Source organism: Panthera pardus, unplaced genomic scaffold (genome assembly GCF_024362965.1).
Source record: "Panthera pardus isolate Hobbes unplaced genomic scaffold, ASM2436296v1 HiC_scaffold_17, whole genome shotgun sequence".
Lineage (NCBI taxonomy): Eukaryota > Metazoa > Chordata > Mammalia > Carnivora > Felidae > Panthera > Panthera pardus.
The window spans coordinates 8,399,173-8,687,530 of record NW_026526732.1 but is presented as its reverse complement, the minus strand read 5'-3'; the positions used below and the strand labels follow the sequence as shown (position 1 = coordinate 8,687,530).

The window sequence follows — 288,358 nt, the reverse complement described above, 5'->3', positions numbered from 1 at the left end:
TATTCTATTATCTTTTAAAACTATGCAAAATATTGTCAACAAAGAGAAATTAATCCTATTGCTCGAACTGGGATGCTTGATTTTTCCATAGTTACAGTATTTACCATGGAAATGGATGAACAGATAATCCTCGGGTCACCTGATGACACCAATACTGGCTTGGAGATGTTTCTGGCATGGGAAAGAATATTTGGCCAACAATGGTAAAAAATGAACTTCCACTCCTAGCTCAAACTTCCAACTAGATTTCTAACAACTTCCCCTCCGAACACATACACCCCTTAAGAGTTTTCTCTGCTTTGTCCCATTTATTTCTGCCACTTACTCTGTAGTTAAGTCCTTTAGATTCTGCAAGACACTGGAAATACACAGACTGACTGCATTTTTCTATTGGTTTCTTTTATTGCAATGTGGTACAGGAGTAAAATGCCCTGCAGTCTGCTGGGCCATAACGAGAACGGTCTTCCGCTACCAAGGCCTTGATCATGTGCTGGTGGATTTGGGGGGAATGAGATGTGTAAACAGCACGTCACTAACAGAGTAGTTTTGTAAGACTAAGACTGGATCTTATTGTAAAACCAGTTGAAGTGGGAGAGTTTGTGGATTCAATTCATAGTTCATTCAATAAATATGTCATGAAAGTTGATATTAGGCTTGATATTGCTCTGGCTGCTTGAGATTCAGCAATGAACGTAAGAAAGCCCACCCGTCAAGTAAATGATATTACGATATTTGTGGAGGAGGGGGGAATGGTAGACAGAGGATGAACAAATAAATAAATATGCAGGCTAGCAGGTGATACATTTATGAAGAGAACAAAACAAAATTGGGTCCAGGAGAGGAAGAGATGGCTGGCAGGGACAGGGGTTTGTTTTGTATGGGGGAGTCAGCGTAAGCCTCTGATAAGTGGTTATTTATGCTCTACCAACCCACCCCTCCCTGCCCCCACCGTAGGATTTCTTTACACAGCCCATTCCCTTCCAGTCCACAGCCCACACAGTTGGCTTATGACACTCTACCTACCCCTTTGGGGCCAGAAAACAAAAAATGAGCATCATTCACCATTAACTTCAAAAGCCACTGAGCCAGGCGTAAAACAGAAAGGATTTGAAAAGAGATGTGGTCTGGCATAATCGTTTCTGCCGCCTTCCCTCCTGGCATCCAGATTTGATAACATTCCTCGGGGCTGGGACGGGCATGGAGAGTTGAGTATGAAGCATAAACAGGGAATACATCTGATGGAGTTTCCCAGACATGACTAGACAAAAATCATGTCTGGATGTGTTTAGCTTTTAACTGAACGGGGCTCAGAACCAGAAATATACCTAATCGTTCTGCTTCTGAAAAATCAAGTTAAATTCTGCCCCCTCCAGCTCATGACGACGAGAACCAGTTCCTGCCCCACAAAACTAAACCGGTCAGTTGCGTGGGGATGTACAAGACTGCGTAAGAACAGCAAGGATGCCATCAGCCAGCCTGCAAAGCTCCCCTGAAGGTTTGTGTCATGCACAGAAGTGTGAGCGTTGAAGCAAGCCCCGAGCCTGGGTCAAATCCCAGATGCCCCACAACTGACCAACTGTCGCTTAGGCTGCTGCTTCCTCCTATTCAAAACTGCCATAGTGATATCTGGCTTTATGTTTTCTGTGAGAATTAAGGTATTTGAACATTTGTAAAGTGCTAGAGTTGAAACTGCCATTGGATGTTGGTGCCTGCCAGGCCACATATCCGCTCTAGGGAAAGCCTCTCCAGGCAGGGTTTTTTTTTTTTACTCTTGGTGGCCCTTGTCACACAGTGCCACGGGGGTCATACAGGTGCACAAGCTGAAGATAACGAGGATCCAAGCAGGACATGAGGTGCCTTTGGGTAAAACTGAGCGGTGACCTATTAACATTCCCTTCCTTGGTGTGGCTGGGGCAGATGCACACACGAGATGCTTGACCTGCTTCTCAATATGTCTGAGCCACCATCCGAACCCTCCCTGAAGCCTCCTCCTCCTATAATCCCCGTCTCAGGAGGCTCTGGGACTTGGAGTGACTTTATAGCTCAGAAGAAGCCGACAGCCCCATGTGGCTCTTGGTTCCCTTTGGGTTCTTGCCGTAAACCCTCATTTTATATAACCTCAAAGAGCACATGAATATCCGTTTGCATCAATAAATAAATACAGCGTATAAACAAACCCATAAAATACAAGTAAACTAACAAATAACATGCAAAGCTGTTCTTGGGCAAGTTGCCAACAAAGAAATAGGTCTTTTGGGATGGTGAAGGGGTGCTCTGCAGCTATGTGGGCTGTATCGTTTGTTAGACACTGTGTTTTATAACAGCAGGTGGAGATGAGCCCGTCGTCCGCCCCATGGACCCCTTCCCCTTCCTGGAAGTCCTCTCTCTTTAGAACCGGAAGTGGGTGCCTTGGCCAGGGAAGCATGGAGGGCCTAAGGGCTGATGGCAAGGTGGGGATCCCTCCTGTGTTCCGGACCTTTGACTTCCTCTCGTCGTGGTCACGGGGGTCCTGGCCTCCCTAGGGACTTCGGATTAAGTCACGGTGGCTGTCTCAGAGCGTGTGTCTGAGGACTGAAGGAGCTGCTTTCCTTCAGGGGGAAGGGATGGAAGGAGCAGGGGCCCCCTCAGCTGTCTTTCCTCCCAGAGCGGCCACCCCAGCGTGGGGTAGAGGTGCTGCTGCTCTCTGTGTGCCACATCCAGCTGCTGCAGAGAAATGGCAGTCCCCAACACACCCATAGCATTTGGAGTATGTTTAGTCACCTGCAGATAGTTACAAACTGGAGGGGTTGGTGCTAGATGTTTTGGGGACCACTCTTCGAGACAGGAGAGCACTCCAGGAGCTGCCTAGGAGGAGACAGTTTTGGAGGCACAGGGGGATGTGTTGGAGACGAAGCATGCGTTCTGACCAGAGAGGGACAGAGCCCCGCCAGTCACCACCCAGCGAGGGCGGCTCATTTAAGGGAGGTCAACGTCTTCCAGAAACGCTCCGCTCTTTTCCTGACCTAGAAGCACAGTTTTCTATTTATCTTTTGTAGACTGGTCTCATGAACAATTCACTTTTAATCAGAGCCAATCGTCTTATCAGTAAAGTAGTTGAAAAAGCTTCCCACGTGGAGGCAGACCAGACATTTGTGAAGAGCTGTGCCGGCTCATGTTGACAAAAAGCTTTAGAGACAAGATAAGATCTTTTTCAAGATGTCTTTCCTTTTCTAATGAGAAAATGTTTCTTGCAATCAATGCGATCATCGCTCAGTAATCCCACAAGCCTGGGGCTGAAATCAGTAGCTAGATTATTTTTTTGTTTTGTTTTTTTGGTCAGTCATATTCAAATTCTTTCAAGTTTGATGGAAGGAGTAAGAAGGGACGGTAAAGAGGGTACGACTTTTGTGGGTTTTTTCCCTCCTAAAAAAAGGGGGTAGTTACTGGAAAGAAGAGTTTGAAAAGATGTAACAGATTCAGGCGCTCAGTCACAGCTTGCTGATTTCCTCCTCCGTGCACCCGCTGAGTCAGGCCCTGGGAACAGAACGGGCCACGGAGTTACAGAGTAGCTTGGGAGATAGACGTTTTTCAAATACCACGGAAACAGATGTGTAATTATGAGTCGGGCTAACTGTCACAGTGTTCCGGAGCTGTGAGCATGTCAGGTGCAGATTGACCGATTCTGAGGGAGGGACTGGGGGTAAAGCTAGCATGAGAGGGGAGGCATGAGTAGCGCCGGGCCTAGGGAATGGCATGTGCAAACGTCCTGGGAGAGGATACAGCTCTGAGAATTCTTGGAGCAGAAAGAAGGCTGCAACATCTTGAGAGCAGGGAGCAGGCGACAGATGGGATGAAGGGAGAGTCTGGAATGACCCAGACCACATAAGGCATCAGTGGTTAAAGCCCTATAAAAGTGAATGGAGAGGTTGGGAGGGCAGTGAGAAGCAGGGTGTAATTAGATTTACATTAAGAAAAAAAAATTTTTAATGTTTATTTATTTATTTTGAGAGAGAGAGAGAGCGCGCGCATGCAGGGGCAGAAAGAGAGGGAGAGAGAATCCCAAGCATGCTCTGCGTGGTCAGCACAGAGCCCAAGGCAGGACTCAGACCCACAAACCATGAGATCACGACCTGAGCCAAAATCAAAAGTGGGGTGCTTAACCGACTGAGCCACCCAGGTGCCCTTTAATTGGATTTACATTTTCAGGACAACCTGGCTGCAGGAGGAAGGATTGGAGCCTGAGGAAACTCTGGGGCAGGAAGGCCTGGAGAGAGGCCATTGCAGTGGAGTTGGTCCTCGAGCCCCAGTCTGGAGAGGAGGTGACGGGGAGAAGGAGAAATGGAGCAGCCAACAGAGGTAGGGGTGAAATTGGGAAGACCCAGCCATAGACTGGATATGGGGGGTGGGGGGAGTGCCAGGGCGGCTTCCAGGTTTTTACTGCGCACAGAACAGGAAATACTGGTTTTTCCATTTTGTTTACATTTCTATCAGTTTCCTAGAGCTTCCATCACAAAATTCCCTCAAACTATTTGGCTTGAAGGGACAGAAATTTATTCTCTGATAGTTCTGGAGGCCAGAGGTGTGAAATAAAGGTGTCAGCAGGGCTGGGCTGCCTCTGAAGGCTCTAGGGGAGGATCCTTCCTTGCCTTTTCTTGCTACTGGCAATGCCAGTAGCCCTTGGCATTCTTTGGCCTACAGCTGCTTCACTCCAATCTCTGCATCTGTCTTCATGCGGCCTTCCTTCAATGTGTGTTCCGTCTCCATGTCTAAATCTCTGTCTCCTTTTCTTACTAGGACCCCAGTCATTGGATTTAGGATCCATCCTAATCCAGTATGACCTCATTTTAACTTGATTACATTTGCAGGTACTCTTTCCGAATAAGGTGACATTCACAGGTCCGAGGGATTAGGACTTCAGTGTATCTTTTGGGGGGACACAATTCAACCCACTACATCTTAGGATAATATTCTATTGTAGCTGTTGATATTGTGTACAGACATTAAATTTGCTGATATTTTCCCTGAATCTCTCAGTTGTCCTCAGTATTGTTTTCCAACTTGTAGATTTCATATAGCACGGTCAATTTCAACAGCCCTACAAAGGAGTTCAGATTGGTGGAGTCCCTATTATGAATTCATTTTATAGCTTACTAGTTTCTCTATAATTAAAGACCTTTCTCATTTTCCTAAAAGGCCTTTTGGGTGAAGATTTCTATGGTTAATTTTATTGATGACTTTTATTTTTTTCTACGGAAATATGGCAAAAGACTATCTCCAAAGATGATAACAGTAGAATTTTCTTAAGAATATCATGTGTGTGACGGTCTTATTACCCTGAAAGAGGGTTTCACTGGTCCGGGTCCCCAGCTTCTGGAAGAACTAACATACCTAAGCCATGCCAACTTTGTGGTGGCTCTTGTATTGAAGTATACATGCCTCCAAATGCATTTCTCTAAAGACCCGGTCCCATGGTAAATACGGTGCCCTCAAGGCAGAACCACTAGAAGTTTTCCAGAGTTAAAGTATTGTGGCAAATCTCAAATTGTTGCAAATGCTTGTATATTTATCCGTGTTCATGTATGTAACTTTCCCTAAAACAATAGTTTGAAAAACGGCCCAATATATTTTCCTAAGTCTTTAGGAAAAATGAATAAATTATTGTAATTTTCCAATCCTATAACTATGTATATTCTGTAAGTTTATATACCCAGAATATGATTTTCATCAGGCATAGAATTATTTACCTTTGTCACTTGGCTTATTCCATTTATTATAGTCTACACTGCTATCAGGGTTCTATCAATAGGCCTTCAATTTGGCCTCTACTAAGATGCATAGATTAGAGTTCAGCCTACCGAGAGACCTGTCCATGCTCCTGTTGGCTGTGATAAGTAAACCTCCCATGCCCCACTGCTAGCATTTGGGTTCCTTGACCTTCTAAACCTCTGGGTCCCTTTATACCTTTGGGTCCCATAAAGTCTCAGGATCTTGAATATTGCCACTTAGTTCAGCTATAGCCATGAGCTTCTTAACCCCAAATTAATAACTAAACCTGAAGGTGATCTCCGCACTATTCCTTTTTTTTTTTTTACAGCTTTATTGAGATATAATTGATACATAAAATTATATAAGTTGAACATGATTTGACATATGTATATATTAAAAAATGACTACCACAATAAGTTGAGTTAATAAGTCATCACTTCATATAATTAGCTTTTTTTTATTGAGATGGTGATGAGAACATTTGAGATTTACTCTCTTAGCAATTTGCAAGCATACAGTACAATATTGTTAACTTAATCACCATGATCCCCAGAACTTAATCATCTTATAACTGGAAGTTTGTATCCTTTGACCAACGTCTCTATTTTCCCAACTCACAGCACCTGGCAACCAGCATCCTACTGTTCCTATGAGTTTGACTCTTTAATATTCCACACGTGAGTGAGATCATGCAGTACTTTTCTTCCTCTGTCTGACTTACTTCACTTAGCACAATGCCTTCAAGTTCCATCTATGTTGCTGCTCATGGCTTAATAATACTCATTGTATTTATATTCTTGCATTACATTTATATTCCCATTTTTATTTAGTTGCTGTGAATATCCAATTTTCCTAACACCACTTATTTAAGAAACTACCCTTTCCCCATTGCATATGCTTGGCTTCCTTATCAAATATTAGTTGACCATATAGCACGGGTTTATTTCTGTTTTTTTTTTTTATTTTGTTCTATGGGTCTATGCATCTGTTTTATGCTAGTACCATTATATTTTGATTACTATACATTTGTAATCTAGTTTGCCATCAGGAAATGTAATGCCTCCAGGTTTGTTTTTTCTCAAGCCTGTTTTGGCTTTTCGGGGTCTTTTGTGGTTCTATATGAATTTTAGGACTTTTTTCATTTCTGTGACAATTTCCACTGGAATTTTAATAGGCATTGCATTGAATCTATAGATGGATTTTGGTACTGTGGGTATTTTAACATTACCTTTTCTGATCCATGATTGTGGGCTATCTTTCATTTATTTGTATCTTTTGGCATTTCTTTCATCAGTGTCTTATAATTTTCAGTATACAGATCTTTCACTTCATTGGTTAAATATATTCCTAAGGATTTTATTGTTTTTGATGCCATTGTAAATGTGATTGTTTTCTTTCTTTTTCAGAGAGCTCACTGTTACTGTGTAGGAGTGATCGCTTATGTTGATTTTGTATCCTGAAACTTTACTAAATTTATTTGTTTCAACAGGTTTTTAGTGGAATCGTTAAGATTTTCTCTACATAAAATCATATCATCTGTAAATAAAGACAATTTTACTTCCTCCTTTCCAATTTGGATGCCTTTTACCCCTTTCTATGTCTAATTGCTCTAGCTAAGATTTCCAGTCCTATGTTGAATAGAGATGATGGAAGTGGGCACCCTTGTGTTGCTCCTGATCTTAGAGGAAAAACTTCGTTTTCCACCATTGAGTGTGATATTAGCTGTGGACTTGTCATATACGTCCTTGATTATGGTGAGGTATATTCTTTCTATATCTACTTTGTTGAGGGTTTTTATCATGAAAAGATGTGGAATTATCCAACGCTTTTTCTGTATCTATTGGGATGATCATGTGATTTTTATCTTTCTTTCTATTAATGTGGTGTATCCCGTTTATTGATTTGCATATGCGAACCATTCTTGCTTCCCATGGATAAGTCCCACTTGATCACAGTATGCTCTTTTTTTGAAAATGTACTGTTGCATTCAGTTTGCTAGTATTTTGTTGAAGATTTTTGCATCTATCCATATTCATCAGGGATATTGGTCTGGAGTTTTCTTTTCTGGTAGTGTCCTTATCTGGGTAATGCTGGCTTTATAAAATGAGCTTGAAAGTGTTCCCTTATCTTCATTTTTTTGGAAAAGTTTGAGAAGGATTGGTATTAATTCTTCTTTAAATGTTTGGTAGAATTCCCCCATGAAGCCATCTGGTCCTGGAGCTGCTTTTGACTGGAAGTTTTTGATTACTAACTCAATCTCCTCTTTGTTATTGGTCTGTTCGGATTTTCTCATTTTTAATGATTCAGTCTTGGTAGGTTGTATGCTTCTACAAATTTATCCTTTTCTTTAGGCTTTTCCAACTTGTTGTTGTGTAATTGTTCAGAGCGGTCTCTTATGGTCCGCATTTCTGTGGTATCAGTGATAATGTCTCTCTCCTCTTTCCATTAATAATTTTATTTAATTGAGTCCTCTCTCTCTTTTCTTCTTGGCAAGTCTAGCTAAAAGTTGATTTTGTTTCTCTTTTCAAAAAACTAACTCTTAGTTTTATTGGTCTGCACCATTCTTGAAGACTGATTCTGGCCAAGGTAAAGAGTCAAAAGGAATAAAGCTTCAATTTAGTAGCGGCCTGGGACATTCATTGATTCAATTCACCACCATCTGCTGACCATTTATTATATGTCAAACGCCGTGCAGTAAACTGTGTACAGATGAAAGGGCAGGTATTTCCTTCAAAGAGCTCACAGTCCAGCAGGCAAGAAAGAACACAGAGTGGGCCATTTAGTAGAGTAGCAACTGCTTCATAGTGATAACTGGGAGAAAATGTACTGCTACCCTCAGATTCTGATCACTCAAACTGAGCTAGATTACCCTATTTCCCTGGTCCTCTGGCCGATGAACAGCCCTGTCCTGTTGGAATTGATGCCTATACTGGGCATTTTCCCTTTAACCCGCTGTGTCCATCTTGTTCTGTGCTGGGTTCTATAGGCAGCTGCAACATCATCCATTGCCCTAGGCTTACAGTGGCATTTACAAGCAACAACTCAGAAGACAGAAGGAGCTGAGTTGCAGAGAGAGTGTTGGTGGCTTCCCCAAAGAATGTAACTCCCTCCACATGGCCCCCTCTCTCTCAGGAATCCAGTAAGCATTTCTGGCCTTCCCCCATCAGGCCCAGGGGGCAAAAGGTCTCCTTGTTGAAATTGGCCCTATGGCGTTTCATCATTCCATGTTCATTTCTTTTAAGCTTATTCATGTTTTTGCAAATAATCATAGTATTAAAATTTCCTTAATTATCCCCATTTAATGTGCCATCTTTTCCTGATGAGATGCTTGTATCCTTGCTTTACCCTTGAACTGGTTGCTGAAGGTCATGGGTTGTGGGATCATTTCTAAGGAATGTGACAGGTTGATATTCGAGTATCAAAGTTTGCAAATTACCTACTTCTTTATGTAAGTTAGAACCGATTCAAATATATGCCTATGAAAGCATCACTCTCCCTGGAATTATTCCATCCTTTCTTGTGCAAGAGCGAAGGTGGAATTCAGCTGGGACTTTCTCCTAAGTGTGACACACATGGGAGGACCATCTTGTGTCCCCTCAAAGTTCTCCCCAGAATGGATTCCCCAGCCCTGTTCCTCTTTCTGGAGGATGTCCCGTGCACTTGTCCCTGGGTCAATGAGCTTCTTAGTACATTTCCTGGATGAAATCTGAATGTCTGAACACCTGTGTTGGGATATAGCCTCTGCCCCACCCAGAGCCCCCAAGCATACCTTCCCCACCGCACCTTTGTTACATTAGCATTGTTTCTTCACAGACACATCTGCCTTACTGTTTTGCCTTTTCAGAAGACAGTGAAGGATACCAAGAAACCTGACCGAAACTCTGTAACTGAACACACCCTGGGGAATTCTTTTGCAAATACTCCTGGGTTCGGGTGGGTTTCCATCACTGGCTTTGCCTGGACACATCAGATTCACCTTGAAGGAATTCAGTCAAAGAAACCACCTGCTGCTATGAAGTTGTGTCTGAAACCACCATGACTTGTTTCAGCTGATTGGCAGGTAAGGAATGATGAATTATGATCTCAAATAAAAAGAAAGCATGCGAGCAGAAGAGGAAGGAGAAAGAGAGCAAGCAGCTCAGCCATGCAGGCAGATAAACTGTCCCAAGAAGCCTGTCTGTGGCCGTCTGGGAGAATGTTCCTCTGCGAATTCCTCTCTCACCACAGATCACAATAAAGTCAGAGACGGTCACAGTCTGGAGGCGGAGACATTGTTCTTTATTCCATGTAAGTCATAAAAATGGAAAGCCTTTTTCTCTTTTGCTAAGAGATCAGCTTACCAAGCGGGTTTGGGGAAGGGAGTGGGTGAGTAAATGCGGTCAATTTGATTAGAAGGTCTAGGAGCCAATTCTTCCTTCACAGTCCATTTCCTTTTTGCGAGAAATCGGTTTCTACAAAAGAACACTGTCCTGATTGACTTAATAGAAAGTGGAGTTTTAAAAGTTTATAATGGCACAATCAGACCCATAATCGCTGATTAACATGAGATTTGTGAAGACACGTGGTAAGTAAACAACTCCTTTAAGTTTTTAAAGCATTACGTATGACTATATTTTTTAATGGCCCCTTTTAGCATGTGATGACCATACCTGGTCCCCAACTTATATTGGACCACCCAGGATAAAGGGACTTAAAGTGAATGATGGATCCATAAAAGACATACAGACAAAGGGAATAGGGATCACACCAAGTACTTAAACACCTAACACAGGAGAGACTATTTTATCCATTCTGGAAGACTATATCATAAAGGAGTATTCTTCAAACACCTAAAAAGACACAAAAACAGCAGTGCTGTTTCTGTAAATACAATCTTGCACAAGCTGCCACATGTCAGATTGATGAACCTCCTCCAGTTGATGCTGGCATGGGCCCCGGGTCTAGCGCTCCCACTCACCATTCCTCCGAGGCCCCTACTTGGAACCCTGGCACTCTAAAGGAAACAGTTTGGAAACCTCTGGAAGCATTGGCTCAGCTGTTCTCCATATACATTCAAGACAGTCCAAGAGTAAATGGATTTGAGATATGGGAGTAGGAATGTCGGATAAAATAACGGACTTTTAAAACATTGCACGGAAGCCCCCGAAAAGGATTCCGGTGGCTCCTAATTGTTGATAAAAGGAAATACAAAAGCACCTCCTTTAAGGCCACCCAGAACTGAGCATTCTGCCTAAGCCGGGAACCCTGAGGTCATGATCTAGCCTCAGTCTTTCTCTCCAACCCAACCTTCCACTGCTGGTCCGTCTCTCCCAGGTAGCACAACAGCGTCCTGCGCTATTGGGTTCCCACCCACCGGCCGCATCGGAAATGGAGCAAGCCTGAATTGAGATGTGCCAGAGAATAAAAGTGCATTTTGAAGATATAGGATGAATAAAGAATACAAATGTCTCATTAATCATTTTTATTGGGGCCCCCGGGTGCCTTAGTCAGTTAAGTGTCCGACTCCTGCTTTTGGCTCAGGTGATGATCTCACCGTTCATGAGTTGGAACCCTGCATCAGACTCTGTGCTAACAGCACGGGGCCTATTTGGGATTCTCTCTGTCTTCATCTCTCTCTGCGCCCCCCACCCGCCTCATACATGTGCACTCTTTCTCAAAATAAATAAACTTAAAAAAATAATTTTTATTTTAATTGCATCACATTTTTGACATGTTGGGTTAAACAAAACATATCATTAAAATTAATTTTACTTGTTCCTTTCTCCTTTTTAAAAAATGTGGCTGCTGGAAACAGTGCATTACCTATGTTGCTTGATTGCACCTTCGGCTGGCATTATACTTCCATTAGCACGGCTCTAGCTGTGGTCACCAAGTCGGATGACCACAGGGGCTGGCTGGTGACACGGGTGGTCCCCCTGGGACGTCCGCCGGCAGCGATGGGGACCGTGGAGTACGTGCCTACAGCCAGGCGCGAACAGGGCCTCAACTGTTCCTAGATCTCCCAAGTTTGTTTTTTTTTAAATTGAAGTATAGTTGAAACCTCACCTAAGTCTTTAAAGAAACATTGGCAATCAGGTTCTAAATGTGTGTGGGCAGTGAGTGAGCCTGAGCGCACATGAATTTTCCAAATTTTCAAAAGTTGGCAACTGTCTCATAATTTTAACAGCTAATGTAGCACAACACTGTTCAAGTTGAACGATACATGTCGGGAGGCCGACGTGACCCACAGCCGTCAGCGTGTGCGGCACGTTCACCCCCTCACCCTTCCCCCCTCCCCCACCTCAGCACCCCCGCCCACCTCCCCCCCACCCCCCCGCACTGCCTGCGGCTCTCCCTCCACCCCCAGCCCAAGGCCTCCCGGACCCAGACGGGCTGCATCCTAAGTACCTACCTTTTGGGCTCAAGTGCCCCACCTGAGGCACCTAAAGATACCGAATAGAAGGCTGTGCAATGACGCGATCAATAACGCTTCTGGAATCTTCTTGCTTTGGAAGGTCTTAAACGGGAACAAGTTCCTGCCTTTCGGGGTCTGGGCTGTGGTCCTGCCCTGAAGGGAGAATGAGGAACCAGCTACTTTACCTCGAAAGACCCCCTCCTTCAAACATTTCTGCAAAACGTAAAACGTTCGTTTTGTCCTGCCAGATGGAGCTGCTGTAGGTTTTCTTCTGTGCTGGGGCTGAAAGTTGAAGAAGGAGGAGGAGGGGGAGGTGAGCAGGAAGGGGGGGGAGAAGGAAGGGGAGGAGGGGGGAGAAGGAAGGAGAGGAGGGGAAGGAGATAAGGAGGAGGGGGAGGGGAGGAGATAAGGGGGAGGGGAGGAGATAAGGAGGAGGGGGGAGGGGAGGAGATAAGGAGGAGGGGGAGGGGAGGAGGAGGGGGGGAGGGGAGGAGGGGGGGGGAGAAGCTGAAACTGAAATTCTGGAATATAATTTTTAAATGAGGCCTGAATTCTAACCTGGAGCCACAGAGCCAGGAGGGGATTTGGATCTTTGGGGGGGGGACTAGAGGCCCGGTCTGTGAGTGGCCAGGCTGGGACCAGGTTGTTGCCGGGCGGCCCTGAGTCCAGGCCCCTCAGGGGACCATACGGAGCTGAGCGAGCTGCCCAACCCCGCGTCCTGAGTCATGAGATCAGGCGGGGTTATAAAACCACCCTTGCCCACACTCTGTTTTGTGGCATGTCCGATGTTTTAGAAATACCGGAGGTCTAAATTCTGTACGCAGTTTTTAAAAATCTGGTGATTTGAAATGTACTGACTTGCGTTTCAACCCTGGGAGTAAACGTCCTTTTCGGTGCCCTGCCGGACCTTCGCTTCACCAACTGTGCGGACTCGGCGAGAGGAGGACCTGGTCCGGAGACACAGGCACCCGCAGGGTGGCCTACAGGTCGGCCGCTGGCCCCCTGCGCTTCTGTCCTGCCCCAACCTCAACAATTATGACGTTTGAAAATTTTCCGCTTTTCAAATAATAATAAGCATTCGTGAAAAACCCGAAGTACTTTATGTCACCACCCGGAAGCCAGCTAAAGTGCCCACTGCGAAAACAAGGAAGAAAATAAGAAAATATGCCCCAAAGAGAAAGAATTAAAAATCGACTCTTCTCTGGGAGAACATGAAATCGAGAAGCTCAAGACCAGGACCTCTGATAAATGAGTATATTTGGGAAAAGGTTTGATTTTCCAGCCACTGGTGCCTCAGCTTCGGGCTTTGCATTTGCTGGGCTTCTCCTAACACCTCTGGCACCCAGCAGCGTGTTCACGGGGTCACCTGCTTCCCGTAAACTGCGCACATGGGATATTTTGGCTGCTGCGTTCAAGACATTACCTCTCTGCACTTGAACTTCCCTTTCGTCACACTTCCCTGAGGTCAAGTAGCACTGGCGAGTCCAGGGGAGTTTTGGAGATCTGTCTTCTTATAAGAGAAGCTGAGTTGGAGATCTGTGTATATATTTAATCTCACAGTGTCTCCCATGTATATAGTTAAGTCTTGGCCATCGGTCCTGATCCAGGAAGGGCTTCCAGGAATTCTCCTGCCACGCACCTGCTGACTTACCCAGCGCAGACAGAGGTCCAGGGATACGGGATATCACCATGTGAACGGGTCCTCCAGCACCAGACCTCGGACGCAGGCGGGCAACGGAGGAGAAACCCAGTTTGACATGAGGAGTCACCCCGTGGGAAGCTTTCTAGCATCAGGCATGGAAATTGTAAGCTAAGGACTTAAGTTCTCACCAATGCTTATTCAAAATTAAAGTTTTCCCCTACAGAGAATATACTCCCTAATGCAGTGTATGGTATTATAAATGTGAAGTGCAGCTTTGTCTTGTTTTTGCTTTGTTTTGTTTGGGAACCCTGCAGAATAGCATTTATCAGAACTCCTGCGTCTGAAGTCCATCCCTTCCAGTCCTGGCCCTGTTGGTAACATACCTGATCTTCCCATGAATCAGGCATCGGTTGATTTATTAACGCGAGCGGAAACTAAAACCTGTTTCGTGGACCAGCCCATCTCAGCCGCTATTGGTCCTTACTTGAACTCGTCTGTTTTGCTAACACTAGACTGTGACTCTGACACCAGCTTCTGGCCTCCCTTCCGTCTCGTCAACTCTCTAAATTCCATTCCTGGCTTGGGAACCCTGGTTGTGCTGTGCTGAGTTTGTCCTCGTGTTCCCTCTCCACCCAGAGACAAGGGGCCCTGTCCCTCTCAGAATCTCCTGGGGCTCTGGCTTCTCTTCTCTGTGTGCCTTTGTCTTCGCTCATGCCGAAGTCCTGGCTTACGGTGTCATTGCTGCAACCTCTCTGCTCAGTCCCCTCCTATTTTTCCAAGTCTGCCTGCTTGACCCTGAATGTTGATTTTTGGCTCCAGATGGGTAGCCGCACCCCTCCTCCAGGCTAGGCCAGTTCCCGGAGCCCAGGCCAAGGCCAGATCCCTGGACGCCCACTGCCAAGGAAAGAAATTCGGACACACGCAGTTCAGTTTTGCTTTTTCCCTTGGTCTGAGCTTTCCTGTTGCCCCAGATGAGCACCCCCGCCCTCTGCAGAATATCCCTGGCTCGCTCCAACGGTGGTAGGAAGATAGGGTTTGGTGACTAAGTTTATCAGGATAGAAGAGTTGCGAGTTACCCGGCCCAACAGTCAGGCTGAGGCTAAGGCATCATCAGCATCCTGCAGAACTCAGCATTGTTAACCCCTGGGTCCACCCAGCCAACCTCCCTTTGATCTAGAAACGAATCAGCTTTCCAGGACCAGGAATGCCATATGGATAAACTTGGAAGGGATTATTTACTCCGCAGGCGTCACTGTCTGATTTCGTCTTTGTTTTGGAACATCCGCGGGAAGGTCAGGCACGAGAAAGTGATCACACTCGTGGATCCTTTTGTCTTTCTTTCTAGGTGGTGCTGTGTTTTTTGTTTTTGTTTTTGTTTTTTTGTCATCCAGAATGAAGAGGTACAAATGGCTAGTGTATTCAAGAAAACCTTCCTAACAGTTTATGGTTACAGTGAACATAATCCAGACACTTTGATATAAGACAAGTCATACAGGAAAAATATTTTTGACCACAAAGTGATGGTAATCTCTGAGACACAGCATTTTGTTCATTGCAGGAACTGTTCTCCAGTGTTTCACTGACCCTTAAAGGTATGTCAGCAGAGCTGGTAACATCGCAAAGGCAACTTGAAAGAGAGCGCCTGTCAGGCACCCTATCTCAGAAATTCAAAAGCCGATGAGGAATTAATGATACTATAATTCCAAATTTAAGTGGTGATACATCCCAATTCTCTACTTCTGTTTGATTCCAGCCAAGTAAAAACAAATTGAGAAAGTAGCCTTTGGTCTGAATCGGACCGAAGAAACCTAAGAAGTATGGCGAACTAGGAGGTAGCAGCTTCATGGATGGCAGAGCTCCCCTAGGCTTCCTCCAGACCCTTGTGGTGGTGAGCCCTGGCTGAAACTGCCACCATTCGTGGATGGACACCAAGGATCCCATCTGGTAAAAGGACCACAGGCCAGAGGGACATGGCCAGCATGGGTTGGCCTATAGTCTATCCCAGGAATTCAGGGTTCTTTCCTGAATTCCTTTTGAAACAGTGATCCCAACAAACAGACCGTGTGGAGCATGTTTGTCGTCCAAAGACTTCAAAGTTAAAAGTTGTATGATGTTGATCACGATATGTAGTGATTTAAATACTGAGCTTTGCTCCTGTTACTAACTCATTTTAGATCGATTATACCTCAGCTGCACTAAGTCTTTCTTGAGCAGGTGCAAACTACGTCTGATGCCCATCCCAGACACGTGCAGGCTCTGAGGTCCTGGTGCTATCTGGGATGTGATGTCCCCAAACCCAGACCTGAGCACAGGGTGGCTGCGGGGGGGTGGGAAGCAGGACTCCATCACTAGGGGCAGTGAGAGAAGCCAATGGGAGTCGACTCTTTTTGGATGAACTAAAGTCAAAGGCAGGCACCTGGTTCGACTGAGTCACTGATTCAACAAGGAAGGCAGGAAATCCACTTCCAGGTGGGAGGCAATGGGAAAACAAGTGAGGAAGAGAGAAGGGGATCCAAGCAAGGTGTAGGAAACATAGTTTTGGGAAATAAATAATTCACAAGTACTTCTCAAATAACCAGTCTTTTCTAGCCTCATTAATCTGTGACTACAAAGTAAATTGCATTTCCTTCTAATATCATAATTTTATAGTAAAAGTTCCCTAGTGCCTGATTGGCCCTCATAACATGCCTGATTATGTCACCCCAGTTAGTGTGTTTTTCAGTACTGCTTCTATTGGTCATCCGCTGTCATTGGCTCCTCTCACTGCCCCCAGTGATGGAGTACCGCTTCCCAATCAGCAAAATTAATGGCTAAAATTAACAACTCAGGCAACGACAGATGTCGGTGAAGATACGAAGAAAGAGGAACCCTTTTGCACTGCCGGTGGGAATTTATCCAAAGGATACAGATATGCTGATTTGAAGGGGCACATGCACCCCAATGTTTATAACAGTGCTATCAACAATAGCCAAAGTATGGAAAGAGCCCAAATGCCCATCGATGGATGAATGGATAAAGAAGATGCGGTATATATATACAATGGAGTATTACTCAGCAATCAAAAAGAATGAAAGCTTGCCATTTGGAACAAAGTGGATGGAGCTACAGTGTATTATGCTAAGTGAAATTAGTCAGAGAAAGACAAATATCATATAAGTTCACTCATATGTGGACTTTAAGATACAAAACATAAGGGAAGGGAAGCATAAATAATATAAAATCAGGGAGGGGGACAAAACATAAGAGAGTCTTAAATACAGAGAACAAACTGAGGGTCGCTGGAGAAGTTGTGGGTCGGGGGATGGGATAATAGGCAACAGGCAAGTGTTTGGTGAGCACCAGGTGTTATATGTAGGGGCTGAATCACTGAATTCTACTCCTGAAATTATTATTGCACTATATGCTATAGTACCCTCCTTAATGCCTGTCACCCATTTAGCCCATCTCCCCACCCAACACCCTTCCATCAACCCTCGGTTGGTTCTCTGTATTTAAGAGTCTCTTATGGTTTGCCTTCCTCTCTGTTTTTATTTTTTTCCTTCCCTTCTCTGATGTGCATCTGTTTTGTTTCTTAAAATCCACATATGAGTGAAATCATATATTTATCTTTCTCTGACTTATTTCGCTTAGCATAATACACTCTAGTTCCATCCACTTTGTTGCAAATGGCAAGATTTCATTCTTTGTGATCGCGGTGTAATATTCCATTGTGAATATATACCACCTCTTTTTTTTCAACATTTATTCATTTTTGAAAGATAGAGACAGAGCGTGAGCAGGGAAAGGGCAGAGAGGGAGGGAGACACAGAATCTGAAGCAGGCTCCAGGTTCTGAGCTGTCAGCTCAAAACCACAAACTGTGAGAGCATGACCTGGACTGAAGTCTGGCGCTTAAACAAATGAGCCATCCAGGCGCCCCGATACCACATCTTCTTTATCCATTCATCAGTTGATGGACACTTGGGCCCTTTCCATAATTTGGCTATTGTTAATATCACTGCTATAAACATTGGGGTACATGTGCCCCTTCAAATAAGCATTTCTGTATCCTTTGGATAAACTCCCAGTACTGCAATTGCTGAGTCACAGGATAGTTCTATTTTTAATTTTTTGAGGAACCTCCATCCTGTTTTCCAGAGTGGCTGCACCAGTTTGTGTTCCCACCAGCAGTGCAAAAGTGCTCCCTTTTCTCTGCATCCTCACCAACATCTGTTGTTTCCTATTTGTTCATTTCCATTCAGACAGGTATGAGTTGGTATATCAGTGTGGTTTTGATTTGTATATGCCTGATGATGAGTAATGTTGAGCATCATTTCATGTGTCTGTTAGTCATCTAGCTGTCTTCTTTGGAAAAGTGTCTGTTCATGTCTTTTGCCCATTTCTTCACTGTACTATTTGTTTGTTGGCTGTTGAGTTTGATTAGTTCTTTATAGATTTTGGATATTAACTCGGGGGCCATTTTAGAAGCTGCCCTCTATACCACACTGCTAGATAAGTTGCTAAAATCCCCTGGCTTATTGCCTGGCTCCCACTGCTGTTATGACTGCTGCTTTGGTTGTCAGTGGCCCTAGGAGATCACCACACAGATGCTCACAGTTCCCCATAGCATGAGTGAAATGGGGCTCTGCCCCAAATGACACTTCATCAAGAGCCCCTGGGATTAGGAAATCACAACTCACAGAGTAAAACGCAGCTGTTTCTGAAGGGTCTGTTCTTAGGGGTCATACACAGGCCCCCGACTGACCCCACAGGTCCCCTCCCAGGGAGCTCCTTACCTGAACCCAGGCCAACCACATGGCAGGGCCTGGGTCACATCTCCATGAGAACTGCAACAACTCTTCAATTTTCACAGTCTTCCTTTTCTAGATATCTCACCTCAGGATTAGTGTTTCCCCCAATGACTGAGGTTGAAAACATCCATTGTTTTTCAGTGAAAAGCCCCCTGCCACCCAGAGCGTGTGGTCTGACTCCTTGAGCTAAACAGGACAAACACAACCCATCAAACACTCCAAAGTCCAAAATCACCCATTGTCCATTCTCTCAGTCCTAGTTATTCAGTAAAATGCCATGCAGGGGACCTCAGTGTCCAGCCCAGTGTGTGTGCCATGATTTTCCATTCCTCCTCCTATCATTCCCTCCAGGGTCAGGGGAAGAGAAAATCAGCTAGGTGTCCCTGCTGCCCTTGTCTTTACCTCCCAAACTCCTAGAAACAGTTCTTAGGTATGATCACACTCTAAGAACAATAATGTTCAAGCACGAGGCAGCCTAGCTCCAAGGGGGAACATGCTAGTAAAATGCCCAATTGACATTACTAGCTGCAACATTCAGCCTGGAGCATTTTTATTTGGGTTACTTTATTGCCTTCAGGGTTTCATCAGGACACTGCCTAAGCAGTTCTTCTAGAAGAGGAATTAGAAGATATTCTAATCTCCACCTCAAAAGATAGAAAACCGGGGTACCTGGGTGGCTCAGTCGGTTGAGCATCCGCTTCAGCTCAGGTCATGATCTCACGGTTCATGGGTTTGAGCCCCACATCGGGCTCTGTGCTGACAGCTTGGAGCCTGGATCCTGCTTTGGATTCTATGTCTCTCTCTCTCTCTCTCTCTCTCTGCGCCCCCCCCACCCCCAACTTGTGCTCACGAGTTCTCTCTTTCTCTCTCTCTCTTGCAAAAATAAACCTTAAAAAAAAAAAAAAAGATAGAAAAGCTTTTTGGCTCCCCAAACCTCATTTTCCCAGCTTCAAAATAATGCAAACTCCAGTCCCCATCAGGCACTCTCACACAGTCTCCAGAGTGTTGGGCAGGGGTCACAGGGGGGCGGGGGAGGTGGTGTTCAAAAGTCTGGGGGATATTCTGTGGGCTAAAGCACCCTTCAACATGATCAATGGGCCCTTCACTCTTTCAGGCTTCAAGTGGTACTGTCTTCTACTGTTCCAGAACATAATGAAGGAATCTAGTGGTCGCTGTGCACGCAATTCCATGGAGAGTCTACATGGCAACTGGTCATCATTATCATTATCACGACATGAAGCCAGAATCCATGGAAGGAGCAAGCCACACAAGTCTCCTGTGGGCTGCAGCTGACCTCTCCCCTTGAAATATCCGACACCCCCCAACACTGTGCTTGAGCCACCCGGGAGAGAGAAAGGATACTTCCGTGACTGGTTACATAGGTGGCGGCCACCTAACCAAGCTTTCTCCCATTTTCTGTCACCTGATACTTCAGAGGGCGCTTAACATATTGCCTGGTTTTGGGTGTTGGGTTCTGTGGTGTATGTCACTGTAGGTGGGGACAGGATGGTTAGGACAGTGAAGAAGAGGCACTTGGAGGGATTCATCATTGTGGTCAGACGTGATCGAAGGGGGTTTATACCCCTTTTCAGGAGGACTCCTGTCCTGGTGTGTGAAGGTTTACAGGGCAGAGAATCTTGGTGCGGAAGGGTTGAGGAATAGTGTTCCCTGCTCTGGGTTGGTCTGTGAAAAATGAAACAGCGCCAGAGGCAAGCACTGCCAAGCACAAATTTATACACTTCAAAGAATTTTTACTTTTTCAATCAGAAAAAGACATGAGATTCCAGACTCTAGACTCTCTATTTCAGTCCCAAATTGCCAAATTGCTGATGTTGCAGTCTTTCTTAGAATTTGTTTGGAGAAAGCAGCAAAGGGACGAAAAGGAAAAACTGTGTTTTACCCAAATGAGCTCCCTGAATTTGTAGAGTGTGTTATTAAGCAAAGCTGTGTTGGGGCAAGAATCATTTTACATTCCTAAAGGGTGACGCTCTGAGGCTCTTCAGCCTCGGGGCTGGTAAAACTCTGGAGAGAGGACAGAGGAGGAGAATTCAAAAATAACGGAGAATCTGGAGCTCAATGTGGGAAGGAGGAAAGGCAAGCACTTTTTAAACGCTCGCCTAGCCTTCTTAGCCCACATGACACTGGCTGAGTCCCAAGCACCTGGCTGGCTGCAGAAGGGCAGCCCCTCACGGGGGCGGAGCTTGTGGCGCTGAGGCCCCTCCCACCAGTCAGGTGCCCCAGTGCCTGCAGAAAACAAGGCCAGAAAGTCTCCCTGGGGCTCCCCCTGCGTGCCTTGTTTAATGCCCTGATTCATATGGACTGAACCCTTCCTGACACACGGGCTACCTAAATATGAAATTCCTTCCTTCCACGAGCACTGAATGAACACCTACAGTATACCAGTCAGAGGGTCCCCACGGCCAACGCACTACGCATTACGTCATCGTAAGTCAGCCAGACGCTGCCTGGGCTGCAGCCCGCAGAGGGCACGGCAGGGTTCCAGGTGGAACAGTGGGCAGATAGAGGGGGGAACCTTGCTGCAGGTAATGTCCATCCCCGGTATGTCATCTGTGTTTAGTTTGGTCCTTTGCACGTAACACTCTTCATGGTTTTATTCCTAAGTGGCCTTTATTGGGGGAGCAAAGAGAAACAACCTCTAGTGATTTATAACTGCTGCGTAGACCTCCTGAAACCCAAGCAAACATCCTGTGGATAAGTTCATGGGTCAAGTTGCCGGGTGTCTGACATTGCTGGACACCGAGAAGTCCAAAAAGACAAAAAAGACAAAAGAAAAAAACTAGAGAAAGGAAGCCGCCGAGTCTGGCGTCAGGGCATTTCTCGGCCAGTGAAGAAACAGCCCTGGAACGCGCCGTACAATGCGGTTTGGGGTTTCTTCCAGAAGAGCCTGGGTGCGGGAAGGTGCAGGGAGGGCCTCCTGAAGAGGTTGTGGCGCGTGCTGCACACTGCACTCGGCCAGAGGGAGGCGGAGGTGGGGTCCGAGGGTGGAGGCCCCTGGCGGCTGGACCGCGGCAGGTCCAGAAGCAGAGGCCGGGTTCCTGTGGGTGCAGGGAGTGGGTGCGAGCCCCGGGTGGCCTGGGGAAGTGAGGGTAGGAGGACAGGGGGCCAGAAGGTAAAGTCGGTAGGGTCCCCGGTCCTGGAGGCCGAGGGGCCAGCCCAGCTCTCTGGATTCTATGCACTTGGCAAGGCCAGCCGATGAAGGGCCGGTGACAGATTTTAAGCTGGGGGTTAATAATATATACTTTTTAAAAAATCCTGTGTATTGGGGTTCATTTCCCAAGTCCAAAGGAATGCGTGCTCTTTGAAGAAAAGTCGGAGAGTCCAGAAACACTAAGAGAAAAGTTAAAGGAAATAAAATTTATGAAAAATGAGAAATCACAATCCAATCACCTAGAAAGAATTGTAAGCATATTAAATCATGAGCGTTGAGCGTCTCCTTGCTGTATTTTATAGATACTGGGGTTGGTTTCTGGTCAGGGGGTGAAGAGGAGAGAGTCCCCAGAGAGGTCACATCATCCCCCAAGGGGAAAGGAAAGGAAACCGCGGCTCCGAGCCCACGCACAGGGTTTCTGTCCACGCAGAGCAGCAGTAGTGGTCACCATTTGGCGGAAGATCTGTGTACCTTCTTCCAGATGAAGAGAAGGAAATGTATACGCTGTGTTGTCTGAGAAATTCAAGGACATTGTGAAAATATCTTCAGTAGCTGTTGAAGCTGTTACTCAGAAGCTGTTACTCATCTTTTCATCGGTTTCCTTTACAGAACATCTAAGATGTTAGCCTGGGGAGGTGGGGAGACAAATGGAAGGTGAAGAGCCACGTATGATCTGGACATCCTGAAAGGCCTTGAGGCATGAGGTGGGTCCTCGTCCAAGGAGCTGGAAATTCATCTCTGTCTTCCCTGTCGTCTGTCCTAAGTGGTCTTGGTATTTTCAGTCCCGTCATGCCTTGACCCCCAGAATTCTCTTTCCGATGTTGGGAGGAAGGATCCTTGAAGTGATCCAGAGCAAACACTTCCTTTACTTGAGAAAACCAAGGACCGGAGATGTGAGGAGACCTGCCTGGAGCCACAGACCTGCCGTGGGAGAGATGGGACCAGACCCCGTTCCCAGAACATCCAGGTTCACCTTGCCTCTCCTGAGTGACCGCTGCGACCACACTGTCTCCTTCTGATACTTCATAATATATTCCCAGTAGGTAGAAACACACCTATTCATGTTAACTATCACTGAACGTAAAGGTAGAGCTAATACTACAAATTATTTTGATACACTATTGCTTGGCTTTAGAAAAAAGCATATGTTTGGAGAGTTATACATTTTTTTTTTTTTGCAAAATTTCCTTTTTCAAAAAAAGATTCCTTGAACTAGTTGTTCTTATTTTAAGAGAGGTAGAGAGAAAGAGAGATCCACTGCTAATATTTTTGTATTTACTTACTCTTCATCTGAGAAACTTTCAAGCACGCACCAAAGTAGAACAATATGGTGAGCCCCCATGGATCATGTGCTCAACTTCAAGGATTATCAGCATTTTGCCAATCCTGATGTCAGAGAGCTCTTAAAATACAGTTTAATCCACAAAGATTGTATTTCCATCTAGCTTTTCATGGCCAAGCCTACTATGTAAAGAAAGACAATTTTTTTACATGTTTATTTGTTTTTGAGAGAAGGAGAGAGCTCGTGGAGGAGGGGGAGAGAGAGAGGGAACAGAGAAAATCCCAATCAGGCTGTAAGCTGTCAGCACGGAGCCCACTGCAGGGCTCAAAACCACAAACCATGAGATCATGACCTGAACTGAAACCAAGAGTGGACTTAACTGACTGAGCCACCCAGGCGCCCCAAGAAAGACAATTTTAACTCATTTCCTGATCTAAACAGATAGGGAAGATCACGTTCTTCTGCTGGCTACTCACTGATTTCTCCATTCTCAAAGGGTTCCTGGCACACCTTCCAGGCCCCACGTGGAGACAGCACCCACACCAGGCTACGTACCCTTACTGAATGACCAGGCCCCGCTCCGCCACCATTGCCTGGAGCCGTGCAGCCTGCGGGGAACAAGGGACTACAGCCAACAATCTGGAGTTCTCACCTTGGCCTTGCTGCTAAACCAACCCAAGCCACAGGATGTCCCCAGTGACTTGAATTCCTCCATCCATAGACTGAAGCTGTGTCTGACCTATATCCCCAGAGTCTGGGAGAGGCTATCATTGACCACTTAAAATGCACTGCTGTGCTAGGTGTGGCACTGGGTACGTCTCTACCACGTGCTGCGCTGGCTTTACTACAGTGCCCATCACTAGCTGTCACTTTCCTGTTCATTTGTCACTTGGCTTATTCTGCTTTGTCTATTGCCCATCTCCTACTAAAGTGCAGATTCCTTGGACACAGAAGAAGCGTCTCCCCTGTTTGCTGTTGAATCCCTGTGAAAGACTGTCCACCCTTCAGTGAGCTAGCTGTCTGCTGAATCAGATGGGATAGTGCATATAAAAACATCGCGTGCAGTAACACGTAGGGTGTTGTTTTTATGGTGTTGCTTTAGCTGGTTCTTGACCTGCTGAGCCCTGTGCTCTCCAGACGTTTATCCAAAAGCATAGCTGAGAGAAGAACCTAGCAATCCTCTCTCCTCCCTTTCCAGTTGGCAAGTTCTTCTAGAGTTTCCACTGAATTGTTGGGCTTTCTGACCGCTGTTCATCCCACAGGAGATCTGGAGTCTCTGTACATCTCACAAGGCTGCATTAGTATTTATTCAGGTGGTGCCTTTACTAACGTTGATAAAAAATCCACCTCTTTGGCCGAAGAGAGAGCCACTGTACATGGAGGCGGTACCTCTGGTAGATTGTATTTTCCAAAAGTGGCTGAAGCAATATAGTTTCCATCCCACATACTCTCACAGTCCTACTTGACATTTCTGCAATAAGAGGTGGGCTCCATGAACCAGAGCAGGCCTTTGTGACTGCCTTGGCCAACAGAACACAGTAGAAGTGATTCTGCATGCCTGCCAAGGCTAGGTCATAAAAGGCACACAGCTCTGCCTGGATCTTTCTTTGTCTCACGATGGTCACACTGAGAAGCCAGCCACCACGTTGTGAGGAAGCCCAGGTCACGTGGGGAGGTCTTCATTACTGGGGAGAAATAACGAAAGATGATTGTCTTTTAAGCCATGAAGTTTTGGGGTCATTTGTTATGCGGCAACCGATAACCGTTGCACAGACTTTTGGAGATCACTCTGGTTTCACTGCCAGCATATATGAATCTCTATAGAAAAAATAATGGGCCTGGGGGTTGGCTGTCTGGTTAGAAGAAGGGTCTAGAGGATTCGTAATGAAGCTATGCTTGCATACCAAGCCACTATTTTCACTCAGGGCAGCTGGAGGTAGCACAATGGAGATGGCCGCTTCTGAACATCACTGTGGCTGGGCAAGTATCTTTGCAGTTGACGAATCTTATAAGTGTGTTTAGTAGCCCTTCCATAACTTTGTAAGGCAATCCAAAGCCCTTCTGAAATACCCATAAAAATAGTTAAACAATCGTTTCACAATAGTTAAACCTTGAGAACTGGACATATTCTTGGGTCTGTAATGTTACTGGGATCTCCGATGAAGTGGACCCACTCCATCCCCACTCCTACCCTACACACACAAGACCTCCGGTGGTGTAAAATGCTAGAAGGGATGCCAGCTCCTTCTTTAGCAAGTCATTTTGGGGACCGGCGCTGAAAAGACAAGCAGTAATGTTTTTGGAGTCCAACACTATCATGACCTCCAACATTTCATGTTAATGTTATACATCTGGAATAAAACCAGAGGAACATGCATGACATAATAACAGTCAAGAATCCTAGAGAACAAATGGCTTCAAAACAGCATGTACCCTAGACGCCCGCAAGTCTCAACACTAGTTGTTGAGTGGCCGTGGGGGTATAGGGCCTGGTGGGGAGCAATCTGTGCGTTTACCCCATTTTTGTAAACAAACGGCCTTCCACATGTTAGCCTGGCACATATTTAGCAGCGGGCTTTGAAAGCTTGCTCCCCTGGAGACTTTTCCTAGGAAAGTAGCAAGACTTTTCCAAAAGAGTCAAAAATTATAAGAAAATGGCTGGAAACAAAACAGCTTTGCAGAAGGGATAGAAATCATACAGCAGGGACTTATCAAACTTTCTTCCTTGAGGGCATTTGCTTGTTCTTTGATTCTTATGGCCTTCCCGCCATAGCCCAGAGGGCCTGTCATCTCTGGTTCACCCTTGAATGAACTGCAGTAAAAAAACTGCCTGGGGTTGCAAACATCACTGATGGCTGATGTAAGGAGAGCAGATAAATGAGAAATGCAGGGCTACACCCTTTCTAGGGAATGTTTGAAAATTTGCCATTGTTCCTGAAAATCTGCGAACTGCTTTCAAAGTCTGAGAATACAGTGGGAAAGTTTCGGGCTCAAAAAACAGGGAAAGGGGTTACGTTTAGGGCTGGGGGAGCCTTGGCCTTTGTAAATTACAACGACTGTCCCGATCAGGCACACTGGACTTCTTTCTCTATGAGAAAGTTGTGGGGTTTGTATTAAAAAAAAAAAAAGAAAAAGAAAAAAAAGGAAGATCACTCCATCTCTATTTTTGTTAGGGGAATAGCCTTCGTTGCAAGAATCTTTTGTGATTTACCTAAAATGGATATCGTGGACCGCAAAGCAGAAAATAGATCGTTACGATGCACTGGTGTTACATGTCACCCAAGTTTAATCTGACCACTGACTTCAGATGTGAAAGACTCTCTCTGCTCCGAATTGCACACAACCATTGCTGAGGGAGGAGGAGGATACCTCCTCAGTGGGGCCTCAGGAAAAAAGTCACATTGGAAAATCAGGCGACGGATGGCCAAGTCCTTCTCTAAACTTTTCAGACAATGTTGAAGTAGATATGTATTTCAGATTGATCAAAATATAGATTTGAATCCAGCAAACAATTTTTGCGACTTCTTCTGTGTCAGAACCATGTATATATATGACTTATATATATATAGTTTGCATAAATATGATATATATATATATATATATATACACACAATGTGTGTATATATGTATATATCAGATACACCCACACAGAGATGCAACACAAACAGACAAGAAAACATGATTGAGGTCATGGATTCTTGATAACAAGATAGGAGGGATTCAGTCCCACAGAAAAGGAAAATCCTCTTTCTCCCGTTCACCTCCAGAGATCTGATAATTACGTTAGAGGTAGAAGATCACTATGTCTTGAAAAGCACCAGACCCTGCTACGGATTTAACCTGATCCTTGCAAAGTAGAGCTGTGATATGTTTTACTCCACAATAGTCATGTGTTCAGAACACAAATTTGCAATAAGTGCAAGATACAGGAGCTTCTGAAAACAAAAGAATAACTAGAGGTGGCCAGAACAGACTATTCATGGCCTCCTGGATCAGTAACCTCTGGACCACTGCAAGTCTGCAGTGACAGGACCGCCTCGGCCCCCTGCACCAGGGCTTGCCTCGTCAGCAGCTCCTGACCTCTCTGGGGCTGGTCCAGCCTGCTGGACCCGAGGCCAGAGTTAAGAAAACGTGATTCCTCCCGCCCGCTTCATCCCTAACCTGTGCTTCCTGTTCTCTACCAACTAGAGAAAAGAGGTCGAAATCTACCCACGATCAGCCAAACCACAATGAAATTTGATGGTTGGAAAGTTAATGGCTGTGAAGTGCTGAGTCCCACAGGTTATAAAAATTGGGTTTAATGCACAGAAGAGTGGCAAAGACAGAGCGCAGAGTCCTCGTCTTTAGTGAAGTCCTCGGCGGCAATGAGGAGAAGAAAGACCCAGCTCTTGGAAGCACAAAGGTGGAGTGATCAAATCTGACATTATCCCTTGGGGCCTCACTGTCCCCGTTTAAAAAAAAAAAAAAAGTTATGACTTCCTAGGGATTTAGAGGTTACAAATATGAAGAGATTGAAATAATTTAGGAGACGTGTTCTAAATTCTCTATGGAAATATAATTATTAACTTGATCTTTTTTTTATTATTATTATAATGTACAAATGTGGGACAGGCTACGTAATTTGCAAGAGCCAGTGCAAAGTGAACACGAGAGGCCCTTGGACAAAACTTAGTATGTATTTCAGGCTGGGGACAGCAGAGCATTAATCCAAGCACGGGGCCCTTCCAAGCAGGGGCTGTGTGATTGCATGGGCCCCATGCCCGGGAAGCCAGGCCTGCACAGACCAAAGCTGAAAAGGGAAGGAATGATCTGTGACACTTGTAGGGCAATGTTCCTGTTTGCCTCGGGGCACAGGGGTGTGGGGAGAGCGTGCACAAGCCCCACGGGGGCAGGAATACTTGTCTGGTTCACCATTCTTCCAGCGCCGTAACTGTGCTGGGGAACAAGGGGAAAAAACAAACAGAAAACAAAACACTGCTTCAGGATACGTTATTATTTCCACAATCATCTTTAAAAATGCACAAATATATATGACAGGGGCGCCTGGGTGGCTTGGTCGGTTAAGCGTCCGACGTCGGCTCAGGTCATGATCTCGCCGTCCGTGATTTCAAGCCCCGCGTCGGGTTTGTGCTGACAGCTCAGAGCCTGGAGCCTGTTTCAGATTCTGTGTCTCCCTCTCTCTGCCCCTCCCCTGTTCATGCTCTGTCTCTCTCTGTCTCAAAAATAAATAAACGTTAAACAAAAAAAATTTTTTTAATATATATATATGACAAAAAAATATACTATCCTTAAGCCCTTCGGGGGACAAAAACTAATTCATTATATTTAGTTACAGATAAATGTATTTACTTAGATATACTTACATATGGACCCTATACCAACTATATGGAGAGGATCACCGTCTCAAAACACTCTGGATCTGCCATTTGGGTTCCACGGTGCTTTCCCTTGTGTTCCCAAAAAGTGATTCTTGGATTAAGTTGATTTGATTTTTTCAAAGATTTTTCTAAGCTCAGGCTCACAAGACTAGAAGCTTGATTGTTAAACGTTCATGCAACCTAAGGAGAAATTAACTACTGGGCATCTTTTTCTTCTCTTTGTTTCTGTCTCGGATCTCCTTTTTCTTCTGTCTTCCCTTCTTCCCTCCTCCTCCTGTTTCCCATATAGGTGTCTTTCACCATCTGTGTAATATACATAAACTTTGAATTCTAACTACAGCCATCATGGGACATCTGAAGATGACATCTTTTATGATCAAGCTCGATTGTTCAGGACGCTGTTCCCATTTCTCCAGAGACATCTCAGAATCTGGTACTGAGGTTACTTGTGTCACAGACACGAGCCTCAGCTACAGTAAGCATAAAAGATAATATATAAAAGCATATGCGTGAATACGTAAGTGTGCTTTTATGCTTGTCACTTTGTCTTAGCTCAATGCTGGTGATTAGAGTCCAAGAAATCCCATTTCCCGTGGTGAGTACGCATGCTATATTTCCAGAGTGGCTAGCGTGTGGCCAGTGTGGAGGATTCGTGATGAATTATGGACCTTGGAAATATGAGACGGTTCTCTGGGAGAGGTAAGTAAATAAATGCAGGTACTAAACTCTGTCACGTACAGGGATTTGGGTCCGACTCGAGGTTTCCCAGGACACACTGTCTTGCATTAGTAGCCCTGTGTAGCTTCCCTCCTGTTGCTTCTGTGCTGCTGAGTCCACAACCCTACCCCTGGTCCCTTTTGTCTGTGGGAGGCAGAACATGGTCCCCTTGATTAAAAAAAAAAAAAAAAAAATCATTTCTAGAGAGAGGTAGTCCCCCACGAAATACTAACTAGCCTTGTAGGGCTCTTTCTGAATATCTTCCTTTCTGGGGCATGTACGGTTGCCAGGTAAAATAAAGGATGTCCCGTTAAATAGGAATTTTGGATAAACAACAGACAATTTTTTAGTATAAGTATCTCCCAAATATTGCATGGGATATACTTATACTAAAAAAAATTACTAACTGTTTATCTGAAATTCAAATTCAACTGGGTATCCTTTTTGGGTTTTGCTTGTTGGTTTGTTTTTGCTAAGTCTGGCATCCTACGGAGCATGTCATTTAGCAGAACACATTTTGGGCATTATTGAGGTTTTACTACTCTCCTATTTGCGTTTCTATAGCAAACTTACCCAGAGCATGAAGGGTATGAGAGGTTGATTGCGTCCCACCAGGGTAACTGACGCAGTAACACTGAATGGAAGAAATGAAAATGGTGCAGCACTTAGGAGGTTGTGGGTCTGGAGGCCCCAGGCAGACGAGTCCTGGAGTGTGCAGACACTATAGGAAGCTCCAAGGAAGCAGTGACCACACCGGGGAGAGGAATCGAGCAAGACCCCATGTTTCCTGTTTGGCGTCTCTCCTCCTCTTAGAAGGGGCAACAGGATATTGGCAGAAGTATCTGTGTTGTCTGTTTCGTTGGGATGTTTCTGCTTTAGCAAAAATACTCGAGTATCTGAGTCGGCAAAAAGGATGCATCACTCCTGGGAAAAGGTAGTTTCGGGGGGATACCCTCAAGCTGGTGTTGGGGAGGGAATAAATCCTAGGTGAGGATAAATACAGTCTTCAGCAGAAGGCTGTGGCCCGAGTCTGAAATGGGGATATCAGAAGTCTATTTTCCTTTTCCCTCTGGCAGAACCACATGGTTATTGGCAGAAAAGGCTGTAAAGTTTGGAGCAAATTGATTTTTTTTTCATACAAGAGAAGGAAGAATTAACTCGCTGACGAGTTCTATTTATTTAAGAAACACATAGTTACTGTTTGCCAGGCATTACTCTAAGTGCTTTGGAAGTTTCAACTCATTAAATTTTTAAATAAACCTAGAGGGCAGATGTTACCATTCACCCCATTTTACAGGAGGAGAACCTGAGGCACAGAGAGGTTAAGTTCCTTGCCCGAGGCCACACAGCTAGGAGGTGGCTGAGTCAGCAATCATTCCATACAGTCTTTTAATATCAAAGAGGGCATGTGCCAGGGTTATATCAGGCAGCCAACCTTTGGTGTGATGATGATGTTTAAGAAGATGAAGAAAATGAAGACGCACTCACCAGGCACAAAGCTAGCTCAGAAAAGAGACACATGACAGGTAGCTAGCTGGCACATCATAAGCACCCAAAAAATCGTGGTTATTGTTCTTGCGCCAACAAACCTTAATTGTGCGTGCCAGGCCCAGTACAAGCTTCTGGGGACACATACAAGAAGCAGGCTGATCTCTGCCACAGAAGGTGACAGCTACAAATGACGCCTTCCGCCCACATGGGACAAGAAGGTAAGAGTGATCTCATTAGCTAGGGCAAGCAACTTGCTTAATAGTCCTTGAAAAGTTCAGAGAAGACCAGACCACCAAGGATCAAGCTTACCAGCCAGTCTCCTCTCCACACTGCTCACTTGGCTGTTTATCTGTATTTCCTGAAGATGTGCCTGTTGACTGCACTGTATACCCAAATATTCATGTATGGCATCTGTCCAGCCATGTTGGCCAAATTAACTGAATAAATCACAGCATTGTGTATCCCTGGAATTTTTTTTTTTAAAGTATTATTGCTAAATGGTGGTGTATTTCCCAACATCTTGATAGGAGAGATTTATGGGACCAGATATACTAGTATTTGGGGTATGCAAATTTGGACATTTTACTGAAATTTATAAAGTCAGGGAATCTCGGGGTTGGCCAGTACCTTCAAGTTGTTCTGGTTCAACAGTCGCCCAGGGGTCTGGATGTTCCCTACCTTGTTCCCGCTAAGTTCTATAGAGCCTTGCTCTTAGTAAAGCTACACGTACTGTTTTCCGTATCAGCCACTTATTACTGCCGCTGTGAACTTCAGCTGTACATCCTGTGCTCTATCTTATCTAGAAAACTGGGAAGCTGCAGGAGATGACTCCAGGCTAAAAAGTGAACATTGATCACATTTTCTTAAGATATGTATACTTTTCTAGCTAAAGTTTGTCAGTTTCGTTAATCTTTTCAAAGAACCACTTTGGTTTTATTGATTTTCTTCATTGTTTTTCTGTTCTCCATTTTATGTATTTCCACTCTAACCTTTATTATTTCCTTCTTTCTGCCTGCTTTAGGTTTAGATTGCTGTTCTTTTTTCGGTGCCTCAAGCTGGGGGGTTAGGCTGTTTATTTGAGATCTTTCTTCTTATATTATGTTTGGCATTTACGGCTATGCATTTATCCCTAAGCACGGCTTTAGCTTCATTCCATACATTTTGGTATGTTATGTGATTTCCTCATGATTCATTGCTTATTAAGGAATATGTTGTTTGATTTCCACATAGTTTTTAATTTCCCAAATTTCTTTGTGTTATTGATTCCTAATTGTATTCCACTGTGGTCAGAAAGCAAACATTGTATTACTTCAATCATTTTAACTGAACGAAGGTTGTTTTGTGATCTAGTATATGGTTAATATTTGAGAAGGTCTTTTCTATATTCTGAAAAAAAATGCATATTCTTCTCTTGTTGGGTGGAACGTTCTACAGATGTCTATTAATTCTGGCAGTTTTTACTTCATGTGTTTTGGGGCTCTGTTTGCTCAGTGCTTATATTTATAATTGTTGTATCCTCCAGATGGACTGATCCTTTTATTGTTATAAAATGTTCCTCTTTATCTTTAATAACGTGTTTTTTTCAATTTATTTATTTTGAGAGCAAAAGAAAGAGAGAGAGAGAGCTCTGCATGTACAGGGGAAGGGCAGAGAGAGGGGGGTGGCGGAGAGAGAATCCCAAGCAGGCTCCGTGCTCAGCACAGAGCCTGATGTGGGGCTTGATCCCACCCAACGTGAGATCACGACCTAAGCCAAAATCCTAAGTGGGACACTTAACTGACTGAGCCACCCAGGTGCCCCTGGTTTTTGTTTTAAAGTATTTTTTGTCCGACAGGAGCAACGCTTCTGCGTTCTCTCTTACGGTTACTGTTTGCATGACACATCTCCCCCCATCCTTCTACTTACAGCCTATTTGTATCTTTGAATCTATGGTTTTTCTCCTAGAGACAAATGTACTTGGAGCTTGTATTTTCATCCAGCACAGTGATGTGTCTCTTGAGTGAATTGTTGTCCAATGAAGATCCACTTGCATTTAATGTTATCATAGAGATAATTGTATTCATATGTGACAATTTGCTTTTGTCTATATGCCTCATGTGCTTTTTGGTCCCCTGTTCCTCCTTCCTGCTTTCCTTTTGCAGTAAGTGAATATCAACTAGTATAACATTTGCACTCCTTCAATGATTTTTCACTATATTTTTTGAGTTGGTTTCTTAGTGGTTACTTTATTATTTTTTTGAATGTATGAAAACAAGTTTACTTATGACTATAGGTGGAAATTCTAGCAATATCCAGAAAATTGACCGTGAAGTGGGACAGAAATACACCATGCCTTTCTGACTTCAGAGCCCATAATGCCTTCACCCCATTGGTTATGCAGAAATGGGTAGGAAGAGTATCACACACGCAGACACACACACACACACACACACACACACACACACACACACACTTTGCCTTAGACCCATCCTGTTGTGACACTGATTAACATAGATCCATAAATACATTTCTCTAGTGCAAATGACATGAACGTGCAGGGAAAAAAACAAGACTCTTAACACATTATCTCCAGCAAGTTCCCTAAGAAATTATTTAGATGGCACATATCCACATTGAACTACATAGGACTTGATCTCCATTCAGCTCCTTTTCAATCCTTGTGATATTATCAGAGCAAAAGCCAGTTTAGTGCTATGAGTCTTTAACACCCTCTAACACTTGTTATAATCTCCCTTTAACAAAGACATAAGCTTGGAGCTTTGAAAGACATCTACCCGGACTTTTAAGCATTGTTTTGTTTTCCTTTCAATTATTTTGACAGTTACCTTGTATTTGTGATCAACAACACTGGTCTTAGTGGTTACTTTAGAGTTTAGGTGCCTTATCAGTATCTTCTTCAGATTTATACCAACTTACTTCCAGTGAGATATAGACGCATGACTCCTGAATAGTTTTATTACTTTCCCTCCTTTTTTGATCTACAGTTATCACACATACTACATATAGACATAGGTTAAAAATTCAATATTACAGGTGCACCTGGGTGGCTCAGTTTGTTAAGCATCAGACTTCAGCTCAGCTCATGATCTCGCAGTTCATGAGCTGGAGACCCACATCAAGCTCTGTGCTAACAGCTCAGAGCCTAGAGCCTGCTTCAGATTCTGTGTCTCCCTCTCTCTCTTCCCCTTCTCCCCTCACACTGTCTCTCTCTCTCTCTCTCTATTAAAAATAAATTAACATTAAAAAAATTTTTTAAAGGAATTCAATATTACATGGCAAAATTACTGCTTTTTAGGTTTTTTGAAGGAGCTGAGAGAAGTTGTGGTTCAAATGCCACAAACACTCACTGTTCTTACAGATTTTTTTAATTAAAGCTTATTTATTTGAGAGAGAGAGAGAGCATGAGTGGGGGAGGGACAGAGAGAGAGAGGGAGAGACAGAGAGTAGCCCAGGCAGGTTCCACGCTGTCAGCACAGATCCTGACGCCAGACTCCATCCCACCAACTGTGAGATCATGACCTGAGCCGAAATCAAAAGTCAGATGTTTAACCGACTGAGCCACCCAGGCGCCCCGGTTCTTACAGATTTTTGATGGATTTTCTTGATTAAATTTTCTTCATTTGCTGCATGCCCTTGGAAATATTTCAGAGATTTTAAATGGCCTGTGTTGTTCTTTATCCTTTTTTCCAGGGGTCCTTGTTCTGCAGAGGAACGAGCCCATGCAGCTCCTCTGTGGCAGGCCTTGACGTGGAATGCTGAACTCTATATGCTTTAATTTTTCATTTCTTTTTAAGGTATGCTTTCTATACACAAAGGACATCTTTCACGAGTGTTTCAATGGCCTGTGGCAGGGGAGAAAGACTTTTCTTTATATTCACGGTGTCGCTGAACACGTGTGGAATGTGCATTTTGAGTTTGTTTGGTTGGTTAAGTGCTTGTATACAGCCTCCCCCTACATCAGGCAGGATCGGAGAGGATTCAACTGCTGCTTACGCTATGGCAAGAAAAGTACAAATTAACCAAGGGGAGCAAGGCAAAGGGAAAGTAAGAACTGCTCAGAGGTACTTCCAATAATGGGATGAATTTTGTTAAGTGTTTCTACTTTCTTGACCGCTCTCCAGCGTAACGAGAAGCAGATACAAGTTTTTGAAGTGCCTGGTATCCATATGGGGACAAAACCTTATCCCCATGCCTGAGACTCACAACCTGAGGAGCACTTGGGTTCTCTGGGCTGTATTTCCCTGCAGCACTTAACCTATGCGATGAGCCATTCATTAGAGCAGTTTTTCAAGCCCTTTGTTTCTACGCAAATGTTCCTCCTGTCTTGTGCCAATATGTAGAAGTCTCCGCACTTACAAATTCATGACCTATCTTGTTCTCAGAAATGTGGCACTAAAATTTATCATTGCATTATCCTGTGAGGATAATAACCAAAGTTGAAAATGTATGAGTAATTCATTTGGATTAATTTGGAAGAGCTTGTTCATGGCTGTGAACATATAGAAATATTTGATAGACCACTGAATCGCCTTCAGTTTAAATATTGTTGGTCTATAACACCAATCCTATGTCTTTTACTCTTGTTTTAAATTCTGCTGGGGCGCCTGGGTGGCTCCGTCGGTTAAGCATCCAGCTTCGGCTCAGGTCATGATCTTACGGTCCGTAGGTTCGAGCACCGGATCGGGCTCTGTGCTGACAGCTCAGAGCCTGGAGCCTGCTTCAGATTCTGTGTCTCCCTCTCACTCTGCCCCTCCCCTGTTCATGCTCTGTCTCTCAAAGATAAATAAACATTAAAAATTTTTTTTAAATAAATAAGTAAATAAATTCTGTTAAGAAAAAAATATTAAATTCCCTCGCAAGGATCAGCTCTTTGGGAGAGAGTTTACTTGTAGCCAAGTAAAGGTGATTACATCTCCAATGGAATTAAAAACCTTAAAGCTGCATTGTTCAGGTGTGGTAAAAGCTTCTGTCTACCCATATTTATTTCCAGCCCTCCCCCTTGCTAACAAAACTATGATTTTATTCAGGGTGGCAATTTGACCAGCTCTAGACAATGATTCATGATTGGTTTAGGCCAATTATGACAATCATTCATCTCTCCCACATACCCTTCTTCCCAGACTCTTTTGCAACTATTTGACCCAGGTCTGGCCATGAGATGGTGAAGGGGAGGTACGGGAGGGCCCTTTAGGAAAGATTTTCCTCTGCTGTAAATGGAAATCCCTTTTTTCCTCAGGCTTCTCTTTCTTCCTATATCAAATGAAACTTTGACAGTTATTTCGCAACACTGAGGTATAAGCCTAAGGACAAAAAGCTGGCACCACGAGGATTGGAAAGACAAGAGTCTGCATCCTTGATGACATTTTTTGAGCTTCTGTGCTAAACCTGGACCTTTATCTTTGCACTTATTATGTGGGCTGATTAAACCATTTTAGGGTTTAAGCCCCTTTTAGTCAGGTATTCTGTTGCTTGGAGCTTATAGCATTCCGAAGTAATACAGTGGTCCTACCAAGTGGTTACTAAAGTTTCGTGGTATACAGACAATTTTGCAAAGAAGTCAGAAGAATTAGAACCTAACCCCAATGTAGAATAGAATTAAAAGAAAATGCTTGAGTGATTTAATCAGATAGCTGTGTCACTAGTACTTTTCAGGATACAAGAACTGCATCGATGGTTCATTGAAACTCCAAATGCAGCTGCGCCATTGGGTTCCCCCCGCCCCCCGTTTGCATCTAAATAGATGTGGCTGGGGCTCTGCAGGAGACCCCTGTCAGATTTGCTAGACACCTGCAAGAACCCCCATCCTGAGTGGATGTCACCAAATATTGATTGCTTTTAGAATTTGTAGCCCGCAATCCCTACTTAAAGCTCATCAGGAAGCATTTTCAGGCTCTTTCCTATCTCATTTTAGGAAGCAGTGGTCTACCTTGTACCCCACTAAAACCCTTCACCCTGCATTTCCAGCCTTTCCTGTGCTCTGGGCTAGTCCACACCAAAGTAGTAAGAACCTGTGTGTGGACTTTGTGCCACCATGGTTGTGTTGGTACACGCTTCACTTCTGTTTCTACCATAACAACCCATTGGGGAGGCTAACCGAACGTATCTTTGTTACTATTTATAAACTAGTGGGTCTGTTCTCCATTTCCTTTTCCTAAATTCATCCGCTCATTCTTCTGCTCTTATTTAAATATAAGAGCAGAGCCCTCCAGAAGTTATTGGGCTCCTGTCTCCTATCAGGCTGACACCAAACCCTTATTAAGTAAGACACGTGGTTGTCTATTTTTATCCTATATGGTAACTGTGTTTAATTAGCATAGCACGTATTATATTGGTATATGACTTAGAGTTTACCAGATGCTTTTATAATAAACTTTTTGTCATTTAGTGTCCTCGCAACTTTATGTGCTGGGTATTTTATTTTATTCCTCTGTTTAAAAACAGGGAAGTTGAGATCACGAGAGATTAAGTGACTTGGGTCACATGGTGATTCATAAAGAGACGTTCTCCAGGGAGGCTGAGTGGGAGAAGGGAGGGAGCTATTCTGAAGACCAGAAGCAAATAGCAGCCAAGAAAGAACGGTATCGAATCCTGAGTTTCCACAGCCAGCGCACGATGGCAAAGGGGCAGGGCAAGAGGCTGAGTGCCAAGGGGAGCAGGACAAGGCTGGGAAGCAAGATAACAGGGGGTAAAATAACATGATCTAGCTCTTGATGTGAGTAACTACAGAAAAGCATCTTGAGTGGTTCTGCATTCATCTATCTTGGGTTTTCAGTTCTGGAAGACAGGACCTTTGGGGTTTTTGATGCAAAAAGTTTCCAGAGATGAATATCACGTCTCACGTGGATTTTAGTCCCTTGGGTAGATTGCAAAAGCAAAGGAAATCAAAGATGATTCTAAATAAACCCTGGAACTATAGTCATTCTTTTGGCAGTGTTGATACAGATGTAGTACAGGAAAACTATTTTGACCCCCACGTTTCAGACTAAGAAATCTAGACTCAGTTGACTAAGATTTTGCCTAAGCTCGTATGCCTTCTAATAGATACCTGGGTCAAATCCCAGACCTATGCTTTCCTATTGTTCCATATGGAAGTGTATCTCAGGGATGGGGAATTTCTAGTGGCTTCCTTCCCTGCCCTACGCTGTACTTGGTACACGGATGGTTTGGTAGATGCAAATATGTGTAAACCCTAATCCCACCATTTATCAGCTGCCTGACTTGAGCCAATTATTTAACCACTCCGAGTCACAATTGGCCATTTAAAAAATGAGCACGTGAATCCTTGTCTTGCAAGGCTGTTGTGAGATTTCATAAGACAATATGCAAAAAGAGCCTTGGGTAGTCTTTGGCGCATGGGAATTGCTCAATAAATGCAACTTTAAGGTAGTGAACCCACATAAGATAACACTCTAAGGGTAAACTTCTTTTCTGTAAAAACTGTCATTGTCATATATCGAATTAACGTGTGCTAGGTAGTGAAGCAATTTGAGCCATCAACCCCGCTCATAAGTGTTCGTTAAATCTCTGCTCTGTCTGGGGCTGTGTGTGTGTGTGTGTGCACATGCCTGGGTGGGTGTGGATGTGTGTGTACATGAGGGGATTGCAATATACAGCAGGTTTTAGGTAAATGATAACCATTCAAGGAGTTTCCAGCCTTGCTGAAGAGATAAAATTTGGACCTAAAAATTAGCAACAACAGGATCAGATGTTTTTTAAATGAAAGAAAGAATGAGAGTTGCAGGGGTGGGGGTGGGGGGTCAGCCCCAACTAGAGTGGTCCAGAAAAGCTTAACTGAAGATGTGGATTTGCACTCACCCTGGAAAGGAGGAAATTCAATAGGCAGAGAAGGGACAGAGAGTTACAATCATACCCTTTCAAAAAAGAGAAAAGGAATCCTAGATATCATTTTTCCTGCTGACTTTGGCAATGACTAATCCAGAAGCCAGGAAGTAAGGAGTGCCCCTGTCAGAGAGCTCGGGGGCCTGTGTCAGCTCCACACTCTGCTGGCGGCTCTGTCCCCCCAGGCAAGAAAAGGATAGAGTCACAAGCAGCGGGGACCAGGGTGGAGGTTCTGCTGCCAGAGGCACCAGGTTGGCTGTGGCTCTGGGGCCAGTGACCCCATCAGTTGATGGCTGGCAGGCACCTTTCATAACATGGACACCCAGGAAGCCTTAAAGGGCCTCCCTTCCGCAAACAGAGAGCTGCGCCTCAGTGGGTGCCCTGGCCTCAATGCAGAAAGAGTTTCTAGCAGAAAGAGGGCTTGCCACTGCCTCTCTGTCAGAGCTCCTCTTGCCCCACAGTGTGAATGGCACATGTGAGGGAGCAAACAAGAGGCAGATTTTCACACTCCCACCCACAGTCTGGCTTCACAGTGATAACCCGTTGATGAAATTATCCTTCTAGCCCTCAATCATCCTTATTGTATACTTTCAGTGCTCTAGAATTTGAAAATTTTACTAAAATTTCAACACAGGAAAATGACATTTATTCCAACTTTGAGAAACGGTATTAATAACGTTACCCCACACACGCATCTCTTTCCATGGGCTCCCGCGGGCTCTCGGCAGAGCTCAGCCAAGCATGGCTGTGGGGACCTGATTCCCTGGGGAATTCAAGAGTTCTGGAATGCTTTTGAGACACATACAAGGTGTGAGGGGCGCCTGGGTGGCTCAGTCGGCTGAGCGTCCGACTTCGGCTCAGGTCATGATCTCACGGTTCATGGGTTCAAGCCCCGCGTCGGGCTCCAGAGCCCGGAGCCTGGAGCCTGCTTCGGATTCTGTGTCTCCCTCTCTGTCTCCCTCTCCCCTGCTTGTGCTCTCTCTCTCTCTCTCAAAAATAAGTAAACATTTAAAAAAATAAAAAAAAAAAAAGAAACAGATACAAGGTGTGATGGTTAATTTTATGGGTCAACTTGGCTAGTCGACGGTGCCCAGTTGTTTGATCAAACACTAGTCTAGATGTCGCCACGAAGGTATTTTGTAGATGTGGTCTAGATCTATAATCGGTTGAGTTTAAGTAAAGATGACCCTCAATGGTGTGGATGGGGCTCATCCAATCAGTTAAAGGCCTTAAGAGCAAAAACGGACATTTTCCTAAAATGAAGGAATTCTGCCTCAAGGTTGCAAACCAAAAACTCTGCTTGCATTTCCAGTCTGCTGCTCTACTCTACAGATTTTGGACTTGCTGGTCCCATAATCACCATTACCTAAAATATCATATATATGTATATGTGTATGTAGGTTCTGTTTCTCCAGAGTACCCTGACTCGTGACCTCGTAAATAATCTCCTGGGACCCAGGGAAAGGATAACCAGGAAAGTTGAAAGGAGTCTGTGAGGAGGGGTGGCTGAGTCAGGTAGGAGAACTTCTGTTCTGCTCAGAGCACCTGAGCCTGGTGGTCCCTGAGCGCCCACAGCAAGAGAGGCTGAGACACGTCTACAAACGTTACACATTTGTGATCTTTTTACAAAAGATCGTTGATTTCTCATTTAATTGAGTTTTCCACTTTACGATATGGCCGCCATGTCTATTTATTGTAACGAGTAGTAGGTAATGAAAAGTTTCTTAGTTTCCATACTACTCAACTGGATACTCAAAGCCATCATGGAAGTAGGTCCCTTCCCAAATTCTTACAGCTGATTCTTCCACTTTGACAGGAACCGAGCTGCTAATCTGTCCCATGGGTTTCAGGCTGCCTCTCAATTTGAATATAATCTCGATCTAACTCAGGACCAACTCTTTCTTCTCCTTCCTCCAACCTGCTGCGTGATTGATGAAAGGTCTTTATCTTTCTAATTCCAACTAATGGCTCACTGCTCATTTCTGTAGCGTTAGCCAAAAAAACTACTGGTTGTGAAGGCTGCTCTGATATGCATCATCAGCCATTTCTCTTACATTTGAAATGTCTTCATTCCTGTAATAGTTTTGTGGCTGTAGCAGCTGTTGGACATTTTCTAGTTTTTGCAGAGCTTTGCAGCTGTGGAAAAATCTCCACTGAAGGTTCTACAGTTTAGTTTAATGCAGATGTCTGGACCTGGTGTGGTTGGTATAAAAATTCAATAGCAGGAGTAATTATTTTTTATTATTGCAATATACGGGAAGAAGATCCTGGCTTCCAAATTGGAAAGTCCCACAGTGAACCAACAAAGTTTCTACCTCTGACCTCCTCAAAGGCTGGGACAGGAAGGCTTGTGGTTTGGGGCCCAGGTCTGGGGGACTCAGAGTGCATGGGCTTGTCAAGGTAAAGGCCCTGAAACCCCATGACCTGGGCTGGGAGAGGGAAGGGGAGCAGAGCTGAGGTCACCGTTGGCCTCCTCGTTCATGACTCCTGCGTGTCATCTGGGGCTGGCAACGGAGCCTCACACACAGCCCCGGCAGAGATGGTCATGCTTTTTCCTTTGTTTTTCCAGCCCCAACAAAAACATCTTCTGATCGAGACACTTGAGAGAGGTCCTTCACTTAGGAAATTTGTGACATCACACAAAGATTCATGTCTTGACCTCTTAAAAGGAATTAAAAATGTCCCAGGGTATTTTCACTAAATTGGCCTGGTTCAGGGACTTCCCATGCATCGGCCATTGGGGTGAACGGTGAGGGATGCCAAAGTCAGTGCTGTCTTTCCTCCGGCCTCTCAGAGTTTTTCCGCAACAAATGGATAGGCTCTCACTGCCGTGACTGGATTGCTCCGTGACCTTTCAGTCCCTGAGTGATGCAATCATGTGAAATGAGTTTTGACAGACAAGGTGTTGTCTCTGCCCCCAAGCTCACCTTGCACCAGGTCTCCAGGTCAATAAGAGGTTGCCTTGAAATTTTCTTTCTTCTACTTTCTAAAATACTCTATGAAAAGCACAATTTTGTGTATATGACACCACGTGATAGTTAAAAATTTTCTCGTCTTGCAACCACGACTCAGGGTGTGAAAAGGCGATGGACTGTGGAACATGGTGGACACTCAATGGGTCCCAGTAAATACTTGGTGACTGAAGGGTGGTTTTAGATATAAAGTCAAGGGCATCATGACATCATATCATAGCAAGATGTGTCCTCACACCCAGGGGAAGAATGGGGTAGGGTCAAGGGAACCTGTGACCTGATGATCTGAGGACCCAACCTGAGGGAGTAACCAGACACTTAAGAGATGACTGAGAGGGGCGCCTGGGTGGCGCAGTCGGTTAAGCGTCCGACTTCAGCCAGGTCACGATCTCGCGGTCCGTGAGTTCGAGCCCCGCGTCGGGCTCTGGGCTGATGGCTCAGAGCCTGGAGCCTGTTTCCGATTCTGTGTCTCCCTCTCTCTCTGCCCCTCCCCCGTTCATGCTCTGTCTCTCTCTGTCCCAAAAATAAATAAAAAACGTTGAAAAAAAAATTAAAAAAAAAAAAAAAAGAGATGACTGAGAGCATTTAGACCTTATACAACTTTCATGACAATTCCTCCAAGGAGCGACCACAGTGTTGCTTTTTCATAGAAACACCAAATTTGGAAAACAAACAAACGCAAAACCCTGCTGGGTTTTATGTGGTATCTCAGTATTCTCCTCTCTTGTTTTTCTGTGAGACCAGTGAGAAGGAGGGACCTGGATTCTCCAGGCCTGAACAGCCAGTGTGTGGCCACACTCAGCCTCTCCCACCATTCCTCCCCGCTTAAAGGGTCCCCTGGGTGCTTGGGACTAGAGACCACACGGCACACCCTTTGAGAAGCATGACACTGTATTCACACACCCACTAAGATTGGGTGGGCAGCACTTGTCCTCCCCCTCGGGTTCCTGGTGAACGGCAGCTCCCTTACCCAGAGGAGTCCAGGCAGCTGCAGGGGACTGTTCAGTGTCTCCCTGTTCCCCACCAGTCCCGTGGTGATATCACACTGAGGGACATCAGTGTGGCTGGGAGTCGTGGCCAGTGTGGGGTTGAGAAGCAGGGGGAGACGGGAGAGGAAACGGCATCTTTCTGCTGGACTTTTCCTCTTCGCCTCTCTATGTCTCCTGGACCCTGAATGGCCTCTTCCTGGCTCAGGCCCTCAGCCCATGGATGCAGTCCCCACAGAGGTCACCCATGCTGAAGCCCACAGTGCAGAGGGCCAGTTATAGATTCTAGGGCCTAGAATTCTTCTTCAAAGCTTGTGCTTCCCCATCATCCCCTGTTAGGCTGAATATGGGGTGCAATTTGAGGGACCCCAAAAAGTTACCACCACCACCCAAGCTCCCTCTATAAATCACTGTACCTGTCTGAGGAAAGATAGTCATTACTTTGGAATAAGGCTTCTCTGTGGGTCCTCCCCCTTAAAATAGGAATACATTTTGTGAGGCAGGGCAGATAATTCATTGAACTACTTATACTTCATTTACCACAGATGAGCTGCTTAGAAACCTCGCAAAATGCCGAGAGGGGGCCTAAGGACAACAAAATTTTGGAAAGGGGAGTAAAGAGGAATAGTTCACAATATGGAGGATGGGTGCAGGGAAATGCCAAAACCAGAGTGATCCCAGGGAAGTGAGATTATTGGTTGCCTTGAAGGAGGGAGAATGAAGTAGGAGCAAGGATGTCTTTCAAGAAGGAGGGAACATAGAAGAAGCCAAAACAAACACCCCATCACACTTGTCCAGCACAGACCCCTAGGGAAAACTGACAACGGATAAAAACAATTCTGACCAGTCTACTTTCTTTGAATCACTGTTAATGGCCTTCGAGTCAACCCCCCTGAGGCCAACCCTTTCCCTTTCTTCACTGCCCTGAAAAGTCAGCCAGCAGATAGAGTTACTTTTGTTTATATGAACAAAATAATCAGTTAAACAGACAGTTGATAAATGACTAATAAAAGTCATTGTCCCTGGATTTTATGTTTATTCATGCAAATTCCAATCATTAAAACCAGCCTTTCCAACATCCCACTTTCCAGAAAGCATCCTTTGCGCTAGTAGACCACTAAAACAATTGACCAGGGTGGTCCCTTCTCCAGCCTAACAAAGCTTTGCCCACCCAATACAATTCCAGGATGAATCAACTGTGCTTTGCCCTTATCCTAGAGAGTGTGTGCAAATATCTGGTTAATGTCACGACATAAGCATTTTGAAATAGCATTGACAGACCCTAGCTAGTTACTGGATGAATGTGAGGTTCCCCAGTTACTGCGGAGAACAAAGATCTTCTGAAGGCACAGGGGTGGGGGAGAAACGGAGAAAGAGAGAGAGAATCCTTGTTCATATCTAGCATGTCAACACAATGCAGAAACCACAGCACTTGGCTTTGTCTTGTTAGTAATGTGAAGACTTACAGAGAAACCATGGGACACACGTGTTCATAATGACCTCTACCATCTACTGAGCATTGTTATCTTCAAGATCTATGCTCAGGAGCTTACAAACACAGTCTCGTTGAAGCATTGCTTGGATCCTGAACAGCCAATGCAATTATGACCAACGTTCTACAGATGAGGAAACTCCTTTCAGAGAGGCCAAGTTAATTTGCCCAAAGTCAGAGTCAGGATTGTAATTTGGGTGGGTCTGATTCCAAAACCTCAGCCTCCACCACCACCTCACACAACCGTTAACAATCTCTGTCAGTCACACATTCTCCCACATCCACCCTTGCCTTAGGGTTGCCCTAATAAGTCTCCAGCCCAAGTTAGGGTCTGCCTTTCCTAGTCACTAAGTAGCCCTCAGGGTTCGTTGCTTTAACACATCCTGTCCAGGCCAAAAGTCTTAGGTGATTTAATAATAATTTAAATTAGACACTGAAAATTTACCTGCAATTGAATTAAACATAGAGAGCTGACATTTCTTTTCATTTATGTCAAGGATCAGACTTTCTTAAGTGTACTTGGCGACATAAGCACATCTTTTTTATTAGTCCTTTAAATCTGAACGCATTTAAAGTTTTAAAGTTTCATTGCATTTATTAGGTTTTAGCTTGAAATGTTGCTGGCCCATGAAGCTGTCCCTAGAGTCCAGGTTTGACCACTGAAGCAAAAAGAACATTTAATAAAGAGCTTCCTGGAGGGCTTATGTGTGACTCACAGTGCTTGGATGATGGTTGTATAGTATTCTGGGATGTCAGTCACACTTTTGCCCCCATACCGTTTGAGCTGCTAAATAAATGTCTCCTCTTTGAATCACACTTCATTTAGTATCTAAAGTGTAACAGCAGCTTCATCTTATGTCTGTACCTTAAACTCTCATTCTATTTAAGTAATATCTCTTCAAATCATTATTAATTTTATGGTAGTCCAGCTTCTCGGGTCTGGCCAACCTATGATCTAGTGTTAGGACTCAAGGAAACATTCACCTCATCCTTGGAAACTCTATCAATGGGAAAATGAGGTTCTTCAGCTCATGCTAAAATCTCCACGGGAGCTGTTAGCAACACAAGGACTTTCTTGCCTGCCACACCCAAGTACAAAAACCCTGATAGATATATTTTATATCTATATCATGTTTAAAATCAACATTTACATATCATCTGTACATACTTGCAGAGTGTTTTCGACTCAGATTGGCTTTAAACTAATAGAGTTGCTTTAAAAGGACTACTTCTTGATTTTTTTTTTTTATTACATGCATTTCAAACATACACATAGAGGAACTTCTGTTTCTGGTCACACGGGAGTAAATGGTGCCAGACTTATCCTTTCACCATAAACAGTCATAATGCTGGACCAATATATGAGGACATTGATTTTAGGCACTGGACAGCCCGTACTGCAGAACTGGGATCCCTGAGAGAAGGAAAATACATGAGGTGAGCCCTACATTCATCACAGCTCTTTGACTGGGGACAATTTCTTGACTTAAGTATCAGAAGGTAGAACTCAAACAGAGTAGGGCAGTCCTGCTGAGCTGAGAAAGCATAGTTTTGAGTGCAGGGCTCAGGATATCAAAGAGTAGGGGATTGCACTGAAGGAGGGGACAGATAGAAGCAGCAAGGGACAGAAGACTTGTGATGCTTCTCTGTGGGTCCTTAGTCAAAGGCTCACTGCACTTTTCTTCAAAGGGCCTAGTAGAGAGATCTGCTACAGGTTTGAGAAAGGAACAGAGATACTAAAGATGTGCAGTTCTGGAAGACGGTGAAATTCTAGCCCAGGCAGTATAGACAATCCTCACTGATATCCCAGGTATTCAGTCGAGGCACCAGAGAGCTCATTCCTTAGGTGTAAGTACAACTCCAGTAATTAAAGGCCCCCTGTGCTGTATCACCCAAAATGTCCAGCATAGTAACAAAAATTTTAAATACGTGAGAAGCAGAAAACTTTGACCCATAATCAAGAACAAAAATAGTAAACAGAAACAGACCCTGAAAAGACCCAGATGTTAGAATTAGTATAGAAGAACTTTACAACAGGCATTATAAATATGTTCAAAGTCTTCAAGGAAAATACAGTCTTAATGAGAAAGCAAATAGGGATTCTCAGCAGAGAAATTAAAGCTGTAAGAAAAACACAAATGTAAATCCCAGAAATAAAAAGCACAAAATCTAAAGTGAAAAAATTAATTCGATGATCAGATTAGATATGGCAGGAGAAATGGTGAGTGAACTCAAAAAGAGATCTGTATAAATGATCCAATCTGAAAAACAGAGAAATGAGATCTAACCAAAACAAATGTTTTGGGACATTTGTCCCATCAAATGTGGGACATTGAGTAACAGTTCCTTGTTATGTGTTACTTGTATGTAGTCAAGTCTCAGAAGAAGAGAAGAATGAAAATGGGAGCAGGAAAAGCATATTTGAAGAAAGTGTGATCAAAATTTCCCCAGATTTGGCAAAAATACACCAACCTATGGAACTACCAAGTCCCAAAAACCAAACCATGGCAGATCATAGTCAAAATTCTGAAAATCAGGAGCTCCTAGGTGGCTCAGTTGGTTAAGCGTCCGACTTCAGCTCAGGTCATGATCTCACAGCTCATTAGTTACATCCCTGCATCCAGTTCTCTGCTCTCAGCATACAGCCCACTTTGAATCCTCTGTCTCCCTTCTCTCTGCCCCTCCCCACTATCTCTCAAAAATAAAGAAACATTTTTTTTAATTCTGAAAATCAAAGATAAAGAGAAAAATTTTAAATGGAGGGAAAAATAAAAGTGGAGCAAGAAAAAATGATCTATTGCATTCAGAGGAACAATAATTCAAATGATGGCTGCCTCATCATCAGAAATAATGAAGGCCAGAAGACAATGTGATCAAATCTTTAAATTTCTGCAACTTAGAAGAAGGAGGAGGAGGAGGGAGAGGAGAAGGAGGGGGAGGGGAAGAGGAAGGAGGAGGAGGAAGCATTTTCAAGTAATCGAAAGCTGAGAAAATGTATTACCAGCAGACCTTCGTTACAATAAATAGCAAAAGGAGTTATTTAGTATGATGGGAATAATACCATATGGCAACTCAGATCTACAAAAAATGGCTGAAGAACACAAGAAAGTTAAATACATGGATGAATACAAAAGATGGTTTTCTTTTCTTAAGTTTTGTAACAGATAAATAACTGTTAAAGTACTAGCATTGTAGGATGGGATTTATAACATATGTAAAGTAAAATATATGACTTAAACCCAATCGTATCAACAATTACATCGAGTAAAAAGGACTAGACACTCCAATTAAAAGGCAGAAACTATAAAGTGAAACCCAACTATCTTCTATTTGTAAGAGACACATTTTATTTATTTTTTACATTTATTTATTTATTTTGAGAGAGACAGAGAGAGTGCGAGCAGGGGAGGGGCAGAAAAAGAGGAACAATCTCTGTGCTGACAGCGCAGGGCCATGTAGGACCTCAAATTCATGAAACCGTAAGATCATGACCTGAGCCAAAATCAAGAGTTGGATGTTTGACTGAACAACCCAGGTGCCCCAAGACACATTTTTAATATAAAGGCACAAAAGATGGAAAGGTAGACCAAGCAAATGGTAAGCACACAAAAAATTAGTATGGCTGTATTAATATTAGACAAAACGGACCTTAAGACAAGGAATATTACCAAAAATAAAGAGCGACATTTCATGAAAATAAGAGTCTATTCAAAAGGAAGACACGCAAATACACACGTAAGCTATCTGTGCGTATATATGCATGTTTTTCCCTTTTCACTCCTAATTCCGTCTCCGTTCCACCCTGCTTCAGAACCCTCATCTGCACTCCAGAGTGTGGAGATCTACAGTCTACATTTCTCAGATGCTCTTGCATCCAGGGTCCTCGCGGTGACCAAGGATTAGGACAATCTGATGTTCCTGAGTGACATTTGGAAGGCAGAAGTGAGGCTGAAGCTGTACATCAGTTGATACTGATAGTGAACTGTTAGTCAAAGAGGCACTTGGGTTTTTTAACACCCAAGTCACTAGACGTCGTAGTGTCTAGTGATTATCTTGAGTGTCCCCTGAAAGGGAATGAGACATCCCCTTTGCTACCGTGGATCCTAACAAGTACCGGAGGCAGTATACACATCACGTTTTCTGATTACGGTGGCCTCCTCCTCACGGTGGCTCTTTATTGTGGAGCCCGTGGCTTCCTAATCATTGAAAAGTCGGTGCTGCGTTATGCCTTTGGGACACATGCCTAAAAACTGAACATAAAATCTGTTTCTTCGGCACTCCCAGTGATTCTCTAAGCCAACTGCAGACCAGTAATAAGTTCGGTCCCATGTAAACCAACTAGCGAGGGTTCTATGTTCAGCAACCCAACCCTGACAGATACAGGTATGACCTTCTGGCCATGGTTATTGTGTTCATTCACTAAAATATTAGGGTTTGTTTGCTGCCACAGCATGCCCTATCTTTCTTATCCTGATAAATGCAGTGACTAAGCTGGCCTTGTAACCCATATCTGTCTAACGCTAAAGGTCTGCTCTTAACTACCCTCTAATGGTTACAGTTCTCTTGGAAGGACAGGATGCATATATAGTCATGAGAGATCAGGTCACCATGCAAGATGGGAAGGAAGGGCTCAGATGGATGGTATGGACAGGGAGGCTATAGAAACACACACAAGCCACTCACAAGGAGTGGGGATGGTGAGGAGGGGCAAAGCACAGGACTGGGACTTCACACATCACGCAGAGAGGAGAGAAGCTAGAGCTCTGTGGTTCTGATGGAGTCCGATTTCCTGATCCGCCCCCGCCATCTCCCTGTGCGACAGTGACAAAGGGCAAGCTGCATTCTACCAGAGCCACCATTTGCAGCAGAAATCCAGGGACTGCTTGGCTCCTGCAGACCAATAAGTGGGTTATTGAGGGAAGATTGGGTGGGTGATCTCTGTGCACACCCACAGATGTGGTATATGGTTGCTGGAGCAGTTTTGTCTGGGGTCTCTTCTGGCAAATGAGTGTTAGCACATGTTACTCGCCTGTGCCTTTCTGTTCCTTGAAGCTGCTTAGTCAGACCCATTAATGTAATAAATGATGGAGCTTCTGAGAAGAAATTACTTGGAAATACCAGTGTTTAGAAGGAAGGAGAATATTCGTTCAAAAGTATGCCTCTAGCGTTTTGTAGAATTGCTGCTCTCGTGAATTTCACTGTCATTAATTACTATCACCGGTGTGTTTCAGATGCTTGGAATAGAATCATCTTTTATTTTTAAAAACTCACGATAGGGGTGCCTGGGTGGCTCAGCCGGTTAAGCCTCTGACTTCAGTTCAGGTCATGATCTCGCGGTCCATGAGTTCGAGCCCCACGTCAGGCTCTGTGCTGACAGCTCAGAGCCTGGAGCCCGCTTCGGATTCTGTGTCTCCCTCTCTGCCCCACCTCTGCTCGTGCTGTCTCTCTGTCTCTCAAAAATAAATAAATGTTAAAAAAAAAATTTTTTTTAATCACAGTATATCATTGTTTGAAGTAAATTATCAGTTTTCTGGTTCCTAGCTACTTATATTGAACAGTCATATAACCTATAAAAGATCCTGTTTCCTCAACGAGGGCATGGGAACAATATCTGATGATCGAGCCTGTTTATTTCTTCTATCTACATTCATTGAGGATCTACTCAATATTGTGAGACCCAGGAAATGTAAACACTGGTCCAAAGCAAATATTTGGCATTTTGCTTAGTGATCATAAACACCTGCTCTAACCCAAGGTAACCGTATCTATGATGGCCATTCCCAGTGGTGAGAAGGGTGAAGCCCATCCCTGGGCTGTTCCATGAACCAGGAGCCCAGGGGGCAGAAATAACTTCTCAGGAGCTCATCCCTTTCAGGGGAGAGAGGGATTCAGATCCTCAGAGGGGATAAATCCTCTGTCTTTCAAGCTCTGTGCCTTACTCTTGCTCCATTTCAAAGGTTCGAATGGAAATCATGGGTAGTTTCAAGCAACTGGGCTTTAAGTCCTGCCAAAGACAAAGCATATTTACCCAGGAGAGGAAATAGGGGAGGAGTACAAGGAGCCAGCAAAATCAAATAAATCCCTCCTCTGCCCCTCATTTGTTTTGTGATCTTAAACAATCTCACTCAGCCTCAGCTTGCCCACCCATCAATTGAGCCTGATAAGAATTCTCGCCTCTGGGGAGTTTTTATGAGGCTTTGTGATAAAACTTGTCGAAGTGCTTAGGGAGTTGCTAGTATGCAGCAAGTGCTCAATAAATCATTATTATCTTCGTCATAAACTTTCATATAATTACCCACATTTCACGGGTCCCTCCCATCTCGGCAAATTGCTATATTTCTGTGCATGCTTCCTCATGCATACGCTGTTTCACTTTCCTTTAACCCCATAGATGGATTGTTCTCTGATGGGTCATGTGCTGTGGAGGACCCTGACATGGGCTTTCCGGAAGCGGTGCTGATTGCTCCTACCCCCCCTCACCCAGAGGCTTCTCCAGGGATCCCATAGCTACACACCAGCCCTCCTCTTGTGACTTGCTGTCCCCGGCATCTCCAGCAACCTCCCACTGGCAATTTCAACACCAAGGGGTCCAGGACCACCTGGGCATCTCCACAGGCTTCCCAGAGAGCCAGGGCTCCAGAAATGGAAGCTGCTCCTGGATGGCCATGGATGTTGCCAGAAGTTCAGGTGACTTACAGAGAGGCTACATCCCTCAGCCTGCTTGCCCTGCAAGAATGATCATGATGAGTAAAAATGGGAGTGTAGGAGTCAGAGGACTGAGGCCACAGACACACCGTGCACGGATAGGCAAGGGTTTGCCTTGGTTGAGCATCACACCTGTACAGTGAAGGGCTGAACTTTTTGACTTGTAACTCATGGCCTAAAGTCAGCAACTTAGCCTCTGTCTGTCTATCTCTGTCTCTCCATGTTGCTCTGTCTCTCTCTTTTTCCCTCTCTCTGTTCTTTTTCCCATCTCTCTCTATCTCTCTCTCTCTCTGCCTCCACCTCCCTCTTTGTTTCTGTATCAAAGTTCCTATAATTGTCAGGCCGTCGGGTGAAGCCTGACGTGGAGGCCTTGTCTACTTCTCAGGGTTAATATGGAGTATTCCAGGCTCAGGGCAGTGGAGACAGAACAACTACTCAAGTATTTTGGCCTCTTGTCATTGAACCTCCAGACAAGCATTTTGAAACCGCTCTGACCCATCCGATCTTACTGCCATTCTGCCTACTTGAATGTGTTCATCTCCAGGGAACTGAGTTACAGAGTGGGGACTGTGACCGGGGAAATCTCTTTGCTGCCAATGGAGAGGCTTCTGTTTGGAAAATCTTACTTATTCAACAGGAGATCTAGTTCAAAGTCAAGGGTATGAGAAAACACTCTGCAGGCAGGAGCGACTTCCTGGGAAGTCATAGGCTTTCAACCCTCCTCCTCCAGGTATCCAAGGCTAAGTGAGGGTTGGGGGGATAGCTAGGGGATTACACTTGGCCCATACCTGGCCCCTGTCACATACACTCCCTATGTTGCTTCTCTCCAGGAAAAGAGGGCACAAGGCACCCCAAGGTAGCTTTGAGAGAAAGAAAGGTAACACCATTGGTGGGGCCGCATGGGGGGGACACGTGCACAGAGTGAAGATGGTCATGTGACTTGGGCTATTTCAGAGTCACACAGAACCACCAACCCCACGTACTCCAGGCGTCTCCAACATCAGAGCTCAGAGCCAGCTGCAGAATGCACCCGTGAAATGTGGAGTGGCCCCCTTCACGGCCTCCCAGGACTAGACGATGGGCAGGATGACCCGTGGCCCTGCCGCAGGAACCTGCACAGCCTCGGGGAGATGTGTATTTCCTCCTTTATGCAGTTGGCTGAGCACACGGAGAGGCTAGGATGCAGGATGGGGTGCCACTCACCACCCCAAGGTGCACCCATGCCAATGCGTTCCTGGGGTTGTGCTTTTCCTGGTTGAAGAATTCTTTCCCCTGGATCAGTGCTCAAAGAAGATGCTCACGGCTTACAACAAAGGACAGTTCCTCTATAACTTCTGCACCGATCAAGAGAAACTTAGAAAAAAGAATACGGTTCTGAACTAACTGGACTGAGACATCGCCAAGACAGAGAATGAATGCTGACCAGCCCAGGCCCAACTGAAAAACAACCTTGAGTCCTGCCTGTCTGCCCTCGTGCTGTATGTGAGATTCGAATGGAAATTATTGAGAATCTATGCAATCAATTGATCCTTGAATTTCTGATTAAGACAAAACTGATAAAGGGGCTCCTGGGTGGCTCAGTTGGTTAAGCATCCGACTTTGGCTCAGGTCATGATCTCACAGTTCGTGAGTTCCAGCCCCATGTCAGGCTCTGCACTACAGCTCGGAGCCTGGAGCCTATTTTGGCTTCTGTGTCTCCCTCTCTCTCTGCCCCTCCCCTGCTCATGCTCTGCCTCAAAAATAAATATTAAAAAAAAAAAAACATTAAAAAAAATTTTTTAAAAAGACAAAATTGATCGATATCAAAGAGAAGAAATACAGGGAAGTTCAAGAGCTCAGAATTTGGAGGCAGTAAGGTACACGGGGACCTGTCCTCCTGCCCCCGGCCGCTGGGCTGGGGAGTGCAGCCTGGGGTAGGATTCTGCTCTGCATCTTTGTTGTGTGGATGTAAGAACATTACCTAACCTCACAGAGGCTGTGCATGGGACACAGCTCTCTAAAAATGTGCCAAGTCACAGTGAAAGCATTTGTAAAAACTGATACTTCACCAGATAATGTGGGGATAGTTTTGTCTTTATAACCACTAATTCCTTGAAGATACATTTTTATAAGTTTTATGGATGAACTTAAGCAATGTTTATAAGTTATAGCAACAAACTTCCAAGGCAACCATGGTAAAATAAAATAATCCCATAAACTGCTATTTGCCATCATCTATCAGCTAAAATAATGGAATTTACAGCTGTCCTGAGTCTAACTACAGACTTTCCGGGCCCCCTTGCCTTTGTGAGAGAAAACACGGAAGTGGCCAGGACAGAACCCGAGCTGGGTCTCAGCAGCACTGGGTAGGGTGGCCAACGGGCATCTGCATGGAGGTGTTCCACGGCCCAACGACTGCAAGTATCCGCTGGCCAGGATGAAGAACCCAACGTGTGCCAGGCCCTGTACCGACTCTTTTGTCCTGAATTCTTACACTCTCCTTAGAAGCCAACACTATTATTATGTTCATTTTACAGAGGAGAACACTGAAGCCCAGAAAGAATACGGGCCTTTCCCAAAGTCAGAGAACCCAGAGAACCCAGAGAAATGTGCCTGGCTGACCGCAGCCCGTGTTCCCAACCACGTCCTCCGATACTCACAGGCCATGAGTGGAACTGAGATACACCCAGACATTAGCATGAGAAACCGAGAGACGAGATGAAGACTCAGCCCATGGCTAGATCGCCTACTCCCCTGTCTCTGACCCAGACTTGACCATGGCCCCTTGTCTGCCCCCTTGCTCCATCTGTATCATTGACCCCAAACCATCTTCTTTTTTTTTTATTTAATTTTTTTAATGTTTTATTTACTTTTGAGACACAGAGAGACAGAGCATGAACGGGGGAGGGGCAGAGAGAGAGGGAGACACAGAATCAGAAGCAGGCTCCAGGCTCTGAGCCATCAGCCCAGAGCCCGACGTGGGGCTCAAATCCACGGACCGCGAGATCGCGACCTGAGCTGAAGTCAGATGCTTAACCTACTGAGCCACCCAGGCGCCCCCCCCAAACCATCTTCTTAGTGCATTGAACTCAATGCTCCCCATTCGAGTTGTCTCCATGGACAGAGAGGGTTCATTTAATTAAGTCATGTTCTTGATTAGTTGGTCTCAGAACCCAGTCATGAACTTCAGCATTCACCAGTTGCTGAGTTATTCAGTTGGAGGTTGGAAGTTGCCCACACCTTCACCAGCAGCCTTTGAAGGAGCACTGAGTCCCACCTGCTTTGTTTGAAAAGCACTCACACAGTATTAACTTCTGCCCGAACTAGCAGCTGGGAAAGATCCTGATGCTAATTTTGCCAGTGACTGTGATGGATGGTGGCCTCAGCTCTCTCGATGGCAGGTGTCAAAATGACCCAATCCCGGCATGGCGGTGGGGTCGCTGGCCATGAAATCTTTCTGCTGTCCATCCCTATGTTCTTCTGTATATATTTCTGACTTACATTTCCAGTGGGTTTCATTAAGTAGGTATCTCAGTGGCCTCGCGGAGTCTGCTAATATGATCACAGAAGTCATGTAAGGAAAGAAAAATGGAAGCAGAGAGAGAAAGCGAGTCCACAAAGCTGATGAGGGGCAGAGGCGAGAGGGCACACACCACCAGCCCGGCCAGGGCTTTTGGTTCAGATGAGCCCCGTGAAGCCCACCCACACTCCTACAAAAGGGTGTGGAGATCACTGCAACCATGGAGCATTGTGACAGTCATCCTTCCGAGAAGGAAGGATAATGCCATGGGAGTGACAGGAGAGTCTCTTAAGGAGACATCTGCTCATACAATGTTTCTCCCAACAGTCAGCAGGGCCTTGGATTTGGGGGAGGCTGGGCAGAGAGAAGGGGCGTTGAATGGAGGGAATGGTGGATACTTTCCAACCAAAAAAGTTCACAGAGTCACAATGGCCTGGCGCATGATCTGCCTGGTGACCGTCCAGATGCTGAGAAGTCCCACAGGAAATAAGAATGGAAACATGAAGATAAATGCAAGCAGAAAATGAGGTCTAAAACTTGGAATATGACCAACAAGTGACTGGATGATTTGGGACTGTGTCCTAAATTCAGTGGGTTTTCTGGGAAGTGGATTAAGCAAAGGTGTGGAGATGCGGGCCGGCTCCAAGATGGCCCGGTGATCCCCGCCCCCCCCCCCACCTCCCATGATATTCACACCCTGGTTCAATCCCCTCCCTTTGAGTGTGGGCTGGATTTAGTGAGTTCCTTCTAATGAATAGACTACAGCAAAAGTAATAGGAGGTCATTTCTGAGGTTAGGGTATAAAACGACTGTGGTTTCCATGTCAGTTTCTCTGTCTCTCTTCTCTCCCTCCCTGAGAGAAGAGAAATAAGTTGCCATGCTGTAAACTGCCCTACGGAGGGACCCACATGGTAAGGACTGATGTGTTCCGCCTCGGATGACTGTGGCCTCAGGAGAGACCCAGAGCCAGAACCACCTAGCTAAGCCGCTTCAGGATTTCTGACCCTCAGAAGCTATGAAATAATACACGTTTATTGTTTTCAACTGCTAGATTTGGGGGTCATTTGTTATGCGTCAGTAGAAAATACATGTCTATTACTTGTATGTTAAAAAAATGGCCCCGGCACGCTGTAACGAATGGAAACTGCTGAGATGGTCACCTGGATGTAGCACGTGATGGTTAGCCTAGTAAGAAGGAGGGGCGCCTGGGTGGCTCAGTCGGTTAAGCATCAGACTCTTACCTTCAGCTCAGGTCATGATCTCATGGTTGTGGGATAGAGCCCTGCTGTCCACGCAGAGCCTACCTGAGATTCTTTCCCCACCCTCCCATCGCTCTCTGCCCCTCCCCTGTTCTCTTTCTTTTTCAAAACAAATAATTAAAAACTTTCTTTTTTTAATTTTTTTTAAAGTTTATTTTTGAGAGAGAGAGACACACACACAGAGCGGGAGCAGGGGAGGGGCAGAGAGACGGGGGGGGGGGGGGGTGGGATGGGGAGACACAGAATCCGAAGCAGGCTCCAGGCTCTGAGCTGTCAGCACAGAACCCCATGAGGGGCTCAAACCCATGAACCGTGAGACCATGACCTGAGCGGAAGTCGGACGCCCAACCAAGTCACTCAGGTGCCCCTTTTGTTTTGTTTTTAATTTTTTTTAATGTTTAATAAATAAAAACTTTAAAAAAAATTAATGCTTGAAAAAAAGCATAGCAAGAAGGAGGCATTCTAGAATAGTCAGGAGGAAGGGCAAAGCAAGCAGTGAGTTGCTTGCATGTGAGGAGTGAGGTAGGGAGAGGAGGCAGAGGTGGTGCCCTGGTTTCTGGCTTGAGCACCCCCCGTGGGCAGAGAGACCACTCACTGAGGCAGGGGCCCCGGCCAACCAGCAGGAGTGGGGCCGGGGGGCAGATGATGCACTCTGGCTGGGAAAGGTGGATTTGAAGATGCCTTAGGACATCCAGGTGGAGACACCGCAGAGGCAGCTGGAGATGGAAGCCAGTTATTCCAAAGGGATAACGGATACCTGGAGCGGTGGCCTTTGCCGTCGATGGCGTTTCGGCAGGAAGGGGGAGAGGGCCAGAGTACGGGCTCCGCGAAAGTTACAGACCGATCCCCAGTCTGAAAACAACAAATTTGTTGAGCGTGTAAGTTGGCTACCCTGTAAGGCACCTAGAACAGCACCAGGCATGTCATAAATATTCAAGAATGGCTATTGTCAACAGACATCCTTGGAGAAGAGCGAATGGCAGGATGGCCCAGGAACTGAACATAAGTCAGTTTCAGGCACATTCATTTTGTATTCGGTTTTCTCTCCTACAACATAGCTGTCCAGCTGTCAAGAGAAATCTGTGTCAGAAAACCTCAGATCTGTCTATGAAAGGACAATGTGAATGAACGATGCTAGAGCTTAGGCTTCAGGATCTAAGATGAATTCAATTCATTAGGAAAAAAAAATCTCATCATGCTTTCCCTTCCGGAATGAAAAGTGCATTTTTTAAGGAGCTGTGAGTGAAGACAGGGGGGTGGGGAGAGTTAACTGCCCTTGAGGCTTTCAGAGCAGCGTGCGTTCGGGAACCTGAGATAAGACATTTTGACACAGTCAGGTTGAGACCAGGAAATTGCCTCACACACACCAAGTCCCAGAATGGAGCCTGCCTTCCTTCTTTTCTTCCTAATTAAGATGTGTCCAACGAGAGGCGGAGGGGCACGAATCCTGTCTCCAGCCATTCATGAATAGTACAAGCTGACACCAAACAAAATCTCAGTTGTGTTACCCAATTGTAATATCCTTTCTGCTTGCCTGTTGATCAGATCACTATCCCCGTAAGGGGCTCTTGGCCAAGCTGATGGATAACACAACAGCTTAATTACTCAACGTGGGGTTCCTTCAGAAACGTCTGCTTTGGGGCGCCTGGGTGGCTTAGTCGGTTAAGCATCGGACTACAACGCAGGTCATGATCTCACGGTTCAGGAGTTCAAGCCCCGCGTCTGACTCTGCACTGACAGCTCAGAGCCTGGAGCCTGCTTCCGATTCTGTTTCTCCCCCTCTCTTTGCCCCTCCCATGCTCATGCTCTGTCTCTCTCTGTCTCTCAATAATAAACGTTACAAAAAATTTTTTAAAAAAAGAAGGAAAAAAGAACCGTGTGCTCTGCTAAGCAGTAATGATGTCTTCAGGCTGGGAGTGGCACGAGTGAATGAACAAAGGAATAAAAGAGGTACTGTTGACCTTGAAGGACGAAGCTGCCACAAGCCATCAGGACCATCCCCAAGGATCCCAAAGCGGACACACGGCGGCAGCCACTTTGAGATCATGCTGCTCGCTTGTCAGGATTCTTCTTTCGCATTCAGCAGATAACGCCCCAGCCCATCTGTCCGTGGGGGCACACATAGTGCCTCCTTCGGGTTGGGTCCTGCGTTAGGGCCACAGAGACAAAGCAGAGCGTGACCGCCTCTACCCTCACGGAGCTCGGCTCCCACTTGCCGGTGGATTATTCAAATAACAGAGAAGAGGGAAACTGAGATGAAATATTATCGTAAGGTAAAAGGAGCACATTAAGTTAAGCAGAAGTGGACGTGAGTGAGTGTTGTGGCCACACGGAGAAAGTTCTCCATTTGGAAGAGTGTGGGTTCTCCAGAAACAAAGCCAAGAGGATGTATATACACATACTACAGATTCATTTTATTTATTTATTTTTACATTTTTGAAATACTCATTTCTTTTTGAGGGCGAGGGGTGGGGCAGAGAGAGAGGGAGACACAGAATCCAAAGCAGGCTCCAGGCTCCGAGCTGTCGGCACAGAGCCTGACGTGGGGCTCGAACCCGCAAACCATGAGATCCTGACCTGAGCCGAAATCGGCTGCTTAACCCACTGAGCCACCCAGGTGCCCAGTACAGATTCATTTTAAGGAACTGGCCAACATACTCATGGGGCAGGTGGCAAGTCTGAAGTCAGCAGAATGGGCTGGCGGGCTGTAAACTCAGGCAAGGTTTCTGTGCTCCAGTCTTGAGACAGAATTGCTTCTTCTGGGCCCTCAGTCTTCACTCTTAAGGCCTTCAACTTGTTGGACAAGGCCCACCACATTAGGAAGGGTAATTGGCTTACTAGAAGTCTGTTGATTACAAAATTTTAATCGCATCTAAGAAATAAATACCTTTGCGGCAATAGCAAAGATGTTTGACCAACGTCTGGGCCCTGTGGCCCGGCCACATACTATTCGACCTCCACAGTCGGGGAAGGCTTCCCAGAGAAGGCGCTTCTTCATCTTTGTGTGGGTGGCTTTGAGAGGGGACCCCAGGAAACACAGAGGAGGGAGGGAGAAGGCTCTTGAGGAAAGGGACAAGAGGCAATCAGGTGTGGTTGGTGAGCAGGCTGTCGCTGTGGGCAACTGGCTTGCAGTCCTGCTCGGGACCTTCCGTGGCTTCGGCCCCTGGAATTACAGCAAACTGGCAAGAGAGCTTGCGCAGCAAGACTCGGGCCTCATCCTAAGCCTGAGCTCTGAGACAGGACTCCCAGGTATCCACTGGAAAGACATGTGGGGATGACGTTCCTGCCTAAGCATGTAAGTCCAACCTGGTGACATCCCCAGACCGCAGCTCCATAACTGTCCCGATCTGCCTGGCCTGCCCCGTGTGTGGGCAGAGCAAGGCCCCAGCGGGACTGGAGGAAGGGCCGGGCAGGGAGGCGGGAAGAGCCCGCATTCACGGGGGGGGGGGGGGGGGGGGGGGGCCAGCAGCCCCCACAAGTGGGCCAAGGAGGTGGGCAAAGCTCTGGCATCACCGGCCAGCCACGCCCAGCTCTGCCATTGTGACCTTGGCAAACTAACCAACCTCTCTGAGCCTTGCTTTCTTTGTTCGTACATGGGTGGATTTGAAAAATGAAGGAGCTCGTGCATTTCAAGGGCTCAGAACACGGCTGAACTTCCAGCTGACCTTTGCCCTCCCACCGGCCCCGGCCACGCTGAGCAGTCTGGATTTGCTCCGTTTCCAAGGCAGCGACGCTCTGCTTTCTTTTCGCAGGCTGTTAAGTGTTCCAGCAGAGGAAGGAGGTCTGCACCGAGGGGTCTCGGCGACACAGCTGTGGGTCGCCAGAGCTGCCTCCCGCTCATGACTCACTTTCTCAAAAAAGACACACTGGGGTTGCCGACACTAAGGGGGAGGGTTTCTTCAATTCTCTAGAGTCAAGTGTTCTTGATGTAAATGTCTCCTAGCCCATTTCCCACATGATCAACCCACACAGTCTTATCTTCGAATGACTCAGGCCGTGGGTCCAGGAGCTGGCAGGCGTTTTTACGGTAACCTTCTCATGACCTCCGTGTCCACTCTGTTGTCCGGGGACCGTACAGCTGCGTCTGGGCACAGGAGGCGCCTCCGTCCGTCCACAGCGACCACTGAGTCCTGCGCTCCTTCCCCACCCCCCCTCGGCCACGGCTTGCGCACCGATCGTGCCCATCACAGGGCTCACACCGTCCCCAGGTTTGGCCTCTGCAGGGGATGCCCTGGCCAGCTGCCCCGCTCTGGAGCCATTAGCACACTTTTCTAGGAACTGCCCTCCTTCCTCGGTCTAGGCGGTGGCAGGGGTCTCCTACGAGTTGTAGTAATAATTTTAGCTAATATTTACTGAGAACTTACTCTGTGCCAGGCACAGCATATTCAGTAGCCCATCTAATCCCAGAAACTCTATGGGGTAGGTGCTATTCTTGGCCCCACCCGGCAGATGAGGAAACTGAGGCAGGATGGGTTTCGTAACGTGGTAATGTATCATCAGGACGTGTTGGGTTCAGGGTCAGAGCCCGGGAAGTCTCTCGTATCTGCCTCGCTATCTTTCCTCCTCTGTGTCTGCACATCCTGAACTCTCTCCAGCTGAAGTTCATTAAAGGTCAGTGGTGGGTCTGACCCAGCAGGGAAGGACGCCTCTGTCTGCATATTTAGAATTAAAACAAAGTGTGGGGTGGGGGGCAGAGACACCACCTGGCAGAATCGTGCTGTGCAGACAGGGACACGCATCTTCTCTCACTGCCCCCTGAGTAGCTGAGGAAGCCCGCCTACCGGACAGTCGTGCAGACATGCGACCCCCACGGGGAAGAGCCCACATGGAAGGCCAGTGGTGCTGGCTGCCGCCCTCCCTGGCCCAGCTGCACTGCCAGTCTCAGTCCCACGGGAGCCCCAGGATCGGGGCCACGCGAACACCTTGACGGGCCCGAACCGGAGAAGACTGAGTACTCCCTGACTCTGCACTTAAGACACGAATAGTGCTCAAGTACTGGGGCGCCTGGGTGGTTCAGTCATTTAAGGGTCCAACTCTTGGTTTTGGCTCAGGCCATGATCTCACGGTTCATGAGTTCAAGCCCCACTTCGGGCTTTGTGCTGATGGTGTTGAGCCTGCTTGGGATTCTCACTCTCTCCCTCTCTCTCTCTCTCTGCCCCTCCCCTGCTCTCCTTCTCTCAAAATAAATAAATAAACTTAAAACGGAAAAAAAAAAGAATACTCCTCAACTATAAACCAAGCACAAAGAAGTCCTGCAAAGTCATTATCCCACTAACTACTCTACCTTTTTTTTTTTAATGTTTTCTTCTATTTATTTTGAGAGAGGGCGTGAGTGGGAGACGGGCGGAGAGAGGAGAGAGAGAATCCCAAGCAGGCTCCGTGCTATCAGCGTGGAGCCTGACGTGGGGTTCCGTCTCAGGAACCCTGAGATCATGACCTGGGCCGAAATCAAGAGTCAGACGCCTAAGGGACTGAGCCACCCGGGCGCCCCACTACTTTACTTCTAAAAAATTGCATATTAGATTTTTTTTTTTTTAATTCTGTCTCTGCTTTGTTCATGCTGTAAGCACCTTCTTGCCCTTGGGCAGTTTTGCTCTGCTTGTATATTTTATAACAAATTCCGCTGCTTCTCTTAACGCAGCCCTTACTGCTTTCTGCCTCTTGTCTGAGCTTCACAGGAGCCGCTCAGCTACCGCGGAAGGAGCGGACAGGCTGCTGTGTAGGCCCCCGTGCCGAGCTGGCTGTTATGCCCAGAATTCGTGATCCCCAAAGACCACCAGGGAGCCGAGTCCGATGCAAAAGCAAAGAGCCTTTATTCAAGCTAGCTCAAGCTCAATCCCCTATCTGCACCGACGCAGCGGTGAGATGCCGGGGAGAGAGAGCGAGTTTCAAAAGCACAAAGGTCGTTCTTTTCAGATGAACGTAGATCTTTTAAAAATGTGTTTTCCTTGGGACGCCTGGGTGGCTCAGTCGGTTGACTGTCAGACTTCCTGCTTGGGTCATGATCTCGTGGTTCATGAGTTCAAGCCCAGCATCAGGCTCGGTGCTGACAGCTCAGAGCCTGGAGCCTGCTCTGGATTCTCTCTCTCTCTCTCTCTCTCTCTCTCTCTCAAAAATAAATAAACATTAAAAAAAAGTTTCAAAAATGTGTTTTCCTTAAGACCTATTCAATGGGAGTTTTTCATTATATTCGCATAGAAACTGGGAAAGAGAATGTAAACAGGAAGACATTGTAAAGCAGAAACACCGTCTATGCACGTGTATGCGATTTCTCACAGATACTCTGAGGAAAGAGCAGGAAATGTCATGGCCGTCCTTGCCTCCCGAGCAAATTTGCTGGTGCTACCGAAGGTACCAGTGAGGATTTTCCGCGGGGGCGGGACGGTGTGCCCATGTCACTTGACATGCACAGAGCATGGGGCTAGCCCTGTTTCAAAGGGATGAACTCAACCAGCATCTCTGCATTCCTCTCCTGGGACCACCGTAACAAAGTGCCACAGCCTGGCTGGCAGACACAGCAGAAAGGTGTTCTCTCACCGGCCTAGAGGCCACAAGTGTGGAATCAAGGTGAGCTCAGGGCCATGCTCTCTTGAAATCTCCAGGGGAGAATCTGTCCCGTGCCTCTCTCTTGGCTTCTAGTGTTACCAGCAATCCTTGGTGGCCTTGGCTTGTAGACACATCGCTGCAACCAGTCATCATATCGTATTCACCCCTGTGTGTCCTCACGGTCTTCCTTCTGTGCGTGTCTGTCTCTGTGTCTCTTCTCTTCTTATAAGGACATCAGTCACGTTGGATGAGAGCCCTTGCTAATGATCTCGTCTTAACGTAATCGCTTCTGCAAATCAGGTCACTTCACACGTACAGGGGATTAGGACCTCAGTGTATCTCTTGGGGGGACAAAATTTAATTCATAGTAGTGTCCAAACAGCCTTCACCTTGCCCCCCAACTCCTACTGGAGCCCCAAGCCCCTCCTGTCCTGTTCCTGCATGGCTGTTCCCGCTGCCCCCACTCACCCGGCTGAACCAGTTAATGCCCAGGTTCTGTGGTCCCAGGCTCTGTCCTTTGAGCTTCTACCCATCCCAGACTCCACCCCCTAGCCTTCAAGATGCTAGAAGGGATTCTGGAAATCTCTTAAGGCTCAGTCTCACCGCTGAGTCATGCACTACCACTTTCCATACTTAATTTTTGTTGGTAAAGGTGGTCGGTGAGGGAGCCCCCACAGCCTTTTTTGTTGGTAAAGGTGGTCGGTGAGCGAGCCCCCACAGCCTGTGCGAGGCGGACCTCTTTGTTGGGGAGCAGCGTTCTTTCGTCCTGCACGGGTGTGCGCGCCAGCGGCCCCAGGCACACCCCGGTTTTCTGTATTTCAGACAGACCCACAGGGGAGGTGTTGGGTCCTCAGCACGAGCAGGTGTGCACAGACCAGGGCCCCACGTCGGCTGAGGTTGGGTCTGCAGTGTCTCTTCCATGTGTGTAAAGCATCGTCCATCCAGGTCCTGTGTGAGCTGTGCCTTTCTCAGCCACCCCGAACCACGAGGGGGTTGACATCTGTGACCTCTGCTCCTGGCAGAGTAGACGCCTCCCCTGGAGGTGCCAGTGGCTGTCACTCGCTTGACAATGTTCTTGTCTGGCCTCTGAACCTTGAAGCGCATCAAAGGTACGGGATCTTTAACGGGACCTCGCAAAAGGTGCACAAGGACATATGTAGGTCCTGAAGTGTTTACTGGATCAATGAACAAGTGAATTGTTTCTCTGGGTGACATATCAAACAATTTGACTTAATGCTCTCACTCAATGAACTATTTGGGCATCTTAGAGCCCATGGGTCTAGACTTCATTTTGCAAAAGGATTCCCTCAGGATTCATTGAACTTCAGATTTCCGGGTCTCAGTTCGGAGATTCTGGAGAAGCAGGGAGGGGGAGCCCGGGAAATGCCTTTAACAAGCTTCTGCACCTCCCCCCCCAACCCCCTCCCCCCTCTCAGGCAACAGTGACAGACACGGGCTCCACCTAACACTCTGAGAGGCAGCCGTGCCAGCACAGCCTGGGAAAGGTGAGCACATTCTGAACGTGTGACTTTACACACACACGCACACACACCACATTACACACACTTATATACATATATACACATACCACACACATGCACACACACAACGCTCATACATATACACATACACACACAACACACACACACACACACACCTCCTCTGTCAGTTTTGACAAAGTTGATTGACCCCTTCTTCTTTGAACATGTTCTGGCGTGTGTTACAATAATGGTTACTCTGTCCAAGTGTCCCAACGTGTCGGGGTGCTCGCAGTATTGAGACGTGCACATCATCATCAGTTCTGGAAGCTTGGCCTTAAGACCCACGGGGAGCTCAGCTGCTTGGCTTTGGAGCAAGAAGAGAAAGCCAGGACGCCAAGGAAATGGCGCAGGGAAGATGAGCCTTGAAGATCTGCCCTGGAGGGGGCATCCAGCCTCCCACACGGTGTCCACAGGCAGGTGGTGGTGCCAGCCTGGCCTCCACAGGTGGATGGTGACCGAGGAAAGGACAGCCACACGCCTTAGCATGAGTCACAGCACTGCGGCCACCAGGCCCAGAATTGCACAAGTCAAGATAGCACCACAGTCCATTTGAACGGCCCCCGAGGCCAGACAGTTGCTGGCCACACACACCTGCTTGTTCCTCTTCCCCTCACACTGACCAGGCCCTGAGACTTGCTCTGCTCACTGAGTTCTTCTTGGTGGGTGTCACTTTGGGGTAAAAATATATCCAGGAGCCCCCTGCAGTCTTCCCTGCAGTGAGTCCTGAAGACGACTGATTCCCTGGGCACTGGGCGGGGGCCAGGCCACGGCGAAAGGAGCCACGCCTGCGTGGATATGGTTCATCCACACACACGTACACATATCCAGATAGCACAGCTGTGAGATTAAATTTTCACGAGGGGAGCAGTTAGGAAGGAAAAATATCCCATGGTGAAAATAAGGTTGGAAATACTCTATTAATTCAGTTGATTCTCACAGCACCTCTATAAAGAGGGTACCGTTTGAACCTTCATCTGATAAATAAGAAAGCATCAGCACAGAGGAGTTAAGAACCTCACCGAGAGCCCAGCGAAACATCCCAGATGCAGCCTGTGGGCCCCTGTGCATCTCACCATGCTGGTGAGCGGTGGAGGGAACAGCAGGGACACTGGAAGGCCCCCTGTGCTGCTCCAGCATCCGGGGGCCTAGTGTGCCTCTTTCTGATTTTATTCTTCCTTCTGACGACAGATGCTGGGGCGTTTGGGGGGCTCAGTCCGTTAAGCGTCCGACTCTTGATTTCAGCTCAGGTGATGATCTCACGGTTCGTGGGTTTGAGCCCCACACGGGGCTCTGTGCTAACAGTTTGGAGCCTGCTTGGGATTCTCTCTGCCTCCCTCCCTCTCTTCCCTTACCCCGCTCGCACTCCCTGTCTCTCAAAATAAATACATACACATTTTGAAAAAAAGCCCACATCACTTAGCATGAAGCTTTCTGCTCAGCACACCATTGCCTCCTTCCGAGCTGCAGTGAACTTTTCCATTTTTGAACTACTGTCTCCAGTTTTGTCCCTGGTATGGGGAGCGAGGGTATTATAATTGGAATTGCTACCAAACTCTGTTTCTTTTTTTCCCTTCTGGGAAGGTTTCCTGCATAAATGATGTCTCAGAAAGTTCGTTTCCAGGGGCTTGTTTTCTTTAAAAAAAAAAAAAAAAAAAAAAAAAGCCTAGAGATTTTTCTGTGCAGACTTAACGTCTGAAACACACCCAGTCCCCTCTACCGAATAGTTTCCTCTGTACGTTTCTCCATGTGGGTTTTATTTCCAGTGGAGCCAGTGTTGCCACAGGCCAGACGGGGCCCCTTCTGAGCCCATCCTAGAGGCCAGCGGTGTTTCTACAGGTTACAGACACAGAGAGAAAGCACGTTCCCCACCCCAACCCTCGCTAGAGCTTTCTCCTTTCTCAGACAAATGAGGTTTTTACAGGTTCCCCCTCTTGCAAAAGACTTCTTGGATTCTCTGCTGCACACATGGAAGCTTCTGCACACAGCACGCATTTGCATCAGATCAAGCCCTGGGTCCCATGGAGCATAGCCACTGCATGCCCACTGCTCTCCACTGACCTCCCTTCCCTGGGCTTCTTACCCGGCAGAAGACACAGGTATGCTGTGTCAGCAAGAAAATGAACCTGGAATACGGGATGTAGAAAGCTTAATACGGGAGGCTGGAAGGAACAAGCACTTTATTTGCTTAAGGCAGCTTAGTTGCACCTGATATTAATAAATGAAATCAGGGCTGAACAGTATTTAAAACAACCATACAAATTGGAACATGTTCATCTAGTCAACAGAACATGAAGAAAATCCAGAAGTCGGCCGTAAATACACTGAGTAAACTCGGGCGGTTATTTCAATTCTCTTTTTGTAAGATATTCATGAAAATCAGATTTTTGGAGCATCTCCATGAGGTTTTACTTCTCGCATAGAACTTGTATTCCTTCTTCTGCGTCGTATCAGAAAATGACAGAAGGGCTGACATCTCAAACAGAATTGGGTCTAAATTTTGCTTCCTGCTAAAAATTCTCGAGACTCCCAAAATGTACGTAAAGACCTCATTTACTAAAATAACAATAACTAACATTGTTTGAGTACGGGCCAGGCACTGGGCTAAGTGTTTAACGTAAATTATCTCATCTAACCCTCACTTTATATTCTATCATCATATGTTATGATTTCCATTTTATGTGTGGGAAAACTGCAACCTGGAGAGGCCCCAGAACTTGCCAGGGTCACTCACGTAGTAGCTGGTGACACAGTTCAACCTCAGCCTGGCAGTTGACTCCACAGCCTGTGATCCTATTTGCTAAGATAATCGGGTAACCCTCAGTTATCCAGGGGCTGATCATCTGGTGTCATCTTTTCTTTTTGTTCCAGATTTATTGATATGTAATTGACACACAACAGTGTCAGTTCAAGGCATACAACATGTTGGTTGATACACTTACATGTTGTAAAATGATTCCCACTATAATATTAGCCCCATGGACATCACTTTACATAATCACCATTTCTTTTGTATATTGAGAACACTGAAGACAACTTTCAGCTGTTATTAACTGTATTATTAACAGTATTATTAACTATAATTACCGTGGTGTACGTTAGAGACCCAGAACTTATTCCTCTTACAAATGGAACTTTGTACTCTTTGACCAACATCTCATTTCCCCACCTCCCAGCTCCTGGAAACTACTGCTCTCCTCTCTCTGTTTCTATGAATTCAGCTTGTTCAGATTCCACGTAAAAATGATGTCATACAGGGGCCCCTGGGTGGCTTAGTCGGTTAAGTGTCTGACTTAGGCTCAGGTCATGATCTCGCGGTCTGTGAGGTCAAGCCCCACGTTGGGCGCTGTGCTGACAGCTCAGAGCCTGAAGCCTGCTTCGGGTTCTCTGTCTCCCTCTTTCTCTGCCCCTCCCCTCCTCACACGCTGTGTCTACTCTCAATAATAAATAAACATTAAAACAAAAGTGATGTCATACAGCATGACATCCATGTTGTCACACGTGGCATGATTTTCTTCTTTTTGGTGGCTTAATACTATTCCATTGTCTATATTTATATCTATATCCATATCGATATCTGTACACACACACAGTATACTTCTTCATTCACTCATCTGTCGACAGACACTTAGGTCATTTCCAAGTCTTATTGTGAATAATGTTCCACTGAACATGATGGTACAACTATTTCTTTGCGCCCCTGGTCTCATTTCCTTTGCATCTGTGCCTGGTATTATCACTTATTATATGAGAAGCGCATGCCAACAGTTTACACAAAGCGGAGACCGTAAAATCAGCTGTGTTACAATTTCCTGGGAAAGGCACAGAAGTCATGTAGCATGAGGTCTTGGCCTCTCAGAAATCTTTAATCAGTTTGTATACGGTCAAGGCAGACAATTAATTAGACTGAGTTACAATTCAAGGTAGTGGATAATCTTCGTTGAAATCATGGCGTATTTTATCAAAGCTCAGAATCTTATCATAAAAGGACCAACATGAGTAATCACCATCTCAACACCCCCAAATCTCTTGTGTGATGAAGTCATGCGGCTATTGCACGGAAGCTTCTATTTGAGCGTCTCGGGATCTTTGGAATTCTAGAGGAAAGGTGGGGACTAGCGGAGGGCAGAGGGCAGGTGGGCAGGGGCAGGAGGGGTCCAAGGTCAGGGAAGAAACATAAAGAGCCCCTGGCTGGTCCCAGCTTCCTCTGATCATGCCCCTCATCCATGAACACCTTTACCACCCTTATTTATTTATTTATTTATTTATTTATTTTTTGCTTATTGAGGAAGGAGAGGTGGGAGAGGAGAAACTAGAAGGAAGTGAAAAAAGTATTAAGGAATAGATGAAGGGGAATTGACGGGAAGAGAAAAAGATTTAAATGGTCTTTGGCTCTCTGAAGGTGAGAAAGTGAAATAAAAACCACCGAAGAAGCCCCCTTCACTCTTAGCAATTTCAGGCAATGGCTTTATGACATTTGCTTCTGTGGAACGGAGAAAACAGGCAGAAGGAAATGAATAGATATTCCAAGGAATGCGATACGATGACCTCATATAATGAGGGCTGTGTGCTTTCCGACAATATGACACGTGCAAGATTAATCCATTTGGCCTCCCATTATTCCCATCAGGGATTCTCAGCACGGGATGTGCAGAACTCAGATGGATCCAGAAACCTGAAAATTTTGCAAATTATTAAGTTGCTGTGATTTTTCTGGGGAATGGTTCTGGCTTTTCCTTCAGCAGCTCAAGAGATTTCCCAACCCTGCCGATGAAGGCAGATTAAGAACTACAGATTCCAGCAGATCCATTTTAAAAGCTTGAGCTTTAAAGTTCTCACTTGGCAGGCGATTGTGATTCTGTCCTCAGGGTGCTTTGTCTATTAGAATAAAATGGTGACTTTATCCAACTTTCCAGAAGCCCCGATAAGGTATAGAGTCTTTTCCAGGCAAACATCCACACTCTTTAACGATCTCTCTTACGATAAGGTTTCAAGCTTTGTCACCATTCCCCGCTTGCTTCTGTATAGGCACTGGTCTGTCATACATATGGCGCCCACAAAGCGAGCATTGTATTCTAGGACAAGTCTGACAAGCATAGGAAAGAGGATTACCAGCCTGATTTTGGAAGCTGTGCTTCTGCTGATGCAACCTAAGATCACACAAACTTTTTCCATAGGTATACAACCCTTTGTCTTGCATCAAGTCTCTTTCACAAGTAAAACTTCTCGCTCTTTCCACGTGGAACCTCCGGACTCAATCACTTTCATGTCTCTTGGATTCACACAGCTGATTTTGAGAAGACTAAAGGGCAGGATGTTGTGTTTATCTATTTTAAAGTGTATCTTCTTGGATTCAGTGATTGTTTAGAATATCAATGTACTTTAGGATAATGATTTCTCATCCAGGGTATGGAGCTGTCCCTCCCAGCTTCATGCCCCTTGTGGGCTTGTTTGTCACAATCTCAGTGGCCTGTCCATCCAAGTTCCTGGTTTCACATAAACCCAGAGAAGGAGACCAGGGACTAGCAGCAACTCCTATCCGATGCTGATTTAGTTTGATCAGTGAATCAGGGCTCTTTAGGTAGGGCATGTTCAACCAGTCGGCAATCCAGCTGACCGTTAAAACATCCTTCCTGCCCACATCTCTTCATCCTGGCAATTGGAATATCATAAAATCCTTTCCTAAGGATGTTGCTGGGTGCAGGGAGGGGGAATGGAGAAAGATGGTCAAAAGATACAAAGCACCAGTTGTAATACAAATAAGCACTAGGGATGTCAATTACAACAAGATGACCACAGCTAATAGTGTTGTGTGATGATGTATGGAAGTTTTGAGAGAGTGACTCCCAAGAGTTCTCATCACAAGGAAAAACTTTTTTTTTTTGCTTTTTCTTCTTATGTGAGATGATGAATGTTCACTAAGCTCATTGTGATCATCATTTCACAATATGTGTAAGTCCAACCATTATGCTGCACACTGGAAGCTTATACAGTGATGTATGTTGATTATATCTCAATAAAACTAGAAAAATAAAAATTGAAAAAGGAACTTACTGAGCCTTGCTTACTCTTCTAATGTAACAGCATTCTTAGATGTTCTGGTTTGCCTCGTGAAAACTGTTACACGAGACAGACTCGGCTCAACAGGTAAAGCTGCTTGCTGGTGGAAGGGAGGCTCCAGGGGTGGGGATATCTCTGCCATTGGAGGGTTTTTAATGTCTGACTGGTCATGGATCAGGAATAAAACAGGAAAGTTTCAAGTATCACACAGGGATCTAATTCTGTAATCTGAGTTTTTTTAAGTCTATTTATTTATTTTGAGAAAGAGTGGGGGAGAGGCAGAGAGAGAGGGAAAGAGAGAGAATCTCAAGTGGGCTCTGTGCTGACAGTGTGGGGCTCTATCCCGTGATCCATGAGATCGTGACCTGAGCTGAAATCAAGAGTCAGATGCTTAACTGACTGAGCCACCCAGGCGCCCCTAATTCTGTAAGCTGTATAGTAACTTGCAATTCTGAAATTTTTTACTGCAGACGATTTCTAGGGACGATTTCTAGCTTCAGGTATAGCTCGCTTCAGGGCCCAGTGATGTCATTATGAGCTGTCTGCTTGTTTTGTGTGTTGGTCTCATGCTCAGCCCATCTCTCCTTGCTATCATCAGAGGGCTATACCATCTGACCGAGCCTGTGTGCTCATATCCGCCAGCCCAGAGGAGAAGAGAACGTCTGTGTTCCATCATTGCTAGCAAACAGCTTAGCGCTTACACTGATTACACTGGACTGGGTCACATGTCCATCCCACAACATTCACTATGACCAAAGAGATGAGATATACTGTTCTGGTTATCTATTGTTATAGAACAAATCACTCCAAGCTTTGGGAACTAAAACAATTATCTCATTATTCTCATGATTTCAGTGGGTTAGGAATTTGGGTAAGCACAGCTGGGTGACTCTGGCTTGGGGCCCCTGGTGGACTTGTAGTTGGATGTGCTAGAAGCTAGAACAGTGAGAGGAGGGGGAAGGGGTTCTGGGAGCTAGCTGGGCATGCGTCTCTCTTCACGTGGTCTTGGAGCCTCTCTCCTGGGCCAGTTGGGCTTCCCCACATCATGGAGGTCTCAGGACTGTCTGACTGCTTACGCATCAATGTCCCAGGAAAATAAGATGTATTTTCCCTTTTTATGGCCCAGCCTCAGAAATCACATAGTGTCACTTCACCCTCCACTGGATGAAACACAAAAACCCTCCCAGGTTTAAGAGAAGGGTACATAGACTCAACCTCTTGATGGAAGGATGGCAAGGTTCCAGAACATCTAGAAGAACAGCCATCTCTGGAAAATAAAATTTGCCACATATACGGACAAGCCTAATCCAATCAAAACCCAGTCTTGAGCCAAGAACCCCATGGGTTTTGTTTTTGTTTTTGTTTTGAGTGGCTACAAAGACTTTATCAGACTATTTAAAATGTTGATATTTACACATCGCATGTATAGATAAAATCGTTACATGGAATCCTCAGGTCATGGGGTGCTAACAAGGTCCACACATAAGCCTGGCAGGGCAACAAACGAGACCAGGCTTGGAGCGCTGGCGCTTTAAGGAACTGGATGTCCTCCTAAGGGCCTGAGAGGAGGAGTAGGGCAAAGAGGAAAGGGTCACCTCAGGGGGTTGGTTTAACCCCACCCTCACAGATCTCTAACTGAATCTCCTTTCCCACTCTCAGGGGAAACAGACCCATTTCCAGACCATATCCCTACTACATAATAGGCCCCCTCCCTAAAATCAATGTGGCAAACATACCCAATAATCTGCTGGAATCAATCCTTATAAATATATTCATATCAGAGAAAACAAGGCACTCTGAGGGCATTGTAGCCCACTCTCCCACATGGACATCGTTCTAGACAGAAAGTAAAAATTGGCTAATTTCTCAAGTGAGTTAACTGAGCCACGTTAATGACATGGTCAGCAGTCGCCAAAGTAAACCTGGGTGTTATTGATAGAAAAGAGGGACATGGACAGTGGCGAGGGACAGAAGAATCCCTCCCTTCTCAGTGACTGGGTGCTAAACAAAGGACAGGTAAGGAAGGGAGGAGGTCACCGTTGTCTGCCTCCTTAATGTTCTCATGTATATATTTCTATAATTACTTTCTCATATGACTTAAATTTTGCAGAAAACATATTTTTAGCCAAAACTAAACACAAAAAGCTTACTTGTAAAAGGAAGACCTACACGTAATTAACTACAGCACTCATTTAGCAGCAGTCCAACACATTAGGCTGAATTTCCTTTGTGCTGATTATAAAACAGATCAACAGTGGGGTGCCTGGGTGGCTCAGTCAGTTAAGCATCCGACTTCAGCTCAGGTCATGATCTCCCAGTTCGGTCCGTGAGTTCGAGCCCCGCATTGGACTCTGTGCTGACAGCTCAGAGCCTGGAGCCTGCTTCAGATTCTGTGTCTCCTTCTCTCTCTGCGCCTCCTCAGCTCATCCTCTGTCTCTCTCCCAAAAATAAATACACATTAAAAAAAATAAAAATAAATAAAAAATAAATAAAACAGATCAACAGTGTTAACAGAGGTGAAAGCCAATTATCTATTTTTAGGGACATACACAAACAGTTTTAATGTTGTTGAGGGGCGAGGTGCTAATTACGAATATCTCTGAGAATCTGTTCAGTTGGCACTTTTGAGATTATAAAAGTTCTTTCCTCATCTTGTTGTAATATTATTAAATTCAAGTAAGGATTTAGTACATACATGAAAAATGTGTAGAAAATAAAGCCTTATTTCTCTTAAAATAGTCAATAACTCAGTATTTTTATGCTTTTGCCAAAGAGACATTTACCCTCTCCTATTAGAGCCAGGTTTTATATTGGTTCTAGTTGGGGAAACGTCTACCAAAACAATATGAAATTTATTACTATAAATTCACAACGGAAAGGTAAAAAAAAAAAAAAAACTACTGTGTGTATATACAATTGTTGGTTTAAAGATTTCCTTTCATCCCACCCAGATTGGCGGAGGCCTTAATTAGAGAATTTCTGCTGTGAACCTCTCTTCTCTTTCTGAATAAATGCATTGAAAGCTTATTAAAATGAATTTCTCCCACCCTCTGACTCTGAGGGATGGCCAACTTCAGATAATCACCTGTTGATGGCTACAGAATGTACAAGTCGGTGTTTCTCCCCTACATCTGCAGCCTGCCAGGACCAGCGATGGGGCTGAGCCCCTAAAAGGGGAGGATGCTCCTGCCCCTCCCCCTACCCCCGTCTGCACTCCCTACACCCACCCCTCGCTTTCAAAGGCACCGTGCTCAGCTATCTGAAGGATCTGCCCCACGGTTCTGCTGTTGACGGCTCTGTGAGATTTCTGAGCAGCTCTCCTCACTCAGGCCCACGCCAAGCCAACAACCCAACAAAGGAACAAGTTAAAAAGTTCAGTGTTCAGACAGTGATCCATTGTTTGGTCTGTTTGAATTCAAACAGCAGGCTTGCCTAATTCCTTTTTTTTTTTTTTTTTTCCTAACTCATTGACCAAATTGGTCTATTATTTTAACATTGGATAGAATTTTTTGAGTCACCAAAACCTACTCCCGTTCTTTTTACTAGATACACTCATTCTTTGCCTATGAGCAGTATTTTACCAGCTTTCGATAACACGGCTTGTGCCCGGTTACCTGCAAAGGACGAGGGGAATATAGGAGCCTTGAGGACTGGCCCTGGCTCTCCTGCTCCCTCCCTTCTCCAACATCATGAGAGGGGCCACCTTTGCCCGTTGCACCTCCCCCCACTCCCCGTGCTCCATTGACCCGGGGAAACCTCACCCTGGCAAGCTTCCCTTCTCTCTCACCTTTTCTGACCTCTCCAGCTACCTGGGGGTTCCCAGTCCCTCCGCTTCCCCCAAGTAATACACATACACATACATCCGGGTGACCGCCCGACACAACTATCACCTGCGCACCAGAGAGCTTTTCGAGGCAGCTGGGGGCAGCTCAGTCCTGGGCTCCCCTCCCTGTACCTGGCCACTCTAACCCTTCGTTGCAGACCAGGCGCGGCTGCTTACAAAAGACTGTCATATTTATGGCCGTGCTTGGACTTCACGGCGACCTTGTGAGATTGGCACGGTCAGAACCACTCTTCCATTTTACAGGACCAAAAATTGAGCCTCGTCAAGATTAAGTGATTTGCCCCAAGGCGACCTACTGGGAAACGGCACAGGCCAGCCTCCAACCCAGGTCTTTCCATTAGGGCAAAGCTGTTCTGAAGGTGTGAGTAGCTCATGGCGTTTCACAAACCCGACCGTAAAGACCACCTCTGCTCCTCTGGTAGGAGATAGGGTCCCATAAACCTTAACCCCAGAGCAATTTCAAAGTTTAATCAAATGAAATATCACTGAGGCCATGTGCGTAAGGGATGGAACGTTGTGTCTGGAATGAACTGAGCTGCCCTCTGCTTTGAGCTCTGCCGCAGATTAGCTGTGTGAGCTTGGCCCATCATTCACTCATTCATTCAACGAACACTTTTTTAATACCTTCCATGTGCCAGGCACAGTGCCAGGCTCTGGGGAAACAGGCGTCACATGTGATCAGGTGGATCCCAGTCTAGCGCAAGGAACAGACGGATGCCATGCAACGGGGCAAGAGGATCCCTAAATCTTTTTCAAATGCAGGAGCTGGATTCGCTGGGCTCCAGGTATCTTTCTGCCCTCATCATTCTTCAGTTCTGTAGTCACCCAGCCCAGCAAAACTTTCACGATTCTGAGGGGGTGAACGACACAGAAGATCGAACTTCATAAATAGCCTAGATATTTCCCCTAAACCTCTCAGTTAAAATACCGCGATTGAGCAATTTACATTCCTTCTTTTATCTGCCCATTCAGTACTCTGGAGAAGGCTGATAAAGAACAGAAAAGTGGCTCAAAGTCAGGTGACAGAAAGGGAACTAGACACCATTTGGGGCCCAAGTGGCAAGCCGTAAGCATGGCCCTCGCGGCTTGGGAGGCTGTGACTTGATGGGAACCGCGCTTGGGCTCAGGGCCGCCTCCCAGCCACGCTCTCCCCTCGTGTTGTTGGCCACGTCGTCAGCTCTACTGTGTCTCCCTGGAAAGAAAAAGTCATAATTTCTGATTAGGCTCTAGATCCGCCCCCCCTCGTGCCCAAACATGCACACACACTAAGTTGAAAGGCATCACTGGCATGGGAACTGGCCCCATCTGTCCCTAAACCTTGACATTCAGTGGAGAGAGCAGGAAGGTGTCAGAAGCGAGGGATCAGCAGGTGGTTTGCTGCTGGGATGCAGGGCTGCGAGGCGGGGCCCTAACCCGGGGGACCACACGAGCTTCTCCCATCACACGGCACCCCTCCGCCGGAGCAGCAGTGAGTGGGGCAGAGGCTGGAGTAGCGGCCGGGGGCCGCTCTGTGGGGAATGCACGAGGGAGTTTCACAGTCTCACTTGGGTCCCATGAGGTTGGCGTTTGTTCAAGGCCTCCAAGTCTGGATTCCCCAAATAGCTGGGAATATGCCGATTGACAGTTCACACGGGACGCCCTGAGTCCCCTCGCGGGTGCCGAGGTTTACATCACTGGGATAAGACACTCATGTTCACCCGATAGGTGCCCCCCACCCCCACCCCCACTGTACCAACCCCCCAGTCTGCTCCTCCCAGCCTATTCCTAGAAATAGTCTATTCCTGCACCTAGCCTGTGAATGCACCTGTCATATGCAAACTAACCAGTCCAGAACCTACCCTCACCTCACGTCCTCTGGCAGGTCTCACCTCCAGGGCCACTGTACCCCTGTTCTAATCACCCCAGGGCCAGGTACCAGACAGCTAGGGAGACCTCTGACACTCCAGAGTCCACTGGAGTTATTTATTTTACTTTTCTTTTTATTAACTTTATTTTTTTTTTAATTCAAGCCAGTTAACATACCATGCAGTATTGGTTTCAGGAGTAGAACCCAGCGATTCATCACTTACATACAATACCCAGTGCTCAGCCCAACAAGTGCCCGCCTCAATGCCCATCACCCATTTAGCTCATCCCCCCACTCCCCACCCCCATCAACCCTCAGTTTGTTCTCTATATTTAAGAGTCTCTTATGGTTTGCCTCCCTCTCTGTTTTTTTTTTTCTTTCCCTTCAATTATGTTCATCTATTTACTTTCTTAAATTCCACATATGAGTGAAATCATATGATATTCGTCTTTCTCTGACTTATTTCACTTAGCATAATACAGTCTACTTCCATCCATGTTCTTGCAAATAGCAAGATTTCATTCTTTTTGATCACCAAGTTGTATCCCATTGTGTGTGTGTGTGTATATATATATGTGTGTGTGTGTGTGTGTGTGTGTGTGTGTGTGTGTGTATACACACACACACACACACACACACACACACACACATATATATATACCACATCTTCTTTATCCATTCATCAGTCGATGGACATCGGCTCTTTCCATAATTTGGCTATTGTTGATAGCACTGCTATAAACATTGGGGCGCATGTGCCCCTTTGAATCAGCATTTTTGTATCCTTTGGATAAATACCTAGTAGTGCAATTGCTGGGTCATAGGGTAGCTCTATTTTTAGTTTTTGGAGGAACCTCCATACCGTTTTCCAGAGTGGCTGTACCAGTTTGCATTCCCATCAGCAGTGCAAAAGTGTTCCCCTTTCTTTCCCACTGGAATTATTTATTTATTTATTTATTTATTTTTATTTTTTTTTAACGTTTATTTATTTTTGAGACAGAGAGAGACAGAGCATGAACAGGGGAGGGGCAGAGAGAGAGGGAGACACAGAATCGGAAGCAGGCTCCAGGCTCTGAGCCATCAGCCCAGAGCCCGACGCGGGGCTCGAACTCGCGGACCGCGAGATCGTGACCTGAGCTGAAGTCGGACGCTTAACCGACTGAGCCACCCAGGCGCCCCCCACTGGAATTATTTAAACTGGCCAATCCTAAGCCTGCTTGCCCTACCTCACCCATTCGTTCCCACAGAAACTGCAGTAAAGTCTCCTGTCTGTGATTCCTTCACCCACTCTGCCTCCCGGCTGCCCCCCGGTGTTTCCCTGTGTGGCCCTCAGTAGCACAGCAAGCCTCTTGGGGACTATGAGCATAATGAACTATCTTGTTGGTGACAATCGTCTCCTTATCCGTGGCCTGACCATTCCCGGATAACAATAAAACCTACACGTTAAAGTACTCTTTCTCATGGATAATCTCCGCCAGCAAAATCTTTCCTGATCTTTCCCCTAGCCAGCTTGTATGTATCTGTATCACAGCCGTTACGCTCACAGTCATCAACTCGCCCTGTCTGTGCAAAGGAGACGATAACAGAACGTGCTAGCACACGGTGGTGGTTACGCAGATACACGCTGCAGGCCCTGGGCCCAGGGTTTGGCACGTGGTGAGCGTTCAGCGCATCTTAGGTCTGGTTGTCATTGTGATGAATGCGGCTTCTGTCTAAGTGACAGGCCACTTCTTACTCCAACCCCCAGTAAATTTTCTGCCGCTGCTTTGAGCAATCCTCACTTCTGGGAATCCTCAGGCTTAAAGACAGGTGGGGAAGGAGCTGCCAGGGTCTAGTTTCCTGGGAGCTCAGGGAGCCTCAGGAGAAAGGACTCATCCTTCCTGGAGGAAGAGACAGAAGACAAGCCTGTCCAGTAGCCGTATCTTGGCTGCTGAAGAGAAAAGGTGATTCTTTCCCTTTGCTTTGTCTCTGGCCCAACGTCCCATGGACTTACACCTGAGTCCTGAGGAGAGAGGCTATGGTAAAACCAGAATGAGCTGCCTTCTCTTAAAACTCCATACAACATCAGCACCCAGGGCAGCGAGCCTGACAGCTCACAGACAGTCGTAAACAGACATTGAACTCCAGCTGACGGTGCGCAGAGGGAGAAAGGGCGCTGGTGTTTGCAGCTGACTTTGAACTCAAAGAGCCAGGTGGACTGAACAGGTAGATGGAAAGAGAGGGAGAAAATGGTGAGGCCGAGTGGCACTGGGTGGACGTGCTCCTGAACTCCCTGGAGACCTGCCCCCTGCCTCATTTGGGGGACTTGGCAGGTGCCCTGAATCTGCATTAAGAGAGCCACTGGGGGGTGCCTGGGGGGCTCAGTGGGTTAAGCGTCTGACTTCGACTGAGGTCCTGATCTCACGGTTCATGAGTTTGAGCCCCGCGTCAGGCTCTGTGCTGACAGCTCACAGCCTGGAGCCTGTTCTGGATTCTGTCTCCCTTTCTCTGTGCCCCTTCCCCGCTCACGCTCTATCTCTGTCTCTCTCAAAAATAAATAAATATTTTAAAAAATTTTTGTTTTTTAAAAGAGAGAGCCACTGGGGGGCGCCTGGGGGGCTCAGTCAGTTAAGCATCTGACTCATGACTTCAGCTCAGGTCATGATCTCATGGTTTGTGAGATCAAACCCCATGTCAGGCTACGTGCTTACACTGCAGAACCTGCTTGGGATTCTCTCTCTCTCTCTCTCTCTCTCTCTCTCTCTCTCTCCTTCTCTGCCCCTCCCCTGCTCATGCTCTCCTCTCAAAATAAATAATAATAATAAATAATAAACAAACAAACAACAAAAAAAGAGAGAGAGAACCAATGGAACACTAGGTACAGCTGGAGATGCATGTAATTTTTAAACTATTATACAGATTTGTTTTGATCAGGAAATTTCAGATCCTGAACTATAATTACACGTGCAATTTTTCAAGATTATTCTCCCTTTTGTAAACTATTGCTTCCTCTGAGATAGCAGGGCTCAATAGTCTTCCTTTTTTTTAAGTTTATTCATTTATTTTGAGAGAGAGAGTAGGGGAGGGGCAGAGACAAAGACAGAGAATCCCAAGCAGGCTCCACACTACCAGCACAGAGCCAAACGTGGGGCTTGAATTCATGAACCATGAGATCACGATTTGAGCCAAAACCAAGAGCGGAACCCTTAACTGACTGAGCCCCTCAGGTGTCGCAGGGCTCGTATTGTTTAACAAACATTTAGCAAAGGCAGAAAACACTGTAAATTAAATGTTATCAAAGTTCTCTCCCAAACCAATAGCTATAATATCCTCCTTCTTTTCAGTGATGAATGGGTTCCTACCCCAGGTAGCCCGACAATCTACGAAACTCCCCCAAACCAGGCCTTAGTCACTACACAACCGAGAAGCCACGTTATAAACATGAAAGTGAGAACGACAGGGTGTGTTTTGCCAAATTACTGCCACATAATCCCAGTTTTGCCTCCTAGTGGAAGCCAAGGAGTATGAAGTGGACCCCAAGAAGTCTGCTCACCCTACTCGCCATCCACGAGCAAAACCGCTCTGAAGGTTTATGGAACCATCAGAATGTTTTCCATATATTAAGTCTTCTTCTAACTTCTTTTTTCAAATCCAGGTGTGAAAGAGTCAGGAACATTAATGGAATCATTCCCACCCAGAACCATGCTTTAAATCGACATGAAAAAAATGTATGACTGGTCAACCTGTAAAGATTACCAGCAAAGACAGGGAACACTCATTTGCTTACCTCTGTCACAGACGGGATACTGACACCTTAATGATTCTGCTCATTTGCAATAAGTCTCCTCAACTTGCCAACAGCCAACCCTACATCACAAGTCCCGCTAGAGATCGGTGGGGCTGGGTGGCATTCACAGAGACACACAGGCCCTTCCCAGCCAGGCTCACGGGACCCGACAGGTACAGGTTCTGCCTCAGCCCCGCCCCTGACATAGCCCCCTGCAGAGGTTTCCGGCTCATAGTGGAGACAGACACGTGGGGGAGAGGAGATGAAAAGGAGAAGCAGGCACATGGGACAGCATCCTGTGCACCTGACAATGGAAAGCACCACATGGTAGGAACGGGGGCTCCCAGAGGTGGGAACATGGTTAAGGGAACACGGCAAGGTCACAGACTTCACCCCCCCCACCACCATATTTCAGCTCATTGAACACAGTGCAGGCTCTCAGTGTTTGCTGGTGAGTTTGGGAGCAGGCTTCCCCAGAAGGTAGAGCCAGTGGTCAGTGCGTGTGATAAGAGAAGAGGCTCTAGTGGTGAGACCTGTCACCCTCACCCCACCCCTTCTTGAGTCTAGCAACATCAATTTGCCACTGATGATCAACATTCTACACTTAGAGATTTATTCTTTTGACTTCAAGATGTATTCCCCTATTGTAATACCCATGATTGGAACATCAGTAATGATGGTTTATAGTTGAGTAGAAATGGATTCCCAAAAGCCTTTCTTGAGAACACCTTATGATACAGGGGGAAAAGTGAAGAGCATAAACACGTTCAGAACCTGGTGTGGAGCCAATAGGCAGATGTGCTACAGGGTCTGGGAAAGGGGTGAGGGCCTGGGAGATAGGATTGACCCAGCCTCGATGTCTCATCTAACGTCTTTACTGAAAATCTCACTTGAATTAAGGACAGAACTAATGAGCTCATGTTCATACAGAACATAAGAGTTCCTTTCCAGAGCATTCCCCCCTTTTTCCCCTTAACCCTGGCCAGAAACACATAAAAAGAAGATTTTGGCAAGAAATTAATGACTCTGCAAAGCTAATCTTCTCCCCCAGAGAGAAGTCAAAGGAAGGTGCCTGCTGAGGGGTGTCTGGGTCTCTACTTCAAAGCCAAGATGCACCAAATGTGAGGGGCTGTCCAAGTCCCCCCAGGGCAGGCAGCAGGGGAGAACAGTCTTCAGGGGCACTGCCTGGAAGGCAGGTCACTGAACCCAGTGGCCATGGATGAACATGAAAGCAGACTTGAATTTTGAAGGAGGGAAAAGATATACATGAATGTTGGGTCCAGAAAACGGAACAAGCAGTAGAAAAGAGGCCAGGCCACCCCAGTGCTCCCAAAAGAAATGGAAGCAGCCAGTGGTGAGACACCTGCCAAGTGCTTTAGGTGTGTCCTTGATCTTAATTCTCTAGCGACTCCGCGAGTCAGGGAAAACTGCCCCCTGATTTCACAGGTAAGAAGGCCGAGCGAGGCTCAGAGGTTCAGTGATTTGCCCGAGGCCACGCTGCTAAGGGTTTCACACAAATGAGGATGCACAATTTATTGCTCTTAGGAAAATATTATCCAAGGATTATGATTCCTTATTTTCCAGAGGTTGAGAATTCTTGCTCTGCAGCCAACCTATTAAGCATCTCATCTGAGCCTGCAAATCTGGAAAATCCTATTCTGGGTGATCTAGTCACAGGAAGCACCAGGAACCAGAGCTACTTACACATGGACCTCGCTCCCCCTTCCTCAGCGCGGAGCCCCGGGGGCCAGGGGATTTATTCCACAGCAGGGGCAGCCACAACACCCCTCCCGCCCCCCCCCCCCCACTCCCCTGGGCTGCAGCCTCAAGAGAGAAACCCCTCGTGCCTCCACGTGAAGTTTAGAAAGAGCTTACTGTCAGCCCTGGGACTCAGAGAACCGGGTTAATGTGGATCACACCTCATGAAAAGGCAGCATACGGGGCGCCTGGGCGGCTCAGTCGGTTAAGCGCCCTACTTCAGCTCAGGTCACAATCTCATGGTCAGTGAGTTCGAGCCCCACGTTGGGCTCTGTGCTGACAGCCAGAACCTGGAGGTTCAGATTCTGTGTCTCCCTCTCTCTTTCTGCCCCTCCTCCATTTGCACTCTGTCTCTCTCTCTCTCTTAAAAGTAAATAAACATTAAAAAAAAAAAAAAAAGGAAAAGAAAAGGCAGCACAGAGATTTTGATAGAAAAGCAGATGGATGTTCCCTCCGTCCAGGACTTAAAAAAAAGAGAACCGTGATTCTACCTTAAAGATTCGAACATTATTAATACATCATGACCATGTGCTGAACACCCTCTGTGTGTCTGGAGTTTATATACATTTACACACGTGGTCAGGGCTGGCTCGGTGGGAGGCAACAGACGCCCACGCAGCACGCAAGCCCGAGGATAGCGGTCACAGGGGACTCAGGGCTCTGAAGACAGGAGACTGAGCCCGCCGAGGGGAACGGGCGGGCCGGTTCTGCACACCTGCTCTGTGGCCGAGCCTCCGCTGCCTGCCAGGAGCTCAAACCCCTTCTTAGCTTCAGCTCAAACGTGACTGGCGCCTTGCACCTCTGACCCTGGCCTTGACCTTCTGTTAACTGCAAACTCCAGCTTCCGGGGTTTCTCGGTTCCTCATCTGCAGAGAGAAAAGGAACAGCCTCACTGGAGCCTGTGGGATGGAAGAGGATGGCAACAACACTTCGTGGTGCATTCGTGGCCACCCAGGACCAACCCTGTACCTGGCTTGTGGGCAAGTCCAGGTGAGGCAGTGTTGGTGGCAAGGTGCTCCAGAGCGCATGTGCTAGCTGTTTTACTGGGCAGGCATTATTATTTTCATTGTGTGTATGAGGGGAAGGGCTGGAAACTATATGCCCACAGTCACACAGTTAGAAAGTGCAGAACTGAAATTAGAATTTAGGTCAGTTTATATGTTATCTACTGTTGCATGACAACCTAGCCCCAAACTTCGTGGCTTAAAAAGAAACCGTTTTGTTTGCCCACAGTCCCTGGGCTAGACAGGCGGGGCTCGGCTGGAATGCTTGTCCCTATCCCCCAGGGCACTGCATGGCTTCTGCAGGTGGCTTCAGGTTTGTGATAAGTGAGATCCAAGATGGCCTCACTCATAGGTCTGCCCTCAGCCTGGCCCTCTCTGCTCGAGGACCTTCATTCTCAATGGTCTCTCTTCTCTCATGGACTCTCATTCTCATGGACCCTCATTCTCCAGGATCTCTCTGCCGCATGTGGTTTCTCCAACAGGATAGAGGGACTTTCTGTGGCACCTCAGGGCTCCAAGAGAGCAAAAATGGAAACCAAAGGTAGACTAAAGCCTCATGAGCTTTGAATGTGAAAACACATCGCTTCTTCAACTTCTGTTGGTCAGAGCAGAACGAGGGGCCATCCCAGACCCCAGGGGAGGGGCCTTGGACTCCACCTTTGGAGGAGAGGAGAGACAAAGTCACATGTCAACAAGGCCTAAGGACTGGCCAGGATTTTGATGGCCACCATGGAAACAACCTTCCACAGAACCCCAAGCCTGTGTACTTTGTACCATGCCAAGCACCCCAGGGTCTTTATGGCTGCCAATGCCCTCCTGATGTCATCCGAATCTCCTCCAGAGACAGCCTCTACCCGAGCCAGTGGCACAGGGCTGACGGTGGCACCTTGTTATTTAACAAGCTTGGTGTCCTCAGTGAGCCTGGTGCTCAGCTAGACGACAAGAAGGTACAAGCGAATCAGACCAGGCCCCTGCCTTTCCAGAATTGTTGTCTCCTGAGAGGAGAAGGCCTTGTCCTCTGAGGAACTGAGTAATGTCCTGTCCCCTCTGGAGAACAATGAGAATGTCTGAAAGCAGAAAGCTCATGGGCTGCCAATTAACCGAGGTCTATTAAGTACCTTATTTTTCTAGGCATTCTGTCAGACTGGGGTACTCAGAGGCCTTAGAAAATAAAATGTTAAACTGGGAAGTTATTAAATTCATATTTTTTTTAATGTGAAGTGATTTTAAAAAAAATCCCCTCCAGCTTTCAAGTTGGAAACATCCAGAAACAGAGACGAGCAGCCGCAGCAGGAGACCTTAGGGCGCTCCACGTTTGTCAACGGCAGACGCCAAAACCCAAACACAAAGAAACTCGGGAGGAATCCAGGCCGCCTTGGGAGCGGCAGGTGGTGGGAGCCTGTCCAGAGATTGCGAAGCTCCCCGGGGCCCTCACTCTGAGGAACCTAAATGTAGCCACTGAGGTGAGGACAGCGCCGAGATGGCCGTGGCTCACACCCTGGCAGGCGGGGCGCCTCCCCATCTTCCACCCCTAGTCTAAGACCATCAGAGCGTCTGGTCCCCCTGAAGCCCTCGGTCTCCAGGACAAACCATGTCCATGAAAACCCCGTGCTTTCCTCAGCCTTCCTGCTGCTTTACCAGGGCGAATCCTCCACCACCCCCAAGGTGGCTCTACTCACACCCCCAACCATTACTGAGTTCCTAACTTGTGCCATCCAGGTGTGGCATAGCTCAGGGCCGTCCCAGCAATGCAGAAATACAGAGGTGTTGCTCTTGGGGAACTCACAGCCCAGCTCAAGACAGAAATATCAATTTCTCTGCGGGCACTGAAAAGCATCTAGAAGTTCACCATTTAGTGAACCAGTAGCTTCTAGTTCCTTTTAACTTTTGGAACCTGCTGCTTTCTGGTGTGTGCATGAATGCACTGTGCTCTTGGGGTTTTTTTTGTAGGTGGTAAATCATACCCTGAGGGCCAGGCCTTCGTTGTCTGTGGCTTGTAAAGGTGCCTGCAGGGCTGTGTGCTGCAGCCAAAAATACAATCAATAAATAATTTGCACCTCCAGCTGTGTGGAAACCAGGCTTGAGGAGCAAAGATGGGGATCTCATCGACCCTGGGGTTTGAAGATCTTATCTGATGCTGATGGCCTTTCCCAGAAGATGCCTTCCCATCCGGGCGCCCTTCATCCCCAGGTCTCCTCCCAGCCCCTACTCCGCCTCCCCTTACCTCCCTTCGCCCCACTCACCTTCAAATTTTCATCACCCGCCCCTCTTTCAGCTTGGATCTCCCTGAAGATATAAATGAACTCTCTTTAGGATAACAGTGGAAGGCCTTTCTTCATGACACTTCAAGCCTCAAGCCCAGTGGGCCTGTTATTTAAAGCTCCAGAAGCTGATAAGGGCCTCCTGAGTCCTGAAAGCAGCTTGAGCACAGCCCAGAATCGTCTTCCTAGGATATTTTCCAGCCCCAAGTCAGATGCCTCTCCTGGGAGATTCGAGTTGCAAGGGTGAGTAATAAGCAAAGACTCCATCCTAAGTCATGCTGCTCTCATCGAGGACATTCCTGGACCCAACCTTCTAACAGTAAAATGCTTTTCCAATGGCAAACACCTCCGACCAGACAGCCAAACGAAGCTGGTAAATTTTAGGGAGCTAAAAAATTATTTGAGTCAAAAAACCCAAATCAAAGCAAACCAAAACAAAAGATGCTACCCAAAATAGCTTCAGTGTTTTCTTCTTTAGTTCTTTAGCAGCCCTGATCCCGCACAGATGATAAAATTCGTCTCTAATGCATGTGAAGTGGTGTTCACGGAGGTGAAGTCAGCCGGTGATGCACTCCACAGGCATGCAGAGTAGAAACTGCAAAGCTCCATGGTGCTTCAGATACAAGGTCAAACACACAAGCTTCCTCCAGGGCCATAGGTCAGGTGTGGGACTTTGAGCACAGATGCCCTTCTCCAGCCAAGTCCAGTCCTCAGGGACGAGGGAGGGGCATCGGAACTAAAGCCGGCTGACTGGGGTAGTGCATGGAGTCTGCTTTTCAACCCCGCCCCCGGGAGAGGCCCTAAGAGGATCGTGTCCCTGAATCGGAGTACTCTAGGGACCAGACTTCTGTAGGAAGTCTTGAATGAAAATGCTTACAGTTGTCAGGTTGATGTTCTTGGAGGTCTGAGCTTGTGCTCAGAGGTCAAGGTAAGCACCTGTACCCAGACCCCGGGGGAAGCCCCAGAGGTGGCTCTGTTGCCTGACTCACCTGGACCCCCTCACACACCCCCCCCCCCCCCGCTACTCTCCCCGGGAGTGGAAGAAACAGAGAAGCTCAGAACTCATGGTTGGTGCCCCGGAGGTTAATCTTTCTTTTTTTTTTTATCTCCAGGGGTGCCTGGGTGGCTCAGTCAGTTAAGCACCTGACTTCCACTCAGGTCATGATCTCGCAGTTTGTAGCTTGGGGCCCACGTCGGGCTCTGTGCTCACAGCTTAGAGCCTGGCACCTGCTTCGGATTCTGTGTCCCCCTCTCTCTCTGCCCCTCCCCTGCTTGCACTCTGTCTCTCTCTCTCTCTCTCTCTCAAAAATAAATAAACATTAAAAAAAATTTTTTTTAAAGTAAAAGAAAAATCTCCATTTGCCTTCTCTGGGCATGAAACTCTCATTTTTTCCCCACCTGTGCACCTGCCTTGTCTTCCATACTGAGGGAGATTCTCCATTTAGGTGGGACCTGCGGCCTCAAATGCTTTGATGTTCTTCCCCCAGAAGGTGAGGCCTCTCTTCCTGGGGCTTGTGGCAGCTCTGTGGCCACGCTGACTGATGGAAGGTGGTGGAAGGGGTGGAAGGGCCTCCAAGGCTGGGTGTAGAAGGTCTCATTTACCAGAACACACACTCTTTGAGCCCTGATTCTAAGTCACAGTTCTGGTCACCTGGAGCCACCGTGCTTGGAGAAGCTCTGGTGAGGACCCCACTAAGCCCAGTCTTCGTGGCACCCCAGCCCCAGCTCAGACTCCAGACGTGTGTGTGGAGAAGCCTCCAAATGACCCCCAGTGCGGTTACTTGGGTCCCCTCAGACATGCTGGTCTTCCCAGCTGAGGCTCAGACACTGTGGAGCAGAGACAAGTCTCCTTAATGTGCCACCTTTAAATCTCAGCCATAAAGAACCATAAGCATAATAAAATGCTTCTTGTTCTCTGGCACGAGGCCATGGGGCGCTTTGTTACGCAGAGCTAGATAACCGGAGCATGATCTAAGCTGCTTTTCTCACCCCAGCTCTCAGACTCATTAGGCTTCTATGGTTCAACCCACAGCATGCGTCTTTCACGTGCAGAGTGCTGTCCTGTGAGGGGTTGCTGGAAAGGGGGTTAAAGCCCCGGTCCTGGCACCCAAGGGACATCCAATGGGTTGGAGAGACACTCCTCCACTCTTCCTGCATGTAAACAAGTAGAGGCTAAGCGGAGAGAGGTCTCTCCCGCCTCTGATCACAGGACAGCAGGGGGCGCTAATCGCCCCATGTCCTGGGCAGGTGCACTACGAGGGGGCAAAACTCCCCCTGGGGTACAACGTGTGTCTCCTGACGTTTGAAAGCTCTGTCCCTGGCAAGTGCCACAGAGGGTCTGCGGTCTTCCGAAAGCCCTCAAGAAATAATCCTGACCGCTCAGTGGAAAGTACACAGCCCCTTCCCAGGTAGCAAAGACTGACTAATTGTGAGAAGAGGGGAAGATAGTGCTTGAAAGAGGCAGGAAAGAACACCATTGCGGGTGCCCCCTCGCAACACGTGAAACATACGAAGATCGTATTTATGAATCACGACACCACAGCAGAGAACTCTGCCAGTCCCTCCTCTGTCGTCTGGTCTACCCATGGTCCTGTCTCCCGGCACCTGCCTGCTTGGAGACGAGCCCTGGGGGCACCGAGGACACAAGGAATCCAGACAATCAGACACTCACGCAGGAGTTAAAGACCAAATTCCAGGGGCTGGAGTTCTCTGGCCAACAATGACTTCACATTCTTGGGAATAAACTATTGACCAGATGCATGAAGAGAAGATTCGTGTGCAAAAACAAGCACAGGCACAAAGCTAGGGTTCTGAACCAGAACGTCTTTCACAGACACGTCCACCCCGTGGGGCTAGGTTCCCAAGCCGGTTCCCCCAAAGCCCACTGAAGATCAGGACCACACCTGCCTAATGGCAGTCGGGGGAGCTTTGGATTCAGCCCAAAGACAGTGTCTCTTCAGCAGATAACTTCCAGGAAGATAATACCTTTGGGTTCCACTCATTTGGAAGTCCATCTCAAATATGATCACTGTCTGGAAAACTAGCTTTTCCCCCCCTGGCAAATGTCCTTTCTATCTGTTTTAAATTTAAAAGAAAGAAATGTCCTAGAATATTTAGAAAGTGTAACCACCTATTCCCTTCCATGGGAAACAAACCTGAAACATTTTGATTCTACATCTTGCATTGGTGGCTGTTGGCTACAGAAAAAGAAACCGAGGCAGCATTGAGGGGAGAAGCTGGATGAAAGCCAAGATGTTTACAGGTAAAGATTGGGGTTTCCAGCAGTGAGCTTCTTGGGGGCAGAAGTGTGTCCTTCCCCCTTGTATCAATAGCATCATGTCACCCAGCCCTGAGCAGGGATCCCAATAAGGACATGATGAGTGAATGAACTAATGAATGGATAGATAAAAAGCAAATGAATAGGGTGGCTCAGTTGGTTGAGCGTCCGACTTCGGCTCAGGTCATGATCTCACAGTTTGTGAGTTCGAGCCCCATGTCAGGCTCTGTGCTGACAGCTCAGAGCCTGGAGCCTGCTTTGGATTCTGTGTCTCCCTCTCTCTCTCTCTGCTCCTTCCCCATTCTCTCTCTCTCTCTCTCTCTCTCTCAAAAATAAACATTAAAAAAATAAAAATAATAATTATTATTATTACCCAGTGAAAAATCTTAGACTCCCCTCTGCCTCCTACTCCCACCGCAAACCTCCACATCTAGTCAGATACTCAGGTCTCTTGATTTTTTTTTTTTCCAAACCATCTCCTGTTCTGTCCCCTCCTTTCCACGCCTCTGTCACGATCCTGTCTCTGGCATTAACACCTCGCATGTGCGCCACTGCCCTACACAGAGCTCTGCAGCTGGGATCCCATCCCCAGTGGCTTCCACTCCTGTTCGTTACCCATTCAATGTTCTTCAAATTCCTGTGCTCACTTATCTTTCTGATCAGCCTGTTTGTCCTGACCCTGTCCTTGCAAATTTGCCCACTGCACCAACCCCCTGTAAGTGGCACGATTTCCCTCCCCTGTCTTTTGACGTGAAATCCACACTTCAACACTTAGCTCAGTCCCCGCCTCCCTTGTGGAGCCTTTTGACTAGTACTGTGGAAGGAGTCACTCCCCTAAGGAACCTGATCCCCGAATACCTTTCCTTCCAGGATGGGTATGGTGCTCCCCACTGGCGGTCTTACGCTTCACCTCTTCTTTGAGCTTTTGGCCCTTTGTGTTCACTGTGGTGTTGGTTAGTCAGTCCTAGCTCAGGTCTTCTCTCCCTCAGATGCTGGCACCAGCCATGGTCATTGGCATCTCCTCTTCAACTGGTTAATGTCTTATGACTCACATTCCTCAGGGGTGTGCCCTTTATTAGATTACGTACCACATTGCATTAAAATGATCTGTTTCTGTTCTCCAATTTGATTAGAAGCTTCTAGATTACAATGATTCTTATTCATCTTTTTAAAAATGTTTACTTCATCCGAAGTCGGATGTTTAACCGACTGAGCCACCCAGGTGCCCCTGTCTTATTCATCTTCTTATCACCAGAACCTAGCACGTGAGCCAATAATATTTGTGAATGAATAACCACAGTGATGATGACAGCTACCCTTTGTCATTTACCCATTATGTACCACACTCCAGGCAGACAAGGTGCCCACTAATCCTCACAACCCATTGACAATTAGGTGTCATTCTCTCCATGTTATAGATGAGAGACGCTGAGAGTTTAAATATGCGCCAAGTGCAGGTGGGGTTCCAATCCAGGCTGTTCAAGGTTACACCCATACTCTGTTTTCCTCCGCCCTACTTGTTCTTTCCATGCACAAAGCACCCCAGCGTATTGCGCTCAAGCAGAGGCACAGAGACCTGTAAGGGCAGATCACACCTGCCAACATACTTGATTTGCAGGACACGGGAAAGAAACGGATCGGTGCCACTGTCCTACAGACTTGTGCATTTGAAGTGACAACAGGTCTTACCATATGAAGGGTGATATTGTGGGTTAGCTAATACATAGGCAGGATATTTGATGTCTTTTACATTCATTGCCACCTGGTGATAAAAAACAAAAAACAAAAAACCACAATGATAGGAATAAATTTCACCTCCTTTAAAATCGACCCAAAGGTTAAACTTACACCCAGACAGCTGTATGTGTATATCAACTTCCTAATCCAGAGACATGTCCATTTTCAATTAGAATCTTAGCTTCTTTGTTGATACATGAATCTTTAGGGAAAATACTTAGCTGGCTCCAGTTATATCTGGTTTAGTTTCATGTTCCTATCATCGAAGAGTAGTAAGAAACAAAGTCAAGGCCAGAAAATACAGAGAAAAATTAATATAAAAATAAATGTGAAGAAAATCTTTAAACAGCCAGTTTTGATGTACATTTTCAGACAAACATATATTTCAAAACAGCTGAACGGTTTCTTAACCAATAGCATAAGAGAAAGAAAGAAAGAAAGAAAGAAAGAAAGAAAGAAAGAAAGAAAGAAGAAAGAGGTTATTGAATAATTTAGTATGTGTATACATTTTTGTCCTCTTCATATTCTAAAATACACTTAAGAAAGATGTGGTTTATTTTACTGGATTAACTTACCAGATAAGTGATTTAATAATGTTTATAAAACATATGCTTAAAGACCTGTCTGCTTCCATCAGCCTTTAAGCATACTGTAACCCTATTGCCAAGAATTACGTGTAAGTTTCTAATTGATTCAGCCAGAAGTGACAGAAGCCATTACTTGTTTTATATGCAAGGAATAGAACCTTAAAGGCTCTTGCCTATGTAGGGAAATAATGAAATAAACGTAGGGAAGAACGAATCATTCTGTACATATGGTGATAGATCACGAAAACATATTAGATGCACAAATCAGGGGCAAAATATTGAACGTTTCCCTTTATGCTGTGGTCTAGGCTAAATTCGGACAGCCTGGCCCCTACACCTGCCACCTGAATTGGGGTCAAGATCCACCTGCGCCCAGCATAGATACCTGCAGATAAGTACCACTTTTCAGCTCTAGAAGATGTTCAAATCACGACACTCTTCAAAACTTAATTACCTGATTCTATTTGATGCACGGAGAGATGTGAGCACTGGCTAAAGTACTCGAATAAATACTCCCTAAGGTTCCTCCTAACCTGGCAGTGCTATGATTTATGCAGCCGAAACTCCCAACCCGCAAACAAGAATAAACTATGCATTTATGCCTTTCCCATGAACGGGGGCTCTGTGGCAAGTGTTGATAGGAATACTGTATGCTTGTGTACACGCTCGCGTGTTTGTTTTTTTTTTTTTTTTTTTTAATTTTTTTTGCATTTATTTATTTTTGAGAGAGAGACAGAGACAGAGCGTGAACAAGGGAGGGGCAGAGAGAGAGGAAGACACAGAATCAGAAGCAGGCTCCAGGCTCCAAGCTGTCAGCAGAGAGCCCGATGCGGGGCTCGAACCCACAAACTGTGAGATCATGACCTGAGCTGAAGTCGGTAGCTCATCTGACTGAGCCACCCAGGCACCCCACGCTCGCGTGTTTTTGAGGGCCTCCCGGACACATCATTCCTAGAAACAAATGGCCGTGCGCTGAGATGGAGGTCACTTGTGTCCGTGTCAGCGGGGCCTGTCTGCTCTGGGCCCTGCAGCCAGAGATCCAGTAATTCGGGGAAAACTCTAGAGAGAACAAAAGGGACCCCGGGTTCCAAAGCAGGAAAGGAAAAAAGACAGAAGGGAGACTTTTCGGCAGCCTTACCTTAAAGAATAAATTCTAAGAGTCAGAAGAAAACCAGGGAGATTTTTCTCCTGGTTCAGAAGAGCGTGAAGGAAAGAAGCCCAGACCCAGAAGGCCTAAGAGAGCTTCCGCCTGAGTGGCGAGGGTGTCCCCACGGGAAAACTGCTTTCTGCTGGAACAGGGGTTCTCTTCCCACAGGCACAGGACCTGCCCTCTCTCTGCTCCCACTGAGCCAGCCCCTGACTCGCACAGATCTGACAAAGAGAGACCACCAGAGCTGAACATTTACGCGGCTTGTAAAACGTGGACCGCCAAAGCAACCTGAACCACGCGGTAATTTTTCAAATTATGTTAATTGCAAAAAAAAAAAAAAAAAAAGAGGAAACAGCTCTCTGGCACAGAGGAGAGGCCTCCCCCTTCCTGGGCTGCCTGCACAGACTTGGGCCCGTGGAACCTTCTCTCAGAACTGTAAAGTGCAGTCCTGTCTGCCGTCCCCCAGGTGCCCTGTTAGGTCAAGGCAGTGGGTCTCCTGTTTGTTGTTCCCAAGTGTGAGGCTCTGCCTGGAAGTTCTCGGAGTTGACGTGTCGATGCTATTGTGCAATCGAATCAATACAGACTTTTAGAGAGAAAAAATACAGTTTTAGGACGGAAAATTTTGAATGTAGACAAGAATAGAGACAATATGTTAGTGACGTCTCATTTATCCATGATCTGGTTTTAATAATTATCCCAGTTATTTTGCTGATCTTCCTTTGTTTTTCTTCACACCTCTCTGTGTCTCTGTCTCTGTCTCTGTCTCTCTCTCTCTCTCTCACACACACACACACACACCTTCTTCTGGACTATGTTAAATTGTGTCTCAGATATCATGTCATTTTGCTATAAATACTTGAGAAGGCATCTCTGATAACCTTGGTTTTCCACATGACCGTAAGACCTCTCAAAATTAACAAAGATGCCTTATAATCAGTTAGTGGCCACTCGATGTTCAAATTCCCTCAATTGTCCGACAAATGTCTTTTGACAGTCAGTATGTAGGAATGAGGATCCAAACCAGGCCCCGGGTTGCTATGGTTGCTAAGTCTCTTACAGAAACTTCTTCCAGTTGCTCTTTCCCTGCGAGTTCTCGAAGTCCCAGTGTTGAAACCAGGGGGCAAAGCAGCAGAGAGGGAGCTAAGGCTGCTGGTCAGCTGTGCCTGCCAAGGGCTGCTGCTCCCCGCTCCCCGAGAGAGCAATTTCTGTCCGCATTTCCTGTTGTCACCACTGACATCACAGAGATAGAGCTGAGGAAAGTTGCTTTCTCTGGAGCGCAGCATTTGTCCCCGGGCCCAGATGACCCTCTAGGCCTCTGAGCTATTTCTCCAAACAAGAAACAGAGGAAACCTCACCCTGACAAAGGCCAAGAACAGAGTTCTTTGTATGTGGGGACGTTCAAGGCATCTCTCCAGCTCCTTTAAAATTTTATTTTCCCTTCACATCCAGATCCAGCCCAGGAAATAATTTATTCTGAAGTTGTTTAAAAGTTTCCAATTAAAAAATCTTGGAAAGTAGCTGACCTATATTTACTGTAACCATATTTTCCAAATAAAATTCCAGACACATGCTCTGATAAGCATGTATGCACTTACCACACTATTTAAAAATAAAGGCCATTGCTTTTTTTTTCCTGCTTAAAAAAAAATAATCCATGTTAATTTTAGAGATGAAAGAAAGGTCAAAGAAGAAACCAAGTATCTGCAATCCTACCACCCAGAAATAACCACTATTAATCTTTTAATTCATTTTTCGCTTCAGTTTTTGTCAATAGCAGAAGATAATTTGTTACCAAGTTGAGTAATATACCGTATTATATATTATACATATATATGTGAAATTATATATATATTACACACATATAACTGTATGTACAATATATATACATATAGGTATGAATTTACCAATTAAAGCTATGTCACAAGGATTCTCTCACATCATTGAAGATTCTGTATAAATCTTATTTTTAATAGCTGGAGAAGAGTCTATCTTTGCAAATGCCATAATTATTTTTACGCACTACACATATCATTGTAAACTTAAATTGCCCCAAGTTCTTCGCTAATGTTAAATATTTTGTTAAAAAATACTGTGATACACAGTATGTGTATGTTTGTTCACACTTCTGAAAATTTCATAGCGTAGCCAAGAAGCAGAAATACTGCATAGTGGGATAAAAACTTAAAATCTCTCCATAAACACCATCAACTTTTTTAAAGGAAACATTGTATACCTAACACCTGTTTCTGAAGGTTTCTAAAGGAAAATGAGAAAATATTTTAAATTAGTACTGTTCCAGAAAATGTGGAAGATTTTAAAAATATATTCATCAAGCACTTGTGTTAGAAATGTTGTTCTAAGTGCTATGTATCTACTATCATTTACTCTTTACAAAACCGCCATGAGAAAGGACAAGACACTATTAGGATTCCCATTTTTCACACACAGAAAACTTAGGTGACCAGCCCAACTTACATAGACGATTCCTCATAAAGCTAAAAGTGCCTGGTAAGGGGCGCCTGGGTGGCTCAGCCGGTTTAAGTATCTGACTCTTGATTTCAGCTCAGGCCTTGATCTCAGGGTTCGTGGTATCGAGCCACAAGTCGGGCTCTGCACTGACAGCATGGAGCCTGCTTGGGATTCTCTCTCCCCATCTCTTTCTCTCTGCCCCTCCCCTACTCGCTCTGTCCCTCTTTCAAAATAAATAAATAGACATTTTAAAAAGTGCGTGGTAAGACAGAGTCAATGTAGCATGGTTTCTTTTTTATTCTAACCGTTATGCCACTCCAGAGGCTTCTACAAGCAAGGGTCCCAGCTGAGAGTTTGTAAGAGGAACACTAACCCACAGGAGAGGACCCATACCAACAAGTGCAGCCTTAGGACAGTCAGCTAATGCTGGCTCAGATCCCTGTGTGAGAGGCCAAGAACACTCCCCGGCCAATGCCATGCTCTACGCAATACTGGTAAGCTTGGGAATGACAAAGAGAAAGGACACTGTGGTGAGCCTGAAGGACGGACATCGTCATTCTTGAGTACATGTGAGACTCCAGGAGCCCCTCATGCAGAAGAATGGGATCTCGTGGAACGAGAGCAAAGTACTATGGTCTCAGAAGCTTTACTAGTGGGCTCTAAGGACATAGTAATCCTGTTGAACCAAACATCACAATGTAGAGAAAGATGATCCTCATCTTTTCTTCTCACATTAGTTGATGTAGGGCTCCTCGGCATATTTTGCTGGCTCTTCAATGCCAAGGGCATTGTTCACGGCCCAAGAGATACATGGGGCCAAAACCCAGTCTTAGCTCCACTAGCCAATGAGGGCATCTGTGAGCTGTATCTGCCTCCCATTGTGTTTGTGACCTCATATGCTACTCCTCCTCCCCACCTGCTTTCACAGCTCGGGCAACACTGCCCCCTCGCTGCCCCTCCAAGGACAGCACTCCAGCCTCAGGACTTTTGCTGTGGCTGCTCTCTCTGCTTGGAAAGCTTTGCCCCATCTCTCTCTTCACATCTTTCCCCAAATGTCATCTCCTCAATGACCACCCTGTGAACAATTACAATTCCCAATACTCCCCAACCCCTCACCCAATGCTCTCTAGGGGGACAGTGATTTTTGTTTGTTTTGTTTGCTGATCTCTTCCAAGTGCCTAGAACATTCCTGGCAAATAGCTCTCAATAAATATTTGTTGAATTGAATGAAATCACTAAATGGATGAACCGTGGAGATGACAGTCTTGCTTTGGATATTTTCACAGTGAGAACACTAAAAGCCTTAGAGGGAAAGTGACTTTATTCAAGCCACTGGTAGGGGTTCTTTCTCCAAAGTGCCCTCACTTCCATAACTGGCCCTGGAGTCATCCAACTCAGCTCAAATAAAACCCTCCTCCAATGAGGCCAATCCAGAGAGGCCCAGATCCAGTGAGAGCAATTGACAAAAGGTATGAATGATGACGAAGCATCACCCTTCCAGGGAGTAGGCTTCACATGAATCCCCAGTTGAGGGAAAACTTCTTTCTGGGCAGCAAGCAGACTACATACCTTCCCCTTTCCAGCCCTCTCAAGAGCAGCTGTCTAATAACAACAAAGCCACCAGGAAGCCAAGTCCCCAGAACGCACTTCATCTAATAGCTCAAGTCCATCCATGACCCATCCCTTCTTCTCTTTTCCAAGTAGCTGGACACTGCAAGAGATCATTCCCGGCAATGAGACAAAGTGAACTGCTCTAGGGGATATTCAAACTACAGCTCATTACAAATGCCCGGTATCATAAACACTTCTCTGAAATATCTCCCTCTTCCCTCGCAAGCATGTGCAGAGAGCAAACACAGACAATACATAATTTTGGAGCAGATTTATTTTTTCCATGATCTCTGCTCTCTTTTAACGAGCAATTTGTTGTATATGTTAGCTTGAAATAAAATAAAATAAAATCCTGGCGGTGATGATCAAAATCAAGAACCCCAAATGTAAAAGCTATCTCTTAATAAGTGTGTATTCTGGGATTTCAGATACAAGGTTCACAGGCCCTCAAAAGATCATTACATGAAATTCAGTGATCGTGAGCCTCTTAAGGTTATATATGCACTTTTGTGGATATATGAAGATACATGCATTTATTGGTGATCTCTCATAAGATTCTCAAAGGGATGTTCCCCCAAATTGCTGAGAACCATTGATTTTGACACAGTCAGAAGTGTTACCGCTCAAATGGGTGATGATCAAACTTAACTCCATGATGTGTGATGCAAAATTTGTGATTGCTAATTGTATTTGCAGCATTAATGCTTTTCTCTTTTGGGGTGAGTACCATTATCAACACACAATAACCTAGCTAAATAAACTCTTAGTTTGGAAACATAAACTGAGTGTAATAAATTAATTCCCTAAGTATTATTCCTTGCTGGTGAGAAGATTCTCACTCTGGTCTTTAACCACGTCTCCCTCTTTCTCTCTCACGTTTAACCTTGTACAAAACACATTTTGCAAAGTAACTATTTGGAGCCACATTTTTCAGAGAAAGACCCTGAGACTCAGAGAGGTAAGCAGCTTTAAGGCCTCTTGGCGGGGAAATAGAGGAACCAGGACCTTAGCACAGACCCACTGGATCCTGAAGCTTGTGGGTTTTCCAACAAGGCAAACCACCATCTTGAAATTTATATTTTGTTTCCTGACATCAGGATTTTCGGATCTAGCTTTTCCTTTAATGCTGGGTGGTTACACCAGAATATTTTATACCAGCAATTATACTCACCAACGGTATCCGTGAAAGATTTTTAAATATTGGTAGCTCTGACATGGTGAAAGTCATCAAAACGTGTTTTCTCTGATTTTGGCTCTGAGTACTGAGTCAGCAGCAGTCTAAAATGCTGCAGGGACTCAGTGCAGAACTTCCCAAGAACCCTCCCCTTGCAGCCAAATGAAGCACCTTAATGTACACACGAGAACTTCCCTGAGTCCCGAGCAGCAAACTCTGTGCTACTCACTGCTTTGCTGAGAGAACAAAGGGGTGACGATGTGTGGACACAAGGATTAGGGCCTCCCTCTCCTCCGTGGCAAATGGCATTTAAAGCAAATACACGAATATACACGTGTGTCACAATATGAAGGTGCCCTAGAAGAAAATTATTTGGGAAGGAAAGGAGACAGTATTTATAGCTTGAAAACAGAGAATGTTCAAAATGGGAAAATAAAGTACTTCTCTCATCACTACTGATGTGTTTTTTGGTGTCTGTCTTTAGCATACGTCTATGGGTCTTTGTGAGGCCCCATGGTAATCCCTCAATGATTCATGAACTACAAGTCCCCATCACAATTTCCAAGTCATTGGGAAGCATTTAATCCCCAGAAGTAGCGATTTTCTCATTTAGCAGGAGAGTGGAAGGAAGAGGGAAAGTTTGGCTGAGTGCAGAAGTCTAAGAATGCCCCAGCACACACAGGCTCCGGAGAAGGCTGCTTGATGGAGACATTGGAAAGCATGGCTGCTTCTCCCTCAGCCAATCAGTTTCCAACATAGCTTCCAAAAATCTATCTTGTGTGTTTTCTGGCAGCTCCACTTCTAAGTTATTGGATTCTAGCACAGTCAGGTCAAATATCAGCGTGTGTCCTTACAAATGAGTCACCACCTCACAGACTGCCAACATCTCGAGTCCCCTCTTACTGTGTCATTGTGTCCCCGCACACGTGCGAGTCCACACAAGGGCTGCCCTCCCTTAGCATGCCCACCCACCCCCATAGGGAACTTGCTTCTTCACACACATACAGGACTGTAGACATATGCTTGCCAATGACAGCTCTTAGCCATGTTGATTTACGCTGGAGAAGTGTCATCTCTAAGTCGTCATCAAGTCTAACCAATAGTTCTCGGTGGAGGGACACCACCCCCTAGGGAGCATTTTGGAAATCTGTGGGACCTTTGATAATTACGAATCTTGGGTGTCACTGCATTTAGTTGGTGGAGGCCAGGGAGGTATGAGCCAATTTTGTACCATTTTTCAATGTCCTACCAGTCAGTTTTATAGGTGAAACATTTGTTTATAGCTTTCTGAGCCTGGAACGCCAATTTCACTTCTACATATAGTAGAAAGTATGTTTGTAGTTTTAGCAGACACTGAATTTTCCAAGAATGCAACCGTTATATGATTCAAAGAGAAAATTGGACATTCTGTATTTGAAATTTTACCAAGGGTTGTTCATCATTTTTGAAAAATCACAGCTCATAGCATGGCTGTCACTGATTCAACATTCCTGCGTAAGTGTGATGGCTTTGGTATAAGCACTAGTAACTCCTTATGTGGGGTTGTGCCTGGTATTGTCCTACGAAGAGCAATGTCAATATGAGTTCCTGATATTGAACCATATTCAAGCAGTCAGCATAAGAATAATGTGGGAGTTTTTAAAAATTACCAATATCCGGGCCACTATATCTAACCAATGAAATCAAAATCCAAAAATTAGGGTGCCTGGGTGGCTCAGTCTGTTAAACATCTGACTCTTGATCTCATAATCTCATGGTTTGTGAGATCGAGCCCTGGGTCGGGCTCTGTGCTGACAGCACAGAGCCTGCTTGGGATTCTCTCTCTCTCCCTCTCTCTCTGCTCCTACCCCGCTTACGTGCACTTGGGCGCTCTCTCTCTCTCTCAAAATAAATAAACTTAAAAAATATTTAAAACTTCTACTTTCGTCAAGATGGCAAACTGTCACCATTCAAATTTCCACTTCTTTCACTAGCACTCTTGATCTAGTCCCAATCAGACTTCATTAAGTCAAGTCCTCTGTATCTCCTCTGCTCTAAATTGCTTGCCACATCTCAGTGCCCAGGTTAGAGGCTGGAGTCAACCCCCTAAACAGCCTGGAAGAAGAAAGTATCCTCAGTCCTTTTAGAGGAAGCATCGATATTCTCAAGCATATTTTTCAATTGTCAATATTGTTTGAGAGCATGTTCCAATGTAAAATGAAGTATAAGCAAAAAACCTTAAATCTTTAGTCCAACAGAGACATTAAAAAAGGGAAGGTACCACAGGGAGCTGAGGACTCAGGGACTCCGGATTGACTTTGAGAGGAGAGAGTTTCTGCAGAGCCCAGATGGCGGACAGCACGAAGGAAGTCCGCTCGTGCAGCTGTCCAGCTAGCTCGTGCGCGCACAGACACTGTGGTAGTATTTTCCTGGCACTCAGCAATTCATTCCCCAGATCTGAGAACATCATCTAAATCCTAATTGATGCTGTAGCTGCACTTAACCAGGAGACAAAGATGAGCCAAGGTCCCTGGCGCGCTTGAATCACATATCATAATTGGAACAATGATTTTCATTCTTTTCTTCACTTTTTCTGATTTATTTCCCAACAGTATGAGAGACAGAGACAGCAAGACGCAGAGAGACAGAGAGTATGATTTTTAGAGTCTGAGAGATCTGCACCTTCTAAGACCTGAGGAAGGACATACAGTCCGCTTTCGGCCTGGGGGGTAAGCAACACTCCTCACATAAAGAGGTGGCTTGCTACCCGGTCCCCCAGCACCTTCATCCGCTCTGGGGGTGACATAGCTGCTATCTTCTGCATGGTTCCCTTTCCTTATAGCATGCCAATTTCTTCTACGATAGGTGTTGGCAAACTTTTCCTATAAAGGTCAAGATCGTAAGTATTGTAGATTTGTGGGCTATCTCTTTCTTGTATTCTTTCTTTCATATATATATATATATATATATATATATATATATATATACACACACACACACACACACACACACACAACCTTTTAAAAATCTAAAACTCATTCCTAGCTCCAGAGATGCACAAAACAGACTGCAAGGGGAACTTGGCTGGGGACCGTAGTTGGCCCCAAGCTCTTGATAAATGGGCCTCAGGCAGGAGCTCACACTCCGTTAGTCTCAGGTCTATGTTCCCAGCTGAGGGGAATATGGAGGAGGGTAAGAAGAAGGCAGAGTAGGGAAGGGCAGCCAGCAGAGCAGGGACAATATCTGGGGCCTTAACCTGGGCGGAGGGGTGGGGGGGCACTTATGTCTCACTTTTACACTTGACAGCCGCTTTAGTTTTTATTTGGATTTCCAGAGGGCAAGAGAAAGGTGTGCTGGGGGAGAATCTCCATGCCTATCAGTCTTAGAGGCTGGGTAAGTTCTCCTATGAAAGAAGCAAGCAGGAAAAAGATTTAGGTTCTCTCCACACAGGAATCCTTTCCTGTAATGCAAGCCACCACATGCACAGGGGTCATCGGGCCCTCTTCACCTTGTCCTCCAGAAGTGGGGCTCAGCGCCAGTACCAAAAAATGCTGATTGTCTCACGGCACCTGCTATGAGTAATAAAGTCCTAGGTCTTGCACCTCTCTAGGACTGTGCCCTGAACAGACGAGCCTGCAGGAAAAGGTATCCGCTAAAGCATGCTGGGACATCTCGGGATAGTTTCACACCGATGAAAGCAATTTTATATATTTCTCAGACCGTCTTCTTGGAAAGATTTGGAAGACTGGGAGACACTGAAAAGCAGGGTCTATACTTGGCTCACCTTTGTGTCTGACGCAGAGTCTAGAACAACGGCTGGTACTTGATGGATATTTAGTAAATGTGGAGGGATGGAAGGAAGGAAGGAGGAAAGGAGAGCAGGAGGAATCGCCTTTTAAGAGGTTTCAGATTTTCTGCTTTTGATTTTCTGTGACTACTCAATGTTTCCAAAAACAGAGAGAAATCAGACATTTCTGTCACTTCAAAATAAAGGATGAACGGCTCCATGGTTCTCCTTACCCACAGCTTGAAGAGGAAATCCAGGACCGAACCAAAGCAATAAATAAAGACTGAAGGGGGTGAAGGATGGGGAAATATGTAGTATTTCAATATAGATTCCAAAAATGTGTACATGATTTGAGAAGAAATATCTAAGGAGCCAAACTGAACTGTTTAATGTGGGTTGTGTTATTAAAACGGCTGATAAAAGCTCTCTTTGTAGTCCCCCAAATGAGTTATTTTGAGTGAGTCGCCATGGTGGTAGGCTCTGTGTGCATGACTAACGATAGAAAAAAGTAAACGGGGCCCCAGATGAAGTGTCAGTTATGAGGATGCTAACAGTAAAAGCCTGCCCCAGAGCAATGACACGTGCTTTGAAAACACTCCGGGAGCAAAAGGCACGCTTAGGGAACACGGGCTCCAAAGGAAGACCATTGGTGTCAGTATCGTGGAGTTATTTTCCCAGCAATTTTCAACAATCTATCACAGCCTGGAGGAAGGTCTCCAGTGTCATTGCTCACACAGGTAAATTTGGTGAAAGGGGAAACAGGTGGACCTTGAACAGGCAAGTGTGGAGCATGGAGACTGAAACTTCATGGTAGTCACGGGACCAAATAAGATTGCAGCAGGCCACCGCCACCTTCTCCACTTCAAGGCACATAGAGCAGAAATGCAGCATGTGTGGCTCTCGACTTTCAGGACATGTGACCAGGCCGATGGCTATCTGTCTGGTCATGGCGGCTAAGCTTCCTCCTCTGCACCTTCCTCATCAGTAAGTGGGATGGGCATGATAGATAACCCAGCTGGTCAGATAGAGCTCCGTCCTTGATCTCAGAGAGGTGGTCTATTGTCCACAGTATTTTCCAAACACTAATTCACAGTTCAGTGCTGAGCAAACTCCGTGACAATGTCCTGGGGTGCTCTTACAATTGTAAAAGTTAAAAATCCAGGTTTCTGACTCAGGCATGGCATTCAGGGATAGGTTGTTGTTGGTTTTGTTTTGTTTTGTTTTTAATCTTCCTAGTGATTCGTAGATGATCAAGTTTAAAAATCACCCGTGTAAACTTTCCACTTTGGAATTTAATTGGATTATCTTGCTATTCTTTTATATTATTACTGAATCTACTGCTACGTTGGAGCTACTCATGTAAAACTTGAGGGCTGTATTCCCCCACCTGCCTCAAACACTGACCAAATGAGTGAATGAGGATACATCCAGACTCAGAGGATCAAGAGGAAGGATATTTTTAACATGGTCTCCATATTACTGGGAAAAGAAACCCGAATCCTCCTTTTGGGGAAAGGAGGGAGGGAGGGGGCAAGGGAGGAGAAAGAAGAAGGAAGAAAGGAGGTGGGGGAGGGAGAGGAAGGGAGGAAGGAAGGAAGAAATTACATAGACATTGACATAGAATGCCTTTGCTTCCGGGGAGCCATGTGATACATCTCTGACGAGCACCTCCTGGTCTAACAAAGGCCTGTGAGCTCTCGGCATGAGGTTTACTGTGTGGATCCTGCCTCCTCTTAAACACACTGAACCTTTGACCCTATTAGTCATCTTTCCCCCCCAAATTTCCCCATTTGCGGGTTCTGCCGCCACTTCTCTTGGCAAACACACCCAAGGGAGGGCAGGACATCCTGGGTCCAGCCTCGTGCCCTTCCCTCCTCAGGCCCTACCACGTTCACCCTCTCTACCCGCCACGTCCTCTCACTCTCCAGGAACCCACCGTCTCAGATCTCTCCTTGTCTCGACACAGATTCCAGCTTCTTCCTGGTTCTCTCTTTGTACTTTCCCATTTCCCTGCAAGTGTCAACAGGTGTCATGACAACTGGGACTGGGGGGAAGTTCTGGCCAAATAAGTGGCAAACGCCAGGGTAAGGAAAGTTAGACAAGTTTCTTTCCTTCAGGACTTCTCAGAGCTTTAAATTTGCTAGCGTGATGTGAATATTTCCTAAAGAGAAAAGCATTACTGGAGCTTGCCCCAAACACACTTGGCAATGACACCTATTATATGATGCATCTTCTTGGAGCACTCTTGTGCTTTTATCAACAAGTGTGTTTTGAGGACGTACTGTGTGTGCTCCGTGTACTCAGACATTGTAGTGAGCACTGAGCAAGACCCACATAATCTCTGCCCCATGGCACTTACTCACTGGGCACGTTTGGGGAGCACTCATCTGAAGGTCTTCCTCTTAGGTCTGCCTCCGGGTCCCTGTTCTTTTCCTCTTCTTACCTTCAGTTCTGCATCTGCTCTCAGCCTTTGAAGTCCTACGAGAAGCAGGGTCTTTTCCTGGCTGGGCTCCATTCTGTTCCCACACATTGAACTACTGGAAGAACCTTGGCCTCGGCCGCCATTCAACTTGCCACCTGAGGTAGCGTCACTTGGGCTCCACTGCGGGGTGTTTCCAACTAATCGTTTTTCTGGTCCTTCACCACTTTCTCAGCCTCTTTGAGACAAGCTTCCCTTTCCATCAGCATACTCTGCCTCCTCAATTACAGCTGTCTTCTTTTCTTTTTACATCCTCTTGAGTTTGTGTGGGAAATGCTTCTGGCGAGCTGGGTCCACAGCTCTTCTACTCGGTCCATGTATCAGCTCCACTGAGAAGCATTCCTAGCCTCCCATCCCTGGCCTGCCCCATCCCCAGCCCATCCAGCTCGGCCTGGAATCCCTCCCCTGGCAGAGTCACTATATTCCCTGTTCAAAAGTTATATTTAGCTCCATGGTGAAAGTACTATTTCTTGCTCAGGAATATCCCTCCTAGTCATCTATAAGAAAAGAAACAAAACTTAATGTTCATGCCCATCCACAGGCCATTTCCTTATATCCACCCTCTGCCTGAGTCACCCACCCACTGCAGGTGGAGTCCACATCCTTGCCAGGACGCAACCCTGCTCTGGGAGCATGACTCCAGCCCACCTTCTTCATCCAGAGCAGCTCTGCTCCCCAGTCACAGTACATTAGCCCAGGAGTTAGGACCTGAGCAGAAAGCAGTCACCTGGGCTGGACACATGGGCAGTGAAGCACCTTTGACGTACTTGTTTCCAGCTTTTTGCCTCAATTTTTGTTCTATACTGAGAGCAGCAAGATGAACTGAAAGAAGAGATAATCTATCAGTTTTGGTTGGTGGGGGGGATGAGAAATAGGAAAGTGTCGAGAGCATGTGAAAAGATGGTCAACATCGCTCATCATCAGGGAAATACAAACCCAAACCACAGTGAAACACTGCTTCACACCTGTCAGAATGGCTAACGTCAACAACACAAGAAACAAGTGTTGGTGAGGATGTGGAGAAAGGGGAAGCCTCTCGTACTGCTGGTGGAAATGCAAACTGGCACAGCCACTGTGGAAAACAGAATGGAGGTCCCTCAAAAATTAAAAATAGAACTACCATCTAATCCAGTAATTCCACCACTGGGTATTTACCCAGAGAAAACAAAAAACATGAACTCAAAAAGATACATTTACCCCTATGTGTTTTGCAGTGTTATTTACAGCAGCCAAGATACGGAAGCAGCCCAAGTGTCCATTGATAGATGAAAGGATAAGGAAGATGTGGTGTCTCTGTCTCTCTCTCTCTCTCTCTCTCTCTCACACACACACACACTCACACACACACACACACACACACACACACACACACACGCACAGGAATATTACACAGCCATAAAAAGGATGAAATCTTGCCATTTGCAACAACTGGGATGGAGCCGAACGGTCTCAAGCTAAGTGAAATAAGTCAGACAGAGAGAGACAAATGCCACATGATTTCACTCATACGTGGAATCTGAAAGACAAAACAAATGAATAAACAAACAAAAAACAGAATCAGACCTATAAATATAGAGAACAAACTGAGGGTTGCCAGAGAGGGGAAGGGGGGGAAGATGGGCAAAATGGGTGAAGGGGAGTGGGAGACCCAGGGTTGCAGTTATTGAATAAGTCATGGGAGAAAAGGCACAGCATGGGAAATACAGTCAATGATGTAATAGTAGCATATGGTGGCAGATGGTCGCTACAGTTGTCGTGAACACAGCATAACATATGGAGAAGTTGAATCACTGTGTTGTACACCTGAAACTAATATAACATTGTGTGTCAACTACACTCAAATAGAAAATCACTATAAAATAAAAAGAGAAAGAAAAGAAAAGTGTTAACAGGAGGAGGCAGGGCCTTGAAGGGCCAGGGTCAACGGCAGAGCAGCAGAAGTGGATCAAGAGTCAAGCTTTTTTTTTTTTTGGCTTTTGAATTATGTGTTTTGCTGAGAGGCAGCCCCTCCCCATTCAGTCTCCATAACGACAGCACTGGTAAAGTCTGCTGGGCCCACATATACTTTGTGCGAGTGGTTATGCATTGGTTTTGTTTGCCTTGCTTTGTCACAACACAAAGGTGGTAGGTTTTTTTAATTAATTAATTTATTTATTTATTTATATTGAGAAACAGAGAAAGAGAGAGAGGGAAAGGGGAAGAGAGAGGGAGAGAGAGAATCCCAAGCAAGCTCCACTCTGCCAGCATGGACACAGGGCTCAAACTCACAAACCTGTGAGGTCATGACCTGAGCCAAAACTAAGAGTTGAATGCTTAACCAGTAGAGCCCACCCAGGAGCCCCAAAGGCGTTAGTTTTTATGCCAGGATCAACTCTGTGTAGTGCAGAGATTTAGTGAGAGGCACCTGAACCCCCTCAGGGATTCATAACAAGCTTCAGAACCAGGAGAATTGGGGCTCCAGTCATTTGTTCCAAGATTTCCAGGAGGTGTGAGACCAGAGATGACATTTGTATTTGTGTACACTTATTAATTTACTCAACAAACTCTACAACAAGCAAAAGCTGGAAGGCTGTCTGGATATGGTAGGGTTACTTGAAAATATTTTTGCAGAAGGTGAGTTTTGTAGGAAAAAAGAAGTTAGGACTGCTTTCCAAAGATCAGGGATATTTCAAGATGGTGGACAAATGCTATCTATGAAATTTGGAGACAGAAACAAGCAGGCTGCATGAAGGCTGGTGACTTGTGTGGCAGGAATGGAAGCACTGAAGGAAGACTCTTCTCGCTGCTTTAGTAACAGGCACCTATTGTTTGTCAGACAAGTGCCTTCTTTCTTCTGGGAACTATTTCCCACCACCCCACTTTCATCCACATATTTCCATAGCAATAATGTTTTCCGTAACCCACCTCTCCCCTGGTGTTGCAGCTGTTAGATGTGGAGCTCGGTCACTGGATGACTGTGGTTCCTACCATGTGGGTGCCAGTGCTCTGGCTTGCTGAGCAGAGGAGAATGTTGCATGATGGACAGGAAGGAAAGAGAGAGATTCTTGGTGGTTTCTAAGTCTCTGGGTTCTAGTTAATCCTGAGACCAAGCCATTTCCCTGTCCTTTGGCTTTGGACATCTCATCTTCCTAATTTAGGTAGTCAACATTTTCAGTATTCTATCTAGAATAAAGAAGTTCTGTCTAGCACAATCCATAAGAGCCCCTAGAGAAAAAAGCAGAAGAGCCTAGTGACAGCAGGAAGGCTGGCTGAGCAGCTTGTACAAATACTCCAAACTTGATGAGACAGAGATCTAGTCCATGGCTGTCACAATGGGAATGAGCAGATGCAAATGGCATTCCAGGTGACTGAGCTGCAGGAAGTGATGACAGAATACAGAGCTTCCCAGCATTTGGAGTGCTTGTCATAGTAACATTTTCCTGTGACACCTTTGTTGGCTACCGTGCTTTTATGGCAATAATGGGTATAACAGCTTCAATACTAGCCCAGTTGCTCCTAGGACAGGACGCGACCACAAAACATGTCAGAAAGCCAAGGGCATTAATGGAGACTCAGGGGAGCTATAACTTAACCCAAAGAAGAGACTTGATCCAGCCTTTCCAGAAAGGAAATTAAGCACTTCAGCTACCAACTCACCAGCAAGTCCTACTCTCCCCCAAATTAAAGGGCAGCTGCAACTCTACAGGAAGCACCAGGATCTGTTCCCCGGAGGCCCTCAGCTGGAGCCGAAGCATCTGGTCTCCAGGGAAGGCTGAAACTGAGAGGAAAGTCCTGGAGGAGCGCCAGGACAACAGGAGCCAAAAATGTGTCCAAATCCAGAGAAGCACCACCACTCACTAGACTATAGCCTGTGTTTTCTAACCACCTATACAAATATTTGTGGATCCCTCCCCTATGATCTAGACTGATGATAAGCTTTGGGGGAAATTTATAAGTTGTGATCTCACAAACTTTCCTTGAACCTATGTTTCCTTTAACTAAGACCCCTGACATTCATGATTACAAATGTAAGAGGGAGTCTCTTGGAACGACGATTCCTTCTGGGTCTTTTTTTAGAATAAAGGAAAGTTTATACAGAATGCTATCATTCCATGGCATATAATCTCACTATCCATCAGTAGCTCCAGGACCTCCAGAGAAAATGTGAATGCCTGACAGAAAGAATTCAATCTTCAAGCAGAAGTAAGTTAGTTCTTTGACTTCCCAGCAATCAATTTCAAAGTATAGACATTTTAGTTCCTGCACTGTGAAGGATGGGGAGTAAACTGAGTCAGTCAGGATAGGCTAGATGTTATACTGCAGTGACAAAAGACACCAAAACCTTAAAAAACAGCTTAAACAAAGGTTCACTTCTTATTCGTGATCCGTGTCTAACACAGACCAGGGTGGGGATCCCTGTGCTGCACACAGCCACCATCTCCCCACTGCTGATGTAGAGCCAGAGACGTATGGAGACTATCTCAGAGTCTCTTCATGCTTCCGCCCAGAAGTACCCAGCTTCCTGTCAAGAGAGTTCAGCTCTGAATCCAGCTCTGCTGCTGATTTACTATCTGGTGTGACTATAAAGTAATTAGACAAAAAAAGAAACAGAGCGCAAACATTCAAAGGACTCAGAGTAGTCAATGTGGGAAACTTTATACCTCTGTGTACTTAGGGTAGCAAGTCTGGAATCATCCAAGAGCCCAACTGTGGCATTATTCCCAATACTGTGACACTGTCCCCACGACGTGGGCTGAAGGGAAACAGGGAGCTGAGGTCCCAGCTAATCCCCTCACCATGTATCCAGAGGGGAAGAGTGGAAAGGCAGCCACACTGTTGGGTCCCCAGACCCACATTGTTGGGTTACCATGGTGAACACAAGCTTGTTCTGCTCTTGTTCTGCTTTTGTTTTGTTCCTTTCATTGTCTCTTTAAAGAGTGGTACAAGTTCTGTTTTCTCCTAACTTTCAAAGTCAATTTCCCACTGAGTTTTCTCTCTCTCTCTCTCTAAAAGATTATCTGCTTTCCTGCAGTTCTGAGACTTAACAAAACTGTGTCTAGATGTGAGCCTTATTTCTTTCATTATGTTGGGCACTCATATACCTTTAATCTGGACAGTTGTGTTCTTCAGCTCTGGACATCTTTTCTTGATATTTTTTATTTATTTAATTTATTTCTTCCTTCCATTTAATCTGCTCACTCTTTCTGAAATGGCCATCATTTGGATCTTCTGACCCAATCCTCTATTTTTTTTCTCTTTTTCACTGCTCACTTTTCCTTTCCTTGTCTTTCTGTTTTATTTTTTGGATATTTGTCAGCTTTATCATCTGATTTTTTGTTTTATGCTACCATATGTTTAAGTGTCTAAATCCCTTTTCATATTGTGTCTGATTCTTTTCTATAGAATTTTATTCTTGCTCCATGTTCTGAAGTCATTTGTTACATTTGTTTTGTTTTGTTCAGTAGCACATCGTCTGTCCTTTACGTTTCAATCTGTGTTGCTCAGTTAAAGGTTTTATATAAATTCTTGGTTATTCTTCACTGTTTATAGTTACAGATGAGACTCTAAAAGACATTCATTATGGAAGATTGGCTGTTTCACTGGATCCCTAAATGCCAGTATTTAAAATACAGTTGACCCTTGAACAACATGGGGGTTATGGGCACTGACTCCTCACCCAGTCAGAAATCCACATATAAATTTGACTCCTCAAAACTGAACTAACAATCTACTGTTGAAGGGAAGCCTTACGAATAACATAAAGAGTCAGCTAATACAATATTGTATGTTAAATGTATTACATACTACATTCTTATAATAAGGTAAGCTGGAGAAAAGAAAACGTTATTTTAAAAATCATAAGGAAGAGAAAATATATTTACAGTACTCCACTATATTTTTTGAAAGCAAAAACAAAAACAAAACATGTAGCTCAAACCATGTTGTTCAAAGGTCAACTATATTTCATATTGGACCAGTGTCCTTACAGAGAGTCCTCAAAGCTACTGTGTAAGTGTGTAAGCCTGACTGTCAGTTCTGGGGACTGAAGGGGATTGGGAGTTCTATAAACTCAGTATGTTCATTTTTATTTCATCCTTTTTGAAAAAATATATAATTTCATACCCTCATCCCTCAGCTATCCTCAGTGTCCCCAAATCTAGAGGCTATCTAGCTCAATATCCCCATAAAGTAAACCTCCCACCTTTTCCTGGAATCATGGGCAAACCCATGATTGCCTTGTGATACGGGGTGAACGAAACCATCTGAAGCCCTAATTCTCCTTTAGCTTTCCATCACTACTCCTGTTTTCAGCCCCAACTGCATCCTGACCTAATGCTCTAATTCCTGGGTTTTTCCAGGATTCTGTGACAAGAGAAATCTTGCTTTTTTTCACTTTCCATCCAGAGACTTAAGTAGTAGCCATCTCTGGGATTCAAACCATTTATTTGTCTCCATTCTTCTTTCCAGTTTCCAAAGTGCTAACTTCTAGACACAATCTCCCCTCCTTTTCTTTCAATTCTTGTGTATTTACAACATGTTATTCTTTTACTACCATTTTGGTGGGATTTCAGAAGGCAGAAAAGATAAGCAAAATGTTCAAACTTCTTTGTTTAACTGGAAGTCTGTTACAATCTATTTTTAATGTTATATTACTGGATATTATGTAACTTAAATTATATCTGGGGGTGCCTGGGTGGCTGAATTGGTTGAGTGTCTGACTTTATCTCAGGTCATGATTTCACAGTTCATGAGTTCAAGCCCCTCATCAGGCCCTGTGCTGACAGCTTGGAGCCTGGAGCCTGCTTTGGATTCTTTGTCTCCCTCTCTCTCTCTCTCTGCCCCTTCCCTACTTGTGAGCTCTCTCTCTCTCTCCCTCCCTCTCTTTCTCTCTCAAAAATAAATAAATAAACATTTTTAAAAAACTATATCTGAAACAAAATGAGAGGGAGAAAGGGCAATAGAGAAACAAAGGAAGAGGGAAAATAGGAGAGAATGAGAGAAAGGAGGGGAAGAGGAAAAATAGAGACAGGAGTGGATACAGGTTTGATCCAGGCTGCATTCATGCACCTTGCAGAAAAAGATGCTCAGGGTGACTCATGTGCAAGGAGGCATCATGGACCTAAGAAGGGTATTTGGTCCAGAGTAGATGTTCAACTGGCACATAGTGATACAGGGATAAAAAGTGAAAAGAGCCAGCCCAGCATTAGGTGCCATGTTAGTCTAGGTTCTCTGAAAAGCATATACTAAGATGGGATTAAACTTGCAAAAATTTTACTAAGGGACTGTGTGAAAAGGAGCAAGAAAGGAGCAGGGAAGGCTGAGAGCCACCACACCACAGCTACACTTGACCCCAAGTGAAGGAGGGAAGCAAGGAAGTTTCAGTGCAGGTGTCCAAGGACACTTTGCAAAGTCATCAGGGAGTCTTTGAGTCAAGGGCAGGTGATAAAGGAGTCCACACCTCCCAGAAAAAAATCTGCCTTAGCATCCCTACTGCAGTCACTGGGACAACCTAAGAGAAATAAGGCCTTGGCATAACCACAGCATTGGAGCCCAAATGCAGTAGCGAGGCTCTCGACCCTGATGCTCTCTGTAGTAGTACGTCTGCCAGGAACATTCTCACGGCCACCACAGATGCCGGTAAGGAAGGCTGGAATGCAAGGGTCCAGCCAGGGAAGCCACATGACCATCGTCATAACAATGATGGCCACCATTGACTAGGCACTGCCTGGGTGCCTGCACTTGTGTTAGGCACATTCCATACATGAATAATGTCTGTTGCCAATGACCCCATCGCCTGCTAAGAAGGGCAGATCCCAGAAGGATCTTTTTACAGGCAGAGTGGTAGGTGCAAAGATTCAAGATCGAAGAAGTCAAGAAACCCGAGTTACTCTGAGTCATAAAAGGGAAAAATGTGGAGACAACAAGAGGAATCCAGGAGGTAGCAAAGGCCAAGCCCAGCAAGGTTGCACAGACAGGTGTGGACAGAACTGAGAGGAAGGTGAGGCCATGGGAAGCCAGAGAAAAGCTGGAGAAAGAGGTGGGAAGCAAATACCCAATTTGGAACTTTGGTGGCTTGGTGGCATTACACACACTAAAGCTCTCTTTGATCTTCTTAAAACATTTTCATAAAGGGGCACCTGGGTGGCTCAGTCGGTGAAGCGTCCGACTTTGGTTCGGGTCATGATCTCACCACTCGTGAGTTCAAGCCCCACATCAGACTCTGTGCTGACAGCTCAGAGTCTGGAGCCTGCTTCAGATCCTGTGTCTCCCTCTCTCTCTGTGCCTCCCCAACTCATGCTCTGTCTCTTTCTCTCAAAAATAAATACACGTTAAAATAAATAAATAAATAAATAAATAAATAAATAAATAAATAAAATATTTTCGTAAAATCTGCACACTTGGACTTCCAGTTTGGGCAATACTTTCAACATAACACCTGAAACTTTTTTGTGTGATAAAATAATTTACATCATTCACAAATGGTTTATGGAACGGAATCTGATTTGGGAGATATGACAAAATGCTGGGTCCTATAATTCTAAGGACTGAATAAGAAGTTGAAAAAGAAACCCAGTCTTACAGACTTGGGCAACATCATAGGCACTTGGGAAATGCTATGGTTGGGTGGGTAGATACACAGGTACGTGTAGCTCATGACAGCCACATCCGATACCAGAAAGATTAATTCTAAGGACCCTCTTTACCCTAACCCTCCCCTGCTTATAGGTCAGAACCTAATGATTTGGAGCTGACCTTTACCTCAAATGGCTCAAAAACTATGTAAAACTAATCTGCCAGTTCTCAACCATGAGAGGACATGGAGAAGGTGGGGCTGGTATTTCCCGTCCTACATGACAACAGAGACATTCTCACAGAAACAGTGTCCGCTAGGAGTAAGGAATCATTTTTTGTTTGTTTTTGATGGGCATGCAGGCCAGTCAGAAAAACACAAAAGTGCTTACACATTTTTTTTACAAAATGAACATATCTTGAGTGTAATTATAGATGTCTATAAATACATATCTACCCTTGTGATGTAGAAGACTTACTTTATTGTATAGAAATATATTTAAGGGCAAATATTCCTCAGTTATTAAAGCCTTAACATCTGAGGTATCTTTTAGAAGTAGTAATGAGACACAGCCCTTTCACTATTCACCCTGGAAACTCCATCAGAGGCCACAGCAGGAAGTTAGTGGACAGAACGAGACCGTGAGCTTTGGGAGTCACTTGTCACCAGACAGGATATTCATTTAACACTAATGGATAGCACACGGGAGCCTTCAATGGACATGAACGCACGGGCAGTGGCTGCTGAGCTCCACTTGGCTCTACCCTGGGGATCCAAGGAGGTTTAAGGATATAGGCTCCCTGGCCCCTCTGGGAGTGGGTCAGAGTGCCATGGAAGAGGGAGACAGCCAAGTGAGCATGTACCAGCACTGTGACGCATGACATACTAAAGAGCGAGTCCAATTTTTTTGTTGGATAAAACAGCAAAATAATTCTTATTTTGGAAGGCTAATGTACATCAGATAATTATGCAATGAGCATACTGAGACCATTATCTAATTATCCTTAGAGCCTCCCGATCTAAGGACGGGACTTCTAATACTTCTTGTTCCAGGCAAATGCTTGTGTAACTGAGACTTGTGTTTATTAAAGTTTCAAGCTGAGAACAATCATTGTGTAGAGGAACTTGGAAGACCCTTAACAACAACAACAACAAAAAATGCTATGGTTGTGCTAAAAATCACATCCCTTCCACATGTTACCTTGGCTTGGCTTGGCTTTTGCTTTTTCATTGGGTTTTATTAACACCAGGCATGGCAACTTAATAATCTGGTTTGCCTTCCTTGTTCTTAACACTTCAGAGAGGCAAACAAAAGGTTTAGAAAGAAATTAACTACTTTTCTTGCAATGTCTTAATAAGTAGACTGGTCACATCTCACTCACTGCTTTTATGCTTACATGGGACTTCTCTTGCTAGACTAGTGAGTTGGAAATCTAATTCTCAATGTTGACTTTCTATAATCAGTTCCAACACAAAATACTTTAGAGGTTAAAAAGAATATTGGCCTCCAGACAGTCTAAAAACTGCCCTAGAAGGAAGCAGGCACAGAATGAACCAGGCAATACATACTATTTCTGTGTTCAGCTGTTTGAAAACTCTTCAAGTCTTACTCTGTGACATTTACAGACAGTTTCAAGAATGCTTAATAAAATAGGCTTTGAAAGTGTCTTTTCTTAATCTACAGTATCCATTTGTGCATCATCAGTGTATAATTATAGAGCAGTGCTGATGCTAAAAATATAGCAAAGGAGGTAAACTCCCTCTGTGGGCTCAATCAAGCTGGGTTATCCAGGGAAACAGTCCTGGAGAGGTGGGGCTCTACCAACAGTGCTCAGACCCCTCCCTCTACAGAGCTGGATCCCAGATAAATGGGATTTATGCTTTTTTTTTTTTTTTTTTTTTTTTTTAATGGCTGGGCTCTGGAAAGCAAGGGAAATCTCCAAGGACAGATTTTTTTTCAGTCTTTGAGCTGAAAGCAGAGCAGAGAGCCATGAGCTTCAAACAAATATATTAGGAATGGTCGACATGAGAGCCAATGGTAACATAACTCTACACTAAAAACCTGAACGGTGCACCTGTTGCTTAGGGAAAAGATGAACTTGGGAATCCCTGCAAGTCTGAAAACCTGAAGACGCAACACTGCCCTGGATCCTGGAAGAAGCAAATGCAAGTCACTAGAGGAACATCCCCAATGTGGGCTCTCAGGAGTCTCCGACATGAAAATCAAACAAATCCAGGCTCATAACAAAAGATCAAATTCACAAAGGAAAAGTCCTCATGAATGTGAGTTAACAGAAACAAAACCAGCATATTCAGGCTCACACCCAAGGACTTTAGATACTAAAATCATCACACATAGATAAATTCCATATCAAGTGTCTGAAGGAATAAAATACAGAATCACAAAAATGAAAGAGCAGCAGCAGATGATTAATAATGACCAGACAGACGTTTTAGATATTTTAAAAATGAAAAATACGCTGTTGTAAAGAATAAATTGTGGTAGTCCTCACAAAGGTAACCACGAAAACCCGTTCAAACAAGCAAACGGGGTTCATGCCTATTCTTGCCAAGTAAGGGAGAGGGTGCTAAGAATAGGGTCTCAGCCATGTCTTGAGAAGTGAAGTCACAGAGGAATTTTATGGCACTGGCCTGTGTTAGGGTGAGAATGCAGCTGATTTGGGGTGAGCTTTCAAAAGCACCCAAGTAAGTAGTGAAATAGGCAAGGTTAGTCACTTTCGGTCAGTGGGGGGCACAGAGAAGGGTTTTCCCCAGGAGTTGTGTAGTGGGGCATGCTACAGTTGTAGCTTTCCAGAGCGGGTCGTGGCCACTCTGCGTGCCTTCTGCTAGGGAAGATTTTCAATCCTACATCCCTCCTCTATGTCCCTACAGTACTTTAAAAACAACTCTTTCACAGGATCTTTGACATTACCGTCAGGTTGCTCTATTTTTTGTACATGGCATGTAACTTTGAAGATCGTAAGGCTTCAAAACATGCTTACAACAGAAAGAAAAGAATAAGGGAGGGAGGCAAAGAGTGAATACTGCACATACCTTATTCGTTGGGCTATCAGACCCCCAGGTCTGGTCTTGCAAGTCTTAGAAAGACTTGCACGTTCCACGAACACAAGGACTAGTAGAAATTCCAGGAGCTTACTTACTGTTCCTCATATGTAGTCAACATTTCTTCTTCCTCTTTTTTTTTTTTAAATGTTTAATTTATTTTTGAGAGAGAGCACAAGCAGGGAAGGAGCAGAGAGAACAGTGAACAGAGGATCTGAGGCAGTCCCTGCCCTGACAGCAGTGAACTCAATGTGGGGCTCAAACCCACAAACCATGAGATCATGACCTGAGCCACCTAGGTGTCCCTGTAGTCAATAATTCTGACTACCCATCCATGAAACAAGAGTCTTGGGCACTATCAGATATTAGTTTCCCCAGTCTCCCTTCCTGGTCTCTCATCTGAAAAAAGGCCGCCTCTGAAAGATGGTCAGCTGGGTAGAAAGAGAAAAAGCAAATGGACTCAATTATCACTTTGCCGGCCATGTTTCTGTCACAGAGCCCTAAGGAATGATGGTGGATCTTCACATAGAAAGCCAGAAAGGACCACAGTGAACTTCTAAGAATAATGGCCATTGCTTCATGCCTGCCTTCCACATCTCATGCAAATCTCCTTTGGCCAAATCTAACCCAGGAAAGGAAATTCAAGGAACCGTAGCTCCCAGCTTGACCAAGTTGGCCTGGAACAATCTAGCACAGCCAGCAATGGAGAACAGTTCCTGAACGAAAAAGTCCCTGGCTTGAAGAAGACAGAGGAGAGGAAGCAGAGTTCATGGAAAGCTCATGGAGGAGGTGCAGTGTTCACTGAGGCTCAAAAGAAGAATATGATTTAGATATGGGGAAAAGAGAATGAGCAAATACTTCCTGTTTAAATACCTCCTTTATTCTGGTGTTGGCCCAGAGCATGTACCACTTTCATGGAACATGGACAAGGAACCACAGGACGCTGGAGGTAGGATGTGGCCTAGAAACAGACAGAGGAAGAGCCTCATCCTAGCCTTCACTCCGTCCTTGGGAAGGACTGGGCCAGGATCCTGCTGCCAAACCCATCAACTCACCCAAAGTGGTATAATAGGTCTACACAACAGCCTCAGCTTTGCATTCCACTGTTCCCATGTCTGCTCAAAGACCATTTGGCATGTCTCCTCCAGAACAGGAGCCTGCTTTGAAAAGAATGAATTCTGTCTGGTTGCTTTTTAAGGGCAAATTTTAAAGTCAAGACAGCTCTGAAAACAAGTAGAGTTTTGTTCTTCGCTGACCTCAATGAGATGCTTGTTGGCTCCAGTGCCCAGCAGCCTGGCTTAGAGTTCTGTTGAGCCAGTGGCAACTCGCATGGAGTGAGCACTGCAGGAAGGGGTGCAATGCTGGTGAGTTTCTGCTGCAGTAGAGGAAAGGGTGCCCCATTGGAAGTGTTCCACCAGGGTAATGGCTTTGGTGCTGGCCCAGGGACTTATGATGGGGGGGGGGGGGAGAAGGGGAGGGAACCTGTGGAAAACACTCACGGTGTTCAGAGGGGAAGCAGTTCAGAAAAGGAGGAGGTGGTAGCCAATGAAGAAATGGGCTCCCCAAGATGAGCTCCAATCCTCAACAAATAAAGTCACCCCTACTGCAATGGAGCTCAAATCTCAGGAGCCTGCAGGGTGGGAAGCTCTTTCAGATAGTTCTTTTGCTCCTGGCATCCTCTAAACCACATCTTCACTCACAGGAGGACTGAAAGGAAGGGTTTTTCCATGGGCTTGCACAAAAACAGGATAAGAATTCCTTTAAGCTGTTCTCAGTATTCAACGTTTCGATAACTTGCTTCAGCTCTGGGACACAAAACTGAAAGAAGACTCTTCACCTTGCTGATCCCACATGTACAATGACTGTGCACATGACAGAATATTCTAGCTATATTGCTACCTAGGGATTTTCATGTTGACGTGCTTTTTAAATGGTGCCAAAGAATATCTAGGTGTTTCCCGTCCTGTTAGACCAGTAAGATCTGATTCATTTCCACTTCACAAAGGTTCACTCTATCACAGGCTTGAGCAATCTATCTTTCCTCCCCACATCAAGGATATTGGATCAGCTTTTTCCTTCTCTTCTTTTGCTAAGGAAAATTGGGTTTTCATCAAATGGTTTTCCCATTTCTTTTTAAACAAGCAGGGTAAATGGACTCCCAGGTTGGCCAGTGCGTGGCCCTTCTGAGACACACATGATCCAGGGAAACCTGACCCCACAGCATTCCGCACCTTGCTATTGGAATGTTGAATGCTGTTGACAGGAAAGATACTCTTTCTTTCTACTCACCAAGAGGCTTTGATGTCCAAATCCCCATCACTCAGTCCTGGAGACTATCAGGCGTGTGTGAGAGCACCAGACACAAATCTCTGATGTCAGGGTCTTGTTTGCATTCAAGTACATGTGCCCCATGGTCCCTGATGACCAGCATGTCCCTCTCTGCATGTGGGACCATCCTTGGCCTACAGCCCCTGCTATGTTCCAGACTCACCTCACACGCAGCTGGAGCACAAATGAGGAAGTCAACGCAATTTGGTATTTGGAGGCATGAGAAGGCGCCAATTTACATTTTCTGTTTGCATTTGCTCAGTGCGTTCATTCCTTCACCCACCGTTGGAGTGAAGAAAAGCAATTCTTGGAGAAATCATTTGCCCAAAGTCTTCATTGTATTCCATGAGGTGCTCCCTCTTCTCAAGAGCAGAATGGCATTATGGAGGGAGGAATACAGTGGAGACAGGGAGCCAAGGCCCCTGTAGATGGTGGTCTTTAGTCCTCTGACGGGGCAGTTTCACCCTCCACCCTGCCCTGTTTCATGTTGTTTCCCACATCCCACTATGCTTAACAAGTCCTGGTCCTCTCTCCAAGCTGCCTGAATTATATTTTTTAAATACAAGTGGAATTATGTCACTCTCCTGCTTAAGACCACCCTCTAGATTCCACTGTCCTTGGTTTAAAGAAGAGCTTTTTCTTGGGCCCCAGCCACCACCACCAGCTGTCTCTTTCCCCAGCCTCCCTCCCTCACCTATCACATGAACTTTCTTTGGTTCTCACATCCCATCATGGCCTTTCTCCTCTCTCAGCCTCACATATGCTACCCTCCTGCTGGGCTGTTGTCCCTTCTTTCTCCTCTCGTCAAACTGACAAATGCATTTGTCTAGAGAGGCCTTCACTGACCTCTCACCCTTCTAACCTCTAATGGCCCCCGCCATTACCAATGGTCCCTTTGCTATTCTGTCCCATAGGATTTTATGCCTGTCCTTCATGGAATTTATGACAACATTCAATGACATAGCTCATCTGCCTACTCAACACCTCCCAATAGCATTGGAAGCTTTAAGCGGCTAGAGGTGGTATCTATATTGTCCACCATAGTCTACCTAGTGCCTAGTACAATGCCCACCACTTTGAAGGGACTCCATAATCATTTGCTGAGGGAATGAACACAGGCATGGACAAATAATGAAGTCTGGATTTCAATACCCTGCAGGTGCCCTCTGGGCACCACACCTGACCTTTCCTTCCCAGATTCACTCATGGTGTTTGTGGTTATGTGAGCCCTGTCCACTCAGTCAGAAAATCTGGCCCTATCTTCCACCAGCAGCAAAAAGTACAGGAAATCTCTGTATTTAGGAGCAAGGAACTCCAACTTCTCAACCAGACGCCTGAGTTACAGTTAATGTAACCAATGTTAACCCTAGAAGGCACCTTGACAGCCATCTCTCCATCTCTCCTGCCCTCATTTACTGATGAGCAGAAAAACCATGGCGATAACAAAGGACGTTATTGGATAACACTCTGGGGTCCAGACCCCAGGAAGTTTATACTGCAAATGAGCTGCTCAGTACCTCCCCCATGGCCAGTGCTGTCTCCTTCCCATCCTTTGAGTCAGTGTTCAGGACCCCCAGAGAAGGCTATTCTTATTTTCCAAGCCATTGTTCATGGTAAGCTCTGACCTTAGAATGACTTTGAGATATAGCAATTTAAGATGTAAAGCAATATTGATAGAGTCTAGTTAGACAGTGGTTTTTCTAACCCTCTTTGTCAAAACAATGTTTCCACTATTTCCATTCTAAATATTTCATTTTTGGAACATCGGTCCAACAAGAAAACACAAGGCTTGTTGTGTTAATAGGTGCGCCTGAACACACACTTGGGCAATCTGAGCATTTCTTGTGAGGAACTCCATGGGTCAGTGGGATATAATTTGGTTGAGGAAAAGAGAATCTCAGTGCCACAGCAAATGAATAAATAATTTGACGACCACAAAAGGAATGATTAGAATTTTCACCACAAGGCAAAAGAATTAATTGTTAAAATGTGCACAGGAAGGTGAGAGGATCCATTTTTAATAATAATGTTGTTCAAAAACAAATTTAATCTAACTACGCAACCTGAAATATTTTCATATGCAATAACAAAAATGAAGATTATTGGCTCCTCTTGGTCCTTAGGGATTATTTGTCTGTGAGCAGCATATGAAGAAAACTTTGGAACTGAATCCATATAACAGAAAACATCTGTTTGGGTATCTTTCAATTACAATATGTTACAGGGAGGAAATGGGATTGAGAAATACCAGTCTGACATGTAAACTGGCCATTTCTGACTTAAACATTTCATAGACTCCCTTGGCAGAAACACCTCTGGTGATCCTTTAAATTGATCTCTCTGCCTTTTGAAATTCTTAAAAGCGTTGGTCTCCCCATCTTCTTATGTGGTAAATAAAGTAACCAGACATACACACAAAGAATAATTGTGAGGGTAGGTTCAAAAACATTTCCCCATTAATATGTAAAAAGAGGGAGGAAATGGAAAGCCTGGATTGATAGCTGGAAAATCTTTGTCATAGAATGTGAGTCATTGATTTCAATGTTTCAGGTGGAGACTACACGGAGTGAAAGAAGGAAAGCTCACGTCTCCCATCTTTTAAAAACTCTGTGAGCTCACACTGCCTTCAGGCACTGTGCTCTCTCCTTGCCATCATGGCTCGACAAGCTCCCGGACACACTTCCCCTGCTCCAGGCATCGGGCTCCACTTACTCAGGATCCACAGAAACCAGACTCTTCTCTGAAGTCTCCTACCACTACCAGTGATGTCCTGATGGCCAGTAGGGTGCACACGATGTGCAATGCCCTTCTTTTTGGAAGTTGTTTCTCTTCCACTTCACCCCACTTGTAGATTCGTGATTAGCCCTTCACCCCTTAAATAGTGTTTCCTCTGTCCTCAGCTTGGAAGCTATTAACACAAGTCTCACCCCACCCCTTGCATCTGCCCCTCCCCCTCCTGCTCCATTGGTCCAGGCCTTCATCTTTTCTGCCTGGACTCCCCGCCCACCTTGCACTCCCACCCCCCCACACTCCACCCTATCTCCTGATCGTGCCCCAGGTTGCCGCCAACCATCACCCTACAGGGAAAATCTGTTGTGTCACTTCTCCCCTGCCTTAAAATCCTCCAGTGGCTCCCCATAGCTCCCAGTTTACCCTGCCCAGTCAAGACCCTCCTGGCCAGGCCTGCCCCTGATCCTGCCCTTCCGGAAGGCCACCCTCTCTCCCGGTGCTCCTCACCAAAAGCAGCGGTGGCCTCAGCTACTGCCATTGGTCCAGCCTCTCCTCACTGCCTGGCACACCCCTTCCCCTTCATCACTTCCCTCTTAGTCTTTAAACCTTGGCCTCCATGCCACCTTTCTCATCATCTCCAGTAGCGGCCCTTTGTGACTTCTTTCCATTTTGAATTGATCAGCCTTGCCCATGGTTTATCAATTTTACTCATCTTTTCAAAAAACACAATTTTGGTTTTGGCTCTTCTGCTTGGCTTTTATTTCAGCATTTTCTGCCCTTGTTTTTATTGTTTTCTTTCTTCTCCTCTCTTTGCATTTGTTTTGTTTTTCTCTTTCTAATTTCTGGAGACAAACACTTAGTTCCTGGAATGCTTTTCAGGCTGTATCTTTTCCTAGTACAACATTCTAAGGTGAACATTTCTCTTCAAGCATTGCTTTCACTACATCCCACATGTGTTTGAAAAATATGTTCTTTAAAAAACCTATTTTGGTTGGGGTTCTTTTTGACTTGTGGATTATTAGATATTTTTCTTAATTTTTAAACATATGGTGATCTTCTAGTGACCTTTTTGCTTTTGAACTGTGGTCACATTACACCCACTGTAATTCTCACCTTTTGAAGTTGTTGATTCTTGCTTTGTGGCCTCCTATGGGCTGAGTTTTTGTAATTCAATATATACTTGAAACTAGGTATATTCTCTCACCTCTCTTGGTGTGTCAGGTTTTTAACCATGTTTTTGAAATTTCTCCTAGACTTATAGATTTTTTGCCTGCTTGATCTATCAGTTCTGAGAGAGATCTGTTACAAAATTCCAGTATGACTGTGGATTTACCGAAACCTCCATCGAGTTCTTCTGGTCACTTTTTTTTCAAATATTTAAGGCCATATAATTAGATGCTTATAAATGCTAAGTTATTTTATATTCTTGATGGGCTGAATCCCTAATCAGTAAGAAGTAACTCTTAATCTCCAGTAATTCTTTTTCTTTCCTTTTTTTTCTTTTTTTTTTCTTTTTAACTTGCTTTAAGTTCAAGTTTGTCCGATATTAATACAGATTTACCAGCTTTCCTTTGGCCACTATTTACAGAGTTTAATGGGTTCCACTCTTTTATTTTCAAACTGTGTTTATTCTTATGCTTTAATTTGTGCCTTGAAAACAGAATATAATTTGACTTCAATTTGTAATCAAGCCAGAAAATCTTTGTCTTTTAACTGAAGTAATTAGTCTACCTTTATTGAATATAATTACAATATATTTGACTTTAAATCTACTATCTTACAATATGCTATTTGTCCCACTCACTCCATGCTCTTTTCCTCTCTTTTCTTGCCTTCTTTTGGATTGACTATTTTTTATCATTCCATTTTCTCAGTCTCTTTATTTATAAGCTTTATACTTTTTAGTATGCTTTTAATGGTTACCTTGGAAATGACAACATGAGTTTTGGACTTAACAAAGTGTTTTGATAATTGGTACTTTTACCTCCTCTAGGGTAGTATCAGGACCTTAGAACCCTTAGAATCTTTTTAATCCCTTCCAAACTTAAAGCTTTTCATATCCTACATAGAAATAGATGATAGATAGATAGATAGATAGATAGATAGATAGATGATAGATAGATAGATGATAGATGGATGATAGATGATAGATAGATAGATAGATAGATAGATAGATAGATGATAGATGGATGATAGATGATAGATAGACAGATGATAGATGGATGATAGAAAAATAGATGATAGATGGATGATAGATAGATAATAACAAACACACATATATATGGATCCCACAAATATTATTATTGTTTTATAAAATCCATGTCATTCGGATTTGCTCATATATTTATTTATTTATTTATTTATTCTCTTGCATCTCTAACCTTCCATCAAGGATTACTTTTTGCCTAATAAAGAACTCTCCTTAATGTTTCCTTCATTGACAATCTGTTGGTAACAACTCTTTCTGTTTTTGTCTGAGAATGTCTTAATTTCATCTTCATACTTGAAAGATATTTTTACTGACAGTCTATACTGGCAGTTTGATCTTTGTGTTTGGTTTTTCAGTATATTGAAGATATTCCACTATCTTTTTTTACTTCCATCGTTGCTCCTGATAACTCAATTATCAGTGTATTTACTGTACCTTTTAAAATAATCTTTTGGGGTCCCTGGGGGGCTCAGTCAGTTAAGCGTCCAACTCTTGATCTCAGCTCAGGTCTTGGTCTCAGGGTCATGAGTTCAAGCCCCACACTGGGCTCCTTATGAAGCCTACATTAAAAAAAAAAAAAGTAACATTTTTCTCTCTGGCAGTTTTAAGGATTTGTCTACAACAACACCATGATAGATCCTTTATATTTATCCTGACTAAGATTCCTTGGGATTTTTTACATATATATTAATGTCTCTTGGGAAAATTGTCAGCAATTATTTTCATCAATTATTATTGATAAATATTATAATTTTGAGCAGTTATTTTATTCTTGAGGCTCTTGCTGCTACTCCTTCCAAAATTCCAACTGGACATGTGTTGGACTGTCTAATTATACCCTCTCTTTGTATTGTGTCTTCTTATTACCTTCTGCCTTTGTGTGCTTCATTTTGCGTATTTTCCTCTAAACTTACAGTTTACTAATTTTCTCTTCAACTCTATCTAATATGTCATTAAATCTATATATTGAGTTTTAACTAAGTTACTGGATTTTTAAGTTCTAGAGTTTATTTTGTTTTCATTTAAATCTGCTTTGCACTTTTTGTGGGTTCCGATAATCTGCCAAATTTTTCAAACTTATCCTTTCTCTTCTTAAAAATAGTAAATACAGTTGCTATAAAGTCTCTCACTGATCACTCCCATATCTGATATTCTTACAGGGGTGCGTGTTATTTCTCGTTTTCACTGTTCTTTCACACGGTTCTTTCTCAGGTGACTGTGTACCTTCTGTGCCTAGTTTTTTGTTTTGTTGGTTTTTTTTACTATACGCTTGACGTTGTACTTTTTTAATTATTAGTAGAAATATTTTGGAGCCAGAATTGTTACTTTTTAGATTTAATTTTTATTTGCCTCTGCCATGGCTTGAGGTGCTATCATTTCCTTATCCTTTATTCCAATTTCAGGACCTAAGATTTCTTGGTCCCCCAGATGACCCCGAACTGGGCCATAGTGCATGAGAGGGCTGTTTTACTTCTGTTTGACCCTCATCTCTAGGATGAACAGTGCTGCTGAGACTGAGACCAAAGAATGGCAGTTTTTTTTCCTGTGGGCTCGGGGCTCCGAACTCATGCCCCATCATCTCACAGGACTGGAAATGTGCTGCTCACTCTCTTAACCATATTTCAGATTTTCATCTGTCCCTTGGTCAAAAGCAGTGGCAACATCACTTCTCGGATTTTCGTCTTCTCCTCAATCTTGACCCACTAACTCCTCATTATCTCATTCGCTCTTTAATGCTTTTGGGAAATGTTTTAAATGTCATTTAATTGTCTGGTGGTTATTTTCAGTGAGATGATTGGTAGGAATTACCCCACCCCTGTCACCAACAGAATCTCTTTTGCCGTTTCAAGCAATGTTATTCATCTTTCCACCCTTGCTATCTCGTTTTCACTGTTCTTTCACACGGTTCTTTCTCAGGTGACTGTGTACCTTCTGTGCCTAGTTTTTTGTTTTGTTGTTTACCCGATACTACAGTATCGGGTAAAAGTGCTGGTCTGGCATACAATGAGGGTGTGGCCCCTGGGGGTGAGAGGCAACTGTTGTCCAATATTGGATAAAAGTCTAGTGAAGAAGAAACTTGCAGCTTCTTCCACCCAACTTGTACTCCTTCCCTGGGCCCCACTCCTTCTCTGTGCCGCTTGTCCCTCAGCACTTGTCCTTGGCTCTCCCCTGCTCTCCCCTGCTCTCCCCTGCTCTCCCTTGTTCTTCCTGCCTCCTAAAACCAGTTCATCTACAAATGGCTCTTGAGCCCATTCTCATTGTTTCATAGTTTCCATCTGAAAAAAAATCAAAAGTGATTCTTTTCCTATATGGATTCAAATGACTCTTAATTTCTTTTTCTAGAAAAGAAAGGTCCAATTGCATTAAACCAAGAGAGACTCTGAGAAACAATGTTAAAGGAGTGATTCATCATGCTGACATTAACTGGGAGGATGTCCAAAGCACACAGAAGAGTAAATACACTTAGAAAGATGATTTTTCATGTTTAAAATCATAATAATCATGTTTCCCATGTCCTCTTTGTTGAGGCTTAAAGTGTCAGGCTAAAAGTAATTAAGCTTTACACTCAATACAAAAATGTATTCAGAAACTGTCATGTCTCAACTTTGTCTTTATTTTTATGTCTTTATAACCAGGACTGGCCTGTCATAAGACATGACGCTTCATTGCAAACATCTCCACTCCTCACCTCCTCACGTGCTCAGCAACCTTCTCAGTGGAGTAACTGTAAACTCCATTCTCATAAAAACCCCAAGGATGTAAACCCCACAGGATTGAGTTTATTAAAGTAAAACCCGAAACAAAATCCCTACATTCTTCTCTTTTAGATCTATTCAAAAGAACCGATAGCCTTCACTCCCACAAACTGCCACAGTATTTCCATTCCAATGAAAACAAACAAGCTTGAACTGAAAAACCTACAGTCCGTGGCAAACAACAAGTCAGGTAATTTCCTTCAATAGGGACACAGACTTGTAAATAAAGAGGCAAAGCAGTACATTTCGAGGGACATTCTTCCCTCCTGTAACTTCCATCAGCTTTTCCCTCCATGTCCACCGACCCACATCATATCACCTCCTCCAGTCAATAAACAACCTCAGTAAAATGAGCTGCTGGCCATGGGCTTGTGTGTGTGTATAGATAGAGGAGTAGAGAGAGACAGAGACAGAGAGATACAGAGATGAGATGGGGGAAGGGAAAGCAGTAAAGCACGTAAGGTGAAGTGTTAAGTCAGGGAATCTGGCTCATCGATGGAAGTTTTGTACTATTCTTGTGACTTCTCTATGCATCAGAAATCATTTCAAGAAAGAAAGCAAGAACAAAAGATTCTGAGGCTTTGCTTTCAATTTGTGAGCTGGACAAACCCAATCTCCGCTCTCTAGCTCCTTTTTAAGTAAGTCACCGCAAACAGCATCACGTCCTCAGGCAAGTTACAAAACAGTTGCCTGTGTCACAGGCTTCCTTTACTTCATCATCATCATTGTCCCTCCTGAAGTCTTCTCCTGGCCCTGTGATCAAACTTGGATGTTTTTCAAGTGTCTGTCAGTGGGAGGTGAACAAATCATCTTTCCAGGGAGGGAGCTTCTGTGCCTGCTCCAAATACAGAGCAAAAGAAGTTGAGAATTGACAGTGATCTTGTAAAAGAAAAACCAAATCTCCTGAGAGCTCACCAGAAGACAAGGCATGTATTAGCCTCGCACTAATGTTCGATGGATACATGTCAAGGGATGAAAAAAACATGAAATGTGCATATATGCCCAAAATGTCACAAAGCACACAGATGTGTCCACACTGTGGCTTGGATCCTGTCCCCTCTGGCCTGATCTTGCTCAAGGTTGAGATCTTCTACCAGCTTCACCTCCTGATTCTGTTCTGTCCCGAGGCCACATTCATGTCCATGCTGGTCTGCTCCCTTTAGACCATGGGAACTTCAGGCACCTATCCTAACTCCAGAGAGAGTTCGACTTCCTTCCTTGCAAATGCTCACATTTTAATCTTTAATGCACAAAAACCTCTTCGCCTCAACTACAGACACTTCATAAACTTATTTTTGCCCCAGTTCTTTCTACTGCACAAATTCATCAACTACAAGACTTAACTGAGGTGGAATTGTCTCCAAGTCAAACACACTCAACAAAGTGCAAGATGCTTGCTAAGCCCTCTCGAAGTGGGTGGAGGAGTTAAAGACCCTCCTGGGTTCAGAAAGGAAAAACCAGGGGCACCTGGATGGCTCAGTCGGTGAAGCTTCCGACTTTGGCTCAGGTCACGATCTCACGGTTCATGGGTTCGGGCCCCGCGTTGGGCTCTGTGCGGACAGCTCAGAGCCTGGAGCCTGCTTCAGATCTGTGTTTGCCTCTCTCTCTGCCCTTCCCCTATTCACTCTCTGTCTCTCAAAAATAAATACATAAATGTAAAAAAAAATTTTTTTTAAAGAAAGGAAAAACCATATCCTCCATGCTGAAGGCTCTTGGCAAGATTATTCCTTATTTTTCACATTTATTCTTTGCTTGCTTTCTGTCTTTCCTGTGGCTGTGGTTAAAACCCAACCACTCACTAAATAGTTACCTTATTGGACTTTTGAGATTTCATATTTTATTTACTTACATATGTGCGTTATAGTCATTCAACAAAATGTTTCAAATGTCTGCAATACGGCTGGCATGAGGGTTGAAAATACAGGGGGATCAACCCTTGACAAGATATAGTTCTGGCTGACCACAGCATGTCTGGTCTTGGAAGTCAGTGCTTCAGGGAGTATTTGGTGGCCTATCGTGCATTAGCATATGATAAGTATCAGCTCAAATAATGCTAATTAACCCTCTATGCCCACCGAACACAAGGTAGCTTTTTACATAATGAACAAAAAATGTAATGATCACCTACAAAGTGAAGGTCATTGTACCAACGACGCACAGGAGTAGGGGATTTCAAACCATCTTGGAGGAGATAAGACGTTAACGTGTGAAAAAGTAATGAACAATTTACGGACACCTATGATCTAGGAACATCCACTTCTTTGAGACGAGCAAGCTGTGAAGACAAGGCAGGTCTATGGGCAGAATTCCCGACACTGTCACCCCAACGTGGAAAAGGTTTCCAGCCAAATTTCCTCGTGTTCTTCAAATCACAGCACACAGGTTACTGCCTATAGCATGTTCTTCCCAAAGACACAGTGCACGGTGCTGGGCCCGCTCAAAATGGGCCGGACTCCTTTAGTAGGCCGGGAGGGATGTAGGAGCCCGTGCAGCGCGGCGAGGGGCGGGGGGCTCTGAACTCCTGGAACAGCCCAGGGAGGCCCCTCGCCGGTCCACCGCCATCCGTGTGCCATGCTTTCCGGCCGCTGGGTGGGGCAGTTGAAGGAAGGGTCACTCATGGCCTCTCAGAGAGGTAGAGTCTCCAGATAAGGTGCCACACGCACTGTTGGGTTTTCTTCGCCCTTGTCCCCACCGAAAGAAGCACCTGATGCCAGCCCGAGGCACTGCTTATTGCCACTAGTGTCCCCACGGTGCCATGTTACCCGGCTGCTGGCCCGATGGCCCTACCCAGGCTTCCGTGCCCACCATGGGCACATCCTCAGGCCTAGACCCCCGGCCGGACCACAGGGCACCGCGAGTAGCACGCCAGGCTGTGGCCGGTACAGTCCGTCCCTCTGGAGGAGCTCAAGAGACTCTGGAGGAGTCACCAAGTCACTCCCTCCTCTCTTAGGATGAGTCTCTGCTGAGGACTTTTCCTGGTCCCCCAGTAAGCTCGCCTTGCTGGGCTCCAGACCTATGCAAACATCGACTCCTGAGTGGAGACAGCTAAGGCTCCAAAGGGACCCCCTGCCTCACAGGCATTGGCAACGGCTCGGGACCCGGCCCCTGACCAGAAACCGCAGAGAGCCCAGCTGTGAGCATCAGGCACGCCAGCGCCGGGCACATGTCGGGGAGGGCTGGGCCAAAGACACGCCTCGAGGAGCTCAGGTCCCCGTTCCTGTTGAAGAACCTCCTAGCCCAGATGATTTCCTGGACAAAGGGGCTCCGGGCCAAAACTTGACAGCAAGCTGATGAAACTTCCCACCGTGTCGAGACCTGGGCATGAGCTCCCCGAACCACGAGCCAGGCCGGGACTCTGGGAAGGAGAGGATGGGGCAAGAAAACAAAGACTCGAGGGGCTTCCACCCTGTCGGGGAGGGCGCCCCCCGGGCCCTGCCACGGCCCAGGCGGGCAGGACATCGGAGCACGCGCAGGTGTAGAGGTCCGGATCTGCTGACCCAGGCTCAGGATCTGCCCCGGGAAGTGCCAGCGGGGCAGCTGCTGAGTGCGCCTTTATGAGGCTGCCTGCCCAGCCTCAGACCGTCTCTTTGGGGGCCTTCTTGGCCCCAGGCTGGAGCAGAAGGCAGGGAGCCAGTGCTCCCAGTCAGAGTAAGCCCGTTAAAGGCCTTCAGGAGGGCGCCAGACTCCTCTGCGTGGTTCTTTTTCCTTTAGGAAAGCAGACTCTCTTGGAATAACTGAGCCAACGTGAGCTCCTGCTCCACCCTCCCGAGTCTGGCCAGGCATCCCAAGCCCCATGCCCACAGCTCTCTCCTTGACCGTGACCTCATCCCCAAACACTGTGAGCCAGGCCTCCTGAGCAAGCGTGGCAGGATCGGAAAGGCAAGGCAAAGTTTCTGGAACGGGGAAAAGGCTTCACGTGACAAGGGCACTCTCCTCCCTCGCGGGCCCCTCCAGGACACCTTGCCCTGCAGCATGAGGACCCTCACACCCCTCCTCCCGGGCAACAGCACAGCTGTACTGAGACGCCACAACAGGGAGCCCCAGTCTGGGTGCACCACCGTGGCACAGGGGAGCATGTTCGTAACACAGATGCTCGAACATCCTACCCGCTGCCTGACCTACTTCATCGTAATCTCCCGCTGGGGGCTTGGGGCGGCGAAGAAGGCACACGCCGTTTTCAGAAGCCCCTCGAGTGACTTTTAGAAGCTCCCATATCGCCCCGGGGAAAGGCCTCTGCGCTGTGGCGTATAAAGTCTGCAGAATGTGAATAGACACACACACCTGCCCTCACGGAACTCTCGAGCCCTCCCCTGACTCCTGCCTGCACCACCTCACACAGAATGAGGCTTCTGAGAAGACGAGAAAGGTGGGGGGCGGGGGGGGCACGGGGCTTCACCCAGCTGCGGGCCCACGAATGGCACGGGACAGGCGTGGTCTGGAGGCGACGGCCAAGGAGGTAGAGCCACGGGGCCAGAGTTGCAGTGAGTGGCGAGGCTTCTTTCGGGTGGGAAGAGGGCCCCAGGAAGCTTCTGAGGTTGAGGACTCTCGCTGGGAGAAAGGCACCAGCCACACATGCTGCCCGGGGCCAGGCTGGGCCAGACTACGTCTTGAGTGACACACTCTCCCAGCCACACAGCACGGGGACCCTGGAGTCCCAAGATTCACCCGCTCAGCCCAGCCCAGACCCACCCCTCCCTGCTCACCCATCCCCACCCCACCCCCGCCGAGGCCGCCACCCCACCGCAGGCGGGTTGCCTTCCACGGTCGGCCGCACTCCATCTGAGTTGCTGAGCCTCGTGGGGTCCTGAGAGGAAACGAGGGACCGCCGGGGCCAGCCTGTCCTGAAGCCCTCTTTCTGCTCCATCTAGCCATTACTAACTAATCCTGAATCTTCTGCTTCTTCTGGGGCCATGACTGCTCCTCCCCTGCACTAAGGGGTAAAACCAATCATAGTCTGAAGGGGGACAGTCTTATTCTGGACACATAGACAAGTCTGATAATTCAGAGTCTGTGTCCGATCCCACAGAGACTCAAATCATGGCTTTTGCTTGCAGGCTTTTGCATGTACTAACCCCCTGAAGACTCACAGTGCTGCTTGCAGTGGACACAACCGTCACTCTATCCATAGAGAAGGAGACGAGGGCTCGAGACTCAGCTGTTACAGGGTCCATGAAATGCCACCTCATAATACTGTTTGGAAAGTAGACGAGATGGGGAGAGGGATGAACAGGTGCAGCACAGGGAATTTTAAGAGCAGAGAAACTAGGACACCTGGGCGTCTGGCTTTTGGTTTAAGCTCAGATCATGATCTCATAGTTCATGGGTTCGAGCCCCATGCTGGGCTCTGTACTGACAGCATGGAGCCTGCTTGGGATTCTCTCTCTCTCTCTCTCTCTCTCTCTCTCTCTCTCTCTCTCTCTCTCAATAAATTAAAAAATAATAATAACAGAGAAACTATTCTATAAGATACTGTGGTAGGGGCACCTGGGTGGCTCAGTTGGTTAAGTGTCCAACTTCAGCTCAGGTCATGATCTCACAGTTTGAGTTCGAGCCCCACATCAGTGCTGACAGCTCAGAGCCTGGAGCCTGCTTCGAATTCTGTGTCTTCCTTTCTCTCTCCTCCACTCATGCTCTGCCTCTCTCTCTCTCTCAAAAATAAATCAACATTAAAAAAAAAAATTTTTTAAGAAGAAAGAAAAAAGATACTGTGGTATATAGATTTGTCCAAACCCAAGGAACTTTAGGACATGGAGAGTGAACCCTAATGTAAACTCGGGACTTTAGTTGATAATAATGTATCAATATGGGCTCATCACTTGTAGCAGACTGACCACACACTAATGCAAGATGTTAATAATACAGGAAACTGTGGGGGGCGGGGTGACACATGGAGAACTCGTACTTCGTGCTCAGTCTTTCTATAAACTTAAAAATGCTCTAAAAAAAAAAAAAGCCTAGTTTTTTAAGTCAATATTATCTCAATGTTGAGATATCTCAATAAGAGATAACATGCATTTAAAGCACTTGCAAAGCAGCTGACATATTATCTGCTATAGTTATCACCATTTTCTGTCCTGGAACCCAAGCGGATCAGAAAAGCACCCTTCCCCCCAAAAATCTAAAAATTAAAATAAACAAATAAACAGCAACAGCAAAAACAGAAACAGACTCATAAACACAGAGGGCAAACTGGTGGTTGCCAGAGGGGAGGGGGCTGGGGGGCTGGGCAAAATAGGTAAAGAGGACTGAGGGGTACAAACTTCTGGTTATAAAGTAACAAGTCACGGGGATGAAAAGTTCAGCGTAGTATATAGTAACCGTATCGTAACAACTGCTGACAGGTGGTAGTTACACTTACTGTGGTGAGCAATGTGCAATGTATATAATCGTGGGATTGCCATGCCGTGCACCTGAGGCTATATAACATTATAGGCCAACCCTACTTCAATTAAAATAAAACATAAATAAAAAAACAGAATAAAAATAAATTACATATTTAATTTGAGAAAAAAAGAACAGTCCCACTCAGATTTTGTAGGCGATAAGAATATTTCCTTGGGTCTATCATCTTTGGGAGAAGCCCTCCCTTTAGATACCGCTGAAATGATGTGTCTGTGGCAGACAAATTTATAAAACTGCTAAGAATTCGCCAGACCCCCCCCACCCCATGCTTCTTGCCTACCAACCATGTTGCTTGGTGAGAATGGGACATCCGAGCCCCAGCCACGCAAAAGATTTGCTCAGATTCACTGTATCACTGTCCAAACTGAAATGCCCTCTCCTGACTTTATATCCTTGTGTTTTAAAATTTTTTTTTTTTTACATTTTGTTTATTTTTGATAGAGACAGAGCACAAGTGGGGGAGGGGCAGAGAGAGTTGGAGACACAGAATCCGAAGCAGGCTCCGGGCTCCGAGCTGTCAGCACAGAGCCTGACACGGGGCTCGAACGCACAAACCGCGAGATCATGACCTGAGCCGAAGTCGGACGCTTAACCGACTGAGCCACCCAGGTGCCCCAATATCCTCCTGTTTTTAAAGATAGCCCTAGTCAGGGTTCTCCGCAGGGTTCTCTTCCAGGCACCCCAATATCCTTGTGTTTTTAAAGATAGCCCTAGTCAGGGTTCTCCGCAGATACAGAACCAAGAGGATACGTATGTGAAGAGAGTTATTTTAAGGAATTGGCTCATCGATTGTGGGGGCTGATGAGCCTGAAATTTGTAGGGCAGACTGGTAGGCTGGAAACTCAGGCAGGGTTTCCATGTTACAGTCTTGAGGCAGAAATCCTCCCTCTTGCGGAAACCTTAGGTTTTGTTCTTGGGCTCATGAAGCCTTCAACTGATTGGTTGAGCCCACCCACATTATGGAGGGTAATTTTCTTTACTTAAAGTCAATTTACCCTAGATGTGAATCACATCTGCAAAATACCTGACAGCAACATCTAGGCTAACGTTTGGCACAACAACCAAGAATCGTAGTCTGGCTAACTTGACGTGAAATTTAACCACCACAGCTACTTTCCTAAACAAACAAGATGGAAATGGGTGTGTTTGGAAACTATTTCTATTTCAAATGCTCTTGAAGAAATGTACCTCAAGACGTTGTCATCTGACCTGCCAGGCTGGTCCGTGGACTCTTTTGTGCCCCTCTTGGCTACCTCTCGAGAAAAGGACTGTGTCCCTTACCGTGGCCTGCCACACCACACACGCATGGGGATCTGGAAGCAGGGGGCGCAGAGCCCAGTTTAAGAACCTGCTCGTGGCGCAGAAACGCTCGCCTGTGCGCATGATGTTGGGCAGTCCTTGCAGCCACCGGTCGGAGCTCTGTCCTGTTGTCACCAGGCAACTAACAGCAGACCCTGAGGAGATACGACGCTCTCACCTTAGGTGGGAGGAGAGATGAGGTCAATCCCAGCACCAGAGGGCGACTCGACACCAGCTGGGACATGTTACTCCTGACAAGCACTTGGCCCTGGAACTCTCAGCACTGGTCAAGCAGGACAGAGAACGTCATTCCCTCCCTGGGCCCCCTGTGAGCCTCTACCGAAGACCTGACAGGAAACCAAGCTAGAAGCGTGCAGAAATGAGCTCAGGTCGCTTTGTTCTAACGTTCTTTGCACTGTGCTCCTGAAGAATGTTGAGGAATATGCAGCTGCTGGAACATGGCCCCGGGGGTGGGTGGGATCTAGGAGGCCATGACTGTGCCAACATTTTGAGAACACTCAGCCAGGAAGAGCATCTCCACCAACAGGACCATCCGTAGGTGGGCAACCTAATGAGCAAAGACAACTCCAGAGACTGTTCCCAGGGGATCAAAACTGGTCAGGGGGTTCCAACACTAAGTGAAGCTGTCCTCTCCACCTCGGGCAGGCTAACATCCCCTCTCCCCAAGACAACAGGCTCCCTCCCAGAGGAAGGCTCTGCTTGGTGGCCCCCGGAGGACCCTCCACCAGAGTGGTGGCTCTTTGGACATGAACAGGTCTTGTTGGGTCAGACACCAGTTACTGCTCCTGTCCCCCTGAGGGGTGGGAACACCCCGCTGTGGACACTGAGCCTGCTCCGGGTGCAAATCCCACACCAACAGCCGCGGAACGCCAAACATGAGCATCCAACGAATCCGGTTGGAGCAAGAGCCCGTATTGTCCATCCTTCAAAGGGTGGAAAATGGGAGCTCTCGGGCCAGGTTAACCAGAGAGATGAACCTTTCTAAGCACATTTCCTCAGCTGCCTGCCTACTTCAGTGAGGCCCGAAAGGCCAGGCAAGCAGCGCACAGGAAGTGATTTGGGAAGATCACCGTGTATGGGACAGAACCTTGAAACTAATGCGGGCAATGCAGGCTATCAACACATTGTCATCTTAACTAGACAGGGTAGGTTTAGGGTAACTGGGTGAATTGTTCCCTGAAGAGAAAAATTCAATTGAGATTATCTTCTTAGAGCACAAAAGCTATCTGGGCTCACAGTTGGCACATTTTTCAGATATTCTCGGTGCCATAAATGAGGGCTCCGCCAAAGCTGATCCACTCCTCCCAGCTTGCTCTCTGTAAGCTGTTTTAACTTTTTTTTAATGTTTATTTATTTTTGAGGGAGAGACAGAGCACAAGCGGGGGAGGGGCAGAGAGAGAGGGAGACACAGAACCCGAAGCAGGCTCCAGGCTCTGAGCTGTCAGCACAGAGCCTGACGCGGGGATCGAACTCACAGACCGTGAGATCATGACCTGAGCCGAAGTCAGACGCTCAACCGACTGAGCCACCCAGGCGCTCCTAAGCTACATTATAAAGACCTCTTCTCTGCTAAACCAGCTACCTCTCTTCTTCAGCCACTTCTTCAGAAGTTTAAATCTCCTGCCGCTGTTTTCTCCTCTCTGACATCCTCCGTACCTAAAGATTTGCAGATTTTTCCTATCTTTTTACAAGGGCTTCATTGAAAAGAGGGGTACATTCCTGTAGCTCATCTGCCATAAAATATCACATCGATATGTTGTGCCTGTTTCTGATTCCGTGGTCTAGGTTTGGTCATTGCATGGACTTTCAGGGAATTTCTGCTGGTGGGAGTGAGAGTGATTGCGGGAAATACTGCATAACCGAGACAGGAACCATCCCATCCGCATTCTCTCAGCCCGGAGAAGATGTCTCCGGAAAATGCCAGTCTCTAATGACACAGTCAAGAGGGCCTTACCTCCGTAGCAAGAAGGCAGTGCTGCAGGAGTTAGAGCCCGCTGACCCTGCCACTCAGCAAAACACCTCTTCCACTCATTCCTGCCTGATGCCCTTAGTCCGCCATCACTGATGCAGACAAGCACTTTCCCCTGGAACCTCTTTTCCTCACTTCCTGTTGTTCCATTGACTCAGTTAATTTTTGCCAAGCACGTCCTACATGCTGCGAATCGTGCTATGGATTGTGGGTACAAAAATGAATAAGATAGGATATTTGCTACCGTAGAATAAACATCGTAGCTGGAAAGACAGACAAATCAGCGCATAATGTGGTCCTTGTGGGAGCACGGTGGTTGGAAAGTTCTACCTGGCGTGGCTGAGGAAGCCTTCAAAGAGAAATGTCCTTGAAGAATGAGTCAGACTGAACCAGGCAGGGAAAGCAAAGTAATAGTGAACAGAGACGGGGTTAGAAAAAGCCAAAGACCCTTGAGAGACGCTCATATCACTGTGGTGTGAATTACAGTGCATAGTTTAATAGGAAATCTCCAGTAAGCAACAGAGTGCTGGGGGCTTCAGAAGTAGAAAGTTACATATCAATAAACATGATGGGTAGAAACAGAAAACCACAGGGGCGCCTGGGTGGCGCAGTCGGTTAAGCGTCCGACTTCAGCCAGGTCACGATCTCGCGGTCCGTGAGTTCGAGCCCCGCGTCAGGCTCTGGGCTGATGGCTCGGAGCCTGGAGCCTGTTTCCGATTCTGTGTCTCCCTCTCTCTCTGCCCCTCCCCCGTTCATGCTCTGTCTCTCTCTGTCCCAAAAATAAATAAAAAACGTTGAAAAAAAAAATTAAAAAAAAAAAAAAAAAAAAAAAGAAACAGAAAACCATAAACTCCACATTCTCGCATTCAGCTTTGGTTATGAATATAGTCCAAAGCAAAAGCCACAAATTTCAACAGAACTTGAGAGAATGACAGAGCTGTTGTCACAGGTGTTTTGAAAATACGAAGCACTGAACTTGCCACCGCATCTTATGATAAAGTTACCCCAGAAGGTGAAGAACATATACAAGTCAAACACTTCAAAGACACTCCAGGAAATAAACGCTAACCAGTTGGACAATTTCTTATTCTGCAGAGTGTCAAGCTGAATCGAGGCTGATTTGTTTGCTGGAAATTCTCCCGTGACAATCCGTTTGTAAATTCTAAAAGCCTTATCATCATCTCTTCTGGAATGTAACCCTTAAGCTCTAGGCTATGCTTGCCTTGCATAGTTCTTATGGAGAGTTGCTTTTCCCTGCTATTTTATTTGTTTAGCAAATTGTATTCATTATAAGATATTTATTGTAGAGCATAAAATAATTTACTCATCTAAATTATAATGTACACATCAGTGCTGTGGTAATTAGATCACTCTCATGACCTCACTAATTTTATTCTGGAAAGCTCATCTGTATATAACTGGCTTGACATTACTTATGCATCAGAAATTATTAGGAATCTATGTTGGCTTTCATTCTACAGGCTTGTTTGAGAAATACACTGGGCTCTGATCAGGGTCATTCCTTTGAAAACAATGCAAAGTGAGTTTTGCACAACACAACTATGTAAAAAGTTAAGATAAGGAGGGTCAGGGGCTAATTTAGCAAGCAACTCTGAATTACATAGGCTTCTTCCTAGCTGACACCTTCTTCTTATACACTGTTTGGCTCTGTCCAACTCTCTTGACAGGTGCTTGCTCAGGACTTAGCTGCATGAGGATTAACCTTACTGTGGTAAGGGGGTTGTTTCTGAAGGTCTGTCCTTTGCCAACTCTGGCTGCTCAACCAGAGAAAAGAAGGTAGAAGTTCTTTGCATCACGAGGCAACACCCATCTTGTTACTGCTAGATTCCCAACATCGGTAGCAGTGGCTGGCACAACGGAAGGTGTGCAATAAATATTTATCGATTGAATAAACCTGAATGAATAAACTAATTCCAACCTTCATTTTTCCTGTGGCATGTATCAAACTGTAGAAAATGTCTTGATTTCTTTTTATTCCATGACACACACACCCCCAGCCTGCCATGTTGAAAGAGCATTGTATAATGGAATTACCATCTCATTGGAGGAAATGGAAACTTATAACTTACATAATCAAAAAATACCACCGTTATAACCAGTCATCTCCCTCATTTTAGTGATAATGATAAACAACCCCAGAGAGAAGACACGGTTGCCTATGGCTTTCTTTTTCTCCATTCATGAAACATTTGCTGTGAGCCAGACACTAGGTCAAGTGCCAGGCCTGTCACAGAGGACAGACAAAGCCCCACCCTCACAGAGCTCACTGTCCAGTAAGGACAGAGGTTTTCAAGCAGTGGTCCTCAAACCAGGCCAGGCCAAGCACACCAGGATCCCCTGGAAGCCTTATTAAAAGTAGAGAGTAGGGGTGCCTGGGAGGCTCAGTGGTTGAGGATCTGACTCTTGATTTCAGCTCAGGTTGTGATCCCAGGGCCGTGGGAGCTGAACATGGAGCCTACTTAAGATTCTCTCTTCCTCTCTCTCTCTCTCTCTCTCTCTCTCTCTCTCTTTCTCCCTCTCCCCTTCTCCTGGGCTTGTACTCACTCGCTGTCTCTAAAATAAAATTTTAAAAGAAAGTAGACAGTGCCCATCAATGAATGCCAAAGGCAGTGGGAGATGGTGGTCAAGATTACAGGAACTAATACTGTCTCAATCTCTCTCTCTCTCTCTCTCTCTCTCTCTCTCTCTCTCTCCAAGATACTTATTAATTACAAAGGGTTAAATCACTTTACAGTTGAGAAACCTGGCAGGGACCACCTTACCCAATAACCAATGTTGCCAATGCCAGGGATGGAGCTAATCAATTGCAGGGGCCTCTAGACTTGATGCATAGAGAAAGACACATCATCACTCCTGTGGTATGATGGATGCCCCAGAGAGCATAACCCAAATCCAGTCATGAGGAATCATCAGACACACCCAGACTGAGGGACATGTTGCAAAATCACTGACCTGTACTCTTTAAAAATACCAATATTGTGAAAACTAAACAAAGCCTCAGGAACTGTTCCAGGTTAAGAGAGGCTAACGTGATATGGCAATGGAATGCAGAACCTTGGATTTACTTTCTCTATAAAGAATATTGTTGGACCATTGGGAAAATCTGAATAAAGTTTTAAATTAAACAATAGTGTATTGATGTTAATTTTCTGGTTTTGATTATTATATTGTATATTTATGAGGTAAGTCTTAGATTTTAGGAAACGGATATTTAAGGGTAATGAGGCATCATGTCTCATGTCTGTAACTTTCTCTTAAATGGTTCAGAAAAGACTTAAACATGCCTAAGCATATATGTGTGCGTGCATGTGTGTGTGTGTGTGTGTGTGTGTGTGTGTGTGTGTGTGTGTGTGTGTTGAGAGAATGCAAACACTTAGGTCACCTAGGTGAGGTTATTCAGGAATTCTTCATATGATTCTTACATTTTTTCCATGACTTTAAATTATTGTCAATTTTTTAAATTTAAATAGAGATACTTGGGCTCTCCCCTAGGAAATTTTGATTCAGTAGACTTGGGATGAGTGTAGGTGTTTTTATTTTTAATAAGCACTCAGGTAATTCTGATGCAGCTTACCTTAAGAAAGCTTAGGGGAAACAGCATGCACTGAGAGTTGCCTAGAACCACATAGCTATTCAGGGACAAAGCCAAGACCAGACTATATCTTCCCTTCCCATCCAGGCTTCCTTCCACCATATTGTACTTCCTTAAATTAACACTAGGCACACATTTAAGATTATTTCAGCCAATAGGCATCAACAACACATTGCTCTCTCAAGGCTATCTCCTTGAAAATGGCTCCGGCTGTGGGAATGGTGGGCAGTGAGGACGCTCCAAAGGCAGAAGAGGAGGTGAGGAGCTTCTGACTGCCTGGGTCCAGCTCACAGGTCAACCAACAGTCATGTCCTCATAATGACCTTCTCCAACAGGAGGTCAGAGCTCATACCTGCAGACAGCTACTTATTCACTGCAGTAAAAAATAGACACCAAACCAGGGGCGTCCCTGAGGTCACACTAGCCTGAAACAGCAGTTATTTTCCCAGTGATCTGTGAGGTAAAGTCTGTCTGCGTGTGTGTGTGTGTGTGTGTGTGTGTGTGTACCAGAAATTCTTGAATTCAGAAACATCACTATGTACTAGGCCTGTACAAAGAAAAAGCAGCCTACCAAACACCTTGTCTTGGAACCCAAATTTTCAGGTTCACATTTCACTGAAAAAAAAAAAAAAGAAAAAGAAAAAGAAATGATTGGAGTCTCATCAACTCCAGGAGGACTCTGCCTCCATCTGTATAAAATATGATTCAAAGATCACTAGAATCTTCAATTCTTAGATTGGAAGGCTCTTTCTAAAAGAACCTGGTTCCAAATATCACCCATTTTTATAAACAGATAGAACTGTTCTGGGAATTGATTAACTTCTCAGTCTTGGGGTTGAGTAGAAGACAAGAGTTCTAACATCAACCCTGCCCAGTATGATCTCAAATGCGACTTCCTGGAAAGAAACATAAAGTAGCCATTGACAAACTAATAGGATATTTTCTTCATCCTAAAAAAACAAAAAAAAAAAAAAGAGTATGATTGTTTTTGAATCTGGATATCCTAACCAGTCCAGGGTGAGTGATTCAAATGCTGTGAAGTCTATTTATGGTCAGTGATGACAAGCGAAGAAGACAATGGTTATTTGAAGATGTAGAGATAAAAAACAAGTGATTTCCCTTGGGAGCAAGGGAACAGGATGACACGGTGGGGATTTGTTATTTCCCCCATGAGCAGCCACTTTCCTTTTAAAGACCAGAGAAGGGAGAAGAGCATCTTCCCATAGCCTCGTCCATAGGAATGGGAGGCACCTGCCATTGGTCTGGGAGGCCAAGAAATGGGTGCTTCTGGTGTAGGAGGGAGACAGTGCAGCCACCGGCATGCATCCCCTGCCTCATTCCACTCCTCCTCTGATCCAAATAACCTCCGACGCAGGGAAAGAGCAAAGGAACAGGCCCAGAAACTTGCTGAAGTGACTGAGTTATAACTTTAGTTGAGAAGAACCTCAGCTCATCATGCATGCATTACAGAAAGTACAGGAACTAAGGCCTTGGCAAGAGCCAATGCACAAGCACAGCAATGACCCCAGAACAACCGGGGGAAAGCACCCCAGTCTGGCGTGACCTCCCATTGCACCCAGTGAGGACTGGGGACCCTGCATGGACAGCTGACCTGACCTTCAGGATCTTGTAGACATTAGTGCAGAGATGGCCACTCTTAGACACACACCCTAAATCCCTGCATGAAATCATCACTCTTATTCTTGTTTTCAAAGGGAAAATTCCCTCTCTGAGTGGGAATCTTTGCCAAATTGCTTAGTTACCAAGTATGTGTTTGCAGTTGTATTTACAAACTAGGTCCTTCCCTTCCCTTCCCTGTTTTCATCACCAGAAACCCTATTGGTCTACTTCCCTGGGCCTGGCTTTGAGATCAGGCTGCCAGAGGCACTCCTAGGTAAGAGCTGCACCAGGAGAGCTTTTCTTCTCTCACAGGCCACTGTCTCGTTCGGCAGGAGAGTTAACTTCTCTCAAACTGGGCTCCATCTCACCAACAGACTCATATTGATCACCTACTATGTGTTGGATACTCTGCTATGCACTTAGGGGATACCTAGACAACATGCAGTGAGTCCTTGCTAAATGCGAGGCTCGGTTCCAGTGACTTGATGTATCTTCATTTATTCAATCCTCACAATTATCCTATGGAGGAAATATTAATGCTTCCATTTTACAGAAGAGCAAACAGAGGCACAGAGCACTTTAGTGACATGAGCAATGTCACACTGTACTAAGTATTGGAGGCAAGACTTGACCCTCAGAGCTCACACTCCCAACCACTGCGCTGTAATGAGACCTCACAGTCCAGTAGTGGAACATGCCTGTAGGTCACCAGTGCAGGGCAGCGTGCCAGGTGCCATCCTAGAGATGGACTCAGGGAACCATGAGCCACAGGGTCCAACTTTACCCGCAATCCTCTGCATTGAAGAAACCATGTTTCCAGTTTGTGTCACTGGCCCTGAAGCCCCAGAACCAACATGGCGGCATCCCAGATGTGCCCCAGGGCTCCAGACCAGCTTATGGAATAAAGCGGTGAGTGAGTGAGAAATGGCCTCCGCTCTGGATGCTGTGTGGACATCAGCATTCATCTGGCCACTGCTTGTGTGGGTTGCTGCAGCAGGGGCCACGCCATCTAGCAGAGATGCCTTGAAGGACACGGCCCCAGACACCCCATTGCCCCCGAGGAGATTTCTGGCTCCCTGTTAAGTGGCTCTGTGGGGTCCTGGGAGTCAGAGAGGGGAGCAGCAGGAGAGTCTGGTGGGGATACTCAGGGTGGCAGCCCTCCCCCCAGCCCCCACAAACAAACAAACAAACAAAAACAAAAGGTGGAGAACAGGGGCATCTATGTGGCTCCGTTGGTTAAGCATCTGACTTTGGCTCAGGTCATGATCTCACAGTTCATGAGTTTGGGCCCTGCGTTGGGCTCTGTGCTGACAGCAGGGAGCCTGGGGCCTGCTTCTGATTCTGGGTCTCCCTCTCTCTCTGCCCCTCCTCCTCTCACGTTCTGTCTGTCTCTCTCTCTTTCTCACAAAAATAAATAGACATTAAAAATTTTTTTAAAGGTGGAGAGCAAATCAAATTAAATTAAAATAAATTCTTAATTTAGCTAAAGGTCAACCACATCTGTAGTCATCTGAGACTCTTGTAATTTTGTTAGCTTGTCTTGTTTTAATCTCATTCATTTATTTTCAGACTGCCTTCTGGGGGCTGTGTAAATTCTATCTCCAGAGACAGAAATCACAGAATTTCCAAGTTAGAAGGGATATTTGAGCATTTGTTACAATTCTCCCATTTTACAGATGATGACACGAAGGCCCAGGGAGGTTTGGTGACAAATTCAAGGTCACTTCTATCAAAATAGGGGAGGAATTAAAATACCTCTGCTGTCTTGCAGTTTAAACAAACCTGTATTTCCCAAACACTCAGGAATCTAGTACCTAACGTCATGGTTATTTTTGTAGTAAACATAATATGCCCAGAGACAAATTTCTGAAAATTCTATACTCGGTTCAGTAGTTTTAATCAAAATGTCCCATTCTCTTCTGCCTTCGTAGTAATCGTTTCTTTATTTGCTTCTGTGACTCTTTCACACTCAGGTATTTTTTACTGCCTTTTATTATCATAAAAGAGTCCCATCCAATTCTAAATGCATCTACTGTCATTGTCAGGGTCTACTGCTAACCATCCTATGACTGGAACGTCTCACAGCGTCACCTCTGGACTGTAGCATGTGTATCAAGAGGGCATGAGGCACCAACTTGTTTTTTTATTTATTTTTTTAACTTGTTTTTTTTCTTCTTTTTTAATTTACATCCAAATTAGTTAGCGTATAGTGCAACAGTGATTTCAGGAGTAGATTCCTTAGTGCCCCTTACGCATTTAGCCCATCCCCCCTCTCACAACTCCTCCAGTAACCCTCAGTTTGTTCTCCATATTTATGAGTCTCTTCTGTTTTGTCCCCCTCCCTGTTTTTATATTATTTTTATTTCCCTTCCCTTATGTTCATCTTTTTGTCTCTTAAAGTCTTCATATGAGTGAATTCATATGATTTTTGTCTTTCTCTGACTAATTTTGCTTAGCATAATACCCTCCAGTTCCATCCATGTAGTTGCAAATGGCAAGATTCCATTCTTTTTGATTGCCAAGTAATACTCCATCGTATATGTATACCACATCTTCTTTATCAATTCATCCATCGATGGACATTTGGGCTCTTTCCATACTTTGGCTATTGTCAATACGGCTGCTATAAACATGGGAGTGCATGTGTCCCTTCAAAACAGCACACCTGTATCCCTTGGATAAATGTGTGGCACCAACTTTTATAGTGATTTGGATAAAAAGCTGAACTGGCAGAAGAGTAAATATGATTACACATTCTTCATTAGCCTTCCTTGTTCATTGCTAAGAATAATGTTGAAATAAAGTTGTTTAGGTTAGGAAGTTGTTTGTGAATGAATGCTCGGCATCTCTCTTTTGAAGTTTCCTCTCCCAGCATTCACAGATGGTGTGTGATCTTCCACCTTGCTGACTAATCATGAGTAATACAGTAAAGCAAGTGCCGTCCAACTAGAGAGACATCTGAGGACATGACGGTGTAAAGTCTCCCACTGCCAACAACTCCAAAGGAAGTTGTTTCCATCACTGTGGCTCTTCATTAAGAGGGACAGAAAGAACCTGTAGCCTGAGGTCCTGAAAGGGAGTTCCAGAAACCTTGTGATTGGCTGCAAATGTCTGTGTCTGTCTATTTTTTTCTTATTTATTTATTTATTTTTGAGAGAGAGATAGAGAAAGTGTGAGCAGGGTAGGGGCAGAGAAAGAGGGAGAGAGAGAATACCAAGCAGGCTCCATGATGTCAATGCAGAACCTGATGCGGGGCTTGAGCCCACAAACCATGAGATCATGCATGACCTGAGCTGAAATCAAGAGGTGGCCACTTAACCGACTGAGCTACCCAGGTGCCCCTGTGTCTATTTTTAATAAACTTTTCAAAGACATGTGACCCCAGAATATTTTTAACTCAACTGTGGGAGAAGATGAGAAACCATGGAAAGATTTTAAAGGACAAGTGCAGCCTGGTCATTTCTCAAATCTCTCCAGTGACAGGGTGGAGAACAGCCCCCAGGGGACTTTGGCTGAAGGCAGGAAACCCGTGACAAGGGTAATGAAGGGGTCCAGGCACTGGAGGGCAAGCACCCAGACTCACACAGCCTGTAGGGTGGAGAGCAGGGGCAGAACCATGAGGTTTGGGGAGCTACATAGAAGAGTTTAGAAACTGACTGGGTGTGGGGTGGGAGAGACAGACAAGAATCTGGCATGATCCCCTAGATTTCCAGCCTGGGCAAGGCACATGACAGTGTCACCAAATGAAGCAGGATTACAGCAGAAGGAGAAACCATTTTGAAGTAAAGATGATGAACTCAGCTTTAGACACTTTGCACGTCACTTTCTTGTGGGGAAAGGTGCTCTGAGATGGCTAAAAATGCATCCAAAGCTTGGGGTGGGGGGAAGATCAGGGACATAGCCAGAAAATGCCATTAACATTTATTTAGATACCAGTTAAAATGCAGCAGTAAGATCATCTAGGGAGGAAACATGGCAGGAGAATAGAGAGAGGTGGGAGACAAAAGCCTGTGACACACCAACATTTGAAGAGCAGAGAGAAGAGGGGACCATGGAGGAGATGTGGGAGGAAACAGCCCAGGAGCCTGAAGGAAGATCATCGGGGTACAAAAGAAGTCGGTCTTGTAAGACAAGGACTGGAAACTCTTCATTGGATTTTGCAGATGGAAAGTCACAGGTTAGCTCAGCTGGAATACTTCCACAGTCTTGATTCAGATGGAAGAAAAATGGCTCTGGCTTTTCAAATGTTTGAAAGGTAATGAAGAAGCAGTTAGTGTCTTGATTCCATGTGGGCAGCTGTAACCAAATACCACAGACACAAACAGAAATTTTCTTCTCAAGCTCTGGGGGGCTGGAAGCCCAAGATCAAGGCAAGGGCAGGTCTGGTGCCTGCAGAACCCACTTTGAGACTACAGATGGCCAACTTTTTGCAGCACATCCACAAAGTAGAAGCAGGAGGAGGCTGTGGGGATTCTTTTCTAAAGACACTAATTGTGTTCCTGAGACTCTGCCCTCACAACCTAAGCACCTCCCAAAGGCCATCCTCCTAATACCCTCACACTGGGGGTTAGGTTTCAACCCGTGAATGGGGGAGACACAAACATTCAGACCACAGAAGTGAGCACAAATTAGCAGGCAGAGACTGTGAGGTAAAAGGACAGAGGGAGAGTGGTAGCTACAGATCGTGCCACAGAGACATTTTGGGTCTGCGTTCCACACAGAGATGAGAGCGTGTTTGTACCTGAGGGGAGTGGTGAGCAGACAGGGATGTGCAAATGTGGGAAAGAGGGTGAAGCCTGAAGACAGGACTCTGAGGAGACAGTGACATTTGTAGCATAGGTCCATGTCCTTTTTCTTTGTTCTTTTATATGCATTTTAAGTATACAATTTGATTTGATTTATGTATACATTGTAATCAATCACTACAACCAAGCTAATTAACACATCCATCACCACACAGAGTTACCATGTGTGCACGTGTGTGTGTGTGTGTGTGTGTGTACAGTAAGAATACTTAGATCTACCCTCTAAGCAAATTTCAAGTGTCCAGGACACTACTATAACCTACTGTCACCATGCTGCACACTAGTCTCCAGAAGATAGTTGTGCTGTATAACTGAAACTTTGTGCCCCTTGGCCAACATCTCCCATTTCCCCCTCACACCAGTCCAGGTAACCTGAACATCTTCTTTATCCATCCGTCAGTGGGCATTTGGGGTGTTTCCATATCTTGGCTTTTGAGAAAACCACTGAAATGAACATGGGAGAGCAGGTATCTCTTTGAGATCCTGATCAATTCTTTTGGATAAAAACCCCAAAGTAGGATAATTTGACCAGATAGTAGTTATTTTTTTTTTTTTAGTTTTTTGAAGAACCTCCATATTGTTGCCATAATGGCTGTACCAACTTACATTCCCAACAACAGTGTGCACAGACCAATTTCCCCGATGAACATGGATGCAAAAATTCTCCACAAGTCAACCGGATCCAACAATACATTAAAAGAATTATCCACCATGATCAAGTGGGATTTTTACCTGGGATGCAGGGCTGGTTCAGTATCCACGAATCAATGTGATACATCACATTCGTAAAAAAAAAAAGAATACGAACCACATGATCCTCCCAATAGATGCAGAGAAAGCACTTGACAAAATACAGCATCCTTTCTTGATAAAAACCCTCAAGAAAGTAGAGATAGAAAGATCATACATCGGGGCGCCTGGGTGGCGCAGTCGGTTAAGCGTCCGACTTCAGCCAGGTCACGATCTCGCGGTCCGTGAGTTCGAGCCCCGCGTCAGGCTCTGGGCTGATGGCTCGGAGCCTGGAGCCTGTTTCCGATTCTGTGTCTCCCTCTCTCTCTGCCCCTCCCCCCTTCATGCTCTGTCTCTCTCTGTCCCAAAAATAAATAAAAAACGTTGAAAAAAAAAAATTAAAAAAAAAAAAAAAAAAAAGAAAGATCATACATCAAGATCATAAAAGCCATATATGAAAGACCCACTGCTAATATCAACAGGGAAAAAGTGAGAGCTTTCTCCCTACGGTCAGGAACGTGACAGAGATGTCCACTCTTGCCACAGTTTTTCAACATAGTTTTGGAAGTCTTAGCTTCAGCAATCAGAAAACACAAAGAAATAAAAGGCATCCAAATCAGCAAGGAGGAAGTCAAACATTCACTCTTCATAGATGACATGATAAAAGATATGGAAAACCCAAAGGTTCCACACAAAAAAATGTTAGAACCAATCCATGAATTCAGGAAAGTCACAGGATATAAAATCAATGTACAGAAATCTGTTGCATTTCTATACACCAATAATGAAGCAGCAGACAGAGAAATCAAGGAATCGATCCCATTTACAATTGCACCAAAAACCATAAAATACCTAACAATAAACCTAACCCAAGAGGTGAAAAATCTATACACTGAAAATAACAGAACACTTATGAAATAAATTGAAGAAGACATAAAAAAATGGAGGGGCGCCTGGGTGGCGCAGTAGGTTAAGCGTCCGACTTCAGCCAGGTCACGATCTCGCGGTCCGTGAGTTCGAGCCCCGCGTCAGGCTCTGGGCTGATGGCTCGGAGCCTGGAGCCTGTTTCCGATTCTGTGTCTCCCTCTCTCTCTGCCCCTCCCCCGTTCATGCTCTGTCTCTCTCTCTGTCCCAAAAATAAATAAAAAATGTTGAAAAAAAAAATTAAAAAAAAAAAAAAATAATAAATAAAAAAAAAAAAATGGAAAAAGATTCCATGCTCCTGGATAGGAAGAACAAATATTGCCAAAATGTCGATACTACCCAAAGCAATTTACATTTCCAATGCAATCCCTATCAAAATAACACCAGCATTCTTCACAGAGCTAGAACAAACAATCCAAAAATTTGTATGGAACCAGAAAAGACCCCAAATAGCCAAAGCAGTCCTGAAAAAGAAAACCAAACCTGGAGGAATCACAATTCTGGACTTCAAGATGTATTACAAAGTTGTAATCATCAAAACAGTGTGGTACTGGCACAAAAACAGACACATAGATCAATGGAACAGAATAGAGAACCCAGAAATGGACCCACACACAGATGGCCAACTAATCTTTGACAAAGCAGGAAAGAATATCCAATATATAAAGACAGTCTCCTCAGTAAATGGTGTTGGGAAAACTGTACAGCAACATGCAGAAGAATGAACCTGGACCACTTTCTTACACCGTACACAAAAATAAACCCAAAATGGATGAAAGACCTAAACATAAGACAGGAAACCATCAGAATCCTAGAGGAGAAAGCAGGCAAAAACCTCTTTGCCCTCTGCTGCAGCAACTTCTTACTCCAACATGCTCTCCAGAAACAAAAGCCAAAATGAACTATTGGGACCTCATCAAGATAAAAAGCTTTTGCATGGCTAGGGAAACAATCAGCAAAATTAAAAGGCAACCAATGTAATGGGAGAAGATTTTGCAAATTACATATCAGATAAAGGGATAGTATTCAAAATCTATAAAGAACTTATCAAACTCAACACCCAAAAAACAAATAATTCTGTGAAGAAATGGGCAAAAGACATGAATAGACACTTCCCCAAAGAAGACATATAGATGGCCAACAGACACATGAAAAGATGCTCAACATCACTCATCATCAGGGAAATACAAATCAAAACTACAATGAGATACCACCTCACACCTGTCAGAATAGCTAACATTAACAACTCAGGCAACAGCAGATGTTGGCGAGGATGCAGAGAAAGAGGATCTCTTTTGCACTGCTGGTGGGAATACAAACTGGTGCCCCCACTCTGGAAAACAGTATGGAGGTTCCTCCAAAAATTAAAAATAGAACTACCCTACAACCCAGCAATTGCACTACTAGGTATTTATCCAAGGGATACAGGTATGCTGTTTTGAAGGGACATGTGCACCCCAATGTTTATAGCAGTGCTATGGACAATAGCCAAAGTATGGAAAGAGCCCAAATGTCCATCAATAGGTGAATGGGTAAAGAAGATGTGGTACACACACACACACACACACACACACACACACACACACAATGGAGTATTACGAGGCAATCAAAAAGAATGAAATCTTGCCATTTGCAACAACGTGGATGGAACTACAGCGTATTATGCTAAGCAAAATTAGTCAGAGAAAAACAAGTACCATCTGACTTCCCCCATATGTGGAATTTAAGATACAAAACAGATGAACCTAAAGAAAGGGAAATAATATAAAAAGCAAAAATAATACAAAAACAGGGAGGAGGACGAAACATAACAGACTCTTAAATACAGAGAACAAACTGAGGGTTGCTGGAGGGGTTTGGGTGGTAGGATGGGCTAAATGGGCAAGGGACATTTTGGAGGGTACTTGTTGGGATGAGCACTGGGTGTTATATGTAGGGGATGAATCGCTGGATTCTACTCCTGAAATCATTATTGCACTATATGCTAACTAACTTGGATGTAAATTAAAATTAATTAATTAATTAAAACAGTGTGTGAGAGTTCTAATTTTTCCATGTCCCTGTCAACACTTAACATCTGTGCTTTTTTTTAAATAACAGCCATCCTAACAGAAGTCAGGTTGTTACTGAACCTATGTTCAGCTGCCCATCATTCAAAAGGTCGATACTCAAGGGATAAGTTTTTTTTTTTTCCTGGTAGAAAGTTTTATTTTTTTTATTTTTTATTTTTTTCAATATATGAAATTTATTGCCAAATTGGTTTCCATACAACACCCAGTGATCATCCCAAAAGGTGCCCTCCTCAATACCCATCACCCACCCTCTCCTCCCTCCCACCCCCCATCAACCCTCAGTTTGTTCTCAGTTTTTAAGAGTCTCTTATGCTTTGGCTCTCTCCTACTCTAACCTCTTTTTTTTTTCCTTCCCCTCCCCCATGGGTTTCTGTTAAGTTTCTCAGGATCCACATAAGAGTGAAAACATATGGTATCTGTCTTTCTCTGTATGGCTTATTTCACTTAGCATCACACTCTCCAGTTCCATCCACGTTGCTACAAAGGGCCATTTTTCATTCTTTCTCATTGCCACGTAGTACTCCATTGTGTATATAAACCACAATTTCTTTATCCATTCATCAGTTGATGGACATTTAGGCTCTTTCCATAATTTGGCTATTGTTGAGAGTGCTGCTATAAACATTGGGGTACAGGTGCCCCTATGCATCAGTACTCCTGTATCCCTTGGGTAAATTCCTAGCAGTGCTATTGCTGGGTCATAGGGTAGGTCTATTTTTAATTTTCTGAGGAACCTCCACACTGTTTTCCAGAGCGGCTGCACCAATTTGCATTCCCACCAACAGTGCAAGAGGGTTCCCGTTTCTCCACATTCAAGGGATACGTTTTGATTGGAAAGGAATATGAGCTTTATTCAGGAGGCCAGCCACCTGGGGAGAAAGCGGACTCTTGTCCAAAGGCCAGTTCCAAGTTTTCTGCCTGGCCCAGAGATTTTTAAAGGGGTTTAATCAGTTAAGGGAGTGCAATAGTTTGTGACATTTCTTGACCGCGTGCACAATCGATGGTGCCAGCTACAGAGTTATCTCAGTGCTTGGTTGTTGTGCAAGACGTTCTAGTTCCTTGGTGCTCGGGGGAGAGGGATGTTGTGCAAGGTCTGGTTCCTTGGTACCAGAGGTTGTGCAAGAGTACTCTGTTCTTTCTGCAAAGGAGGGCAAGGTCTACAGATGCACAAAGTGGGGTCAGTAAAGTCATTTGTTGTGACCCTAAAAAAGAAAAACATTATGCTAACAGATTGCTAGGTTACTCAGAAGCTGAGGTGACTTCAAATAGACCTGCTGGACTCTGTGGCCTGGGAATGTTCTGGTCCTCCATTCTCCAAGGCCTGGGGTCTGCAAATCTCAAAGAAAGTAAATGAGATCCAGGGCCTTGGATCAGCAAGCAAGGAGTGTGTTACCTGAAGCAAATTAACCCTTTAGACCAGCTGGTGTACTGTTAAAGGTGATATCTCACTGTGGTTTTGATCTGTGTCTCCTGATGATTGGTGATGCTGAGCACCTTTTCATGTGCCTGTTGGCCATTATATGTCTTCTTTGGCAAAATAGGTCAGTTTTCAATGGGAGCTGGGCAGTTCCAGAACCAAGTAGAGCTTTAGAGTAAAGCCTCCTAACCTCTTCGGTTGATGGACAGAGCTCAGGGACAGTAAGGATCTGGGTTACCCAAATGGACTAAGACACTCACTATTTCTTCAAGGAGAGCTCTTCTTCCTCCAGGAGAGAACTACTACTCCAACTCTGGTTCTCATACTCCTGGAAATAAGCATCTGATTTTGCTGGTGGTATGTTTCATGGGGCTGCAGTTGGCTAATAACCATATACCTCAGCATCCAAAGCTGAGTTATCCACACACTCCCCAGATCACTCCCCAGAGAACACGGTCAGCAGTGCCTGCCAGGGGCCAGCCCCACAATTAGCATTGTTTCATTTCTTTGTCATTGACCTGGAAGAAGGAGTGAAGGATCCACCCATCTAGCTTGGTGGATGTTGCCGTGTGACGCAGGGGAGCTAACATCTTGGAAGAGAGATGCAGAATTCAGTCACTTGGATGAGTTGGACAATGGTTCAAAGGGGGAAAAAAGATAAAGTTCACCAGGAATTATGTCAAAAAAAAAAATTAGCACCACATTTGCACAAAGGAAAAGGACTCAACAGGTATAGCTCTGCATCAAGAAATGCAACTATGAAGAAATTGGCTGCTTTCAAAAGCCAGAAAATTTTGTTTTCTATTGCCATCTGTTTTGATCTCATAATCACTACAGTATTAGATCTATCTTAGATCTTTGCATTTGTAAAAACTGAGCTAAAAAGCATCAGGAAGGAGGGAAAAAAATGAAAGGAGATGGAAACTATATCCTACCAAGAAAAGATAAAGAATAGAAGGGTAAAAAGAGTTGAGAAATATCGTGACCATCCCACAATTTTTTAAAGAAAAATCTATGATGTGAATATATAAATAAATGAACTTAATGCCTTAAAGTGCTCTTTTACAGTATTCAAAGAATAAGTATTAAGGATACCAACTTGTTCTTCACTTTCTAAAGAAATTGATGAAGCCAGCAGCGACATCTGGAGAGCAATCTGGTAATATGTTTCAAAAGGCTTAAAAATATTAATATTCTTGACCCCAAACTTCCATTTGTAGGATTTCATGAAAAACCTCATTTATAATTTCTATTCCTTTTATTTAATGGTTCTGTGACATTGGATATCCCTGAGCCTAATGGATCTTCCTGATCCATTAAATGGGCAAATAATACCAAATCACAAATTGTGTTCAGAAATAATCAAAGTAATATAGGTCCTTCGTTTAGCTAAAAAATAGTAAGCGTTAGCAAGTAGTAGTTGTTTGCAAGTTTATTCTGGTAGGTGTCCATTTCATTATGTAAATGGAGAAAATAGCATCCGGCAATTAGATAATAGGTCATTGGTTAAATACATCTATCGTATACATACCATAATAACTATTCAACTGCTAAAATAACATCATAAAAGATTTAAAAGGTGAAAAGTTCATGATATATTTGTTTGTGCTTTCTAGGACAATCCCAACATATCTTGAGATACGTAAATTTATAAATCGATCTGAAAGCAATACGACAAAATTTCCTCGTAGGGTGTTTATGAGTGGTACAGCAACAAGTGAACTTTTTTATCTTTATGTTTTTCTATATTTCCTCAATTATCTATGATGAACAAAACTACAAATGAAATATTCTATTTAAAATTTTGGTTTAGAGAATCAGCTGGCCTTCGTGGTATTATTAAACTAGCATAACTCTGTTTAAAAATTCCTTAAACAGTCTTCAAAATAATCTCTAGGAAGAGGCTCAAGTTACCTTCAGAAATAATTTCTGGAAGAGTGTGCAAGTTTATAAAGCTTGCAGATGAGCTCTGTTAGTTGCTAGAAACTGATGACAATGGTTTACACATGTGTGTCACCAGCTGCACTTCCCAGAAACTTAACCTTTGGAGGGGAAAGGAGGTTACAGACGCCTGTGAATTCCTCATGAAACCTCCAGACCGTCTTTCCAGGAAAATACACATTTCCTATATACACTTGAAATGTGGGGTTCTGCTTCAGAGGATACAAGGACTCCCTGCCATTCAGCCCACCAGTAACTATGAGGGAAATGCCAAGGTGAGATGCTCCCTTCAGTTTAAGAATAAAGTGGAAAACTACTTTCTTCCTGCTTGAGAGAATAACACAGGAACTTAGCATAAAGAAGTAGCTAATGACCAGCCGGCTCTTTTCATTTCCCAAAGAGAACAAAAGAGAGATGTAGAATGGGCTGGACCTTGCAGGTGACCTGTTAAAGATGCTGATTCAAATTAGTTTGACTAATCTAAGCATAGGGAGTAAACCTCCTATAATTGAGTTAGGGGACAGGAGTCACTGGTACTTGTAGCTCCCAGCAGATTGATAGACTATAAGTATAGATATAGTAAGATGAAATAGACTATAGAGCTATAGACCAAGATCAATTGAATTTTTGCTCTGAGACTGAGTGGTAGATCCGTTTTGGATTCGGTTGTTCTAGATATTTACTGTGTTTTAGTGAGAGCCGTACAGAAGCTGATAGAGTTAGGAGTTAATCTCTTCTACAAGCTTGCTCCATAAGATTATCTTCTCCACTCTTTAATGTTTGGGTTTTTTCAATAGAGTTTTCATTTTATAAGTGTGGTTTGGTAAATTCATGGGTACTTCTGCATCTCAGACTAGGTATGTACCTTGTAGCTCATACAAGGGCTCTGATGTATGCTCAGAAGGGGCTCTGATGGCCACTGTTCACGCCGTGGCAAAGTCCCAGCACTGTGGAGAGCGGGCACCTGCCGCAGGGACACAGGCGACGGACACAGGCGACAGACGCAGCTTCAAGTCTGAAAGACACAGATTCGGAGCTGAGTGACAGCCAATGTCCCACATTGATTTAGACGCTCGTCTTCATGAGGCTTCACCATGAAACTTGCATGTTTGTGACTATGTCGGTGTACCCTGTCTCTTTGCTCCGTGAGTGGTTAGCCGGGTACTATACTTGTGCTTAAAGCCTACAGGGAGGCTGGTGAACGGCCAAGTAGGGAGCTCTCTGAATATTTCTGTGAAAGAGACAGAGGAGCAGCACTTCTGGAAAAATTGCCACATACAGCTTAGTTGCCAAAGAAACAGTGCAACACAAGACAAAGACCAGGAGACAGAAAGGAAGAGAGTCGGTGACCTGCTGCGCCAGCTCTAAATCTTCCATCGTGAGCCACCTGCCTTGCTGGGATCGTGACCTGAGGTCATGGCCTCCCTGCATCCACGCGCACCCTCGTGAATGACCTCCCATGCGTCAAGGGAGTTGACTGAAGGTCACTGGCGGGCTGATTCTGAGCCTGACCCATAGAGTGGTGTGACTGGGGACACAGTCAGGACTATGACCCCAGGTGAACGAGAGGCTGCAGGGAAGTTCAGTGGGAGCACAGAGGCTAGAGGGGCAGGCGGGCGAATCCATGGAATTCAAGGAGTACAGCAGTGCTGCTCAGGATCAGAACTCATGTGGCGTCGGGCTGGTACACAGGCTGGTGAGGCCCATGCATCATCAGACAATAATTCTCTGGGGGCGCCTGGGTGGCTCAGTCAGTTAAGCGTCCTACTCTTAATTTCAGCTCAGGTCATGATCTCGTGGTTTGTGAGTTTGAGCCCCGCATCAGGCCCCGCGTTGACAGTGCAGAGACTGCTTGAGATTCTCTCTCCCTCCCTCTCTCTCAAAATAAATAAATAAACTTTAAAAAAGAAAAGGAAAGAATTCTCTTTATATGTTTAAAATACGGGCTATAACAGTAGCTGCAGCATATTACTTTCAGCACACTTGGCCCATTGCAAGGGTGCCTATAAATCAATGCAGGACTCAAGGTAAAAATGGCTGGGAAGACAGCCTCGTCTGCCAGACAAAGAGGAATAAATCATCAAATTTGGCCGGCCTGGAATTGGAATTAAATGTGCAAAGAGTCCCCAGGATTCCGATAGAAGTAGGACTCCTCGTGACAAAAGGCCGAGAGATGGGAAAGGAAGGCTTGAGGCTCTGGGAAGGCATTGCCCAACCCTGTCACAACACGAACACTAGTGCGTATTGAGCGCTTACTCCCTGACCCTGGCATTGATAACCTAACCCTCCCCACAATAAGCAAGGTCTGTTGGGATTCCCATTTTATAGATGAGGAAGCTGATCCTCAGGGAGTAGTCTGTGGTGACTTCCCTAGAAAGAAGTAAAATCGGGATCTGAATCCAAGTAACCTGACTCTAGAACTCGATGTTCTTATTTTTCCGCCCCGCTTTACTGAGAGATGATTGGCAAATATAGTTGTATATTTTCAAGGCGTACAACTTGATTTAACATGCACGTGCTTTGTGAAATGGTTACCACAATCAAGTTAACACACCTATCACCTCATATAGTTACCATTCTGTGTGTGCGAGGACACTTAAAATCTACCCTCTAAGCAACAACTTTCAAGGGCACAGTACAGTATTATCAACTGTGGTCACCGTGCTGTCTCTTGGAACCCAGAATTCGTTCATCTTATAACTGAAGTTTGATGTTTTTAATAACTCCACCCTATGTCCCCTTTCGAGAGTCCCCCGCATCACCTCCTCTCCATTTCAATCACTTCTGAAGTGAGCCCAGGGGCTGCTTGCCCTGGAGAAGCAATTTTTGGCGTAAATGGCAGCATCTGGTTTATGCCCCACCCTCTCCTCCCGCTCTCTCTGAACGCTGACTCTGGCTTCACCCGCCTCCAGGGAGCTGCTTCTGCCCTTGCTCAGAGGGTTGAGGAAAAGGTAAACCACAGGTTACGACAGGTATAAGAGAAGGGTAGCATTAGACTCAAGTCTATTTTTTGCTGTTAAAAAGAAGATCAAGGGCGCCAGGGTAGCTCAGTCAGCTGAGCAACCCACTTCGGTTCAGACCATGATCTCACGGTTCTTGGGTTCAAGCCCCGCATCAGGCTCACTGCTGTCAGCGGGGAGCTTGCTTCAGATCCTCTGTCCCCCTCTCTCTCCGCCCCTCTCCTGCTTGTGCTCCTTCTCGCAAAAATAAATAAACCTAGGGGTGCCTGGGTGGCTCAGTCAGCCAAGCATCCGACTTCAGCTCAGGTCACGATCCTGCGGTTTATGAGTTCGAGCCCCACATCAGGCTCTGTGCTTGGAGCCTGGAGCCTGCTTCTGATTCTGTGTCTCCCTGTCTCTCTGTTCCTCCCCTGTTCACTCTCTCCCTCTCTCTCTCAAAAATAAACGTTAAAAAAAAAAAGAATGAACGACCACAACCAAAATAACAAAACCCTCTCCTGATTCGCTCAAAAAGAAGGAAGTGAGGCAAAACCTCTCAGAGCAGATATAAAAAAATAAGGCTGCAGAAGAGGCAAAGAAATGGAAATTTGTGGTGGGCACTGATCTGCAGTAATGGGCCCGCACGTTTGTTATGGCAGGCGCAGGGAGATACAGAAAAGGAGGTTTGAAGAAAGGATCAGTGGCTTCTTTTTGTATAGTGTTTATTGCTGATCCAGCCAAGTATCAGGAGAGACAAAAATCCAAAATACTTTCCATGGCTGCAGTACCTACCCTGCCTTATCAGAAGCAGATGAGCTCCATCATTTCCAGAAAAAACACATCATCCTCAGCACCCACTCATGGACCAAACCACATCCAATTCAGTAAGAGTAACCTTACCCTGGGCTGTGCACGCTTGAATGCAGTTGGTGGTTACACAGCTCACTCCAGACAACTTCTGCTACATCAAACATTCATTTCTTGCAAAGCATTCACCCAAGTGCATTGTGTAGTCTTTTACAAGGACAATAATTGCCAGGCCCACCGTCTTCCAAACAAGTATGAGGCAGTTTAAAGAACTCTGTGCTGGGAACCATCAACTCTAATCTTATCATAGCCCCTGGACTTTCACTCATCACTTTGCTGACAAAGAGCCAAAGACCCAATTGGAAAGGTAGGTTTCCCAACCAATATATCTAAAATAGGACACTCTTCTCAAAAACAAAAAAAAAAACAAAAAAAAAAAAAAAACAGAACTTCCTATTTATCATGGAACTACTTTCATGTTTTAAATAGGTCCATATTACTTGGCAAGAACTAAGAATTTCGTGTTCCTCTAAAAATGGAACTTTCTAATAAATAAATAAATAAAAATGAAACTTTCCATGGTATATCCGCTACAGGGATAAATCTTCTCTACAGGCAAATTTAGCAATGAAATATGTAGAGGGCTGAACATCCAGATGTGCCAGGTCGTAATGCTTGTTGCACAAATAGCCCAGTGCCTCCATTTCTCTTTTCAGAAAATAAGGTTGTTACCACCTCACCAGCCTCATTGTTATCTCTAGTTTTAGACCAAAAAAATGCTAATGTTGCTTTGTAGAAAGTAAATTGTGATGAAAAAATCTCACCAATAAGTAGTAAAAAAGATATATTACCAAGACTCATGCAGCCATACCTAGTTTGTCTCACTCAACATCAGAATCATGGACACTATCAAGGAAAATGACAAAGCATGGTCCCTGAACATGTCTTTGGACTCCACTTCAGCCCCCATAAAAGGACATAGCCTACAGCTGCCACATCTTAAAAGTCATAATTTCACATATTGATTTGCTTGAGGAGATCCCATGGATGGGATGGGAGAGACTCAGCATCTTGCCATGTGATGATGGTAAACTCTGTGGGTACAGATACGGGACATTATGGCTGTCACATAATTCCTTCTCAGTGCCAGAAACTGGCTCCCTTTTTCTGCTTGTATTCCAATTATATCTCTTTCTTTGTTGGCCTTAAAGTACCTACCTACCCCATTTCCTTTGCAAATCTGTTCTACACTGCTTTTGATGTGCTCTCACCCTTTCGAGTGTGGAAACATGATCCTTCCGACTCCTTCATATGAACAAGAAGTCAGACCCTCTCCCCCACAGACTCCTCCCTCACTTTCCTCAGGGCCCTCTACATGTATGCCCTGTGCAAATGGATTGATTTCAGGAAGATGATCAGACTCACAACTGAAAACGCTGTCTCTGAAATGTATCATGAAAAGTAGTTGTTAGGTTTGATTCTGAATCAGCTTGTTATAGAAAATAGTGAGAGTTATTCTCTTCTTCTTTGAAAAAGTATGAACAATAACCAAACCCTAGTCAGGGCCTTGAGCACAGTCAGAGCTAAGAAATCTTTGTGTGCACAACATGTGCCAGTCAAAGGTCAGGCATAGGAGAACACCTCTGTCTAGCATTGTCAACTAGTAATTTGACCATTAGATTCTCACTCATGCTTCTATTGTGTGCTTTTCAAGTTTGCATGAAATAATCTTTATTGTTCTACTCTGCTGTAAACTCCTTCAAGGAAGTTTTCTATTCTCCACAGTACCTAGTACACATCTTCGCAGATAGTATAAAATGAGCAAATTTAATAAACATATTAATAATCAATGCAGATAGGAGATTCTTTGGGGAATAGTAATTTTGTAAAATTATATGTATAACAAAGGGACACGTTTCAACTTAAACCAAGTAAACCAACTTTGCCATGGAACTAAAACAGACCTCTGTTTTACCAATTTGCTAGTATTCGTGTCTTTGGGATATATGAGCCTCCAATCTCCAACCAGAAGATACTTATAACATTTCCAGAAAATTCTCCAATTAATTTTAAGACCTTGAGCTAATGTCAGCCCTAGCTGCATGATCATACACATACAACAGAGACTGAGAAGTGCCTTCCAGTAGCCATTAGCCTCTTCTTCCTGAGAAGAACCCCAAGTTTTCGTTGGGATCGTTGATTCTCTGGCTGCTCCAGCCGCTAGAGGTGGGCTTGCGACTAAGTTTTAGTCAATGAAATATGGGTAGAATATTGTGTGTGACTCCTGGAAAGTGTCATTAGTAGGAAGGGGCTAGCCTTTCTCTTTCCTCCTTCCCGCCATTTGGAAAAAAAGAGTTGGTGGCTGGAGCTGGTGATATCGGACCATGAAGTCACCTTGGATATGACAACCACGTATGGTAAAACAACAATACAGAAGGTGATAGATAGGATTGCTGACACCACAGGGCCACCAAACCAGCACAGGAGTGCCAACATCCAGACTTCATTTACATGAGATATAAAAACTTCTGCTTTATTTAAAGTTCTATGGTGGGGGGTGGGGGTGGGGGCGGTTCTCTGTTGATCCAAGACAAACCTAATCCAAACCAAACTCAACCTGACATAAGAAACCCTACAGCCTTGCATCGTGCTCTTTAAATTGGGGGAAATGTAGTGATACAGATTACTCTTAATGAGTCCACTTGGGGAGATGCCACCAATTCCAGCAGTTGAAGAGAATCCAAGGCCACAGAGTCTAGCCTCAGGTCGAAATAATTTCTAGCATGTTTTATGGCATATATTACAAACTGACTCAATTCAACCCTAAACTGACCCCCACATGGAAACTCCCTTCCTTTTACAAGAGGCCCACATCCTTCTGATGCTGGGTGAGATTGCTGCCCCCCCCCCCCCAACCGCCATTCATCCCTGCCCATTTTCCATGTGTGATGACGGGGGGGGGGGGGGGGGGGGGGGGGGTGGGGGTGGGGGGGGGGGTCATTGCAGACAACCTCTCTGATCCACAGTCCCAGGCACATTCAGGTCCTTTCCCTCATGCCTCTGCTGGGGACTTGTCCCCTGCCCATCTCAGCACCTGAAACATCATCTCCCATGAACAAAGCTGCCTGAAGGGGGAATAAATGAGTCAATATCTCATGACCAAACTCCCAAACAGTCACAGGCCAGACAGAAATCCTTGCTGAGATTAGCGAGAGGGAAAACTTGAAAATGAGTCTCCGGCCACGCTCAGACCCTCTCATCACATGGTACCTTCACAGGGTGTCAGGGCTCACGACCTTCAGAAAACACACTTGAACTGCCTGGAATCACTGGCCAACATTTTTGTCCAAAATAGTTTAGACCCGCGTATCAGCTGCAGCAAAGCTCCTTATGTCTTCTTCAAAAACAAAAAATAACAACAAAAACCTCCACGTTGCATGATTTTTCACATTTATCAAGCCCCTCAGGCACCAACCAACCAACTTTTGAGTTAACCTGGTGCCCTCCGGGCTACTAACACCACCAGTTGATTATTCACAAACAAAATCGTTTTAGAATACTGTGCAGCTGTTAGGACGCGTGAAAACACACCCTGACCTCCTCCCCCACACTCACAAATAAGAAAACTCTAACCAATTAGGCAAACTCTACTCTTAAACAGAGTGTCTGTCCCGAGTCCCAGCTTCCTTCTAAACCTCCTAAGCAGTGTCTGTCATCTCTCACCAAGAACAGGGCCCATCTAGGACTTACATGCTCTTCCCCCACCCTCCTGAAGTTCCCACTCAGGGCCAAGGTGTCCAAGGACAGGCCAGCTCAGGTGGGCCCGGTGGCTCTCATCCCCCTATTGCTGAAATGATACCCCCTTTCTAGTATGTCCCTCTGCCTTCCTCTCTTTGCCTGCCTGCCCCTTCTCAGAGAACTTCCCAGCCTTAATCTCCCCTCTGTGCATTTGGAACCTCTCCGTAAGAAGATGAGGTTGTGTGAGCTATACCAGGGCAAGAAAATGGGAAGATCTCACTTTCATCGACCATTGAGTATCTCCACATAGTACATTTTTTTGCCCATAGTACATTTTCTCATCTAATACAGCTAATCAGAGTGGTTTATATCAATATTCCCATTTGAGAAACCTGAGGCTCTGAGTGTCTAGGAAACTTTCCCAAGGTCATAACACAAGCTCACGTTGGCATTCAAATCCAAGCTTGTATGATCTCAAAGCCCATCTGGAATAGTACATCTCTAATACACACATTAGAAATAATTAATATTTAATAGCTTCCTAAAAATACAATTTCTTTTTCCCTGCATCCATGGATTTAAGGCAGTGAGAGAAGTCGTTTGGCTAAGCTGGAAAGGATGGAGAGTTGGTTTGGGGGAGGTATTTTTTTACCTGAATCTCCTTAAGAGAGAAGCATGTCAATTTTCAGGACTTAAGAAAGAAGCATTTAAACCCTAATATCATCTTGAAATAATTAAGCGTTTCATTAAGGTCCCACAGAGTCCAAAGTTTAGCTTTGGAACAACACAGCCAAAGAAGAAGTTAAGTAATAGTATGAATAATGTAAGGAAACATTTTGTAAGATGAATATATAAAATAAAGTTTGGCAATATAAAGTCTCCACTTAAGACTTATTGTGCCAGCACAGCCGTAGCGACATCTGCTTCAACGCATACTTCAGTTTCCAGAACTGCCAACTTTCTCTAATACCAGCACGTAAGGGAAAGGAAAGAAAACTTGCTTTCTCATATTGCTGTCTTTGTTTAAAGGAAATGAAAGGAGGGTTAACCTAGGTGAACATCTCGAAGATTCTTATTACATCTGTGGAAAAGGGAGCAGAATTGTCAAGAAATGGACTTATGTCAAGCTGGGAGGTCTGCAGGCAGTAGTGACTGTGGGTCTATTCTTAGCAGTTAAAGTCACTGCTTATCTTTTTTAGATATATTTGTCATCTTTGGCGTTCAGTACAGTTGCCAAGTTCCACGAGGATGCTCAAGCATCCAGTCCTGGGATGGATGGAAGCGAAGGGCCTCTCTGTTGTAGGAGAGTGATCTCCCAGCCCCGCCCCGTAACCCCCAAGGCCTTCAACAGACACCGAAAATACATAAATTCCATTTCCGTATGTGGCTTGGAATGCTCATTGTCATCACGCTATTGTGTCTGCCCTAAGTATTTGTGCTCTGGGAAAGGGATCACTTACAGCTCCTAAGGAGGCAAGGAGACCCCCAGACTTTTCTCTCTTCCCGTTTCTATTATCACCTCCGTTTCCCTCCCATCTGAGAAGCTTCAGGACCGCAGGAAGTCTGTAAGTGAGCCTGTCTCCAGTGAACCAGGGAGAATTCAGATGATCCCAACCCGAGGCACAGAGAGGGCATCCAGACAGGGCAGCACCCAGTGCTCACGCTTCCTCCTCACCATCTGGGGCTACGGTTCTCGCCGGTGTTGCCCAGGAGGAGAGAATGAAGGTGAGGGCAGCCTTCTTTTGAAGTGGCCAGGTGATGCTACCGTTAGTCCTGAGGTTCCAGAAACTCTTAACTCGGTTCAGCCCGCCCACCAGACTCCAAAACTGTCAGCTCCTGAACTGCGCCGGGCTGCTCGCTCCCCACGTTCTTCCTCAACAAGTAAATGAAGGTCAATTTCATCATTATTTCAAACACACAGAAAAGTACAAAGGATACTCGAACAAACACCCATGTGCCCATCACCCAGATTTTTTAAGTGTCGAGGACACAGAAATATCTGGGCTGGTGAGCATTCCAGAACAGCTTGGCAAGTCACCCCTGCCCCTGTTTTGCTTCCATGTCTGTGTTGTGACGTTCAGGGCTTGTGTCCCATGTGTCAGCTGAGACGTGTAAACAGCCCGTGTAATTCGTAGAGCCGATGAGCGGTGCTGTGTGACCACGGGCTGTTCTTCTTGAACAGGGCTCCTCCTCTTCACACCCAGAATATAGCTGGCGCATCAGGGGTTTCAGGTCCTGAAGAGGCGCCTCTCGTGCTGCACATGTATCATAAATGTTTCCTAGTCCAATGCTCACAATTATCCTCATTTAGAACCAGAAGAAATCCCAAGACCCATCCAATTCAACCCCTTTATTTCACAGATGGCAAAAATCAAGGCTCAAAGGGATTCAGTAGGGTGCACAGGTCACACAAACACTCGATAGAATCTGGGCTGGAACCCCGTTCTCTGTCAGATCCCTCAGCACAGCGGGTTTTCCATCAGCCTCCCAGAACCGCTTTCCTGAAAAATACAGCGCAATGCATGTGGCCTTGCTGGAGCCAGTGGCCAGGCAAACCCAGAGAGCAATGTCCCTGGTGGTCGATGTCCTGCCTCTCCTTACAGTGTTCATCTCCTTGTGTGCAGGTTCTGAGGACCCAAGCTCTCTTCTGGTGGCCCAGAACACCACCCTCTGTGACTTATCCCCTGGGCTTGTCCCATTTACCCCTTGAACCCCACACTAGGCCCCATTCCCACTACCCTTATCTGTTCCTGGCTAATCTAAGCAAGGAGCTCTCCCTAAGGATATTGCTCTATTTGGCCGGTGGCCCATTGTGGCCCTCAGATCCCACTGCATTAACACAACTCCTAGCACTTGATGCAAATCTCCTACCATCTTTGGACCAGGATTCATTGATTGGGCCTTCTCCATTCTCTTCCCTCCACTATCACATTGTAGAGACTAAGTTTAGGAATTCCCTGAGCTTGCACCAATGGGTTAACAAGGCAGGAAAGAACAGGAAGCCACAGGATGAAAGCATCCAAGATTAGGCAACCAGGATTAGATATTCAGAGTGGAAGCTCCCCAGTTTAGTACAATAGCAGAAAGCTGCTTTCACAGGAGAGAAGGGCCAAAATAGGTAAACAGGTAAACAGGACCAAAGACCACAGCAGGGCGAAGTTGCCTGCAGCAGAGGTAATTAGCAAAAGAAAGGTGCCTTGTTGACCCCTGAGGTAGCATTCTCTGTTTTACCCCCTAGGCAAGGCAAGATAGACAGGGCACCTCGTGCCTGCTGTAAGCAACCATCTGCTGGTGGAAGGATTTGTTTTGTATTGACTCAAACTTGTAACACCACATATTCTTGCAACCCCCTTTCCCTCACACACATGAGTTAATGTTCACAGTTTGATTGTCTCTTTGTGCACATCCATCAAGCCTGTAAGCCTTCTGATCCTAATGAAAACAGAGCAAGGATGCTTACTGGGGAGGGGGTGGGGGGGCTCTTGTCTCCTCTCGCACATTAGCCTTTCTACGACCGCCCTCTTGCTGGACAAAAGAGAACTCCAGACCCAGAGTCTACGACATCAAATAACATAAGGGCAATGGCCAAGCTGCTAAAACATAAAGGTAATATATGAGAATAGACAAGGAAAAGACCTGGGTCACCCACCAGCAGAATAATCTAACACTGAAAAATAAATGGGCTCTAAGTATCATTCTTCTCTTGAACAGATTTCCAAGTGACTTAATCTCCCAAACATTCAGTCAAGGCAGTGAAACGGAACCCTGAGATACCAAGAAGGCTTTCACGCCCACATTTTTATGTCAGGAGCAAAAAAAAGGCATCTGGACTTCTAGTTACCTGTGGTCTTAACGCTTGACATGAATCCAAAGTGCATTTCCCAGATGCCTCCCTGAGAGGCCCCAGTCCCCGCTTTCATGCATAATCCCTCCTCAGAATGGGTTCAGTGCCTGGTGTCTCCAGAGCCTAGAAGACGTGAAGGAGCCAGAGTCTTGGCCCAGAAAGCACTCAGAGCTTTCCCATCAGACTTCCCGGAGGAACTCCAAGAGACCTGAATCTCCTGCAGTCTCCGAATCTGGCTTTAGGCTACTGGTTTCAGATGGACTCTGTATTAAAGCAGCTGAATAAAAAATCTCCTTTACCTTTATAATGCTAAGACTCTGGGATTCCAAGGCCACTTTTCAGCAGAGCTGGGGTTTCCCTCAGTTGGGCCAATGGGCTCTAGAGAATTCCTCACTGACCCAAGGAAGCCCTCCCTGGTCCACCTCGCCTTAGTTCTTGAATCCTGGCAGTTGGGCATGAGAGAAGAAAACATCTTCAAGTTTCTCAGAAGACCCCACTGAAATTGACATCTCCCACCACTAGACTAGGACAGGTTTGGGACCAGGCTGGCCTCTACTCCTCTATGAATGCCACAGGGACAGAAGCACAGCTCCTGAATCATTCACTCAACCCTCCTCAGAGAAGCTGATTCAGAGTTAACACTGTCTCTGGAATTTTCTACGTCTTCACAGCCTACCAAGCTACTTCACCCCTTCAAGACATTGTTTCCACCTGTGAAATAGGAAAACAGACTTTCTTACCGCATGCGGATGCTTGCAAAGAGTACCTGAGAAAAATATATGTAATCTCCTAGCACTGTGCCTGGGACACTGTAAGCGAACAATACATGCTGTTATTCACCAGTGGGCCTCACAGAAGGAGTAGGACAAGGATAATATTGGGAACTGTATGGTCCAACACCCCATCTAACACAGGAGAAAACAGGGCCAGAAAGATCAATTATTCTCCCAGGCTCGTGCCACTGGTCAGCGCAGAACACAGATCAGAATCTGCATCCGTAGCCCACATCCCACTGGATGTTCTCACATACCCTTACAGCCAGCAGACAGTTTTCTTTCTTAGCTTGTCCCTTTTCTTGATGGCCACAAAGCCACCTTGAACGTTTACTTATGGTGTTTTTTTTCCTCATTAAATGAAAACCAGCACACTCCGGAGTGCCCATTCACTTTCCAGAGCAAGCCATCTGACTTGAGTTGCCTTTCACACAAGTATTTCCATAGACTTAGCATAAATCAGTCTTTCCTTCCCTTTCTTTCTTTTTCCAGCCCTTTGGATACCCAACAGAGTCTCATCTAAAACTTCCTTTGGAAATCCAAATGCTCAGAATGATTCATGTCAGAGAGTTTTCCGCTCACCTTCTCCTGAATCAGAGCCTCCCTGCTGACAACTCACGTGTCCATGAGAGGGAAGTGGTGTGGGCCTGGCCGCCAGAAGTCACCTCGGGTCCAGAAACTACTGCAGGGCCATGGCCTGTGGCTCCAGTTAAGGGGAAACAACTCACACAAAGAACATCTTACAGCTGAGCTGAAGAAATGTGGTTTCTGCTCTGGAAATGAATTTGATAAATGGGTTTTCTAAGATTCTCACCCAGCTACCCTAATGTTTCTTGCCATCAGACACGTTTTCAGTATCCCTTGATCCTGGGTGAGTTAAATTCAAGGATTCCCAAAATAAATTTGCCAAATTCTTGGGTGAAAAATGGACTTAGAGGTGGTGCCACAACTTATCAAATAGAAATTCTATTTTCAAAGTCATTTTAACGCAACATATATTTATGGAGTGCTTTCTGAGTACAGGGCGTGGGCCAGGCATTTTCATATACATATACCGCACAACCGCCAGTGAATAGATTTTGCTCTGTTTCAGTGATTATTTCAGGAAGACAAAAGTGAACAGTGGGGACAGCCCAGGGTGAGAGGCAAATATATATATATGTGTGTGTGTGTGTGTGTGTGTGTGTGTGTGTGTATTTGTCATTAATTCAGTAAAGAATTCATACCTTTCTCTACTTATATGATCTATAAAGAATAAATGTGCCATTAGTGGAACTAACAATCCATGTAGTTTTATGTAAGGTGGGTTGATTAAAGTGATTTTATTCTGAGAAGTTAAACTTATGATAAGCTTTTAGTTACTATTTTTTATTTACGTTATCCTTTAGGAAGCAAGGTGTGTGGTAGAGACTCAGAGGGGTTACCTGTGGTTCATTGAGATTTTCAGATTTTAGCAGTCTGTTCAGTGTTCAAGACACAGCAGGGTCCAGGAAGGGGTCTTCTTAGGGTGAATGTCAGACACGACTGAATGCAGAACACACACAAACGCCCCCACTCCCGCGGGGTGTCTCCATGGAGGGCTGATTACGTCTCTGGAGTGCTAGTCTCACATGGTGACACCAAATTGTGAAATCCCAGATGGATGAAGTGTGGGTCGACATCTGCTCTGTCAATTAAAAACAGCCCAAGAAAATTATCATTCTTCTTGCTGGGTAATTTATAGCACTCTCTCTGATCTTCTGCCCTGGGAACCATGTGCTCCAAGACATCTTCCATTGGGATGAAAACACTCGGCTGCAGTAAAGCCTTGTTTACATTACTGTTTATTGAGACGACTTGGGGCCTCCTGCTAGTCCAAGCTGGAGATTTCAGCAGGGTTTTATCAGTGCTGGGAAAGCTGGCTCTCTGGCCTTGCCATGGTAAATAAGGAGGCATCTCTGTATCATGAGGTCATGCGTTAGTCCTTTTGGTAATTTTCCTGCACACAGTTGAACTCTCTGGGGGGTTCAGTAGCCATGGCCGGCTTCTCCTTCCCTCCACCCCAACAACATGCTCATTTATTCAAGATAGTGTGTCTACCCCGCCGACACCCCGTTGCGTAGGCTAATTTTTGATACTAAGTTAAATAAAGCATAAAAAGAAAGCAAACGTCCTGGTACAGATGGACTGAAAGAGGGGAAATATTTGAAAGTCTTTTCAAGGGATTATTCCACTGCTTCCCACCAGTAGTGCTGTGGCGGAAGCTGCCTGTGAGTTAAGTATGCGTGTGTGAACTTAGCCTTGATGTTATTTCTGCCATGTGGGTGCAGCAAGCAGTGCACTTGCTTTGGAGGAATCTAGGACTGAATCCTCCTCAGCGGCTATGGTGAAGACAGAGGAAGGCACCCGGCACCTTCCTGCATACCATTGGTTTCTGCTGCATATTTTCCCACAGGAGAAAAATGGCAGCTCCGTTTCTCATTGTAGATTTTACCTACCTGGTTTCTAATGACTCTCGAGAGTGAAGTCATGGAGGAGAGTCAGCTGCCCTTCGGTGATCAGCTCTGGAATTGCGCTGAGACCCAGACCTCAGGCAGAAGATAACCCTTATCACCTGCCACGAAAGGATCTATCTGAGCCGTTGGCCAGTCTCTCTGTGTCTGGTGGCCTGGCATCAAGGTCTGAGACAGCTGGAGCAACCACACCATCTACCTTACAGGGCCAGGCCCATCCAGCAAACCAGATACAGCAGGGGGCCAACCAGCCCGCTCTGTCCCCACTCTGCCCCCCTAGTGGTGGAGAATCTCTCAACATTTCTTGCTCTACAGGCTTCCTTCTCATAGACTCTATTCAAATCGTCCTGTATATAAAATACAACACAATTGATGGGGCTCTTTATTAATCACAACTTAATGCTGCCATGTACCTGAGTCACCTTGATCAGACCGTGTGATCCCAAATCTCTTAGCCACGCATTTATAAATTGTTGGAAAGCCATTCTTAGAAAGCAATCTCACTTGCAGTTAAACATATTTCTGCTAATAAAGGGCAAGGGGAATTCAGGAATGCTAGATGTGGGGCGCAAGCTGGAGCTTTAAGTAGAAAGATCAGTGTAGACCCTATGAGAAAGTGACATTTAAGGAAAGACTATACTCCACCATAGTAAATATTGCAAGACACCAACATGAGTCAGACATAACATCTGAGCTTAAGAAGTTTGTCATCTAATGATGGAAAATGTTCAGGAAGAGACACAACAGACTGAAGTCATTAAAGACTGATGGGAAAATGTACATAAAGAACAATGAAAGAAAAAGCATGCTAATTCTAATGACATACATATACATAAATAGCGTTGGTGGGTCTCAGAATGAAGACAAAGGGGTGAGAAAGGGCAGTTATCTATACCAGAAGTTTGATGAGGAAGGAAGGAGAGCACTGAGCAGCCAGCATGACAGGGACTCTCTCAGAGAAGCAGGTGTCTAATGATGGGAAGAGCTGAGCGTGTGTGAAGGTTGGGGGAGGTGAGAAGTAGGCTCCATAAGGTCAGTGGAGAGAACCCACTGTCGAGGATATGACAGAGGAGTTCCTGAGGAAGTGAGGAAGGGCAGACCAAATGGAAATATTGTCCCTGGAGGTGAGGCAGAGTTTTGTCTCTGAGATGCATGGGAAGCACAACCGAAGTAAGGATCCAGAGAAAGGTTGTGATGGAGAGGAGGAAGGGGATTCAGATGCCCACATCAATTTCCTCTAAAAAGTGGGAAGTAAGGTCATTTGCCAAGAGTAAGTAGAGATGAAGGTTAAAGATTTGGCAGGCCAGAAGAGATTTAGAATAAACACACCGACAAAACATGCTTATGGGTCAGATAAAGATAAATAAAAAAGAACATGGAATATCAACCGTTGGAACCAAGAAATCCTAATGCAGGAGTTTCCTCAAGGTGTTTAGCTACCTGGGACACAGAAGATGTACCAAGGACAAGAGAACCAGGGGTGTGGACGTGAGAGAACAAAGAAGGTGGAGAGAGCTACTTCATAGCTCATGGGCCACACGGGGCATTCCATAGGACTGTTAGCAATCCTACAGTGTATCCATTAAAAATCAGTATGCCATCATGAACAAACAAATGAAATTATTGGGAAAATAGTTCAAATTTGGCTGTAATGCCAGAAAATTTGGCCTGGCCCACTTAATTTAATTTGGTCCTGGGGTTCCATGACAGTAAAATAAAATAGGAGAAATTCTCCCTATTTGCTATTCAAAGAACCTTTAAAGTAATTCATGTATCATTTTTCAGTCGTCCGATGACATTTACACCTCAACTTTTTAATTCATAGTCAGCTAAGCAGGAACGAGACCAAATTGCATGGTTCTGAAGAAAATAACATAAGCTTATAAACTGTGTCTCCATAAAGTACAGCGCTGGACAAATTCCTCCTAAATAATTCAGGCTATATGTTCCACCAATGCACACCTCCTATATAACCCAATACAAATACATACACCCAAGCTCTATGTTTTGAAAGCTCTATGTTTTGAAATATGTCAGTATTGACACGATATTGCCTGTTCATTTTAATGCTTTATCTTCCCGCAACTTTGTTTCTTACATAAGACATTTGGGGTTCCCCAAAATAATGCTATTAAAATGATTCACTTATGTACTCAAAATAAACTCTTCTCTGTACTTGGGCAAAGGGGACATGTTAGCCAATGTGTATTCGAATGACTACCAAAGAGTTCCGGGCTGTGCATGAACCAAGCGAGGTCAGACAGAGAATTGTGACCTGGAAGGCCTGGGATCCCCTGAGGGCCAGGGAGAGATGTGGGGATGGTGAGAATGAAGAGTCATTCTGTGGGGGTGAGGAAGGCCAGGGAGGACACCGGAAGTAAGAATCTCCAGGAAGGGAATCTCCAGGAAGGGAAGACCCAAGTTCACATGCAGTATAACTCCTAATAATAATGGGCTCCAAGTGTGAATGAGACAGCTGACCTGGACTGAAGTTCAAGGTCACTGGGAACCAGAAGGCTGAATTGCTGTGTGTCTAGATTTCTTTCTCCAATCGATCCTTCTTAAAATCACCAGGGTAATCTCCTCAACCGCAAAATCTGAACTCAACTGTTACATGTTTTGTAAATGCCATCCAGGCTACTTATTCCAACCCATAAATGCTTGCTCACTCTTCAAGCCTCTGCTCAAATGTTAACTTCTTTTGAGGAGCCTTACTGGGTAAAACCTGGCATTTGTTTCCCACGATCCCATACCACTGTGCACAAGTGTCAGTAACATTCATTGCTCTGCATCGCAAATTCCACATAATCCATTCTCTTCTAAAATACAAGATCTTTCTGGGGCGCCTGGGTGGCTCACTCGGTTAAGCGGCCGACTTCGGCTCAGGTCATGATCTCACGGTCCGTGAGTTCGAGCCCCGCGTCGGGCTCTGTGCTGACAGCTCAGAGCCTGGAGCCTGCTTTGGATTCTGTGTCTCCCTCTCTCTGACCCTCCCCTGTTCATGCTCTGTCTCTCCCTGTCTCAAAAATAAATAAAAATGTTAAAAAAAAAAAAAACTTAAAAAACAAATAAAAATAAATAAATAAAATAAAATACAAGATCTTTAAAGACAAAGAGTCAATTTATTCATGTCTATATCCCGGTGCCTAACACAGAGACTGACACATTGTTTGTGCTCAACTAATTAATATGTAAGAGTAGGAAGTTTTTAAACAGGGATAAACTGTTGAATCTTCTGGAGAGACTTTTCAAAATGCAGAATTGTTGGCCCTTCTCAAGACCTAATGCATCCAATCTCTAAGGCTACATTTGGGCATTGGATTCTGGAGAAGCTTCCTCAGATGAGTCAGAGGCTGCCCACGGCATAAAGCCTCTGCCCTGGAGATACTCCTTCATATTCTATGCACTCACGCTACTAACATCACTCACGGAATCTGGAGGCAGGAGGTCACTGTGAAAATCCCATGTTCCAGAGCCAGGTGAATCTGAATTCAATTCATAGCCTTAGTCTGTGAGTTTATTGACAACCAACCATGGGAACTTGGGCAAGTCCCTATACCTCCCTGATCCTCGACTCAGAGGGTGGTTGTAAAAATGAAATGAGACCATGCATAGTACATAGTAGATAGGCAAGCTGGTACTGATTATGTCTGGTAATGAATCAAAGCCTTGGGCATACTCTTTACATTCTACCCTGTCTATTATAATAATGATGATCTTTTGCATATTTGCAGAGCTAATTATTCTTCCCACCAAACTTTCTCATTGTCGATATCATGTAGACCTCTTAGTAACTCTAAAAGAGGGGCAGAGAATGTCTTGTTTGCTCACTTTATAGATGCAAGGCTTGCATTTCATGGCAGTCTAAAGATTAGCCATGAGCACATCTGAATGCCTAAGCTAGAACAAACACCTTCCTGTTCTTCTCACTTGACTACCACTGCCCTTCCCCAGGCAGTCACACAGGTGTGCAGTGAGCTGGTTAGAGGCCCCAAGTAAACAGCCGTTCATTTAGTCATAATCTTCTCAGGGTAAGAGGAAAGCACCCTGCCAGAAGTAAAAGCTCTACTAGAAAGGTGAAATTCCAGGCGAAGAGAATGCCACATGTTAAGATGCAGAGGCAGGAAAGAAACAGGTGTGTCTGAAGAACAAGCTCACGGTTGATTCTGATGAGTAAGAGAACATGCTGAAAGGGATATTCTGGCCAGATCATAAGGACCACGTCATAAGGGGCTCTGAATGACATTTACACTTTATTTGCTTGGTGATCCAGTTGCTGAAGATTGGTAGCAGGAAAACTGATAGCTTCAACACTCTAGCCCTGGCTTTCTGAATGGATTAAAATGGGGGTGATGATGATGATGATGATGATGATACTAAAAACAAAATACTCAGTAAGACACTTCCCCAAGTGCTTTATAAGAATTCATTAAAAAAAAAAAAAAAAAAAAGAAAGCTCAGAGATAGAGAAAACAGATTGGTGGCTGCCAGAGACAAAAGGTGGGGAGGTAGAAGGAATGGGTAAAGAGTATCAAAAGGTACATGCTTCCAGTTATAAAATAAATAAGTCATGAGGATGTAATGTACTGATGGTGACTATAGTTAAGAAGACTGTATTACATGTCAGGAAGTTGCTAAGAGAGAAGATCTTTAGACTTTTCATCACAAGAAAAAGTGCATAACTATGTGAGGGGACAGATGTTAACTGTGGTGGTCATCTCACAATGTACACAAATGTCAAATCATTATGTTGTACATCTGAAACTAATATGATGTTGTATGTCAATTACACCTCAATTAAAAAAAATAACTCATTCAATCCTCACACCCACTCTTAGGGCAGGTCCTATCATTTTCTTCATTTACGGGTAAGGGAACTAGGATGAAGAGATGATAACGAACATCCCACGACCACATAGCTGGTAAGTGGTGGAGCTGGATTTGCTGGAGGTCTGGCCTGATGCACGAAGCTCTGGATCATTTCACAAGTGGTTCCTCCCAAGACACGAGAAAGCAGGCAGAGCATTTGGGAGTTGGCACAGCGGGGATGAAAAGGAAGGGAAAGAAAGCCTGGCTGAGAGCAAATAAACGTGTAGCCACCGTGGGAACAGTATGGAGGGTCCTCAAAAGATTACAAATAGAACTACCCTGTGATCCAATAATTCCACTACCGCGTATTTACCCGAAGAAAACAAAAACACTAATTCGAAAAGATACACGCAACCCCATGGTTTTGGAGGCAGTTATTTACAATAGCTGAGATATGGAAGCAGCCCAAGTGTCCATCGACTGACGACTGGATAAAGAAGATGTGGTATGTGTACAATGGAATATTACTCAGCCATCAAAAAGAATGGGATCTGGCCATTTGTGATGACATGGATGGAGCTACAGAGGGTTATGCTAAGTGAAATAAGTCAGTCAGAGAAAGAAAAATACCATTGTATTTCACTCATGTGTGGAATTTAAGAAACAAAACAGATGAACAAAGGAAAAACAAGAGACAAATCAAGAAACACACTCTTAACTATAGAGAACAAACTGATGGTTACAAGAAGGGAGGCGGGTGGGTGGAACGAGTAAAGTAGGTTTATGAGTGCACATATCATGATGAGCACTGAGTAACATACAGTTATGTTGTATACCTGAAACTAATATAACACTGTATGTTAACTATACTGGATTTAAATTTTTTTAAAGAACAAATAAATGTGAGCTTTTAATATAATTTAGTATTTGTAGAAGTCTACCTGCCAGCTGGATCAAAGACATCTTTTATTGAACAACTTTATAAATAGAAGGATGGTTGGTAAGAATGACTCATTTTCATCTTCATGCATGTTTTGCAGGCAAGGAAATACTCACAGATGTTTTAAGAATTTCCTTCTATCTGTGGAGCCCATTATTTGGTCTTATGGGACCAATGCCTCACAGAAACCAAATAATTAATGGGTCAACCAAAGAGACCACAGGAAGGACAGGCACCCAGGTTGTGTTTACTGTGCACCTCCTTCATCTTCTGAGGCCATGCTTTCTAGAGGACACTTGGCAATAAAAGACAGAAGAATATAAAGATTGGAAGATTAAGGAGAGGGATCAAGAGGAAAAACAGAACCAAAACACTTGAGCTATCTTTGAAAATGACCAGAAATCTAAAAACATCAAACATTTTCAAACTTGCAACTGAAATGGAAAAAAGGATAGTGATAAATGAAAGCACACCCAAAGCATTGCCTAAGCTGTCCTGGGTGTCCTCCTGCAGAGTGCTAGGAGTCTCTGTGCCAAGAGAAAAGCCCCATCTGGATTCTTTGGAGACGTCCCTCACTGACCTCACACTCTTTCACTGAGCTCATCTTGGATGGCTCCATGGATAAGCAAATCACATTGGATGCCCTGATTTTCATATCTGCCCTTGCTTTCTGACTTCTCTTTGCATAATCTTCAGAGTAATTTCAGTTCCAAACTTTGCTGAAAGACTATTTCCTGGGCAGTCCGTTCTGATTGTTTATCTGTAGACTCTGCAGAAGTCACTCCTTCCAGGAGTTTTATACTCCTCATAGGTAGCTGTGAGGGAGACTGGCTGGTTGTTCTCCCAGATGTTTTCCTTTAACTCCGGGGCACCCAGCTACAACATTTCCCAGACTCCTTTGCTGTTGGGACACCCATGGGGCAGAGCTCTAGGCCAAGACCATGGGCAGAATGATGCTCACTATTTTCAGGCTGGTCCATAACACCCTCTATAACACAGCGAGTCTTCTGCTTCAGTCATGCTGAGTTTGAGGTGCCAGTGAGACATCAGACCTGTGGGTTTGAAGGTCATGAGAAAAGCCTGCAGAATCACTGACAGAGATACAATTACCCAGAGACTGGAGAATGAGAAACAACCAAGGGCAGATCCATAAAGACCAGTAGCACTTACCAAGTAAGACTATCCCAAGAAGCTGGAGATTCTTTCTAAGAAGGAAAGAGCAAAAGAAAAGCAGGATGAAATATTCATGAAAATTAAGGAGGGAAAGAGTTTCCAGGAGGCAGGAACCAATAGTGACCATTGCAAGTTCACTGCAAGTTCAATAAAATGAAGAAAAAGAATGTCATGTTTTCCAATGCCGAGGTCTTTATAGCATTTGCCAGCTTCTGGTGGGGGGTGGGAAGCGAGGCTTTGGGGCAGCATAGAACACAGTCTCCAAGCATTTGAGGACTGAATGAGAAAGCAGAAGTGTAGACAGGGAGTGTAGCCTCATGATGTTTATGAGGGAAAGGAAGACAGAAGAAGACAGCAAAAGACGGAAGAAACATAGCAATAGGAAGACAAAGTAATTTTGAAAATGGATCTTCGTTGCCTTTCTAATTTTGTATGTGGGCAGGGGAGTGGATAGATATAGAAAGAGTGAAAGAGAACACACATAGAAAGAAAATCCAAAAAAAACCACAATTATTTTCTAGTGGTAAGTTTATATGTGGGTTTTATTTTTCTTCACAATTTTGTTTATTTTCCAAATTCTCTACAGAGAATACTGCATTACATTTGTTACAGTAAGGGGATTTTGGTTTGGGATTTTTTTTAAGTTTATTTATTTATTTTGAGAGAGAGAGAGAGAGAGAGAGAGAGAGAGTGTGTGTGTGTGTGCAGGGGAGGGACAGAGAGAAAAGGAGAGAGAGAGAATCCCAAGTGGGGTCCACACTGTCAGCACAGAGCCCAACCCAGGGCTCCATCCCACAAACCATTAGATCATGACCTGAGTTGAAAACAAGAGTCGGCTGCTTAAATGACTGATGCACCCGGGTGCCCCAAGTTTGGTTTGGGTTTTTAATGCAAGAGACTTGAGCATGGTTATAAGCAAAAAGACCAAAGAGCAAGTGGGAAGGAGAAGGGGCAGTTTGTGAAGCAAAGCTCTGAGTTAGTGGGGAAAGTTCTCATCTGCTAGTTTATTTTCTCACAGCCACAGATGAGGAAGAAACAGGGAGGCAAGGGCTGAGGAGCTCAGAGCTAGAAGTGGAGGGAGCTGAACCGCATGGTCCTATCTCCCCTCACTATCACCACCACCACCAGAAACCCTTGTCAAGGCTGTCCTACCATTTCCTCCCAGGGCAGTGCCCTTGCTCAGAAGCTGTCCTTCTTCCTTCCTTCTGTCAAAAGTTAACATTCCTGTTTATCCCTATGTGACCCCACTCCAAGGTGACGTCATTACCTAGCCCTGCAGTGGAAAGCATTCCATGAATTAACTCACATATAAAGCTGACAGTGAACAATGGCTAATACTTGTCCTGCCTACTGATGAAAAGGACAAATCACCCAGGGCCATGAGAAGTTTCATTTTAATACAAGACTTTTAGAGCCACGTGTTTTAATCAATGGGTGGACATTTCCAACTCTGTGGCCCTTGGGCAAGAGAGTCTTCCCGCCCCACCCCCCTCCCGCACTGGAAGCAAAGGGTTGTTCCAATTTTCTTTAAACCCACCATCTAGAGGCACCTGGGTGGCTCAGTAAGTTACGTTAAGCTGCCAATTCTTGATTTCTGCTCAGGTCATGATCTAAAGATTCATGAGTTCGAGCCCCATGTCAGGCTCTGTGCTGACAGCGCAGAGCCTACTTGGGATTCTCTCTTTCCCTCTTTCTCTCTCTGCCTCTCTCTCTCTGTCTCTCTCTGTCTCTCTCTCTCACTCTCTAAAAATAAGTAAGTAAACTTTAATAAAATAAAATAAAATAAAATAAACTCACTATCTAGGTAAAGAGGCAGCTTGTCTCCATGGGGGGACAGCCACATTGACAGGGGTGTTCTAAATGCTCACCTGTTATAAATCACTTTAACTAACAGAACGATAAATAATGGCATAATAAAAAAAGGCTGTATCCATCAAATATGCCTTTCAAAGATCAGGCTAAAATAAAAAATTTTAAAAAAGGAGAGTTTGCTAGCAGCAGACCCTCACTAAAGGAAATCCTTAAGCATTTATTTCAGGAAAAAAGGATATTATCCCAGATGGAAAGAATGAGACACAGAAAGAAATTAAAAACAAAGAAAGGGGGAAATATGTGGGTAAGTCTAAGAAAACATTGATATATAAAATAAGGAGAATGAGATAATAATAATAATGTTCTTGGGGAACAATAGAAATATACAACAACAGCACCATGTTAGAAGCCATGATTGAAACGGAAGTGTTTTAAGGATTTCATGCTATTTGCAAAGAGAGTTTAAACCTATTAACTTTATAGTTTGATAAGCTATGCATGTTAAATTTCTGTAGTAGCTATGAAAAGAATAAAAATGAAATGCATGAAGTTTAAACTACTATAGAAATGACATGAGAAAAACTAACCCATCAATACAAATGAAGACAAGATAGGAAAAGGAATATGGAAATGGTAGAACAAGCAGAAATCACAAAACAATATAATAATATGGGAACTATAAACACAAACATTTCATTAATTACAATAAATGTAAGCAATAATTTCCCTAGTTAAAAGACAATAATTAAAGAGACATTTTTAAAGAAATACATTAAAAACATATGGATACAAGAAATCAACAATAAAAGAAAAGGATAAAAATATATATACAGGGAAATGCCAGTTTAAAAATAACTATTGCACTTGTAATGATTTTAGGAAAAACTGGATTTTAAAGCAAAAAAAGCATTGTAGAGATAGAGAGGGTCATTACATGATAAAAAAGTTTAATTTGATAGAAAGTTAAAATAATTCTAGACTATTATGTGTCTAATTACCAGGCCTCAAAATACATAAAGCAAAAATAGAACATGTAAATATACCATCATTGTAATAGTTTTTTTCATATAACACTCTCAGAAATTGTGAGCCCAAGGGTTCAAAAAATTAGCAAAGACATACAATATTTGAAAATAAAACAATTAAAAGTTTTACCTAATTGGCATAAAAAAAGACACATAGATTAATGGAATAGAACAAAAAACCCAGAAATAAACCCACAAGTATATGGTCAATTAATCTTTGATGAGGGAGGAATGAATATCCAATGAGAAAAAGACAGTCTCTTCAACAAATGGTATTGGGAAAACTGGACAGCTACATGCCAAAGAAGGAACCTGGACCATTTTCTTATACCATACATAAAAATAAACTCAAAAAGGATGAAAGATCTAACAGACAGGAAACCATCAAAATCCTTGAAGGAAACACAGGCAATAATCTCTCTGACATCAGCTGTAGCAACATTTTTCTAGATATGCCTCCTGAGGCAAGGGAAATAAAAGCAAAAACAAACTATTGGGACCTCATCAAAATAGAGAGCTTCTGCACAGTGAAGGAAACAATCAACGGAACTGCAAGACAACCTACTGAATGGGAGAAGATATTTGCAAATGATATATCTGATAAAGGGTGAGTCTCCAAAATATATAAAGAACTGATACAACCCAATACCCCAAAACAACCCAATTAAAAAATGGGCAGAAGACATTTCTCCAAAGAAAACATCCAGATGGCCAACAGACACATGAAAAGATGCTCAAAGTCACTCATCATCAGGGAAATGCAGATCAAAACTACAATGAAATATCAACTCACACCTGTCAGAATGGTTAAAATCAACAACACAAGAAACAGAAAGTATTGACAAGGTTGTGGGGGAAAACTTCTTGTACTGTCGGTGGGAATGTAAATTGGTATAGCCGCGATGGGAAACAATATGGAGCTTCCTCAAAAAGTTAAAAATAAAACACCCTATGATCCCATAATCACAATACTGGGTATTTACCAAAAAAAAACACAAAACCACTAATTCAGAGGGATATATGCACCCCAAAGTTTATAGCAGCATTTTTTATAATAGCCAAATCATGGAAACTGCCTAAGTGTCCACCAATAGATGAATGGATAATGAAGATATGGTATGTACACAATGGAATATTATTCATCCATAAAGAAGAATGCGATCTTGTCATTTGCGACAACATGGATGCAACTAGAGAGTATAATGCTGAGTGAAAAACAAGTCAGTCATAGAAAGATAAATACGATATGAGTTGACTCATAGGTGGAATTTAAGGGAAAAAAAAACAAATGATCAAAGGGAAAAAGAGAGAGAGAGACAAACCAAGAAACAGACTTTTAATTATGGAGAACAAACAGATGGTTACCAGTGGGGAGGTGGGGGGGGGGGGGATGGGGGAAATAGGGAGTGGGGATTATATAGTACATTTATCATAATGAAAAAAATCTAATAAAATGATTAAAAAAATTTTACCTAATGAAGAGATAGCTGAGAGTATTTATAAATACTGACATATACTATGCCATATAACAAGTTTCAACATATTTTAAAGGAATTGATATTATACAGAACATATTTTGTAACAATGCTCCGAGTAAAACTCAGTAACAAAAACATCACTGAAATTGCTGTGTATTTGAATTAAGAAACTCTTTTAAATAATTTATAGATCAAAAAATCAGGGGCATGTAGGTGGCTCAGTCGGTTAAGCATCTGACTTAGGCTCAGGTCATGCTCTCAGGTTCATGGGTTCGAGCCCCGCGTTGGGCTCTGTGCTGACAGCTCAGAGTCTGGAACCTGCTTCGGATTCTGTGTCTCCCTCTCTCTCTGCCCCTCCCCTCTGTGTACTCTGCCTCTCTCTCAAAAATAAATAAAACATTAAAATGTTTTTTAATCAAAATAAAAATTATTTCACTGAAAGGTAAATGAAATTACTATTAATGAAAATATACCAGTGTTTTCAGGATGCAGCTGAAGAAGAGGAGTTTAGATGGAAATTCATGGCCTTAAACATTTTGATTAATAAAAAAGAAAGGGCAAAAATTAAGGATGCACGCACATATCTCCAGAAGCAGGAAAAGAACAGCCAAAGAAACTCAAATTCAATAGAAAAGAGAAAACAACAAAAATAAGAAGAAAAAAATTATGAAACTACTGAGAAGAGCACGAGGGAGAGCAACAAAGTGCTTTGTAAACACTAATAAAATGACCGAATTTGAATAAGATTCATAAAGAAAAAAGACAGATCATACACACCATTAGGGCTTAGCTTCAAGCACTGCCAATATTGCTTGGCATGTAAGCACATAAGAGAATATTTGGAACAATTTTTAGGGACAAAATTGTACAAATAAAATTTGTGGCATAAATGAAATAGTCAAACTCCTAGAAAATTATTACTTACCAAAACCAAGTTTAAAAAAACAAAACAAAACAAAACCTAGAGGGGCACCTGGATGGCTCAGTCAGTTAAATGTCTGACTTCAGCTCAGGCCATGATCCTGTGGTCCATGAGTTCGAGCCCCACATCGGGCTTTGTGCTGACAGCTCAGAGCCTGGAGCCTGCTTCCGATTTTGTGTCTCCCTCTCTCTCTGGCCCTCCACAGCTCACGATCTGTCTCTCTTTCTATATCTCAAAATAAATAAACGTTTAAAAAAAACCAAACTAGAATAACTTGCTAGTCCAATAAGCATTAAAAAAATGGATTCAACAGTTCATTCAAAGAACAGATAATTACATCTTTGTACGAACTATTCTAGAATACAGAAAATAAGGGAATACCTCTCAACTCGTTGTGTGAAGTCATGCAACACGGGTAGGTGAAAGAGGCAGAAAGAGAGAGAAGTTAGGCAGTGCAGCTTGTGATTCATAAAGGGTCTGTCATAAATACAGAGAACAAACTGCTGGTGACACCGGGGAAGGGGGATGGGCAAAGTGGATGGAGGGGAGAGGGAGGAACAGGTTTCCAGTTACAGACTCAGGAAGTCCCGGGAATAAGACAGCATAGCAAATATAGTCAGTGGTATTATAAGGGCACAGATGGTGACAGAAGATAACTACACTTGTGGTGAGCACAGCATCAGGTACAGAGTTGTTGAATCACTATGTTGTACACCTGAAACCAGTATAACGTCATGTGCCAACTACACTCAAATAAAAAAAAAAATTTTTTTTTAAATAAACGGAAAAGAAGAAGATGAAGGGGCCTGGGGTTAAACCAACTGAGTTTGAATCCTAGCTCTGGTCACTTACAAGCTAATCTTATGTGTAAAATTAGTACTTGAGACCAACATACGTTGTAGATTTTTTTGTGAGTTATCGCAAGGGACTTAGAAAAAGAAGCATCTGGGGCGCCTGGGTGGCTCAGTCGGTGAAGTGTCCAAATCATGATTTCGGCTCAGGTCATGATCTCACAGTCCTCAAGTTCAAGTCCCACGTTGGGCTCTGTGCTGACAGTATGGAGCCTGCTTGGGACTCTCTTTCTCTTCTCTTTGCCCCCCCTGGCTTGTGCGTGCATGCACACACTCACTCTCTCTCTTTCTCTCTCTCTCAAAATAAATAAATTAATTGAAAAAAAGAAAAAGAAAAAGAAGCATCCAACAATATATTGCTGCTAATGTTGTTGTATGTATAAATAATATAATGATCTAACTAGCTTTGTTCTAGAAATCCATGGTTGACCTAACATTAGCACATCGATTAATGTAACTCACCACATTAACAGCTTAAAGGAGAAAATCATACATTAGTGTTAATAAATGTACAGAAACCTTCTGACAATAATCCACATTCTTTCCTGATTTAAAAATATCTCTTAGGGACCTTGGAACAGCGTATTTCCTCAGTCTGCCGAACAGTATCAGAAACAACAGAAGGCTCATTTTTAATGTCAAAACAGCAGAATTTCTCTCAAGATCAAAAATGAGATCCAAATCCCAGGTCCACTGGGAAAATAACACTTCTGGAAAATTGACCACTGCTTTGCCCCATGTCACCGTGGATTCTCAGAAATGGGCCCCGATTGCTGTCAGTTCCTTGCCCCTTCTGGGCAGACACACATGGAGCCAGGCTGGAGGGTAAACTCCCTGGTGTGAATGGAACCAGACCTTGTTTTAGGACCTGACAGTCAGGATTAGCTCCAGCTGGGGTCTTCTGGGGACACCGAGGCCTGCGAAGCTTGTGCCTTGCCATTTCCATCATGCCACGGTGAGCATTAGCTTCCATTTAAGGGAAATGAGAGAGCAAATCACCAGGACCTAAAAGCGCTTTGCTCACATGTCGGGATGTAAAATGACTTAGTTTTTGTTGAAAAGAAAATTGAATACTTACAAAGAACAAAGTAAGCAAAGCATCTTGGTGAGTTGACTCATCAGCTGGAGGCAGCTCCCAAGTAAGATAAAACTTGTCCACGTTCTGGTCTCCATCAAGTGCAAAGGTTTTTTGTTTCTCGTTTTTTTAACTTTTTCTATTGCATATTCCCCTTGTTCAATTGTTCTGTAAGATACAGTGTTCACCCACCGGAAATATAAACTACTTCTACTGGAATGGACATCCAAGCTGGATAGAGAAGCTTATTCTAAGTAATTACGTGGCAGTTGGAAATAGTGTAGGAAATAGGGATCATTTATAAACAGTGCTTACTGAATAATCAGATAGAGTAGCCACGTCTGTCGTCTCCCCCGAGCAGTGACTTCAGTGAGAGCACTTCCAGACAGTTGCAAATCCTAAAACTCAGTGCAAATCTATGCAATCCCAAGGGAAAGTGGAAAGTTGGAGGGGTCCTCTGTTCCGCACCATTTATCACCAAGACATCTGTATCCTCTCTCCCCAGGGCTACTCTGCTCTGGAGTGTCCCATTTGGGACATGGTCATTTTTAACAAGGCTCAGGATGCCTGTCCTGTTACACCCGAAGACCACGCCTTTCCGAGGTCCTGCTATCTTCCTAGGGCGCTGTCAGGAACTCCGAGATCTCCCCCTACTTTCATTCCAGGGCAACATCCACTTCTATTTCTCCAAAGTAAACTGCTTCTTTCCTCAATCCTGTTCTTCCCTCTTGTTCTTGCCCCAGTGGATATTAACAGCCTATTAAGCCCAGGTTCTTAACCATTACTACCTCCAAAACACAAGTTGCCATACCCTCAAGGAGAAAGAGAATTTAATTTTTAAAATCCCCTAGGAGGTAAAGAGAAATATTTATGTCCCATCCTTCTAGCACATCAAAGAATGAACAACAAAAACAAAAGAAAACAAAACAAAACTGTCTCAGCTCCTATTAAAACAGTCCACCCTTGGGGCGCCTGGGTGGCTCAGTCAGTTAAGCGGCTGACTTAGGCTCAGGCCATGCTCTCAGGTTCATGGGTTCGAGCCCCACGTCAGACTCTGTGCTGACAGCTCAGAGCCTGGAACCTGCTTCAGATTCTGTGTCTCCTTCCCTCTCTGCCCCTCCCCCACTCCCCCCCCCCCCTGCCGTCTCTCTCAAAAATAAATAAAATATGTAAAAAAAAAAAAGGAAAACCAGTCCACCCTTCCTTCACTATCACTCTATGGTCATGAATATTTACTGATATCAGTGGTACAGGAGCCACAGGCAATTGTACCTTCCTGATGGTGGAGTGACCACAGGCAGGGCGTGGTGATCAAGTGCTTGAGGCAGGGACAACTTCATGTCCTGTGGCTGTGTGCTAAGGAAGCCTGGAAAGGCAAGTGGGCAAGGGGTAGATTCTACAAAAATCATACTAAACAGAGTTTTGTAAACTTTCTTCCACTTGAAATACATTGCAGGCATTTTCCCATCATTAAATAATCTTTGACATTACTTTCAGTGGCCACTTAATAATCCACACACGTGCATAGCTTAATCTGTTACCAAACAAGGGCTTATTGTAAGATACTTTCATTGTTTCTTATTTTTGGCTATTATATGTAATGCTTCAGGGTTCATCCTTGTGAATAAACATCCTTGCACCCTTGATGTTTCATGTGGATGCATTCCTGGAAGTAAAATTGCCAGGCCAGAAGAGGTACCATTAAAAAAAATATATGTACCATTAAAAAAAGAAAATGGAGGGGCGCCTGGGTGGCTCAGTCGGTTAAGCGTCCGACTTCAGCTCGGGTCACGATCTCGCGGTCCGCGAGTTCGAGCCCCGCGTCGGGCTCTGGGCTGATGGCTCGGAGCCTGGAGCTGCTTCCGATTCTGTGCCTCCCTCTCTCTCTGCCCCTCCCCCGTTCATGCTCTGTCTCTCTCTGTCTCAAAAATAAACAAACGTTTAAAAAAAAATTAAAAAAAAAAAAAAGAAAATGGAGCAAAATTGACAAATGTTACCCCTCAAAGGCTTGTGCCAATTTCCAATTCTACTATCAAAAGAGGACATTAGGGGCTCCTGGGTGGCTCAGTCAGTTAAGCATCCAACTCTTGGTTTCAACTCAGGTCATGATCTCACAGTTTATGGGATCAAGCCCCACGTCAAGCTCAATGGCACAGGGAGCCTGCTTGGGATTCTCTGTCTCCCTCTCTCTCTGCCTCTCCCCTGCTCACTCATTTAAAAAAAAAAAAAAAAAAGGATGCTAGACTGCAGTCCTCAAAAGGCAATGTCTCTGTGCCCATGAACTCAGTCCTCAGTCTGGTGAGACTTTCCTTCAAAGATTATTGTACCACAGCCTTTCATGTTTTCAGAGGTCATTGGTTTCTTCGTTTCCAGATTGGAAGTACTCTGCTGAAACAATTTTGGAGTCTGCTAAATGCTGATGAACTGATATATACCACACACTTTCACTCAAATCGATAATGAAAGCTAGCCTGTATGTATCAGATACTTCACACCAGGTCTCATTCTAAGCACTACATATGTGTATACAGAAGTTTCACAACTCAGTCAAGCAGGTGCTGTTATTCTTTTACAGCTGAGGAATCTGAGACACAAAGAGGAAATAGCTGAGCTGACAATAAAACCCAGGCGTTCTGGCTCTAGAGTCCAGAGTCCAACCACTATATTATACTGCCTCTCTCAAAATTAGCTGTAAATTGGCCTCTTAGAAATAACACAAACAACCTTTTTGACTGATTATCTCCTAAATATCGAGGGTGCAAAGATTTATCCAAAGGAGAAGTATAATATGCTATCCAGACATCCCAGTCCAAAAGTTCTTCTTGCCAGTGTGCCCACTGGCTAGCCTCTGTCCAGATTTCAGGTTAGTGCTCTGAATTTTACGCTTTGATTTAAACACATACTCCATCCAGATAGCTTTTAACCTTAGGTAATCATAAGAGTCTTGCCCTTTCTCCAAATGCACTGGCAATGGTCTTCGACGTGGTTAGTGTATATCGGCCAAGCTAAGGAAGGTGAAGGTAACCCCAAGCTGTTCTAGGGCATAGTTGGCCTGGTTCCTTTTATATCTATGGAGGGCATTTCTCTGCATATCAAAGGCAAGACTATATCTGGAAGAGTCAGGGGTTCCTTGTCTATGGTATTGGTTCCAGAGAAAATATAATCACCATGAAATAAAGGCATATTGATCTAGACTCAGCAGGTTTGGAGGGTCTGGTAGGAACTGTTAGGCAGGATTTGTCCTGGGACAGCCCTTAAAACATCTGACTTGGAGGGGCGACTGGATGGCTCAGTCAGTTAAGCATCCAACTCCAGCTCAAGTCATGACCTCATGGTTCGTGGGTTCAAGCCCCACGTTGGGCTCTGTGCTGACAGTTCAGAGCCTGGAGCCTGCTTCAGATTCTGTGTCTCCCTCTTTCTCTGACCCTCCTCTGCTCACTTGCTTGCTCTCTCTCTCTCTCTCTCTCTCTCTCTCTCTCTCTTTCTCTTTCTCTCCCTCTCAAAAATAAACATTGAAAAACAATTTTTTTTTAAATCTGACTTGGATGTTACTCAAAGAAAGGAAACATTTCTGCAGTAAGCACCAAGTGACTTTAAGGGAAAGTTCTAAGCCCTGGAGAGACAAGAAACCTGTGGTCAAATGCATCATTTGCCTCTAAAAGTGAGCACCAGGGGCAAAGACTCTTGGAGGCATTGATGCACAAAATCCTAACAAGGAGGTCTTTGCCTTCACAGGAGGTCAACCAACTATCCCTCAAAAGTGAGGAAAGAAACTTAGGCTGAGGCAGATCAGTCTTCATTTCCAGTATTATCTTTCCTGGCCCTGCTCGGGTGTAATCACCAGATGGAAGAAGGGCAAGCACAGAGATTGCACAGTAGAGGCCAAGAGAAGAAACTGACACCTAACACCATCTGGTAGTGCTGAGCCCCTGGAATTTTGGGTCAGACTTGAGTAAAAATGACAAAGTGATTCCTTTTGAGATTAGCCAGCAGCCAGGACTACAGGCCATAGGTTCGTTTTGCATCAGTTGCTCAGACACCTGCCAGTCAGCACCCTCCTTCACTTGCAAGTGTCCCAGTTTGGCTGGCAAATTACACTATCAGACTTGAGATTCCAGTCAAGATGGAGTAGCCCTGTTCCTTGTTAATCTTCCCTCCTACAACTCAAAACCCCTGGATATAATGCAACAAACATAGAAGGACTGAATGGTAGAAAGAAGAAAGAAAGCTGGCTGGGGACCTCAGGACTTGAGGAACAGCAAAAAGGTCATTTCTCTGGGTTTCTTTTAGCCTCCTATATATCTTGGATGGATGCTAGAGGAGTCCTGAACTTCCATCAGCTACAAGGCAGGCTGAGGCAAGCTAAGGCAGGGCCCTCTAGCACTTTGCTGGGGTGATGTCAGTGAGTTCGGGGGGAGCAGAACACCCACTCCCTTCTGAATCTGTATACTATACTCCAAGAGGGTGGCTGACTGCAAAAAACAGAAGATTAAATGAGATCCAGAGTCTCACAACATATTACTCAAAGTGTCTAGGATACAATCGAAAATCACTTGCCATGGTCTGTGTGGAACTGGGGTACAGGTCACTCACTGCCCTTGATCTAAGACAGTTTTCAACATCTGTGTCACCTTGGCATTGGCACCCATTGATTTCCTTTTCTCGTTTAAGTGGAGATCTTCCAGTTTCCTGGTGTGATGATTTTCGTCTGTATCCTGGACACTTTGGGTACCGTGGTGCCAAGCGCGTGTGATCTCGGAAACCCCTGAAGATACTGTCAGTGCCCACACCACACTCCCCATGGAAGATCTGCCATCACTTCACCACAGCACTCACAAGGAAAGACCCATCAATCCTCTCCTGACATTTTCGAAGTGGGGAGATCGCATTGATTGGGATCGTCTGTTTTTCCCCCTCCAATGAGTGTCAAATGCCATAAAGAAAAACCTAAGAAAAAATAACTTTAAATTCCCCCAAGCTTCTCAAGTTTGAAACACACACTTCTTAAAGGAAAGCCTCCTGTTTTCTTGTTTCCATACCTCCAACCTATAAAGCAGGGAAAACACAGCCTCTGCCAGGCCTTCTGCTAAGAGCTATTTATTATGACAGAGCCAGTTGTCACTGTCCACATGAAGTCATCTGGGCCTGAGCATGTTAGGCGCCTGGCTTAGAAGGCCATGTCATTCCTTGAGCTATGGAATATTGTTTTGGCAAAAAACAGCTAGCTGTATGCTCTCACCCTTAGGAAACCATCCAATACCTCCCCTCATCCAGTTCATCAGAAGCACGCCATCTCTGAAACACGCTCCCCTAGCCCTGGATATTCTCTGCAGACACATTCTCCTTTTTCGGGGGGAGAGGGGTTGGCGCACCTCTCGAAGGAGCAGAGAGGTGTCATGGTGACTAGAGCCATGATGAAGAAACGTCCGTCTGTACAGCTATTTGCAGTAAAAGTCTAAGGCCCCAGCTGGCGTCCTTCAGAAGCCAATGGGGAGAGTGAACGTGAGGTGTTCTCGGGAGCCCGGGACTCTGAAACCTTTCCCAAGTAGAAAGGCCTGTGTGCATCCTGCCAGCTCGTACTTTTTCAGCTGATTCCACTTGAGAGCAAACTTTCCAGAGAAAATGGAAAAACACATCTTAGAGATAAATCAACATCAGTTCCAACTTTTTGTTTCAGTTGTTTTGCTTCATGCTCTGCCCTTGTTCATGATTGTGTTGCAACGGCCCTCCTGCCTGCTGCATGTTCTCTTAGGTCAAACGATGAGGTATGCCCCAGAGAGCTAACTTTTCACCTGGGTGGTCTGTTATAAAATAAGATTCCTGTGAGAGAATCCTAGGATTTTAGAGTGGAAAGAAGCTTAGTTATCAACTACTCCAACATGCTCCTCTTATTGATGATGAGGCCCAAAGAGGTTAAGTAACTTGTGCAAGCGTTCATAGCAATCCGACTGCAGAGTCAGAGAGGGTGCAGGGTCTCCAGAAGCTGCAGGACCCTTTCTGCCTCCACGTGGTAAACCCCTAGATTCTCCAGTTTGGGGTTGATCTTGATTTCAAAATGGATTGCAAATATTTTCACTGTAAATGGAGATACCTAAAAACAATTTAAACCTCTGGGTACTTTTCTAAAATTTTCTACTTCCTGGGATCAAATAATACACTATTTTCCAATTTAAGCCCTCAAAATTTAAAGAATGCCTAACCTAATCTTATTCAACTGAACCAAAGGATTGCAGACTTTGAGATGTTTAGAACAGTATTTCAAGTCAATTTCTGGTTTGAGTTTAGCATCGTAAGTAAACATGTCATGTTTGTCATCCCCTTTGATGTATCTGGAGCCTGGGATTTATAGTCATAAACTATTCACCCAGTACGTCATCCTCATAACAGGAATCAATCAAATCATCATGGTAAAGATGGGATTGGTATGTCGGATATACTGATGACATTCTAGGCCAATAACACAAAGCCAAGAAAGCAATTACTAGATAGGACATATGTTCAAACTAATGTAGAACATTCTCAAACAATACATAGGCAGCACTCGATTGTGTGTGTTTTCCATAAAGCAGTAATTGGTCAACACCTATACTAATAGCTTTCATATTTCTTAAAGAATATGTTCTTTAGATAAAGGCAAACTGCTCATTGAATAAAATCTTCCATTGAATCTATATTTTGGACACACTACATGTCTTAGACTTGCTTTCTGAGATGTTGGTATCTCTAGCTGGTTGAATGATGGCCCCCCAGAATCTGTATATGTGACCTTATTTGAAAAGAGAGTCTTTGCAGATGCGATTAAATTCAGGATCTCAGGATTATCTCTTCAACTTATCTCTTCAGATATCTCTTGATATCTGGATGGGTCCTAACTCCAATGATGTGCTCTTATGAGAAAAGAAGAAGACACATATGTGAGAGAGAAGACAGAAGAGAAGCTCATGAGAAGTCAGACGTGGAGACTGGAGTAATACTGCAGTAAATTAAGGAATGCTTGGAGCCACCAGGAGCTAAAAGATGCAAGGAAAAATTTCCCCCAGAGCTCAAAGGAAACATAGCCCTGTAGACATCTTGATTTTGGCCCAGTGACACTGCTTTCAGACTTCTGGCTCCCAGAACAGTGAGAAAATAAATTTCCTTGGCTTGTGACCACATCACTCCAATCTCTGCCCCCATGGTCACATCATCTTCTCCTCTGGGTGTATGTCTAAACCTCCTCTGCCCCTCACCAATAAGGACACTTATGATGGCATTTGGGACTCACCCAGATTACCCAGGATAATCTCTTTATATCAAGATTATTAATTTAATCATACCTACAAAGACCCTTTTTCCAGGTTCCAGAGATTAAAACTTACTCTCTTGCAGGAGGGCCATTAATCCACCTCCTACACCCACAAATCTCATTGGCTTAACACAACAAATACCAACATAAACAGGTGACCTTCTCCATCTTGTGGTATGCCATCCCGAACACATGACTGTGGAGGGCATAGCAGCAAGGGAAGAAGAGAGATGGGAAAGGATCCCAGGCTCTCATTTACCTTGGCCTGAAACCAGCTCACATCAGTTCTGCTTATAGTCCATTGGCCAGAGCTAGTCATATGGACCCAACCCAAATATAATGAAAGCTGGCATATGTAAGGGGGACAATGGATATTTGATGGGCACTAACTGTCTTTGCAACATGCTGAAAGAGGTCATAAAATTACAGGGGACCTGTACTATGGGAGACAGCTACTGCCTCTGTCACCCAACACTGTTCCCCACCTCATCCACTCTTCCATCCCCCTCCTTTGCAGAACCCTCCCCATGCCATGTGCCTCTAGTCTCAAAGGTGGCAGCATTACCCAATCTGTCCAATCAAAGTCTTAATGTGGGATTTTCCATTTCAATACTAAGAGGAAAATGTATCCCTTCCTTTGCCAAGGTGGTACAATGCAATTCTAACTACCCAGAGTTAGATCAAAGGCCATACATAAAGAGCACAATCCTCTAACAAATCACCCTCAGCTCAGATGCCAGCTACAAGTTGGGGGTCCCCAGGGAAGTCATACTTCTGACCCACTGCTATAAATTCAGGGATTCCCACTACCTCCTCAGGTTTGATAATTCACTAGAATGACTCTTAGAACTTGGGAAAACATGATACAGGTTTATTATAGTACAAAGATAACAGTTAGCACCAGACAAATAAGGAGACACACAGAATGATATCTGGGAGGGTTCCAAATGCAAAGCTCCCATGTCCTCAGGATGTGTCACTCTCTCAGCACACTGATATATGAATACCAGAGTTTTACTGGGGTTTCATTCTGTAGGTATGATTGATGGGGTCATTGGCCTTGTGATTGAACTGTCTCCACCCTCCTTCCTTCTGCAGGAAGTCGGGCTAATACCACCTGGCTCACAGCCCCAACCCTCTAACCGCACAGTCGACCTTTTTGGCATAGCTGGCACCCTCCAGAAACTGTCTAGGGGCTGACCATGAGTCACCTCACTAGTATAAACTCAGGTGTGGTCCAAGCAACCCACACCAATTACAAAGACATTCCTGACACTTGGGAAATTCCAAGAGGTTAGAGGCTTTCTTTCAGGAACCATGGACAAAGGCCAGCCAAATTCAGCATATAACAGCTGGGATGATAGCAGTCTGTAGCTGTGTGCTACCAGATCTCTGTCTCTATTCATTCCCGCTGTCCACCCCCATCACCTACCACATAGAGGAAAAGCCCTGTAATAAGAGAATAAAACCAACACAAAGAGAGAAGATGAGATGAGAGATGGAGAGTGAGAACAAGCCGTGACAGCATGGTTTGATTCCTTCAGTGCAGCCCTGTCCTTCCCAAGTACAGATGTCAGTAAACCCCAGCTCTTGTGTGAGCCACATGGACTTAAATTCCCATCAATTGGAACCCAAAGAAGCTAATACCTCTGCCCTCTAGGAGCACACTATTTGATCGAGGGGTGAGATATACAAATGAAAAATTAAATAACAATTGCCAGGCAATAATTTAAGAACAACCACACAACCATTTGAGTAAGTAGCAAACTCAGAAGACAGAACTATTCTTCCCAAGGAAGTTTCCACAGCTAGGACGCTCACTTGTACTCCTGTTCTCATTTATTCAGCAATGTGCCAGTGCTTGGGATGTCAGGACACAGTCACTATGAAGCATATCTAAGAGCTCAAGGAACACAAGGAAGACAGTTGAATCTTATTTTATACCTTAAAGTGTTTCCCATTATCTTCAAGGGAGGGGGAGTCCATTGGAAGAATAAACGGAGTCACAAAATTCTGAAAATACATATTGATTTTAAAACTGAAAACCGTGGGTACTTGGGTGGCTCAGCCAGTTAAGCATCGGACTTAGCGCAAGTCATGATCTCATGATTTTTTTATCTCGAGCCCTGCATCGGGCTCTCTGCTGTCAGTGCTGAGCCTGCTTCAGATCCTCTGTTACCATCTCTCTTGTTCCTCCCCTGCTATCTCTCTCTCTGCCCCCCCATGCTACTCGTGCTTTCTCTCTCTCTCTCTCTCTCAAAAATAAACATTTTAAAGACCTGAAAACCAGCATTAAATTTCAATCACTGTTTAAAAATATTAATTTCTATCCCCCCCCCCCCACCTAGACTAAAAGGTATATTTCAATGAAGGAAAGGTGGGGAATGATAATGGCGAATTACGCAAGTGACAACTTCCACTTCTGAAAAGGTTGGAAATCACTACTTTATACAAAATGTGTGTTTCTGAGAATCTCTGTGACCCTCCATGATTCCGGTCCTATTTTAGCATTGATTACGGGGACCACTTCAGAGCAACAGTTCACTCCATCTTACCTGGCAATCAGCTGCCTGTGATCTCCCCATCAGCCCCTGCTGGGCCAGTAAGTAAAGCAAAAGCAAGTACTGACTCGGCATTGCTTCTCCAAAAAGCATGTCTAGTGGCACCAGCTGAATCCTGTCTGTGGTGGGCATGACCCATGTAGACAGCCTAGCAGACCCCCATGTCGGTCCCATGTCACTCTTGTAGAGAAAACTTCCTTCCATGGAGGTAAATCATCAGCTTCAGTGGGAATTGGCAGGATTCAGAGGCAAGCTCTACCCCCTGCAACAGTTCACAGAGCCTTGACAAGGACCTTGGTCCTCAGGGTCCTTAAACCTGAGAAACTAGACAGGATCCAAAATCCCTGGAGGGCAGGAGGGAGTGGGGCTGATAGCTGACAGGCTCAGAGACAGCGTTTAGCATCTGGCAAAATTATCTGTTGAATGAACCCTCCTACTGCACACTGGGATGTCCTTTTGGAGTGCAAAGGATCCCTCATGCACCTGGGATTTGGTAAATTCTGAATGCTGGGAATAATATGCCTCACATCGACCCAGCTAATGTTTCAATAAGCCAGAAACTGGTTTCCAGGGTGATGATGTGCTTCCAACACTGCGGTTTAGAAAACTGGAACTCCAGAACATTACCAACAGCACCTGGGAGTGCCAGCCAATGACAGTCTGTCCAGGGGTGGGGCCAGCCAAGGCTTGAGAAGTGAGGATAGTAACTACCATTTATTTGTGCCTGTGATGTGCCAGGTCCTGTGTTAAGGATTGTATAAAGGTCATCTCTTTAATTCTCATGATGACCTTACATGCTAAATACTGTTATTCCCATTTTACTGATGAGAAACTGAGGCTGAGTGATGTCACCGAACTGATTAGTGGGACTAGAATACAAAAGCCTGTCTAGCTCCAAACCCCACATTCCAAATGCCTGCTTCTATGCAGCAAGCACTGCTGATTGTCTTCTAATTGTCGTTCCCCACCTCTTCATACAAACAAAATCTTATAAAATTGTACACATAAGGACAATAAAGAAAAGTAAGCAAAGCACATGGATGGAGACTGACAGATGAGGAGGGTGGTCAGCACACACTTTGAGCAGATGCAAGAGGGACATGAGGAGTGAGCCACATGAATGCCTGGGAGAAGCATCCAAAGCAAAGGGAAGAGTAAGTGCCAAGATTTAAAAGGGGCACCTGGGGAATCACAAGGAGGTGGATGCAGTCTGAAGGAGACAAATGAAGAGAAAGCAGTAAGGGCTGTGGTCAGAGGTGGGTGGGTGGGAATGAGGTAGGGCCTTGCAGTCTGCTATAAGGACTCTGGCTGTGGATCTGAGCGAGACCGAAGCCACTGGAGGGCTCTGAGAGGGAAAATGGCATGTGCTGTCACCACATTGTAACACCCCCACTGCTGAAGAGGAGGGAGAATAGAATCACAGAGACTAGCTGGGAGGCCACAGCCACATCCTGGTGAGAATTGGTAATGGCTTGAACTGGGCCAGTCAGAAGCTGTCAAGATCCGGATATAATTTGAAGATTTGCTGGTACTCGGGAAATGTTGGAGAAAGTGTTAAGAACCCCAGCATTTGGGAGTAGAAGAAATGAAAAAATGGACTTGCCATTTGCTGAGGTAGGACAGCTGGAGGAAGAGCAGGTTTGGGGCAGAGAAGAAGTTTAAGATGCCAATTAGACACTCCACTCAAGCAGGAATTGTGGATTTATGAGTCTAGAGTTTGGTGGAGAGTCCCAAGTTGGAGGTCTAAACCCAGGAGTCATTAGCACATAAGTGATATTTAAAGCCATGAGATAGGATGAGATCACCAAAAGAGAGGACATGGGTGGAAAAGAAAGTCTGAGGACTAACCCAACTTATGTCAACGTTTGAAGTCCAAGAAAGCAGAAGAACCCCAAAAAAGAGACTGAGAAGGAATATCAGTGCTATAGGAAGGGAACGAAATCCAAGTAAAAAGTGTTTCAAGGCAAAAATAGTGATCAGTTATGTCAAATGCTGCTGAGGAGTCAAGAAAGGAAAAATATCCACTGTAACTGTCAACACTTCTGGGACCTTGATGAGAGTAGATTCAGAGTACAGGGCATGAAACTCTGATTGTGCTCAACATCATTACTCACCAGGGAAATGCAGATCAGTGCCACAATGAGACATCACATCACATCTGTTAGAATGGATAGAATCAAAAAGACAAGAAATAAGTGTCAGGGAGGATGAAGAGAAGAGGGAACCCCTGGGCACTGTTGGTGGGAACATAACTGGTGCAGCCCTATGGAAAATAGTATGAAGGTTCCTCAAAAAATTAAAAATAGAACTACCATATGACCCACCAATTTTACTTCTGGGTATTGACTCAAAGAAAATGAAAACACTAACTCAAAAAGATCTATGTTTATCACGTTCATTGCGGCATTGTTTACAATAGCCAAGAGGTGGAAGTAACCCAACTGTCCATCATCAGATGAATGGATAAAGATAGTGTGGTATAGAGATATTCAATGGAATATTATCCCACCATAAAAAATGAAATCCTGTGGGAATGCAAGCTGGTGCAGCCACTCTGGAAAACAGTATGGAGGTTCCTCAAAAAAACTGAAAATAGAACTACCCTACGACCCAGCAACTGCACTACTAGGCATTTATCCAAGGGATACAGGTGTACTGTTTCGAAGGGACACATGCACTCCCATGATTATAGCAGCACTACCAACAACAGCCAAAGTATGGAAAGAGCCCAAACGTCCATCGATGGATGAATGGATAAAGAAGGTGTGGTATATCTATACAATGGAGTATATCAAAAAGAATGAAATCTTGCCATTTGCAACTACATGGATGGAACTGGAGGGTATTAGGCTAAGTGAAAGCAGTCAGTCAGAGAAAGACAAATAACATATGACTTCACTCATATGAGGACTTGAAGAGACAAAACAGATGAACATAAGGGAAGGGAAACAAAAATAACATAAAAACAGGGAGGGGAACAAAACATAAGAGACCCTTAAATATGGAGAACAAACAGAGGATTACTGGAGGGGCTGTGGGAGGGGGGATGGGCTAAATGGGTAAGGGGCATTAAGGAACCTGCTCCTGAAATCATTGTTGCACTATATGCTAATTAGGTTGTAAATTTAAAAAACAAAATTATAATTTAAAAAAAGGAAATCCTGTCAGTTTTGACAATATGGATGGACCTTGAGAGCATTACGCTAAATGAAGTAAGTCAGACACAGAAAGATAAGTACTGTGTCATCTCATTTACATGTAGAGTCTAAAAAAAAAAAAAACCAAATTCACAGCAAAGAGAACAGATTGGTGGTCGCCAGAAGCAGAGGGTATAGGGTGGGCAAAATGAGTGAAGGTAGTCAAAAGGTACAAACTTCCAATTATAAAATAAGTAAGTCATGGGGATGTAATGTACAACAGGGTGACCATAGGTAATACTGTATTGCCTATTTGAAAGTTGCCAAGAGAGTAATCTTAAAAGTTCTCATTAGAAAAAAAAAAAAAAGTTCTCATTAGAAGAAAAAAAATGTGTACATATGTGTGGTGCTGAATGTTAACTAGATTTATTGAGGTGATCATTTCCCAATATATACAAACATTGAATCACTGTGTTGTACACCTGAAACTAATATACTGTATGCTGACTGTAATTCACTTTTTTTGCATCAGGAATCTCTAAGAGTTTGAGGGGCTGTGATCCATAAACCATAGATGAAAACCAAATATATATGAGAAATGTATTTTGGTCATCTGAATGGCCAAATACATAAATTCATTATAAATCACAGTATCACAGAAATGAAAATCTACATATTAGCTTCAAGCCACATATTTCTCTCAGACTATCCTAAGCATCAAGTTAGAAGGCCATGGGATGGGATGCCTGGGTGGCTCAGTCGATTAAGCATCTGACTCTTGATTTTGGCTCAGGTTATGATCTCAGGATTGTGAGGTCGAGCCCCATGTTGGGCTCCACACTGGGCATGGAACTTACTTAAGATCCTCTCTCCGTCTGTCTCTGTGCCTTCCCTGCTTGTGTGCTCTCTCTCTCTCTCTCTCTCTCTCAAAAGAAGAAGAAGAAGGAGATGAAGGAGGAGGAGGAGGAAGAGAAGGAAGGAAGGAAGGAAGGAAGGAAGGAAGGAAGGAAGGAAGGAAGGAAGGAAGGAAGGGAGGGAGAGAGGGAGGGAGGGAGAGAGGGAAGGAAGGAGGGAGGAAGGGAAAGAAAAGAAAGAATGCCATGGTAAATTGTTTGACCTCGAGAACAAAAGGTTAGAGGGAGAGGAACTTCTTAAAGGACCAGCTTCAGCATGTACAGTCTCTCCACAGATTGAGCCCTTACCCCCATCTTATCAGGCAATGACGATTTATTAGACTCACCTCCTTGGCTGCAGTGTAGTGCCACTAATGATTGATTGAGGGAGTCAGTCAGTGCATGCCTATGTTGGGTGATGGGTTAGCTGGCTGTTAAAAGGACCTTCTTTGTAAAACAACACAAAAGAATGGTTTGAAAATGCCTACAGAAATTTGTACAGATAACAGAAAGTGATTCTGACACTTATGGTACCACACAGATGGCAGGTGGAGCCAGGCAAGTGGGGATCAGAATTTTCAGATAGAGCGTAGAATTGTCACTTATCTTCAAGTGGAAAAGAGAAAATTATCTGAAAAAGGTGAGATTCAGTTTGATCTTCATTTTGCCTTAATAATAAAGAGTAACTCTCAAAGTTGACTAGTGAGCAGACTTTATTTATATTCTGAAATGGTAATAGTACTCCAAATAATCCTCTGACTTAACAAGTACAAAGCAAACAGATTTGAAAAACCATCCAGAATAGATTACTGCTATGAAATATAAGTTTGAAAGTTAAATAGAAAGAGTTGATCTTCGAGGTGCCTGGGTGGCTCAGACACTTAAGCGTCTGACTCTTGGTTTCCACTCAGATCATGATCTTGCGTCCGTGGGTTCGAGCCCTGCGTCAGGCTCCGCACTGACAAAGGAGAACCTGCTTGGAACTCTCAATCTCTCTCTCTCTCTCTCTCTCTCTCTCTCTCTCTCTCTCTCTCTCCTCTCTCTCTCTCTCTCTCTCCCTTCCTCATGTGCTCGCTCTCTCCCTCTCTCTCAAAATAAATAAATAAACTTAAAAAAAAGAGTTGATCATGGAAATAGTACGTTTTTGGCTTTAAACGTTTTATGTGGCAAATTTCAAAAGTATAATAGTATATAGTTTCAACAGTATAGTTATAACAATATAATGAATCTTCCATGTCCCCATCACCCGGCTTCAACAATTGTCAGCACAAGCTAGTCTTGATCTACATGCCCATCCCAGACACCCCGTCAGTTCATCTACAAATCCTTCAGTGTGTATTTCACAAAGATCAGGAGTTGGGATTTTTTGGTTTATCATAACCACAATACTATCATCACACCTAAAAATCAACCATTCTTTAATACCACGGTTTCTGTCTGAATTGAGAATAAATATTTTGACGAGCTCTACATAAGTAATTTAAAACATTTTCTTGTAAAATATTTTTAAATTAGGGTGCCTGGATGGCCCAGTCATTTTTGCGTCCAACTCTTGATTTCAGCTCAGGTCATGATCCCATGGGTTCGTAGGATCAAGCCCCATATCAGGCTCTGTGTTGGGTGTGGAGCCTGCTTATGATTCTCTCTCCCTCTGCCCCTCTCCCCTGCTCACATACTCTCTCTCTCCAATAAAAATAAAATAAAATATTTTTAAATTAAAATGAATATAAAAATTATGTATAACTATAAATATACAATGAAGTAGAATGTAAAATTTACACAAACTTTTCTGGTTTGTTTTACTTTTAAAAATTTCTTTGGGGCACCTGGGTGGCTCAGTCGGTTAAGCGTCCGACTTCAGCTCAGGTCATGATCTTGCGGGTTGTGAGTTCGAGCCCCGTGCCGGGCTCTGTGTTGACAGCTCAGAGCCTGGAGCCTGCTTCGGATTCTGTGTCTCCTCCTCTCTCTGCCCCTCCCATTCTTATGCTCTGTCTCTCTCTGTCTCTTAATAATAAATAAACGTTAAAAAAATTTTTTTTTAATTTCTTCAAACATACATATGTAGAATTTTACATAAATATATAAATATGGTAATATATAAACTGTTCATTTTGTTTTCTTAGACCCCTTTTACACACAGAACCACACATACTGGCAATCTCTTGATCTAGTGTCTGCTTTCCTAATTTTTTTCTCTAAATTTATACTGGCCCCCTAAGCACTATAGATTATGCAGTAAACAATAAAGTCCCTGTGCTATTTGAGCTTACATTCTTGAGTTACATTTTACTTATACATAGAAAAATATACCATAGCCATAAACTGTGAATATATTATACAGTTTCCAGATTCCTGATTTTCTCACTCATCACTATCAAATCTACTGGTATAGGTCTCTTCATCCACTTTAATGCTTGCATAATACTTCAGTCTATCCCATAAACTGTTTGACTACTTCTCTGGTAGTATTTCCTTTGTTTACCTTTTTTTTTTTTTTTTTGCCACTATAGACATCCTTACACATATGTTATCATTCCCTGGTGCTTTTGTTTCTACAGATTCTATAGAAGTACGATTGTGGGGTCTGGATATGTGTGTTCATATCCAGAGTATATAAAGATCTGTTAGGGAGGGGGAAACCCATGATAAAGGAGGGATGCAAAGAGAGACAGAATTAGTCAGTCAGAGAAAGACAAAAATCATATGACTTCACTCATATGAGGACTTTAAGAGACAAAACAGATGAACATAAGGGAAGGAAAACAAAAATAATATAAAACCAGGGAGGGGGACAAAACAGAAGAGACTCAGAAATATGGAGAACAAACTGAGGGTTGCTGGAGGGGTTGTGGGAGGGGGGATGGGCTAAATGGGTAAGGGGCACTACGGAATCTACTCCTGAAATCATTGTTGCACTATATGCTAACTAATTTGGATGTAAATTTAAAAAAATAAAAAATAAAACAAGTTTAAAAAAAGAGAGAGACAGACAGACAGACATGCAGAACCCATGGGAAGAATGTCAAGGAGGCTAGATGATCAGCTGTGTGGAGTCCACAGCAGGGCCGACTCTTTCCTAATTCCTTTTGCCTAGAAACACTTAGAAAAATATTTTTCTCTCTATCCTTAGAGTTCTGCAGTATTCCTAGAAAACGCCTGGACACAGGCTTTTTCTTAACAAATCAGCCTCAAACCTGGTTAACTCTTTTAAAAAGGCAGACTTTTAAGAAAAAGAGAAGACGGGCCATAGACTGAGAGAAAACATTTGCAAAATACATATCTGATAAAAGACTGTTATCGAAAATATGCAAAGAACTTTGAAACTCACCACTACATATTTTAAAATGGGCTGAAGATCTGAACAGACACCTCACTAAAGAAGATATGCAAATGGCAGACAAGCATATGAAAAGATGCTCCACAAGATATGCCATCAGGGAGATGCAACTTAAAACAACGACGACATACACTACACACCTAGTAGAATCGCCAAAATCTGGAACAATAGCGACAACAAATGCTGGCAAGGATGTGGAGCAGCAGGAACTCTTGCTCACTGCTGGGGGGCACGCAACATGGTGCGGCCACGTTGGAAAACAATTGAGCAGTTTCTTACAAAACTAAGCATACTCTTGCCATACAATTCAGCAAGTACACTCCATATTTACCCAAGTGAATTAAAAAATTATCTCCACGTAAAAGCCTGCACTCAGATATCTATGGGAGTTCTTATTCACCACTGTCAGAACTTGGAAACAACTAAGATGTGTTTAGTAAGTGAATGGATACATAAACATGGTATGTCCAGGCAATGAAATATCACTCAGTGCTGAAAAGACATGAGACATCAAGCCAGAAAAAAATCATAGAAGAACTTTAAATGCATATTACTAAGTGAAAAAAAAAACAATCTGAAAAGGCTACATATGATATGATTCCAACTATAAGACAAAGGAAAAGGCAAAACTATGGAGACAATAAAAAGGTCAGTGGTTGCAAGAGATTGGTAGGGGATGAATAGGCAGAACACAGAGGGTTTGTAGGGCAGTGACTCTACTCCATATGATACTGTAAAGATGAATACAAGTCATTGTGCATTTTTCCAAACCCATGGAATGTACATCACCACAAGTGAAACCCAATGTGAACTATGGACTTTGGCTGGTAATGAGATTTCAGTGTAGATTCTGTGTAACCAATGAACATTCTGGTGGGGGATGTTGATAGTCAGGAGGCTCTGGAATTGGAGGGGAGTTGGTCTATGGGAACTCTGTGCTTTTTGCTCAACTTTGCTGTAAAACTAAAACTACTCTAAAAGATAAAATCTATTAAAATTTGAACAAAGAAACAGGCTTGGGTTTTCTTCAGTTCGGGGAAGTCTTCTGTTATCGTTAGTATAATAGTCACCCCTCCTCTGTGGCTTCTTTCCCTCTTTCTACCCCCACTAATCACAATCCAAGGTTTTAGGACCTTCCAAGTTTCTTATCCTTTGCCATTTGCTTTCTATCTCTTATCTTTGCTCTATGTCAAGATATTTCTTGTCTTTGATTTTCCTAGGATGCCAGTTCAGATCTCCATGATGATTTTCTCCTCCTTCCATTAATCTCTTGAATTGTATTTGGTTAGAAAATTATGATTTTTAGCCCCAGAAATTCTTTTCATGCCATATTTAAATTTCCTTCAATACTCTGATTTTTTTTTTATTTAAAATTGTTTTGCATCTCCTCCAACAGCTCTATTTTGTCGTGTCTTCCCCTCTCTAGAGCAAGGCTCTGAGAGGGGATATTGTTTTTCATTGTTGGCTCCTGGTTTCATGTACCTTGATATCAGGTGCACTCTCACCTGTGGGGTCCAGGTCACAAAAGCAGAGGTGGTCAGTCTCTGCTTAGGTGAAGTCCTCCACATCCAGGGTCAAAGGCAGGAAAGATCCACCCCACCCATTCAGTTGCCTCTTGGCCTCTTCAGGTCAAGGAGCTCAGGCACACGCACATAGAACTTATGTGAGCCTTACTCCTGGGGTTCCTCAGAGCCTGAAGTCCCTTGCACCCAACTCCCCACTAAGCCCACTAGTCATTTGCCTCAGAAGAAGGGCAAGGAGACTAGAGTGGGAGCAGAGGGTGAAGGAGCTATATTTATTGGGGGTCTTCCCAGAGTGCCAGAACGAACCCTCAGACAAACATGACTTCAAATGCAAGTCCAGGCAAGGCACAACATCAGGAAGCCCCCAAGCGTTCTGGTGGCACACATTGTTTCCTCTCTACTGTTGATGGTGTTTGACTGGAAGCAGTTGAGAATAATGGAGCCAGTGAACCCTGAAAGAAGAGGGAAGTGAGAATACTCAGATACACTGAAACAGATGCTTGAAAAACAAAGGTCTCTAAAAGGAATTCTCAGAATATGACTACCTGTGGCTCAACTTCCCTTAGCTAGTCACACAGATTGGTATATGTGTTAGCCTGCTTGGGCTGCTGTAACACAATAACAGCCTGGGCCGCTTAAAGAACAAACATTTATTTCTCACCATTCTCGAGTCTGAGAATTCCAAATCAAGGTACTAGCCACTTCAGTTCCTGTGAGAGCCCTCTTCCTGGCTTGCAGATGGCTGCCGTCTCACTGTGCACTCACATGGCAGACCGAGAAATCTTTCTCTCTTCCTCTTTGTATAAGCCACTAATGTCATCATGAGGGCCCCAATCTCATGACCTCACCTAATCCTAATTACTGCCAAAGGGCACCATCTCCAAATGCCATCCCACTGGGTATTAGGGCTATAATACATGAATGGGGGAGGCACAATTCAATGCCCAGCAATGTACTGCAGCTAACTGCTATATAACAAACTCTCAACTTTCAGTGGCTTAATGTGATAGAAACTTATCTTTCACTTATATAAAATCTAATTGAAAGTGAGGTGTGCTTCACATAGACATTTAGGGCCTGAGGCCAACAGAGTCTCTGCTGTCTTCAACAGGTGATCCCCAAGGTCATTTGAGGAGTCAGCATCAGTCAGCAGAAAGGAGGAAAGATCAGGTTCTTGAACGGGAGGTTTTTCTGGAACAGTCCTGGAAATGATTCACATTAATTCCACTCACATTCCATTGGCCAGAACTCAGTCATGTGGCCTTACCTTTGCAAAACAGACTGGGACCTATAGTCTGGCTGTACACCCAGGAAGAAATGCAGTCTAACTACACCTAGGTGCAAGTTTGGTGATACCTGGCACATTTTCCCAGAAAGCCCTATTCATGAAGGTATTGTACATGTAACCCACTAAGATTTGCTTTCCCAAACTGTATTTATTACCCAGACCTCCAAAATTAGCGTATGATTACTCAGATTTGGACTTGTAACAGAACATATATGTTTTGTAAGTTTCCTCATTGTAGTCAACTTCAAGGTAAGTCTTCAATTTACAAAAGGAATGCAATGAAAATCCTAAGTAATAAGTGTTTTCAACAAGTAGGGTATCACTTATGGGGCTTGTTATTAAAAATTTAATAATGTACAGTGGGCCTCTGGGTATATTGTATCACTATAAAAAGGAAGAAAATTAGATCTACCATAGCGGCACTTCAAGCAGCCAACTTTTCCAAGAAAGTGCAGCAGGACAATCCTCACCAGAGGAAGTAGACCAAAGGCATAGACTTATGTCAGATTCAGCAGGTCAGCAGCCTTGTTGTCTTTTGACCCCAGGCGCATGTGGACAGCATTTCAGGGGCCTTTTCCATCAGACAAGCTGGTATGCCAGGGAGTCACCCCTCAGATCATGCCTTTCAGTGGGGCCCAGTAGGGGATCTGGAACTCATCTCTAGATTTTATCCTCAGGATAGCCCTCAAACCCACCTCTTCTCCCCATCTCCACTCTGTCATCTTTGTTCCAGTCACCATCATCTCACCTCTCCCCTGGACCACACGCTGGCCTTCCAAATAGTCCCCTACATCCATTCTGCCTTCTTCTGATCCATTCCATGTCCCCCGATTAAAACACTGCCACTATTGCCCATTGCTCTTAGAAAGCAAAACTCCAAACATGGCCTACCAGCACCTGCATAGCTCCTTCCGGTGTGTAGCCCCATCTCCCTCCACAGCTCCATGGGCTCCAGCCACCCTGGCCCTCTCTGTCCTTTGTACACCCCACATGCTCTTCCCTTTACCTGGTACATTTCTCCCTCCATCTTGCCTCCTGGCCTCTGCTTGAACCTCATCTTCTGGTAGAACCTTCCTAACATCTTTGAGTAGGTGTAGGGGATCAGAATTTGCCACCCCTAAGTATGTCTCTTCGGCATAAGGATTATTTTAGGCTGATTATTTTTAAGAAACTGAAAACACAGAAGAAGCTCTGAAAAACAAGTCAAATAAGTCAAAATTACCCTTTCATAAGGGATATTTATGTGTGTAAGAGGAATCTCCCTGCTGTCCCTAAAACTCCTATCAGTGGAGAATATAACAACTTACATCTGCATAACAACCTCGCCCTTGTTTACTGTGCTTTCCCTGTTCATCTGGTCACTTCCCATTACCACTCTCAACCCCCAATCTTTTGTCTTCAGCTGAAGATAATATTTAAGGTGATGGCTTTGGCCATTTTGGAGAGTTTTTCTGTGTCTCTCCCTATGTATACGTAGGGAAAGAAAAATTCTTCTTCTGCCCTTCCAGGTCTTCCAACTGGACTAACAATTAAATTTACAAAAGATGTACTAACAGGAGAATAAAACATTTTATTGCATGCACACCAAGGCCCAATGAAATTGAGCCCTAAAGATATGACCAAAGCAGGCAGTTTTTATATATTTTAAACAAAGACACAATACATTTGCGAATAACTAACAGGATAAAGAAAAGAGGTATTTGGGAGCTTTAACTTGTGGGGAACTCTAAGCAGACTTAGACTGAGGTAGTCGATGAGAAAACAATAAGATCTGTTTCTATAGCTTTCTTGGTTTTAAGGTCCCCATCTCTGGTGGTAAGGGTGTCTTTTTACTTCTAAGTGCAGGGAGGTTATTTTTCACATGGGAGATTTGTTTCCTGCTTTCAGGGGGAGGAGGATCTGAGTATCCCTGCGTCGGGCTGTTTCTTAAGTAACTTTTATTTAAAATAATCAGTGAGGGGCGCCTGGGTGGCTCAGTCGGTTAAGCGTCCGACGTCGGCTCAGGTCATGATCTCGCGGTCCGTGAGTTTGAGCCCCGCGTTGGGCTCTGTGCTGACAGCTCAGAGCCTGGAGCCTGCTTCAGATTCTGTGTCTCCCTCTCTCTCTGACCCTCTCCCATTCATGCTCTGTCTCTCTCTGTCTCAAAAATAAATAAACATTAAAAAAAAATTTTTTTTTTAAATAAAAAAAAATAAAATAATCGGTGAGCCAAGGGGGACACCTTTTGGGGCAGCCTGCCCTTGGACCCCACGTATACATGTTACTATACGTGTTTTCTCCTGTAAATCTTGTATCAATTTAATTGTCAGACCAGCTAAAGAACCTGGAAGGAAGAAGGCAAAACTTCTTCCCCTACATGTAACTTACGGGCTCCCTCATAGGCTCTATTACATGGCGCATGACTCCTTTGGCACCCACATTGCTTTGGGTCATGTTGGGTAGACACTGGAATTTCCACTACCTCTATGGAGAGTAAGTTCCAAGTGGGAATTGGGCCACCACTGCCGGGCAAGTGGTCTGGCACAGAACAGGTAATTAGTAAATACGTCCTGAAAAACTGAAATAAAGACAGAAGTGCATATGAATAGTTCTCTGCCATTTACAAAGTGCTTTTGCATAAAGTATGTATGTCATGTGGCCCTCACAACTTTACTTTCAAGCTGATTTTAGCACTTCCTTTCCACGGATGAGAAAGCTTAGTTTTGTTTTACTTCCCTGTGGGTTTTTTAAATATTATATTATTGTTATTCCTGCTCTTACTGTTATTTTGTCTTTATCTCCTTTGGATTTGCTCTGTTGCTCTTTTCCTTACTTCTTAAGTTGAAACTCAGCTCACTGATTTATTAAACTTTTTTCTGTATACATTTAAAGCCAAAAGTTTCCCTATATACATAGTGTTTTGGCTACATCCCATAATTTTTGATAGTGGCTTTATTGTTATTCAGCTCAAAATATTTTTTTAAATTTTTTAATGTTTATTTACTTTTGAGAGAGACAGAGACAGAATCTGAGCTGGTAAGGGGCAGAGAGAGGGAGACACAGAATCCGAAGCAGGCTCCAGGCTCCAAGCTGTCAGCACAAAACCCAACATAGGGCTTGAACCCACGAACCGCGAGATCATGACTGATGAGGGAGTGTGGGGCAAGCTGAGGGCAAAATACAGACTGGCACCCCCCCTCCAGGGAGGAATATGTGTGCTATTTCTCGGACACTCCTGGCTACCCAAGAACAAAGGAAAGGGGTTTAAGTGCTTGCCATGGTAATATGGGAAACTAAAGCAAATGAAAAATTAAATTCCCTTACTGCCCACAGCCTACGGAAAAGTCCTTGAAACCGGCAGAGTGACCTCACTCTAGGAGCTCAGCTGCCTCAATGCTGACACTTCGCTACGGGCCAAAGAGAATCTTAGCTTAACATTATCCCAACCTTGAGGACCCTGTAAGTCACTTCCTTTACCTCAACTGTCCCAAAATATATGTTGGCAATCATACTCCAAGCTTATGGCCCCCTGATACACATCTAAAGGGTCTCATGACTGAGGTTTTATTAAATGGTAGTAAATGGAGTTTCCCTAGCAACAACTAACCCCTCAAGGTCCTGGAAACCTTGCTTCCAAAATACCTTAGAGACTTACTCTATCCCTGACCCCCTCCCAACCTGAGGGTATATAATGAGTTACCCGTCAGGACCCCAGTGCAGCTCTTTCTGCCCACGGGTCCTGTCCCCTTGCTTTAACAAAATCACTGTTTTACACCAAAGACACCTTCAAGAATTCTTTCTTGGCCACTGGCTCCAGACCACCCCACCATCACCCCAAAACTTCATCAATGACCTGAGCTGAAGTTGGACGCTTAATGGACTGAACTATCCAGGTGCCCCTCAGCTCAAAATATTTAAATTCTTCATTATGAGATTTTCTTTGACCTTTGAATCATTTTGAAGTATTTGTTTAATTTTTTACAATACTTATATAACACATTTTGGATATCTTTTTAGTTGTTTCTCTTAAATTTTGTTGTATTTTGGTCAGACTTTTTATCATTGATGACGCCAATTCTTTGCTTCTGTTGAGATTTCCTTTGTGGTCCAAGATGTGACTAGCTATTTTTAAATTCCCTTGAGTGTTTGAACCCTGAAAGTTACACCCGAGAAGACCCAGGTTGACAGGGACAACATGGGAGAAGGGTCCTCTGAGCCTCTCTCAGGAGGGACAGGGGCGGCAGTGAGACAGGGCTGAGGCAGTAGAGGATCTTCAGGGCATTCTAAAGTGTCTAGAGACAAAATTATACATCCCACTGTGTCATTTCTATTGTTTCTAATTAATTCCATGAATCTGGCAGGGTCTTTGAGGTTACTTTGAAAGGAAGCATTGGACAAGTGGGTGGTTTTCTCCTTTCATTGTTGGGTGACTAATGGAGCAATCTTGTTTTGCTTTCTGGCATGGGATTCTGTGAACATTTTAGGAAAGAATAGAGACCTTTTCATACAACCCCGAGCCTCTGTTTTTAAATTCCTCAGGAGCTCCCAGGAGGAAGGCACCGCGGCAGCTCTCCTCCACCCAAGCAAGAAAACAAGAACTCTGCGCGCTGGACACAAGCACCCCCGTGAAATGGAGATCTTAACCTTATTCGTGATTTTTAAAGCATGATCTCAAAAATCCTCAGAAAACAGAGCTAATGGACCATGTGGTTCACCTTCATCATTAGAAGAAATACCAAAAAGGAGCATCTTTTCACGAAAAACCCTTTGAGTTTTGGGGGCTTCACAGCACTGGTGTGGGGTGGGGGGCGCTTCTCTGGTGGATCCTGCTGTGGGACCGCGGAGCTTCCAGACACACATGATGACCTCATGGAAGATCCAGCCGAGAGGAAGTGGAAATACCACCCAAATACCCTGGCATCAGGCTGGGTAGACTTTCAAATGCCAAGCGATGATTGAGGCAGGATCACCAGAGTTCCCAGAACCTCACTCACCCTCATGATTGGGGGTGCAAAACAACCTGTGGGTCAGGAAGGACACATGTGCTCATATCACAGTAAGAATTATGTTTAATCATTCAGAGCTGTAATAACGTCATGATTACTAAAAGCAGGGTTCAAATCAAATGAACCCACTGCTGTACAAACCATATCTGCTGGCTGAAATACCCTTTTAAGTTATCAGTTTCTAATTTAGCATTACTTCTTCCCCAAATCACTCAAGTTGGAAGTTTGATTTTGGCTAATCAGTAACTTCCAAAGGAATTATGGGCATAATGCCCTTATTTTCCAAAAATGCCCTGACACACCCCACGTGTCATTCAATCAACAAACATTTTTGCACACATCCACCCTACCTAGGAGACTGAGCCAAGGACAGAGTGATGCAAACAAAATATAAACACATGAAAATTTCAGTAACAAAGCCAAACAATGAACACTGGAGGTGCAATAAGAAGTCTATGTTTTGGAAGGAAGGGAGGGAGGGCAGGAGGGAGGGAGGGAGGGAGGGAAGGAAGGAAGGAAGGAAGGAAGGAAGGAAGGAAGGAAGGAAGGGGAGAAAGAAAGAAGAAAGAAGAAAATAATCTGTGTTCAATTCGCGAATAGAGCTGGAAAAGATACAACCTTGAGTTCAGTGTGGGAAGTCAGCAATGTTGCCTGGAGTGGTCGAAAGTCTTTAGAGACAGGTGAGTCTTGATAGGAGTTGTAAAATAAAAACAAAAACAAAAACAAAAAAGAATTTGGAAAATCAGAAAGTCTAGTAAAAGACATTCCAGGACCAAAAAAAAAAAAAATGATGTGAATAAAGTCAAGAAATCTGAACAGTGCCGATTAAGTTTCTTAAAGGTAAGTTTCATCACCTGATACCAGAGCCAACCAGTGATGAAATTTATACGTACGAAGAGTTTATCTGCTGCCCTACCACCTGGCCTCTCTGTTTCGCTGCCCCAGCTTCCCAGCATGCAGAACCAGCTACGGAATTTGCGAAACCCAATATAACATGAAAATCAGAGCTCCAGTGGAGAGGGTAAGTAAGCCTCCCTTTCTTTACAACCCCAAGGGATTGCAACCTTTATGCAGAAATGTACTGGGTCCCTGGACCAAGCAGTGAGAGGCTCCACCCCAATTGGGTGTAGCAAGCCCAGGGAAGGACGGCCACTGCCTTGCCCAGTCTGAGGGACTGAAGATGTAAAGGGCAGCAGCAGAACAAGGGCTTCCCTATCCCATGCCCCAGGACACAGGAGGCTCCAGGAGGCAGGGTGCAGGCGACTGCAAAGGTGTCTTAGGGAGGCAGTGGGAGGCCTCTGCACGTGCTGCATCATCCCATGGGATTTCATTTTAATAACATAAACTCAAATAAAATGATTAAGAATGTCAAGATGGTGGGGCACCCGGGTGGCTCAGTCAGTTGAGCATCCGACTTCAGCTCAGGTCACGATCTCACAGTTTGTGAGTTCGAGCCCCGCGTCGGGCTCTGTGCTGACAGCTCAGATCCTGGAATCTGCTTCAGATTCTGTGTCTCCCTCTCTCTCTCTGCCCCTTCCCCACTCATGCTCTGTCTCTCTCTGTCTTAAAAATAAGTAAAACATTAAAGAAAAATTTTTTTTTAAAGAAAAGAATTTCAAGCTGGCAACCACAGAGCAAGGATCTCTGAGGGCCAGGCCCCATAGTCCCCATGTGACTGCACAGGTCTCCGGTCCACGAAGCCAGCCAATCTTGCACTTTCTTGAATTTTCTGTCCACTCCCCACCCAAAATTGTATTACAATCACATTCTAAACTAGTCTGAAAAGCGCCTGCTGATCTTTTATGAGCAGAGGTCCCCACCCGTGCTTACGCTACATTCACCATGGGAGTCAGACCTGCCCAAGGGTGTCTGCAAAACCAAAAGCAACTTTGCCCAGAGTCTTCCCCAGAGAGAATGAAGAACCGGCTAGAAAAGAACATTTCTTGGAGAGCTGGATGGTCCAGCAGCAACGCACCAATTTCTGGGAAGAGGGATCCCCACCATCAGTGCCAATGCGTTTGCCTGCAGCATCCACACTGACCAGGGAAGACTCAGACAATTATTCTTGCTCAAACTTAGGTCACCCTGAGAGTTCCAAGCAGCTGGGTGACACCTTGAAGGGAGCCGGAGTTCCCACAAGTTCACTGGTAGTGACCAGGGTCAGAGAAATAGAGTTGGTAGTGAAACAATGACCTTACTCTCACCCCTGGCTTGTGTGTCCGGGGGTTTCTGGAATTCTAGCTCACCCACATGCCACTTCACATTGGCTTTCTGGAGGCAAAAGTCTTCTAACATAGAGGGATGACCATTTATGGGACCTCAGGCATTATTGCAGTTTGGACAGGAGGATCATCTTTTTAAATAAACTTTTATACTCCATCATATTGTAGCAGAAGGAGGTTCCGGGGAGAGCAAGGTTGATGCTATATGACACAGAGATACATCATCACCCAGGTGCAATTCCTCTCGCAGTCACAGAAGAAGAAACTACAGGACAGTCAGGCAAAGATGGTGGGGGGTCAAACTGCCTTTTCTTTTTTTAAAAAAAAAATTTTTTTTAACATTTATTTATTTTTGAGACAGAGAGAGACAGAGCATGAACAGGGGAGGGGCAGAGAGAGAGGGACACACAGAATCGGAAGCAGGCTCCAGGCTCTGAGCCATCAGCCCAGAGCCCGACGTGGGGCTCGAACTCACAGACCATGAGATCGTGACCTGAGCTGAAGTCGGACGCTTAACCGACTGAGCCACCCAGGCACCCCTCAAACTGCCTTTTCAACACACGACACAGGTGGGTTCTGGTCATCCCCCTCTCCTCCAGACACGACCAGAACGGTGGCTCTCTCTGCCCGGCTGGCCACATCCTGTCGCTCTGTAAGAAATAAGCCTCTGTTTGATGATGACAGACAACATCAAATGCTTTTCATACATCATCAAGTGATTTAATGTGCAAAGGCTGTGCTGATAACATCAAACCTCAGCTCGATCTGTCACAGTTTAAGTAACTTTGAGAATTTTCCCATTTCTGTGCCTCTCCTTTTATGCCACCTGCCGGAACAAAAGGCCAACTATCATATTTGGAACAAAGCGTCCTTGAGAAAGGAGTATCAGTCTTTTTCAGCTACTTCTGTCACGTCATTCAGTTATTGGTGGATTGCTCAATTTTTAAGCAATATTTCATATCTCCCAAGATAAATGTTCATCACACCCGAGAGAGTTCTAGAATTCGACTGTGTGTTTCAGTCATCCAGACAGAAGAAGTGGAGGCCCAGGAGCTTCCTCAAAGGGGAACAGAGTCCTGATTCATGAGTCTGGGGTCACCTGACACAGTTCCAAGAGTACCTAGAAACATGTCTGAAGTTCCACAGAGGCCGGGTCCTCCCTGAGAGGCTCTGAGGGCTGAAGTCCCTTCAGAGACAACAAGTACCATTCACCCATGAGAACAATACCTCAAGTTTTCCACAGCAGGAATAAGACACAACCGCGACATGCAAATTGTGCTCTGGGTTGTTGCAAAGACCTCTGACTGACCTTGAAAATACACAAAATATACATAGGGGCCAAAGAATGCATCCTATTCCTGAATTAACCAAATAGTCTACAGTTGAGTCTCTCATACAAACCTGCCACTAGTCCTTTCATCTCACAACAGAAAGTTTTTCTGAAGGCAATTTGAAATCATACAGTATTTTTTGGCCAATTTTTTTTCTAACTTTTTATTTGAAAATGCTTATGCCTAGAGTAAGACGACAGAATTGATGCAGTGAACACCTTACACTTTCCACCTACAAGTACCGACTGTTAACACCTGGTCACTTTTGTTTGATCAAGCAGTATTTAACCAGGTAGTCACCCTTGGAAAGGGTGAAATGAGCCTCCCTTTCACCAAGACACTCTTGTTTCATCTGAGAGCAGATATTTGCCTCCATTAGGGGCAGTAAGATGTGGATGGGCCTCTCCCCAGTGGGGTTGCACTGCTCTTAACGAATTAAGAAGCAAGGGAGATTAGTTGAGGAAAAGCAGGAGTTGCACTTATGCTTGCATACTTAAGAAAAGGTAGGGGCGCCTGGGTGGCTTAGTCAGTTAAGCATCCGACTTGGGCTCAGGTCATGATCTTGTGATTTGTGGGTTCGAGCCCCGCGTCGGGCTCTGTGCTGGCAGCTCAGAGCCTGGAGCCTGCTTCAGATTCTGTGTCTCCCTCTCTCTTTGCCCTTCTTTCCCTGCTCATGCTCTTTCTCTTTCCCACAAAAATAAACGTTAAAAAAAAAAAAAGATTTTTTAAAAAAGAAAATGTCAATAAATTCAGCAAATATAAAGTTTCTTTTCATTTACTGGTGTCCATTATAAAAGCAAAACACTTCTTTAAGTATTTTCAAGGATCATACATTCATTCACCAAAAATATATGAAGCTCCCGCTCTGGGGGTGCCGGGCATTATTCTGGACACTGGGGACACAGCAGTGCACAGAGGAGGCTCAGATCTCACAAGCTCCCCCTAGAGGGGGCAAGGACAAACAACGAACTAGTACAGAAATATCCCATCAGGGATCACATTAAGTGTAAAGACTGCTTTGGGTAGTATAGACATTTTAACAATGTTTGTTCTTCCCATCCATGAACATGGAATGTTTTTCCATTTCTTTATGTCCTCTTCAATTTTTTTCAAAAGTGTTCTATAGTTTTCAGAGTACAGATCTTTTCCCTTTTCGTTAGGTTTATTTCTAGGTATCTTATTGTTTTGGGTGCGATTGCAAATGGGATCGATTTCTTGATTTTCTCTTTCTGCTGCTTCATTATTGGTGTATAGAAATGCAACAGATTTCTGTACGTTGACTTTATAGCCTGTGACTTTGCTGAATTCAAGTATTCTAGTTCTAGCAATTTTTGGTGGTGACTTTCAGATTTTCTACATACAGTATCATGTCGTCTGCAAATAGTGAAAGTTTGACTTCTTCCTTGCTGCTTTGGATGCTTTTTATTTTTCTTTTTTCTTCCTTTTTGTCTGATTTTGAGACTAAGACTTCCAGTACTATGTTGAATAGTAATGGTGAGAGTGGACATCCCTGTCTTGTTCCTGACCTTAGGGGGAAAGCTCTCAGTTTTTCCCCTTTGAAGATGTTACTAGCTATGGGTGTTTCATATATGGTTTTTATGACATTGAGGTATGTTCCCTTTAACCCTACTTTGTGAAGGGCTTTTATGAGGAATGGATGCTGTATGGGGAACCCAGGTGGCTCAGTCGGTTGAGTGACCGACTTTGGGTCAGGTCATGATTTCACAGTTTGTGAGTTCAAGCCTGGCATCAGACTCTATGCTGACAGCTCAGAGCCTGGAGCCTGCTTTGGATTCTGTGTCTCCCTCTCCTCTCCGTGCTCTGTCTCTGTCTCTCTGTCTCTCTCTCTCTCAAAAATAAATAAACATTAAAAAAAAAAAAAAAAGAATGGATGCCGTATTTTTTCAAATGCTTTTATGCATCTATTGAGAGGAACGTATGGTTCTTACACTTTCATTAATGTGGTGTATCATGTTGATTGATTTGCAGATATTGAACCACCCCCCATCCCAGGAATAAATCTCACTTGAAATACCACCAGCACTTTTCACAGAGCTAGATCAAACAATCCTAAAATTTGTGTGGAACCACAAAAGAGCACAAATAGCTAAAGTAATCCTGAAAAAAAAAAACAAAACTGGAAGCATCACAATCCCAGGCTTCAAGCTGTATTACAAAGCTGCAGTCATCAAGACAGTATGGCACTGGCACAAAAACAGACACATAGATCAATGGAACAGAATAGAAACCCCCAAAATGGACCCACAACCAAATGGTCAACCAATCTTCAACAAAGCAGAAAAGAATATCCAATGGAAAAAAGTCTCCTCAACAAATGGGTGTTGGGAAAACTTGTCAGCAACATGCAGAAGAATGAAATTGGACCACTTTCTTACACAATACACAAAAATAAATTCAAAATGGATGAAAGACCTAAATTTGAAATAGGAAATCATCAAAATCCTAGAGGAGAACACAGACAGTAACCTCTTTGACCTTGGCCAGAACAACTTCATACCAGACACATCACCAGAGGCAAGAGAAATAAAAGCAAAACTCAACAATTGGGACTTCGTCAAGATAAAAAGCTTCTGCACAGTGAAGGAAACAATCAACAAAACTAAAAGGCAGCCTATGGAATGGGAGAAAATATTTGTAAATGACATAGCTGATAAAAGGTTAGTGTACAAAATCTATAAATAACGTATCAAACTCAACACCCAAAAAAACAAATAATCCAGTGAAGGAATGGGCACAAGACATGAATAGATATTTTTCCAAAGAAGACATCCAGATAGCTAACAGACCCATGAAAAGATGCTCAACATCACTCAACATCAGGGAAATACAAATTAAAACCATGGTGAGATACCATCTCACACCCGTCAGAATGGCTAAAATTAAGAACTCAGACAACAGATGTTGGCAAAGATGCAGAGAAAGGGGAACCCTCTTGCACTGTTGGTGGGAACGCAAACTGGTGCAGCCACTCTGGAAAACAGTATGGAGTTTCCTCAAAAAGTTAAAAATAGAACTACCCTGTTACCCAGCAATTGCATTACGGGATCTACCCAAAGGATACAAAAATTCAGATTTGAAGGGGCACATGCACCCCAGGCTAAATAGTAGCATTATCAACAATAGCCAAACTATAGAAAGAATCCAAATGTCCATCAACTGATGAATGGATAAAGAAGATGTTTGGGGCACCTGGGTGGCTCAGTCGATTAAGCCTCCGACTTCAGCTCAGGTCGTGATCTCATGGTTTACAGGTTCAAGCCCCATGTTGGGCTCTGTGCTGACAGCTCGGAGCCTGGAGCCTGCTTCAGATTCTGTGTCTGCCTCTCACTCTGCCCCTCCCACCCCCTCCCATGCTCTGTCTCTCTCTCTCTTTCAAAAATAAATAAACATCAAAAAAAAATTTTTAAGAAATTAAAAAAAAAAAAGAAGATGTGGTATAGGGGTACCTGGGTGGCCCAGTGGGTTAAGCATCCGACTCTTGATTTCAGCTCAGGTCATGATCTCACAATTAGTGAGTTCAAGCCCCACAATGGGCTCAGGGCTGATGGTGCAGAGTCTGCTTAGGATCCTCTCTTTCCCTCTCTCTCAAAAATAAATAAACATTTTTGAAAAAAGGTAATTAAGGGGCGCTTGAGTGGCTCAGTCAGTCAAGCATCCAACTTCAGCCCAGGTCATGATCTCATGGTTCATGGGTTCAAGCCCCATGTTGGGCTCTGTGCTGACAGCTCAGAGCCTGGAGCCTGCTTTGGATTCTGTGTCTCCCTCTCTCTCTGCTTCTCCCCAACTTGTGCTCTGTCTTTCTCTCTCTGTCTCTCTCACCCTCTCAAAAATAAACATTAAAAAGTTAAAATGTAAATTTAAAAAAGGTGTGGTATATATATATGTGATGAAATACCACTCAGCCATCAAAAAGAATGAACTCTTGTCATTTGTGACGTCATTGATGGAGCTAGAGTGTATGATGCTTAGCGAAATAAGTCAGTCAGAGAAAGACAAATACCATATGACTTCACTCATATGTGGAATTTAAGAAACAAAACAGATGAACATATAAGAAGGTAGGGGGAAGAGAAGAGAGGGAAATGAACCACAAACGACTCTTAATGACAGAACAAACTAAGGGTTGGTGGAGGGAGGTGGGTAGGGGGATGGGCAGGATACATCATGGGGACTAAGGAGGGCACTTGGGATGAGCACTGGGTGTTGTATGTAAGCGATGAATCACCAAATTCCACTCCTGAAACCAATGTTGCGCTGTATGTTAACTAACTAGAATTTACATAAAAATTAAAAAGAAGAAATGTCACATCAGGGCAAGTGCTCTGGAGGGAATGAAACGGGGTAACATGCAGGGCGAGGTTAGTGACTGCAGCTGATTCCTTTGGGGCCACAGGAGCAGCAAGTGCAAGGATCCCATGTGAGCAGATCAGGTCACAGATGCAAAGAGGTTGCCTGTGCTGAAGAAAAGGAACAAAAGGGAAGGATAAGAGATGAGGTCAGAGTTCTTAGAGCCAGATATGTGAGGACGCCTTGACCCTGATGCAGAGTTTGGACTTTATACTAAGTTTAGGGGGAAGTCAGTAGAGGTTTTTATACAGAAGAAGGGCACAATCTGAATTAGGTTTCAAAAGGTGCCTGCGGCCACTGCATGGAAAGGTGATTACAGGGCTTGTATTCACGTCCTAAAGCCGCGGTAGCAAAGTTCCACAAAGTGGGGGGCTTCAAACAGCAGAAACTGATTGTCTCACGGTGCTGGAGACCGGAGGTCCCAAATCTAGGTGTTGACAGGGCCACACTCCCTCTGAAGGCTCTAGGGGATGATCTCTCTTTTTTTTCCAGTTGCATGGTCTCAATTTATCAGGTGTTTGTTCTTCTGCAGACCTCGACTAAAAGGTTGTGATTTTAACTTTGTTTATGGCACATTATCATTACTGGTCTGTGCAGTGTATCTAATTATTAACAACGTTTTACGTAGCACTTTACAGTGGAAGGATGCATCTACATCCATAAATTATGGCAAGATGGGATGTTCCCGTTGATGCTAATTACTAGGACAGAATTCCAGCCACACTGAATACAATATTGAAAGACTCAACTACATTTTCTTACTTTCTTTTTTTTATATACAAAATGTAGGTCTTTTTTAAAGTTTTTTGTTAATTCCAGTTGGTTAACAGTGTTATATTAGTTTCAGGTGTACTGATGTTATATGAGTTTCAGGTGTGCAATATACTGATTCAGCAATACCAGGGGAGGGTCTTCTTCAACTTCCACTCCTGGTGGGCCCGGTGTTCCTGAGTTTATGACAACATCACTCCAAGATCTGCCCCCGTCTTCACATGGTGTCTTCCGTGTGGGTGTGTGTGTGTGTGTGTGTGTGTGTGTGTGTGTGTGTGTGTGTCCTCTGATAAAGACACCAGAGGAGACCAGACTGGATTGGGGCCAGCCCTGAGGATGTCATCTTAACTTCATTGCACCTACAAAGACCCTATTTCTAAATAGGGCACATTCAAAATTCCCAGGGGTTAGGACTTCAACATATTTTGGGGCGGGGAGCACAGTTCTACCCACAGCAGGGGCACAGGAATAGAGGCAGGGGCTGTTTGGGGCACCTGCAGGGTGCAGGCAGCGGGGTTGGCTTGGGGAACGCAGAGCGGAAATGCGAGAATGCAGGTAAGATTTGGGTTATGGTTTGTAGCTCTACCCACGGACTTATGGGGATGAAGGTGAGCAAACATCAAGTGTGACTTCCAGAATTTTGGAGAGTCCAACTGGGAAGATGGGAAAGTTAAGAGAAAGATCAAGTCATGAGGGCAAATCAGTAGCTGTATTAAGAATGTGTTCCATCTGAGCTACTTCTCGAAGTGCACATAGAACTCTGCCAAGAAAGCACTCGGGTACAACCTGCTGCATATCAGGTGACAGATCAGAACCGGACATTTGAATTTGGAAATAAGCAGCATATGGATCCTCATTTGAAACTGAACTTCATCGCTAAGAAGGCCGTTGACATTGTGAATGAGGGAATAATTTTCAAATAAATGATAAAGACTATTTTAATCATCTCTTATGTTTCCAGAGAGTCACGACTTGAGGCTTCACGTTGCCGGAGCGCTTCTGGAGGTCATCTGCTGATGGCGGAGTTCACATGCAGAGTCTGAGGAAGTGAGGCGGGCTGTGTGCTGCTGGCTTTGATATCCACGGACTTCCAAACCCTTGAACTGGGTTATCAGTTAAGGATCGGTAATCTCTCAGGGCGCCTGGATGGTTTGGTCGGTGAAGCGTCCGACTTCAGCTCAGGTCATGATCTCACAACCCGTGGGTTTGAGCCCCGCGTGGGGCTCTGTGCTGAGGCTCAGAGCCTGTGCTCAGAGCCTGGAGCCTGTTTCAGATTCTGTGTCTCCCTCTCTCTGACCCTCCCCCGTTCATGCTCTGTCTCTGTCTCAAAAATAAATAAACGTTAAAAAAAAAAAAAAAGGATCGGTAATCTTGTCTGATGTGACAAAATGTTTCCGTATTTTGAACAACTGTTCTTAAATCCAAAATAAAGCTAAAATTAAAAGTATGGCTCCCTTTTTTGATGTTCCCTCACGGCTTTTAAGCCTCCCGCCTCCCCACTGTCCCCCACCTCCGCCCACACCTGAGGGAGCTGGCCTGCTTGGCCCTGGTGGGAGAGTCGAACCTTCACCCCAGCTGTCCCCTTAACTGTCATGAGCCCTAAGCCAGGCCCTCCCTCTTCTCTCCAGACATTTCAGGCCAGCAAGGGGAGACTGCCCGCTGTCCCCAGAAGCCTCCAGACGTGTGTGATCAACGTTTCATATACCCTCTTGGTGTCAGTGTGGCATCATCCGCCGTCTTGGCATCCAGATCAAATTTTGGGTAGGAGGCCGTCCCGCTTCTTCAAAGTGGCTGTAAACAAAACCCAGGACCCAGTCATAAAGTGCTGTTTAGGAAAGAAAAGAAAGGCTTAGCGCTGCAATCGAAAAGATGAAAAGCAGTTTGGAGGACTGATGAACAGGGACCCATAAAACAGCTGATCCCGGACAGAGGCACCCCTCAGCCCCCTTCCGGAAGGAGCAATGGGGTGCCGTCTCCCCCAGAGCCGCGCCAGCGAAGCAGAAGCATGACTTGAGGCCGGCTGGGGGCAATTCTCCCCCACCACCATTAGGATGCTAAACGGGAAAGAGAAATGTTAGTACATTACAGAAACTCGCCCCTGTGGGAGCCAGAGGCTGGGTCGGGGAGGACAGGAGACCAGGAGACGGAGGAAGGGCTGGGAAGCAGGGGCCAAGGTGGAAGGTAGGCAACAGCACCCTCCAACTTGCCGGAGAACGAGTGCAGCTGCGCTTTGAATAGCGGCTTCTCCAAACCACGCCCATTTTCAGGGTCAGCCCTCTTCGGTCCACAGTCCAGGTTGTCGGATTCTGCACCCTGCTTTGTCCTTGTCTGGAGGGGGCGCCGTGGCCTGGCCTGTGGGAAGGCCTGGTGCGCGAGTCTCTGCAGAGGAGGTGAGCAAGCGCGCCCTTGGTGCGGGGCGGGGGGGGGGGGGGGGGGGGGGCGGCGCGAGCTCTGGCTCTGGGTGACACCGCAGACATCAGTGGGGGAGGCACCGCACCCCCAACGCTGGTGGTGGAGACTCGTCTAACACCCCGCCTTCTCGGTTTCTCCTCCATGAAAATGAGGTTAGGTGGATGATTGCCGAGGTCTGAAATCACTACGGTTTTAATTCTGTCTCTAAGCCCAAGGCCGCAGGCTCCGCAATTAGAAAGGGAGCAGGGCAGGGTACCTGGGGGGCTCAGTTGGTTAAGCATCTGACTTCGGCTCAGGTCATGATCTCCTGGTTTGTGTGGGTTCCCAGGAGGGGCTCTGTGCTGACAGCTCAGAGCCCGGAGCCTGCTTCAGATTCTGTGTCTCCCTCTCTGCCCCTTCCCCACTCTCATTCTCTCTTTCTCTCTCTCTCTCTCAAAAATAAACATTTAAAAAAGAATTTTTTTTTTTTTTTTTTTTTTAAGAAAGAAAGGGAGCAGGGGGCAGGGAGGGCACGTGGCCAAAATCAATTCTTCTCCAGCGCGGACTTTTTTTTTTTTTTTTTTTTTTTGAGAGAGAGAGAGAGAGAGCAAGCGAGCATGCTGGGGGAGGGGCAGAGAGGGAGAGAGAATCCCAAGCAGGCTCTGAGCTGTAAGCAAAGCACCAGATGCAGGGTTAGATCCCACCAACCCTGGGATCAGGACCCCAGCAAAAATCAAGTGCCACTTGGGGTCCCTGGGTGGCTCAGTTAAGCATCGCACTCTTGATATCGGCTCAGATCATGATCTTGTGGTTTGCCAGATCTAGCCTGCAAAGGGCTTTGTGCTGACAGTGTGGAACCTGCTTGGGATTTTCTGACTCTCATTCTGTCTCTGTCTCTGTCTCTGTCTCTCTCTGTCTCAAAATAAATAAATAAACTTAAAAAAAAAGAGTCAATTAACTGACTGAGCCACCCAGGCACCCCGACTTTTGTTTTTTAAACCTGTGAATCCATCTCAGTGAGACTCCAAGTCTCCCACCCTATGAGACCCCCCAGTAAACCCTGGCGGGGGGGGGGGGCACAGACACTGTTACTTCCAGGGCTGGGAGTGGATGGGGCCACTTCTGGTCTTGCCCCACACACCCCTTGGGAAAGCACCAGTCCCGAAACGGCTGGGAAAGAGCTCGGTCCTTCCAGCTCCCGGGTATGTTGCTCACAGTTTCTCCACGCAGGCCACCAAAGGCACTGAGCCCTGTCCCGCAGGTTCCCATGGCAACACCCCTCTGAAAGGAGACAGGAACAGGACAAGGGAGGCCTCGAAGCCTGCTGCAGCCACCAGCCCGAAGCCCAGTCCAGGCCACAAGATGCGCACCAGGGAAGGAAGGGCTGGTGTCCTCGCCTCTCTGAAGGCTTGCAAGCAGCTCCTGAGAGCTACTGAGAGTGAAACGAAGAACACTTTGAAGAATACGTTTTTTAATGTTTTTTACATCATGCCACTGGCTAGCAGGCCACCCGGAACATCTGGTTCTAGCTCTGAAACCGTCGTGGAAAACACTGTGGCCAACGTTCTGTTCCCGGAGCTCTCGCTCAGGCCACCCCCTCACCTCTGGGACCACGTGAAAACCAAGACAAAGGTGGCTGGCCCGCTGGTGAAAACCCAGCTAGGTTTTAAGACTCTGCACTTAATTCACGTCTAAGTGGCATTCAATTACACCAGGAAATAGACAAGTTTGCCCCCTTGACATTATGGGTTTCTCTCCTTCATGCCGAATGTCATACACCTTGTCCCTGAGCCATGCTGACCTCCCTAGTGATGGGTATAGTGCTGTGGAATTAGCTTTCCCTTCATCTTTGCAGTAGAGAGGCCTTCCCCCTCCCCAGTTTTTAAACCCTTTCATCCCCTCCTGTCATAAAGGTCTTCATCCACCTAGAATAGGGTGACAGGCCTGGGAAGCTGAAAGACGCCATGCCTGGCTGAGAGAGAAATGACACTGTCGTTTCCAGTTGTAAAGTATGCCCACGGGATTAGTGCTTCCCTCCTGCTGTTTACATAACGTTACGAAACAGTCACATACAGAAAGGGCGCTCAGTGTCCAGGAAGAGTGAGAAGGTCCCTCTGGCTTCTTATCTCTGATAAGAAGTTCCCCTTCCAGCAAGATTGGCCCCCCAAAACACGTGTGCATGTATGCGTGCACACACACACACACACACACACACCCCACTTTGACACACACATCAGTCAGGAAAAGAAGTCCATGCCCTGGACGTGAGTGGTAACAGCAAAACATTCAGCAACAAACGATGGCAGCCACTCCCATTTGTTCTGGGTATCACCAGCTTGTCGTATTGGTTGATTTCCACTCTGGTTCCAGATTCTTCACCTTGGTCCACATCTTTCCTTCCCCTCCACATGTCCTACCCCAAGCCCTAAGACCCATACCCAAAAGTGCCCTCTGATGAATATCAGTGCATTTCTATTAAAAAAAAACAAACAGTATTACTGGATGTCCCACATATTTGGGACCAATTCTTCTCGGAAAACAGCGGTCATCCCAAGAACAATAACAACAACAAAAATCGATGAACAATGCCATTTAGACTTGCAAATTGGTGATAACCTTCGCTTTTGCAGAGTCTTTAAGTCACATCAAAATATACCATCACTTAATTCTTACAACTATTGCCAACCCCATTTCAAGGATGGGAATATTGAGACAATAGTGAATATAACTGTATAGCTGCAAAGATTTGTCCAGTGTGAGTGTAAGACTGTGTTCCAGCCACGCGACTTTCTACACCTGTAAAACAGTGCACTACAAACAGAGGCTGATATCACCCATCACATGCTGTCTAACCCACACACCTAAGAAGAGTTATAATATAATGAAGGAAAACTTTTATTTGCTGAACAGCTGGAGCCAGAATTCTCTGGAGGGAGGAAAGTACCCTGACATGTTGCTTCAAGTGGAAGGTGAAATATGTGCACGGTGTAACCTGAACCACCGACAGATGCTGTGCCAGAGGAGACGGGAGGAACCAGAAGTGCTTTGCTCCTGTCCAGGGGAGGAGAGACAAGAAGGGAGGACGTCAGGAGGAAGGAGAGGAGGGCAGTGATGTGGCACAGGGGTTGAGGCAAGCCTGCGTGGAGCAGAGCCGTGAGAAACCCCCGTCTCTGGTGGCTGAATGGGCTCTAATGATAAATATGTCCAGGGGCTCCCGGGTGGCTCAGTCAGTTGAGCATCCAACTCTTGATTTTGGCTGAGGCCCTGATCTCACGGTCTGTGAGTTTGAGCCCCATATCGGGCTCTGTGCTGACAGTGCGGAGTCTGCTTGGGATTCTCTCTCTCCCTCTCTCTCTGCCCCTCCCCCATTGGTGTTCTCTCATTCTCTCTCCCTCTCTCTCTGCCCCTCCCCCACTGGTGTTCTCTCTCTCTCTCTCTCTCTCTCTCTCTCTCTGTCCCTGCCCTCCCCAGCTCATGCTTTCTCGCTCTCAAAATAAATAAATAAACATTAAAAAATAAAAAATTTAAAAATTTTTAAAAAGTAAAAAAATAAACATGTCCAATGTGATTTCTAGGTTCACTGCTGTGGTTCTAAGATTAAAATTTACATGAATGTTTCAAATGTTACTTCCTTTCTTTCTTATATCACCTCTCCTCTGACTTTCTAATCCCATTCACCCTTGATGGTGCACTTCCCAAATAGGGTAGCTCTGTCTTTCCTGGTGTGAAACTTGGTCTGTTTCACCTTACAACCGTCTCTTTACAAATCTTTCCTCACCTCCGCCCCCGTCTCCTCACTTTCTCCCTAGTGGCATCTCGCGGGTGTGTGTGTATGAGTGTGTATGTGTGTGGGTGTGTGCTTATGTGAGTGTGCATATGTGTGAGTGTATGTGTGTGACTGTCAGTGTGTGTACTGTGTGTGAGTGTGTGTTTCTGCAGGTGTGAGTGTGTGTGTGTGTGTTTCAGCAGGTGGGCACGTTTCTGTATGTGAGTGTATGTGAATATGTGTTTCTGTATGTGAATGTGTATGTGTGTGACTGTCAGTGTGTGTGTGTGAGTGTGTTTATGTGGGTGTGGGTGTGTGCTTCTGTATGTGAGTATGTGTGTGTTTCTGTAGGTGTGCGAGTGTGTGTGTGTGTCTTAAGTGGATGGGAACACCTGTTCTGGTCATCATCGCTGCTACGCTGATGTCTCAATGACATGCTTCTACCCCCACCAGCAGCTTCTCAGAGTTCTTAGTGTCTGATGCACGTGGTGAAATCTCGCGCTGGATGGGGCTGATTGGCTGGCAGGGGCACCGCCGGACCTGCCCATCAAGTTCTCTCCTCTTTAACCTCCCTAACGAACCTCCTTGGAAGCCTTCCATTGCCTCCAGAATCATGAAAGACCACGAGTGAAGACCAAACAAAGGTTGAATACCAACCCTGGGAAAATGAACCCCAAACGGTCCCGTTACTAAGTGTGGTGTAGCAGCCCCCACCGGCAAGGGATGAAACTAAACGCAAGTAAATGACTAGCGGGTCTTGGTGTAAGTGTCTGTCCGGCTGAGCCCTGAAGTACAGGAGGTGCTTCCCATCGTGAACCCTTTGAGCTTGGAGGCTGTGCTCGCTGCAGAGTTACAAAGACACTCGTCTCAGCGGATTGAGGTTCCACGTGTTCCACCCTAAGGTGTAATCTCAGCTGGAAACCGGAGCTTGGACATCTATCACTCTGCAAGCCCAGAATGAGAGTCTCTTGCCAAAACCCTGGTTGGGTTTTCCAGAGAGATCCCGTTTGAAGATTTACGGATGCCTCATCTTGCTCTGATGGCCTCCTAGCCTCTTCCCCACTTCACTTCTCCAGGTCCTTCCAAAAAGGAGGAAATGACCAGAGCGAGCCTACTCATGTCTTACCCAGAGCAGGCCTGTAGTAAATGTTTATGGCTAATAAACATGCTGAAACCTGCCACCCTGGGCCAATCTCCCCTCGTCAGAACCAGGGGAAGAAAAGCGGAAAGTACTGACTTTAAGGTATACAAGCAATGCTGTGCAGCAACAAAGCATAGCTTCTTTGTTCGTTATCTCTGTGTTACCGAGGAGAGTATGCATGCTCAGAGAGGCTCTTTAACAAGTGCATGAGCACAGCAGTGGGAAGGCTGTGGTTCCATAAGTGTTCTGACCCAGCAGCTTATGCTATTTCCATACTATCCATCACTCTGCGTGTATTTGACTCTGAGGCAAATGAGAACAGAAGACATTTTGTACAGACTGCTTTATCAGGTTGAGGAAGTCTCCTTCTGTTCCTAGTTAACTGAAAGATTTTATCATAAAGGGATATTGAATTTGGCAAATGCTCTTGACAATATGGTTTAGTTTTTGGTATGCGTTTGTGTGTGTGTGTGTGTGTGTGTGTGTGTGTGTGTGTGTGTGTGTTAGTTTGTTAACATGGTGAATTACATATGTTAATTTGCAAGTTTTAAACCAACTTTGCATTCCTGGGATAAATATAGTATATTCCTGGCCATGATATATTATTGTTTATATATTGTTGTATACAATTTGCTCTAAGTTTAAGAATTTTTACAACTATCCCCATGATGTTAGCCTGTAGATTTCTTTCCTTATAATGTCTTTGTCCACTTTTTTTTTTATCATTTACCCGTAATGTTTGGGGCACCTGGGTGGGTCAGTCAGTTGAGCTTCCAACTTTGGCTAAGGTCATGATCTCGTGGTCCATGTGTTTGAGCCCCGCATCAGGCTCGCTGCTGTCAGCGAGGAGCCGGCTTCCGATCCTCTATCCTCCTCTCTCTCTGCCCTTGCCCAACCGTGATCTCCCTCAAAAATAAGTAAAACATTTTTTAAAAAAGAGATAATGTTAGTGGGGCGCCTGGGTGGCTCAGTCGGTTAAGCATCCGACTTCGGCTCAGGTCATGATCTCGTGGTCCGTGAGTTCGAGCCCTGCGTTGGGCTCTGTGCTGACAGCACAGAGCCTGGAGCCTGTTTTGGATTCTGTGTCTCCCTCTCTCTGACCCTCCCCCGTTCATGCTTTGTCTCTCTCTGTCTCAAAAATAAATAAACGTTAAAAAAAAATTTAAAAAAAAAAAGAGATAATGTTAGCTTCATAAAATGGCTTACAAAGTATCCCCTTTTCTTCAATTGTCCACAAGAGTTTGGGTAAAATTGATACAAGTTTTTCCTTAAATGTCTGGTATGATTCATCAGTGAAAGCATTTGGGTTGGAAGTTTTCTTTGTGGGAAGATTTAAAACTATAAAATCAATGTTTAGTTTTAATAGGACTTTTAGGTCTATCTCTTTTTGAGTGAGTTTTAGTAGTTTATATCTTTCAAGGAATGTGTCCATTTCATTTAAGTTGCCAAATTTATTAAAATAAAATTTGTTCAGAATAGTCGTTTATTATCCCTTAATATCTGTAGGATCTGTGATGATATCATGTCTCTCATTTTTTTTTAAGTTTATTTATTTTGAGAGAGTGAGAGAGAACAGGGGAGGAGCAGAGAGAGTGAAAGACTGAATCCCAAGAAGGCTGTGCGCTATCTGCGAAGAGACCAATGCGGGGCTTGAATTCACAAACTGTGAGTTCATGACCGGAGCCAAGATCAAGAGTCAGATGCTTAACCGACTGAGCCACCCAGGTGCCCCAACTCTTGTAAACTCCTAAGGGATAAGAGCACAAAGAGCGTCTTTTGTTCTAATGAGGTGACTCTAGTGGGCTCCTGGATGGGGGCTGGTCACCAGAAAGACCAAGCCATTGGAAATTCCAGCCCACCTTTCACTCTCCTGAGGGGAAAGAAGGGCTAAAAACGTAGTTCATAATTGATTATGCCTACTTGAGGAAGCCTCCCTAAAATCCCAATAGTGCAGTGTTCAGGAGGCTTCTAGGTTGGTGAACATATCCACACTAGGAGGGTGACGCCCCCCAACTCTGCGGGGATAGAAGCTTCTGCACTGAGGACCCTCCCAGACCTTGCCCTATGTACGTCTTCATCTGGCTGCTTATCTGTGTTCCTTTATCACATCCTTTGATAAACTGGTAAACGGAATTAAGTGTTTCCCTGAGTTGTGTGAGCTGCTCTAGTAAACCAACTGAACCTGAACTACCAATCTGTAACCAAACTAGACAGAAGTTTGGGATAACCTGGGGACCTACTGCTTGCATTTGGCACCTGAAGTGGCGGGGGCGGGGGAGGGGGGGGGGGTGGTGCGCAACTTGTGGGGCTGAGCCCTTACCTGTAGAATCTGACGCTTTCTCCGGGCTGATGGTGTCAGAATTGAGTTAAACTGTAGGTCACCCCGCTGGTGTCACAGAGGATCGCTTGGTGTGGGGAAGAGCCTCCACACACTTGATACCCAAAGTGTCAGAAGTGAAGTGTGCCGTGCGGGTGGTCAAGGAGACGCGCAGGAAAGCCACACACAGGCGGCAAAACTAAGCCTTTCCCTGCACACCACCTCGAAGTGGGGTCCCGCCCTCCCCGTCCCCACTTCAATTAGGGTAAAGAGAGATGGGACTAACCCTATTCTCCCACCCCACTCTACCCCAACAGGAGTACTTGTCCCACCTTTCTGTAAGACTCTGCTTCCTGCTAACTTTTCAGACCTGCACCACACTCTGCATACCAGATACTTATTGCCCTGGCACTGGTCTGGCCTTCAGAGATATTGATTGGACCACCCGCGGTATAGTTACATCTTTCATTTCTATAACTTTAAAAATCAGGAGTTTTTTTTACATTCAACATATCGATTCTCAGGCTCTCCTGAAAAACCAGAAGCTGTGACAACACTGCATTGGCCTTTCTCAATGGCAGCTCCCTTCAAATGAGCCCTTGTGTCCAGGTGACCACAGCCTCCACCTGTTGGCTTCGCTCTCATAATTTACTGCTTGGTCCACATAGGCATTTGATATTGCCACAGACGGAAGCTTGTGCAGGATAAATACGGGCAGACACTTTTTCTCCCCTCTCTGTGGAAGTCACAGACATAACGTCCAGATGGAAGAATCATTTTCAAGACAGCAAGAGTATTAAACATTTGTACTAAATTATGACCTGTAATGACACTGCATTGAGAAATACAACTTTAAAGCCTTTTCCTTGAGGCTCCTCACCTGCCTTAATCCTAAGAACTATGATTCAGTCTTCTGTTTATTCTTCAGGGTTTTTTACTCTTAAAAGATTTGTTTTAAAACACTTATATACTGACACACGTTTTTGGCCACAGTATTGTCATTCTCTGCTTTTAAATCAAAATGGTATGGAAAGTACACCACAGGGAAATTTTGAACCTTAAGAAAATGCACACTTTAGCACATGTTTTCAATTACGTTGGAATGAATTTGAAGCTATGGAGACCCAGCCTGGCACAGTGAACAAGTGGCCTGGTGACCATCCTCACATCTTTCATCATGTGATGTGCACGAGCCTTCCAAACAGAGCTTTCTGATGTCAGCCTCCAAGTGTTATCTGGCCCAACCCAGACCTTTTAGGAAAAGAGGAAGATATGTATTATCCACCCCTCGAGCTCATACACCAGTGAGTAAATCAGGACATGAGATTCTGACATTTCATTTGTCCTGAACACTGCATCTCAGAGATGCCAGCCTGCCTTCCCACCGTCTTCCAAGTTTATTCTCCATTTGAAACAGAAAAGCCAGTTAGGGTAAAACTTTGTTTTTCTCCACATGTTGGCTTAGAAGATGATTTGCTCTGAATGCTCACCTGGGTTGAGTGAGTCTTCTGTGAGTCAGAATCGGCACAGTATTATTTTATGGCCAAATGTCGTATTTCTTTGATGGCAAGAGGGTTCCAAGGGTCAGGCTTCAGGGATACTTGATTAGTCCAGGACGGGTCTAATTCACATGGACCAGGTAGATTCCAAAGAGTCACTCCTTTCTTTTTGTTTTTTTTTTTAATTTTTTTTTTAACATTTATTTATCTTTCAGAGACAGAGACAGAGCATGAGTGGGGGGAGAGGCAGAGAGAGAGGGAGACACAGAATCCGAAGCAGGTTCCAGGCTCTGAGCTGTCAGTGCAGCTCTCACAAACCGTGAGATCATGATCTGAGCTGAAGTCGGATGCTTAACTGATTGAGCCACCCAGGCATCCCAAAGAGTCACTCCTTTCAGCGAAAGGCCTCCCAACCATTTCTTAAGAGGCAGACGGTTCCACAGAAGTGCTCACGCACGGAGTCAAGGAGGAAAAACCAAGAGTGAAGGCCCAGTTGCCAACCCAGTTTTCGATTCATCCATCTTAATATTCGCTTACTTAGAGCAGTATTTCACTTGAAGAAAACTCTGATGGATAAAAAGTTTGAAAACCACAGCTTAAGGACATTTGGGCAACCTTTGTTTTAATCAGTAGCACACATGATCTACTATAACTATCCCTCACTCTCCAGAGCTATTTGCTTCCTGAACTTAGTATCAGGAATCCGGATAGACACATGGGCCACTTCTATTGGGTGACCACTACAAGGCTCACGTTGGCAAGCTGGCATTGAATCTTCACTTACTGCTATAATTTTGAGCCTTTCATGTTTTCATCACTAAACCTCAATCATGAAGATTAGGAAGGATTAGTGACATCAGAAAAAGGATGTGACCAGACTCCACACATTTGACTCATGTTCAAGTCACATCTAATGCTCAGACCCCCTCAGATCATCATTCTTTTTTTTTATTTAAATTCATATTAGTTAACATATAGTATAATATTAGTTTCAGGAGTAGCATTTAGTGATTCGTCACTTACATACAACATTCAGTGCTCATCCCAACAACTATCCTCCTTAATGCCCATCACCCATTTAAGTCCAGCCCCTCACCCACTTCCCCTCCAGCAACCCTCAATTTTTTCTCTGTATTTAAGAGTCTATAACTTATGCTTTGCCTCCCTGTCTGTTTTTGTCTTATTTTTCCTTCCCTTCCCCTATGTGCCTCTGATTTTCTTAAATTCCACATTTGAGTGAAATCATAATATTTGTCTTTCTCTGACTGACTTATTTCACTTAGCAAAATACACTCTAGTTCCATCCACATTGTTGCAAATGGCAAGATTTCATTCTTTGTGCGGCTAATAGTCCATTGTATATATACACCACATCTTCTTTATGCACTCATCAGTCAATAAGCATTTGGGCTCTTTCCATAATTTGGCTATTGTTAATAGTGCTGCTATTGCGGTGCATGTGCCCCTTCGAATCAGCATTTTTGTATCCCTTGGATAAATACCTAGTAGTGCAATTGCTGGGTCATAGGGTAGTTCTATTTTTAATTTTTGGAGGAACCTCCATACTGTTTTCCAGAGTGGTTGCATCAGTTTGCATTCCCGCCAGCAGTACAAAAAGTTCCCCTTTCTCTGCATCCTCACCAACATCTGTTGCTTCCTGATTTGTTCATTTTAGCCATTCTGGAATGTGTGAGGTAACATCTTATCATGGTTTTGATTTGTATTTCCCTGATGATGAGTGATGTTGAGCATCTTTTCATGTGTCTGTTGGCCATCTGGATGTCTTCTTTGGAAAAATGTCTATTCATGCCTTCTGCCCATTTCTTAATTGGATTATTTGTTTTTTGGGTGTTGAGTTTGATAAGTTCTTTATAGATTTTGGATACTAACCCTCTATCCGATATGTCATCAAATCATCATTCTAATGAAGAAAATGTTAACAACATTCACATACCTTTGGATTTCTGAGCATGTCTGTGACCCACAATTAAAAACACAGAAACCGGGGCACCTGGGTGGCTCAGTTGGTTAACTGTCCGACTTCGGCTCAGGTCATGATCTCACGAACGTGAGTTCGAGTCCTGCATCGGGCTCTGCGCTGGCAGCTCAGAGCCTGGAGCCTGCTTTGGATTCTGTGTCTCCCTCTCTCTGTGTTCCTCCCCCGCTTGCACTCACTCTCTCTCTCTCTCTCTCTCTCTCTCTCTCAAAAATAAATAAAGATTAAAAAAACACACACACACAGAAACCCTTGGTTACCCCTGAGTTGAGAAATTGGCTTACCTGCTATAAATGTGAACCCTCATGCAAGCTCACCCAATAAGCCATTTGGACCACTAGCACCGTAGGTAAGGGGGTTTGGCAACAAGCTGAGCTCAGGTCCTCAGGGAATGGGATATCTCAGGAACAATGGGTCCCCACTATCCATGTAAGCCTACATCCATGTTTCCCAAGACTAAAACTAGAATTCATGATCAAACATGCTTCGGGGAACATTTACACCGAATCTTTAAAATGAGAACTGTTTTAGAATGTCCTGATTGCACACTTGCCAAAAGCCCTGAGTCCCTGTGTGGAAGCCAGAAGAGAAACAAAGCAGGAAGGAGGGGCCTGGGAGCTGGGCAGGCCCACACTTGGCCTCCCCCTTTGTTCATCGTGAGCCCCAAGCTTCACAACCGCTTCTCACGGGTGGTGAAACAGAAGCCCAGGAGGTTACTGCACAGGTGTTGGCTAAGTTGGGAGCTTGCTCAGGACCATGAGCAGGAACTCGTGTTTGGAGCCAGTTCTTAAAACTCTTCCACAACCCAGAAAATTCTATGTGGTTTTTCTTTGGAAACAAAAATCAGTATGTCTCATTCTGCTTTCCTTTTTACCAAACATACAGGTTTCTTTTGAACATCTGCAATCTGACCCAACGCTGGTTAATCATTATTAAGTATTTTCAGATCAACTTCACCAGACACTCCCCATACGCCAGCACGAAGCAAGACCATGCACATGAGGTGGGTTGAGAGGGGCACAGGAGCACATAGGAGCTCAGGAGAAACTGAGACCCAGGGGGTGAACACTGCCAGGATGACCGCGGTGGGAAGGAAAGGTCATGGGCAAAGGAAAGCCCTTTCCCCTATCCTCCGCCAGTCACCAATTTCAACTTATGTTTGAGGTTGTTCGTGCTTTTATTATCATTATAGACAAACAAGTAAAGATTGCATCCTTGAATCCGATTCATTTCACCCTTGACAATCAGTTTTTCCTTCTGGGAGTAGACATGAGCGTCACAGCATCCACAACTGGGACTGTGGGGTGGACGTCTGTGTTGAACTAGAGAACAGTCAGGTAGCATGACTTTCTTAAGTCATTACATGGAGTTGTCAAACTTTGTCACTAAGGAGGGGCACCTGGGTGGCTCAATCAGTTGGGTGTCCGACTTTGGCTCAGGTCATGATCTCACTGCTCGTGGGTTCGAGCCCCACGTCAGGCTCTGTGCTGACAGCTCAGAGCCTGGAGCCTGCTTTGGATTCTGTGTCTCCTCCTCTCTCTGCCCCTCCCATGCTTGTGCTCTGTCTCTCTCTGTCTCTCAATAATGAATAAATGTTAAAAAAAAAAATTTTTTTAAAAAAACCTTGGCACTAAGGAAACTAAGATTTTGGTGAAAGTCCAAGGGAGAAAAAATATCAAAATGTAAAAATTCCATTTTTCCTTTTTTCTCCCATTTTATGAAATCATTTGTTTTCTCTCTTTTTGTCTTTCATTCTGGGATCATTTATTTAATCACCATGTACCCCCACCCCCATGGCAAAGCCAGAAAACTACAGAATCTAGCATGAGGTTGGGAGTTGACATATAATTTCCAGACATCCATGTTGGACCCAGAAAGGCTGCCAATATGTCTAATTGCCCCATAAGTCATATTTATGAAGCCCTGAACCCTTATTTCCCATATCCAGAAAGTGAATTTTGTCAAGAAAGTCTTTCCAATACCATCATTAATTCTCTTCTCCAGTTTAGCCAAACACTAAACTCACAAGGTTAAGGGCTGAGTCTCAGGGGCTGGCGATGGATGAAGAAAACAACTTAAAAATTGGTAGAGAGAAAGAGGGTCCACTTCTCATCAGCCCCAGCCTCTCAGGCACACAGCCATTGGGTCACAAAGGGACACAGCTGAGTGTTGTTAATGGTCAAAGGGAAAACAGAGCAGAGGAAATGAAATTAAAGCAACCAAAGTATTATCACTTTATATTATCACATGAAACTTAGGGAGATATGCTCTCTTTCCTGATTTTGTTAAGTGAAATGCTTCTGTAGCTAATGTTGCATTTGCTTTCTTCATTTCCTTTTTCCTGTTGGTATTTCGATTCTCTGGATTAATGTAGGGGTGCTAGACCAGGGCCATGGAGCCAAATAAGCATGTATATTGGATGCCAGAAAAGGTTAAACATTAGTTCATGACTTCACAAATATTAGCATCCTAATTTTAAAATAGGGAAGGTAGAGAAGGAGATAAGTGCATCAGAGGCTTCCACTTGTTCCAGAAGAAAAACTGGGGAAATAAGGATGAGGATGAGGGTGTAGACGCTCCAGGGCACGCTCCAGGGTTGTTCTCTGTGCATCACCCAGCCAGTGGCAGGCGGCCAACTGCTCCTTTCATGGGATCCTCCACCTGCCTAGGTGGGGCCAATGCATTTCATCCAGAGTAGCATCTTCTCCCAGGAAGTGCAAACAAACAAGCAATGATTGCTTATCCTTTCAAAGTATGGACAAAGAAAAATACACAGTGGACACAGAGACACTGCACATGAAAGCCAGATTTTTGCGTCTTTTGCTAAGACTGTTTAAAAGATGATACGATCTCCATATTGTATATTAATGAGCACTTGGCTTTCAGCATTGTTTCCATTCTTATAACACCAGCTCCAGACCTGTGAGCTTCTGATCCCAGAGGGGCTGTGGAGTTACCACCTTCAGGCAGGAAATCCTCACATCTATAGACCTAGTAATAAAAGTAAATAAATTGAGGGGCACCTGGGTGGCTCAATAGGCTAAGCGTCCGACTTTGGCTCAGGTCATGATCTCGCTGTTTGTGAGTTCGAGCCCCACATTGGGATCTGTGCTGACAACTCAGAGTCTGGAGCCTGCTTTCGATTCTGTGTCTCCCCATCTCTCAGCCCCTCCCCTGCTCATGCTCTGTGTCTCTCTGTCTCTCAATAATAAATAAACGTTTTAAAAAAATTTTTAAGTAAATAAATTGATACCATGTACCACTTTTTCAAGTGTTTTTAAATGCTTTATAAATAATAAAATACAAGTTTGTAGAAGCATTGCCAAATCCATGCCAGCTTTTATATTTATGTATTTGTCAGTGATTTGACATAAAAACTGTAACTATCATAAAGCAGATTCACTGGGAGTCTCACGTTTATTTTCTTTCAACTTCATTCTGATTCTGAGGTCCCATCCCCATGGACAAGAAATTCAAGCTGTTTTTCTCTGGGTTCCCCTCACCCACATGCAAAGCTAGTGTTATATCATCAATTCTCATCCATTCTCTCCAGTCATTTCGTCAAGTATGGAAATCTTCAGTGAACCTGGGGGTCAGCTACTTGGGACCCAGTCCCGCTGATGCAACTAACTCACAGCTTCGGAGGGCTGGCACCTGTCGGGACTGGGACAGAGGCTTCAAATAAGAAGGAAGTAAAATGTATAAGGGAACAAACTCAGTATTTCTATCAATTATCCCTACTATCATCTTGTATCAATAGGTCTAGTTAGGAGACAGAAATCACACAATAATTTTAACAGGGAGACTTTAATATAAAGAATTATATAACCATAACAGGGAGCTGACTGTCAAGGGATAAAAAGAACTCTAGAGGCTATCCAAGAGATGAAGGAGAATGCTCAACGAAAGAACACACTTGAAAAAGAGATCACCACCCACCCCCCTTTCTAAGGCTGGCATTCAGATCTCATTGAAAAGGTGTGATTGAAGCCCACTGAGTAGTGGGGAAATTCTCCAGGAGGACCTGAGCCAGAACTGATCCACAGTGGCTGGCCAAAGGTTGGAAGGCAGGGTAACATGGGCTGGGACTGGCCAGCAGAAAACACCCCACCGGGGTGTAGGAGGCTCAAGGCCGAGAAGACAACCTCTAGGGTACCTGTGAGGCTCCCTGAGAATCTACTGGGACAGATGCTACTGAAACAGTGGAGGGGGCACCTGGGTGGCTCAGTCGGTTAAGCATCTGACTTTGAGTTTCAGCTCAGGTCCTGATCTCACGGTTTAGTGGGCTCGAGTCCCAGGTCAGGCTCTGTGCTGGCAGCACAGAACTTGCTTGGGATTCTCTCTCTCCCTCTCTCTCTGCCCCTCCCCCACTCGTGCTGTCTCTGTCTCTCTCAAAATAAATAAATAAACTTAAAAAAAAAAAAAAAGAAATTCAGTGGAAGGGAGTACCACTGGGTGTCCACCATCATGCCACTGACTGCCACAGTAGCACTTAAAAAACAAGCAACAAAGCACAGAATCACACCGGTATGGGAAGTGATGCCCATGTCCCTTTATTTGCTGCAAAGCCCCACCTCAGCTGCCTTTGTGCTGTCACGGTGCCCCAATCGTTCCGAGGCAAAATGAAGCAGGATGCTTCACCACCCACTGGAGTTCGTGTGGGCGAGATTACTGGAGAGATTCCATGGTTCTCCGTTCCTTAAGGGACTGTTAGTAAAACAGCTTCCAGGACCCAGAGATTTAACCAAGGAGACAAATCACAGCATGCATGATGAAACCCGGAAGTGCTTCTCCCCTCCCGTGATGCCAAGTTTCCAGCCTTGCCTGCCCCTTCTGCAGACTCAGGCAAACATACGTGCACCAGCCTCTCCCATTGGCAGTCTGTCAATATGCCCAGTCTCCAGCATGGTCACAGCTCTATCCCAAGAGGCTCCTCATCGGTGGGGTCTCCATGAAGGGGCTGAAAGTAGTGGTCTTCCTTCCCTCACCCCACCCCACAGTCCTGGCCAGTAGCCCTCTCTACATTCTCTGATGAATAAAGGAAAGATCGTCTCAATATTGTATAAAGCACCATGCAAATGCAGCTGTAAGTTAGGTCCCCAGCCCTATGCCCTTCTAGCTTAATGGCTATCCTAGGCTCATCCTTAGAAAATTCAGGCATCACTGCCTCCAAGAATTCCCACCCACCAGAGAGGCTTCAGTGGGGCCTGTCTAACCTGGGTGATGATAGACTTGGAGGGACACATCTCAGTCCTCACAGATTGGAGCTAAGAACCCTCCAGCACCCACAGCCGGGTGTCCTGCCATCCCATTACCAGACACTTTCTGAGCAAGCAGGGAGCCGGGAAAACAGCGCCTTCCGAACTCGCTCCTCCCTTCCGCCCTTTCCAAGGTGAGCTTTCTAATGAAAAGAATTTATGATAGTAAAGAGCTGGAAAATTATGAATATTTAAAAGATAAGAATTTTAAAAGAGTTGCTCATATCTGAATTTCCCTTTGGCATGTTCAGAGATGTACTCTCTCTATAGAGCAGGAGGAATTTGGGGAAAATGTTGCCTGGCTTTGATCCAAAATGAGGACCTGATTTTTTTGGAGAGGTTTTTGGTTAAATTTGAGGGGGTTTTGGTTGGTTTGATCCTTTTTTTTTTAGGGAGTGGATTTTTTGGTTCATTGGTTGGTTGGCATTTTAAATCATGGGGACTAGTTTAGTTTTGAAAGAGAACTTTGCCCATAGGTGCTGACTTAAAAACACAAACTCGGTGACTCAGAACTCAGAGGCCAGAAAGGAATAGAAAATGTCCAAACATCTTTCAGTGTTCTTGGATACACATTAAGGGATTATTTCCCCTTAAAGTAATCTAAAAAAAAACCCAAAAGAGAAAAAGAAGGCAGGTAGGCAGGAAGGCAGGAAGAAAAAGGAAGGAAATAAAGAAAAAATTGGTTCTTAGAGTTCCTTTTTGGACAGGGGTAAAAAGACTTCTTAAAAACATTACTAATATATATATATATATATTCCAAAAACATAAACAGATGTTAGAGGAGGATTAAGAATTTAGCACAATTTGCTGTTTTAAAATCTTAGCCCTGTAGAGATCTCTCCTTAAAAAGAAATAAATATCTAAAGAAGGAAATAAGGAATTGGGGGTAAATTTGGAAAGGACAGTTGGCTCGTATGGCCAGAACATTAAGGTGAAGGCAGAGCTTTTTCTAAACACAGAGAAAAGGCTTAGCATTGTAGTTATAGTCAGCAAAGAAATAAGAGCACAGCTGTTAACATTCAGACTTGAAACATATGACTGCTTTGGGATTTATTTTTTATTGGACTTTGCAAATTGCTAAAACCAGGCCCAATAACCATTCTCCTTGGCAATGATTTTCTTCTGTTCTTAGAATGCACCTCTTTGGGAGTGGCAATCAGCAGCCACTTCTGACCCTAGAGAAGCCTCAACAAAGTGGTCACCTTCTGGAAGTGGGGAACAGCTTCATGGCCCCAAGAACAATGCAGTGGATCAAGCATTTAGCTAGAAAATCAAGTTTATTGGTCCATTTGTCCAAATTCTTCTACTGATGCTGAGTGAAACAGGGGGACATGACGGTTCCTACCCCCTAGGGTTGAGAATTAAATGGGCGGACAGTTGTACAGCACACAGCTGTACTGTGTGCCTGGCACACAGTAGGCACTCTCTTTGGGTTCACTCTGACCTTACCCAGCATTCCTGGGCACCCTACTTTAAAACTCCATGAAATCAGGGCACCTGGGTGGCTCAGTCAGTTAAGCAATCCAACTCAATTTGGGCTCAGGTCATGATCTCACGGCTCACGGTTTTGAACCCCATGTCGGGTTCTGCACTGGTATCACAGAGCCTCCTTGGGATTCTGTCTCCCCACCCCCTGCCCCATCCTCTTTCTCTCAAAGATAAATAAGTAAACAACAACAACAACAAAATAACCCCCATGAAATCACTCTCAGCATTTTCTAACGCTTCTACAAAGGTGGACAATTCCAGCAACCAGAGGCTACAAGATTCCATAATTCTGCTGTTATATCTCCCATATGAAAGTGAGAAATCTGTTATAAAGACTTTAAAGCATCTTAGATGTACACATAACTCTAAACAAATCACCCAGAAGAAACACAAGCAACTGTCATATAAGTTTTTCCTAAATTTCATCACATCAATCTCAAGCATCAAAAGGGGAAGCACTTTTTTTCTCAAAGAAAATAGCTTCTTTAAAACAAGACCTCATCAAAAGTCTCCTATTTTAATTCCTAATAAAGAAAATAAAAACAGTAAACTCTTCTCCTTTTTTACTTTTATTTACTTTTGAGAGAGACAGAGCATGAGCAGGCGAGGGGCAGAAAGAGGTAGACACAGAATCCAGGCTCCAGGTTCTGAGCCGTCAGCACAGAGCCCAACGTGGGGCCCGAACCCATGAACCATGAGATCATGACTTGGACTGAAGTCAGACTTTGAACCGACTGAGCCACCCAGGTCTCCCAGTAAACTCTTCTTTGAAGCCATTCAACAGAACAAGGGAGGGCATCTGAAAGATGTGTTCTTTGCCTTTTGTACAAGTGTCTTCTATCTGTTTGCCCAAGGAAATAATTTCTCCCATGGGCCATCAACCTGCTTTGAGAGAATGCAAAGGAAAGAAAAAAATACAAGCTTGAAACAAGACAAGTAACATAGAAATGCAAATATTTCAGGGCGCCTGGATGGCCCAGTTTGTTAAGCATCCGACTTCAGCTCAGGTCACAATCTCCTGCTTCATGAGTTCAAGCCCCACATCAGGCTTGCTGCTGTCAGCATGGATCCTCTGTCCCCGTCTCTCTATGCCCCTCCCTGGCTCGTGCTTGCTTTCTCGCTCTCTCGCTCTCTCTCTGAAAAATAAATAAACATTTTTTTAAAGTTTCAAAAATACATGTATTTCATACTGTGTTGTACAAAAAGCAATATTGTATCTAGACAAGAGGTTTTTCCTCACTTCACTTCCTCCCCCTGATATAATAGGGGTGCAGTGTTTCCATTCAAGGTCCACAAAGTAATCAATCATCAGATTGTCAAGTTCTTCACCAACCTGTGTAGACAGATGACATAAGAGCATGAGAAATGCTGTACGGACAAAGAGATGTCTTAGCCAAGTCACTGCTCTTCAGACCCTCTGCTTCCTGCTGTCTTTAATCTTTCCCCTCTTTGCAAATACTCATCTTAAGTAACTAATCTAAAACATGGGAAAACATGCATGCATACTTCCAGCTTCTATAGTATTTGCGATAGAAAAAAACCCAAAACAATCTAAACATACAAAAGTAGAAGAATATTTAAATTATGGGATACCAACCCAATAGATTTCTATGCAAACATTTTAAACAATGGTGATAAAGACCATGGAAAGTGGAAAAATCAGAGCATCTGCTATCTTGAGCTGTCAGGTCGCCCTAAGGTCTGGATACACAGGCAAATTAACATGGCAAGTAACTTATTGATATTACATTACAATACACCACACATGAAGTGGCATCATGTGTTATATTCAGTGTCGTTTCTCTTAATGCAATTCACAGACAAATTGCAACGGACAAAGTGCATTAGGGCAGCATTTCGTCCAGCCCCTGTGCCTGAATCACTGATGCGTTGCTTCAGATGATCTGTGTCTCTGATTTTCACTGACTAAACCCGCACTTTTAACATAATATCCCAGAAGAAGTAATCAGGGCATTCAGATCTAGCAAGCATGTGGCCCTCTCCTCTTGGCCACATCACCTACTCTGGTTTGGGAAATTAATCTTCTTACCACTTTGGTGTAATGGGGTGATATGTTCTTCTGTTGGAACCACTCAGTGACCTTCCCCAACCTTTAAGTGCATACATTAATGATCAACCACTTAAAAGTGGCCGAATATGTCAGACAGCTGCTTGTGTTAGCAGACTTTATTGGTGTCCCATCTGTGGACCCGGGTATTCTGACATATCTGGGCATGGGCTGAGCATTCTTTCAGGTGTCTCTTTGCTTGAAGGATCAAAAGCCTCCTGGGAAAAGACTCCTCTTCAAGATGAAAGGGATAGGTGTTTAGAAGCTTGGATTAAGATTAAAGGGAGGCACAATTATGAGGACCTATCTCCCTGTTCCCCGAAGGGCTCCCTAAGAACAGGCTTTCCTGGGTTCTAAAGAGTTCAGAGCTGTAAATAAATTGACTAAGTTTTATGTATGTTTTTATTGGGGTTTTTTGTGGGGTTTTTTTTAAGTTTATTTATTTATTGAGAGAGAGAGAGAGAGAGAGAGCAAGAGAGAGAGAGAGAGAGAGAGAATCCCAAGCAGGGGGCTCAAACCCATGAACGGTATGATCGTGACCTGAGCCAAAATCAAGAATCAGACACTTAGCTGACTGAGCCACCCAGATGCCCCCAAACTTGAGGAAGTTTTATCCTGGGAAGACATTGTGACCCAGCCATGTTGTCTTAAGACCATGTAGCATGCATTGCCTGACTATAACGACACCAAGACCTATCACCCCTGTAGCTATGGCCCCAAATGTTCTGAAGTCATGAAAACTTAAAAGCACACAGAGCATTTGACTGGCAGAATCTTAAGAGAATCATATTATGAGTGTCAAGAAATATGTGTGATTCTCCTCCATAATTTATGAACTCCAAAATCACAAGTTCCTATCCCTTCTAGCACATACCATCTGCAGTTCAACATACACTGTGGCCCCAGGCTGACTGGGTGTTGGAAGGGGTGCACTGAATCTTACAGACAACATGGCCATATGACTTATCACCCAAATCAGGAAACCTCTGAGGTTGTAAAGGAGCACTATCAGAATTGTGCCAGGACAGCAGGTATAAGCCAGGACTGTCCCAGGCAAACTGGCATCTGATCACCTATGAAAGAAGGTGAGAGAGAACATTTGTGTCTCTAACTTCAGCTTTTTGCTCCAATCAACTTTTTATCCCATCAGATGTTCCTGCTCTTGTAGGTACATCTTTGGCCACTCAAAGCAAAAATCCAGGCTTTTCTAGGCATTTTGATGAACGTGCCAAAACTAGAACATCCTAAGTAATAATCCTATCCATGTTTACCCTTGACCTTTCCTACCTGTACCCTTACTTCACAGAGATTCAGAGAGACATGTTTCCTAAAAGGATCCAAGTGGCTAGCCATTCAAAACAATCCTACCTTACAGAGCTGCCTCTTGTTGGTCCAAAAATAATAATTATCATTATTACATGAAAGACACACTTCTAAGTATTGGGTGACATCGCTGTTAAAAACACAGGACCAGCACCCAGCTCAGAGGATCTTACATGAAATGAGGGAGGCAGACAATGAATAAGTAAGCAAATAGATCACTGCGGGTCTACCCAACAAAGGTGTCACCTGAAGGGTGGGTGGGGGAAGAGTCTACTCCAGTGAGAGAGGTCCGGGAAGGCAACTCAGAGAAGTGGCATTCCATCTGACTGCAGGACAGACACTGGCCAGTGTGACAAGCCCCTTTCACAGATCAACATCAATTTCTTTTCTGGCCCCGCACTACCTTTTCCTGTTTCCTCCCAGTTGGTGAAGATCACGTGTGTCAATGGTAGTGGAAAGGACCCCTTTATGGCTTTCTCGTGAAAGCCATAGAATGAATACAGATGAAAAGCACACTCGAGAAATCATGGGAAATAGAATTATCACCATCAGTCAGCATAAGGCAGGCCCGGGGTGCCTGAATGAGCCACTCCTGAGTGTGGTTTTAATCACAGACAAGGTTTTGTGCTCCTCGTGCAGTCCTGGGTGCAGAGACTGGCCGAGTCTGTACCCGGAGAATTCCAGAGGACAGGCACACTCGCCGGGCTCAGCTGACCACCGTGTTTTCTCAGGGCAGCTTGGAGCTCGTGTTTACGCCAAAGTCAGCCTGAAAGGCAGTTGTCTGAGCCCATCATGTTCCTGGCATCATTCCTAGACCCTGGTGGTCGCCTGTCCCACTGACGGATCCGTTCTGTGGTTAGGTTACTCCCGCGTTCAGCGTCTGTTGCCCCCGCTGGCAGCATCACACTGCGATTTCTGACCCCACTCTTCTTGACTAACCAGAATAATCGAAGCCTCTCTCTTCCAAGCACAAGCCACAAGGCACTGTCAGCATCAAGCTGGTGCTTATCATAAGCTTTCCCTATCCCTCTTGCTCTCCAAACTCCAGATCAGGATCCCTGCCCTCCTCTCCACATTCTGCAACATGTGATTTTCAGAAACGTTAAAAAAAAAAAAAAAAAAAAAAAAAAAAAAAAGTCTGCCGAGGGCCCAGCAAGAGCCAAAGGAAATGGAATAATAAAGTATGTCCCACTATTCAGCCTGGGTTTGTTACCACACCCAAATGTGGTTTTGCCTTTTACACTATTTAGATCATATTGTTGACTCATGTTCCATAAGAACACATTGATTTACCCATGGAGCCTCTTCTATTCACCACTGCCCTTCTTACTCACCATCCCTCCTTTTCTCTCCAGGAACCTCCTGCCCAAAGCCAGTTTTCCTAAGGGCACATTTGATTGGACTATTGTTCACAGTTAATACACTTAATTGTTCTTTATTAACTCTCCTTTGATTGCTTTCAGATGTTTTCTTCTACTTGTCAAGATAGGTGATACATTTTTCATTCCTCTTTTACATATTAAAATATTGCTATTGGCCATATCATTTGGATCCTCAATAGATTTTTATTTCAGGTATTCTTACCACTTGACATCCAGGTAACGTCTGGTAACAATTAGCAAACTCGTAAACAGCACTTATTATATTCCAGGCACTGTTCTAAGTATATTACATTCACCAACTCATCAAATCCCCAACACCCTAACAAGTAGGTATTAAAACTATTTACAGATGAAGAAATGGAATCACAGGATTAAGTAACTCACTCTGTGTCTGTCACACAGTTAACAGTGCTAAGCCCATAACATTTCTTCCTCGGCTCTCACACGTAAGAGTAAAATTTCACCTTGTTTTTGTTCATGTTTAATTACCATCAAATTCCTATCTATCTCTATTCCAAAACAGGAGAATTTAAAGCGAATTTAAAGAGAATTCAAAGCATTCTAAGGTCACTGTCTTTTCAAGAGTAGGAAAGAGACATTTATTAGCTTTAGATATTGTTAGAAATATTAAAATTAGAAATATATATATATATATGTAAATAGAAACCAAATAAATAATTTCCAGATCAGTAAAGGAACAAGACAGAAAATGTTAAAAGAGAGAGAGAGAGAGAAGAAAGGAAAAAAAGAAAAAACATCTCTACTTCAACAGAATGTGGTAAAGAAAAAATGAGAACCAAAGAGAAACATGGTGGATATAAAATGAAATGATAGAAAGAAGTCCAAATATAGAGTAACTATAATAAATATAAATGTATTTGACTCACCAATTAAAAGACAAACTCTCAGATTTATTTCTTTATGTTTTGACTATCTAGTCTTTCACTTGAAAGTTTGGCATTGAAAAGTTGAATATTGCCAGTTTAGCAATATTAATTTGGTCAAATAAAATTAAAGAAAAAAATATGAATGAAGAGAAAGGCAGAGATTACTCAATAATAAAAGGGATAAACAACCAGTAAGATGTAAAAATCATTAATTTGCTTTACCTAACAAAATTCCCTTCAAATATATGTTTGTGCTTTTGTGCTCTTATTATACTTAATGTAACAGTTTCTGATGGCTATGTGTTTAAAAAAAAAACCAAAATTATCAGAATTAAAAGGAGAAGTTGACAGGGGTGCCCGGGTGGTTCAGTTAGTTAAGCATCCAACTCTTGGTTTCGGCTCAGATCATGATCTCATGGTTCGTGAATTCAAGCCCGCTCATGGAGCCTGCTTGGGATTCTCTCTCTGACTCTCTACCCCTCCCCCACTCGTGTGCACTCTCTCTCTCAAAATAAACTTTAAAAAAAGGGAGAAATTGACAAATCCACCATTATAATGAGGGTTTTTTTTAACACATAGCCATCAGAAACTGTTACATCAAGTATAATAAGAGCACAAGGGATTAAAGCAATGCAATCAAGCAGCTTGATCTTCATCCCAGTAAACAGATAATTTACAATCTTTTATGAAAACAAAGCAATTCTCAACACACTCCAAAATATTCGTATCATGAAAACCGGGATCTGTGATCACAGTGCAATACAATTGGAAATAGTACATTTTTTCATTGAAAAAATTAAAAATATCCTTGGAAATTAAAAGGCAGATTTCTGTAAAAATTCATGGGTTAAGGTTAAGGAAAAACTCACATGAAAGTTCCAAAATACTTAGAACAAGCGACAGAAGAACTACATATCAACATTTATTGGATACAGCTAAAACAGGAAGCAAATTTTTAAAAAATGCAAGAATTAATGAAATAAATTTCAGGTCGAGAAGCTAGAACCTGTAGCTACAGAGAACAAACCGATGGTTGCCAAGGGAGAGAGGGGGGGGGATGGGCACAGTGGGTGAAGGGGAGTGGAAGATACAGGCTTCCAGTTATGGAATGAAAAAGTCACAGGAATAAAAGACACAGCATGGGTGATATAGCCAATGGCATTGTAATAGCAATGTAAAGTGACAGATGGTGAGCACAGCATCACGTATAAACTTGTTGAACCACTATGCCATGCACCTGAAACTAACGTAACGTTATGTGTTCACTATACTCAAATAAACAAGGAAATAAAGAAAGAAATACTAAATCAATGCAAAAAAAAAAGGAAGCTAGAACCTATAAATAGAGAGAACTATGAAATGAAAAACTAAATACATGCAGTGTCTTGTATGTCAATTATACCTCAACAGAACTGTTCTAAGAAGTTTACGGTTGGTCCAAGAATTGATACAAGGTTCAATGAATCAGAAAGAGAGCCCAGAAATTGATCTGTTTATATCTGGAAACTTGGTGGATGACAGGATAGCAATATCAACCAGTGGAGAACTGATGAACCACCCAGTAAAGAGTCTTAGAGCAGTTGACTATCAATATTAAAAAGTTAAATTAGCACACTTACTGTGATAAGAACTGAGTCATGCATAGAATTGTTGAATCACTGTATTATATACCTGACACTAATATCACACCATATGTTAATTATACTTCAATAAAAAAAAAAGTTAAATGTGATGCATACCTCCAAAATCAACATCAGATTGATCAAAGACCCAAATGTGGAAAGAAGCAAAATGTCTTAAAATTATTAGGAAAAAGTATAAGAATATAGTTATGACTTCACGGTAGTAAGGTTCTCCTAAACGTGACACAGAAAGCATGAATGAGAAAGGAGAATGTCTGACTCTGTCAAATTAAAACTTCAGTTTTTCAGGAGATGCCACAAACAGAATTAAGAGAGAAGTCACGGACTGGAGAAAGTCTTTGCCCTACATAGAACGAACTAAGGATTAATTTCCAAATACGATACTTTTTAAAAACTTACAAATCTAAGAAAACAACACCCCCCAAAAACACGCAAAGGCAAGGCCCATGCGGTTCTCAGAGAAAGGAATCCAAACAGCCAATAAATTAATTGGGAGAAAGAAAAAAAAAGTGCTCAATCCCACTGGTGATCAGAAGAGTCCAAATCAAGTTAGAGACAGCACTTTTTACCCGTAAAACTAGCAAAAAATTAAGATGAATGTATCCAGGGTAGGAGACGATTGCTTTGGAGAGCAAGCTGGCACTCACTATCTAAGAAAATTCAAAATGGTTTTATCTTAGGACCCAGAAATCGTATTGGGGAGCGGGGAGTGATGACAGTCCAGTGAGTCTGCACCATCTGCATTCCCTGGGAGATCTAGACTTTCTGCCCAGGCTCCAAACTACGGGCGACTGGTTACGTCGCTGCGCTAAGGAAGGAGACAGGGCCAGGATGGGGTCACACAGGAGAGGATGAAATGCAAACCCACTCTGTCATTGTTCCCAAAGCTGCTACTTGCTCATCCCCGTTGCCTCTTTGGAACCTGGACGCCATGCGTGCCTCTCTTCCTGCCACGCTCTGGCCCGCGTGTCCAGGCCTGCCCTCTCCGTGTTTGTCACTGTGGCCACCATGCTGCTCGGCCCTGTCAGATGGTAGTGAGACTAAGCTCAAGATGTTAACGACAGGCCTGGCAGCACACCTGGTCGGGTGAAACTAGGGGAGACGGCCTTCCTCCTCACCCACAGAACTGAACAGCTTTCCCCCAAGAAAAGAAACAATCCAACTCTTCCATTTGTAGAAAACAGCAAAGAAGCTCCATCAGTCTGTGGCACGGAGCATGCCGGTCTCGTGTGAAAATGAGAACGACCCATCCTCACGACAGCCGAGAGTTGGAGATGTTTCCTAGTCAGCGAGGTGGGCCCGGGCCAGTGTACCCACACATGTCACCGGATAGCCCTTGGTGTGGCTTGATGTGGGTGTGGGATGAAGCAGAGCCCACAGCCCTGACCTCAGCTGTGCCCTGTCATGGACCCCAACCACCCCAGACAGCCCCCTATTTCACGGAGAGGGATGCCGACGCCTTCACCATCCTGTAATGTGTGACACAAAATCACAACCATCCCCGGGCACTCAGCACTGCCAAACAGATTGCCTTTAAATGTTTGTTTCACACTTATGTATTGATTTTGTATCAGTGAAAGTGTATATATATATATATAAACAGACTCATTACTAATGCATTGCCACAGGCCAACCCAGAGTCAATGTTTTGGGGGGAAAATAAATTGGCAATTTTCCCACTTTTCTGCAGTTCTTTTTCTCTCTCTGGTTTTCCTTTGGGACTTTCAGGATTAGAGGATTCCAAAAGGCAAACAAAAGGGTTCTGACTTAGGATAGTATGACCGGTTCCTGGTAACAGAACAAGTGCATCAGCATTTCTGCTAGCCTTGACTTTCAGCTGATAACCTCTAGAGCCTCTAGAGCACCCCCACGTCACAAAAGTACGGGGATGGCCGGTGTTTCTGGGCTTCGTGCTCCACTCCCACACCACCTTGCTCCAGGGCACTTTCCACTTGCAGAGCAGAACCAACATGTCTCGTTGTAGAAGGACAGGCCTGTCCTTAAAATGACCTGCATTCCCGCTTCACCCTAGTGATGGTGCAGTGCTCTCTACGATCAAATCTCTGCCCAGGTGACCTACCCATAACTTCAACTCTTATTTTAGTCTGAACCTTCCAACACTGTCATGTCAGGCTCGAGCATGAGCAGGCAGGACTGCCAGATCGAGGGCCTCCAGGAGCACAGAGGTTGCCATGTACAAATGTATGAGCCCCCTGTGGGCGGACAAGGCTCAGCGCTGCACCACAGAGTAGCTGACCTCAGCCCTGCTCACCCCTCGACTGGGCACCTTTGGGACATGCAGGAACTTCACCATTTTCCAGGGTATGTCTGGCCAGAACCCCTTCCTTGGCTTTAAGGCCATCTGTCAGCCCAGTTTTTCCCAACCTTCTTATCATCACCATCCTTCTCCCCAGAAGCCATTTTAGGCATTTTGTTCCTAATCGCCCCCTTGCATAAAGCTTTAATACCACAGATATACTATACATCTCTTCATGGACTGAGGCCATTTGGAGGGCCATAGACCATTGCAATATCTAAGGCTTTTTTGCCTCCCAAGAACAAGCATTTGTGATATCCTCTCCCTGTCACCCCCCCACCCCCACCCCCACCCCTACCCCCACTAAAAATGTATATATTAGCTGTGACTGCAGTAGAGTCTATCCTCTGTCACCAGAGGAATCTACCTGCCCAGGGAGGGTAGAACCAGCTCTTCAACAACACTGAAATGACCTGTTTCTCACACCAGTCCCAAGCTCACTCCCCTCCAGGCTGCCCTGGACAGGGCACCGACCCTCACCCCCTGCCCTCTGCCCACGTTCTCGGTACCCTCGCTAACCTCTACTCTTCACCCGGTTTCCTTTTCTTTCCATGTGCTGCTTCCTGTGTGTAGGAGAGAGATTCAGCCCACAAGGGAATTTCATAATATTTGAATATTTGGTAAAGCAAAAACCTCCTTTGTCTCTAAGCTGGCAAATTGATCCAGCAGCAAATGTATTCGCTTCTTTATATATTGGTTCAGTTAATCAATCAATTAACATAAGGAGAGGGCTCTGTGAGTTGGATGAACAAGAAGCAACCCTGAAGTGCAGGACGTGAAGGGTGAGGAGCACAGTGACTCCCAGAAAGAGCTGATGTTTGGCCAGTCCTTTGGGAGCAAACATGACCTGGTCTGGAGACTCGGAGGGACATTTGTGCAAAGACCAGGAGGACAGATGGAGCATTATCGACAGGCTTGGGAAACTGTGCCAGAGTTCAGTTGCTAGAGGGCAAGCAGAGGGCATGGAGAGCAGGGTGAGCGAGGAAGGCAGAGAAGAGGCTGAGAGAGGGAGTGTCAAGTCAGTGTGTGCTCTTGTATGGATATAGAAAATATGTGTGTGGCTCCCAGAGAGAAAGGATACTTCAGGCTGTGCCCACATGGGAGACGGCAGGAGTTAAGGAGGGTCTAGCAGTGGGTGGGGAGAGGTGGGGGGAGAGACAGAGAGAGAAGGAGGGAAAGAGATGGCCCATCAAGTTCAGGTGGAGCAGGATGGGCTGAACAGCAGAACTAGAACCAGAATCCACACAGACTCATGGGAAGGATGAAGGCTGAGGTTCTAGGCATAAGCACACTATCTAATTTTAATTACTTCTGGAAGTCACAAAGGCATATTCAGGTTTGAAAGTGAAAGATGAACCCACCAAGAATTTTAAAGGTTGAGACATGACTACTCTAGCCAAGGGTCTAAGTTGAATTTAAAACATCTAGTATCTAAGCAGCGACCATGCAGGACAATCCAACCTCAAGACTGGAACAGAACCAGCAGCAAGAATAACTAGATAGTGAGTTCATGAACTTCTGACTTACAGTTTTCTGCATTTTCCTCATTGGACACAGGACTTCCAATAATCTGTGATGGGAGTCGGCCAACAGACAGGGGCCAGGTGGATGCAGATTCCCAGGTTAAGAAGGGAGCTGGACAGAACACTGTATCAGAAGAGAAAAATTTCAATGCAGACAGAATAACTTACCTCTGACCTGAGTGTGGTCATTTTTATTTTACCTGGGTATGTCAAGCTCAAAGCATATAAACCCTTCACACAATTCTCCAATTCTGGAGTTATCACTATAGGATTCCAACAAATGAGATATTGACTAAGGGAATTGATCTTAATATAAGAAGTGCAACCATGCTGAAAGAACATCCACCCCAGCTAAGATAATGAGAAAGAACATAGTTTGAAGTCAGTCGAGAAGGAAAAGGCAACCACTTGAGAGTGAACACTGGTAACAACAAAACACATGCATGCAATAAAGTCTTGAGTGATCTGAGTAATGGACAAAAAGATCACAGATTAACCCAAATTAGTCACACTGTGGTACAAAATGGATATATGTAACAAATGATTATTTAAATTTAAATTCTTCACAAAAATTAACTCAGAATAGACCCTAGACCTAAAGGTAAAATGCAAAACTACAAAACTTCTAGAAGAAAATATAGAATGGAATGTATGTGACCTTTGATTTGGCAATGACTCTTTGGGTATAATACCAAAAGCACCATCCATAAAATAAAAATTAGTAAGTCAGACTCATTAAAATTTGAAAATGTCTGCTCTAGGAAAGACAATGTTAAAGAGTGAGAAGACAAGCCACAGGCTGGGAGAAAATATTTGCAAAACACATATCTGATAAAGAAGTTGAACCAAACATGTATAAAGAACTTTTAAAAAAAAATTTTTTTAGATTATTTATTTTGAGAGAGTGCAAGTGGGGGAAGAGGAGAGAGAGAGGGAGAGAGAGAATCCCAACCAGGCTCCATGCTGTCAGCCCACAACCTCACACGGGGCTCGATCCCACAAACTGTGAGATCATGACCTGAGCCACAATCAAGAGTCAAACACTCATATGACTGAGCCATCCAGCCGCCCCTACAAATAACTTTTAAAACTCACAGTAAGAAAAAAAAATCCAACTGAAAAACACGCAAAAGATCTGAACAGACACTTCACTGAAGTAAATATACAGATGGAACACTGCAGATGAGCATATTCTAGTAAAAGAAAAATTGACATATTCAGGTCAGAGGAATTCATTCTGTCTGCACTGATGTTTTCCATTCCTGATGCAATGATGGGATATGAAAAGATGCTCAAGATCACTGGTATTAAAACAGTACAATAATGAGATGCCACCACACACTAATTAAAATGATCAAAATCCAGAGTTAAAATGGTGGAGCAGTGGGAGGACCCTATCCTTGCATCATCCCTCAAACACAGCTAGATAAATATCAAATCATTCCCAGCCCCCAAGAAATCAATCTGAATGCTGAAAGGACAAACTGCAGAACTAGAGGGAGAAAAGAAGCCACATTGTAGAAGATAGGAGCTGTGGAGACATAATTCTGGAAGAAAAGAATCATGGATGCTGCAGAGGGGAGGGACTTTTGATCTTGGAGACAAAAGGGAGACAGAGAGAGAGAACAGAGAGAGAGCAGCACGCAGGGGACTGCACAAGAGAAACACTTCTCCCAAAACCATTGACTGGGAAAATGAGAGCAACTGATTACCACAAAGTTTTACAGGCAGTGGAGCCCAAAGTCTGAAGTTTTAGAAGCATGCACCACCACCATGTGGAGCCTGGTGGCCACACCAGTGATCCCGTGGAAAAGGAGGACAGGGGCCCAGGAGCAGACAGACTGGTTTGAGGATCCTCTGGGTCGCACTAGGAGAGCAGTTCCCCCTTCTTGGAGTGCTTTTGGGAGAGGTGGCATGGCCTCTCTGGGAACAAAAGAGCTGGTGAGTGTCAACGTGCTGCCCCGTTCATTAGCATAGGAATAGAGACACCTGCTGAGGGCAGAAAACCTTGGTGCTGACCTTTTGCCTCACTTTACCATAAACTCCCCGGCGACTGTGTGATGGTTTTTCTGGGACTAACTGGCACCAGCCACAGCGTGGGGAGACCTTCCCCCAGAGGATCAGTGTGGGTCCTCGCCATGCCAGGTCCCTAAAATTTGGAGTTTTGAAACGCAGCCACACATCTGGGATAAAACACAGGAGTACTACGCTGCCTCGGAGGCATACAGCTCGGACACAGACCGAGTGATGGCAGGGATCTGACAGAAGCTGGGGACACAAGAGGGGAGATCGTTCACTCTTCTGTGAGGGTTTCCTAAACAGTAGCCAGTGTGAAATCCCTGCTTAGGAGACAAGAGAGTAGGGCCACACCATTTCTGCTGGCGACCCCTGCCCATCAGCGCTCACAGACCTCAGTGAGCAGCATAGCACGCCCAGTGGAGGTTTGAGCTGCTTACACCAAGCCCCACCCCTCTACACTCTGCAGGTGCATCTTTACTAGGGAAACTCAGACTGAGAATCAGCACAGCAGGCCCTCCCTCAGAAGACCAACACAAACGCCTCACAGGCACCAAGTCTACTGATCATAGAGTGGTGCAAAACTTTAACTCTAGGGCGAATAGGATCTAGCCTCTTTGTTTTTTATTTTTTTAATGTTTATTTATTTTTGAAGGAGAGAGAGACAGAGCATGAGTGGAGGAGGGGCAGAAAGAGGAGACACAGAATCCAAAGCAGGCTCCAGGAGCTGAAGTGTCAGCACAGAGCCTGACATGGGGCTCAAACTCACGAGCCGTGAGATCATGACCTGAGCCAAAGTCAGACACTCAACCTACTAAGACACCCAGGCACCCCAGATCTAGACTCTTTTAACAAACATACCAAAATACACCTAGTTAAAACTCACCACACACTGGACAAGATACAAACACTCCCCACTGCAGGCCAGGAGAAACTCTGCAGAGGACTGACCTAAGGGAAAGAGCAGCCAAGACACCACAGCAGGCTGCACACTCTGAAACACTTTCTGAATCTCCAGGCCCTGGACAGTATAGGACCTCTTCTTAATATAGCCATATTCTCAGGAAGAGAAAGGATAACAGGCTTTCCTAACACACACACACACACACACACACACACACACACAGTGACCTAGACAAAATGACAAAACAGAGTAATTTAACCCAAAAGAAAGAATAAGAAAAGGTCGTGACAAGGGATTTAATCAAAACAGATAAAAGTAATATGCCTGAACCAGAATTTAAAACAGCAATCATAAGGATACTAGCTGGGCTTGAAAAACCATAGAAGACAGTAGAGGATCCCTTACTGCAGAGATAAAAGAATGAAAAACTAGTCAGGCTGAAATTTTTTTAAAAAATGCTATAACCAAGATGCAAAACCAACTGGATATAATGACAACAAGGATGGACAATTTCGAGGAATAAATCAGTGATATAGAAGATAAAATTAGGGAAAATAATGAAGCTGAAGTGAAGAGGGAAAGAAAAGCTTTACAACACAAATGTAGGCTTAGGGAACTCAGCAATTCCATAAAGCATAAAAACATTCATATCATAGGAGTCCCAGAAGAACAAAAGAGAGCAAAGGGGGCAGAAGATTTACTTGAGCAAATTATAGCTGAAAACTTCCCTAATCTAGGGAAGGAAACAAATATCAAAATCCAAGAGGCATAACTCCCAACAAAATCAACAAAAGCCAGCCAACACCAACACATATCATAGTAAAATTTACAAAATACACAGACAAGGAAAGAATCCTGAAACAAGCAAGGGGAAAAATGTCCTTAATCTACAAGGGAAGAGAAATCAGGTTTTCAGATCTCTCCACAAGAACTTGGCAGGCCCAGAAGGAGATGGCATGATATATTCAATGTGCTGAATGCAAAAAGTATGCACCCAAGAACACTTTATCCAGCAAGGCTATCATTCAGAATAGAAGGAGAGATAAAGAATCTCCCAGACAAACAAAAACTAGAGAAGTTCAGCCCTGCAAAAAATATTAAAATTTCTTTCCCACAAAGACTAGAAAGGAACAGGGAACATCATCAGAAACACCAACTTTACAGGTAACACAATGGCACTAAATTCATATCGTTCAATAATCACTCTGAATGTAAATGGACTAAATGCTCTAATCAAAAGACATACAGTATCAGGGGCACATGGGTGGCTCAGTCAGTTGAGCATCAGACTCTTGATTTCAGCTCAGATCATGATTTCATAGCATGTGGGTTCAAGCCCCACATCAGGCTCCACACTAACAGCACAGAGTCTGCTTGGAATTCTCCCTCTCTCTCCCTCTCTCTCCCTCTGCCCCTTCCCTAGTGTCTGTCTGTCTGTCTCTCCCTCTTTCTGTCAAAATAAATAAATTAAAAAAAAAAGACATAGGGCATCAGAATGGATTAAAAAAAAAAAGACCCCTCTATATCATGCCAATAAAAGACTCATTTTAGACCTAAAGATACCTGCAAATGGAAAGTGAGGGGACTCTATCTATCATGGTAATGGATGTCAAAAGAAAGCCAGAGTAGCCATACTTATATTAGACAAACTAAATTTTAAAACAAAGACTATAACAAGAGATGAAGAGAGACACTATATCATAAGGGGTCTATACAACGAGAAGACCTAACAATTGTAAATTTTTATACCCCCAACTTAAAAGCACCTAAATATATAAATCAGTTAGAAACAAACATAAAGAAACTCATCAATAATAGTACAATTAATAGTAGGGAACTTTAACACCCCACTTACAACAATGGACAGATCATCTAGACAGAAAATCAACAAGGAACATTTCATCCTAAAGCAGCAGAATACACATTCTTTTTGACTGCACACAGAACATTCTCCAGAATAGATCACATACTGGGACACAAATTAGGCCTCAACCAGTACAAAAAGACTGAGCTCATATGGTGCATATTTTCAGACCACAACACTATGAAACTTGAAGTCAACCACAAGAAAAAAATTGGAAATTAGATAACACCGCAAAAATACAAACAATTATAAGAGAATATTATGAAACATTATACACCAACAAACTGGGCAAACTGGAAGATATGGATAAATTCCTCAACACATACAAACTACCAAAACTGAAACAGGAAGAAACAGAAAATTTGAACAGACCCATATCTGGCAAAGAAATTGTATCAGTAATCAAAAGTCTCTCAATAAACAAAAGTCCAGGGCCAGATGACTTCCCAGGGGAATTCTAGCAGACATTTATTTATTTTTTATAAATGGTTTTTAATGCTTGTTTTTGAGAGAGAGAGAGACTGAGCATGAGCAGAGGAGGGGCAGAGAGATAGGGAACACTGAATCTGAAGCAGGCTCTAGGCTCTGAGCTAGAGCCCAACACGGGGCTCGAATCCACAAACTGAAATCATGATCTGAGCCAAAGTTGGACACTTAACTGACCCAGGCACCCCTACCAGACATTTAAAGAAGAGTTAGTATCATAATCAATTAATTAATTAATTAATAAAATAAAGAAGAGTTAGTATCTATTCTTCTCAAAGTATTCCAAAAAATAGAAATTGAAGGATGACTTCTAAATTCATTCCATGAGGCCAGTATTACCTCAATACCAAAACCAAAGACCTCACTAAAAAGGAGAATCACAGGCCAATATACGTGATGAAAACACACACAAAAATTCTCAACAAGGTACTAGCAAATCAAAGCCAACAGTGTATTAAAAGAATTATTCACCACAATTAAGTGGGACTTATTCCTGGGCTGCAGGAGTGATTAAATATTTGCAAGTCAATAAATACGATACACCATATTAATAAATGTTTGTTTATTTATTTTGAGAGAGAGAGAGCACCTTCAGGCAGGGGAGGGCCAGAGAAAGAGAGAGAATCACAAGCAAGGGCTTGATTTCATGACTATGAGGTCACAACCTGAGCCAATATCAAGAGTCAGACACTTAAATGACTGAGCCACCCAGGCACCCTCTGATGCACCACATTAATAAAAGAAAGGGTAAGAACCATATAATCCTCTCAACAGATGCAGAAAAAGCCTTTGACAAAATACTGCATCCATTCTTGATAAAAACCCTCCACAAAGTAAGGATAGAGGGAACATATTTCAACATCATAAAGGCCACCTACAAGAGACCCACAGCTAATACTCTCAATCGGGGAAAACTGAGAGCTTTTACTCTACAGTCAGGAACAAGACAGGGATGTCCATTCTCACCATTGTTATTTAACGTAGTATTGCAAGTCCTAGCCTCAGGAATCAGACAACAACAAGAAATGAAAGGCATCCAAATCAGGAAGGAAGAAGTCAAACTTTCACTATTTGCAGATGACATGATACTCTGTATAGAAAACCTGAAAGTCTCCACCAAAAATTCCTAGAACTGATACATGAATTCAACAAAGTCACGGGATACCAAATCAATGTAAAGATATCTGTTGCATTTCTATACACCAATAATGAAGCAGCAGAAAGAGAAATCAAGGAATTGATCTCATTAACAACTGCACCAACAAACCGTAAGATACCTAGGAGTAAACCTAACCAAAGAGGTAAAAGATCTGTGCCCTAAAATCTATAAAATACTTATGAAAGAAAATGAAGATGACACAGAGAAATGGAAAAACATTCCATGCTCATAGATTGGAAGAACAAATCTTGTCAAAATGTCGATACTACCCAAAGCAATCTACACATTTAAAGCAATCCCTATCAAAACAACACCCCAGGATTTTTCACAGAGCTAGAACTAACAATCCTAAAATTTGTATGGAATCACAAAAGATCACAAGTAGCTAAAGCAATGCTGAAAAAGAAAAACAAAATGGGAGGCATCACAATTCTGAACTTCAAGTTATATCATAAAGCTGTAGTCTTCAAGACAGTATAGTACTGGGACAAAAACAGACACATAGATCAATGGAACAGAATAGAAAATTCAGAAATAGATCCACAGCTATATGGTCAACTCATCTTTGACAAAGCAAGAAAGAATAGCCAATGGAAAAAAGACAGTCTCTTCAACAAATAGTATTGGGAAAACTGGACAGCAACATTCAGAAGAATGAAACGGGACCACTTTCTTACACGATACACAAAAATAAATTCAAAATGGGTGAAAGACCTAAATTTGAGACAGGAAACCATCACAATCTTAGAGGAGAGCACAGGCAGCAACCTTTTTGACCTCAGCCATAGCAACTTCTTACTAGACACATCTCCAGAGGCAAAGGAAACAAAAGCAAAAATGAACCATTGGGATTTCATCAAGATAAAAAGCTTCTACGCAGTAAAGGAAACAGTCAACAAAACTAAAAGGCAGCCTATGGAATAGAAGATATTTGCAAATAACATATCTGAAAGAGAGTTAACATCCAAAATCTGTAAAGAACTCACCAAACTCAACACCCAAAAAACAAATAATCCAGTGAAGAAATAGGCAGAAGACATGAATAAACATTTTTCCAAAGAAGACATCCAGATGGCCAACAGACACATAAAAAGATGCTCAACACCACTCATCATCAGGTAAATACAAATCAAAACTACAGTGAGATACCACCTCACACCTGTCAGAATGGCTAAAATTAACAACACAAGAAACAACAGATGTTGGTGAGGATGTGGAGAAAGGAAAATTGTCTTACAATGTTGGTGGGAATGAAAACTGGAGCAGCTACCCTGGGAAACAGTGTGGTCTCCTCAAAAAGCTAAAAATGGAACTACCATATGACCCAGTCATTGCACCACTAGGCATTTACTCAAAGGATACAAAAATACTGATTCAAAGAGGCACATGCACCCCAATATTTATGGCAGCACTATCCGCAATAGCCAAGTTATGGAAAGAGCCCAAATTTCCATCAATGAATGAATGGATAAGGAAGATGTGGTGTGTATATATACCAGAGTCAATCAGCCATCAAAAAGAATGAAGTCTTGCCATTTGCAAAGACATGGATGGAGCTGGAAGGTATTACGTTAAGCGAAATAAGTCAATCAGAGAAAGACAAATACCATATGATTTCACTCATATGTGGAATTTAAGAAACAAAACAGATGAATATAGGGGAAGGGGAAAAAAGAGATGGAAGCAAAATATAAGAGACTCTTAACTATAGAGAACAAACTGAGGGTTGCAGGAGGGGAAGTGGGCAGTGCATGGGCTACATGGATGAGGAGGATTAAGGAGGGCACCTGTTGGGTTGTGCACTGGTTGTTATATGTAAGCGACAAATTCTGCTACTGAAACCAATATGACACTATATGTTAAGTAAAAAGAATTTAAATAAAATTTGGGGGGGAAATGGTCACAATCCAACACACGGACACCACCAAGTGCTAGTGAGGATGTGGAGCAATAGAAACTTTCATTCACGTCGGTGGGCGGGCAAAACGGTGCATTGACTTTGGAAGACAATCTGACAGTTTCTGACGAGGTAAACAGTCTTACCAATGGATCCAACAATTACGCTCCTAGGTATTTACCCAGCTGATTTGAAAACGTGTATCCAGATAAGAGCCTACAAGTGAACATTATAGAAGTTTTGTGCAACCAAGATGTGCTTCAATAGGCAAATGGACACACAAACTTTGGCACATCCATACGATAAAATATTACTCAGCCGTGAAAAGAAATGAGCTATCAAGCCACAGAAAGACATAAAGGAAATTTAAATGCATATTGCAAACTGAAAGAAACCATTCTGGAAAGGCTATATACTATGTGATTCCATTTATACAACATTCTGGAAAAGAAAAATATGTAGACACGTTTAAAGGATTAGTGGTTACCATGGGGCACCTGGAGGGCTCAGTCAGTTAAGCATCCAGCTTCAGCCAGGTCATGATCTCACAGTCTGTGGGTTTGATCCCCATTTCAGGCTCCATGCTGACAGCTCAGAGCCTGGAGCCTGCTTCAGATTCTGTGTCTCCTTCTCTCTGCCCCTCCCATGCTCATAATTTGTGTGTGTGTATGTGTGTCTCTCTCTCAAAATAAATAAACATTTTAAAATAATAAATAAATAAATAAATAAATAAATAAATAATAAATAAGAGATTAGTGGTTATCAAGGGTTCAGGCGGAGGAGTGGGGATGAAAAGGTGGAGCACAGGGGGGTTTTAGGGTGGTGAAACTATTCTACATGACACTGTGCATTCATCAAAGCCCAAAAGACCGTACAGCACAAAAATTGAGACTTAATGTATGCACATTTTAAAAAATCATTTAGGAAGTCAGAGACCTAACCCCAGAGATCTGGGAATGTGACCCTACCTGGAAATAGCATCTTATCAAGTTAACACAAGGTCCTACTGTAGTAGAGTGGGCTCTGAAACCCATCTGACTGGTGTCCTTCTAAGAAGAGACGGACACACACAGGGAGAAGATGTGATGACAGAGGCAGAGATTGGCATAACGCTGCCACAAGACAAGGAGTGCCAGGGATTGTCAGGCACCACCAGAAGCTGGAGGAGACAGAACAGGATCCTTCCTTAGAGGCTGCAGAGGGAGCCTGGCCCTAACAACACCTTGATTTCAGACTTGAAGGCTTCAGAGCTGTGAGACAATGAATACCCATCACTTTAAGCCACGCACTTTGTGGTATCGTGTTACAGCCTCCCAGGAAACCAACACACCCCCTCTGTTACCTGGCTTGAGATAGAAGGCATCACCCCACCCTTCCCAGCAGAGAAAGAAAAACACCACAGCGCTGTGACAGCTGTCTGCAGAAAAACCCTCCTTTTCCTCACCTCTTGCACCTCGATTCCATTCTAGGCTGGAGGCGTGTGGTTCACTAACACACAACTCACCTGGGGCCCTTCCCTTTGCAAGTCTCACACACAAAGCGCCCCTCGTTTCAAAACATGGGGCACCTGGGCTTTGTTTTGGCTTTGGGAGCCCCTGCTGAAACTGAGGTTTTTAAAGCTTCATTTTAACATCTTGCTGCATGTTATATTTGATTCGGTCTCTCCTAGTCACTGGATTTCTTCTTTGCCTCTTAATTCAATCAGAATATTTGGGCCAGAATATAGCACATATTTCCTGCACGGTGTCATGCTGTGGCCCGCTCCCTAATGTCCACAGCTGAAGCCACATGAACCCCATCAGGACCCGAAGCCCCACTCCAAACCCCGCTCCAGAGAAAGGCAACAACATCAAAAGGGCTCTGGCGAGATAGCCCATCTGCTCCACGTCAAGTCGGTTTCCTCACTTATTCTTGGTATCCTCGGGATTCTGAAACTGAGATATAAAACTTCCTATGCCCAGCACCTTTAGAGACAAAACTCCTCTCCCAGCACACAGGCTCGCCAACTTGCAACGACTGCATTCTTGGCTCTGACCCCAGCCCCGTGAGATTAGGTTTCAACTATCTCTGCTCAATCCTTAACTCACCCTTTGAAGAGAAAGCCTGGCTATTGGATCAGGTCTGTACCTATTGCTAAGGAATAGCATTCATATCTCACCTACCTTTCTCTCTTCCCTCCCCATCCATCGTGGCCCACATCAGAGAACACAGGACACCAGACCTCCCTCCTGCTGGATGTGAATAGACAGGCAGGAACACTCAACTGAGCTGTGACCAAACCACAGCTACTCAGAAAATGAGCCTTTACGTGAAGGTGATACTGAGATGTCAGAATAGACAGACAGAAAATATCTAGACCCTTGGGGCACCTGCATGGTTCAGTCAGTTAAGCATCTGACTCTTGATCTTGGCTCAGGTCGTGATCTCACAGTTCGTGAGATGGAGCCCCGTGTCGGGCTTTGCGCCGACAGTGTGGAGCCTGCTTGGTTTCTCTCTCTCCCTTGCTCTCTGCCCCTCCCCTACTCACACACTCTCCCTCTCAAAATAAATAACAGTAAAAAACAAACAAACAAAAAAAAAACCTGGATCTTTGAAGACCACATGAGCCACTGGATCAACCAGCCCTGAAATCCACCGTATCTTCAGACTCCTGTTACATGAGTCACCCAATGTTCTCATCAGTTAGCCAGTATGAGTCGGGATTCTTTTTTCTCTGCAACTAAAACACCCTATTGGATCCACCCTCAACTTGGACCAACAATCAGACTCATGGCTCCGCACTCTTGTCACCAGATGTTCAACTGAGTGTGTGTGTTTGTCTACACATCTAACTAAACACCTTGAAAAACATAAAATGCCAATTGGGACTTCTAGCATGAGGGCCACCTAGGTGGCTCAGTCGGTTAAGCATCTGACTCTTGATTTCAGCTCAGGTCACGATCTCACAGTTTTTGAGTTTTATCCCTGCATCAGGCTCTGCACTGATAGTGTGGAGCCTGCATGGAGTTGTCTCTCTCTCTCTCTCTCTCTTTCCTTAACCTACTCTCTCTCTCAAAATAAATAAACTTTAAAAAAATGAAATCTTAAAAAAAAGAAACTTCTAAAATGAATTTTTGTATTTGCATACTCTACAATGTGTCAGTGAATCAAATAGAGACAGATACAATAAATATGTCATAACTACAAGAGTTGTGTGCAACACACAAATATAGATTACTTAGCATAATCTTAGAGGAAAAAAATTAGTGTTTTATGTCATGAATAATGATACTTTACCAAAATTACTTGAATGGTATCTGGCATTAAAATGTAAATGCTTTTGTGTAAAGTTTTAGGATGGGGTTTTAAATGCCATCCTAATAACCATTAGGATCCCAATAAAAATAATGAGCAAAAGTTGTGGTAAGCAAACATGACACTGAAGCTATCACAATGGCCAACATTCTGTATGAGTAAATATGTCTATTAAGTCTGCTATGCTATGGCCAGCATAGGGCTAATGCCAAACATCTGATGGCAAACTGAAAATAATCAAATGACAATGGGTGTCTCCAAACAGTCACGGATTTAGACTATGAAATAGAATTTTACATATTAACATTTTTATTCCATGGTCTAACTGTAATACAGCTTTGTTCTTTATCGAAGTCAGTTAAATTTTAACACTGAATGTTAACATCCGTATATTTCACTAATTAAGAGCTAATGTATTTATTTGTAAACCACTAGAATTGCTTCTCTGATAGAACTAGAAAGTAAAACTGGGAATTGAATCTGGTCCCTACACTTTTTGTTAATATGGTCACCAAAACCCTGAAGCTCTCCCACATTTTCAAGCCAATGATTCCACATTAATGTCACAATTTGGTTTTGAAACAAATGCGTTTCAAATGTTCACAGATGTTAGAGTTCAAAAACTCACATTTAAGGCACATACATTCTTCGGCAGTAGTAAAGAGTATACTGGACTTTTGAAGAATTTACAAAACACCCCAGAAAACATTTGTATAAAGAAAAAAAGTAACTTGACATCTTAACTGAAGTCAGCCTCATGACAATTACAAAAAACTAAACACAGATAATTAAGCCATTTATTATCATCCAAATAAACACCAGTAAGGTTTAGATAAACTATCTAATGAATAGTCTAAAACATAACACAATGGTGAACACCATCTCCAAAAGCAATTTTAAAATATTTTACTTAAGTGGAAAATAAAAAGCAATAGTCTTGGCATTTGCCCAAGACATGCATTGTCAAATTCTTGTATTTATTTACTAGAACCATACAGTATCTTTCATCTTAAGAATTCCAACTTAATGCTAAGAATCTTGAAAATAACCAGAGGCAAGCACATTGCTTAATTGTCCTCAGACATCCCCACAAGAAATTATGTACCCATCAAAATTTAAGGACTAGCTTAAAATAAACAATTACACTTACATAATAACTTCTCTCCCTCCCTCCCACCCTCCTTCTCTCTCTCTCTCTGTCTCCCACACACACAAATACACAAACCCCCAACCTTCCCCACCAATACACACACACACACAGAAAGAAAAAGTACCAAATTGATTATTTGGGTCTCAGTGAATAGGCAGTAAGTAACTACTTAGTCTAAAGTTTTTAAGCCATAGTCTTCTGATCTATAATTGGTCACCCTTCATTTTTTTCTACACAAATTAGTAAATTATTAACTGTTTTCATTTCAGTTGTAATGCAAAAAAAATTTAATGTAAGCACTTTCTCAATTGGAGTGTCTGCTTTATGTCCAAGGACACAAGGGGACTCCACCCTGCCGGCAGGCTCATCAATTACATAGTCATTCATTAAGTGATACCACTTTAACAGATAAATGAAGCATTTTTAACCCAGTCAAGGTAAAGGGTGAATTGCATTGCAGATGGCAGAAGAGATATATATCTTGCCATATTCTGAGTAAGAAGAATGTTAGGAGAACTGCATCGCCTTAGGGAATGGTGTGCAAATCTGCCAAGGGAAACACAGGAAGAGGGTGCAGGGCAGTATTTACGGGGAGGCACGATGTAGGTTCGCTGATGTGGTTCCTTTGAATTATATCAGCTTCATAGTTATGTTTGCATTAAGTGATGTGTTTATTTGGTTTTATAGTTGTGTAAGATCCATAGAGGTAGAAATTTTTATATAGATTTGTATTTCTACATATATGAATACGTAAAAGTTGAGGCTCCTGGGTGGCTCGTCAGTTAAGCATCTGACTTCACGAAGCTCAGGTCATGATCCCACCATTCATGAGTTCGAGCCCCGCATCGGGCTCTGTGCTGACAGCTCGGAGCCTGGAGCCTACTCCGGATTCTGTGTCTCCCTCTTTCTCTCTGCCCTTTCCCCAAGCATGCTCACTTGCTCACTTGCTCTCTCTCACTCAAAAACAAATCAACATTAAGAAAAAAATGTCTTAAAGAATCATTTAACTTAAAAAAAAAAAAACACTTAACTGAGTCTCCCGAATCCTTTCATTTACATACATACACACACACACAAATGGGTTTTCGTATCAAATCTTACCATTCCCCTGAGATCTTCTTGTGTGACTTACCAACAAACTGGCAGAGAGGAAACATTTCAGACAATTGCTACATTATGACAAAAGCTGAGCCCCATGGCCCACATCTTGTTGGCACAAAATTCAGTCTTGCAACATATTCTTAAACAGATAGATTTTATCCAATAATATAATTGCCCGTGGCTCTGAGAACACAGGTTTCATGTATGGCTCTAGCATTATGGCAGCAAAGAAAAATAGAAATTATCACACTGATCCAATGTATTCGCTCATGAAACCAATATTTATAATTATACAGGGCTTCATAGTGGCTGCTGGAGATGCAATGCTGATTTTTAAAACAGCACCATGACCCTTGCCTTCATGGAGCTTATGGTCTAGTTGAGGCAACCGCTACTAACCAAACGATCGTGCAAAGACAGTAAAAACCGCTGATGGTGTGTGCTCTGAAGTCACCCCCTGCCGTGAGGAAGGTGTACAGACAACCAAGTAAGTTTTCATCAACCTAATATTCTGTTGCCAAAAGGGCCCTTGCTTTGACCTGAAGTGGATGTAGACCAGCTTTCTGGCTGTCAGCACAAAGAACACGGCCTTGGAGGTCACACAAGTCACATTTTTCACAGTCTTATCTGAAAACCAACGAGCTACTTAGGAACATAGCTGACCTAATACTGCAATTTGAAGAAAAAAATTCCAGTTCATATACCAGAAGGAGGAGGAAGAGAAGAAGAGGAAGAGGAAGGAGAAAAGGAAGGAGAAGAAAGAATAAAGGAGAGAGGAAGGAAGGAAAGGAGGGAGGAAGGAAGGAGAGAGGGAAGGAGGAAAGAAAGAAGGAAGGGAGGGAAGGAAGGAGACAGAAAGAAAGAAGAAAAGAAAAGAGGATGCCTGGATGGCTTGGTCAGTAGAGTGCGTGACTCTTGATGTTGTAAGCTTGAGCCCCACGTTGGATGTAGAGATTATTTACAAATAAAATCTTAAGGGGCACCTGAGTGTCTCAGTCAGTTAAGGTTTGGACTTCAGCTCACGTTATGACCTGGTGGTTCATGAGTTCGAGGCCCCCATCAGACTGTCTGCTGTCAGCACAGCACCTGCTTCAGATCCTCTCTTCCCCACCCTCTCTCTCTCTGCCCCTCCCCTGCTCCCTCTCTCTCCTAAAAATAAACATTTAAAAATTAATTTATTTATTTAAAAAAAATTTTAAAAAGAGGAGGGGGGGAGGAAGAAAACAGTGAGACACAAGTTGAACAACATATTCCTCGCCCACACCCCCCAATGGCTCTCATGATATTCAGGGCAAAAGCCAAAGCCCCTCCAGAGGCCAACAAGCCTAAGTAAACGATGCCCCAACCCCAGCCTCATTACCCCCTGCTACCCCCTTGCTCTCCAGCCACATTGTTCTCCTGGCCATTCCCAGAGCACACTAGGAACTCACACCCACACGAAGGCTTCAGTGAGGTGCTCTTCTCCTACGCATCTGTACCCCTCACCCCTACTTCCTTCAAGGGTTCACTCAAGAGACACCTTCCCAGTGAGGCCCACTATAACCACATTCTTAAATGCACCACCTTCCCCCACATTCTTATTCTGTTTCCATAGCACCCTCCCCTTCTAATGTACTAAATAATTTACTTTTTTGTGCTTTGTTCATTGCTCCATCACCAGCAATAAGAATTGTGCGTGGTAATAATATCAACAAATACTTGTCCAATAAACCAATGAATGAACATCTTGGCAAATCCCTACCACGGTATCACAAGGGAACTCTGTCATAACGTTACCCCTGTGAATGCCAACAACAGTTCTCCAATGTGCAGTTAATAATTATGTCAAAAGTTTTAAGTAGTTGTTTTCTTTTTTGAGAGCAAGCATGAGCAAGGGAGGGGCAGAGAGAGGGGGGAGACAGGGGAGAGAATCCCAATCAGGCTGTCGATGCCAGCACAGAGCCTGACTCGGGGCTCAGTCCCACAAACCATGAGATCATGACCTGAGCTGAGATCAAGAGTCGGGCATTTAACTGACTGAGCCACCCAAACGCCCCAAAGTTTCAAGCAGCTTTTAAATATATGTATTGCATAGTCATGATGGACCAGGCACTGTGCCAAAGGCTGCAGGTCAATCATTTAATTGTTGCCACAACTCTGTCAGAGGCAATCTTCCCCTATATTACAGATGAGGAAGCTGAGACCTGGGGAGATCAGGTTATTTGGCAGTGGTCACACAGGTGGCAAGAGGAAGAGCCAGGGTTAGAGCAGGACTCAAGTCAAGAACATCTGTATCCGATGCCCAAGCTTTCAACCACTGTCTTGTCCCGCTCACCTGTTCAGCTAAGAAGGTCTACAGAAGACTAAAATATTTCAGTGCACATGAGCAGCGATCCAATCATCTGCCTCATCCATGAACAATTCTAGACAACAGGGGACTGCGTCACCTTTGTTATAATTATTATCATAATGACAAAGAGGAGGAAGCAGGTGATGGCGAGGGATCAGAGCCTCTCACTCATGACGGATCTCCATGTGATGTACTAAGCACTCATGCTTCACATAAATGTCCATAAATATTATTTCTTGATTTTTATAAATATCAGTCAGCAGAGAGTTTGGGGTTTTACTCTGACAACTATCTAAAGTGTAAATTACATACTGCAGAGTACAGGCAGGGCCACACCCCTTCATCATCCAGTGGGTTTAAGTAGGATTTGTAGAATAAACTACAATGTACCTGAACAGAAGGCGGTTCACTCCACAGGAAAGAGGCCCGGGGTCATCATTTTCCCCACAGGACACTTTCTGGGTCCTACACATAAACAAATGGACCGTTGAAGTCCAAGTTGTGGGGCATTAAGGATACCCACAATAATTCTCACTAGGCAAGTGTTTTTAAATGAATCTTACCAATGCTATTTGTAGCCATTGTTTAAAAAACAAAACAAAACAAAACAAAAAAACCTTAGTAAAGGGCCAGAAATGTCTTGAAACATTTTAAGCTCAAGTACCTTAAATAAATGGAGTGGACTATTGTAGAGTGGTTAAAAATAAGCTTTTAAAATGGCAGTTTGGCTTTTCCGGGGCACGTGTGTGGCTCAGTTGGTTAAGCACTCTTCATTTTGGCTCAGGTCATGATCTCACGGTTTGTGAGTTCAAGTCCCGCTGACGGCATAGAGCCTGCTTGGGATTTTTTCTCTGCCCCCCTGCCCACCCCTTCCCCACTCAAGCTTGCAATCTCTCGCTCTCAAAATAAATAAACTTTAAGAAATATTTAAAAATAAATTAAATTAAATGACAGTTTGGGTTTTCAAAGAGACTCTTACATTCTGCTCTCTGATGATAATTAGATGTCTATCTATTAAGGCAACTTCTAGTTCTTGATAATAAAGCCAGGTCATCAACATATGGGATAATGCTTTCTATTCTGTTTTCCGCAACCAAAAACATATGCCATGTAAACTGAGGAAAATGCCAGACTAAAATGTGAGGAGACAATAGCTAAAAGGAAAGAGCTGTTGAAGGCACCCCTGTTTACTTAGGTTGATCATGAGGCAAGTGTCAAGCCCTGTGACAAGCTCTAGGGACACAGAATAGATGAAGGTCAATTCACACCCTGGAAAAACTTGACGCCTCTTGGAGACACAGACCTAGAAGCCAATTATTATGATGTATGCCAGTACGTTCCAGAACAGAGATGGGAGCAGATAGGGTGCGAAGGACTGACCACTTTGGCCTGGGGGCATCAGGAAGAGGCACCATTTGACCAAATCATAGAGACTAAGTGGATTCTGTCAGGAAGAGAAAGAGGTGGAAGGAAGCAGTCGAATATTTAAAGAAACAGGAATTGAGAGTTATGACCTACAGAACTGTGATCACCTTCTAGAGGGAAGAAACTCCTTGGCAAGAGGTGGGGGAGAAATAAAACCAGTAGTCAACATCGTGGGTGACACCCACACGCGGTTTCCCTTGACTTCCCTTGGGGTCCTCTTTAAAATGCCTGAAAACTGTGCATGGCACCTTGGAACCTAAATGAGTCAGAACAAAAGATTTTGGGAAAAAAACATGACACAGGAACTTTTGCCTAAAGGAAATTTTTTTTCAAGGGGTGAGAAAGATGTGAACGGAAACCATGAATTCAAAGTGCAGAGCACAGAATCTCGCCACGGGCAAAGTCAGAAATCTTTACAAGACGGTGCATACAGGCTAAAGACTCTGTCCAAGGCTATTGAAGTACAAAGCAAAGAGAAGGGTGTTTTTCCCACGATGACCATTTGCACAGGGTCCATGATGTGAGGGCTTCTACTTACACCCCAAGGCAGCATCTAAGACAGGTTCTAAGCAGCCTTCATTCTGGATTGTCAGAGGCCAGAGCCAAGAACAGCCATCTGATCGCATGACCTGTGCAGATCCATAGGGACCAAAGCTCCGAAGAGCCCCACACTGTGTTTCACGCTGTGGTGTCACCCCTCGAAATTCTTGATAGTCTTGTTTTTTAATTTGTGTTTTGGAAATGAAATCTAACAGGACCACAGAGCTTAGAATAAGCAGAAGAGATATGCGCAAAGCATGTCTGTCATTCCCTAATGGCCCCTTCGCCCCCTTCACATGAAGCATCCGCCAAGCTCCATGAGCACAGATTCCCGTGGACCCCTTGGAGTTCAGTTAGACTCAAAGCCAGCACAAGGGAAACATGTTCTGTCTGTGATTGATAGGCTCTGAGAGCCACACTTTCCATTTGAACTAGAACTTGCTTCCCATGTAAAGAAGACATGGTGTTCTAAGAAATACAAGACCAGAGGCGCCTGGCTGGCTCAGTCGGTTAAGCATCTGACTTCGGCTCAGGTCATGATCTCACAGTTCATGAGTTCGAGCCCCGCATCGGACTCTGTGCTGACAGCTTAGAGCCTGGAGCCTGCTTCAAATTCTATGTCTCCCTCTCTGCTCCTCCCCAGCTCATGCTCTGTCTCTCTCTCCTTCAAAAATAAATAAAAAATTAAAAAAAAAGAAATACAAGACCATATTCATTCTTACCCTTGTTATCCTGTATTAGCCAACCAACTTTGAAAATAGTGACCTAGAAGGAAAAGGAAAGAGATGGCAATTGCCAGGGAGAAAGAAATATTCTTCTGTCCGAGATGCTTCTAGTTGAACTAAGAATGAAATTTACGTGAGGCAGATTAAGAGAAGAAAAACGAAGATTAATTCCATGCGCATGGAGGCCCAGTAATAAAATGGAGACCTGAAGAGTTGACCAAGACAGACAGCTTTTACACTTTTTAGACGGAGACAATAAATCTGTGAGGAATTAACAGGACAAGGAAAACAACTTGCAGAGCTTCAACTAGTAAGGAATTCTCAACAGAATTTGGGCCAGGGTAGTAATGAGTAGGAAGTCACAAGAGTACATTACAGCCTTCTTGGCTCGAAATTCCCCGTCTCTGGTGATGGGATGTCTCTCCCTCCTGGGACAGGGAAGGCACCTTTCACATGGGAGATTTGTTTCCTGCTATCAGGGGGACAGAAGGGTCTGAGGGTCCTCGCACTGGCCATCTCTCACATAACTTGGATTTAAAATAATCTATAAGCCACACTGGCCCATCTCGAGGAGGCCTGCCCCTGGCCCCCACACAATTTATAGCTCTTTCCCCTAAGACCCTCCTTGCTCATCGGTGAGCCTAACCTGAGCAGACAGTGTTGGTAGAACGCGTGCACGTCAGGAGGAGAAATAAAAACAGTTAAGTCAATTTTGTGCGGTCTTACAGCCGTTCTGGTAAAAACAAAATGCACGTGCCTGTACAAAATATGTATTGTGTCGTTCTAGGTGATTCCACACACAAATTAAATGCTTTTGTATCTGTACTAAAAACAAGCATTACACAGTATAAAGATGACTAGTAAAAATTCATGCTAATAATTTAAATTTTTAATTATTCTTTCCTTAGAGTGACATTGACTAGCAAATAAGAAAACATCATGACAGGTTGAGAGAGACTGTGGAAAATAGGAAAAAGCTTTATATTTCAGTGCCTTAAACAGTACTTTTTTTCTTTTTTGAACAAGCAACATCACATTTTCCTCTTGCACTGGGACCCACAAATTAGTCAGCTCTGATGTGAACTCTTAGTTATTAGTCTATATAGATACAGAAAAAATTATAGATGTGTCTGACATATGTACGTAGGTATTTTCATATATGTGTGTATATGTGTGAACATGTATGTAACTGTGTGTGTAAATGTGTGTACATATCTGTGTGTATCTAGGTGCATATGCATGTATGTATGTGGATGTATCTATGTGTATATCTATATGCATATGTGTGTTTATTTATGTGTGTGTACATACTCACATCATATTTACATATTCCTTAGCTCTGTCCAACAAAAAGACCTGGGAGTGGGGTGCTTCGGCTCAGGTCATGATCTCACAATTTGTGACTTTGAGGGCCCCCCATCAGGATCTCCACTGTCAGCACAGAGCCTGCTTCAGATCCTCTGTTCCCCCCTCTCTGCCCCTTCTCTGCTTATTCTCTCTCTCAAAATAAATAAATAAACTTAAAAGAAGAAAAAGAAAAAGAAGACGACCTGAGAGCAATGACACTCTAAAAACAATGAGCTCATCTGGCTCCTAGATCTGGCTTCTAAATGCCATTCTCCACTAAAGAACCCAAAGAAAAACTCTTAGAAGAAATGGCAGATTAGGGGGCAAGGAAAGTACAATATAAACTTTGCACATGTTGTGCCAGAAATTGATGATGGGGTGTGTCAAAAGGATGCAGAAGACACCCTGAAGTGGTTCTCGCTGACTAAATCTGAAAAAAATAGCCCATTGAATAAAATAACAATTCTTCAGTCTACACTGGTATAAACAAATGAGTAATTGGAAAATTTGATGATGAACATGCAATTTACATAGTCTCAAAGTACCTCTTCCCCAAAGTCTTGTTAGTTACAAACAGAAAAAGAGTATCTTTATGATGGAGGTGCCTGCCAGACACCACGGTAATCAAGTGCTCAAAGGGAATAGTAGCTAACCCATAGCGGTACAAACTGAAACCCTGTGCCACCTGATAGGATGTGGTGACAAGAACACATACCACTTCTGAGCTTTTCCTGCCAAAAATGCGTATATTGAGTCTAATATAAGGAAAGAGATGTACTGAGGGACATTCTACAAAGTCACACCTGTAATCTCAAAAGTGTCAATGTTGGGGCGCCTGGGTGGCTCAGTCGGTTGAGCGTCCGACTTCAGCACAGGTCATGATCTCACACTGCGTGAGTTCGAGCCCCGCGTCGGGCTCTGTGCTGCCAGCTCGGAGCCTGGAGCCTGCTTCGGATTCTGTGTCTCCCCCTCTCCCTGCCCCTCCCCTGCTCATGCTCTATCTCTGTCTCAAAAATTAAAAAAAACATTTAAAAAAAAGTGTCAATGTTATAGAAGACAAAGAAGGACTGTGGAACATTCCAAGCTTTAAAGATATTAGGAGACACATAACTAAATATAGTGGTAATTCTGGACTGGATCCCTCTCCTGTAAAGGGCATTATTGGGACAATGTGTAAAACTTGAAGGGTAGGTGAGAATCACAAAACAGTAATGTACGGTTGTTAATTTCCTGACTTTGAAGGCTCTCTAGTGACTATGTAGAAGAATGTCCTTGTTTGCAGGAAATACAGATAAGATATTCTGTGGTGATAGGACATCATATTGGCAACTTTCAAAAGATTCTGAAAAAAAAACAAGTTTCTATAATTGCAACTTTTATGTAAATTGAGACTGTTTCAAAAGAAAAAGGTTAAAATGAAAAAAAGTAAAAGATTGTTCTCAAGTGAACAAAACAAAAAAGTCTTGTCCTCCTTTAATACTATTTCAACACCCTGAACCCACTCGGGTTTTACAGAAATCCTGCTTTTAGGAGAGTGCATGGGAAGGAGAAAAGTGTGGAAATACTGCCACCTACTGGTCTTAGAGCAAATATATTTCGGGTGATGGGGGCGGGGTGGAGGTGGAGGGGAGGCCATCCTGAGGTACCCTCTGCACTGGGAAGAATAGAGCTTTTTATAGGGATGGACTTTTATTTATTTTTTTAAAAATAATATATTGTCAAATTGGCTAACATACAGTGTGTAAAGTGTGCTCTTGGGTTTTGGGGTAGATTCCCATGGTTCATTGCTTACATAGGACGCCCAGTGCTCATCCCAACAAGTGCCCTCCTCAATGCCCATCACCTGTTTCCCCTCTCCCCACCCCCCAGCCCGCCATCCACTCTCAGTTTGTTCTCTGTATTTAAGAGTGTCTTATGGTTTGCCTCCCTTCCTCTCTGTTTGTAACTATTTTTTCCCCTTCCCCTCCCCCACGGTCTTCTGTTAAGTTTCTCAAGATCCACATATGAGTGAAAACATATGGTATCCGTCTTTCTCTGACTGACTTATTTCACTCAGCATAATACCTTCCAGCTCCATCCACGTTGCGGCAAATGGCAGGATTTCATTCTTTGTCATTGCCAAGTAGTGTATCATTGTATATATAAACCACATCTTCTTTATCCATTCGTCAATTCATGGACATTTCCAAAATTTGGCTATTGTTGAAAGTGCTGCTATAAACACTGGGGTACAGGTGCCCCTATGCATCCGCACTGCTGTATCACACCTAGGGATTAACTTTTAAAAACTGTCAGAGAGCTAAGGAAACAACAGGTCACTGCATCTTGAGGCCTGCCCAAGAATCCAATCTGACACTCGGAGCTGGTGGCAGATGGCTCTTTGTGTTTCAGATGAGCCCAGGGCATAGTCTGGACTGAGTTTAAGAGGAAGGGATACATTTATGGGGTACGATAAAGGCGCAAAACTTCATTCCCCAGCAGGCTTGGAGTCGGTGAATCCTCTGGGAAAAAGAAGAAATAAGAGAACTGGCCCAGGGATAAGGTACCAGGCCAGGACCCTGGGAGAGAGACAGCTAGCAAGATCTAAACTGGCTCATAGGGCAGCTCTGTGGGAATTGAGAAGACACAGCGTCCAGGACAGGAAAAGGCTGGATCTCAGCTCACACTCACCCTCCCGGCCTGACATCCAGCTTGCCGATCATACACAGGGGCTCCAGCTACTGCTAAGATTCTCCCCCACGGTGGGGTGAACACTGAACCACCTAAAAGTTATTTGTTAGTCTTTTGAAATTCCATTTCTACAAAACTAAACAGTCTCGCTATGTGATCTAGCAATCGCTCTCCTTGGTATTTGCCCAAACGAGCTGAAAGCCTGTATTTACACAAAAACCTATGCAAAGGTGTCTCTAGCAGCTTTATTCATGACGGCCAAAACTTACAGGCAACCAAGATAAATTGTGGTACAGTCACACAATGGAATATTATTCAGCACTTAAAAAGAGATGATCTATCAAGATATGAAAAGATGTGGAGGAACCTTAAATGCATCTTACTAAATGTAAGAAGCCAATCAGAAAAGGCTACTACATTCTGTATCATGCCAAGTATATGATATTCTAGAAAAGGCAAAACTATGGAAAGAGTGAAAAGAAGAACCTCAGTGGTTGCCAGAGGTTTGTGGGGATACAGAGGACTTTCAGGACAGTGAATCTATTTTGTATGATACTCTATGAGGCACCTGGGTTAAGCATCTGACTTCAGCTCAGATCATGATCTCACATGGTTCGTGGGTTCAAGCCCCGAGTCCGGCTCTGTGCTGACAGCTCAGAGCCTGGAGCCTGCTTCGGATTCTGTGTCTCCCTCTCTCTCTGCCACTTGCTCTCTCCCTCTTTCTCTCTTTCAAAAATAAACATTTTAAAAAATTATTTTGTTTGATACTCTAATGGTAGATGCATATCATTATATATTTATCAAAACCCATAGAACATGCAACACTGAGAGCTAACTCTAATATAAACTGAGGACTTCGGGTGAATATGACTTGTCCATATAAGTTCACTGAACATAACAAGTGTACCTCTCTGGTGAGGCATGTTGATGGTGGGGAGGCAGGAGGAGTCGGGGAAGGTGGGTAAATGGGAAATCTCCATATTTTCTGCTCAGTTTTGCTGTTAATCTAAAATTGCTCTAAAACACAGTCTAGGGGAGCCTGGGTGGCTCAGTCGGTTGGGCGTCTGACTTCGGCTCAGGTCATGATCTCACAGTTCGTGGGTTCGAGCCCTACATCGAGCTCTGTGCTGACAGCTCAGAGCCTGGAGCCTGTTTCAGATTCTGTGTGTGTCTCTCTCTCTCTGCCCCTCCCCCACTCGTGCTCTGCCTCAAAAATAAATAAACATTAAAAAATTTTTAATAAAATACAAATTCTATTTTTCAAAATTCTCTCTATATCACCAATAACCATAACGACAACTGAATATAGTCAAAATAAAGAGAGTAAGAGATACAATTGCCCACACCCTTTCAGCACTGAAAGTGTCACAAATTCATGTGTTTGAGGGGGAAAAAACGAACGCCTTACAAGTATTCAATTAAAACAAATTTTAAGATGAATTTCATCTATTTCTTACCCCTGTAATCAAGAAATATGCAAGAAATCTTATACTTAGTAAGGGGAGAAAAAAAAAAGACTAGAAAAACAAGTAAAGCTTGTGCTTAGTTAAAACCTCAAAAGATTGGAAATTCTCCAGGTTAAATTCTTTAAGTGCAAACATTCCTTAAACATTCCTTAAACTTAAAGGAATTCCTTAAATTCCTTTAAGTGCAAACATTCCAGGTGTTTGGGTATGAGAAGGTTTTGTTGTCTTGAGGTTAAAAATGTAAGTGTATTTCCTTTGCCTTATTTCTTGCATCATTAAGGACTTAACCTGTTTATGAGCCTGTAGTATTATGAGCCATACAAAGATTCATCTCTCACCCAGAATTCTGAGGTCCTGGGGGAAAAGGAAGAAGAACTTACAGAGTTAGACTGCTGTGGACTGAACTATGTTCCCCTCAAAGTTCCTCTGTTGGGGTCCTAACCCTCAGTGTGACTGTGTCCGGAGATAGGGTCTTTAGAAGGTAACTGAGGTTAAATGAGGTCATAAGCATAAGAATGAGGTCATAAGCATAAGAATAGCACCCTAATTGGATAGGATTGGACCCTTACAAGAAGAGGAAGAGATGGGAGGGGGTGGAGGATATGCAAAATAGGTGAAATGGAAGAAGAGGTAAAAACTTCCCGTTATAAAATAAATCATGGGGATGATAAGTACCGCATGGGGAGTATAGTCAATATCATAGCATTTTGTATGGTGACAGGTGGTAACTACACTTATCATGGTGAGCACGTCACAATGCACATAACTGTCGAATCATGATGTTGTACACCTGAAACCAACATAATGTTCTATGTCAACTATACTTCAGTTTAAAATAAAGTAAAATAAAATAAAATAAGGACACCTGGCTGGCCTAGTGGGAAGAGCATGCAACTCTTGATCTCAGGGTCATAAGTTTGAGCCCCACGTTGGGTGTAGAGATTACTTCAATATGTAAACAAACTTTTTAAAAAGAATGTAAGAAAGGTTTAATATAGGGGCATTTCTGGGGTGCCTGGGTGGTTCAATCTGTTAAGTGTCTGACTCCAGCTCATGTCATGATCTCACGATTCATGGGTTCAAGCCCCACATCAGACTCTGCACTGACAGTGCAGAGCCTGCTTGGGATTCCTCTCTCTCCCCTCTCTCGACCCCTCCCCCTCTCAAGCTAGTGCTCTCTCTCTCTCTCAAAGTAAATAAACTTAAAAAAATAAAACAAAATAAAATAGAAACATTTCTTTAAAAATAATAAAATAAAGCATATATAAATAAAATATCACACCAACCTAAATGAATATTAATCAAGATATTATATTTGCTTTGCACTTAGTTCATGAGGATCACAAACCAACAGGGATCACAGAGAATTTCTAGTCTGGGGGGTTTCAAGCTGCATTGTGAGGACCCCCTCAGGGCCTGTCACATGATAAGGGAGTTATTTATTGAGCACCAACTATGTGCTAGACACGGGGCCCAGCGATTCAGCTACTATTAGCACACAAGACCCCTGCCTTCTTAAAGCTTAGGTTCTAATGGGGAGAGGCAAGTAACAAACAAGTAAAAAAATAGACAATCACAGACTCTCCTGGGAAGGAAATACATTTAAATAGGATGGTTGGAGGCCTGTCTGAGGAAGTATGGCCCTGTTGGAAAAGAGAGGAATAATTTCCCTGTGGTGGGAACAGCAGGCACAAAGTCCCAAAGGCCCAGAAGAACTGAGAGGGGTCTGGGAAATGGTGAACCCGGCACCCCAAGTGCAGGGAGTGGGCGGGAGAGGGATGAGAGGTAAGCTTCAAAACCAGGGAAGAGCCTGACCATACAAAGCCTCGAAGGTCTTAGGAAGAACTTTGGACTTCATTCTAAGAGCGAAGGAACGACATTTCAGTTTTCAACAGAAGAACGTGTACTTCTGGGATTATTCTAGCTGCTACGTGGGAATAAGTTATAGGGGTGCAAGAGTGGAATCAGAGAACCCCCTTGGGAAGCTCTTGGAGAAAACGCTGGGGAGAGAGAAGAGACATGAGAAGGAAGAAGAAAGCACAAGACTTTCTGAGAAACTGGACAACAAGATGGAGAAGATTAAGAGTAACTAAGGGTCTGGCTTCAAGCCATCAGGTGTTACCACTTAGTGAGGGGGGAAGGGCTTAGAAATGAGAGCACTTGGGAGTGGGCAGAACTCGGAGCTTTCCTTAGAGTACGTTGGTTCTGAGCTGCCTCTTGGTGGCTCACATGGCACAGCCAGTGAGCGAGTGGGAACTGTGTCCCCCAAGTCCGGAGAGCAGAGCGGAGCCGGAACTGACACAGAGCAGAGCGTCAGCTCACGACAACTGTCCTGCTCAACTTGCCTAGGCAGAATAAGTAACGAAACGAAAGTTACATACAGTAATTTTAATGAATTTTTAGTTCATAGAAGCAGTAAACCCAGGCACTGGCTTCAGGCACCACCAGGTTCAGAAACACGACAGTGACACTGACAGTGACAATGGAGCTCTGCCTCTGTCTCCATGGCTTGGCTCTCCCTGCCTCACTCACTGTCTTAGTTCTACAACCAGCTTGTTCCACTGTAGAGGGCAAGGTGCCACCACCTTACAGGCTTTCCCAAACAGGAGTCCGAAGAAGAGGAAAAACCACTTTTCCCACTGTCCGTATGCTGAGGCTTAGAAAGATTCTCACTGACCCAGTTTGAGTCATGAAACCATCCCTGAACTGATTCTGCACCCAAAAATGGAGAACTTGACGCACCTGATTCGTGCCCCCACCTTGTGGGCCAAATTGGGGAGGAAGGGGGCAGAGCACAGGAATAGACACTTACCGAGCCCTGAAGGAGTGAAAAGAAGTTGTTCCCCAAAGAATAATAGGATACTATCAGGCAGAAGGGGAAAACCATTGGCTTAGTAGTATTAGTTGCTATAATAAACAAGTCACAACATTTCTGTGCCTTTCCACATTTTTTAAAAAATATTTATGTAGTTTTGGGAGAGTGCAAGCAGGGGAGGGGCAGAGAGAGGGGGACAGAGGATCCGAAGCAGGCTCTGTGCTGAGAGGCAGACAGCAGCGAGCTTGATGCGGGGCTCGAATTCATGAACCACGAGATCACGACCTGAGCCAAAGTCGGATGCTCAACCAACTGAGCCACCCAGGTGCCTCTGTGCCTTTCCACATTAAAATGCTAGTTCTTGCTCCCATAATCTGGGTATTCTTGGTCATGCAGCTCTCTTTGAAGCAATAATTCAAGGACACAGATTTTTTTTTCTCCTATGTCTACACCATCTTCAGCAAGTGACTTCCAAAATAGTAGCATTCATGTTCAGCAAGCCAGCAGAAGGGACAAAAGAAGATTAGGAAGCCTTGCCCGCTTCATAAGCCTTGCCGCTTCATAACCACCTCTGGTCACCATCCAGAAGCAACCACGTGGCCCCGTCATTACATAAGGAAGGCTTGGGAAAGTGGCGCCAACCGACTGGCCACTCCCCAGCAACAGTTGTACACTGTGGGAGGAAAGCCTAGACCTTAGGCGGGCAGAGGCCACATCTGCACAGAGGCTGAGAGGCAGAGGCGGCCGATACCCCCCCTCACACAGCCCTGCAGCAGTCCTGCGCTGGGGCAACAGGGTAGTGTGTGCTCCAGTCCATGCTTCTCTAGGCTCGTCTGTCTGTCACAAAGGGACTCCGTTCCTGGCTCTCGACCCAAAGTCACCTGATAAACTTTTACAAATAAACACTTGCCCGGACCGTTGGAGTCAGAGCCTTCCATGGGTGCAGCCTGGGCATTATTACTTTCCTAACATTCCCCTGAGGGGACTCAAAAGTGCGGCCTGGATTGAGAACCATTTCACTGAAATAAAGGAAAGACATTTAATAGTTTTAAGAAGTAAAGAGAGGAACCAACTGTCTTAAAAATCCAGTCTTGAAAATTTGAGAGAAGAACTCTGACTAGCCCATCTCGAGACAAGGGGCCATCAGGAGACCATGGACCATCCCTGGAGGATGAGTTCATGAAGAACAGGTCAAGCAAAACCACAAATGTTCCCCTCAGTGTTCAGCACACATCGGGCGTGGTGTTGGATCATCGGAGCAGTGGGGCAGAACCCCAGAAGTGGCAGCGTGATCAGCAGAGAAGTAGGAAAACACTGCCAGTACCACACGTTCAAGGAGTTTGCCTGGGAAGGGGAGATGAGACATAGGAGACTCTTCCCAGAAGATCTAAGATGATGCATAAAGAAAACTGGCAGAACAGCCTCTCCACGGCTAAATGTTAAGAAGAGGCCACATCAAAGAGGGTAGGAAGGGTGGAGACACGACTGGAGCTAGATAGACCTGCAGGACTGTCTGCAGAAGGGAAGGACTGGCGGGTGTGGAGAAGGGAGAGAAACAGACCCTCACACCAGGCACCCCAGGTCCCCAGAGCATCTGACTTTGAGAAACAGAGGGGCCAAATTTCACAATCAGTGGGGCTTAACACCTAGAACTTAAAATATCAGCTGGGCTCGGCGATGGAGAGCTGACAGGGTGAGAGGAGGCTGAGACCTCACCCTTAAAGAGCCAGCACAACAAACAGCCCTGAGGAGATACAGCATAAAAGCAGCAATGTGAAAAATGCCTGGGGTATATGGGAGGGAGAGTCGCGCTGGAGGGGCAGAGATCTTTAGGAGACTTCTTCCAGGAACAAAGGAGTTGCCGGCACCATTTCCTTACCCTGGCCCCCAGCCTAGATACACAGACACCTGTGGGAACCAACCCACTAGAACACTCTCCACCTAACTCCGCTAACAGCATGCCTGCCCCACATGCTTCTTCAGATCTACACCCTGCAACGGGCCAGCCGGGGCAGGAGTCTGGGGCAGCTGCAGGTCGCCTCCCATGGAAGACCTGCACAAACCTTGCTAACACTGCACACCCCACCCCGATGTTCTCCTGCAGACCTGCCTCCACTAATATGCCCCCGGCTGGCGCCCATCCAAAACAGTGCCACAAGCCTGGCAGTGTGCAAGCAGCCCCCACAGAGGCCAACACCCCTCCAAGTGACTCTTGCCGCAGGGAGAGAGGAAGATAAACACACACGCCATTCTGAGTTTGGCCCCAGCAGTCTACTGGGGGTAGACATCTGATCTACTGCAGGCTCCGCCCACCAATGAAAACTTCTCAGGAGACAACACAGAGCAAGTGCCCTGAAGTTTGGCGCTGCTGCATCCCTGGTAAATGCCCGGTCTGACTCAACTCCAGCCCAACATGGCCCCAGCTCAGCAAACTAACACCACAGGGAGCGAACACTGCCCACAGCAAAGAGAGCCATTACAGAAGACTGACTGAAAGCAACAGTGGCTCAGCCACAACAGCAGGGCACACATATCCCACATAGGACACACCCCTGAAGTGCCAGGTTCTGGTAAACAGGGGACATCGCACTGCAGGGGCACCACAGAGCCTCTTCTTCATAAGGCCGCTACCTTCTAGAACAAGAGATATGGCCAACTTTCACAACACAGAGAAACGGACACGGAGAGTTAAACAAAATAAGGAGACAGAGGAATATATCCCAAATGAAAGAACAGGTCAGGGGCACCTGGGCGGCTCAGTCAGTTAAGCATCCAACTCTTGATGTCGGCTCAGGTCATGATCTCATAATTCATGAGTTCAAGCTGCACGTTGGGCTCTGTGCTGACAGTGCAGAGCCTACTTGGGATTCTCTCTCTCTCTGTCCCTGCCCCCCAACATTCATATTCATTCTCTCTCTCAAAATAAATAAATTAACTTTGAAAGAAAGAAAGAAAATCACAGCAAGAGACCTAAATTAAACATAAATAAGTAATATGCTTGATACAGAATTTAAATAGTCATAAAGATACTCACTGGACTTGAGAATAGAATGGAGGACCTCAGTGAGACCCTCAACAAAGAGAAGACATAGAAAAGAACCAATCTGAGATGAAGAACTCAATAACCGATATTAAAAATATACTAGATGGAATGAATAAACGAGAGGAAGCAGAACAGATCAGGGACCCTGGAAGACAGAGTAACAGAAAACAATCAAGATGAACAGGAGAGAGAGAAAAAAACAATAATAATAAATGAAAATAGACTTAAGGAACCCAGTGACATCATCAAGTGCAATAACATTTGCATTACAGGAGTCCCAGAAGCAGAAAGGAGAGAAAAAAGGGCAGAAAATATATTTGAAGAAATAATTGCTGAAAACTCCCTGAATCTGAGGAAGGAAATAGAAATCCAGATTCAAGAGCATGGAGGGCCCCCAACAAAATCAACCCAAAGAGGACCACACCAAGAAACACAGTAATTTAAGCGGCAAAATGTGGTTAGAAAGAGAGAATTTTAAAAGCATCAGGAGAGGGGCACCTGAGTGGCTCAATCGGTTAAGCATCCGACTTCGGCTAAGGTCATGATCTCACGATTCGTGAGTTTGAGCCCCGCGTCGGGCTCTGTGCTGACAGCTCGGAGCCTGGAGCCTGCTTTGGATTCTGGGTCTCCCTCTCTTTCTGTCCCTCCCCTGCTCATGCTCTGTCTCTCTCTGTCTCAAAAATAAATAAAACATTTTTAAAAATTTTAAAAAAAAGCATCAGGAGAAAAGAAAACAGTTGCATACAAGGGAAAACCCATAAGGCTATCAGCTGATTTTTCAGCAGAAACTTTGCAGGCTAGAAGAGAATGGCATGATATATTCAAAGTGCTGAATGGGAAAAATCTGCAACAAAGAATACTCAATCCACCAAGGTTATCATTCAGAATAGGAGAGATAAAGAGTTTCCCAAACAAAAGTCAAAAGAATTCATCACCACCAAACCAGCCCTACAAGAAATGTCGAAGGGTCTCTTTGAGTAGAAAGGAAAGACCATAAGTAGGAGTAACAAATGTGGAAGCACAAAAAGCAGTAAAATTAAGTATATCTACAAAAATCAGTCGAGGGATTCACAAAATAAAAGGATGTAAAGTATGACACCTATACCTAAAACACGGAGGGGAAAGGAGTAAAGAATGGGTTCAAATTTAAGCAATCATGAACTTAGTATAAACTACTATATGCATAAGATGTTATATATGAGCCTAATGTTCAAAATTCAAAATAATTCAAAAACCAGCAATATATGTGCAAAAAATAAAAAGAAAGGAATCTAAGTATATCACTAAAGAAAGCCAGTAAACCAGGAGAAAAAATAGCAAGAGGAGGAAGTAACAGAGAACTATAAAAACAACCAAAAAACAACTAATAAGATGTCAATAAGTACATCCTTATTAATAATTACTCTGAATATAAGTGTACTAAACTATAAGTGTTCAATCAAAAGACATAGGGTGACGGACGGGATAAAACAGCTGCCAGGAGGAGTCTTATTTCAGACCTAAAGACACAGGCAAATTAAAAGTGAAGGGATGGACAATAGTTTCAAACAGAGAGGGAGGCAAACCATAAGAGATTCTTGAATGCAGAGAACAAAAAGGGTTGATGAGGGAGGGGGGAAGTGGGTGATGGGCGTTGAGGAGGGCACTTGTTGGGATGAGCACTGGCTGTTGTATATAAGCAATAAATCACGGGAATCTACCCCCAAAAACCAAGAGCACGCTGTATACACTGTATGTTAGCTAACTTGACAATGAATTATATACAAAAAGTTAAATACATAAATAAAAAAATAAATAAATAATACATAAATAAAAGTGAAGGGATGCAAAAGCATGTATCATGCAAATGAAAATGAAAAAGACAGCAGCGATATTTTTGTCAGACAAAATAGACTTTAAAACGACTGTAACAAGAGACAAAGAAAGGCACTCCCTAATGATAAAGGGAACAATCCATCAAGAAGATATAACAATTGTAAATACTTATGCACCCAACATGGAAGAACCCAAATACATAAAGCAGGTAATAACAAACATGAAGGAAGTAATCAATAGTAATACCACAATAGCAGGGGAGTTTGACACCCCACATAAAAACAGCGGCTTTGGGGGCGCCTGGGTGGCGCAGTCGGTTAAGCGTCCGACTTCAGCCAGGTCACGATCTCGCGGTCCGTGAGTTCGAGCCCCGCGTCAGGCTCTGGGCTGATGGCTCGGAGCCTGGAGCCTGTTTCCGATTCTGTGTCTCCCTCTCTCTCTGCCCCTCCCCCGTTCATGCTCTGTCTCTCTCTGTCCCAAAAATAAATAAAAAATAAAAAATAAAAAAAAAACGTTGAAAAAAAACAGCGGCTTTGAATGACACGTTGGACCAGATAGATCTAACAGATATGTTCAGAACATTCCATCCTAAAACAGCAGGATATACATTCTTTTTAAGTGCATGTGGAACATTCTCCAGAATAGATCCCATATTAGGCCACAAAATAAGTCTCAACAAATTCAAGAAGACTGAAGTCACACATACCATGTATCTTTTCCAACCACAATTCTGTAAAACTAGAAATCAATTACAAGAAAAACTCTGGAAACAGCACAGGTACATAAAATAATATGCTACTAAACAATTAATAGGTCGACCAAGAAATCAAAGAGAAAATCCAAAAATAATGGAGACAAGTGACAATGAAAACACAATGGTCCAAAATCTTGGGATGCAGCAAAAGCTGTTCTAAAAGGGAAGTTTATAGCAATACAGGCCACCCTCTAGAAGACAAAAAAAAAAAATCTCAGATAAGCAACCTAACTTTACACCTAAAGTACCTAGAAAAACAAGAACAAACAAAACCCAAAACCAGTAGAAGGAAGGAAATAATAAAGATTAGAGCAGAAGTAAATGAAAAAGAAACTAAAAAAACAATAGAACAGATCCATGAAACCAGCAGCTGGTTCTTTGAAAAGATCAACAAAATTGATAAAACTTTAACCAGATTCATCAACAAAAAGGTGGGGGGGGGGGGGGGACTCAAATAAACAAAATCAGAAATGAAAGAGGAATGGGGCACCTGGGTGGCTCAGTCAGTTAAGCGTCTGACTTTGGCTCAGGTCATGATCTCACAGTGTGTGAGTTCGAGCCCCACATCAGGCTCTGTGCTGACAACTCAGAGCCTGGAGCCTGCTTCAGATTCTGTGTCCCTCTCTCACTCTGCCCCTCCCCTGCTCATTTTCCCTCTCTCTCTCTATCTCTATCTCTCATAAATAAACATTAAAAATTTTTAAAAAAAGAAATGAAAAAGGATAAACAACCAACACCACAGAAATACAAAGGATTATAAGAGAATATTGTGAAAAATTACATGCCAGCAAAGTGGGCAACCTAAAAGAAATGGATAAATTCCCAGAAACATATAATTTCCCAAAACTGAATCAGGAAGAAATGGAAAATTTGAACAGATCAATTACAACAATGAAATTGAATCAGTAATCAAAAAACTCCATGGAATACTACGTGGCAATGAGAAAAAATGAAATATGGCCTTTTGTAGCAACATGGATGGAACTGGAGAGTGTGATGCTAAGTGAAATAAGCCATACAGAGAAAGACAGATACCATATGGTTTCACTCTTATGTGGATCCTGAGAAACGTAACAGAAACCCATGGGGGAGGGGAAGGAAAAAAAAAAAAAAGAGGTTAGAGTGGGAGAGAGCCAAAGCATAAGAGACTGTTCAAAACTGAGAACAAACTGAGGGTTGATGGGGGGTGGGAGGGAGGGCAGGGTGGGTGATGGGTATTGAGGAGGGCACCTTTTGGGATGAGCACTGGGTGTTGTATGGAAACCAATTTGACAGTAAATTTCATATATTAAAAAATAAAAAAAATAATAAAAAAATAAAAAAACTCCAAACAAGCAAAATTTCAGGAACAGATAGCTTCACAGGTGAATTCTACCAAACATTTAAAGAAGAGTTAATACCTATTCTTCTCAAACTATTTGCAAAAGTAGAAAAGAAAGAAAAACTTCCACATTTGTTCTATAAATTCAATATTATCCTGATACCAAAACCAGATAAAAGCAGTAGAAAAAAAAAGAGGCTAATATCTCTAATGAACATAGATCCAAATATCCTCAACAAAATATTAAACTGAACCCAACAGTACATTTTAAAAAATCACTCCCCGTGATCGACTGGGATTTATTCTTGGGATACAAGGGTGGTTAGACACAAATCAATCAACATGATACATCACATCAAGAAGAGAAAGGATAAAAGCCTTATGATAATTTCAATAGATGAACTTGGGGAGCAAGAAGCCACAGGAAGGGAGGTGCTTTTGCAGGCGGAGAGAAGATGGGGGGGGGGAGGGTAGAATATGGGAAAAGCACCCCTCCCCAAAAAGCAGCTGGAGAGAAAGGGGAAAATTGGAAACAGCCGCAGGGACGGAACTAAAAAGGGAGAAAGGCAAAAGGAGAGGGTTTAAATTCCATTAAGACTGTAAACAAGGGGGGCGCAAAGGCTGCAAGTCCGCAGCTCCCTACCTGGCGGTGCTCTGGTGGGAAGGGCAAGTCCCCAGGAACAGAGTGGGGCCCAGGAGGTTCTTGGGCCACACGGGGAAAAGCGGTCCCACTGCTGGAAGGACATTTGGTGAAGACTGTTGAAGCCACCTGGTCCCAGCAGACCCCAGAAGGCAGCCACATTCGCTGGTGCCCAAACAAGGTCCTTAAGGGTAAAGCCTGGTGTCAGATGTGTGTTGTGATTTCCCACAATCCCTGAAACGCTGCTGCTACACTGACTCGCAAACTTTTTCTGGGGCGGGCTGGCACCTGGCCGCAGCCTCGGGGCACCAGCAGCAGCAGGGTCCAGCGGCAGTTCCTGGGTGCAGCGGACATTCGGCCGTTGCTCGTTGGGCCAGTGCTCGGTGAGACGCTCCCGCGGAGGGGCAGAACGGGTCAAAGCCGCGGTCCTTCGGGAGTAAGGGGCCGGGGAAAACAGCCGCATCTGAGACAAAACTCGGGAGAGAGGTACTGCCTGGGGCCTGGTCGCAGACAGTGAAGAAGCGGGGAGTGGAGGAAAGCTGAAGACAGAGGACAGGTGCGCGACTGCTGATCTGGGAGAACAGAGCTCTGAAATTAGAGACTGGGGAGCTGGGTGACTCCATTTTGACCGCTCCCACGCATGCGCATACGCACCTAGGAGCACAGCAACACATCCTAGTAGGCTAGCAGCGCCATCTAGTGGAGAACGGAGCCTTTACACTAAGCCCCGCTCAACCGGGCCAACCTCTCTCTTCAAGAACACAAGTCTCATCGCCTACTTAGTTTATGGACTATAAAGCACTACATAGTCTGACCTCTAGGGGAAAACAAAGTAATTTCAGTCCTATTTCAATCTGTTAAGAGGTCCATCTATTCAATTTTCTTTCTTTTTTTACCTCTTTTTCACTTCTTTCCTTTTTCTTGAATACAGAAAGAGAAAAAAATCATTTTTATTTTCAATTTTTATTAAAAATATTTTTCTTTAATTTTTTTACTATATTTTTTACTTTTGTGTTAATTTTTTCAAATTCTATCTTCTATCATTTTATTTTAGTCTACTTCAGTGTATTCACCTTCTCAAATTTTCAAACTTTTCCTTTTTTTTCTTTTTCTTTTTTTCATTTCTTGTTCTTGAATGCAGAAAGAGAAAAACTTCATTTTTACTTTCAATTCCTATTAAAAATATTTTTCTTTAATTTTTTTCACTATATTTTTTGCTTTTATGTAAATTTTTTCAAATTCTATTTTACGTCCATCATTCTATTTTAGTCTACTACAGTGTATTTATTCACTTTTTCATATTTTCAAATGATTTCTTTTTTTCCCTTTTTTCTTTTTCATTTCTTTTCTTTTTCTTGAATACAGAGAAAAAAATCATTTTTATTTTTAATTTTTATTAAAAATATTTTTCTTTGATTTTTTCTACTATATTCTTCACTTTTGTGTAAATTTTTTCAAATTCTATTTTACTCCCATCATCTCATTTTAGTCCACTTCAATGTATTCATTTTTTCAAATTCTCAAACAATTTCCTTCCCCCCCCTCTTTCCTTTCTCTAATCTGTTAAACCACTTTCAACACCCAGACCAAAATGCACCTAGGATCTAGCATATTTATTAGATTTGTGTATGTGTGTGTGTGTGTGTGTGTATGTGTGTGTGTGTGTGTGTGATTTTTTAATTTTAATTTTTTTTAATTTTAATTTTTTTAATTTTAATTTTTCTACCTCATTACTTCCTTTTCTCCCTTCAAAATGACAAAATGAAGGAATTCACCCCAAAAGAAAGAGCATGAAGAAACGACAGCCAGGGATTTAACCAACACAGATACAAGCAAGATGTCTGAACCAGAATTTAGAATCACGATAATAAATGCTGGAGTCAAAAATAGATTAGAATCCCTTTCTGCAGAGATAAAAGAAGTAAAAAATAGAATGAAATTAAAAATGCTATAACTGAGCTGCAATCATGGATGGATGCAGCAGTGGCAAGGATGGATGAGGCAGAACAGAGAACCAGCGATATAGAGGACAAACTTATAGAGAATAAGGAAGCAGAAAAAAAAGAGGGAGATGAAGGCAAAAGAGCACAATTTAAGAATTAGAGAAATCAGGGGCGCCTGGGTGGCTCAGTCGGTTAAACGTCCGACTTCGGCTCAGGTCATGATCTCACGGTCCGTGAGTTCGAGTCCCGCGTCGGGCTCTGTGCTGACAGCTCAGAGCCTGGAGCCCGTTTCAGATTCTGTGTCTCCCTCTCTCTCTGACCCTCCCCTGTTCATGCTCTGTCTCTCTCTGTCTCAAAAATAAATAAACGTTAAAAAAAAAAAAAAAAAGAATTAGAGAAATCAGTGACTCATTAAAAAGGAACAACATCAGAATCATAGGGGTCCCAAAAGAGGAAGAGAGAGAAATAGGGGTAGAAGGGTTATGTGAGCAAATCATAGAGGAAAACTTTCCTAACCTGGGGAAAGACACAGACATCAAAATCCAGGAAGCACAGAGGACCCCCATTAGATTCAACAAAAACCAACCATCAACAAGGCATATCATAGTCAAATTCACAAAATACTCAGGCAAGGAGAAACTCATGAATGCAGCAAGGGAAAAAAAGTTCCTAACCTACAAGGGAAGACAGATTGGGTTTGCAGCAGACCTATCCACAGAAACTTGGCAGGCCAGAAAGGAGTGGCGGGATATATTCAGTGTGCTGAATCAGAAAAATATGCAGCCAAGAAGTCTTTATCTAGCAAGGCTGTCATTCAAAATAGAAGGAGAGATATAAAGTTTCCCAGACAAACAAAAATTAAAGGAGTTTGTGACCACTAAACCAGCCCTGCAAGAAATTTTAAGAGGGACTCCCTGAGAGGAAAAAAGATGAAAAAATATATATGTAAATAAATAAATACCAAAAGCAACAAAGATTAGAAAGGACCAGAGAACACCACCAGAAACTCCAACTCTACAAGCAACATAATGGCAATAAATTCGTATCTTTCAGTCCTCACTCTAAACATCAATGGAGTCAATGCTCCAATCAAATGACATAGGGTAACAGAATGGATAAAAAAACAAGATCCATCTATATGATGTTTACAAGAGACCCACTTTAGACCTAAAGACACCTTCAGATTGAAAATAAGGGGATGGAGAATCATCTATCATGCTAATGGCCAACAAAAGAAAGCCAGAATAGCCATACTTATATCAGACAATCTAGACTTTAAAATAAAGACTGTATCAAGAGATGCATAAGGGCATTATATCATAACCAAGAGGTCTACCCACCAAGAAGACCTAACAATTGTAAACATTTGTGCACCAAATGTGGAACACCAAATATATAAATCAATTAATCACAAACATAAATAAACTCATCAATTGGGGCGCCTGGGTGGCGCAGTCGGTTAAGCGTCCGACTTCAGCCAGGTCACGATCTCGCGGTCTGTGAGTTCGAGCCCCGCGTCAGGCTCTGGGCTGATGGCTCGGAGCCTGGAGCCTGTTTTCAATTCTGTATCTCCCTCTCTCTCTGCCCCTCCCCCGTTCATGCTCTGTCTCTCTCTGTCCCAAAAATAAATAAAAAACGTTGAAAAAAAAATTTTAAATAAACTCATCAATAGTAATACCATAATAGTAGGAGACTTCAGCACCCCGTTCACAGCAATGGACAGATCATCGAATCAAAAAATCAACAAGGAAACAATGGCTTTGAATGACACAGTGGACCAGATGGACTTAACAGATATATTCAGAACATTTCATCCTAAAGCAACAGAATATACATTCTTCTCCAGTGCACATGGAACATTCTCCAGAAGAGACCATATACTGGGATACAAATCAGCCCTAAGTAAGTACAAAAAGATTGAGATCATACCGTGCATATTTTCAGACCACAACGCTATAAAACTTGAAATCAACCACAAGAAAAAATTTGGAAAGGTAACAAATACTTGGAGACTGAAGAACATCCTACTGAAGAATGAATGGACTAACCAAGCAGTTAAAGAGGAAATTAAAAAGTATATGGAAGTCAATGAAAATGATAACACCCACAACCCAAAACCTCTGGAAGGCAGCAAAGGCAGTCATAAGAGGAAAGTATACAGCAATCCAGGCCTTCCTAAAAAAGGAAGAAAGATCTCAGATACACAACCTAATCTTACGCCTTAAGGAGCTGGAAAAAGAACAGCAAATAAAACCCAAAACCAGCAGAAGACAGGAAATAATAAAGATTAGAGCAGAAATTAATGCTATCGGGAAAAAAAACACACACAAAAAAAAAGTAGAACAGATCAATGAAACCAGAAGCTGGCTCTTTAAAAGAATTAACAAAATTGATAAACCACTAGCTAGTTTGATCAAAAAGAAAAAGGAAAGGACCCAAGTAAATAAAATCAAGAATGAAAGAGGAGAGATCACAACCAACACAGCAGGAATAAAAACAATAATAAGAGAATATTATGAGCAATTATATGCCAATAAAATGGGCAATCTGGAAGAAATGGACACATTCCTAGAAACATATACACTACCAAAACTGAAACAGGAAGAAATAGAAAATTTGAATAAACCCATAACCAGTAAGGAAATCGAATTAGTAATCAAAAATCTGCCAAAAAACAAGAGTCCAGGGCCAGATGGCTTCCCAGGGGAATCATACCAAACATTTAAGGACGAGTTAATACCTATTCTCTTGAAGGTGTTCCAAAAAATAGAAATGGAAGGAAAACTTCCAAACTCTTTCTATGAAGCCAGCATTACCTTGATTCCAAAGCCAGAGAACCCACTAAAAAGGAGAACTATAGACCAATTTCCCTGATGAACATGGATGCAAAAATCCTCAACAAGATATTATCCAACCGGATCCAATAATACATTAAAAAAATTATTCACCACGACCAAGTGGGATTTATACCTGGAATGCAGGGCTGGTTCAATATCTGCAAAACAATTAATGTGATTCATCACATCAATAAAAGAAAGGACAAGAACCATATGATCCTCTCAATAGATGCAGAGAAAGCATTTGACAAAATACAGCATCCTTTTTTGATCAAAACCCTCAAGAAGGTAGGGACAGAAGGAGCATACCTCAAGATCATAAAAGCCATATATGAATGACCCAATGCTAATATCATCTTCGATGGGGAAAAACTGAGAGCTTTCCCCCTAATGTCAGGAACAAGACAGGGATGTCCACTCTCGCCACTGTTATTCAACGTAGTATTGGAAGTCTTAGCCTCTGCAATCAGACAACACAAAGAAATAAAAGGCATCCAAACTGGCCAGGAGGAGGTCAAACTTACACTCTTCGCAAATGACATGATACTCTATATGGAAAACCCAAAAGATTCCACCAAAAAACTGCTAGAATTGATGCATGAATTCAGTAAAGTTGCAGGATATAAAATCAACGCACAGAAATCGGTTGCATTCCTATACATCAACAATGAAGCGACAGAAAGAGAAATCAAGGAATCGATCCCATTTACAGTTGCACAAAAAACATAAAATACCTAGGAATAAATCTAAACAAAGAAGTGAAAAATCTATACGCTGAAAACTATAGAAAGCTGATGAAAGAAATTGAAGAAGACACAAAAAAAATGGAAAAAGATTCCATGCTCCTGGATAGGAAGAACAAATATCGTTAAAATGTCAATACTACCCAAAGCAATCTACATATTCAATGCGATCCTTATCAAAATAACACCACATTCTTCACAGAGCTAGAACAAATAATCCTAAAATTTGTACGGAATCAGAAAAGACCCTGAATAGACAAAGCAATCTTGAAAAAGAAAACCAAAGCAGGAGGCATCACAATCCCAGACTTCAAGCTATACTACAAAGCTGTAATCATCAAGACAGTATGGAACTGGCACAAGAACAGACACTCAGAACAATAGAACGGAATAGAGAACCCAGAAATGGACCCACAAACGTATGGCCAACTAATCTTTGACAAAGCAGGAAAAGAATATCCAATGGAATATAGACAGTCTCTTCAGCAAGTGGTGCTGGGAAAACTGGACAGCGACATGCAGAAGAATGAACCTGGACCACTTTCTTACACCATACACAAAAATAAACTCAAAATGGATGAAGACCTCAATGTAAAACAGGAAGCCATCAAAATCCTCGAGGAGAAAGCAGGCAAAAACCTCTTTGATCTTGGCCACAGCAACTTCTTACTCAACACGTCTCCAGAGGCAAGGGAAACAAAAGCAAAAATGAACTACTGGGACCTCATCAAAATAAGAAGCTTCTACACAGCGAAGGAAGCAATCAGCAAAACTAAAAGGCAACTGACAGAATGGGAGAAGATGTTTGCAAATGACATCAGATAAAGGGTTAGTATCCAAAATCTATAAAGAACTTATCAAACTCAACACCCAAAATACAAATAATCCAGTGAAGAAATGGGCAAAAGACATGAATAGACACTTCCCCAAAGAAGACATCCAGATGGTCAACTGACACATGAAAAAATGCTCAACATCACTCATCATCAGGGAAATACAAATCAAAACCACAATGAGATACCACCTGACACCTGTCAGAATGGCTAATGTTAACAACTCAGGCAACAACAGATGTTGGTGAGGATGCGGAGAAAGAGGATCTCTTTTGCATTGTTGGTGGCAGTGCAAGATGGTGCAGCCACTCTGGAAAACAGTCTGGAGGTTCCTCAAAAAACTAAAAATAGATGGGGCGCCTGGGTGGCTCAGTCGGTTAAGCGTCCGACTTCGGCTCAGGTCATGATCTCACGGTCCGTGAGTTCGAGCCCTGCGTCGGGCTCTGTGCTGATGGCTCAGAGCCTGGAGCCTGTTTCAGATTCTGTGTCTCCCTCTCTCTGACCCTCCCCCGTTCATGCTCTGTCTCTCTCTGTCTCAAAAATAAATAAACATTAAAAAGAAAAAATTAAAAAAAAAAAAAAAGATAAAAATAGAACTACCCTACGACCCAGCAACTGCACTACTAGGCATTTATCCATGGGATAGGGATGTGCTGTTTCAAAGGGACACATGCACCCCCATGTTTATAGCAGCACTATCAACAATAGCCAAATGCCCATCGATGGATGAATGGATAAAGAAAATGTGGTATATACAATGGAGTATTACTCGGCAATCAAAAAGAATGAAATCTTGCCATTTGCAACTACATGGATGGACCTGGAGGGTATTATGCTAAGTGAAATTAGTCAGTCAGACAAATATCATATGACTTCACTCATATGAGGACTTGAAGAGACAAAACAGATGAACATGAGGTAAGGGAAACAAAAATAATATAAAGACATGGAGGGGGACAAAACAGAAGAGACTCACAAATATGGAGAACAAACTGAGGGTTACAAGAGGGTTTGTGGGAGGGACGATGGGCTAAATGGGTAGGGGCACTAAGGAATCTACTCCTGAAATCATTGTTGAGCTATATGCTAACTAATTTGGATGTAAATTTAAAAAAATAAAAAATAAAACAAGTTAGAAAAAATTAATTAATTAAAAATAAATAAAATAAAAAATAAAAAATAATTTTTAAAGAATAAGACAAGTGTTCAATCTTGCCACTTTAATTCAACATAGTACTGGAAGTCCTAAGCTACAGTAATCAGATAAGAAAAAGAAATAAAAGACATCCAAATTGGTAAGGAGGAAGTAAAACTTTCGCTATTTGCAGATGACATGATAATATATATAGAAAACCTAGAGAGACTAGAGACCACAAAAGACCCAAAATTGCCAAAACAATCTTGATCAAGAACAAGACTGGAGGTATCACAATCCCTGTTCAAGATATACTACAAAGCTGTAGTAATCCGAACAGTATGGTACTGACACAAAAATAGACAAATAGATCAATAAAACACAATAGAGAGCCGGGAAATAAACCCACAATGATAGGGCCAATTAGTTTTTGACAAAGGAGTCAAGAATATGCAATGGGAAAAAGATAGTCTCTTCAACAAATGCTGTTGGGAAAACTGGACAGCTACATGCAAAAGAATGAAACTGGACCATTTTCTTACATCACACACAAAAATAAACTCAGAGTGGATTAAGGACCTAAATGTGAGACCTGAAATCATAAGAATCTTACAAGAGACATCAGGCAGTAATTTCTCTGACATCAGCCATAGCAACCTCTTTATAAATATGTCTCCTGAGGCAAGGGAAACAAAAGTAAAAATAAACTATTGGGACTTCATCAAAATAAAAACTTCTGCACAGCAAAGTAAATAATCAACAAAACTACAAGACAACCTACCGAGAGAAGATTATTTGCAAATGGCATATCCAATAAAAGGTTAGTATCCAAAATATATAAAGAACTTATACAATTCAATACCCAAAAAGCTAACAGTCCAATTAAAAAATGGGCAGAAGACATGAACAGACATTTCCCCAAAGGAGCCATACAGATGGCCAACAGACACATGAAAAGATGCTCAACATCACTCACCATCAAGGAAATGCAAATCAAAACCACAGTATCACCTCACATCTGTCAGAATTGCTAAAACCAAAACCTCAAGAAGGGCGCCTGGGTGGCTTAGTCATTTAGGTGTCCAACTTTTGATTTCAGCTCAGGTCATCAGCTCATGGTTCATGAGTTCGAGCCCCAAGATCTCTCCTTTTTTTTTTTTTTTTTTTTTTTTTTTTTAATCTTTGCCAGAATTTAACACGGGTTCACTAAGAATTTCACAAGTCAATGGCATATAGGATAATATCTCCTAATAAGGCAATAAAGAAGTAACAGGGGTGCTTGGGTGGCACAGGTTAAGCACCTGACTCTTGGTTTCGGCTCAGGGCACGATCTCATGGCTTCGTGGGTTCGAGCGCTGCATCAGGCTCTGTGCTGACAGTGTGGAGCCTGCTTGGGATTCTCTCTCTCCCTCTGTCTTTCTCTCAGATAAATAAAAGAAAAATAACATATTCCTAATCAATGATAGATGAATCACATTGTTCCTGGCCAGGGGAGATAAAAGGAATAAAGGCCAAATTTAGTTGAGGTGCACTTCATACGAGTTGGCACTCAGGAGACAGCTTAGCCAAGTGAACCGCTCCTTTTGATACCACTTAAAAATGTTAGTGGGGACCAGAGGCTAAAAGACTCGCTGTTTTTTTTTCCTCCCAGAATCCTTCCTGAGCCCCGGTGAAAGATGGAGCCACAATGAACACCAGCAAGGCTATTGTCCGAGAACCCTTGTTCAAGGGACATAAGCTGGATGGATGCCCTTTGCAAATGACATGACCATTTCGTATCCTCAGTATTCACTCATCCACCGTAAGTTTGGTCAGTACACAGATAAATCCCTCAAATGCTAGAGTTGGCACCTAAGATGCTCTCTCCAAACCCATCGTTCCACATCAGAGGGACAGGACCCAAAGCAGGCAGGCTGACCAGTATCACACAGCTGACCTGAGTCAAAGCACCAGGACCGGGACCCGGGCCTGCCGGGACCCGACTCATTGTTCTCCCGGGGCCGCGGGCGAAGGCGACAGGGAGACGAGCAAGCATAAGGCCTTCGCG

At 44.1% G+C, this 288,358-nt stretch overlaps 4 long non-coding RNA genes across 7 annotated transcripts; 2 read left to right on the top strand and 2 right to left on the bottom strand.

The window, feature by feature from the left end:
- Nucleotides 1-3,676: 3,676 nt before the first annotated feature.
- Nucleotides 3,677-11,193, top strand: LOC109245379 (uncharacterized). 2 transcript variants are annotated; one of them, XR_002070848.2, is made up of 4 exons: nt 3,677-4,335; nt 9,590-9,805; nt 9,973-10,032; nt 10,168-11,193. It is a non-coding gene; the product is annotated as an uncharacterized LOC109245379 (long non-coding RNA). The 2 variants fall into 2 exon arrangements; XR_002070847.2 differs by having other exon boundaries at nt 9,590-10,032.
- A 1,603-nt stretch (nt 11,194-12,796) lies between these two features.
- LOC109245380 (uncharacterized) lies at nt 12,797-15,904 on the top strand. 2 transcript variants are annotated; one of them, XR_002070849.2, is made up of 3 exons: nt 12,797-13,944; nt 15,340-15,373; nt 15,535-15,904. It is a non-coding gene; the product is annotated as an uncharacterized LOC109245380 (long non-coding RNA). The 2 variants fall into 2 exon arrangements; XR_008423136.1 differs by having other exon boundaries at nt 15,340-15,904.
- Nucleotides 15,905-65,606: 49,702 nt separating this feature from the next.
- Nucleotides 65,607-84,659, bottom strand: LOC109245383 (uncharacterized). 2 transcript variants are annotated; one of them, XR_008422826.1, is made up of 3 exons: nt 83,965-84,659; nt 73,972-74,539; nt 65,607-71,941 (listed from the first exon to the last, which is right to left on the bottom strand). It is a non-coding gene; the product is annotated as an uncharacterized LOC109245383 (long non-coding RNA). The 2 variants fall into 2 exon arrangements; XR_008422825.1 differs by having other exon boundaries at nt 65,607-71,937; nt 83,965-84,658.
- A 14,525-nt stretch (nt 84,660-99,184) lies between these two features.
- On the bottom strand, nt 99,185-259,466 carry LOC109245385 (uncharacterized). The gene is made up of 3 exons (XR_002070854.2): nt 259,361-259,466; nt 244,064-244,183; nt 99,185-99,369 (listed from the first exon to the last, which is right to left on the bottom strand). It is a non-coding gene; the product is annotated as an uncharacterized LOC109245385 (long non-coding RNA).
- Nucleotides 259,467-288,358: the final 28,892 nt, after the last annotated feature.